Consider the following 283,614-nt stretch of genomic DNA (forward strand, 5'->3'; position numbering starts at 1 on the left):
CTGCGTTCGATAAACATTTTGACGATAGTCTTTAAAAAAGTTTCGAAACGTTTTCCAGAAAAATTATTCGCGCGCAAATGCTGCATTTACTACGATTCTTCCGATTCATCTCGAATCGGTTCTTCTTCCTAATCGTACAACCGTTTCCTCCGCCTTCGTCCTATATGTATACCGTAATCGAAGCCCTTGTGCCATTTTCAATCAATGTATACGGGCAAAATCATTTGAAAACGTAACTTTCGATTTCTATTCGCCTAGAGTGTCGCGATAATTTCTGCGCCAGGCTGCCGCCTCGTTCGCGTTCGCCTACGATCCTGAACGTCGTATCGTTTCGAAAGAACGCGCGGTCTGCCTGGATACTTTGAAAAATTTCAAGTTGCCGCGGCGGCGGCGTCTACCGACAGTATAGAGCGCGCGGAAATCCGTATTTTAGATTCGATTACAAGTGTACGTAAAGCTAAACGTTTCTGAAAGCAATACAGGGTGAACCAAAGAGAGCAGGCGCTCCGTATCCTTCGACGGAGCGCTGCCGCACCAGCAAGCATGGCGTGGCGTGGCGTGGCGTGGCGTGGCGCGGCCTGGCGCAGCGTATCGTGCGCGCGGCATAGGAGATAGGCGGAATCGGTACATCCGGAGTTTGCAAAAGCTCGTTCCGATTCAGCGGCGCGTCGAGTTCGGCGCAACCCCGTATTTCGTTCGTTATTGTCGAAAAGTATTCTCGGAGCTATAGTATCCATAGAAATATATCAGTATTATTGTTCGAACAGCATTGGAACTTATCCTAAGTACTTTCTTGTAGTGGTTACGATAAATTTATATCTCGAGTATCAATCCCACCGTTTTGATTTCACAGAATGGATAACGTGGAAAAAGTTAGGCCAGTCACTACTTTAATCGATTGCGAATAGAACGGGTCCGACGCGATTTCCAAAGAAAATGTTGCGTTCCGATCTGTTTCGGCAGAGCAGAGTCATCGGGTATCGCCGGCAAGTATCGTCGTCGCAATTCTATCTACCGTGTCTCTCTACCCTTCTTCGATTCGCATCTAAAATATCTATCGCCTCGCCTCCCCCCCCCCCCCCTCTCGCTCGCGCGTACAATTTCCATTTTCCATTTCCTCTTCGAATCCTTCGGCTACGTAATCTTAAAATATATTTGTTCGACCATTCGTGCAATTTATAATTATTTCATACTTTCGTCGCGGCGCTTCGCCGTCGTCGTCGACGAAGCGCAGGTACTCTGTGTTTCAGGAATTCGTCGACGCGACGATTTTCTTTTGTTTCTGGCGCGATACTTTCGCGCGGCGTCGCCTCGCGATATTTGGTCAACTTGGAACGTCTTTTCTCGAAATAGTTAAACATCGTATCAAAAAATACTGCCTATTCGACGAACGTTTTACGCGAAACAACGTCGACTCCGCTCCACCGTCGTCGATGGAAAAAAAATACGCCAACTGTAAAAAGGTATTCTCCGGTTCGTACGCGTCGGCGTCGATGAGCAGTATATTTCTACAATATATCCCGTCGTTATTGTCCTCTCTCCCTACGAACCGTTGCAAATTATTCGGATCGGTCAGGGAGCGAATAGATTTTTAGAACGCGTCGCCCAACGTAAATCACCGTCGGTAACGGATTTTCGTATCGTTCGGGAGAGACAAGAGCAAGCTCGAAAAACGAATACTTTTCTTTTTTTTTTTGTGGCGGATCTCTCGGCAACCGATTTCATTTCGAATCGGCGCAGCTTTCGTTTCGAACCGGACGCGGCACTTTCTTTTCTGCTAACGCGACGATGAATCGTTTTGCTGGATATTCGAACGAACGACGAATCTGTCGGCGTCCGCGGCGTCCACCGCCGCGACGGATGACAGACGGGCGGCGGACGGAGGCACTCGGACATCGCGTGCAGCGAACGCGTGCAGCGGTTATTAGAGTTTCCGGCTTTTCACCGAACGAAAGTAACGCGGACCGAACACAGCTACGCGAAACCGCGGAAATTATCTTGGAAGCGCGCCCCCCCCCTTATTATTGTCCGCTTCGCCGATAATAGCGATCGCGACTCTGTTAGCCTCGACGACGCAACGGCCAAGCAATCTATTTCAGAAGTATTCTGTCGTGCGTGGAACGACGAACGCTCGAAACGTCTCCGTTTCGTAACGTAGGCGCTCCTTCCGTTGCGGGTAAATCGATCGAAAATATCGTTTCGTCACGAGCGCCAACGACGTCGACGACGACGACAACGTTTCTTGTTCGCTGTAACTTTTATCGCGAGCATTCTCGTTCGAAGATCTTAAAAGCATAAAATTGAGAAGATGGCGAACGCGTACGGATTTCGCGTCGTTCGAATATCAAACTTTTTCGAGGTTCGAAAATCCTGGAGAAACGTGCGCGCGACTCGTTCGAAAGAGTTTTTAATAACGCTTAGATTGCTCTTATCTACACCTTTCACTTTCACCGTACCTTGTATATTTTCGCGCCAACTTTCGTTACCGCGGTTTCACCGAAAGAGGAACAAAGAAGAGTCAACGATAAACAGCCTATGAAACGCTACTAGATTTTGGTGCGTCATTGTAACACGTGCATGAGATTCTTAAAAACATTATTATTGTCGGCACCACCGATTCGCGATAAAAATTAAACGCATCGAAGCATACCTTTACTAATTCTAGACAAAACTTCAAACATACTTTAAGCGCTCTCTTTCCGACTTTTTATCCCGTTCCCATCGTCCACTGCGATTAGAAGATTACTTTCGTTCGTCGATCGTCGCGCGCGCGCGCGCGCGATGCCCTCAACGATGTATACATACGAGTGTATATACGTATATGTGTGTGTGCGCGCGACACGCGTCGTACGCGGCAGTCAAGTCGACGCGCAGTACTCGTTCGAATCGCGAAAGGTTAATCCCTTGTAGAAGAATCGAAACTTTCAACGATTATCGCGCTCTCGAGCGATTATTCGGATTTATCGTTCCTTTCGCCCCAACTCTCGCAAAGTAACCCTTCCAATTGTACCAAGCATCGCGTTCCACCACGCGCGCCGTATCATTGTCGTCGACGGTTCGTATCGTTCAATATTATTCGCACGAAGAATAGCGAGAGATATTCGTATCGTCGTGGAATCGTTCGAGGACGACGCAAACCCGGCGACACCCGTGGAACCGTACGAACGAAAAGATTGCGCGATTCGCAAATACGAACGATCGATCGATCGATCGATCGATCGAACAAACGCGGATCGATCGGTGAAATAGTTTTTACGATGAAACAGATATACGTATATGTGTGTATGCATGTTCGTAGAGGTCGTTGATCGCAAGGATCTGGAACGATAAAGAGATACGAATACGCGAGACCAGAATCTATACGATGGTATCGCGACGCGAGAGAGCTACGGCAAATTCTCTCGAATCTTCTCTCCCGGCATCTAGACAAGAATGGAGAATTTCGGAAGAAGAGAGAGAAATCTCCTCATCCGAAATTGTCCGTTTCCGTTTAGAATCCGAGGGACGATTCGAGAGAATTTACTGCACATTTACCGAAGATAACCCAGACACGATGCGTCTAATTCGTGTGCTTCGTATTACGAATCTAAGACCCTTAAAAATGTATAGTGTAAATTGACTAACGTCGCGAATTTCTAGGCATCGAAAAATGGGCTGCGCGATCGATGTCGATGCGCAGCGCCCACGCGTGTCCTGTACGTAACGTTACGATTCGATATCAAATGTATGCGTACAATGTACGGAGCACCGTTGATCGATCGTTTCCGACTCCCTCTATCCATCGTCGATATCGTCGTCGTCGTCGTCGTCGTCGTCGTCGTCGTCGCCGTCGTCGTCGTAGTTTTCGTCGTCGCGTTATCAAAGTTGCTAACGAGATTTTAGCAAATTAACGTTTCCCTCTCTGTTACCCAAAGTTAAAATCGAACCACGTAGGAAAATATCGCGTCTTGTCCGGGAAGCTTTGAGCAGTCTGGACTCGCTCGCTTTCACAGCGCAACGCAAATGTTATGGAAACGAAATTCCCTCGAATGCTTTCTTCGATTCGGCCTATTGGAAAAACTTTTTCGTCGCGCAAACGGTCGATCAACGTTTTCCCGTGCACGTCCTATACCGTCGAAATGTACGTAGTATATACATTTATATTGTATTTTGTATTACGATTCGCCCGCGAAACAATGCAACGGATCGAACGTCCCATCGTTCCAATCCAATATATTTTTTCATATATAATATATATATATATCATTTTGTAGTTTTTGACAACGTTCGTATAGAGTAACGAAATACGTATACGTCTGTACATGTATGCGTGTCTGTCTGTTGTGTATGCGTACGTGTGTCGATACATGTATAATATTATACGAAGTAGAAACATCTAGGACAATGTATATAACGCGGCTCGCTTTTTCCTAATTTTCGAACTCGCGTTCGTACTTTCACGAATATACTTTCATCGAATTAGGTACGGTAGAACTCGATGTATCCGAACCGTAGCACCCTTGTATCACCCCCGTGCCCCGACGGTACTAGGATCTCGAACGATTCAAATTGTTGGACGCGACACCCAGAAATCCCAGCCGACGCATCTTTCTATCTCGCTGGATCTCGTCGAACCGTTCAACCCCTTCGGACGCGAACGCGTTCCGGTCGCGTTCTATACCAAAGTAGAAGCACGGAAAAAGAAACGAGTGAAACGCGTCCTTCTTTCCACTAATCGTAATCTGTAACGTATTTAGCGATCCAACGACCACTTTCTCGAATCGCGAGAAACCAAATCGACCGACCGGTTGTTGGAATAATAATTGTTGCGGGCCGAGGCTGTCGAGATGGCGGAGCGCGATACAGGCGCGAAAGCGAAAATACGTCTCGCGGGACAGATGGCCGCCCGAAGAGATTGAACAGAGAGGGCCCCTCTCGTTGAACAGGCGGGGTCCTTTCCCCCTGTGCGCGAGCTGAGAATTCGCTCGAATAAATCAGGTCCCAACAAATAGAGCTCTACGGTACTTTACGTCTTATCGTACTAATACTTTCATCATGTTTTATCACTTTCTTACAAGTAGGTATCTTTATACATTTCGAAATCCCGCTGGGGCGGCCGCGAAGGTTCGCGACCGCGTCGAGATCCGAAAGGCTTGGATAGCAACCTTTGTCCGATCGCATCGCGAGACGCGATTCGCGATTCGCAAAACGTCTCTCTCTCTCTCTCTCTCTCTCTCTCTCTCTATTCTTCTGGTCCGACCGATTCTCGGTCGACGGATTAATTATCGGAGCCAGGCCATTCTCGTCGGTAAAATATTGACGCGTCGATAATTAATTCGTTCCTAAATTCATGGCGCGTTCCGTTTCTTCGTTAAACAAACACCGGTTGTACTATTTCGAAATACGCGCCCGAAATTTCATTTTCCTCGATATCATCGATCCCCTTTTATTGCTATATTTCTAAGGTTTCATATCGTTGAGGTCTGCTATCGGCGTAATAATCGCAAATAAGAACGATAGAAAATATAATACCTAAAAGTCTCAGCGATCGTGCTGGACCGATCTCGTTCATTGCTTCTCCAAACCTTCTAGTTATTGTCTTCGAAGAGTTATTGTCTGCGAAGGTTTGGTTGCGTGTTATTGTCTCTCTCTCTCTCTTTCTCAACAGCTCCGTGAAATAGAAACCCGTTCTTTGGTCTCCGCAGACTAGAGAAGAGTGCTACCGAGACGGGTTGGATTATATTGTGGTTCGTTTGCTCCGTTTCGTCGTTCGTGCGCGTAAATTCGAGTGTAGAAAGTGCGAATTGTTCCGTCGACGTAAACTCTCGGTATATCTACCCTTTTTCTCTCCCATACTCGCGGCAGCTTCGTACCAGTTTTGATTTCGGAGGCGTTCGGTATTATCCCGGCCCGATTCGGTTCTACTTCGAGGAGTAGAGCTGTTCCACGAGCTCCGCGTTGTTCCGCGTCGTCGGACAGCAGCACTATACCCCTGCACTCTTAGGTATCGAGCGATGAAAAAAAGTTTCCGCGCGTAGTTTGTAGCTACGTACCTCGGAATACGAAGCCTGCGTTGGCTTATCGATACGGCTGAAATAACCCTAGAACCAATGAGAAGCTCGCGTCCGATTCCGTTTCGCGCGCTTCTCCGGCACTTTGTCGGCTCCGTCGACGCAGAAACCTGACATAACCCCGCCGTTCCCTCGATCGACCGAAGAAAACGAAAACGAAAACGAAAACGAAAACGAAAACGAAAACAAAAACGAAAACGCCTCTCCGCCTCTAAGATTCCTTCTCCCCGCGTTCGGCGGATTCCCGCTCGCGAAAGTCGCGCGCGAGACGAAGGCATCTCCTCGGGTTCACCTGCTCTGATATGGTTTGTGCGCGAGTCCATAGAAAATACGGATTAGAATAGATTCTTCTAGTTTCTAGAACCGACGAGCGAAATAGAGGAGAAGGAGAGAACGGCGGAAGCTGTCGGAAAGCGCGCGGGCGCGCGGGCGCCCGGAGAAGCGGGCGCCCGGAGAAGCGGTCGAGGTCGAGGATATCGGCGCGAACGATTCCAAAGAATCCAAACCAAAGAATCCATCGCGTGAGAAATTGACGGTTTCCTTCTCGAATCGATCGGATATTGACAATTTTTAATTCCACTGTTGACTTTGCGTCACATCGTAGGCGTAGTCGTCCGCGGCAGGCGGCTGTACCAGGGATGCGTTCACATCGGTGGCGAAGGGGTTCGTCGAATGGAACGGGTTGTTGCTGTTGGTTTCCGTCGACCCGTAACTAATTATCGGTGGCTTGTCCTGCTGACCGACGCCCGACGTCGGCTGCTCGTAGGCGTTCCAGTCGTCGGCCGCGTTCTCGCCCGACGGCTGTCTCTGCAAAACATCGTCGGTCTCCCGTCAGAATCCTTGCCAACAGCCTCGCGCGATCTTCTCTTCCGAGATAACTTTTTAATTCGCGATCCAACGACCGCGTTAAAACCGTGCTCGACCGGTAGCCAGCGAGTTTAAACGGTAAAGCGTCGTATTATACGCGACAAGTCGTAGCGCTGTGACGCGGACGAAATTATACGCACAATGAACTCGGACTGCATAGTCTTCGGCGGCGGTGGAATCGGCGGCTTCGTTTGCCCGAATTCGTCCATGGCGTTCCAGTTTTTCTGCTCCTCCGTTACAGGATCGGCCCATGGTTGCAATTCACCGGAACAAAAGATCCCGTAAAACGTCACGCCGAAGATGTGAACGCACGCCGCCATGATGAATACGTTCTTCCAACCCTGAGGATCCTGCGCGAACGATAACAACCAAAGTTATTGGGTTTAGGTCTTGAAAAGAGTCTGACACGCGGTAACGTCTACCCGGGGGGAGTGGGGGGTGAGTGGGAGGTGGCGAGGGGCGCGACGTTCTCAAGAGAAACTAGAGAGGAAATAAATCTTGGGAACTCGCGAGCGTACCTTCTTCTCCGTGATGTTGTCTACGAAGAAGGGCACCAAGAGTCCGGCTATAGTGCCGATCCCATTCGACATGCCCATCAGAATGCTGGCGTATCTGGGCGCGATGTCCAGATGGTTGACGTTGAAGCCGGATATGGCGAAACCGCTGCAAGCAACCCCGACCGTGAGAGCGACGATCGCGGCCGTGCCATTTTTGTGAACGGTCGCGTTCGCCATCACTAGGAAACAGAGCGCCTCCATGCCGAAACCTCCGCAATTGAACAGCTTGCGCACGTTGGTGGTCGACAGTATTCCCCGTTTACGCAGATGATCGGCCAGTAAACCTCCGCACGGTACCACCGTTGTCATCAGCAAGTGCGGAAGCGCTCCGACCACACCGGTCTGCGAAAACGTGCAAGCAACGCGATCGAAGAAACGCGCGGAAACGAGCGAGCTTCGAAAAACGAGAAACTCGAGCGCGTCTACTTATTCCAGATACCGAATTACCGGTGGTTTATCACTTACTTCGACCAGCTCCATTCCAAACGATTCCTGCATAAATCGAGATTGAAACAGCACCAAGAGATAGAAGTTCCAAGACCTGCAAAAGTTGGCCACGATGATGGCGTAGACCGGCATGGATGTTAAAAATTTCCGCCACGGCGTTGTGGAGAACGTCGGTATCGGCTGTTGCGCTTGTCCTTGTCCAAGGGAGTCTTCGATGTAGCGGAGTTCGCGCGTCGAGATGCAAGGGTGTTGCGAGGGCTTCTCGAATGCTAGCCATAGCCAAAACACGTACCAGATCAGCCCCACCACGCCTGAAACATTCGTCGGTTTGCATTCCTCGTTCGCCCGTGATGGATCTGATCGCCGGACTGATTTTCCTTTTCAACGTTTTTCCTTCTTACGAAATCCGGGAAGCTGCGTCGTCTCGCTCTCTCTCTCTCTCTTTTTATATATTTTTGGAACATCTTACCGTAGAAATAAAATGGCGCCGTCCATCCGAACCACTGGCACAGGAAGCCCGAAAGCGGCATTCCTATAACCAGCGCAGCATAAGAACCGCAAAACGCTAACGTTGCCAATCGCGATCTCTCCAAGGGTGGCGCCCAATATTTCCAAATACCGTGGCACGCCGGGTACGTCACACCCTAATCGATCAAAGAACCATTCGCTTCGTTAATACGGCGAGCGGCGACGCGGCGTGCGACGTCGACCGCGAACGCATCGAATCGAGATCAACCGATCGGTTGGTTATCGGTTCACCGTTCGCACTCGGAGCCCTTGTTTCGGCTCTGAATAGAAAACAGTTTTACCACGATCACCCCGGTGTCTTCGCTGGTCGCGCTGCAACGCAGCTTCACGGTTTATCCATCGCGTTCGAGAGAAGGCGCGCGCTCCTTCTCTCGAAATTGTTCCTAGGATATCGGTGCGAAAGGTTGTTCCGAGCGCAAAGGGTGCGAGAACGAACGGTCGAAACGAATTCGAGTCTCTCTCTCACCTCCGCCAATCCTTTTAGGATTTGCACGATTATGTCGACGATGGGGTCTACTTTTAACGCGCCAGGCACCAATAAATTGAGAAAGGATGATACGGCGATCGCGAGGCCGAATATTTTGTTGGCAGGGTAGAGCGAAGCGAGAAACCCTCCTGGCACCTGCGTCACCAGGTAGCCCCAGAAAAACGACGAGTCCAGGGTGCTCTCGGTGGCGATCGTCCAATTGAACATGAGAGTGTGGTTGTCGCCCACGGTGCTGTTCTTCATCACCGTTTTCGCCATCGTCATGTTACACCTCATCCCGAACGATATTATAAATCCTGGAATATCATCGAATCCTGGATCTCCGTAGCCAACTGCGCTACCTACCGCTGCTAACGCGTTCCGGGTAAACGGCTCGAAAAGAGCCGGTCTGCACGAACGAGACCAAAGAGAGAAAGACGATGAAATCGTAGGAGCTCACCTATGCAGGCTAAAGTTGCGATGGTGTATCTTTTCGACAAGCACGGGCATTCCGGCTTGCAGTATGTGTCGATATGACGCAGTGGAGGCCTTTCGTGTTCCGCGAACGATTCGTACGAACCCTGTCTACTGTATCCTCTCTCTTCCTGCTCGAACCCCTTGTTGTCCTTGCTCCCCTCGCGGGGCATTTCGAATTCCTCGTAGGCAGCATTGTCTCTCCTGCTCCTGAACCTAGCGTCGCACGATTTCATCGGTGAGTTTTCTCATTCCCAAGATATACCCGGGAAACGCTCCGACGGAACTGTCGCGACGTCCACCGTGTTCGGATTGTTCGCGTTTCCGTCGAAAGCTTTTCGGGACAAAGCTACCGAGGAGATCGGTCTTGCCCGGCGATACGAGACGAGTCGAGTCGAGTCGAGATGGTACACGCATCTCTCTCGATCTCGCGAGAAATACAAAATAAAGTAAATCCATCGAATCGAGGATAAAGAGAGAACGGAGAGAAGCAATATCGTGTCGCGTCTCGGCAAACGAACGTCCAAGGAAACGATTGACCGTGCGCATGATCGCATTTCCATGCACCAGTCCAAGATACTTTTAAACGATTTTTCACTCGCCGTTGGACAATGTGCACGGACATGCGTAACATTACCCAGCAAGTTGTTGCGATGCTTTCGACTTGATGTTGTCGCAGGCCCCGAGGACCGCCGCCGCAATTCCGGACATTTTCCAATTATTGGGGTTGCTCTCAGGCCGGAAATGGTTGCGATAGTAATTGGCAGCCCCTGCAGATAAAAGGAAATTGCCACCGACTCGAGAGTTTGAAAATTCGACGCGACTGGTCGACCGACGTTTCGGTTTCCGTTTCGATTCCCAAAAGAGGTGCAAACCCGCGACATTTTTATTCGTCCAAGAAGCTTCCTCGAGTTTCTTCCGGCACGACGACGACGAACACGGTTCGATGAAACGAAAGTTGCCGTTGAAAGTTTGGATATGCCAATCCTGGATCGGGAAATTCGCAGAAGAGGAGTAATTCCGCAAAGGTTTCGTAAAACGTAAAAATCTGAAATCGCATCGTCGCCTAGTACGTGGACGGTCCGAAATTTCAATCTATCCATTTTCGGCTGTATCCTCTGCTTTAAAGGTCCGCGCGCCCGTATCCAAGCATTCGTTCCCTGTAGAGAGAGAGAGTGAGAGAGAGAGAGAGAGAGTCGAAGGGGGAATGCCGAGCCGGAGTAGGGCTGTTTATTTGGAGTGGTAGTCTCTCGAGCCCTAATCCTCGAATTCTCCAGGGTACATCTTCGGAGGGTAGCAAATGCGCGAAGAGACGCGCAGCCTCTCTCCCTGGGTCATATTTTTCATTCGAGCGTTTCGCCGAAACACGAAACAGGACTCGACGCTCTGCGAGGGTTGGGACGAAACTCGATTACCGTTAAGCGCCAGCTTTTTAACGTTTACGCGGCGAAATTATCTTCTTTCGGGACGCGTCGATTTTCCTACGTGAAACGTTTACCGGAATCGGACCGCGAGAATTTTCCTAAGTCACGCGAATATTCGTAGAAGGAAACGAATAATTTGTTGCGGAACGCGTCAACGTTCGCTGACGATTCGGGGCGAGTCGACGACGTTTTTCGAAGCGGATCGATCGGAGCATTTCCGGTTTCGAACCCTGAAACGGTCACGCTTCCACGGGAGCCCCGAACAAAAAATGGCAGACGCACTTATCGGGGCGATCGTAAAGAGACCCATCGCGGGACAATGCCACTCGGATATTAAAACGGCACGCGCGGACAGACAAAGGGCGCAAAGTGCGCAGCACGCGCGTTAACCGATTAGGGTGGAACTGCGAAGATGAAAACGACCGATTTCGCTCAAGGATGTCTCTTCTCCCATCGATTCTCTAGGGTTCGGTCTTTGCCTCGAACGAGAAATCATAACGACGTTGCGCGAAAACATATTTTTTGGTCCGATCGAAACTCGTCCCGATTAAACAAACGAGCTCCCTCTCTGCTGTTGGTTTTTATTTTACAGTTCATTTATATGTTGCACGGAACAGCATCGAAAGACAACATTGATCGAATTTCCTTGGAAAGAAAAAGAAAGCGTTTCGAGAGACATCGAATCCTCGTCGATTCGACGCGGTTCTGTGCCGAATGCGCGTCGGCGGCGTCGGCGGCGTCGGCGGCGTCGTGCCCGCATTTGATCGTTCGAAATATGAATTCGATCGAGGAGCCCTCGCAAGACGGCCGCTTTTCACGACTTCGTGGCGGCCATGGCTAGATCCGTTCAATTCTTGCGCAACGATCGATCGTTGCTTATTCGGCGTCCCACATCCGAATCTAGGTTCTTCGACATCGCCTCCGACCTTCCGATTGAACTCGAGCACGCCTGGCGATCGATTCGAACCGAAAAAGGATATAAAACTGGCATCTCTCTCGTTTGCCCTATATCCAGGACTCTCTCACTCTTTCCTGAAAACTACGGCTAAACGAGCAACCTGGGAGTCTCCGATCTCGTCGGATCGATAGAAAACCGTTGAAGAAGACGACGACGACGACGACGACGACGACGACGACGACGTCCCTTCGAGATCTCGAGCATTACCGAGGTGTCCGATCTCTCTCACTGCACTCGAAAAGAAAGCACGATCTCGCGAGCGGAACGGGTCGGGCAACCCCTTCGGCGAACGAACCGATCACTTTCGCGCACAGACGGCTCGGCCCCAGACCCCCGCCGTCAAAGGGGTCGTCGCCGATAGATGCGGCAGATCGTTTTCGAGGAGCCCGAGAATTTCGCGACCGTACGGATCTCACAGTTTGCCACTCCGACATCACTCCGCGTATCGATTTCCAACACACAAACGTCTCCGTAGCTCGAGGAAACCTCTCTTTTTCGGGGAACCACTCGTTCGGGATCGCGCAACGTTGGCATCCGTTTGAAAAATCGGCCAGATATCGGCCAGAAATCGGCGAGAGTTCGGAGGAAAGCGGGAACCGAGACGGAATTGTCGGAGGAACGGCGATCGTGGGTGAGAAATCGAAAAAAAGTCAAAGAAACGAAGCGAAGGAAAGTGAAATAAGAGAAATAGGAAGCCAGGACTCACCAATAATTAAGTCCAGATATGGTTACGAGAGGAGCGGGTAGCGGTAGCGCGCGGGGTACGCGACGGAGAACGTCGTCGACGTCGCCTGACGTCGTCGTCGGCGGCGGCGTCCACGGCAGCAGCAGGGCACCGCGGGTTCGGCTGGTGGTCGCACGGCGTCCGCGCAAACCAGCGCCGCGACGCCATTGGCTCGGACGTCGCGACGCATCGATACCGGCGTCCAATCCGGTCCGGTTGCAACCCCTTCGGATCGACCCCAGGCGGGGCTTTCCACACCGGCGTGTGTCGGGCTGTTGCAACGACGAAACGTTACGTTACGCAGCAACGAGGAATCCTAACGGCGTTAACGTTAACGTTGACGTTAACGTTAACGTTAACGTTAACGTTAATGTCCGTGCATCCTCGAGAAAGCGACGGATCCCCCTATAATTTCGAGATAGCGGCGAGTCGTGCGTCGACTGGTGGTCACCGACTCGAGGGCACTCGCTCGAAAATGGGTTAGGGTTCCAACGCTCGTTCCCGAACGAGTCGACGAGTCTTGCCGGACTCGATGCGTCTTTCCCAGCCAACGTCGAATTCGGCGAATTCGGCGAATTCGGCGATCGGCGGATTTTCCTCGATGCCAACAGCCATTTTGCCCGGGACGATAATTGGAAACCAAAGGCACTATTTATTCGATTAAAAGGCCCTCGAACAGCACTGGAAGCCCCTCCTCTGCAACGATCCGCCAGACCTCCGCGTACAAACATTTTCAATGGTTTTATAGAGTCTTTATAGTAGCAGATTTCGTTCCGCGGAACGCGATAGATAAATCGCAGTTTAAAAAATTAAGAGGTCCTTGCAGAAGAGAAGCTTCGATCTTCAATATCCCTCGCCAGAATACGGTCCTAACGATATCGATGTTGCAGCGAACGTTGTTTCATGCAACGAATCGAAATGGAAAGGATATTTTTTTTAAAACAAAGATCTTCTCGATTTCAGTAATAATTTCCGTAATATCCGAGAAACTCGAAACTCGAAACTCGCAACTCGCGAAACCGTGTAAGTGCGGCAACGTCGTTCAACCTTTAAATTTCAGAGTTCATTCACGGGCTCGAATGATCGATAAACGGGTCGCGATGGATGAAGAACCAAGATTCTCGGATAACGTTGCTCTATGCTGTCTAATGCGATATTTGTTTCGTTTCGTTCAAAGAAAGAAGGAAAGAAAGAAAGAAAGAAAGAAAGAAAGAAAGAAGGAAAAGAAATTCGAGACAAGCGCAAATTAATATTATCGTTTCCGAATTTTTAAGATCGCAGAGGATCGTAGCAGAGTGTCTCTTCTGTAGGAAGGGACCGCCAGGGCACGCGTTGGGCGTTTTCGTAGAATAGAAGGGATCGTCCGATTAAAACCGACCGATTTCCCTGCGCAGGCATCCTGGCGTCGCGGACAGCCGCGTGGGTGCGTCGCAACTACTCGATCCGAAATACTTTTACCAACCGGTTTTAACGCGTTTGAACTTGGATAGATTTATGTTTCAAAGCACGTACATATACATATTATAGGCCGTAGGGTAAAGTCGAAACACGATTACTGGCTCCACAATCGTCGCCGCTTTAAGAATAAAATGCGGTGAAGAAAGTCGTTTCGTAGGAACCTGTCGAGAAACAAGTTGTTTCGTCTAATCGGCTGGCTCGGAAAGGAGGCGTCCACCTGTCTGTCGCCGCACGTTTTATTTGGTAGCCATAATCGGGGAAATCGCGAGGGGAATGGACGCGGATCAGGAGCGAGGCGAGAGGGAGAAAAGCAAAAGGGTGCCGACGCGACGGCTCGAATCTTTCGCTAGCCGTTAGGAGTCGACTCGCATTGTTGCAAACAGTGGAGTGTACGGTGGTGTGGGCACCCTCTCCAGTGGTTGCCAGGAAATATCGATCTGCCCGGAGGGATGGATGCTGCTGCTCTCGATGGTTGGAATACAATACTTATCTGCTCCGCTCGGCAGAGTCTGCACGGCGCGAACGGCGCGAACGGCGCGAACGGCGCGAACAACGCCGGGGCTTTCGCTATCGCTCGCGACGAGAAGCCGCCGCGAAATTTTCATCGCGTCCTCCTCCGTCGAAAAGCTCCTCGCCGATCGAACGAATCGGATCGATTCGATTCGATTTCGCCGCTAGGTCGAGTCCGAGCCGATCGCGCGAGCGTCCGGTCGCAACCGTTTGCTCAGCGTGTCTTTCGCGGTCTTGCACAGGGCAACGTATTGCAACAGCTTCAGTCTGAAGTCGGCGCAGATATCGTTCACGTATCTTTCGTAGTCGGTGTAGAATATTACGAAATCTTGGCCGCGATTGACTTCGGGTTCGCGCGGTCCCTCGAAGCGTCTCGAACTCGGCGAGCCTCGCGTCGTATTTTCTACAGCCTCGAGCGTCGCGTCGTCGAACGAACCCGTCAAAGTATCGCGCGGCCGGCTGTCGCCTCGATCACTTTCCTTCGAATTTCGTTTCGAAGCCGAGTCTCCGCATAGTCGTCCGTCGAACGGCTCGTTCCTTCGATTCCGACACCTCCTTTCGGTCGACGGTATCCCGCGCGCGAGTTTTCTTTCGCTCGGCTGTCTGAAAAACTGGCCGACGTTGTTGCCCTCGACGAGGAGAATCTTGATCGAACTGCGAAACGAGGACATGGAAAACTGTTAACTCTCGAACGATGCCCGATCGAGATTTTTTTCTGTAAAAGTTAGTAGACTTTTCGAATCGAGGCGCTCGCTTCGAGAGAGAATCTACCAACTTTTTTCGAGAAAGGTTTCTCCCTAGCCACGAATTACTTGCAATCGTTGATTCCCGCGCTTTCCCGCTTCAGTTCGCGCGTTCCTTCGCCGGGACGACGATCGTTCGACCCGACCAATTTCCAATTTCGTTTCGGGCTGAAAACCCTCGGAAGATCCGCGACCTTGATCCTCTCGAATATACCGGGTCGAGTTACTTTCCGACGTCGCGCCTCGTCGACGGCGCGGTGGTCCGCGTTGGTGGTGGCTCTCTTCCTCTTGACGTCGCTTTCGACGGTTTCCCCGGCTCGGCCAGCAGAGCTGAAACGAGCGTCGCGGATCGCGCGGCCTTCGTTCAGTTTGCCGCTCGAGGCGCTAACAAAGTATCTCTCGTTGTTCAGGAACGTCTTCGACGTGTTCGTCCCTTTGTTTCGCTCCTCCAGCAACAGACTGCGGAGTTTCTTCCGGATCAAGTACTTCAATCGATCCAGCGACGCCGCCGGAAACGAACAGAACCGATTTTTGCAGACTCGGTCGGAGTAGTTTCGCGGTCGCCGGTGCGATTCCGTGGTCGCGCGAAGATCCTGCGTGGAGCGGGAGTCGCGAATCGCGAAGCGCCTCCTCGACCTTAGAGAAGATCGCCGACGCGGCGATCCTGGCTTCGCGGTCCTCTCGCGGAAATCGTTCTCCGGCAAGCTGCCCACCTCCGAAACGTTCGATCGACGCGACCACTCCTCCTCGGCCATCGGTCTTCCGACTCTTTCGTGGTCGCCTTCGGCTTCCATCGGACATCGCGCTCCTCCGTAAATCGCCTTTGCGTTCAGAGATTCCCGAGGACGATCGTACAGCGCGGTTACTTCGAAAGATCGGTCCCGTGTCGTCGACGACCCTCGAGGAATCGTTGGTCGAGAAGCGGAACACCGGTCCGCCGTTTTCAATATCGGAGGCTCGGAACACGATTTGCTCTCGACGCTCGCTTCGTCCGCGACGTCTCGAACCAGGATTTCGGTTTTGGAACGACCCGTTTTCGACTCGATCGAGACGGTCACCCTTACGGATTCGAAGTCGACCCTCTCCGCCTCCGAAATATCCTCGCCGCAGCACGAGCACTTCAAGCCGCGGCCAGGCTCCGCGCCATTCGAATTCGACGAGCAAACCGAGTCGACGTTCAATTTTTCAACAATTCGTTCGGCTATCGGCGCCTCTTCTTTCGCCGGAGCGCTCGACGCCATCGTCGAATTACATTTTTCCATCGGGACGACGCTATTTCCGAACCGCCGAACCTCCACGTTCGTTTCCATCGCCGCGGTCGATGCACCTTCTTCCGAGCACCGCGACTCGAAACCGCTCGGCGATGGTCCGCGCGTCCCTGCGACGCTTCGCGGCTTAGGATAGCACGGACATTCGTCGTTTTCCTCCGCATTCCTTTCTCTCGAAACCGCTTGCTCGACGTCTCTCAAGCTGTCCGAGTAGCAGGAGGATTCCGGTACGTCCGTATCAGCTAACGCTTCCTGGCCGAAAAATTCTCGCGAACCTTCGACTCCTCGCTCGGCGCGACGGGGGACCGTAGCATCCGATTTGCAACACCGTTCGTCGTTATTGCCGGCGGAACGAGCCTCTTCCCGCGAGTTCGCGAAACAAAAGGATACTTCCTTCTCCGGTTTTCTCATCCATAGAAACTTGGTAGGTTCGCCGAGCAATTCCGTCTCCGTCGACCGAGAAGGTCGACTCGAGGAACGAATCGTCGCGTTCGTCGAATCGTGGAGCAAGCCCAACGCGTGAAACGCGACGGGGCGCTCTTCTTTGTCTTTGGGACAGCGATCGAGCGAATCGTCGGAGTTTCCGCGATGCTCGAGTTGCCCGCGTCGGCAACGTTCGTCCGAATTTTCGTCGCGCGTACTCGTCGTGCGACGCGACTCCCGTCTCATCAGACGGCTGCGGCGGGTCGGCAATCGGGCCAAGAATAATCGAGGCTCCGACGCCCTTGGACACCGAAGCATCAAATCGATGCGACTCGATCGAATCTCGCACACGAGGCGCAGCTTTTTCGCCTCCGCGTCGCCGAGCTTCTTCAAAATCCGGTTCAAACGGGAACACGCGACCCGGATTCCCTTCTCGAAATTTGTTCTTCTCGTCGGGACGAGACAAGACTCGGACATCGACGGGACTGCCTCGAATAGGCGAACGATTAAACGGCTGGGTCTGCAGGGGACGGAGACGCTGGTCGCTTTCGTCGGGGCCGGACCCGTCGAACCATCCTCGCGCGTCGTTTCGCAAATCAGAATTTTCAATTTCGAGCACGTTCGTTCGACTCTACTTTTCCGGTCTCCCCTCGCGACGCTCTCGAGTCCGCGGCCGCGCTCGGGACATCTCTTCTTCTTCTCGCGCGCCGTTCCATCGTTTGCTTCGTGCCGACGAAAGCTTTCGATGATCCGTTCCGAGCACGAGTCGACTTCCACTTCCAGATCGCTGCTGCGGTCGGTCCCTTTCGGGCACTCGTTCTTTTCAATTCCGATCAGCGAGTAGTCGACCGATCCGTCCTTCCTGAAACAAAATGTGTCTCGTCTGAACGAACCGCCGCGTAGGGCTGCTCCGATCGATGCCGGTCCTCGTCAAGCTCGCCGAGAAGCGGCGTCTTCGAGAAACTGTTTGCGACAATTGCGACGACTAAAGCTTCGGAAACGATCTAACGAAGACGTTCGCTTCGGCGTTGTCCTGCACGAAATCGCAGCGAAATTCCGTAGGATATCCGTTCGAACGCTTACGCGGTGCTCCGAGATAGCCAGTAATCTTTCTCGTTAATGTATCGGCAGACGTCGACGTTCTTGGAGTCGTTTCGATCGGCGCCAGCCCCGCGACGGCACGTTCTTTCCAGGCTGTTGTCCGCGCCAGCGGAACTCACGAGTCGCCCCGCGTGACGCGTCGAGCCGGCTTTGGCCAGGCGCTTGGTCGCGCGCTCGATCGTTTCCTCCTTCGCGGCCGGGTCCTTGCCGAGAAACGCGTCCGCGTAATCCAGCCACTTGTTCACGCACGGAAAGCATCTCGAGTATCGAGAATTCGGATCGCAGACAAACTCTTTCAAGCCGGAGCAAATTCTGTTCTCCAAGCTAAAGCCTAGCATCGGCTTCGCCTTGTCCGCGTACCGTCCGCATCTGTCGAAGTCGAAGTCGAAGTCGAAGTTTTCGACGTTGTGGTTCCCGCGAGCCGCTCTCTGCAAACAATTTACTCCGTTGGAACGGTCGTCGAGATATCGCGAACGGAATCGTCGAGAAAACGATGACTTCGAGGTCGCTCTCGAGGTCGCTATCGGCTGGAGATCGCAATGAAAAACGTAACCGTTGGCGTCTGCGTTGTCTATGCGAGGTTATACCAACTTGTAGCTGCCTAACTGGTTAATTTACCGTAAATATTTCGGCCGCATCGAGTCGAGCATCATCTGATGCATCCTCGGCCATTTCGCGATGATACTCTATGCGTATGCTCATGGATCGTCCACGTTGCAACACGTGTTACATTATTACGTCTTGCTACGTTTGCAGCGTCCGAGCCCGATATTGCATCCGAACGCCGGTTTTACTGCTACTGCTATGAAGTTAATTGTACGCGTATGCGTGTACGAGAACGAGTACATTTTCCTCCGCGTGTACGTATACGTCTAGGTACGCGTGTGTGCACGCGCGTCAGATTTCGATTAGAAGGAGACAGACCGATTCGGGAAATATCCTGTTAGCCTTTGAAACGTTTTATCGCCCCGAACGTTGTATAGTGTAGCTGTGGTGGCGGTATTCGTTGTCAGGTTTTGCGCCGCGAGACTCGATTTCTCGTGTCCGATGGATGCGAGAACCAAACCGGGGAAAAGTTTACGGTAAATCGATTTCGGTCTACGCGGGCGTAACAGCGTTAACTCGAGATAACTGGGGTAGGATAACGGAATCGAGGGTCCGGCAAATATGCTAATGCGTTTTAGCTGGAGCCCGGTGTCTCGCGAAGGCGAGGGTCTCATTCCCGCGAGGGTAGGACGACCGCGACGAACAAAGTTCGGCGAAATCGGGTTCGGAACTGGACGTTGAAAGTAATCCTGTTGTGCTCTCGTAGACAACGCGACCGCCGTCGCGATTTGCTTCGGCGACGATTCTCGTAACCGGACTACTGTTTGTTGTTCGTTTGACAACCGTTTATTGGACAGGGGCGGCGGTAAACGAGCTCGCGAGCGCACGGAAGAAGAGATGAAGACGGAGATCAAGGATCCCGTGATCCAGGGTGAGATGGATGTAGACCATTCGCCCAACGGCTCCGCGGAAATCAATACTTGTGACGCCGAGGCCGAGGCCGTGGCTCACTCTCTGGCTGAAGCCGAGGGCCGAGGGCCGAGGGCCGAGGGCCGAGACTCGAGACTCGAGACGCGGCGTAACAACCCCGCGCGGCGTCGCGACGCCCACATTTCGAGAATGCCAAGCACCGCGTCGCCACGGTGGCGAGCGAGAAAGGTTCCGGGCTCGTTGCGACAAGAGGGTGGTCCGCCACCGTGAAATTTCAAAAGGTGAAAACGAATGCGCGCCCGAGCCGAATCCACGCCGAATCCGCGACGAATCCGCGACGAATCCGCGCCGAACGGAGACAACATTCGCCAACTTCCCCGACACGTTGCATCGGAGATACTCAAATTCCTTAGTTTGGTATTTTATTCTCAAAAGATGTAAATCTGGATATATTCGTCTTCTTCGTCGTTAACCTCTTGCGCTACGATTTCTTCCACAGCTCGGTTGATTATTGGCGAACTCTTTTACCCGGCGAAACGTACGCTTGCTTCGATGGTAATTGCACTAAAACTGGAACGATACGGATGAAATTGGCAAGGCCCTGACGCAAACGATGACAGATTCGCAATCGCGAGACGTTCCTTAACTGGCAAGATGATTTTCGCAAGAGTAACTGAGATGTATTGGGGTCGCGACTCGCGGTTCGCGGTTCGCGATTCGCGATCGACCGCAGATAAAAAGCGCGGAAACCGTGCGTATCGGTTAACGGTGTTAAATTTTCCAGAGCCTGCCAAAATAATGATAAAAGAAGCGAATTGACAAATCGATATATTAATTTGATTTATCGATGGAAACTTTCGTTCCGTAATCGCGACTTTGCGCTACGATTTGTAAATGGAGCTGGATCGACTGCCACATAAATGGTAGCGCGGTAGCAATTCGATTTACAAAATTGAATTGAAAGTACACAACGGGACGCGATCGTTAATGGACGTTTATATACGACCGTAACCGAGGTAGGGCCGACGATCTTTTGATCTTTCAGCTCCCCTGGTAGTCGGCAGTTCCATTTACCACGGTAGACCCTCTGTCTAGAACGCGCGATGCGCGATGCGCGATACGATCGAGAACCATCGTACGCTGCTCGCGAATACAAGACACCGAACCAAGCGAACGACTATTCCTTTCGATTCTATCTTGATACGATGTTTAATACGAATTCGCAATTGCGCGTTCTGTCTACTAGTTGTTTTGCAAAGCGATTCCCGTTAAACGAACAGCTTGTTTCTAAATTGGCATAAAAGTTGCGATTGGCGCAACGGCGCTTTTTAAATTTTCCTAAAATGTTAGCGAGGCCGACTCGAATGTCGAGAAAGCGTTATCGGAGGATACGCGAGGGCGCGTTTTGAAATTTCTAAACGGCGAAACGAGATTGCTCGGTTCCAGAAGATTCGGTTTCCCGCTAATTGTCGCAGGTGATGTCGTATGGAAACGCGATTATGGAAACGTGGTACGATCGATGCGATGCGATACGAGCATGCGATAATTTCGTTCAGAGACGCTCGATAATTTTCCACGAAAGCAACGCATAATTTCACAAACGGAAACGGTCGATAAATTATTGATGCTACAAATACCGCGAAAACTTTTAACCCTAAACGTTCCGTGAAGCGCCGCGGCTTCAGCGATAACGCGTGCACGCGATCATTTTCGAGCGGGAGACGACCCGGGTGGGAGGGGGATGTCGTTGGTCTCGGGGGTAGCAATGGTAACGAGTAGCCACCGAGCAATAAGAACTAGAGAATTCGATCGCGAGGCGGTTTCGTTTTAGAAGCGGAAAGGAATCGACTTTTCTTTCTTTCTCTCTCTCTCTCTCGTTTTTCACTTTCTACGACGCTTCAAGAATACGCGTACGATGGTTTCGCTTTTCCGAACCGATCAATCTGTTATCTTCCGAGATACATAGAGCGCCTTTGTCTTTGTCGCGCCGAGGAAACGAACGCGCTAGAAACGACGGTATTTACTTTTGCATTTGCATCGACCATGGGAATACGAATTCCGCTCCGTCACAGCTTTCGTAATTCTAGCATCCGCCTACGATGTACATGATCTATTTACTCAAAATGATCGTGTTATGCAAATCTGTGTTGCAGAAACCACACAGAGAAATAACCCTCGGTTATTATAACTTCTTTAGTTCCAGCATCCTAACGCGTTAGTCAATTCTCGACAATTAACGCTCGATCGGCGAATCTATATCTGCTAGATATGTACCTAGACACCGTAGCTTTGCTACAGACCTCGGTCGAGGATGGTTAAATAGTTGAATAATTGAACGAACCCTGCCGTCAGAATAGTACGAAGGTGCCACGATACCGGTTTCCTTGCCGATATTTGCAACGGGGGATGAGCGGTTGGCGCGAAGACACTTTCCTCGATTCGCTTTCGCAGGGAATCCATCCTGCGAGACTCGAGGGTCGATGCCACGGATCAAAATCATGCCGGCAGTACCAATTGAAACGCGTTCGAGTAGTCTCGGTATTCGACCGACGAAACATTTCATTCGAACAGTGAATTATAATTAAGGTGCTCCTATTTTGGAAAGAATGATCTAGGAATTTCATCGAAATTTCTAAAGCGTTACGCTTTTCCGCAGTCTACATGCAACGATGTAACAGAAATGAATGGGTACGATATTAATTGGAACGAGATAAAATGTTGAGGTATCGATTTATAATTTGAATGAACACGCTGCGGATGCCGATAGTCTAAATTGGATGGGGAGGAAACAACGTGTGGGGTTACGCGAGGGATTCGAGAAGGTTTGTACACTTGGTTTTAACGGCATAATTCTGTTCTACGAGTGCGAGTTGCCGGAAAACTCGTAGGCAGAGTGAAACGAGGGGAAAAGTGGCGCGGAAAAGACCGATCAATATCTTCGATTCCAAACGAGCACAGCGCCGCTTCTGGTTGACGAAGACGCATGTGCAACCAAAGTCTGTGCCAGCGACGAGACTTCTCCGAGAATCTCTTTGGCATTTGTTCCTGCTATCGTTTCGACAGCTTTCGGTAAGTTTTCTTTTAAAGCAAAGCCAATTCGACGTGCTTCGATTTTATAGAGGTAGCCGGTTCGTGTTCTAAAAACTTCCGGTCTCCATTATCCCCAGTAGGCTCAATATTTACGGCAGTACGCGCATTTGCCGAAGGGTCGAGAGTTTATTTATTGGTCCGAGTAACGTCTACGAAGCTAAAGTTCGTTCGGATCGCGTTATTGCTTGCAATTTATTTGCTTTCACTGTACGCGCTTCTTTTTGTTTCATCCGTTCGTTTTACCTTGCACATATTTGGTCGTTCTCGATTTAGACCAACATGCGAGTAAACGTATTTTCCTAGATAAAGCCAATCGACTTGCGCAAACGATATCGAATAATTGTGACCAGAGTTATTGCAATAATTGTAACCAAAGATAAATTGTAATATTATTTCCTGAATATCTACGGTACGACCAACGCGTAAACTCCCTTGCACGAGTATGCACCGCGCGTTCTTTCAACTTTGTGCTAATTGTCTTTGAAGAAAAATTTGTCTTTGTTGAAATTTCTTTTAGACGATACGCGCGGTGCATGTAACGTATGTTGCGAATTGTTTAGATATCGTTGAAACCATGTACCGGATCCTACTTGTCACAGCGATCGCTGCGGTGCAAGCAAACCTGCATTTACCGCCGATAGTTAAGGTACGAGCTGAAACGCTGCTTCTCGGTGCGATCGGCCAAAACTAATCTCTAATCTATCCATCGATCGATCGATCGTAGGAGGATCAATTTCTGGTCGACAGTTTCTTGCGTAAATTACAATTGATCAATCAAATGAGAGACGATCTCGCGGATGCCGCTGACCCGTACTTGGAGTATCAGGACAAACCGAAGGAAATTCCGATCGAATTGCCGGCCGATTTCGATGGCATCGACACCTTGAATCCTAATCCCAGCATTCGCGATCAAGAATATTTGCGGCACAGCTCGCTGTACAGTCATCAGCGGTTGAATAATAAAGAACCGAACGGCAGGCAAAGGATAAAGCCTGGTAGCACGAAGAGCATTAAAGACGAGAAAACTGAAAACACCTTGCCCGCATACTGTACGCCACCGAACCCGTGCCCTATCGGATACACCGGTAAGTAGTGTACCGATCAATTACGATTGCTTGTTTGCAACGAAACGGTAGTCTGCCGCAGCAGCAAACCATTTTTTCAATTTAAATATTTTATAAAACATCTTGGTAACTTGGACGTGAACGAAAACGCGTTAAACGAGTATTTAAAGTATGGCTTGTCGTTTCTGCAACGTTGCTTTCTAAACGAATGTTGTTCAATCTTGTGCAGGTGAGAACAATTGCATCGTAAATTTTGTGAATACGGCTGCATTTAGTCGTGACTACCAAAGCGCACAGGACTGCATGTGCGATTCGGAACACATGTTGGATTGTCCCGTTGATTCGTCGAACAGCGACAGTCTATCGAACATGCACATACCGAGCTCAAATTTCAACCAAATCGTTGATCAAATCCAAGCTGTAAGATGTGTACATTGTACAACATATTTCGATTATTTTTCAAAATCGTTGCAATATCGTTGAAATAGTTGACGAGTACCGAATCTAAACTACCGCAACATTGTTTTTTCAGGATGAGAATCCGTTCTTCAGGGGTGAAAAGTTACCTATCGCAGCGAAGAAAGGTATAAATGTCGAGTACTAAGGCTCTCGCGTTCTATTTTCGTGTCTGAGGAGGACAAACCGGAGAGGAACAAACCAAGAATATTGAATTAAAATATTTCAAAGTATATTGATCGTAATTCATCGGATGCATAACCCACTAGATAAATAATATGGTTTATAAAGGCCAGGTGCTAATTAAGATAATTCAAATATTTCGATATCGTGTCTTTACCATGGATGCGAATGATTAATGATCTAAAATCTAAACAACTGTGCACACGGCTCCCTCCGATACGCGTTGTTTCGTGGATCATGCGAGTAACCAGTGTTCGCGCGGTATGTTTTAAACAACGTTTCACAAATACGTATTGTTTTTAAACATTGAGCATAGAGTCTATATCTGTTATAAACGATTCATTATTGGAATTCTAAACACGTCTCGGTAACAAGAAAATTATTATTATTAACCGAGGCTACGTGTAATTACATACGTTTTATAAACCATGCTTCTGAAACCATTGAGTACAACGCTCGATGCGTTCCACTTAAACGAAACAAAAACCAGCTCCGCCAAATGCACTGTAATTACCAATTATATTTTTATTTTCATACGATAATAAAATATCGATTACTATTTTTATTGTTTATAGAGTTCGAAAATATATGTATACAGATTTTAAAACAGTAGTTTGTATTTATTCCCTTGAATGCTACTCTATAAACATAAGCAGTATTTTTGTACGATCGTTGTAAGAAATATTCTTTGTCCATCACGAACGGAAGTCACTTGTATAAAAACTAAAAACAATATTACATTTCCTAACAAATTGATAATCGTTGCGATCCTAAAAAAGTATCAAAAAAACTACTACACTATTACTGTTTCCTAAAACTTTTTAATATAGGATATATATTATTTAGCGCGTCTTGTAATTCGTTTCGATTCTTTGCTCCTGAAACAATTGAAAAAACCTATATAGAATCCAATAAAAACAAAAAAATACCGTCGAATAGCATCAATCTTATGTCAAATATATTTACCTGTTAACACGATCTTTCCATTCACAAATATAAGTAATACTACTCTTGGCGAGACCATCCTGTATATAAGACCAGGATAAAGTTCAGGTTCGTAGCTAGAAAACTGACCGTGCATGTGGTTCAAGTTCTCCAGTTTAATTGGAAATTTTAAATCGCAAGTGGCAACTATATTTTGTATTTTAAAATTATAAAATTTTATCTGTCAGAATGCAAAGTACAGTAATCCATAAAAATTCCATAAGAAAAATTGAAAATTCTAATTTCTATGTTACAGAGATTACCATGTAATACGTATCCTTACTTGGAATCCTAATTTCTGAATTATTCTAGCAAACTTTCTTGTTGCTAAATAAGAGTCTTCTTCGCATCTGGCTCCTGTACACACTAATTTTCCAGAATGAAAAATCAGCGCGGTAGCCCTAGGGTTCCGTATTCTCATAATCAGTCCAGTAAACCTTGCTGGATTATATTCAGAATTTCTAGTTCTGGTATTAATGTACATAAGTGCTAATTCCATACCTAGATTAACAGTCGAAACAACATTCCTACAAAAAGGTGTGTTCCCTTATTCATGAAATACTATATAGATACTATAAGATTTTCTTGATAAATGGAACAAAGATTGTACGACTCGATTATATATTTTATACATACTGCAAACAGGGTTCTATCACTTCTTTTGTACCAGTAGCTGGTGTCATTGGATTTATCATTGATTGAACATTCGCATTCTGCGTTGTGCTTGGTCGAGGAACATTTGCCTAAATTCAGATACAAACACCAAATAAATAATTAAAGCTTCGCAACGTGTGAACATATTTTCTAAATTACCGTTTGAGGTGGAGCCATTGATCCTTCCTCGTTGGCATTTTTCGCGGAGTTGTCTAACAACCTCTTCAGTTCATTGTCCTCTTGTATGGTTGTTGTCATTTTACCTGTATCTACCGCTAAATAATTATAAAATGTTTATAACCTCACGGCTACCATCCAAACATTATTACGTGCCGGTACAGCGCCAATTGGAACAGTGGCGAATCTCTCAAACCATTGGCCAAAACCTACAGTTGGTAACTTGGCTAGTAGTTTCAGCATTTCGCCACTGTCCCAATAGCGCTGTACCCACACCGAGCAAAGCTTTACCTATCCTCCAGAAGACGTGCCACAGTCGTCTGTGATCGCTTAAAAACATTAATTTTCACAAAATTGGGGCATAAAAAACTAAACCGGAAGTATGAAAATGTTCACCGAAGAATCTACTCTATAAATATCGCATACAAAAACAAATAACAGCATTGTGAAATGTAATTAACAGCTCCTCATGGTTCATAACTCCGAATCCATGTGTTATGTTTATACGTATGTACGCAACATTGATAGGAGATTCGAGCGAAGCGCGCAAAACGAGTTTTGTCCGTGCCGATTACATGATTACACAGCTGAGACTGAACGTCGAGTGCACTATATTCGGCTGTAGAGTGGACTTGCACTTTCAAAATGCTATATCAAAATCATTGACAATCAATGTATATGATGTCCTCTTCCGTATTTAACCTCAACTTCCTGCAACTAGGCTCAGCTAGGCTCCGTCTTTCATGTCCTATGCTTTAGACAGTATTCTTTCTCGTAACGGTATATGTGCAAGTTCAAATAATAATATAGACACTTACTATAGTCTTAACAATGTCTTTAGCAATACGACACTGTTTATTAATTCAAAGAAAATTGTGTTTACATAATTTTGCTCCGCAAAGACAGTCGATCGCACCTTTTTCAAGCAACATTGCAAATTTTAAGGTTAGAGTACATCTTTTAATTAATGAAAATATTTAACTACATTAACTTGAGAACAAAGGTTTTATTTGGGATACATTTGCACGCGATTAACAAAAGTACAATTTTCATTCTAGTTAAACTTCGAATAGTTTTAATATGTACAACTTTATTGCCACAGAAATTTACTCGAACTTTGCAAGTGAAGTATTTTCACACGGGGGATAATAATGGCGAAACGAGCGTACTGCATATATACACCGGGAAGTTGAAGAAACGCATTCGAAATATTAAAGCATTTGCTTTACTAACTTCGTGTGGAAGTTTAGCAGTCCAGCCATTTGTTTATGCGAGATGTATGGAACTGGATAGTCCAAAACTCTCCATTGCCCTGGCATCGTTAATGATTATGTATACTACATGTAGTCCACTGCTTATACATTATTTAATGGGGAGAAAATATGTAATTGATCTGTATTACAATGATGAGAAGAAAGAGTACATTGCAGAGACATATTCGTTATTCAACCAACGAACTCAGGTAGTTTTAATACTTGTACAAATTTCTTTGTGTTAATGTGTAAATTTTATTCTTCTGTATCATTTATATATGGTTAAAATGTTTTAGATCGTGTTTACAGAAGACGAAGTGCGTGTCCCTGATGTGACTGGGCCATTTACAACATGCTATGTAAGAGGAATCCCACTTTTCTTAAATGAATCAGAATTTCCTGACATGGAATATTTCCATAAAATCATGGGACACTACAAACCGATAGATTTTCATTTAGGTCATAACATAGAGAAGATTAAGGAAGTATCTCGTGAAAAACAATAAGAATAATTTTAAGTTTGAAACAATTTTATTTATTACACACCCTCCGAATTTAGGACTTTAATACATTACTTGTAGTCTGTTATAAGTTCCTAGGTACAAAATATGTACAATACATTATTTTGTTGACATTGTGTACTGAAAAAATATAGTACAAAATGTTCGCTACACAAAAATTGAAATAATTATGCAACGTTTAAGCATCATATCTTTAAAAATGATTACACATTTTCAGATGACACATTTGAAGGACATTTTTGTCCTTCGTCTGTTCAAAAATATTGTGTCGACGCGAAAGGGTTTTAGATTGTACGTAAAGCTTTGCCTTGAATAAGTTACTAAATCATAATCGATAAGAAAAGACAATTACGTTTTTATATAAGCAAGAAAACGTTATTCATAAAATTTCAATCCAATTATTATTTAAATGATAGATTCGCCATTTTTAATTTAATCTTCTGCCACCTATAAAGACAAAAAAACCTTTCGTACCAACGTAATGCAATCTGAAGATAACGTGTGCTATTAACAATTTCAAGATAATAAAACTATAAATGCAATTGGGTAACCTAATTTTAGAGAGTCAAGTTGTCTCCTAAACAGCCTCAATATATAACAGTAGCTTTAAAAGCAATACAACATAATTCGATAACCGTAAAAGAGTGGCGAATACATTATGATAGAGATCACAGATTACAGTCAATGTTTACAAACACGCATGCACGCACACACGAACTGACAGGCACACTATTCGAACACGATCACTGTACACATTTTCACATCTACGAGTGCACTATTGGAAGTAGGCTGTTCGAATGGCCAAGTCCATTGTCATTGACCCTACTTCTGGCTAGTGAATACACTGGTGATAAAAGCCATTCTGAAAACACATCGTCGCGACTTCCACGCCGATCTATCTTAACGAAACTATACATAAAAATGCAATCGCTTATGTTTCGATAAGATTAAGTCGAAATGAAAGTGTCGATTTTTGATAGAAAAATATCGGTCACAGGAGAGAAACGGTTAGAAATGGTAATACTTGACACTTAACGTCCCTGCAAGTAATCCCGAAGATAGCTAATATTGAATTTTTAAGTGAAATAAAATGAAATCGCGTCACTCATGGTGTTCGTGCGCGAAAACAAACGAATCTTTTAAATGTCAAAGAATGATCACTTTTGCGTTTTGTCCGGGACAGTAGAGACTGGAAATGAGCAAAATCGTATGAGCAGTTATACCATGTCAACCGATAGATCACTATTCACTAAGCTGGAAGTAAATCAAAGTCGTCCGAAACATGTACCATCGGCACATGCATGTCTTCTATTTGAGGTGTTGCCTTAAATTCGCACAGTCCAACTTCCTTTAGTTTCCATTCCCAGTCCATTCTTTGTACCGCGTGCAACGATTCAGCTTCGTTGTGATGTCTAAGCAACATAGCTTCCTATAATGAATATTTTATTGCAATGTGATTGTTATCGGTCAGTTTGTGGGTAATAATCGAAAACAATGTACAAAATAACGAATATTAATGCGACTTATCAGAACAAAAATTGCTACTTTTACCTTAATCTTTTCCCATTTATCATCCACGTCTTGCAACCAACTCAGAAATAGTCTGCCGTTGTATCGACTTCTCGCGTTCCTATCTTTCTCTTCTTGCTCGGGTGTAATAACATTATAAACCTCTTCATCTTTCAATATGGTACAAACTGAGAAAGGAAGAGATTGGTTAGCGAGAGCTCTAGCTGCTCTGCCGTGTACTCTGAGAATTTCTTGTTCCACTGACAAAACTAATTTCTCCTTTTCGACAACATGTTGCATCCTAAGACGATATCTTTCCTTTTCTTGTTCAACATACAAATCTTTCATGGCGCCTTGTAATCCAACCGGAGGATTAACGTTTGGCTCTTTATTCGCATTCCCGGCTAACACGTATGTACAACGATTCATTAGGTAGTCTTTAAAGCCCTGAGGTGGTTTTGGCTGAACTGGAAAGAGGCCCTTTCTTCTTCGTTCGATCTAGAAAAACACAAAGATATTATTTCTCTGCAACGTACATTCAAATAAATTAAATGAACTTTGAACTTGCAAGAAACAGACCTGTTTCCTAATATTGAGAAACAATTGATAACAATTGGTAATAGGCTGGTCGTGCGGATGTACTTCTGGACCAGTATTGGTGGTTTCAGATGTCTCGTTGGACGCAGCTGTAGCGGCTTGCTGTGCTTCTTTATTAGGTTTCATTTTTCTTTTTCGGGGATGAAGCTCAACAGGTGGTGCCGGGGTTCCTACGTTCGACGTCGTTGATGAGGTAGTTGTAGATGTGTTCTCGGAACTCTCTGCATTGCTATCTTTTTGACTTTTCCCGCTGGTATCGGTATTTTTCTCGGACTTTTCCATCATAATATTGGTTTTCAAACTAGTATTATTATTCGAAGTATCCACAGAACTAGATTTATTCGATTCGGTACCAGTCGCCTCGGGTGTTGGCGAATGGTGCCGTTGTTGCGGTGATGAGTTATTTGAACGGTCCGTTGAAACAGTTACAGGCAGGGGAGATGAATTAGGATAGTTTCCGCTACCGGTCGAGGCAGACGTTTCTTTCAAGGTCGACGAGCCGTTACTACCATTACTAGATCTATGCGAACTTCTAAGCACCCTCTGATGATGCGTTGATCTTTCCTCTCCGTGCAAAGCTCCGCTGAAATCTTTTTTGTCCTCGTTTTTAGTATTATTTCCGCTTTCCGTAGGACTCGTCGTACCACTCGCAGACTGATTTTGGTCCTTGTCCGTTGAATCGTTACTATTGGAGCTCGCCACTACGTATGGTAACTGATGACTTCTATTAGACGTGCTTTTCCCATTTCTATTTCCCTGTTCTTGCTCAGATGTGCTACTCTGTGGGATAACTATTTTCAAAGGCGGCACCTTGGGTGCTGAAGCGGAATCGGAACCTTTCGATCTGTCGTCTTCGCCATCGGATTCAGGAGGTGCCGGCGTTGTCGTTTTCGCGTTTGTCGTCGAACCAGAGGGATTAGAAGGCTTTGGACTACTTGCCATCGAAGCGGTACTCGGACTTTTCCTATCAGCGCTAATAGAAGTTGTGTTTTGATTGCTCTTACCAGAAGTTGCACCGGACCCTTGTTTTCCCAATTTTGTGCACTAAAACGAAAAATAGAGTCGTTAGAGTTACAATTATTTCATTAGTCTATTTTCATCTATAAACTATTGTAGCTGTCCTACAATAGCATACGATGCATACCTTTTCCCCCGAATTGGCAGTATTCCTGCCTGTACTTTGCCTTCCGGTTGCAGTATTCTTTAGATTTTCTTTCACAGGCTCCGAGTCTTTGCGTTTTTTTCTACGGTTCTCTTCGTCCTGTTCCTCGGCATTGTCACCCTCGAAAGCACGCTTAGACGAAGGTGACGCCGAAACAGTCCCAGCATCGTCAGTGGGAATCGAGGTAGTTGTCGCTTCGCCGGATGACGTCGTCGAGCCACCGGTGGTAGACGCGTTGCTACCCCCGGTTTGACTTCCCTGACCGCTGGCACTCTTGCTACCATCTTTGTCCTTCTCAGGATTCGGATTCGGCGAGGAACTGGCACCTCGCACGGGTGTCGGTTCCTTTGAACTTTTAAATTCATAGACGTCGCCGTTGTCGTTGGATGCTGATGATGTGTTGCCCGAAGCGTTTGAGCCCGAGACAGCATTTACGGTACCCGACGAGACGTTTGACGTCTTCATTGAAGTCTCCATCTGACCTTGATTCTATAAACATCGATACATTGTCGTACAATCTCTTGTATCGTAAAATATATCGTAAAATAATCAGTGGAAATCATAGATTCTGCTAAATTGTTTTTATTCGGGACTTTGATACCAAATTAGAATAAAAAGATTACGAAAAAGTAATGCGTACCTGTGCGTTCATGCTGCCCTGACGGGAGTTAGCAGTGCTCCCTCCTTTCTTTTCATCCCTTGCTCCTCGCACCTGGTTGAGTCGAAGCGTCACCCTCGGCGAGCTTCCAGACTGCCCGGTTCCCGATCTGTCAACTGTAGAGAGCAAAACACTAGTTAATTGCATGAACAACGACCGAATGCCAAAGAACGAGATTCCTCGAAACCAGTACTCTTCTGGCACAGAGGGACGACAGAGGACGGAATAACCCGGCCAGAAAGAGAAAGAGAAAGAGAAAGAGTGATTAGAGGAGGGGCAAACAACGGAGGTGGAGAAGGAGGCATATTCGTAGAGGGAAGGCGGATTGGGGGAAGGGGGTGTGTGTGGGGGAGGGGGACAAAGAAAGATACACAAGGGAATGAGCCGCTGGTTGCGATCATCGGTGGTATAGTCCTTTAATCACCAGATTCCTGTGAGAACGAGTTTCCCGAGTCGATCGGCCAAAAAGCGAGAACCCTGAATCGCGATCGATACTTTTAGCAGCCTTTTATTGGTCGATCGCATTACAGGAAATCGTGTCATTAAACTCTTTATTCCCGTCGCCACCCGACTGCCAGCAGAAAAGCTTGCGAATTAAAAGATTTTACGACGGGTCCCTCCTACGACGCGTCATGAAGCGATACTCGTCTAGGTCCATTTCCACCCCCCATAACGATTGTCCATATTCCACGACAAAGCCGGCTAGTGCAGGTAGGTACGCGTTGATACCTGGATGACCGACCCCCACTGGCCAAAGGACGTTGCCAAGGAGTATTTTCGCCTCGGCACATTGTCCGCTGGCATTCTTTGATCCTTTTTCAGCAGGATACTTCGCCTTCGTCGAAAAACCAATAAATAGCACGTGACGCAAGCCTGAGAGGCAGGTATGTATATCTTGCTACGCGACGATATTACCGCGACTCTTGGTTTTTACAATAAACTTCGCGTCGTGTCTTCGAGCGTGGGTAAGATATGTTTATCAACCTTGTCACTGTCCGAGTTTTATGCTAGCATCGCAATGTTTCATAAAAAAAATGTGTTTTCACGATCTCACCGCATATTCTTACAGTTTCAGAATTTGTCGAACTTCCGTAATTCGAGCTCTTCGTTCGTCGGACTCGGCCAAGGATATCGCGCGACGAGCCCTCCGCGTTTTAACCACTGTATGTTGCACCTTGAGATTTCTAACGCGTTAATGGCTCTCGAACCGTATACATGTAAAGCTAGAACAGAACTACAACGCTCGACCGAGCAGTACTAATAGAACAAGACATTTATGTATCTATTATTCAAAATTAACAGAGCTCTTGCGGTCACTTGACACCGTATGCATAAAACACTTGACGTAGTTGTACCAATGATGGGTAACAGAAAATTTGAATCAATTGCAATGGTTGCTATACTATTAATAATAGCTCGCAACAAGTTAATTTCAGCGCAGTCAGATAAATATTTGAGCGACGATTATCCTAAATTATATTCGGGATATAATTTAGCGTTTGAATGTTTGCAATGTACATACCCCTTTGAGCAGGGGCAGCTCGTTTCCAGAGATTCTAGGATGTCGTGCAATATTGAGAGCGGAGGTTGACGCAAGCTCTGCTCGATCAATATGTAATTGAATCTGCGAGTTAACAGGACGTCATCGTAATTTCAGAATTCGAGTCGATCGTACGCGTGTTTGAATTGTGTACGCGGGCCAACGAGAGATCCGGCGTAACACGGATTCGCGAGAACACCGCGACCCCGTCCATGATAGACGCTCTTATTAAAATCGTTTTTAGTTGATCATTGATCAGAGTGTCTTCTTCTCGCTGTTCGCTCCGCTTCGTAATAGAAGGAATTGTGCCAATGGAACTTGGCGCTTGCGAATATTGTGTCCGAAAATACATCGACTCTCCCTGCCCAGTCAATGAATTCATAGTTGCCCACCGTTTTGGCACAGCATTATCGCTTTATTAACACGATGGACTGTTTCGTGAACGGCGTCGATAGTTTTCGCAAATTGTGTCGAACGATTCCATCGGTATAGAAGAGTATACTAAAATACCAAGATTTTTAAAGCGAGAAAGCGTTGCTCTCGGCGTAGTAACAGATGCGCAAAATCAATGAAAGCAGAGTCGTCGATTTACGAGATACCCGGGTAGATGAGATAAGCGAGACTCTTATTCGGGAGCCCCTCGGTGATTCTCAATAAAACGAACGAAACAAACTCGATGTGGAACATCGTTCTACGCGTGTGTGTTTAGCTGGACGTTACAATAACGACTAACATCTCGCGATAAGAACGAGGGAAACGCAGAGACTCTCAACGTTCGTGTACCTTTGATACCGTTCATTGTTCTTGGTATAAACTTCGTATCGCGCTTACCTTGCAAAAGTAAGACGGCTTAATTTGAACGGAGATTCGAATTTAAAGTCTTATGCAAAAACAGACTTTAATAGGAAATTTAGGAGATACCGAGTGAAAAGATATTTGATTCGTCATTCTGTGGGAAGGCAACGTTACGGATGTGTACTGCTAAATTGGTGTTTCCACGATCTATTATCGTACACGATTTTCATTGTAAATAGCCACGCGTGTGCAGTAATTCAGCAAATACAACATACGTATACTGTATAGTAGCACGCGTTACCCTCCCACGTTCCGTTAAAACGATCTTCGAAGCTTAATTAAATGCGCCGGTTTCCAATCTCGTCGATTAATCGAGCCACGGATAAAACATTTTTAACACGCGATTCGTAGAAGTTGTACGAATTACTACATAGTCGCAAGCAAGTATTATACGAGTTTAAACCGATACACTCCAGTGCGAAACGATGGAGAAATCAAATAATGAAAATAGATAAGATATTAGGGAATACGCTTTCGGAATTATTAGCATGTATTCGTGGAATAACCGATATCAATACGGAATTTTATCGCAACAGTTATCTGTGCAGTATTTCCTTTCTCTGAAACCGCAGAAAGCTTATTTAGTAGACACAGAGTACCCATAAGGCTGGTAGATCCGACTCGGACAGTTTTGTCAGTTCTTTCTAAGGAGTGGCGGCCGGGGATGAAATACGACAATTAACTGTACGAGAAATGCGTCAGTTAACCGTGCATCGCTGCATAACAAAATATAGAGGGTGGTAGAGGCACTACCGAGAGATATTTAAGTTGACCACCTTGTATATTCGTATGCACCGGGTGTTCGCTCTACAGTCTACATTGTTATCTTCTCAATATTGTAGTAGCAAACGGATGCCGAAAAGAAGATGTATCCAAAAATTATTAGAACTTGTAATTCTTTGCATGTTTGTACGAGAATGCAACGTTTGGAGAAATTTACTAGAACCAGCATCGTTTTGATGATATACGCCTGTTCTTCTAAATACAGATGTTTATTGCATTTACGCTTGCATACGACATTTTCCTTATTTTCACTTGTAGAATATGTCGACACCGTTTCGCGGAAAAAAAACCACCAAGTTTCGTTTCGTCGCAGAAGTCAAAGTTGAAATCGTTTCATTATTTCTTTCGATTCCTGACCTTTCAAAACACCGAACCGCATCGCGAGACTTCGAAAGATAATATTCTTTCGACCGACGATGAGACGGTTTATCGGGTTCTGTTTGCGAAAGAAGTTCGTTAACTTGCTCTGGCTCGCGACAAACAGAATCCTACATTCGATCACGCGCGTCATGGCGGACACGGGTCACGGCACGGCGTTGTCAAACGTGTACGATATATTTTGCAGCCGACTGTTTTAAAATAATGGTAAGTATGTCAGCAGTTCGTACGGTAAACATTGTTACGGAAAGCGCGAAAGAAAAGTTTTCGAAACGAAATATTGGTACAATTTGAAGCGAGCGCCAATTTGAACGCGTGCAATTAGGTCCACACTAATTGAAGCGCCGATTAAAATCTAGCAATCGGCCGCCGCGACGAAGCGATGCGATATGTAACGAAAAGAATCAAGGTCGAGCGCCGATGTTACTTTCAATAGTGTCATCGTTTTGTTGCGCGGCCCCGTGATTTGTACTACGAAGAATTAGCATATCGCCGGAGCTGAAAGTGTAAAAGATTTCGTTGCGTCGAAAGCGGGCACGGGACACGTTGTATCGTGTTTCTAACGAGTTCCGCGAAATGTGCCAGACGTCGTAGTACGTAACCGGTTTTAATCTCGCTAGGCATGTTTTTAATTGCCGCCGTTAAATAATTCACAGGTCCTCCGTTTAATTCCCGCGACCCCGATTAATTTCGCCGTCGAGGTTGCTGCAACCTTGCAACGATACCGATAGCGTTGTCTCCTTGTTCCCAAACGCGACTCGCGCCTGCCGGTGTCCCGCGTACGTTTCGAAAAAATAGGTACAGAGACGGTAACGGCGGAGTAAACTTATAAAACTATGCGCAGTAGCAACGACTGCAACATAAACCCCTTTCGGAGGTGCGATCACCCTAGTGGTGTCGATGGACGCAGACCGTGAGCGCAAACGTGTCCAATGTACTTACTTACTATACTTACTTACTTGCCAGTCAGCGTGCTTCCTCTCTCTTTCTCTCCCTCTCGCTCTCTCCTTTTCTTTCTCTCGCTCATTCTCTCCGCTCCATCTCTCGGTCTTTGTCTGCCCCACTTCGCGCTCCTTTCTCGCTCACCTCTGCAAAGCACTGCCTTTGTCCCACTCCGTCGACAGCAAAACCAGAAGATGTGTTCCAAGGTTCGACACTCCCGTTTCGTTGACGACGCTGCTTCTCTCGACCAGGCCAAACGGAACACCGCGGCGAGAACGAAACGGAATGGAACACGACGACGCAGCCCGAGACAACAATTACGCGTTACCGTCGATGTCAACGTCGACGTCGGAGCGATACCTTGAAACACGCGGCAAGCCACGTGGTCGTCGATGCTCGCTAACAACGGTACTTTCGGATGATCCGACAGCGGCGGGGATCCGCGTACGAAAAGGAACGCGGTGGCCTCGAGGGCATACCTGTTTGCGCGACAAAAACACACTGAACGATATCGCGCGGCGGCAACGATAGCAAAAGCCTCGATGTATCACCGCGAGGAGGCGAGGACAACGACGAACGACGGACAACGCAATGCACGCGACGCGAGTGCGAGTGCGACGGCGACGGCGACGGCGAGGACGAGGACGAGGACAAGGACGGAAACGAGGATGAGGATGAGGACAGTCCGAGAGTCGAGAGTCGAGAGGTTCAGTAGCCGCGGCAGCAGCGTGTGTACACTACTGCCGCCCGCACGACTCCGGCTCCCATCCCACTGATCTCACGCAACACGCCAGACCGAAGACACTAGCAGCTAAGACAGAGAGGAACTGACTCGCGACTGTGTCGCCGCGTCTCCGTCTCAGGCAACTTCTACCCAGGCGGGGCATGCTGCATCGCATCGCATATACGATACCGACGCGTCACTACTCGGGAATGTCACGTCTAATTAAGTACTGCCTTCACATCGGTCGCTATTATTACCGATCGGTGGTGACTACACGATCCTCTGTATCCACGCAGTCTGCACGGATGCGCAGAATTTTTCAGGAATAACATTTTACTCGAGGAATCCCAATGGTCTGCTGTTTGCAAGAGGATACTTGAAATTCGCTCGCAGTCGTAGTAACAGTTGCCCACTCCGATCGGAACCACGGTGGTCCGCTCTACGGTAGCTTGTGGGCACAATTATAAATATTTTTATATCGAATTTTTTCATCCAATTAAGAACGAGATCAACTAAAATTCAATATTAATTTTTTGTCCACAAATTGCGCTTTCATCGCGGTATTCAATCGTTAACATTCGTATTTATAAAAAGACAAACATGAGAATTTATTAAATAAATACGTAAAATTGAAAAATAGAGTAAACCGCGTTTCAAATTTCTACACCTCGTTTAAAAATATTTCGATGATCAGGGAATCGTTTGGAAAAGAAAAAGCATCCAAATTATATGTATATAGCGCGAATAAATAAACGATACATTTTCAACGCAAAGTTGAAATCGAAAAATTAAATTTTTAGATGTATTCATAAGATTGGGCGTATTTCAAGTACCTTCTTTCGAAGAAAAGACCACACGCGATAATGAAAATTCTGCCGGACGATTTTATTACAACACTTGGAGCTAAATTCCCGCTGATCATCGTTGTGCGATCAACGGTATAACGTAGATCGAGATAACGATAATTTGGAAACGGTAAATTAATTTCTTCACTCCATCGTGTGTCTATAGACTGTCCCTATGCATGTTTACTTATTATCATTATGTATTTCAAAATGATCTGTAGCTCGTAAAAATGTACCGAGGAAAATAATCTACTTGTATATATATATAACAATCTATATATTACACTCTTGAGTACTCATAACCATAACTATATGTTCCTGATCTACGTCTGAATCAACTTCTCCAGCAAACCACACAATATTTATTAAGTTTTAGTTCGCCATAATTGTGAATCGATTCGTGGGAAAACCTGTTGCGTCGGTAACTGTAATTACAATTTGTCGGTAAAAGGATTAAACCATAGACGAGAGATAAGCAGAAACAAATTACAGGATAGATCGAGCATCGAATGGAATCGCAATTGGATTAGAGTACAGAATTCGTGTCGCCAGGGTTCTATAACACCGACATAGCAAACTGATACTGACTTTAACGACCTCTATGCCACGGAAACAATTCAATCGGAAATTGCATTCAAATTGCTCGCGGGCTGACCAGTCAAAGTTACTTTGTGCAAATTATTATTTTTAAAACATTAACTAATCTATTATTTGATGTACAGTCACTCTGTTCCTGTGAAAAATGGTTTTTCAATCTATTCAGTGCTTGCTTAAAAATATATTCTCAGATAAACTAAATCCTTTGCTGTTTAATTGTCTTAAAGCGGAAGGTTCGGTGTCCGCGGCGCGTCATTCAACCCTAGTCAGGTCAACCGAGCGTTCAACCACCCGAACGCGCGAGCACAGTCAAAAAACTGAGAGCGATGCACCCAAGACAGAGAAGACCTTCTTCTTGACACATCCCCAACTTGCGATTGGTATCTTTTCAAAAACAGTTCACCTTGTCCATTTTTACGTACGAGCTATTATTCTGGACACACTAATTACGCTTGAGACACGTGCGTTCTCGGATTCTTTATCGGTACTTAAACATTGCACAAAATTTTCAAGTTACAAGCGTCGAATATTTACAGGAAATATCAAGCTTTGTCGCCAATTAATTATACAATTTTTAATCAATTTTCTATATATGTTCAACGTTCACATTTACAAATGTGAACGAAGAATCTATAAGTTCGTAAAATAGTGTGAGGATGTTGGATGATAATGTAATTTCATCGTGATTGTGTATTTCCATAATTTGTAGCATTTGTTGGAAAATCGTTGATGAAACATGAAACTCGCGCGAGTGAGAACCGGATATTATTGACCATACAGGGAAACCGCAACATGCGTATTTATAACTTACATACACTTTCGCGGTATCGTTTGTAGAAAGTTGCAACAAAAATGATCGCTTGCAAATTCAACCGCAGGCACTTATTCTTCTTCTTTTCATGGTAGATGTGCTTAATGTTCCCGTTCGATTCATTTAAAAGAATAGTATAGTGTATGCGATACAATTTTCGATGTATTTTTAGTGTTGCGCATACATTTCTACTGACGTACGTAAATGTTTTATTTCTAGTAAAGCTGTACAATTAAAGAAAGACTCCAAAAATACGTGGAAATCTCTCGGTAATGGTACTTTAGTATAATTGGTAGTTCGCAATTGAATGGAAACTCCCGTTATGACCGGGAGATGACCAATTGTTGTGCCTTTAGTTTATTTTCCCGCACAATTAACTTTTAATTTTCATTGCTTTATATCGTGTATTTTTTAAGAAAACAATTAAATACGTCTTCTTCGATAAATACAAAATTAATTACACCCGAAGAGAAACGAAAGGGCAACGATTGGTCACCTAGCAGTAACCGGGCCCGCTACCCTAGATCCTTATTCGAAGTTTCCATGGAATTATTAACATGGAAGACATTTAAAGTGACCGAGTGAAATGAAACATTCTGTAAACATAAATACATATGAACTCACCTTTATTTTGCGGTGGTGTCCTCCGCATCTCACAGGGGGCTCCACTGTCCTCAGCAACGTGCAGTGCAGCGGCTGGCGCACTTCCGGTTGTACGTTGCTGCTGTTGTTGGAATTGGGAATGGTGATGTTGGTAAAGCTGCTGCTGTTGCTGTTGTTGCTTCTCTTGTTCCTGTTGCTCGTTTGATGGCGCTGTTGCGCTTGTTTCAACTGGAGAGCATGAGTTATCAGACACGAAGGTAGTACTCTCATCGGGTGAAGTCGCACTTGTGGTATCTGTGCTCACAAATGAAATGGAAATAAAAACCTAGACGCGTGCTCCTATAATTCTCTTAAATACGATCCCAAGTATCTTTTGTGGAAAGAATAGAAAATAGTGGAACAGTGGCACAAGAAAGTTCGGTCGAATATACATACATAGATGTTTACGAATGTCATGAATCTACACGTTCAACAAGACGAGAGAGAGAGAGAGAGAGAGAGAGAGAAAGCGAACATTCGTTTCACGTGAATTTCAGTATTTTCATTCTGTCCGACGTCTGTATAATTTACGTACACTATTTGAACACGAGGGCCTGCGCAACGAGTTAAACTCGAAAATAGAGTTACACTTTCTACACACTCTGGCTTGAGATATTTGACTAGTATCTGCACAGTTCGAAATGTGCACATGTAAAGGAGACTTCGGGTTTTACAGTACTTTTTCTCCCTCTTTTAGCAACGTTGTCTTCGAGAAAACCGCACGAAGGGCTGCGAAGTGACAATCGATTGGTAAAGATCTGTCTGGTCTGCAAATAGAGAGACTTTTCACGGTGGCAGCGAGACTTTTGATGCTTCTAAATTTGATGGACGAGATATCATTGTTGTCGATGTTCTTAAAGCTCGGCCGTATCGATGGTGGTACCCTGGACTTTCGTTTCAACTTATTCTCACGTGGTTGCGGCTGTACGATATCCGATTACTTTTGTTACGATAAACAGGTTTCCTCTCGATTTTCGTTTTTTCGTTGCGCGTGGAGTGTGGGGCCACTTGTCACGCCGATCCTGACGATTCAAAGGCGGTTAGGGCGACATCTGTCGGTCCGCCGGGGGAAAGTCGGTACGCGTACGTGTTCGACGTGCACGCGAACACGGCCCCTCGCGAACTAGAGGCCATGTTGCGTCGCTATGTCGACGATTGGCTCCGCCTCTCCCCGCGCCGCCCCACCAACGGTGAGCCACGAACGCTCTTCCTCGCCAATCGGAGCCAAGCTGATCCCGCCAACGACATTGTTGGTTGTTCGTGCATCTTGCTTGCTCGTGCTCGTGCACGTCCGTTCTACAAGACGGTTCATGATATTTGTGGAAATGTGTGCAGTCACACCGTTAGGAATCCGCGACTATGTAGACCGTCTATGTACGATACTTAAATGTATGCGTTTTATTGCTATATCGCTATGTACGTATATCCTGTACGCGCACATGTGTCGATGGCAGCATTTCCTCACGTGCCGTTCCTGCTCCTGCGCTCGGCACACCAGTCGTATTATCGCTTACTTTCCGAGCGTGTTCGCGCGATCTGCGCCAAATAGAGCTGTAGAAGAAGGGTACGGGCATTCGCTAATGTAGCAAGGAGAAGCGCATGTCTAATTCCTATTTTCGGACATGCCGATTTATCCGAAAGATTAACCCATTCGTCACTTTCTATTTCAATTTCCATTTTCTTTCTGTTTAAGTAATAATTCTGACAATGTTAAAGCAATGCAGCCGAAACTGTAACTGGGACTGGGAAAAGCTTGCTTGGAAAGCACAGGGGTATCTCTCCACTCCCCACCCATTCTTTCTCCGCAACATGGTACATTAGATTCCAAAAGGTTCCGGTACTGTGTGCCTCTACGATGTTACATGGTACGGATCAAGTGGCTACCAAGTTCGAAAAATTAGCCAAAGCTTGTATCGATTGTATTTTCTCTTGCATCAATTCTACTGCCATTAATGCTTTGATATCTTCGTACATACGAATTACATACCAGGAGCAAAGATACGATAAGGTAGGGTTTTGTAACTTGAGCTGTAAGCAATGTAGCAGATTAGAATGGCGAGCGCGCATCTCCTGAAAACTAGAGGCTGATGCGAAAAGTGAACACAAAGACAGACTAGTGAAAGGGCTGCAGGGACGGGTAGGTGAACTAGGGAGAACAAAGGAAGCGTAGAATACCCGGAAAAGTGAAACGCGATTGAGTACAATAACGGACTAACTACGACGATGAGACGACCGGTGCTCGACACCTCGGCAAACATGTGGTTTACCGGTGAATACGAAAAAGACACGATATGCTCTCCGAATATTTACACGCATGAAAAGTAACGTTTACTTTAAAGACGATAGATTATAACGATGACTGTCAAAATCACCTTATATTCTTTTTATTTTTACAATGGCGACCAATCTCAAGAATCTCGAGTTATTTTGTCCGTTAAGAGAAACACGAACAAATAACAGAGAGCCTGAAATTCTTCAACAATGGGATTTTCACAATCTGACTGACAATGAGCCCTGATTCCCCTCTTTCCTATTTCTCAATCTCTTATTGTGCAACGAGCATCAATGCCTCGTCTGTTGCAGTTTTATTAACATTCTTACCAATGATACTATGGCTTGCTTCGTTCTTAATTAAACAAAGATCGAATACGAGGCATATGTGAACTATAAAGGGTCCAATAGGAAAATCGCGTGGTCTCATAAATTCGTAGTGCATGGCCCTTGCCATCAAATTACGACATTCGTCGGTTTTCTATCCCGATCGATATCTCTCCTGTTAGCATAAGACCAAAGACTGGCCGTCGTGTTCTCTGACAAACCGATACGATGCTTTTTTATTTTCGTTACCCTAATTTCTCACAGCAAAATTATTCAGCTATTGGAGATGTGAAAATATAATTTATATCTATGGAACAAATAATTTTGTTGGGGAAGCGATTGTATGCGACGGAAACGCGCGCATTATTTAACGAAAGCGAGAATGGACATAAGAGTTCAAACTTTGACGATTTTCACTCGAGTAAATAATCGGGAAGATGAAATGGTAACGATGGTAAACTGTGTAGAATAAATAATGTTTTTAGTTACGTATACAGTTAACAGAGAGAACTGTTTGAAAATGGAACGACGATAAACAACGGACCCATCGTTCCCCGAGTGATCTATCGGCTTTAAAGACACGGGCGGCGCCCGATACTGCCGCCACCTCTGCTCGCCGGGCGATTGAATAAATATTTCAGTCGCTTTAATCGTGTTATGTTGTATATTTATGTAGAAAACGTTATTGTATTCATTTTCCAATAATAGGTAAATCCGTGAATGAAGCACAAGATCGAAAAATTGCCGGAAGTGAAACCGAAGATTTAAATCAAATTGAAAATGTCCTTTATGGTTACAGATATTCCGTAATATTCTGATACCTTTACGAATTTAACGTGTCATCACAAGCATCACCGAATATAAATCATGTTTACATGAATGGAGAAATGTAATTCATTTGGTTGGGAAATGAAATGTTAAAATTCGCGTATGTAATTGTGAGACTCCACCTCTGTGCTAACGTAGAAAAATGATCGCAGATAACGCTTGCAATGTTAAACGCACGGGTGTCCAACGCCCACGGGCATTAAAGGCTACTTCCTCAAGAATGTCTGGTACGGTGAACTGAATCTTCGGCTTTAAACCCGGGTTCGAAATTCTCTGTGGAAACTTTGGATTTGTTGTGGGCATCGTCTCGCAGGTAAACCCAGGTCAAAATGATTGATCATTCAGGAACGTTCAGGGAAAGTGTAGCAATCTCTAGTATTCGCTGATGTAGCGAAATTTCTAATGTACATCGTATACACAATTAAAGTTTAAAAATGCGAGAGGGAGAGAGAGAGAGAGACAGAATAAAGTTGTTGCTTGCAAATGAATGCAAAACTTGATGAGTAAAAAGTTCATTGTAAATGCAAATTGCAAACGCATTAAAACATGAGATTATACGTTTACTCGAGACAAGTGCTTTGATTTAGTTGTTTTGTTTTTAATAGCTGTTTTCAATATTCTTAATTCTGGTATCGCAAATACAGTTTTTAAGTTCTCTCGCATGTACGTATAAATATTAGGGCAGGAAGCATTCGCGTGTATGAGTGATGCGCATAGGTGTAGGGCGTCTCTAACGAGCACTTGTCTGGCGGATGATTATCGAGCGACTATATTACTCGAAGAAGGGCACGGTTCGTAAATGAAGGGGGTACGATATCTTGAAATAAGAAAAACCATATAGATCGTGGTGATAAGCCTGACATGTAGAAATGTTGGACGACGCGAGTTTTAAGTTGTCAGCTGAAAAACTATGTGGAACAGTGCGGCCCTGTCTCGAGTATTGATCTGAACGAGAGTTGTCTGCTGCCCCTCCACAGCCTAACGGTAGATGCTTCATCCCTTCGCCACCCCTGAACAACAAGGATGTTGAGCACCTGTGACTAGGATGCTGGTGAATACCCTATTAGGCACATCTTAAGTAGCAATGTCTTCTTGCACTGGGATTCCTATTCTCATTCGTTACTCAAGCCCCGATGATTTAAACGTCGAAATCGGAGAATACTAAATCCACTCGCGTACATAATCACATACGTTGAATACCACCAATTTCAGTAGAAATTCATGACCTCTCATGCAGGAGAATGAGATAATCTAATGGGAAAATGATGATCGAGCCGAGTACGAAATAGTATGTTACAAAAACGAAGAATCATTTTATAAAGGATTCTGCGAGAAACACACGGAATCTCGTACCTTGGACTGTTTCTTTACGGGTGAAGGGATCAAAATGATCCAGGGTACAACATTATTTACAAGTTTGAAAATTCACATTACTTGTAGCAATTTATAAGCTACGTGTTGTTAAGTTGTAATTAAAGTATCGCGTTTAAAATGCCGAGTTGGGATTTTCAGAAGAAAAATTGATCGCGTGGTTTAAGCTATTGTACATGTGTATATCGAACGTTGCATTCTCTATAAAATGTGTGTAAAATTATCGTTCAAATGAAACTTGAGACAAATGAGGAGTCGAATAAAAAAAATAGAAAAGATTTCAGTTACTTACCACTCGTTTCTTTAGCATTAAGATCATATCCGTTCACGAGCAACTGTCCGACGCGAAAATCTTCTTTGCGATTAATAGATGCGTGGACCGTCGATTCTCCATTTTTGCTAGACCATCGTCCTTTCGATCCTCGTTGCTGTAATGTCGACGACCTTGGGGTAGAGCTGGACGTTGTATTTTCTGATCGATTTCCACCTAAAAATTATACAGACAAAATTTACAATCGATAATAAATAAATCAACCTTATGCGAGGCTGCTACGTATTCCGCCTTTGAATTCTGGATAACCATCTCGTTCTGTATACATACGTACGTACATGATATGAATTGTCTGTAAGTTTGCAGACAAGCCTATTCATATAAAATATATCTTAACGCGTTCGATCGCGAGGACACAAATATATTTGAAATTCAAATGAGCAGGTAGAGCACATATCTGTGCATATAAAATAAAGAATAACATAATAGACGGATTAAATAGTGAGAGCAGATCATGGCATTAACGCCTCCTAGTGTAAATTGCAGTTGTAACAAGTTACCGGCAATCGGTGTCGGTATCAAGACAATTTTCCTGTGGCTGGATCTCGGATGAGCGGACATTGATTGTTGCGCAGAGTTGAATAGTTAGCGCGCGATTTGACACGGAAACAAAAAGGATATTCTGATTGAAACTGTCGATACCATCCGCAATGTTTTATCGGTGAATGAAAACTAATAAGAAAAATAATCGATTAAGTATCGAATCGTTGAACTTGTGTCCTCCCTTGTGAGTATCATTTTTTCGAATTTCAGGATTTTTCTATTAAAAATACATTGTTTTTATTAACAAAATTGTCACACGTTATTTAATGCTCTTTCCGCGCAATTTATAGAGGCGTACTTAAAATGATGTAAAGAATCGTGCGTTAGAATCGGGATTCTGAGCGAGTAAACGTACCGGTACTAGATTAATTTAAATTTCCCTCCACAGCGCAATACACAGATGGCGTACCTTAGAACTAAGCATGCTGGGCAATCGCATAACATAAGCAAACTCTCGTCTGTGGCATGGTATATATAACTAGCTTCGGGTATCGTGTTGCAGATTGTTCCGACAAAGCAATACAGCGGGAAACTACGGCTAATCAAGACATGGGAGTGTGGAGATTTGTGCGAGTGTTAATTGTTCGTGTATCGGTCGAGAATTAAATGTACGATTAGTGGTCGAATCGAATGGAGTTGTTGAGCATATATCTTGAGCTAACCTATGTATAATAGGTAGTATGTAATGTCATATCGCAGCAAATCCAACTGTCCGATACGTAAGTCTGTATACATATGAAATAGATATCGTCTCGGATACTTTGAGAGGTGACTCTGAGTAGGCAACGGCAACGACAGGAAACTAGGCGCGTAGTCGACGCGGTATAAAGATCGCTCGATAATCGATCAAGTGTTGAGACGGGTTGCGTTGCGAGCAGTTGCGAGGGTAATTGTGCGCGCGTGTTTGTTTAAACAAAGGCTTGTTTGTTCTCACTCACCTGGTACTATTTCCTGGGAGGTCATTTGGAGAAGGAGCGCGAGTTGTTGACGCTCGGACATCCGCGCTGGGTAACCGCGGAAACGACTGTTACCGCCTGCGGGCATTCCGTCCTCATAACTCATGTAACTCGATCTCGAAAACGCACGTGGAGGATCGCGGTGCACACTTTAATGAAAAGATGCCGGGCCGCGTGTGGTCGCGCGCGCCTTTATTCCTTGGCCCGCCGTGATTTGCCACGAGCGAAGATAACCTAAAATCGCGCGGTCGGTTCACGCCATTTTGACCTACCGAGCGCGCACAGATACGTGAAACGACAGTCACGCAACACGTATGCAACCACACGCGCCAAAACTAATTGCATCGGATGAACACTGAGAATTGCCGTTCGTGATTCTGCACTCTTGTTTCCCGGGCCGATGATTTGATTTCACGACGCGGTATGTGTGTGCGTGATCTTTCGAAAACGAGATTCGCGACACACCACTCGGAACACAGTGCGCAATATGACGCAACGTTTGTGTTGGTGTTAATAGTTGGTATCTCTGTCGATAGCGTGCGTCGCGCCAATATTCAAATTAACGTAATTAGAAACGTATTCCGAGAACGGCTGGTCGGTATTTTCTAGCGAGCGGTGATTGGGAAAGGCTATGATCGAGCGAATGATACCTGAGAATTTCTTGTAAATGAAAATCAGTTGCGTATGATTACTTTTTTCAGTAAAACGTACTCGTGTCATTTTTGTGTGTTTTTTTTAATAAAGAAGATGGGTTTACATATCGCATCATGTATCATTCAGTTCTAAACTTATAACGGGAGTTTTGTCATGTAATCGATAAGTTCCATTTACATTTACAAAATAAATACTTGATACAACCGAATGGAAATTATAAAAAATTTCGATACTATAATTATCGACTATAGTAATTTCAATCTACCGAATATAATAGGCCATGTAGAGCCATCGCATACATATACATATACATATACATATATATATTTATATGTATATATGTATATATATATATATTAATTTTTTTTCGCATTGCCCGATGTAAATAGGACAATTAACTGGACCACGCTTGCACTCTTGTCTCTATCATTCGTACACGCATTCGTTTTATACTGTTTTGCATCTTGTGTTTATTGTAACAACATTATAATTTAATTACGAATAATGATAAGAACACATTGTTTAATTGTATCTAACGCAGTAGCTATCTACAGTAATATTATAGAAAATACATAACGACTTTCTTATCGTCGGACCGATTACGTACGAATTGTTATTTGTTAATTGACATTTCCAATACTGCGAATCGCGCGCAAAATTTTTTTACCTGTGTACAATTACAACATTTAATGTTGTAACACAATACGAAAAGAAATTAAACAAAAGCGCTATACAAAAGTAACGGTAGATAGACTTTGTTTCGTAGTATTTGCTTGTCTTTTTGGTTTTTGATTTAAAAAATAAGTATCTCACTAAATTTTTCTTAAATTCTCTACTCGATAGTTTTTAAACATTCGTTTGAATTCGAATAATTGTCAGAAGTTGGATTGCCAAATTAAACTCCTAGCTGTTAAACGATCGACCAACGAAAAATTCATTCGAAAAATTGTTTTATTTCTAGGTATCAAACATCTAAATATTTATGTTCTATAGAAAGAAGAACAAGAAAAAACATTGCGCAAATTACATTTTTAATATATTTGCTGCATTTCGACCGATCTATGCCGTTCCAGAAAATTACATGCTCGCAAATATTTTAGAATTTTGTTCGAATTTTGAAAGTACATTTGTTAAAACCATAGTCATAGTACAAAATTTTAGAAAAAGAAATTGATAAATCTGTAATAATTTAACGAACTTTAAAATAGTAGAATGAACATTTATCTGAGCGTAAACACTGCTTGATGCAATATATGTTAAATATCTTACTTTTACATTCATTCCTATAAAGTAATTTATTCATTTTGCACATTCCAAGATAATACAATCATAGAAAGTGGTTGTGAGTACATGATACCTATAGGATGGCAGAGGAGAAGAATTTTTGAAGAATGTTAATCATTCTCTATTGAAATGTGGTGCAACATGTACATTTAGATGTCATAAATTCTTCAAAAAGTAGTTCGACAGAGTGGTCATTTATAATATTGAGTTCGAATTTCTTTCAGAAGCTAAGTCAATTTTCATTTTTCACAAAGACGTTTCATTTAGTCCCATTTTTATTGGTCTGTCTGTAAAGGTGTTTTAAAGAGATATCAATAAATAAATTATGTAATGCAATTTTTCAACATTTCCTGACAATGTATCTCTTGTTGGTGCTTTCTGTGCATGTTTTTTTTTTTCAATCGAATGTATACGTGTATACGTACACGCGTACGCATGTACATATACATATTATACAAATTCTGTTTAGAGTTAGAAAGACTAGTAGGTTTATACTAACTTAGTTATTAATACACTTATACAAGTCATTTATGCAGAACGCTTCTGCATTACGAATAGGAAAACTTAGGTGTTGTTGTCACGTATTGTTTTTAAAAAGAGTTCGAATCGGTTTAAGGCGATCTTGTCACACCTTCCTTTTGTTCTGGTCATTGAGTGAAACACACGTATATAGCTCTGACAGGCTTTGCGTCGAGAAGATCTAGAAACCTCACCAGGGGAAATTCGCTAAGCTTACAACAGTTTACTTGAGAAATGGATGAGACCTATCTATATTACATCAATACAGATATCGGTTGTTACTTTGATTAAACTTAGATTTGTTATATATCATTATTGAACTGCAATGGCTTATTAATATTTCTTTACTTTCTGATAGTCAGAGGGATGACAGGTTGTAGCAGTACGTGATATAAGTTTCTCTTAAAAACTAATACAAGATACTATCAAAATGATATTCTTTAATGACTATGTTGTATTGTGTATGTTTATATGCATATAAACATTTACAACGAAAACATTTACAACAAAATAATAATAGATAATATTTGAATCTAGCTTGTATACATTTGTTTGTGCATAGGCAGTTTATTAATTGTACTTTATGCAAATAAAATTAATTAACCAAACGTGTGTCATTGAATTAATACATTGAGAGATATTACTATTACGAATTTTGCAGTTTTTGATTGATTTTGTGGTTCACGTACCGTAAACCTATACATCGTAACCATCTTTTGTTTTCGTTATAAACAATTATGGTCATAGTTCCACGCAATTCACTAACTAATTTACCTTGTGCTTAAACGCAGGTATCGTTACTGTCTAAGTTTATAATTTCTATCTACTTGAACGGTCATTAAGACTTCATTTATAATTATAACAACAACGATGATGACAATAATGACAGTAATGATAGTGTAATGAGCGATGATAAATAGCAATAATTACAACATTATTATTAATATTATTATTATTATTATTATTATTATTAATTCTGATTTGTGTTCTACACATTGTATACTACTTGGTTTAATGGAATGTCTATCTTGTTTTTCATTACAGTTTAAAGGAAACTACTGCCGATATTGAGTATATTATTTTATTTTGTTTATCAGAGTTAGTTTTCGCAGCTATTACTTTTCCTTATTTCTTGACTTAAACTAACAAATTTCATCTTCCGGCATAGAAACGTATCGAATATTTAATGGGTACGATGGATGCGATAAATGAATAATCGAGCGAAGATAACATTATCCTGCCTTGAACGTTTAAAAAATCATAATTCTCCTAGCTATGAGCAAATGTCACTTCGTTTCAATCGATTTATGTGCCTCTTTAAGTGTCTAGTTTAATAGCGGTGATTTTCTCTACCAGTCTTTTCTCCTTCTCCGTACCTAGGCATTTTAATTATTAAAATCTTCGTATTGAACCCTGTGTTTGACTGTGTCGCATCTTAGACAACATCTGTGTATGGCACAAATGGATATAAAGCGAACATAACTAGTATGTATACATTTTATTTCTTCCACGATGTTCGCGTAAATTGCGGGGGGAAGACTTTAGAATTCATACTTTTCATTTTTCTACGTTGACCCCGTCATGAAATGGTCACACGTTTATCGTCTTGCCAATCTTACACTTCTAAATTTGTATGACCAATGACCAATGACCAATGACCAATGACCAATGACCAATGACCAATGTGACCAATGGGGTATACATATGTATGTATGTGTTATACATACATTATAATATATACACACATCTCATGCTTTTTGTTTCATCGTTTTCGTTCCAGCAGAATTTCCAGTGCGCACATTAATATTACAAGACTATGACAATGGCGATACAATTGTCTGCAATAGATGACGATAGGACGCGCTCTAACTAACTGTTTTCGTTGGTATTGCAGCTGTGTTGCGATGAAAATCACGATCGATTTTACAAAAATTCACTTGCCCCCACGACAACGACAACCGATAAGAGGAGTTTTCAGATTTGGCAATCTTGGAACATGGAAGTCAATCATCGCTGTTGCTGCTAATGTTGTAAGGAAAGACTGTCAGTGCGGTAGTATTCGATGATCTACTGTCAACCGTTGGTTGCACGGGCGGTCCACTTGCATCAACTCCATGCTAAAGTCTCCATAAACTGGATCTTCGAGCCCCCGATCCTGATCCTGCCGTGCACACACAGTAAATTCGTTAGTAACGATCCAGAGTCGCTTCCCTACTTCTACGGACTTTACATACAAATTCAAATAAGCTGACATCTACACCGTTAAGAATTCTACGGTGGACTAGCGCTGGACGTTCTTTCGTTCGTTCTTTCTTTGTTTGCTCAACGATGCCAGGGAAATTGATTTTAGCGATTTTCGAACGATTTAACAGAGAGAATGAATTTTTTTGTTTTTAAAAATATTAGTGGAGAACGCAATGGTACCGGCTTGTTTTACGACATCCTCCTTTATCTACGATTGTACCGACCAGCATGAGAAATGGCCACCATCTCTATGGGCAGGGAACCTCTTCGCTTGACGAGCGGTTCAGGAATCGGATCCCTTTTTCCTAGTTCCCTCTTCCATATAAGCCATGTGCCATTATCGTTCCCATCTGTGGATCCTCCAGAAAACATTTCTGGTCCTCCAGAACTTCTCCTCCTCAAAATCTTTTTCCGATTACGAGGCTTACCATTTATGCTACTCCTATTGAACATATCACGGCGTAATTCAGATATGTCTGCTGGCACTGAACCTCGCCGCGGCGACGGCATACTAGGTCCGGTGCTATCGATTATTCTTGCTAATCCGTTATTGTTGCTTGTTCCGGTATTGTTATTATTGTTATTATTGTTCATTGGGAGATTCTCTCGTTCATCTGAAAACATTTCATCGGTGAGCATCGACCAAACGACATTTCTCTACAAGTACAACTATGAAATCTGTGCACGTACTGGTTAACGATAAAATGTTGCCGAGAAGATTTCCAAGAGCAGTTTCTTGCGGAAGACTCGCTCTCCTGGGTGTTGTAATGTTTCCCTCTCTAACGCCTAAGGCCAATCGATTGCAGCCTCCACCTACGTGTACCATCAAATCGTAGCATTATCAATTCCGTTCTTTCTCCCAAAACCCATTACAATTCAAATGATCCTAAACATTTGATCGTTAGTCGAAACTAGTTTCAAAAGACTCGAAATTATTTATTTCTATCGTGTTGTTTCTCTACTCGTTGTTAGCGAACGCGGATCTTGAAAATTACTTGACATGCTAGACATCGGTTAGATGATCACAATCGAGCGGAGTTATGTTTTACACGTACTCTGTGCAACTTACGTGTCTAATATGTTAGTTATTTCCATCGTTTGCCCCCACCCCCACCCCGCTTGACTTTCATCGGTATCTAGATCGTACGTAGGCCGGTATTTACATTTCGTAAAATAAGTCACTTTCTCCTAAGGAAGATTCACACAGGCCACATTAAACTATCGATCCGTTTTTACGATTACGTATCTCCTACGTAAATTTTTCTACTCGCTATACTAGCATGTGTTCCCTTGGACAATGGGTGGATGAGGGATGACTGTTGTTACTCTACCTTGGTGCCTTGTAATGTCCGTGGGTACGGATCCACGCCTGGAAGTATGATCAACCCTAGTGGATGGTATAGACGGTACGGTGATGTCGTCCAATCTTGATAAAAGACCGACTGGAGCAGATCCTCGTCTTCTCGCCCATGGCTAACACAACACGCAAAGCATTGTAAACTAAACCATCTTTGCTCAATTCCACAGAGACGTTCGTAGGGAACGCGCGGAATTGAAAAGAACGCGAAAGGCGTTATACCGTATTAAGATACGAAATGCGTCAACGAGGCATAAAAACAGTACCTGGCTTCCCTTCCTAGACAGCGTTATCCCTTTCGGATCGTCGACCGCGCGCGGGTCAACGTTCTCCTTCATTTGCACGTCGAGGCTGAGTTTGGCGACCTTCGAGCTCTTCTCCTTGACGGCCTCCGGGTCCCGTTTGCTGCCGATCGACACGATCTCATTGTCACCGGCGTATTTCCGCGGCTCGCTGCCACTGTCGCTCGACGACGATATGCTTTGGATCAGGGGCGGCGAGTCTGGCGGGCTACCGATGAAGAACACTTTATGCGTGCCGAGTTCCGAAGACACTGGTATCGCGGTGAACCGTCTGCCACCGGCGTCGGTCATTATTGTCTTAGTTTCTGGCACAGGAGTCGAGTATCTTCGCAATTCGGACTCGACGCATTTCGGTTTCGCGACATGCATCGAACTGCTACACTGGTCGGATTTATTGAACGACGTTATAGTCCGCGGATCCTGGCCCAATACTTTCTCACTCTCGTGTTTCGCCTTGGACGCGGGCCCGCCGTCCGACCTCGCCTCGGGGTCGACGTTGCGGGTGTTCTTGTCGTTCCGAGAGCCGGTCAGTGACGCGTAGAACACTTGAGCGGAGTCCGATCCTTGAGCAGAGGCGGGTCGTTTGTGGTGGCGATTCTTCGAGTTGGCGTCGTCGAGGCGGATAGCTTGCACGGACAGGGAGTGACGCCGCGGGTGATCGCCGGTCGGGAGGGCGTCCGGCTTTGGTCTATAAGCCTCGAGAACCGCGGAACCGCGCCTTTTGCCCGCCGCGTCCGCCACCAGCGACTCACGGGATGCTTTCTCGATGCTGGACTTGGCTTGCGACGCGTCCGCTTCCTGCGTCGGCGGTGTGCCGCAATGGCCGTTCGAACAGGACTTGTCCTTGACCGATCCCGAGGAGGAGGCCGAGCTGTTCGCCTCGACCAGAGTCTGCGAGTAACACTGCGACATCTCCGCGGTGGTGGACAGGTATCTCATGCGGACGTACGGCTGCAGAGGCGGGAATGTCTGCTGCCTCGTCAGCTGCTTCGACTGCGCCCCCGATTTTTGATTGTCCGGCTGGAGGACCGAGCTCAGCCTGGACGCTTCGGCGCTGCTGGTGATGCTGGCTATGCTCGGCTCCGGCAGCAGACTCTCCGCGCTGACCGGCCTCTCCGTCGTGTTCGCGTTCGCGTTCGCGTTCGGAGAGAGCTCGTGCACGCTGCTCTTCGACGAGAGCAGAGACATCGAGCCCGGATCCAGCAGCAGGCTCTGGTCCTCGAGACGCAGCAGCAAGCTCTTGCCCTTGTTGTGCTCGGTGGGCAGGCTCTCGCGCCTCGCCGTGGCGCGCGGGACCAGGGACAACGGTTTCGCGACGCTCAGCGGGACAGAGTGACGCCTGCCGATCCGCTCGAGGCCGACCCGAGCCGGCAGACTCTGGATCCGGGAGGACTGAACGTACGCCGCCGGTATCAGCGGATCGATGCTTCCGACCTCCTCGTCCGCGGCCGGGTCCTCCGCCGAGCTGATCTCGTCCTCGATCTCTTCCAGCTCGGAGATCTCCGTCTCGGTTTCCTCGGCCGCCTCCTGCAGGATCAACAATTCCCATTTCTTCTGATTGCCCCGCAGGTGCTCCATCAGCGAGACGCTCAGCCCGTCCCCGAGGAAACGGTGCCACTCCTCGTAAAGGGGTGTCACCACGAATTTGAAGAATCCGGCCTGTATCTTCGGTATGCTGGTGGTATGTCGATCGCATAACGGCGTCACCGGCAGGTTCAGCCGACGTTCGTAATCGCCTTGTCGAAAGAATTCCTCGCATACTTTGTACGACCACTTCCTCGAGATGTCCCAAGGTCTGCACGGGTTTGATATATCAGCGCATTTTAAGGCTATCTGCAGAATGAAATGCCGATCCTCCGCGCGCTCCATTTCCAACAGATTCTCGTCCAAATAGTGCTGCAACATACCGATCCATGTTAACAATCGTAACGACCGTGTTCCCTGTTGACGCTAAACTGGCGGCTAAACCTTTCGAAAAGCCTACGCTATTGCCGAAAGCTTCGGGAAATTATGCAAAACCGAGTACGTATCAACTAAATTAGTAAGTTGTTCGAACGTTTCGTTCGCGTTTAGTAACGCGCTTCCATTTTCCCCGGAATGGCAAAAACGGGTTCAACGGCGATCCCAAGCGCGTTTCTTGAATGTAATATTCCGCACGATTATCCAGGATACAGTAGCCGCTCGATACCTGTCAACTTTCGGGGTAAATGACAGTTAACGGACGGCCAATGGCACGCGGGCTCTCATCGTCGTTCTCACGTGCCCGTGTCCGTGCTCCGGAGCCATTCCCATGCGACAGTTATCTGATGACACTCGTCGAACCGCGATACCGCATTAAATATCGTCATCGAAATAATTAACAATTTCAGAGGAGGATTCGCAGTTTGAATTTCCGCAGATTTTGCCGCGATTTTCTTTCCTCGATTCGCGCGCGTTTGCGTAGCGATAGATTTCTGTTGGATCGGTTGGAGCGCTTACTTTGAATTTTTCGAGGAACTCTTGCTGCCGCGTAATATCGGTGGCCAGGATCAACGAGCTGATGTGTCGTTGAAGCTCTGGTCTGATATTAGCGGGCAACTGATCGGAAACGCCGCTCTCCAGAAGACATCCTATCGCCGACCGCCAGTGATGATTTTCGAGAACCGACGTGTTCTGCAATCACACAGGCTCGCGATTACCGAAAGGTTCGCGCGTCATCGAAAGCCGAGAGCTCGATCCAACTGTTTGGGAAACGTACTTGGTAGAGCGCAGCCAGGTGATTGCTCGTGGCGACGAGAAACGGTTGATTGACGCCTGGGTGATCCAGATCGTGCGTCACCGCGGCTATCAGCGATGCCATGATTTCCAAGTCGGTTAAGTGCATCCTAATCTGTAAACGTACAACCTGCACTATTTTCTGCGGACTATGTATTTCGCCAGTGCCGGCGCACTGTGTTCCAGTTCCTCCTCGCTGCCTAGCCCCTCCTTGGCAGACAGCCGATACTCACTTTTTTCTCTTGAAGGAAGCAGTGCATCGCTTGCGTCACGTCCGTCGCGTGTATACTGTTGTGGTAAGGGTTTGTGCTGTGATAACCCTCCTCGATGAAAGCTATTGGAAGTATCGCACCGATTAGACATCGTCGTCGGATCGTGGTTCTGGCGTCGCCAGAGGACGGCGCCGGTCAAACAAATACGCGAATCGTTAACGAATGGTTAGCGTTCGATCAGATCGACAGCTGCAACGATTACGTTTCTCAAATTATTCGCTGGTCGGATGCACGGAATCTTAATCGCGCCACAAAATAATAAGATAAATTTGATAGTTCCAACTATCATCTGGTCTTTGAACGAGTTTCGTTGCCTCTACGCAGAAGGCAATATAAGTTAATCACTTTCCGCGGTACTCGAGCGTTAAACGGGGAAGCCGCGCGCGAGCAAGATTTTCTTTTGTTTGTGGGGGAAGTAGGGGGGTGTGTGTGTGTGTGCGTGTGTGGCGGTAATACGATATAAATTCGAGAAGCGTTGCATTATCGAAATAACTTTGTCGCGCATCGTCGTCGAGGGAGAGTTGCTCCAAGAAATTTTGGCAGGACCGAGCTCAACGTCCAGCCGCGTTGGAAACGTGCCTCAAGAATGATGGAACAAAAATAAAATATACGGTAGGCTGTCGCTTATCCCGTCGCGCTCTAATCGACCCGCGTTTCAACCGGCCATGTTTTCGCCCGGATTTTGCTTCGCGAATCGCTTTTCAGATTTTACGTTAAAAAAGAGCACACGGTACACCTTGCTACGGCATCGTAACATTTTTCGCTTCGCTTCTTCCATCGTTTCCTTCTTTCGCTTTTTCAAAAAGATTTTACGGGAGAATGTCAAATCGCGCGCGCGCGCGCGCGCCGATTTTCGTGGAATTCGCACGAGACGCGGCCTCGTCCACGGAAAAAACATTTTACAAGCGTTTATTTTTATCGGCATAATTTCCGTCGAAAGGGTGGAAGCAACCCGCAAAGTTGGAAGGTTACCGCGTTTTCAATGGATTATTCGCGAACAGGCGATTTTTAAACATTATTATACGAGCGAGTCCGCGATTCAAAAGCACGCGGTTCCGCACAGAATGTCTACCTTCGTCCTTTGGTTTCCTACATCCATAAAAAAAAAACGTACGGTTTTACCCTCCAACGGGGTGTTTCGTTCGCGTCCCTTTGACACGAAAGAATGCCGATAATAGAAAGCGCATTAAATATTTCTGCACGCGGGCGTTGCAGCGAATGAAATTCATAGTTGCTGAAAGTAAAAGATGCACGATTTAAACGCGTAATTGGACTAATCGGGGAGTTCGCTCGTTCGGTTGAAATTAATCAAAGGTTTCTCAGGATTAAATATAACAAAACGAAAAGGTAGGACGGCACCTGGATAACGAATACGTATTCGATCGTTCCGTTCGATCGCGAAATTGTCAACTAAAAAGTGCGACGATCGCGTGGACGTAGACCCGGATCCGCGGAGGATCAATTATCGCAAGAATTTCCCATAATCGATGCGCGTTAGAGGACGGGTCGATAATTACCGTTTCGATGCGTCTCGTTAGCTGACGTTCTCTCGAGAATGTTATTGCTGCATGTGTATGTATGTATGTACAGGGTGTCTGATTTTCTGAGGTCATTCGAAGTAACGTTTTCGTTGGGACAAACGCAATCCGCGGCAACGTTTACGAGTTACGAACGAAGAGCGCCGACCAACGAGAGAGAGTCGAGCTCGGCTGGCTCGAGACGGCCGCTAGCCAACGGGTAAACCACCCCGAATTCGCTTCTCGTTGGTCACCGACGCCCAGGAACCTCGCTAGTTTCCCGATCGCGAACGACTCGTCGTGTGGGACGCACCCTTCGTCCAGGTACAAATACGTGGCTCGGAGGAATCGCGTCTCTTGCGGGACTTCTCTTCTCTCTTGAATATTTAACAGCGATCGAACAGCTTTCCGCCCGTATTTTGAGCCGGCGATGCGACAGCGCAAAAATTTCGCGTCGAGAGGAGGCAAAGATCGTTAAAGACGACCGCAGATTCCGTGTTTTCACTCGATTCCCCCGATACGTGGCGGTGTAGGGCGGGGCGGGGCGGAGCGGTGCGAGGCAGGGGCGGGGCGGTGGCGGGGGCGGCGGAGATATTGCCGCGGAAATACTTGCTCGATTCCGCAAACGCGATAAGTAAACACGACCATATGTTGTTACAACTATGTATTTACGTAGAATACCAACCGATTCGAACGAACGGAAATCCGCGCAACACGCTGTAAACACGCCGTTCATTCCCCGAGTTGCGGATTCTAGAAATCGCTTCGACCGGATTTCGCGACGGTCGAACAGTCGAAAGTTTCTTTAGGACGCGGTCGCGACAATCGAGGGACGTAAATTTAGGATGACGATTTAAGGACACTCGATACAATTTAAGAACGATGCGGCTCGAGGCGATTCTACTGTCTAAGCCAGCGGACGCGATCGATTGCTATCCTCCCGACGTATTAGATCGCAGATGGAATATTTGCGCAATCATTTTCTGTCGATCGAAGACGAGAGATCGGAGAACGGATGGAGACGATTCTGGGAAAAATAAAGCGATCGCTTTGCACAGGTTTTTATGCTAAGTAAACGTTTGCTCGAGAATTTTTAATTAAATTCCATACCGTTTGAAATTACGCGACGCTATTACAAACGTGGAATCGCGTATAGGAGCTGTGGAAAATTGCGATACTTTGGAGCTTCCGGTACCAAGACCGGAACAAATTCGTTCGAACTGGAAATTGAGAGCGAATTATAAATTGAACCGATTTAAAATAGAGTATTAACCGCGCCATCCGTATGAAATGAAGTTTTAATATCGAATGTTTTCTGCAATAGGTGTGTCCCTGTATCGCTGATCCGTAGCAAATATTCTGCTAAAACGTGGCAGCTTTAGCTCGATTTCAGTTGCAATCTGTCGTCGTCACGCTTTTTATCTATTTGTACATCGTCTTTGGATCAATTAGAAGCATTTGTATTCTTACCGAACAATTTCCACACCGTTACCACGTCCAAGTTGAAATGTTGCAACAGTCCGTACCAATGAAAAAGATGGACGCATAATACTGGTAGCGATCGGCCTGAAAATCGTGTTCGAACGTGCTCGAATAAATGTGTAGATTAGAATGGGAGCAACGAAACTATGGAACGAAATTGACGGTTGTGCGAAAGAAAAACGTTTTGGCTTACCTCCCGTCACAGTTTCCAACGTAAACGCATTGAACCGCCAATTGCCGGCCTTCTGGAGCACGCACTGCAACAAATGATCGAAAGGCGACGTCAGTTAGCATCGGTAAAATGGAAATTTCTGACGAGCGGATAGAGGAGAGGAGACGAGACGAGACGAGCCGGGACGAGACGAGACGAGACGAGACGAGCCGAGCCGAGCCGAGTTCGACGCACCGATGATAAAACGAACATTCGCGTTTCTCGAATCGCTCGGATTTCATTGCACGGTTTCCATTATCCGACGCCTCGGTGGAACGCCGTGCTATTACCGGCAAATCTACGAGAAATAACACGAACGGACTCGAAAATTGGCGTTTCGAGGCGTCTCGAGGCGTTTCGTCGATGCGTTTTATGTGCCGCGAATATATTTTTCTTATGTAAACACGCGAACCCACGAACGTATAAATTTACTTCTAATCAAAGCAGTGACTTTCATACACCATCGCGTCACCATCATTTCTGACCAGTAATGGCATATTAGCATTTAACCGCTTAAACCGCTCAAAGGTTTTGATCGTTCGACCGCTATCATCGGTTTTCCGGTTCGATTGGCTAACGGTTCGCGAGTCCCTTAACCAGTTCGGATTTTATCGATCCGATCGGCCGCCGATTTTAATTAACCAACTTTTCTTCGAATTCGATAGAAACGTTTTTCGCGGAAACGTTCCGCGAATCGCGATTTCAACCTACTAGAATGAAAACCGCTAGAGCGTAGAACCGGAAGAGGTTCCAAATGACGGGTTATGTTACGTAAAGTTCACGGTTCGAAAAGATGTCCAAGAATTTTGTCTATAGCCGCTATAGACTGTAGGCTGTAGATTAGGCGAGGGTGTATACCCTACGCGTATTCATAGGCGTACGCGTGCATGGTTGTTCTCTTGTAATCGCGCGAGTTCCAGCCGACTGCGCGATGGCTTACCTGAACCAGACCATGGAAAATATCGTCCAGCATTCCCTGCTCCTGATTCAAGGATCTCGTGGTAAGCCTCTTACGGCGCCGCTTGTGCATCGTGAGGAATCGACCGGTGGGCCTGGGCCGGGAACGACCGATGTCCAAACTCTCCAAGAGGATTCGGTCCACCTCCGACAGACGTCTGAACGGTGACTCTTTCGCTGGTTCATCGCTGACTTCCGGCAAGGTTACCGATACGCTCGGTGGTGGCAGCGCCGTGCTTTCTGCGAATAGGGTCAAAATCGGATCATCATTTTCTCCGCAATCTTGGAATTCATCGTCGAATCAGGATTCCAAATTCATCCTTTCGCCAACGAAATTCGAAATTCACTAATTATTAAATAATTGCTCGCGATGCGATAACGCGAGAGCCTTCGGTTCGTGGAATTTTACGCGAAAAAACAGTGATCCGAATAATTTCAGCGAGATGATTTCAACGCGCATAAATGCTGCAAAGGTCTGACACGCCCATTGCCGTCGTTCGACGAAAGGTTATTACCGGAAAATCTGCAAGGGGAGTAAGCTCAAAGTTTCGTCAGTCTACCGGGTTGTTAACATTCTTCAACAACTTTGAACTTTTTCAGGTTCTCAACTTTTTAATGGGCATTCTTCGTAAGATTTTTGTTCGCCGAGAATACCCGCACAAATCCGCAAAGTTTCGTCTCGGGGTGATTTTCAAAGAAATCGATATAAAACATCGGTGTACCGTCGTCGGCATTGTTTCATCATCGTACGATCGCGAGTCATTGTAGTTGACTCGATGTCGAACCGTGTCTCGTGTCGTAACTAATGCAAGTAGGTACCCGGTCCACGAATTGTGCAACAGAAATTATTAACGAGGCGAGATGCGCGTATCAAGTGGCGCACGTTCGACGCGATGTTGCAACTATGGTATGTTGCCCCGACAAAGCTTTCTAGACACGATCGCATTGCGCAAACCTATTATTGGCATGAAAAATTCGTCTTTCAACGACAGATACGCGTCTCTCGATGTTTCGCGTCACCGCGATACTTATCGTTGAACCGCCATTGTCGCTCATCCCTTTGCATTATCCTATCGCATTATCAACGAACGCAACGGTAATCGCGCAACACCTTGCCGTTTCCGGTGAAAAATGTTCGTTACCGATCCGTATACCGACGTAGGCAATCGTCGCATCTCGCGGATTTCACGCGCACGCGACATTTTTATCGCGCGCAATTAGCGTAGAAGATTTCGAATCGCAGATACGCGCCCTTGCTAAATTACATCCGCGTTTCTATTGCAAAACGAATTGGTCCGTTGCCATATCGCGTTGACAGCATGCGAAGGAAATCGATACGATGGAAAGATAAATTGTAGTAAAGTTCTATCTTTGAGAAGCGAGGGAGGGAGCGCCGCCTGCGATGCGGCCGAGGGGCGGGGCGGAGCATTGTTTGCAGAGAGATTCGGTGAAAAAGGTGTCAGCCGCGAGTGACGGACGAGGATCAAACGACAGCTTGACAAATCGCAATAAATCGTTCTATGCGGATTCGCCGGCAGGCAGCGAATGTGTTGAGCGTTCCCGTTCCAATGCTACGGTTAAGCCGCTGGTCGACCAGGAGGAGGACGACGACGACGACGACCAACGTCCTCGAGCAACCCCGCACGCGCGAACCTTGCCGCAACGGCCGATTCGACGCAAGATCGTCTGCGTCTGCGTTTAGAATTTATCCAAGTTCGATCTTGAGCGGTTGACCTTAAAATCCGTAATCGGAGACGATCGTTGCTCAAGCGGCGAGCTGCAAATCTCGAGTTCCGATGGTCCCCGGCCACCGCCTGCTCATTGACAACGAGAGGACGATGGCAATGTTATTATTACCATTGTTGTTTATAGTCGATCGTAATCGGCACGGCTGAAAATAGCCGCGCCATGCGCCACGTTAAAATTACAACGCGCCGCGTCGCGCCGCGCCGCGCCGCGCCGACGCACTTCCGCGTGGCCCATTCACGCAGCTAATTAATTTCAATACGTCTCTTGTCGGCGCGCGTGCATAGATCAGTGCGCGGATCGCACGCACATGCTCCTGACGTTTATAGACCCGGTACCTGGCCGACGACTCGGGTCGGGTCGCGGGTCGGGTCGGATCCTCGTGCGTGCGACGCGCGACGTCGAGCCCGTTCGTTTTGTCGAGACGGCTCGTGCTTTAATTACGCTTCTTTCATTGTCGGCGGTAATGCGTGTCAAATCAACCGTTGCGAATTGTTTTCGGACGAAAGCGTGTCCTACGAATAATTTTCCTCCGGTTACACGAACACGAGCCTAGCTGCCGTAACACCGCTTCAACCATTCTCCCTAGTAGACTAGTAATAACTCTTTTTCTAGATTATACGAAACCGAGCACAAATAGTTGGAGATGCCTTATCGTTTTGACGCCGGAGTGTTTGCAGTTCGTCAAAAGATTCTGCAGAAAAGAAATAATCGATATCCGTAGTCTACGGAGAAGAATTTTTATCATCCGCTTCTAATTGAATTCGTCGCAGCGACTATGGTATTTTCGCGTCGCGATCGGAACGACGCGACGCCCTGCGCAAACCCGGTCTTTTCGGAAGCAATCGCAGTTCTCTTTCTCTTTTTTGCAGCGCTCCTCCCGCCTGCAATCGGAGAAGCGGTACGACGATTCGTTCCAATCTGCCACGGTGTTTAGAGCGAAAATAAAGGTTCGGCCACCACGCCAACCGCGCGGACAAAATTTCGTTGACCGCGAACGGAAGTCCCGATTCTTTCCGAGATGAGTTTTTCGCGCGTTTGCTGCGTCACCGGTCAATGTGATCAATTGTGATCAGAGACGAGATCGAGTTTATTATATCGCGCGAAGCAGGGACTACTCGGCCGTAGTTTCATTCGCGTTTCGAGCACGTTCGGCGATCGGTAACAATATTCGCCGGATTTTTGCTGCTTCTTGGTGGTCGGTGCGCGCCCGGCAAATTGAACGTGTCTCGTTGCTACGTTTATTGCCGTCGCGTGTGCGCGCTCGCAATTAACGATTTTCATGGAGCATTTTCGAGCAACCGAAGCTCGAGCTTAGCCAGCTCGCGAATATTCAACCGCGCGGAGAACTCGTGCGCGTCGCAGCGTCCGGCCGACCGCCCGACCGCCCGACCGACCGACCGACCGACCGACCGCTCGACCGCATTGCAAATTGCAAATTGCAAATTGCAATTGCAAGCTTTATCGTAGCAACTTCCGAATGCAACGGTCACTCTGTTCTACATAAACATCACTTTTCCCGCGCGTAACTTCTCGTTACGGCGCGAGGAAAACTTTCACCCGGTATTCTACGTTTCATCCCCACTTGGAAAGTTGTAAATTCGCCCTTAAGCACTGCAGCCCAGCGTTTCTCAGCGTATGGACCGCGTTAAGTTTTTAGTGGGCCGTGAAATAATAGGGAAACAATGGCGCCGTAAACAGCGCCGAAACTCGATTACTTGCAAGAAAACTGGTTATATAGTATCTCGTATTACTTTTTCTTTTTCTTTTCTCCTCGAGGCGGTTGCTTCGCACGCGTAAAAGTTATTGGTAGCAGCGCGCGACTCTTGCCGTTTCTCCCGAAAATCTGCCAGGGTTGCTTCCAAATGATTGCGAGCGAGACTCCTTTGTATAGCGCGGCGTTGGATAGTTTATGGTGTGTACACCTTGACGCGAAACGGAGAGAAATATAGAATAGCTGTAATCTTTCTAATCCCGTGACAGAAACGCGAAGCGCATCTGGATTAGAGGGAAGAAATCGATAAGGCAGCTTCGTCTTTGTCCTTTTTAATTGCGAAACCGGTCGGCGAATAGCGCTTCTCGATTCCTCGAAGATTCGACATCCCCTGTATCGCAGGAATCGCTCGGCCTCCTGAATCGATCGACCAGAGATCGTGTTCCAGTCGGAAATCGTGAGAACAAACGCGTATCTTCTAGAACAGATTGGATCCAATTAACCAAATACGAATTAACGGACCAGAGAGGATGGAAGGAAAAAGCAGTTTGCTCCTATCGCTGGTAATTCAAGGTCGAAACTATTACCATACATCGGATCCGCTAATAGGACCTCGAGGCATTATAAAGCGGTGTTCTTATCGTCGAGACATTATTTAGATGCTATAGCAGGGACCCAGAGCATAGAGCACAGAGTGTAGAGTGCAGAGAGACGCGATAACCACCGTCGACGATGCTGGGAACAACTTCCACCGAAACCGTAAACTACCTACACCTATCGGAACACGAACATCGCGCGACTCGCATAAAATACCGGAGCTAACGGAGACGAGTTCTCGCCTCGAGAAACCCGCGAGTTGCACGAAACTGTTACGCACGACGAAACTACATTCTGCCATCGTTGTCGCGAAATGGCTCGCAGAGTGGACCAATTCGATGCAGGCACGCGTCGTCCATCGCGCGCATCTTCGCGATATCTTCAAGATATCTCGTGCGCATCTCGCAGCTCCACGAATTCTTCTCCCGACATTCTTTCCCAACGAACATCCGAAACCTGCGACACGTGCCAAACTCCTTCTTAATCTCACCACCCCTTTACCTCCTTTATCTCCTTCGCTTGGTATCCCGCGTTGGTTTCATTCCAACTTTAAGCAGATGAATATTTGTGTCATGGACAGGTTAAATGGCTACAAAGACTCGAAACCTCCCTGTTTACCCCGGAACTGTGTTTCCATCAAATTTCCACCTCGCTTTGAGATTCGCATGTCTATATAACACTTATGCTAACTTTGGTCCGACAGTTGTAAATATAAATATTTCCACCGAATGTAAGCAAGGTGTCGCGTACGATCGTTTATCGAACAGAAAGGGTGAAGATACGCGCACGTATCTACAGAAAACCGGGCAGATGGGACAGAGGGCATTTATCGTTTATCGTTTATCGTTTATCGTTTATCGTTGATGCGGAAAATACGTCGTTTTCCGCGATGATCGTTCCACTTTCTACGCCGCTCGCCGCGCGCACTTTCCTTAATCGAATCAGACGAAACGAGGCAACGCGCAATCCTCCTGTCCTTAATTGTTCATTTGTTTCGATTATTTTCTTCGGACGTGTCAATTCGTCCCAACGTTAATTGCCTCGATAAAGCCCCGCCTTGACGGCTGACCGTATAATCACGTAGGTTCGATCCGTCGATGAATCCAACGACGAATCTTCCTAGGACAGCGCCCGTCGTCGGGACAATTTCGAACGTTAATATGGAATTATGCGCGGACCTCGCGCAGTTTCGTATTTTCGAAATCCATTCGCGCGGTTGCAACCTCGTTAAACCGTATTCGCGTCTCGGCGACCTCGTATCGATTGCGAACGTTATTGCTAAAAAGTACTCGGAGCTCGCAAATTTCATTGATATCCGATTCGTGAATTAATAATAGTTTGCAAAGGTAATTTTCAACGGACGTACCGCGCCCACTGTGCGCGAATTAATGGCAATTGGCGTAGCTTCTATTTAATTTTTCAAACAGAGTAGGATTTCCGATTCGTGAAATAATAATTGTTCGAACGGACGACGAACGAACGGTGGTTGCCGAGTTCCAAGTTCGAATCGATAGCATCCGGAGACGCGCGTACGTAGTTTGCATTTTATTTTTCAAATAGAACAGGACAAAGTAGAGCCGATGCGAAATAAATAATACATATTCTGAAATCTGAAGTCTGTATAATGCGGTGTGTACATTTCGATCGATCTACCGGTCTAGCCGTGTAATATTTCCGTATCCCTTTTTATCGACTATCGCCGATTTATGAGCTATATATTAAATATGTGGCTTATGCCAGGTGAAACATGGTAGGGATCGGGGATTTAACTGATTAGGACGAGAGGGAGAACACGGTAACTGCTATTGGGACATGTGCGGCGAGCAGCTGCCGCCACAGAAGTCCGCCACTTCTACGCTCTAGACTCTACAGAGTGTCGAAAGCCGTTCGCAATCGGGAAATTACAGATTGCTAAGGTCATTCGAAGTTAATTGTTTATTCTTGGCGCAAATATTGCATTTGCAAAGATGCTCTCATTTTCCGATTCCGAGTCACTTTCGTGACGCTTCGTAGACTCGCCGCCTAACAACCGATCTGTCCCATAATAGGCAGATTTTATAGTTTTTCGATATCGGCATAAAAGGTGCGAAGACATTCGTTAAAGTTTAATTCTACTTGGTATTCGATGAACTCACCGGAGATGCGGACGAACACGGCATTCTGTTCCCCGCTGTCCACCGTTATCCCCGTAGTCCTTCTCTGCAACAACAACAACAACAACAGGACTCGATTAACATTTCAGAAGCGTACAAATCTTAGCTTTCGTTACGGTTCGCGTTACGTCTCACGGGTTTCTGGCATTATTGGAGAAATCGGTGTAAGGGAGAAAAGATGAGAGTAAATTATTTAAATTTCCTTGCTCAAATCATAAATCCAGTTTCTACCACCCCCAATAGAGCAGAAGATGCACCTCATAAATTGCACGCCCACGATAAAATTTTATCGCATCTGACAATCTAATTTTATTTTACTTTATTTTTTAACGAATGCATAATTCTCCACGTTGTCGTTGCGTCCCCCAAGTAGCGCAGCGATATCAATGATTAATAAAAATTAGAAAGAAATTAGATCGCACGTTCTACGAAAAGGAAGTGGCTGTCGATTCGGGGTGTTTTGGGCGGCCCAACTTTGACGCATCGTGAACGAAGAGAAAATTGTCGCGCATTCGCGTACGCGGGCTTAATGCGTCGGGACAATGGGAGACGAGGAAAGAGGAAAGAGGAAAGAGGAGTGGCGAAAGGAGTGGGGAAGAAAAAGGTTCGCGAGCGCGACGGCGAGGGAACGGAGAATCGTGCAAGGTCTGGGCAAACGCGACCCGACAACGCGTCGATGGATCGACCTGGCAGCCTTCGACAACCGAAACTCGCTGGCAGAGTTTTCACTGGCGGATCAGGCCGATTGCCAATTAGAAAATGGGGCGACCTGGATTCGCATTCGCTGCTCCGAACTCCGAGGTTCCCAGGTACGAGGTGCTCCGATACCGAGGACAAGGCGAGGGACGAGCATAGAGCCGCGGGAATGGTTAGCAGCATCGCGACTGCGATCGCGATACGACCACGGGCAGGCTCGAGGAATTTTCGCGGAAGCTGCCTCCTTCCTTCCTTCCTTCCTTCCTTCCTTTCTTCCTTCCTTCTCCGTTCGAACCCTCGAGCTCGCCCGCAGCCGAAGCGAAACATCCCCGACGCGGCTAAAATTCGCGACGGACATCGTCGGATTTCGAGACATCCGGACATTAGACATCCATTCTAATGTCCGTAAGACGTGGAAGGATGCAAGAAACTTTGTATGTACATCGTTTGTAACGTCGCTTGGCACCGTCCTCGATCGTCGTCGGCGTTATTGGGAGGACAATTTGGTCCCGTCCTCCGTACGATTTACTATAGAGACGCGAACCGATACGATTTTCTTCTTCTCGGACGGTTCGCGCATGTCGAAGCTGTAGCCAGCGATAAAACATGGCCTTTATCCGATCGGGAACGACTCCGTTTGCAAGGGAATCTCGTCGAACGTTCTCACGGAAAGCTCCCGCTCTCGCACTCGGCGCGAACGCTGTATGTATTTCGCAGGGCGAGGATAATTTAGAATTTAGTCAGTCCCGCGACATTCTCTGCACGCATTGTGTAGACGGAGTGGTTAATTGCACCGCTATTGGCCAGTTTGCTCGGGTGAACCGATCAATGAAGGGAATGAACAGAGTAATCGGGAATGAGCCAAATGGAACACCGTCAAATTGCGTGTAGCTGGCGGTGTGCAACAAGGTATGTGCGTGGAATGACTAATTTCGCGTCGGAAATTGAGGATTCCTCCTTTTTCGATCCAACTATAGATCTTCGCTAACGATTATCTATTTCCGAATCGTTTCTAATCCAGAATCGTCGTGATAATAACCCACGCAATTTTTAGGCGTTGCAAACTTTTTTCTTAGAGAAACCAACACGATTTCTTTCGATTTTTAATAATTACAAGATGTAGTCGAGAATCTCGGCATTGATAACGATTGTTATCGAAATTTTAAGACTATTTTTCTGAGGAATTATTCGATAATTTCCCTTTCCGCTGATCGTGCGAATGCTACAGAAGCGCGTGCATGGAGTAACAGTCGGGGGCGTAGCCCTCGCGATCCAAACGCGTTGCGCGCAGGTTAATTCCGAGCCCTGCCTGCTAGAACCGTAGATCGTGGCCGAATATTTAACGTCGCTCAGCCGAATGCCACAAGTATTCGTCGGTGCATCCAATTCGGAAATTAAGTGGAGCGTAAACTGCTGCCATGTTGTCAGGGTTCGTAGAGTCGGATAAAGCGCACCGTTCCCTTGGAATCGGTTCGTTCGGCCAAAGTACATACTTTGGAGAACGGCGCTCTCCGCCGGCTGCGAGGACGTTTACTCCTCGACGCATTATCGAGTTAACGTTGACGAGAGTGCCCCGAGAAAACCGATTGCCGGTGCTGCTGCGGGTCTACGCGGATGAGTAGCTTCGAACCGCCCACCGTGGCTTGGAATTAGGGTGCCCATGCCACGGACCAACGCGAATTCACGCCGGCGCGCGGCTGGCAACGTGCTTCGGATTTACCATACACCCGACCAACGCAAGAGGAGGTATTCTGGATACTAGAAGTTTCACAACGCCGAGTCTTTTCGACCGAAAGAAAATTTTCAATTGACATCCTATGCGCAGGCTGCGTTTCGGTTCCTATTACAAGAGGTTGCAAAATTTTAACGAGCGTCTTTTAAACACGGTATACGGAAGAACGGTTGTTCTTTGGACGTTTCGAAGAGAACATCGGATCCGATGGAAGCAGCGAATAATAAGAATCGATCGGCAGACATTTGGAACGCGGATGGAACGGTCGCAGCTCTTGGTCAAAATAGAGTGGTCGAGTTCCGCTGGCCGAGGATCGATGAGGCGAGTTGTCGTTTCCTCGAATGGCGCGCTCGTTCAAGAAACTGCAAGCACTACATTAGGGTTGTCACCGGTGGGACATGTTTCCCAGTTAACACCAAGCGGTTCGAGCGATCGAAACGTCGACGGTCCATGAAACGCGGCGTGGCGCGGCCGGGACGTCGGCGACGATCGATGCGCCATAAGGATCCTCGCCGCCGACGATAGCTTGCCACTCATTCCCAGGGTAAACGCGCGCGGTACGAACGATCCCAGTTGCTTGCGAAACCGTGCGTTCAATTCGATGGCGAATCCATATTTCAAACTGTCGCGAATAGAATAATAAATTCGACGGCGGTCGTATCCGTTCGCGACCGTCCATGAAAATTTGGTTCGCAGCCAATCTTCGAAGGTTCGTTCCAGCTATTGCTAAACACCGATTCGCGTCCAACATGGGCATCCCTTCTCTCGGCCTTAACCGCGCCTTTGCGCTGCCTTTGCCTTTGCGCCCCGCGGCAAACAGCTTTCGACGATTCGAAGGATTTGCCGAACGCGATCGATGAGCGCAGCACGCGCGTCAACGATGCGGTTATGTAAACCGCGCGCGCGGCTGCTATATCCTGTAATGTAACTGTAACTTTTCTTCTCTTCGTCGCGAATCTTTGCCGGAACGCTTTAATTTATTGCTGACCGATTGATACGTTGTCCGCGATACGCGTGATCCGCTCGACGATACAGGTATATGGTAATGATCAACGTTAATAACACACGGGTAGAACCGGCAGCGTGGAGAGGCGCGACGCGGCGTTTCGTAAACCACACAAAAATAATAATACGATTGTGGAAGCAAAGAATTTCTTGGTGAAGGAGGATCGGAGTAACTTGTTGCACCGCTTTCATTAAAATAAACGAAACATTATTGCGAATATTTCCCCTGCTACGAACGAATCACTACAATACATATTGTCCCGCCTCCTTACCGGAATAACGCGTGTCGAGCATTAATCCGAAACGAAGCAACTTGCGGATCCTGTTAACGGGACATTGTTAATTAACGCGTACTTTGCATAAAGGAAGTTAAATTAATTTTATGCGCGCCGTTGTAGCAAGTTGTAACGCGTGGCGTAATATCCGGGTAACCCGCGTGTTTTCTTCGTCCCTCCGCTTCCGTGGTCGCGACAAGTGCGCGCGCGCGCGCGCGCGCGTTCGCGCCTCGCGTCGCGACGCGTTCCGTCGTTCGCTTCGGTGAAATATCGCGACGCGCCGCAGACCGTTGAACAAACAAACGATGATAGCGTGCAATCCGTTAAATATTCATTGCCCGGGTGCCAAGCAAGTGTTAAACAACTCTAAACATTGTCATAAATAAACAGCTTGTACGCTGGATTTAGCGACACGCTCGCGGAATGTCGGCGTTATCCGGCAGAATTATGTTATCGGTCGGTTTGCGGTTTGTAACGGTCAATTCTCATTTAACGCATAATTAGCATTAAAATAACGCAGCGCTTTCCGGCGACTTACAAATTGCGGTGGAATAACGCCGCGGTTTCGCGCACCGGCCGGCCCCCTTCGGCGTTGCGTGCGCGCGCGCGCGCGCGCGAACGGCGAGCAAGACATTAATATTCATATTTTAATTAGGGGACCTCTAATTGTACGCAATCAATATCAATTAACAGGACAACCGGTGAAATATGACGCCGCGGGCCACCGAATGTCACGGGAGCAACGGTTCGTCGCGTCGCGTCGCGTCGCGTCGAGTCGCCGTCGCCGTCGCCGTCGCCGTCGCCGTCGCCGTCGCCGTCGCCGTCGCCGTCGTATAAAATGGTAGCCGCGAATCGGCTCGGCGGAGAGGAATAGCTTCAACGAGTACGCGTCGTATCGAAAGCCGCTTATTAAATCTTGGCAATTGGGGCTTCGAAAGCGGACCGCTTGTTTCGAGCCGACGCGATTCGTGGTATTTACGCGACCATGTCGAACCTGAAATCTGTATGTTCCGCGGTGAGCGTACGCGCTCGCAACTGTAATCGTAATCGAGTAACGAGTAGTTTCGCACCGACAGGAACTAGGAACGCCTCTCGTTCGCACTTACAAACTCGTCTATTATGTCGACAGTACCGCCGATGCGTCAACTTTAATTGCCGTTTATCGCTCGATCTCCATCCGCGAAACCATTTTTGTACGCGAAAATATTCTCTCGAGACTCTTCGAGGATCGGCGTGCAGCGTACCGTCCTAGAGGGGACAGTCGTCTCTTCATCTCGATCGATTCGTCCAGACCGTTTAGTCGATTTCACGAATATTGGAAGCCCCGCCGAGATACGATGTCTCTTTCAGAGACCGCAAAATACACGAGTTACCGGCGGCCGACGAATTCCATTCAATTGCACCTGGTACCATAACCGGACAGCCGGCTGTAAATCGTAGGAACTGTAAAATAGCTAAGATTAACTCGGGACGAGGCGGGACGAGGCGAGGCGAGGCGAGGCGAGGCGAAGCGCGCGAACTGCGAGACCGGAAAACAACCATTAAGATCGGTGAACGATCCGCAGAAACGACCGCCGCCGTTGAAAACAGTTAATCGGGTGTGATTTATCGTTCCCGTCGACCGTTCGACGACCAAAATGTAAATCTTGGTTACGTCGCGATTTTACGGAATATCGATTGGTGCGTTCGCCTGGTCTGACCAGAACCGCGACGGTCGTTTCGGATCGGCTTTGATCCGCGATCGTTCCTAGGACTTGTTTTTAGAACGAACTTCCGTTTGGCTGATTAACAAACCTCGGACAATTGTCCGGCTATTTTCAGCATAAAATTTCTGTTCGGGGTATCGACGACATCGTTAGGCTACGGATATTTAACAAGGTACATTGTCGCTTCGATCTTCTTTTTTAAATAAAAGCGTAACGAAATCATTTGCCATTTAAAATCGTTCGAAAATTCGCAGCAACAACGGTTCGAAACGAATTTATCGTCGCGATAACACGGGCCAGGAAAGTAAAAGTTCAAACGGAAATACCGCTACCAGCAGATGTAGCATAATTTAAGAACGTTCCTTTAGAAACGTTCGAATAAATAATAGTTGCAGCAGCGGCAGCCCGTAATGGATGCACCGGGAGTTCGCATCACGGGAAATGGCTAGCAGCCCCGCGTGCTCGCGTATTTCACGGAGAGTGCCGAAGAAGCTCGCATGCGAGGCTGCTTCGAGACGGCTCTCCTCTTGCTCTTGCCCTTCGTCTCGCTCATCAGGCCGCGAGTAATCCTATTTTGGCGCTGTGACACGATAGTCGCCGACTGTTTAACGCAATTTCATGCGAACCTTTTGAAAGCCTCTTTCTCGACCCTCTTCCGACAGCCCTCCGCCTTGCTTGTTGCTTCGCACCCTTGCCCTCTCCGACCCCACCCCTTCTCATCCATTCTCGGCCTCGCAATTTTCTTTTTCTCCATTTTCTTCCTTTTCAAGTCTCCGTTTACAGTTTACTTGCGGCCCTGAATACCGGCCGCCGCCTCGCCTCGCCTCGCCTCGCCGCGCCTCGCCGCGACGGAGGGTCACAGGCTGAGGCGGAGGCTGAGGCTGAGGCTGAGCGCGAGGCGAAAGCGCGAGGGTGAGCGTGACGGCGGGAAAGTCATCGTGACGTCATCGAGCCTAGGGTCACGTGCTGAAATTCAGGTCGGCTCAGCCCTCTACCAACCACCACCCTCTAGCTCCGCCGTTTCTCTTCCCCTGTTCACATCTCTCTTCTATTCTCCCTCGCTTCATCTCTTCTGCTCTCTTACAAATTTGCGATCGTTTAGATTATAAGATATCATTTATAAAGAACTTTTTCCAATCAATTTGTAGCTCGTTACACACAACTGTTTGAACAATTATACAAATATATTATTGTTACCTTGATAATGTAGTGCGATGCTCGACGGCTCGCCGCTCGATTCAGCGTGCATCGATAGCATATGACTTGTAACATTAACGTTGATTCAATAATGAACGTATACATGTCGAAGCAGGTATTTTGTGCCGTAAAAGTAATACCAAGGAGCTGCTTTCGTTGCTCTCTAAACCAAAATCCGCCAAATCTTTTGTTTGAAATGTATGCATTCGTTATCGAACGAATGTTTAACTAGAATCCTTGGACTATGAACATTGGATTCGAGCGTCGATCGTTCGGATCTGTATGTTCTGGCAATTGTATTACGAAACGAAACTCGCATAAATCAGAAATTTCGAGGCGACGGAACCGACACGTCGTGGTTTTCCCTCGGAAAAAAGCGGCTGGAAATGTCTATCGAGGTCACGCGATATTCGTTCGCGGGCGGAAGGAAACGTGTAGCGACGATCGCAGTTCCGTAACGATCCGAATTCATTGTTGTTCCGTATCGGAAACACTTTTTGTCGAGGAGCCGTAAAGGAAACGTTCGCGTCGCTGAAAATCCAGGACAAATGTTTTAGAGTCCGACACTCGACCCTCTTCGTCGAATATCATTTTCGAAAGTAGGAGCGAGGGATCGGGTCGCGGCCAAGGCGACGAATTCGGTTGCAGTCCGTCGTCGTCGTCGTCGACGCGTATGCGTGTACCAGCATAGGGCGCGTCGATGCGTTGAATAAAATTAGCCGCGGACAGTGGGCGGGCGCGTTAAAATTCATAGGGATCCAGATGTTGCCGCGGTGATCGAGAAAAATTCATGGTACCGCGATTGGTTTACGATCAATCCTTTCGGCCGTGTTCTCCATGAAACCGAGGGGTGCATCATAGTTCCTGCTAACGATGCACGCCTACATCCGCCACCGGTTTTGGGGGATTTACCGATCGTAGCGCTCGAGCATTTTACCTTCTATTTTTATTCGAATCGGATCGCTGTTATGCGACGAGGAGTACACGATTCTTTCGTTTATCACAATCTGTCTTTACGATTACGTGCCGCGTTATTAACGCGAAACATGGAATATAGCATTATAATTAACAACATCATTGTTCGATGTTTTATTGTAGATGTGCGAGAACTTTGATATTCTTACCCCTGGTAAGAAACTCGTCGCTGTCGCCAAATGTCCTGCGTTATAAATAATCGACTATAGGTTGTCGAGACGCGAATAAAGTACCACGGTGTACATATTAAGAGTGTAATGAAAAGAGGAACGCGCGTTTCGCAAACCGCGACATTGAGAAACTGAATTCGGATGAAAATAGATGCGCCGCGAAGTTGCGATCGCGCTGCAATGGACCGACAACACTGGCCGACGGAACTTGCAACTAATAACCGATAACTAGTAACTAACTAAGCGAGCGAACGGTGCTGCTCGGGAATAACATAATTTAGCAGGCGCGTATGCCAAGAGAATTCGAATTAACGCTGGCTGGGAACAAGCGTAGCGAAGATTCGCGCGCGGCTTTGATCTTTCCCACGCGATTTCGATCATAGGCTATTTTATTTTCCTATGGTAGCAAGCGCGAAGCATTGTGCCGCCGCGGCATAATGGGCCGGGCGACGCGAACGCACCGCACCGCACCGCACCGCCTTGAGCGAATTCCAAAAGTTCTGTCCGACCGGACCGACGGGAATTAATTGCACGTACCTACGATGGAACGCCGCGATATTAATACTCGAGGGAGTTTCGTTCGCGCGTATGCAGCCGGGCCGGGCCGGGCCGGGCCGCGTTACTGGCAGCTGCGTAAGTTGATGTAACACTCTAACTGCATAAACAATAAATAGAGAACCTCGCGGTACGTAACATGTGCGCCTTTCGGTGATTCTTAGTCGCTAGACGCACCTGCGATGTCGCGCGCGAGGTGCGAGATGCGAGGTGCGAGGCGCGAGGAGCGAAACGACCGGTAACGTTAACGTTCCGATGGACCGGATTAAACGAACACTGCGTATATACGTGCATTATACTCCCGTTCGAATTCTCACATGATCATTAGTTCCAGTAGTACCTATTTGTTAACTATGTTTATCTGATTTGTACTCATTACTTGTTTGCTACGGTGCGTGCAGCGGTCTAGCAGCATCCGATCGCGAATCGGGTCAAACATTGTATAAGATAATCGATTCTCGTTGGCTTCGTTTTTCTTTAGAGACAACATGTAGCAGATCTGCATGCATTATTTATAGAGATTTATAATAGTTTCGCGTACACGCAGAGTCGAAAAGATTCTATAGAAACGAGAAAAATACATCCGTTCGAGATAAAAAGACAGCAGTATACAGGGTGTTCCAATAGCGTCTTCCTGACGAATAAAAGCAACGTGGATGGGTCGTTTCGACAAAGACTGCGCTCGTTATTTCTCTCTTGTGCTCGATTCTTATTCGCACACTGTTTCATCTTCTTTTCTTTGCGAAGATAACGGAAAACGCAACAACGTTTCCGTGTTCTCAAACGAACGAATTCAAATTAGATCGCAACGACAGCACGTTTTCGCAACAAACTAACGCGCGAAGAATCGTGTCTGGCTTCCGCGCGTCGCGTCGTCTACCGACAATTTCACGAGGAAGAAACGTTCGACAGGGATTCGGGGTGAGCGCCTCGCATATGCAGGATACTAAAGCTCATGGAACAATGCGACGGCCGATCAACGAGATAAACCGGATCTAGTTGAACGCGATATAAACGTGCATCCAACTGTGATAATGGATAACATAAATCGATCGACTCGAACCTAAAACGAATACTCCGATTCGGACCGTGTTACGTGCAGAGTGGCTTTAGAGACGTCAAATGGGTCCGTAGATAGGTCAAATGCCACGCATTGTTCCAACGCGATCAAACCACTAATGTAATATTGTTCGCAATTCAAAGACACTGACGACCACGAACTGGCCATTATCTCTTTAACTTTTGCATTAATGCACGGTTAGTACCTACGTTACGTTACGGTACGGTACGCGCTGCGCCGCGTCCGCGTCCGCGTCCGCGTTTGCGTTTGCGTCTGCGTCTGAAACGACGCAACGCGATCGTGGCGTACCGCTGGTCGAACATTTTCCTCCGATCGACCTACCCTAATGCTAATTAACGATCCGGACTCTCGAATCGAGTCGGTACGAATCGTGGAATTCTATCGATCATAGGAATGGCGATGGAAATTGTGGAACATTTTGCGTGGAAACACGGGTCGATGCCGATGCGAATCGACAGTTTCTAATTACTTCCACATTTTTTTACCGTTTCTATAACCAATTGCAAGGCTATTAACGGCGCGGTGGTTACATTGTATCGATTCATTTAACGGTTGCTTGGTATTAGTTCATTTTAATTATCGACCCTGAACTAGTTCGCAAATTCATTTAGCTTCGTTGGCACGCATACCGAGAGAGAGAGAGAGAGAGAGAGAGAGAGAGAGAGAGAGAGAGAGAGAGAGAAATTCTTTTGGGTTCCTTGCGCGGCGATACCTGAAAAATTGGTATTGTCCTCGGCACGTAAAACATTGCTGGTCGATGGATTTCGATGACATTTTCAGGACGCGAGTTGCAATTTCAATCGGTACCATCATCTAGAAGTTAGTCGATTCAACATTTTCAAAAACTACAAGCGACTCGGTCGAATTATGAAAAATTCTCGCGCGAACGTTGCCTACGATGTGCCCTCCTGTGCATTACGCGTACCTCGTGTTCGATGGTGTCGCGCGTCCTTGCACGCAGTGATATGTGCGCGAGGTATTGTTGAACCGGGCACAGAGATAACGGAATGTGAACTTTTCATTTTTTTGAAACCGAGGAATTTGCGTACGCTGACACGTATCCTTCGAATTCTCGCAGATAGGAACGCGCGCCGAGCCGGATCAACGTACGAAACGTAGCGATAAGCCGCGAGTTTTCCGCGTTACCGAGTTCAATTGCACATCGTGGGCACCCTGCACGGGTTCCAACGTCGTTGAAAGCGCATTGCACCGATAGAAAAGGAAAATGAGCAGGCAGAAGAAGGAGACGAAAAGACCGTTGATTCGACGCAGGATTTCGCCATGCGGCAGATCCATTGGCAAATCGCATCGGCCGATCAGAGTTCTCTTAACCCTTCGAGAGCAGCGTAACTCTTTGCCGCGGCTCTGACCAGGTGTCAAAACCGATCAACTCCGACGAACGTGTGAAAATCGATTGCGCACGGATTAGGGAAAATTCTTCGACATCGCACAGCCTCGGTCCGACGCGACGGACAGAACTCGACAATCGGGCGTCGACCTCGAAGATAATATGTATGTATGTACCTCGGAATATTCGTAGCTTCGAAATTTGGCAAATCGGTGCAGAAGAGAGTTACCGAGAAGCAAAGCCATTGTACTTTATGCGATAATAGAGCCTCGGTTCTTTTCGACACTGCCCCCCCCCACGCATGTTCTAAGATCTAGCACCGAGGCGACGACGACGTGCTCGGTCGATTCCCTTCTCGTGCAGCCTCGACTCGCAGCTGCTGCTCTCGCGCGTCGCTATTACAAGAGAGGGAGGGAGGGAGAGAGAGAGAGATTTATGTAGCCATGTTTCACTCGGTTACCACGTAGAGACGAGCCACATTGGCGTGGATCCATCGAAAAATTAAGGCAACGCGTCTCGGCCGCGTAAGAGACTCGCGACGCGGCCGCGAAAATATGCGCTCTGTCCTCTTAGCATGCAGCTGCGGTTCTCGTTTATGCCTGTTAAACGTTTCACGGTTATTCGAGCACCTAATTGCATAACGGCCGGCGTATAACAGGTCGGCGAAATGTAAATCCTTGCGCGACGCGGCTGTCGCCGCCGTCAACGATTTAATTGATCGCAGTACTGATGCTATTGCTATTGGTATTGGTATTGGTATTGGTATTCCGCGTCGTGTCGCATTATCGAGTCGTTAACGTCGATCGTTCAAAGTTGAACGAATCCTTCGTAAATCGCGAGAAGGAGACGATCGCCCGTTGCGACTTGCGATCTATCGATAGTCCGATAAGTAATCGATCGACTCGATCGCTAAGGTTGCTCGAGAAAAGAAAATCGAACCGATGCAAAGAGGAGCCTCGCTGGAATCTGTGGAATCGGTTCGCTCGGAATGGAAACATTGACCAAGTAATCGCTTTCGACTCTCTCTCTCTCTCTCTCTCTCTCTTTCTCGCTCTCTCTCTCGGCGAGGCTTGTTATTGGGTCCTTGGGCCGTTGCGCGCTTCTGCCTCCCTTTCGCGTCACACTCTGTTTGCCTTAGACCTACGCTGCAGACTGCAGACTGCAGACTGTACACTGTACACTGTACACTGTACAATGTAGGCTGTAGACTGCAGACTGGCTGGCTACACACTGCACAAGCACAGCGTGAGAACAAGAATGGTTGGAACGACGGTTCGCGGTAGGAGAACGCATCCGACTTTGTTCGGTGAAACGCGCATTTTATTGAAAGCTTAAAATCAAGTTAAACGTGTCGTCTCCTTTTCTCTTTAATTGAAATACTCGGGTAGATGATTGTATTACGCGTATACAGGCCAAAAATGAAATTTTCTTCCAGCAGTTCCATATTCTTGGAAATATAGATTGTGTTACGCGACGCGCGAGTCTTGCTGGAAGTTTCCAGACTCGTTGCCAGATGGACAAAGTTTTGAAAATGGAGAAAGATACTCGTTCACTGGAGCAGAGTTAACCCGAATGTAACCAGACGGCGTCGAAGCGTGCCGGACACGGAATCTCGATGCGATTACGATTCGGATCGGCTTCGAGAGTAAACGGTGGCCGGCACCGCGGATCGACAACCGGGGGTGGGTGACCGGCACGCGCGGTCGATTCCGCCGCGACAACCAGAATCCGGACGAATATTTTGGTCGATCGCTCGAACTCTGACCGGAGTCCCCTAAATCGAGGTGAAACTAAGAAAGTTCCAAGGCGAACGCCGCGCGACAAATTCAGAACTTTATGGATTCGAGGCTTGTTGACTTTGACTGGCACTATTTAAAGAATAAGTGGAGCGGCGGCGGCGGCGAATCGAGCCGGCCGCGGACTCGCAGTTGTTGTTCCATCTCCAGCAGTTTGCGAGCATCCGCGCTCTATCTATTGCGTACATGGACATTCTTTGGATTTCGAGTGCGAGTATGTCGGTATTACTTATAAACTAGTTCACTTTCGACCTATCGCCTCTAATATTTGTTCAAAGGGGAGACAAAGATGTATCGATTCGTGGAAAGAGAACACAATTTCGCTAATAAAAGATGAAGACGATCTCAATTTCTGTATCGAATAAAGAGTTGTTTGCCAATTCTTTCGTACGAAATTTATTGTCAAACGATTACCGATTGTTGTTGATTGTTACTTGTTTGAAAATTCTGTTCAAGATGGATTTATCGAATCGAAGTAGATAAACGTCCGACGTTTCTTTTCGGGAGGAAACCGGAAAATCCAGTAAAAATTGTGAACGGCGTTAAAGTCCTACGTTTCTTTATTGGTATTTGAAAATCCAATAAGCAATGAATTGTAGAAGTTAGTTGTTTGACTTTGGTCCATTGCTCGTTACACGGTGCGACGCGCTCGTTTCGTGCGCAACGAAGCGTTGCGTCGCGGCGATCGCGGCGATCGCGACGAATAAATTCGGTCGCTTTATCGCACCGGCAGCAAAAATATCAGCGGATCGAATTACTGGAACCGTGTCATCTTCGACCGAGCGATAAACTCGAAATAACTTAAAACTGGAGTGGACGGGGCTGACTTATTTCAGCGTCTAGCAGAGCGAACGGAATCTCGCCACGCCTCTGTGTTCGCCGCTCGGATTCGATTGTTTGCAAGCTCGTCGATTTACGATCGAATCGGGCTCGATGTTTTCGTTAGTTTCAATATTTGATATCTGTAGCCGTCGCGCATCGCTTGCGGTTCCCCATGTTAGCTTTTGCGAATTTTCGTGCAAACATCGCTAGAGCCGCGGCGCTCGTTAAGATTCGACGTTGACTTTCGATGAGAAACGCGGCGACGTTGATTTCGTTCGCGGTTTAGGAATTTTGGGCGACGAGACGAGGAGCACGATCCGGCGAAGTGGAGTTTGGGCCAACTTTGGTACGATTTCAAGTTTGGTGCCAAAGTCCTCCTCGAAACTCGTAGACGGAATGAAATATTTTTGGACTCCGTGGTTTATTTTTACCCCCGGATCATCGACGTACCATTCTCGTCACACAGTTACAACGATCGGAGCTTGCTCGATCGTAATAATTGGTCCGCGCGGATCTCTGCGCGATAGAAATCTCTCTCGCAGAAATTGTTGGAAACAGGTGTTAAACGAATCCCTGCTTTCAATGGTTACGATAAGTTAATTTCGAGACAACGACGCGCCGAGATTCTTCCGAGAATTTCGCTATTCCGTGTTTCGCGTACCTATTTTTGTCCGATATGCATAAAGTCCGACGTCTAATAATAATTTCGCGGACGGAAAAGAAACTTTGCGTTTATCGCGCGCCTACATTTATTCGAACCCTCGCGAACATCGATAATAAGAAATGCGAATTCGATTTCAACTTGAAAGAGCGGAATAACATTCGTACTTAACGGGCTATTACTGGAAATCTGCATCGCGAGCCAGACTCGTTAAAGCACGGCAAGGGGTTACAGAAAATTGCGTGTCGGTAATTCAATTCTAAACCAAAGCGTGCTATTAATACTACGTTATTCAACATTCGTATTCTACTCGAGGTTGAAAAGAGCTAGGTTAAGTGGTAAAAAGAAGGCGTTGGGATAAGTTGGGACAAGAAAGAGATGTCAAGAGAAATATTATAACCGCCTGTCCCCTCGAGAAATCGATCGATCGATCGAACGAACACGCAACGATCATATCCGCTTCTGGTCGCCGTGTCAATTTAACAAAAGATAAATTCGGTGTCTGAAAAGTTCGATTTAACGGACAAACAAATACGATACCGAGCGTTTTACAATTTCGTCGACAAATACGTCGCGGTCGTCTTTTGTTGATATTGTAATCGAAACGACGACGACGACGACGACGACAAAGCGCGACCGCGTGGCGCGAGGAATTTCCAATCGAATTCCATGCTTTGAAAACAGCAACGGGTCTCGGTTTATCTCGCGCGCGCGCACGCGCGCGCACAGTTTCCGCGGAGCTGTTTAAACGGTGCGACAAATTTCCAGATGAAAATATAGTTTGCGGGATAAATGTAAATGCAAACGTGGGATTCGCCCATCGAGATGGAAGCGACCGATTCGACCTGTTCGGTAACAGGAACGGTAACGGGCAGGTTCGATTGGGCGTTGAAACATATCCTTTCATAAGAGGTGGCATCGCGCGGATGAGAATCGGTAAGCCGTTTAGGCTCGAAATCGCGGCCTGCTCCGAATACGAAGAACGCGTACCGACGACGCTCGAGCGACGATTGAAATTCCGTGGCGGCGCACGTTTGAGTTTCTCGGCCATTTCGAAAGTGGACACGCGATTAATAGATGGTCGTCGCGCGTCGATCCTGGTTTCTCGCCCGGTCGCGACCGCGCCGCCTAAGCCGCACCATGAATGTATCCAAGGTGGTTTTCACCGTATTGACAACCGTGTCACGGTGCTCGAGTTAAATACACCTGCGAAGCGCCGCTTCGACGTCGTAGCGCGCGCGCGATGCCCTATCCTCGGATCAATCGCGCCGCGCGCTCCGAGAAGAGCACCCCACTTATTAGCCAACAACTTCCGCCGCGTACGTTATAATAAATAAATCGCTTTTCCTACAATGGTACAATTTATTAACGAGAACTTGCAAAGCTTTCGTGCTGAGGTAAATCTCGCCAAAGTTTAATAGAAACTTCTGGGAAACTGCGAGAAAAAACGAACAAAGAATTTCTGCGAGGCGACGCCGAAAACTGATTGGAAATTCGGAGTGTTGGTTCATCGTGGATTGATATTGTCGTTCCATAACTGTTTTATTAGGTTGCTCGGAGGCTCGGATCGAATTTTGTTATTCCGACCTTAATCGACAAGAGCATGTATGCCTACGCGGCGGCGGTGCCGACGACGACGACGACGACGACGACAACGACGACGAAGAAGAAGAAGAAGAAGAAGAAGAAGAAGAAGAAGAAGACGACGACGACGACGACAACAACGACGATTGAGATGGAATTCGAGCGCACACGCGCGACGTTCATTTATTTTATAGTCGAGGCACGTTTCATAGATCCAATGAGGGATTGACCCGATTTTTGCCATTTGGCCATAGCCGCTTTCGAACTGGACACTGGCAACGCGGCAACTTTCCGCGGAAGATAAAGCATGGTTGGTCGTTCGGCAAAATGAAAGATGTAATCGAGGCTATCGGGATAAGTGTTTCTGCTCTGGTCTATTTTGTTCTATTCGACCTCGGAAAATAGGAAACCGCGGACAAATCAGTGGCCCCCAAGCTCCATTTTAATAATCGGTCGCTTTAATTTTCTGGTCATGGTCGACGCATCGTTTGAAACGATTTATTTCTTCAAATGAGATTTAGTCAATTGCAGATTAATTTCACTCGCCGAAGAAATTTCTCTTGCAAATCATTTAAATATTAATAAATGCGATGCGACTCCACAGCTCGATCGACAGTTTGGAAATCTAATAATTCGTCTCTATGGCCAATCGATGAGTGCCTATTAATTCGAATAATGGGAATCGCATCGCGCCGCGTCGCCGGAAAAATTTCAGTTTACAATTTCAATTGAAACAATCTGCTGTTTGTTTCGAGCGATTGAATTACACGAAGACTACACTGAAACTGACAGAGAATAATTGGGAACACTGTTCGGTTCGACGAATCAAGTTTCATTCGATTCGAAGTTTGCATGTTCCGGTTGTCCGGAGTCCCGAGTCCCGAGTCCGGGATCGCGGCGCGGCGAACTTTTCGATTCGAGGACGGTCTTTTCGCGAAGCGAGAAATTCAACACCCTTGAGAAGCGTTTAAGCGTCGCCTCGAAAACGGAAGAGAGTCATTATCCGTGGAATACGCGCTTCGCGAGGATTTACACCCGCCGCGATTTATCGCGCGAGTCGTTACAACCGACCGAAACGATCTTAACCCTGACAAAATCTAGTTGACACTTCTAGTTGACTGCCAATCCGAACGAATGGTTGTTGCCACTGAGGCTCCATAAAATCGAAGTAATTTATTGAACCGTTCGGAAAGTTCGTGCTACGCGCGCTCGCAGTACTTTGCAGGCGGGAAACACGTAGTAATTATAAACATGTTCGGTGCAGACTACTAGTTTGACAACGTTATTCGTTTGTTTGTTGTTAGCTTCTAATCGACGACGGAAATGAAACGAGCAGCAATAAATTGCGAAGTATTATTTACTAAAATGAAAATCGACGAATCGAGGGATCGATTGCACCGATTTCATTGCACCGAATTGATTGGCGCGGAAATTCATTTTTCAATCTGGACTCTCTGGACAAGTAATCCTCGCGACTCGTGCGCGTCCCCTGCGTACGAGTCACGAAGAATTATGTGGCGGTGATCGTATTATGGTGGCATATTTTACCGTTCTCAAGGGTGCGGTAGAATAGACGGACCCTCGACTTGCCCTCCTAATCGCAGGTGCAGAAAAGTCGGTATAGAAATACGGAAATGGTGTCCACATATGTTATATAGACTTTGCATTCGCGATTCAGGATTTTTGAAAAGCTAGTCCTCTTTCGATGGCCGTCTCGTTAGCGAAATATAAATGTAACTTGAAATATTTGTTGCGTGTGACGCATCGTTCTCCAAAGCAGCGCCCCGTTAACGCCGGGCCTAGCGAGCGCTAAACATATCCGATGTGTGTTGCTTCAGACTTTGGAAGAATTACGAGACTGAATTTATGTGTACGTTTTGCCAGTTTTATTAGAACGCGGGCTCGAATCGAGAAAGTTGTTCCATCGTTGCCGCGAATAAAAGCAAACAATGCGTGGGAATAAGGCGCGATCGGCCGGCCGGCCGGCCGGCCGGTAATAATTAGAGATCAGTTTCCGCGAATTCCGGCGTCTGCGGGGAAACCGAAAAATGACGCGCTTATCGAGCGCGGTTACCCTAGTTCGTTGATCCGGCTCTAAAACCGACGGAAATTTACGCTAATCTCGCGCTTTGCAATTTCCAACCACCGGCGGCCGCGGTGTTTAAAAACCTGCTGGAATACCTTAGGGCGAGACCGTTGCATTCGAATATAAAATCTTCTCGAAATAAGCACAAGTTTATTTATCGAACAAACAGTTATTTCTAGACTGCGAATTCGTTCGCTCTTACCAACTTTGATTTTCTAGCGAAGACTCGCCGCCGCGGTCTAGCTGTTTCCCTTAATCGTTTCAACGGCTCGCGACGATAACAAGAGATTGCTCTTCAATTTTTCCGAGGCTGTTTTCCTTGTCGCGTTTACTCGCTCTTTTCATAAAGAGCTTCTCGCAAACGTCCTTTCCTTCGGATTTCGAGTAGCTTGAGCGAAACCAACCGAATCTCTTAAATTGAATCGAATGGAATCGAATCGAATCGAGTCTCTTTGGAAGATGCTCCGTAAAAGAAGGTTGTCGCAACATATTGTTAGCGAAAGAAATTATTAATTTTCTGGTCGAGTAACACGATCCATTTGCGCGCGTAGAAGAAGCCTCGAGGTCGAGACTCTTCTGAATCTTTCAACGATGACGTTTCTTCGTTCGCGATAAAAACGTGCCCGAAGCGAAGCAAAATAAAGTTTCATTTTTGTTTCCTCGGTTCATAGCGGAACTCGGAAGTTCCATTCCGATTCCTCGTCATCTTGGAAACTGGAATAAAGTTTTCGAGGGACCGCTTGTCTTCTTTTCCCTCGCTTCCTCTTATCGACGACGGTGCACGAACGTTTCCCAAACAAAGTCGCCGAGTTCTATACGTTATTTTTATTGCTCGCTCGCTCGGTTCCGATTCCATGAATTATGTATCGACAACGGGATCAGCGTTGTTTGCTCTGTCGGCAATCACCGTTCCCATAAATCCTAAACGAATCAAATTACAGCGGATCCTGTGCATTTAGGAGAGAAATTATGTTGGAGAGAATTTTCATCGAAATAGCCGAAAGTCGTGCTTTAACCCTACAGCGCGCAATGTTCTTATAAACGAAGTGAAAAGGAATTGCGCATAAAACTCATATCGGAGCATGAACAAAATAATAAAATCAGTATTTTATTATTTTTCATATTTGTGCAATACGTTCACTTTGCGTACATTATTTTACGCGTAGCGAGCGCGTACACCGAATAACCAGGGAAAAGAAAACTAGCCGATCTCCATCGGTAATTGGTAATTATTTTAATTTCAAATCGGAGCGAACAGAAGTACCACTGTACCGCAAAAATCTTAATGACAGCTGTCAGATTTAGCACCGAGATAGTTGTCTTCAATGCCGGCGTGACTTTTTTTATAATGTAGGTGACTTATTTCTGTTCGCAACAGAGCACAAGTTGTTGTTTATGCTGTTGCGTAATAAAATGTCAAAGTAAAATGCGGCTGCCGCATATGCGCATCGGTGCGCACTCTATGCCATGTCGTAGCCATGACACTGTACTCAATACTTAAAGGATCTTCGAATCCTGTTGGAGTATTTTCAACGCGTTCAAACGGTGGGAGAGGATCTCTATTTTGCATACGAAACAGCAGACTGTTTATTCGTCGGTTAATAAAATGAGAAACGTAATCTGCGTAATTGTTTGCACCATTGTTTGTGAAAAGTAAGGATCGCGGATCCACGATCGAAAAGAATAATTGAAAATTTCATAGGATCGACGAAGCGCGGGATGAATGCAACAAGCTCGTCAGGAATCTACATTTACGGTGATCGTCTTAAACGATTAAAGTAGAACTTGGACTATAAAGTCGCGTATTCCGAAACTGCTACGTTTCTCCGGCGGCCACGAATGATCGCGAGACGCGCGCGGTTCGGACCTAGTGTTCAGCTCCGAAGGCCGCTGTAAGAACATAAATATGAAAGTACTGTGCTACTAAAAAAATTAATGACCTTGAGGCATCCTTGGCAGTTCTACTTGAAGCGAAGAGCGCCAAGAAAACCTTGCCTCGCGTCGTGTCCCAGAGGAAATCAAACAACTTCTTGTTCTTAACTATTCGGGCGAAATTCTACTTACAGTTGGACCCCGCTTTGCTTGTTCGATCGCTCGAAATCATTTTAAAAAGATGTCTAAATTCAAGATTGAAACTTGACCTGGTATTCCTGGACGAATAAGTCTCTCGGACGAGAAATAATAAATCTTGACGAAAAATTTGGAAATTTCGAGAAACTGTCAGAAATCGGATGATCGAACAACGATACACTGGGTGCAAATTGACCCGAGCCCCGCGATCCGATCGTTAAAGAATGCGTAACAGATATCATCGTCGGACAAATAACAAGCCGTGATTAAATCACGGCCGTGATTTAATCGTTGGGGTTTGATTCGTTTCGAGCGTTAAGACCGAGCCAAATGATTACTGGTAATCGATTCGAACGAAAGCGATCGAAAGAAGAGATGCGGACAGCACCATGAAATCAAAAACAATTAGGTTCGAAAATGAAATAAAACCGTTGAAATTGCTAAGCGTTCTCCAACGCGAATGCGAGAATGTGCTTTAGTATTTCGATTTCTGATATTTTGGTGCATACGCGTACACAAATCTACGCGTATAATGCAAATGTCCACATTGAAATGTAATACCTTAAAATTCTGCGCAATGTTTTACAATGGCCATACAAGGGTGATACAAGTGAGTATAAAAGTTATGTTGCTATCGCATAGGTTGGAATCGCGTTTCAGATTACTCCGAGTCGGTTCGAACGAGTGTTTCTTTTTCGACCGGCGCCGCGGCATGGCAGTTCGTTTCATGTACGGTTCCTCCCTGGAAATTGTTCTCGGTTCGAAAGATATTAGAACTTTTGTATCGAACGTAGATTTGATTAGCACGAGCACGTACGAGTCCCTCCCCGGCCTCGCCATCTCACTCTCTCTCCTTCTCCCCGATGCTACCCGCCAAACTTCTCCAGTCCGATTGCAGCAAGTTTGAGACTGCCTGCCGGGAAGATCGCATTATTTTCAAGCGTAGGTCAGGCACACAGCGGTTGCGATAACCGTATTATCGTCCCGTCTCATAAACTTGTTTCGCTTAGTTTACGAGCACGCGAGTCTTACCTCCCGTCTACGTGTACGTGTGGACACGAGAGTACGAGCGAGCGTGGACGAGTACGAGCGAGTGTACGCGCGCGTGCACGCGCACGTGTACGTGTACGTGTACGACCGGCCCACGAAACAGCGATCAGACTATTCCGTGATACTTCCATATCGTCAATTATCGTAATTACCAAGAAAATCGTATCGCGAGCGTACGATACTCGCCTATGCATCTGCACGAGAGTGCACCTTAGTTTTCGGCCGTTGAATCCATAATACTTCCTTGAACTTTCGAATCGTGCCGTTGCCTACAACCTTTATACAGTGTCCGCGAAGAAGATCCGACTAGATGAGACGCGACAAGTCGGTCGGAGAATGGGAGCAATTCACAAATCGAATCCCAGAGTTTGATATTGTAACTCAATTTCCTTGGTTGGGTCGAGTCTCGTCCGATATCGAATGACGAATTATACTTATCAGTCGACAATTAATCGTTCGACCGATTACCTATTACATATTTATTTGCGAAACGCGTCGGTCGATGCAACGTACGTGCAAGCGAATGCTAATTAATACGAACGAAAGTTGGTACTGTATCTCGATTGTAGAAATGACGGCGAGCTTGCTTTTCAATATTTCGACGCCAACGCCGCGACGCGACGCGACGCGAACAATGTGTAACGACGACTTTTCTTCAAATTGCCATCGTCGTAACCACTTTAGAGTTTCAACTACGATCAGGTGGTTTTGATGCAATTGGACATTCCGACAATGGGGGAGAGAATTAACTATGAATGAATGGGAACAACGTCTAAACAGAAGCTTGTCGTCATGTAACAATTCCAGAGTCGTGTTCGCTGGTTCTTCTAATTACATCGAGTGGCCCGTGCAACGCGACCGTACAAAAGGAATGTTACAAATAGTTCTATCAACAGTATTTTGTCCAAATAAATTCCAAATTCCAAATTCCTGTCTGCTCCTGAAACAATTTGGTAACGATGGAAACGATCTAATTTGATCTTAGAGTTCACAGATTCTAATCGAATCGAGCGGGTTATCGCGTAAACACGGTCGATGAAATATTTGGAAATTTTCGCGACGCGACGCAAATGAAAAATCGAATTGCGCGTAAACTGGCGACGAGAGAGGTTGGGAGTTTCACCATGTCTCGGAATATTAAACGGCTGTACACTATTTTTAGATCGCGTAATTGTAGATAATTGAGGGATCCCCACCATCGTCGGCGCCTGTGATTTATGTATATATGTGAAAATTAGTTTTACGTCAGCTTGTCTCAATAACGCGCACCTAAGAGGAGAAGAAACGATCATACACATGTCTCGAACCCGTTTTCTCCAGATAAATGGGTACCTTGTTGTTCGCGGACTTCTTTAAAGGAAAAATTAATGCGAACCAACAAATCTTGTATCGACGTTGTAATCGATGTTTCGCTAACTCGAACGGGCAGGTGTCGCGCTGCAACAGCTACCTTATCGAAACCAACTTTCTTCGATCTAGGCTTTCGGAGTGCAATTAAACCTCGTCCGATATCTTGATCATTGAAACGTCGCTCGTCGCGAACAAAAAGAAGACTATCTACGACGAGTTGAACAACGGTGCGGCATAACTTACTCGAACCTGTTCTCCTTGGCCACCGCCGCGTTTCGGACCGATATCGTTGCGATAACAATTAGCTGACAATAGTTGACGCTTCGAATTGCGGAACTAGATACGGTGGGAGGGGGAGAAGGAGAGCTAAATCGTTTGCCAGCGCATAGGAATCTGGAGAATCGTCTGCCGAATTGATAGGCGAGAATCGGTGTCGGGCAGCGTTGGAGAGAAGCGAGGTTCCTCCTTGCGGGGATGGCGAACATGCGCCCAAAGGTCCGCGATGTAGATTCCGAGTCACGACTCGCGACAATCAACTTTTAATATAGCGCCGAGCCGAGTCGAGTCGAGCCGAGCCGAGCGCGCCGCGGCGGCTCGCGTGCTTCGCTCGATGCTTACGTCAGAAACGCGACGCGGCGAACGCGAGCGCGAGGCGGACGCGGACGCGGCGCGGCGCGGCGCGGGGCGGGGCGGGGCGGGGCGGACGGGCGAATACACCTCTACAGAGAGGCGAGTTTACGTCGAGTGTGTAAATCGAGCCTTTCCTTTCTTTCCATTCGCACCTTGTCCTCGTCCCTGCCTGCGTCCCGAAGTTTACACCCCAGCGAGTCTAGGTCAGGAACAACGATGACGACAGCTACCAACGTTTGACCTTAAGACTAATTTTAAAATTCACACCGAGAGGGTGAGTCTCGCGGAGCAAGACAACCACGGCCGGACCATCCGGCGAAATGATCAACGTTATTCCGATTACATATCTGTCTGCCGAGGGGCGAGCATCGCATCGATTCGACCTGGCACGAGCGATTCGGAGTTACACGGGCCCGCGGCCGAGCTCCAGCTTCGAGTCTCGATCGCTTGCTTCCAGATATTTCCGCCCGTTTACCGAACATTGCTCGCAAATTTCTCTGCTCGGTTGAGAAGCGTCAGTTTTCTACAACGTTTATCTGCGACGATTTTAACATCCTTTTCCCTCGAATACGTTGCGAGAACAAACGGAGCGTTCGGGAGGAAAATCTTTATAGTCGAAGAACCTTGAGCCAACAACGTTTGAACAAGCTCCGCTGTAATTAGGACCATGGGTCAAGTTCACCGAAACGTCCAAGCTCTGGATGTCCTTAAGCGTAGAAAGCAATTTTTATTCCTTTTGCGACAAAATCTCCGACTCTCTTTTATTTCATCTCGGTGCTGTTCCATTCCGCGATTCGTAGCTTCAACTTGTACAATAAACGCGAGTCTGTTACCGATCTTTCTCAAACAAGAATTTGTCAAACAACTGTTATTTATTTATTCAATTTATAATTTACGGACATTTCAGAAAAAAGTAGGACATCGCGATCGTGGAGGACTATCGGATGGACTGAATCGTTGTAAAATAGGTTCGCCGTAAGTTTCGAAATATCCACCGAATAGGAATACGAGTCTTCGTTTCCGGAATATATTTGTAAATTCTACGATCCTGTTACCTAATTGTACGCAACTTCCGCCGAGCCTAATTGAAAAGTCCGCGGTTGTAATGCGGCTGTGCGCTTGCAAATATTGCTGGCTTCCTTCCATCGAACTATTTCGTAATTGAAATTTGGGTCGCATCGAATTAAACTTCAAAACACGATTCCTGCATTCCATAATTACGCAACGTGTACACTGTACGCTACACGCTACCTACACGCGCGGTTGTCATTCAGTTTTTCGGTTGGGCTCGCGCGCGCGCGCGCGCTCGCGCCTAATTTCATGCGAAACGGCAGAGCGTTGATCAGCGATTAGGCATACGCGGTGTGGTTCGCGATCGGTCGCCACGATATTTCAGCTGCTTCTACGAGTTTAATTACGAAATGGCTCCAAACAATGCGTTATCGAAAGCTGATGCTATAACGAAGAAGAAACACGCGGATGCAAATGAATTTCAAAACGTTATCGAAAGGATCGATCCACGTAATCACATGCTGCGAATTTTTATAACGCGCCTATGTTAAAGTCCATCGCCTGTGCAAATGCATTTCCTGAATCGCTCAATCGACAAAATTAATTAGAGGAAGCGTTCGTCGAATACACTTTCGGCAACAAAGAATTCTACGATCTCGGAGCAAACTCGGATGTGTACGCGTTAAAGTAGTTTCGCGGATTTCTACGATCCCTGTTCTTGTAACAAGATTCGAAGTAGCATCGCGATGAACGAAACTTGATAATTCGCTATTAGAACGCTATTTTTAGTGATACAATAAGACAATGAAGCGGTCTAGGTAGTTTCATGTAACGCGGAAACGGTGTAAGTATACAGTTTATAGAAAAATATTCTTCGCGGCGCGTTGTCTATAGACGATGAAACTTAAATGGCTGTTCAAGGTCACTTAACTATCTACGCTAATCAAAACTTACTTTCGTATATAGGTAGAACCGAACGTACGGTATCGTTTGCGCAACGGAACGTAAATATTTCAAGGCTCGCTATTAAAAATGTGAAATTATGTCTTTATCGTTCCAGTGTGTACCGTAATTTCTTTTGAACGCCGATAGACGACCTTTGTTTAATTTTGTAGAAATACGTTAAACGATACCGAGATAATTTACGATGGAACGTGTATTTTGAAAATATACTACAAATTCGAAAACTATTAGTCGACTTAAAGGCATAAATAAACCGAAATTGTTCGGACCCGTCGTTGGTTTTTCTTGTTGCCGTAAAATACTAAAGACGAACAAATATTTCCATCAATGTACGAAGACGGTATGTACTTTGAAAAAGAATTGCTAAGATTGCTCAAGAAATGGCGCTCGAAAGCTGAATATGACTCCAGAAAGATGGCTCTTCCGGAATGAGAAACAATGGAAGTGGACAGCGTGAAGCGTATACGTAGGCATATGTATCTGTTAGGAACTGTGAGAAGATAAATTAGTAGGGCAAGACCGTGAGGCAGAGAAGTCTGGGAGAAGACCACGACTGCGAGCTACCTGAGGCCGACCCAGTTGCTAACACGCTCATTCAATATTCGTAGTTATTTAGTTGCATTTCCGTCTATCCCGCTGCAGAGACCACTGTTTAGCAAAATCTATGCGTCACGAAATCTTGGAATTCGGTATTCGGTATTCGGTATTCGGTATACGGTATACGGTATACGGGACTCGGAATTCAGGTGCTGGCGTTGCTGTGAAAATAACAGCTCTTAACGAAATATGTATTTCGAAGAATACGTTTGCAAAGAACAATTTGACGTTGCAGAGGCTTCAGAGGTTCTCGGTTACCAAGGACAATTAAAAATTCCCACCGACAGAGAAGAGTAGCTCGCACGAGACATGTCTCGATAAGAGTCGCGCGGTCAGTGACACACCGTAAATGAAAGACAAAGCAAAGATTTCTTCGCGGTATGTATCCCTTAGCTATCGGGAGAGTTTCGAAACGCGGGTGCACGCGCGATATCGTAAATCTACAAAATTGGATCGAGAACGAACGCAATTAAATCATTACCACTTTGGGAATTAACGTTCGAAAATCTTGGCAATTCCTATCCCGGCAATTCGTCCGATTTCAATTACGCCGCGTTTCGCAAGTACAATGGAATTACAAAAAATTCCTGGAATGCTGCGCATAATATAATAAACCTTCGTATCAAATTAGTATCGAATTAAATATTGTCGATGCAACGTGTCTAATGAAATATGTACTGGGAACGCTTTGGAATGCAAGGGATTAATGTAAAGGTGCACGGTTGCTCGTTGTTGCCACCGGCGCGGCGCGGCGCGGCGCGGTGCGGCTCGGTGCGGCTCGACACGGCGGAATAAACTGCAATCATACTTCTGCGTGTCGCGGAACACGAGATTTCAGTTTATTCGAATCAAACCAATTTCGTTAACGCTCCTGTTATCGTTTAATGCAGTCGTTCGCGTCAAAAAATATTAAGTCGCAGAGAGTTTCGATGGAATTCGACGAGCCTGGATTTCTCGATTAAGAGCGATATTATTAAACATGCGATCGACGTGGTTTGTTTTCGGAGAATGCGGAGCCTGCTTCTAGTCTCTCGTTCGTCGTTCGACCTTATCCGCTCCAAATGATCCAGCATTAATTTTACTCGTCCGCAGATTCGCTCTAATTTCTATTTGTCGTTTCTGTATACCTGACGATTGATCGGCAACCGGGAACTATAGAATATGATATTAACGTTCGCAAACGGAACAATCGGAATACATGTGGATTATTGCTCTCCGAAGAGACACGTTGCTGTTCGGTATGTTATTGGTAAATACCATACTGGAGCTCTGCTGTTTATATTCTCGAAGAGTTAGCATATACTGTACTATAATATACTATACGTATACGTTCCGTGCACGTCTGCAAACGAATGTGTCATCTTCGAATTTGATGACTACTTGGAGTCGTTTTGTACGAATCTTTTTCTAAACGACTTTGTTCGATTAATTTGCACGTATAGGATCCAGGCCGGTTGCAGAAAGTTTAAAGAAGTGAATTAAAATTCTTGAAATATTCGAAAAAATATTCGAACGTCTCAGTCGTTCCACGTATAATATATAGACATCGAACGACGAAAAGAATGCGATATTCCTTCATCGATAGATAAAAATCGACAAGATTGAAAGTTGAAAAGCTTAGCAGCTACGTTTGTTGGATCGTATCCTTTCTAAGCAATTGCTCATCGCTGGTGTTGTCAATTTTAAACCAGGTCGAGTGTCGTTAACTGATGGAGAAACGAGTGGATGTCCCAGTAGCGCGGCTACACGAGACAATGCGGTTATTGAATTGCTAGTCCACAGAAAATTACGAACGATTGATATCGTAATTAGGAATATCATCTTTATAGCAAACGGATGAAAACAAATTTTTCCTTGACCATTCCCACCAATCCAGAGAAACTACGACGCCCAATGTGTACGCGGATCCTGAAGCTGGATCCTTTGCTAAGAAATATACAATTTTGATTTCAGATTTCCCAGAAACGCGAGCAGACCCTGTAGCGGTCCGTTCCGTTTCACGTTGGATACCACCTCCTCGCTTTCATAAAAATTTCAAGTACATTTACAGAGATCAATTATAATAACTTTATTGCCGTTGAAAAATTCTGGGACGAAGCAGACCCAAACGACACCGCTCAGCTGCAATATTAGTCTATTAGAAGGTAGGAATAAATTTGAAAAGAAAATCCACGTACACTGAAAATCGAATTATCCGAGAAAACATTGCCCTTGAAAATGTTACGAAGACGGAGGTAGTGCCGAGCTACCCACACGCGGGGTCGTCCCTAACCCCCGCGTCATTCGAAACGACGCTCTGCGGTAGAACCTCGTTTATTACGCGCGTTTAATAAGATTAATAAATCAGTAACTGTACGATGCGCGACCGATACGCGATGTATTTCGAGTAATTTTTAACTCCATGACGCGTATATTTGGAACGTCGAGAATATAGGTTGGGATAGGTACAGTTGCTTGCACTCTCGATAGAGGTTAACACGTTGACCGATACGGGTTTCATCGTCTCTGCTATTCCTCCAGTGCTGATTCCTCTTAGCTAAACAGCTCGGTCTTTCGAACCGTTTTGCCAACGGAAGTTCGAAGAAACGAGGCTCTACCGTAGGTGGTCAACGTTGGAACGACCGAGCACCACAAGTGCCTCCTCGTGCAATCTCGTCGATGCAATACTACGTGGAATCGTTCGCAAACGAGTGACGATTTTGAGCTGCCGCAAAAAATTGTTGTACCGCGTTCCAAAATAATTTAAACGTTTCGAAAATTCGTCCTTATTTGAAAAAAACAGTCGAGAAAGCATGTACACCCTGACGTGGCGCGTACGCGTTTCGTACATCGATTAAAAATAGCTTCGAGTGCAAGGGGTTAATATCCAATAAGATGATCTTTCAAGAGAATAATCCTAAAATAGAAATGTCAGGGTCGAGCCGACGTCGTCTCGACAGGCCCGGTAGTTCCAGCGTTCTAAATATCGTAAAGCGGTAGGGTTATCTCGCGAAAGCCTCAGGTGCGGCGCGTGTCTGCATAAAATGACCTCACCTGCTGCGTTTCGACAGCCTCTTTAACGTGTTCCGCTATTTCCGCCGCCTTGAGGCCAGTCTCTATCGGCGCGACCTGCGAGTGCCGTCGCGGCTGGGCCTCGGCGGTGGCAGGCAGCTCCTGGTAGCAGGATTCTCCGGATCCCCGTCTGCTACCCGCGATGCACATGGCTCTCCGGAAGAGTCCGGCGACGACGGCGCACAGGCCGCATTGCATTCCTGTGGCGCTGCCTCGGCTGGACAAAGATCCACCATTGGTCCGTCGACGGGTCCGAGTCCCGCGAGAGCTGCTCTCACGTGTTTGAGACGCCAGTTTTTTTTAAAACCGTTCCCACTGCACCCCGTCACCCTCTCCCTCTCTCTCTCTCTCTCTTTCTCTTCGCCCGCCTCTTGCTCTTGCTCGTGCTTCGACTCAGCCTGCGTCGGGGCTTCCGGCAACAGTCACGATCGGCAGAGCTGCTCCCCTCACCAAAACGTATCCCGATGATCTTTCACTTCCTCGTGTTCCTCCTCCATCGTTCCGACACCGTGTATATCCTCCCCGAGATCGCCACCTCGCAATACCCTCGCGCCTCTGGCCGATCGATTCCCTCGCGATTCAGGGCAGCGTCGCGTCATATCACCTGCACGACCAAGGTACGTCGGAAAGAGGACCAAAGATTTCGCAAGCTCGAGAGAAGAGGAGCTTCGCTCGCCCTCTTTCGCTCTCGCTCTCTCTCTCTCTCTCTCTCTCTATATCTATCCGTCCATCTCGCTCGCTTGCTCTCCGTCTCTCTCTTTCTCCGGGAACAACTATCGATTGGCGTGAAGTTACGTCCGATAGCGTCTAACGACGTCGACGGTGCACCGTGGTCAGGAGTCGGGACGGAACGGGACACAAGGAGACAGAACGCCGGATGAGGAACCCTCGTATAGACGCGCACCTAAGTATGTATGGAAGTTCGCACGAACGGTGCCACTGTGCGGTTCATCGGGTGCGTTCGATCGTCGGGTAATTTCGATTCGGCGCGACTCGTCACGCAACACGCGCGCTACACTCCTCGCGAGTCGCGGCTGCGACTGCGACTGACTGGGACTAACTGTGACTGTGACTGTGACTGTCACTGTCACTGTCACTGTCACTGTGACGTCGCGGCGTTTCGCACGTCCCGAGGAGATCGTAACTGAAAATTCTGTCGGACGTTGCTAGGAATAACGAGGAACAATCGATGTTCACCTGTTGGTTTGCCAAAGAACAATCAATAGAATCGCCCCGTGGAATTAGGTTAACCGTTCGTGTCGACAATGGCACGTGTTTCACGCGGCAAGAACAGACCCAAGTCCTAACCCTCCAACAATTGCGTTCGATTCGATTGTCGCAGCAAGAACGCCCGAGTCCGAGTCCGAGTCCGAGGCCGAGTCCGCCGTGTGCACTCGTTGATCGCGCCGGTTTTAATTAGTCGTTAGGTCCGTCGATCTTCTTCCCATTCTTTCCATCGCCTCCGCCGATACGACAGGAGACATTCGATATGTCGAGTAAACAACGAGATCCTCCCCTAACTAACCCGCCCCCGGCGATAAGATAGAGCGCAGCGGGTCTACGAAAAGGAATAAAAATGAGCAAGAACAAAAGCCACTTCTCTCCCCGGTCCGGTTGCGACCTCGATTTTTCCAGCGAGACTGTTTTCAGCTTACCGAGCAGCAATTACAACCGCGTGGCCAAGAGCCCACTTTGCAGAGCATGTACGCGACGAACAAGAAAACGAGACGGAGAGGGAGACTGGGGGAGAGAGAGAGAGAGAGAGAGGGGGGGGAGAGAGAGAGAGAGAGGGAGGGACAGAGAGAAAGGGGGAAGAAAAGAGAACCGGGCTCCGTGCGCTCGTTTCAGCACGTTGCGCCGATAACGTCGCCTCGGTCTCGCTCTCGCTGCTCTAGCGTACAATTACACGTCCCACGGAACGAAAAGAGAAGAAGCGTGTCGGCCGTTATCGTTTCAAACGCGGAAGACCTCTTCCGCGTGTCTGACTGGGTGTTCCACTGGCTCGTCCGTTGACAGGGAAGCTTAACGGTGCGGAGTCGAGAGGCGGTGAACGGGAGGCGACGGTGACGGCGACGGCGACGGCGACGGCGACGGCGTCAACGAAGGCGACGGCCAGCAAGGTTTCGGCTCGAGCGCACTCATTTTCTCTTCGTCGAAACGCACCAGTGGAAAAAGCACGGGTTCGCGAGAAAGACGCGACCGGAGAACTCGCGAAGAGGGGCGGATAAGAGAGCAGAGAGGAAAAGTGTCGAATCGAAGCGAATCGGAATCGACCCGAGGTGGTGGGTTCGAGGGAGAGACTCGAGAGAACCAAGGGAGACACTGATTGCGGGAGGCGACGATGCGAGCACGGTACCTTGTTCAAAATGCACAAGGCCTGGCAGTTGTCGCACGAGAGTGTCTAACTAATACGCGAGAACGACGGGGTAACGCCCGCGCACAGATATCGTAGCTGGCGCCGCACCGGGACGAGCCTAGGAGCTCCATGACCGCGTGTTGCGGGAACGGGAACGGGAACGGGAACGAACGGCCCCCGGGCCCCGTGGCCCGGTGCCCGGCGCCAAAGAGGCCACGAGCACGAGGGGGCCCTCTGCGGCGGCTCCTCCTTTGCGCGCGTTTCCCTCGAAGAAAGAGTATCGCCGCGGAAACAAAAAGTTTCTCTCTCTTTCTTTCTCGGAAGCCGAAACTCGGAGCCGAGTAGCGCGACACCGTTATCACCGACTATGCACGCCGGCCGGCCGCTGTGCATGCACTGAACACCGAAGCACTAGATTCGAGACTCGAGACTCGGCCGACGATCGAGCTCGGCCGCGGTCGGCTCCCTCCGCCGGCGCACGGTCCTGTTCGTTACCTGGCCACGCTTCCCTTCCCGGTCAGACTACCCGAACTCCGAACTCCGAATCCGATCCGATCCGAACTGAACCGAACCGAACCGAACCGAACCGAACCACCTACAACTACGAGGAGAGTGGTTCTCACTACGCGTCGAGCTCTCGCCGCGAGTAGCTGCCTGTCTAACCGCCGCCATCGCTTCGCGTTTCCTCGGTATCCTCTTTCTCTTTCTCCCTCTCCTGGAAAGAGGCAGAGAGGGAACACGTACGCGAGGAGAGGAGATCAATAACGGATCCCTCCCTCTTTTGGTCGCGCGTACGCGCGTAACCACCGCCGCGGCGCGGCGCGTAGTCACCAACCACGCATTTACACACGCGCGTGCCAGGCTCGCTCCTCCAGGACCTTGCTACTCGCCCGCTCCGAGATCGGAGAGGGTGACTGCTCGAGAGACGCGAAGGATACGGCCGGAAACGATTTCGCGGTCGTAAGATGCGTGGAAAAGATGGCCTCATTTATTGATCCCTTACGGATTTCATTGGAAAGCCGCTTCCGGAGGTGTACCGGGGATTGGCGAGGCGACAGGGAGGGGTAGTTGCTTCGAATCTTATTGCAGTTTTAACCCGGGAAGGTGGGCTTGTGCACCGGCCCGTGCCATTTTATTTCCAGTCGGTACCTTGCACGGGGATATTCATTTTTCCTGAAGGAAATTACATTTTCCTTTGGGATGTATAAAATCTTCATCGCCAGTCTGACTCGTCGTTATGGTACAAACGTTTAACGTAGGGTTACATTTGAGCTACTGTTGACGCATCGAGATCTCCCAAGATGAAACCTATCGAGCTTCGTTTCTAAAATATTTCATTATTCAAATTGAAATTGTAAGGGCGCCTTCGTAAAACACGGTCGAATATAAAAATACAAATAGACGATCTATCCGAAAGACTCGATCGTACGGTACCTCGGAACGACCTCGGAAATGCTACCTTAATCACGTGACACATTGTTTCACTCTCGACTCGCGACTCTCGCGACTCCTGATAATAATCTCGTTAAGTCTCCTTATTAAGTGGTCCGTCCGAGAGGTCTAAGCAATCAGACCAACCGCGTGCTCTAAACTTATGAAATCGATCGACTATTTGACGGATCGCGAGTATGGTTAAAAGAATGGGGTTACTCACTGTACCTGTAGTGATATTTCCAGCCATGTTGTCTGCAACAGAAACGAAACGAATTCAATTAGAATCGATTACTTGCCATCCAAAGAAAACGGCTCGAACTCGTACACGATCGAATTAAATAATTATTCTAGTCTGAGAGACGCGGTAGCCTAATTTCGCATCGGATACGGTGTAATTTTATAGAACGGGTTCTCGGTATTATGTAAGCGTAAACGTCGCTCTTCAGCGATTCCGGTTAAGGAAAAGGAACTCCGAAACGAAGGAACGAGTCGGAACATTATACGGCAGCTTAGCCGTGCAAAGCAAATCACGTTCTTGCCGGTGAGTCTCGTTCGAGAGCGTCTCGTCGTCCTCTTTTGCTTCCGAAGAATCAATGCGTAAGTGAACGCATTATTCGCTAACCTTATTTAGATAACTACCATACTGACAGAAATAGCACAGCGTTCGCCAGTACGCGGGTTGCCGACCACTCTTTATCAAGCCATAAAGTTATCGAAATCGAACGCGAGTCAAAGTCTATCGTTGCCCCCCCCCCCCCCCCTCCCCCTTGTTCAGCAGCCGCCTTCGAATCAATCGGAGCAATTCGTTTCGAAGCAGTTAGCGACGCGATTAGCGAGCGATTTCTCACGGTGCAAACCACGCTCGGAGCAAGTACCTGGGGCCTCTATCGACGAAACGGAATTCATTGGTATCCGTTCATCGATTGAGAGAACTCCGCCGACGATAAGTAGCCAATTTGCAAAAAAGGCAGAATCGGGAATCGTTTTTTTCGATAGCTCGATTTAATAATCGAGATGGCCAATTTCTTCTCTCGTCGCATACCAAGACGATCGCGTTTCATTCAGAAATCTTATTTATGAACTGCTTCGTCACCGCGTAGATCGCTAAACAGAAATTCTGTTCGCAGCTGCGACCCGGAACTCCACGCCGGCGCGCGGTGCCGTTTATCAATTTTTAGACAAAAGACGGTATCAAAAGTTTCGGGGGACAATGAGCGCGAAAAAGCGGGGAGAAAGAAGCGATGTTTTTCGCCGTAGAAGATACGAGCGAAGTTGGTCAAAGTTGAACGTTAAACGATAATTTCCAGCTTCCGATGGAACCGAAGCGCAGAATTCGATTCGTTGCGGTCGGAAACAAATATTATGATATACGTTTCGATGTCAAATACCTAATAGCGAATACATGAATCCGACAACGGCGGTGTGCTCGATCAGACTTGTTTCATGAAAGCACACGTGCGCTGGGATTTATGTTATATTTGCACCGCGCAATACGCTGCGCTCGGAAATTTTTATCGACGCGTACAGCTGTCTCGAAATTTATCGCGAGCATTAAAAACTCGCGGGTGAAAAATCCACGGACGTTCTCGTTGCCCCGGGTACCCGAGCAAACGAATGAATAAAAATGTGCGACGCTGTTTCGCGCATGATCGTTTAATTTTCAATAATCGTGGTGATGAGAGACCAAGATATAGTACCAAGTTGAAAATTGCTTCCGTCGATTCCTGTAAATTGTAAATCGATCTTAAAATCCGTCCGCGATACGCGCTTGTCTGCGGTTCGTAGCGTGATTCTGACTGGGGCAATCGCGAACGCGAACACGAACGCGAACAGGGTAAACGATACTACGTTTCCAACGAACACACGCTGTCGATCCTCCGTCTCCTTCCTCTTTGTACGAGGACAATCCCAAACGGGGAAAATCGGGCTATATTATCAGAGGATTGCTCTTGGAGCTGTAAAATGACTTGACCTGCATTCTATTTTCAACCTAGTCCATAGGAATGTACTTGTTGTGCATCTAAAATCTTTCGCTGTTCGTTATGTTACGTTGCATTACTTTACGTTAACAAACTTTGTTATACATATTTGCTATGTAGCAGAGAACATTCCATTTCAATTGTTTCTTAATTTCGTAGAATGCGAAAGCAACTCGTTGAAAGGAGGAGGAATAGATTTTCCGATTGGGGTGGAATCGGAATTGGTAGCGATCCGGCGGACGGCTCGCGCTGCTACACTGGAATCGCGGTAGAGTCGCGAGAACCGCCAGCGACGCTGTTAATAGTTTCGGGGAGAAGTTGATGAACGAAAAACCGTGTACTCGCCGGTACAAACCCGAGGAGAAATACCGTGAATGGATACAGTAGGGTGGCGATGTAGGGCCGTCCGCCATGTCCGGTCCGGGGACGAGAATGAACAGAGTACGGCGCGGCACGGCGCGACGCGACGCGACGGTGTGCCTAGAAATTGCGCGCGCACGGACACTCGGCGCGAGACGCGAGGCGAGGCGAGGCGAGGCGAGGCAAAGCGAGGCGTCGCGACGGCTCCAGAAGCTGGGATGCCCGGGATTCATCGACTCTTACGAGCTCATTATACAGGGTTATGTACCCGACACGTACACCTGACCGATTTCATACTGTTCCATGGTCTCGCGCCCCGGTCCGCCCCGCCCCGCCCCGGTTTCTCACATCGCGTACGGTGTATTTATGTTTATCGCGTAACGATTAAAGGGACACCAGCGATCAGCTGCGCATGACGGAGAATATATTAGGGCGAGTCTTTTCGAAAGGTGGACAAACACTGAGAGACTAAGGCGACTGGAGGACCAAGAACCCCGAAACCTACTTCGGGGCAGTTCGGTTGGCCAAACCGAAACCAAAAAGTTTCATTTTTTTTTTAATCGATTGTCTCTTTAATCGATCCATTTTTAGCGTTTTATACGGATTACAATTCTACAGAATATTTGCTAAAAACATGAGAAAGAAAGTAGAATGCAATGTATCATCGAAGTCTTTGTTTTCAAGAGAAACGAGTTGAGAATGTCGTCGAGTTTGGGTTGCGCATGCATGTCAGGAAGTAGAATTAGCAGGCCATGGTCAGACGCGTCGGTCGCTTCGGATGGCAAATTTCATTATCTCACATACCTCAGTTTTTCATTGGATATCATCATACGTCTGCTTGTAAGCGCACATTACGTTATATCGTTTTATACGGACTACACTGTAGACATAATCGAACGATCGTTGAAAGGTAAGTTTTTACAAAAGAATTTCATGCAACGATTCATTTTCATTTCGACAGTGTAGCAGATTCCTCCGGGAGAGATCGTTTAACGAAAAGGTTGAAACAGAAAATAGGCCTTGACATAACCAAGTTTTAAATATACTTGTGATTTTTTAACCGATACGCAAGATATCCGATTGCACGAGTCACTTTGAATTTCGTCGAATATTTTCAGCGAAAGCGCAGTTATTTCGTGAGCCACGATTTTTCAAAATGGTTGGTTTTTACATATTTTTTAGCTCGCTCTAAGCTAAAAAGGTCGAAGAAATCAATATCGAAACTTCAAAGTGCTGCCGTTCTTTTAATTATCGAGAGTTTGAATTTCCATGTATGTATGCGCTGCATTTCCTGGATCGCTGAATCACGCGCTCCGGGAAGTCAATTTCTTTTTCAACAAATTTTCGGGCGAACGCATCTCGTGTAATTTTTAATGGTTTAGCTTTCGATCAGCTTTTCATAGATTTTGTTTGAAAAACGGAACAGACGCGTTAATTTGAGAAACGTACGAATCTGTGATTCGCTTTGACACCGGTGGCATCACGGCTCGCCAAAAAAAAAAAACGCATTATCTCCGCGTGTTAAACTGGCCGGAATTTACCTGCGATTTTTATCGAAAATCTCCAGGCTTATTTTAACCAATGTCACACTTAACTCACGGCTAACCTTTTTCCACTTGACATTTTATGGAAGTTGTCTTTGATGGCCGTGCACTTGATTCCGTTTTTAATTAATTGAACAGTTATCCTTTTGCGCCGCGTTACTTTAAACGACCTCGGCGAGTTTCCCCGAATAAAAGTGACTATTGAGACACCCTGTATGTAAAATAGTTGTAAAAACATCCTTTCTATCCTTAGAAATGTTTGGAATACCGAATAGCGAGTTTCGAGTTCCAAATCCCGGGGCAACGCAGGTGTGTACAATGAAGTTCCATTTAACCGATAGATCCGCCATATCGAGGGTGAATATTTTTCATTGCGAGCTCGCATTCGCAGTCCTCCGCGGCCCGGCCCGGCCCGGCCCGGCCCGGTTTTCCTTCGCCGCGATGTTTCCCTCGGAAAATGTCCTGTCGAATCTACAAGGGCTTACCGTAGCTCGGGAAAGAACGAGGGAAAAACGAGGAGAAAAAAAACGGGGGAAAAATCGGAAAAGACAGGACGCGACGTCAGGTATCAGGGAGGCCGCGGCGCGGTCGGATGAAAATCGATCTCATAACAGGATGAGCGGAAGCGGGAGCAGGGGCGACGTAGAAGAGTGCTCTCCCCGAAGATCAGAAAGCCATGTTAACGGGCTAAATGCCAATTAGAGAAAGGTTCGTCGTCTGAACCAGGGGAATCGATGTTTTCGAATCCCCTGCCATTTATTTGCCGTTTTCAGTCGCTCCCTTGACATTATTGAAATCGCCATCCATCGCATCGGCCCGTCGTTGACCATTGTTTCGCTGCTTTCTCATCGCGGGACGGTCATTTCCGGAGAGAAACCCGTGTTTAGGCTGTTTCCGGTTCGCGATGCTGATACGCTCACTTTTGAAATTCGTAGACAGGACGGCGGAATGGAGCATAAAACTACTGGAAGGCATCCCGGATAGAGAAGAATGAACACAATGAAGCCGGAGAAAGATCAAAGGCATTTTTCTCTTCACCCTTCGCTGGCGCATTAATCTTTTCCTGGAAACTGCGACAGTCGTGAGATGAAATATTGTCGTTTAGACCATGGACACGTATTTCGGGTTATTGCGAGCTTTTCCAGGTAAAATACACTTCGCGAAAGCATCGTCGCGTCTATCCAAACTCCTTGCCGCATACCATTTCATCTTCGCAGTTACGATGATTAGAAGTTTTTCGATCGTAATTATCTGCTTAAATATTCCTTATAAGAAACTACGCTAGCATCCGATTAGTTTCATAAACGGTTCTGCGATTTGTACGGCTATTTTTCGAGAAATCAGCTCGAAGGAACCTAGGGATCCTTCAGGGATCTATCGAGAACAATTGGTAGGAACCGCCCATACCTAACTATTCTAGCGATGCGGAATTCTATTTGGGCAGCAATCCGAAAACCGTAAAACGATAATAGAAAATAGAAAATAGAAAATAGAAAATAGAAAATCGATAATAGAACATTCGAGAGTATGCTGAACATTGTTTACAACGCGACATCGTTCGAAAGGCCAGAAATAATATCGAGATCGAGAAACTTTGCGTGGGACCTAAATAGCAAACAGCTTATAAAACGTTTATAGAAAACCTTCGATCAACGTTTTTAACAACGGACGAATTCTAATCGTAAATATCGCGGTCTGTTTGACATATCGGTAATGGAGCTGCGGCTATTTTATAATCGGAGGGTATTAATGAAGTATTCCTGCTACGCGTCCGCGTGACATTTCGCTACAAATATTCAAATTGAGGTGTTAGAGGCTCTTTGGAACATCTGAACACGGAGAGTCCACGCGATCAGTTAGTTGAAACTCGAATAATTTACCGAAACCGCCGGTGCTAGTCAGCTTGTCGCACCGCAATCCTAATAATACGCTAGTCCGTAACACAGCTGCGGAACAGATTGCCGATTCCAAATTTTTCGACCGACTCTACCACTGGTCGATCGATCCCCTCGATTACATTTACATTTTCTTCTCATCCAATTACACGCATATTCGTATTTTAACAATGGCCGAATGTGATCAGTTCCTCGCAATTGACGTAAATTGAGAAGAATATAAAATGATTGTGCTGCTTGGACCTTCGCGTAATTGTGAACGCGTTATTGCGAACGCGTCAAAATTCACGGTCTAGGAATAATAGTTTCGAATCCAAAGGATTATTTACACGCGCGCCGCTTGTGACAACAGCTACCTACATCGGGCGATCGTCGAGAGAGAAAATTAAAGAGCTGTGTTGTTGGGTAGGTGAAACGAGTTAAGATAGTTGTCGACGATCCACGATGACGGACGCATTTAGAAGGCTATGCTAAACTTAGATTGTTTTCTGAACAAACGGACGGAGGTAAGAGGGTTCGCGCGTGAAAGAGTGTGTCGCGCTGGAAACGATTCGGAAGTGTACGTTTACGGAGATGCTCGATTAACCGACAGGATTAAAATCACTCGTACGGTCCGAACATTTCGGAATCGGCTACTTTCGTTCTTTCTTCGAACAAGTATTACATACATCGCGACGTAACTCGCGTTTTATTTCACTTCTGCTTTCTAGAATTTAGAAATACCTATATGCGAACCTTTGAACTTTCGCAATCGATGCGCGAAGTTTTCATGGATTATTTTTATTTTCCCTACCTGCTGCTTAACCTATAGAAAGAGGCGGAACTAAAGTGTAAGTGCAGTGAATCCCGGTTAAGCGAAAGTCGATTAATTATCCTCCTTTTGTCGGGAAATTCTTTGAGAAGAAAGCAGCATGTTGTCCATTAGTCTACGCTACGTATTATACTTTACAATGCGCCGATGCGAGTACGTACCATAGAAATACGAGATAGAGAACGAGTTTTTCGAAATGAAAGCTGTTGTTCGCTTCGTATAAACCATCAACGATTTAGGGGTGTAAGACTAGGAAAAACCAAGAAATTGAAAAATAAGGATCACCGAAAGGTATGCGTACGCGTTGATTAAATATCCCCGACAAAATCACAGCGTCTACCTGTTGATACGGCAATTTCCGGCAATTAGAAACGACTTGTCGATGAAGCGATTCGATACTGCGGCAAACTGCAGCGCACGCGAGGCAAACGCAAACGCAAACGCAGCGGAGCACGGACGTTCCCGTTCGTTAGTCCGGCCGAGAATGACGTCAGATGACAGGTAATAATGTTAAGTAATATTTACTAATAGGCAGGACCGGCCTCGGAGTCTCCGAGGACCCCACGGATCGTGTCTAGGGGTGCCGCCGCTGCCGAGGGCGCAGTCACCATCAACTAAATTGTCCGCGAAACGATCTCACGCACTCCGACAGGAATTTTGGCGTCCGCACAAACGTGTTCCGAACCATCCCTCAAGCTGTCACGTTCCGGCGAATTTAGACCGGAGTATCGCAACTTGTGCCGCCGCAATCAGAGTTCGTCCGACGCGACGAGACGCGACGCGACGCGACGAGGCGCAAAGAGACGCAAAGAGACGCAAAGAGACGCGATGCGACCAGACGCGTCATCCAGTGTGAAATCTGCTCTTGAAATCGTCGCCGTACACACAACTTTATTGACACGCCCGCGGAGAACATTTGTACAATGCGTCCAGTGTGCCACGATGCGTATCCAAACAATCATTGTAATACAAATATACGGAGCTACCCGGCCGAATGTCTGCCGTTCACATTTCACTCGTTATCGTGGACAGTTGAGAAGAATTTCGTGAAATTGTTATACCAATTCCAGCCTGTCAAAATTGTCGAAAGATATCATTTATTTTTATTTGATGTATTCTACACAAAGGTCCAAAGTCTATGAATAACGAACCAATCAAAGAATTTTTCACGGGGACGTAGATCGTCGGGATAATGGCACCTTCGTGATTATCGCACTTTCGTTTTTATGTTTTTCGCTACTTTTCCGCGACACCATCGATTCCAACTCGCAACATGTCGTTATCGCATGGAACCCCCGTGGCTTCTTTACGGGTTGCGTGCCGCAGAGTCTGAAAACGCATTAGTAGGAAACGGCGACGCCGCGTAAACTCGTTCGAGACGCGTACATGGAACCAAGTAGATGAATAAATGGTGATCCTCCAGCTTCCTTTAACAAATTTCGAATGCCACTTAAAAACCGTGCGACAGAGTACAAAGACATGGAACTTGAATATTATTTCCTATTCTAGCCAATGAAATGAAACGCACAGCCGGTTACACGCGCTGCAGAAAACGATGGTATGTAATTGAAATTGCTGCGGAACAATTGTACCAGCGTCTTTTTAATTACGTCTGGCCGTGCATACGATCGCGTGTCTAATTCGCTGGAGAACGAGCAAATGGCAGCGCGTGGCCAAGAAAGCCCGAAGAAAGTAAGAAAGGATCTTCATGGAAACGCGGGGACGTTGCTAAGAATTAATTGTAAATTAAAACCTCGTCGACAGCTTGTTTGAAAGATTCGCTGGTTGGGCTCGGCTCGATTCGGTTTTCATATTCATCTATGTAAATACATTCATAATTTGCCGGGATCTACAATTTCAAGTTGTCGTTTCGGTTCGGATGAAATCAGATTTAACGAGGCAGTTCCGTATCCTTGTAGCTCACCAATTTCCTTTAAATCCTGCCCCGTGTGTTATCGAACAGTTCCCTCTAGCCCCAAACATCTCTGCCTTCGGGAAGATGCTTCTAAAATGGGATCGCGTCAATGGCTAAAACGAATTTCTCCTCGTGCCTCGTACCGTACGTCGCCGAGATCCGAATCGAGATTCGAAAAAATTAATGCCACCAAAGCGACTATAATACTAGGCTTAAGCGATCTAATCAAGTTTAGTTGGGTCAGACTCATCTCGAAGTTTCATTGTTATTAGACTATCTAGTTTCCGGCAATTACTTTTCAGATCCGCTGTTCAAATTTTTATTCGAGCGAGTCTCGGAAAAGATGGAGTAATGTAAGCAAAAGACAAGGGTAAAGAGAGATTATATGGAATATACGTGAACGAGAGGCAAGAAGTCTAGCATATTAAGACCACTAATTGATCGTCGTTGTGCTGTACCGAACGCTTATGAGAATTCATAAATAATCGAGGAGGAAAGCCATTGGTGCATCGGCTTTCTCGCGTCAAATACGTTTTAACGAAGGCACCGAGACGCTTCGGTAAGATGGTTAGCTCTTTCCTTCATCCCTTTTTCCTCTTTTTACGACTTGACACCGTAGACGCTGTCTGGAAAGCACTCTAAGTCGATTGATTAACTTCGTTTTTAATTACCCTACCAAACGTCCGGACCAACCGCGAGGAGAAGGAACAATGGAAACCAGTACGAGAAGTTGGCGAAACAACTGCCGACGAGTTCTTTGATCCTGGAAATATTTCTCCTTTAACGACCACGTAGCCCGCCACGTTTCCTTTGTATCTTCGGCAAAGAATCTAACAATGTTCTAGGGAAGCTTTCCTTTAATTTAATAACACCTTATTTTCAGGTATCCGATTCTCGATGACGTCAGTTTGAACGAGAAGAAAAATTGATCGCGTAAGATCGATTCCAGATTCAAAAGTGTTTCATTACCGAATATTCCGTTCAAGTCAAATTGACGAAAAATATTGTGAAACTTTTAGCCGATCATTCGTTCGGTTGAAAATTTTTAGCAAACCGTGGATCGAGAACGGAAGAATAACACGGTATCGTTTGCATGCATGCACACCTTTTTTGTAAGCTGAGCTTTGAAACATCCAAAAAAGAAATGGAACAAGCGCGCGCCACCAAATTTCTTTGTCAGCCCTTCCACGATCGGAAAACAGTTTGACAATACTGTGAAAAACGCTTTTCAATTTCTTCTTTTCCGTTCGATTTTAGAAGGTTCTAAATTGAAATATCGCTTTCAATTTATATTCGAATATATTTTTCAGTTGTCTAATAGTTGTTGCGGAAAAGATACAATTACTTTTCTACTTTGTTACAACTCGATCCACTTATTAAGCATCGTTGATTGAACGAATTATGAGGCTATGCGAACAGAGTTATCGTTGAAATAAGAGAAAATGCGAAAACAGAGATTAAGAGGCAGGAAAAATCGTGGATTTAATTTAGCGACATTACGGTGGCCCTCCCGCTACGACAACTTGAACGAAATGGCACCGTAATGGTTTTCCCCGGAGTGGCGTGTTTCAACGGACAACCTCTGCGTATAGAGTGTCCGATTTCCAACGGGAAATTCTCACGTGAATTTTGTCACGCGACGGTTCATCTGGGGAACTTCGAAAGAATATAATTTTCCCTTATTTCGAATTTGATTTTAACTAAAAATGTAATCGAACAAAAATCATTTGGAAGGTCGATTCTATCGAGTGGACCGTATTGTCGAAGACGATATATAGAATGAATAATAAATTCTGCACGAAACGAAATAACGATTAGCAAATAAATATGTATTGGAAAATACTTTGTTCCTTCAACGACCGATCTTTCGTAAGCGCGGGAAGTAATGGTTCTAAATGGATCTGAGCCCTAGGGTTACATAAAGGAAAAAGAGGTCGCTGTGGATGCCTTTAGGCGCGTTTTCATGAGGCGAGACGCGAGTGACGTGACCGCTACTATGGTACGCGTGATTACAGAGAGAATACAAATAGACGGGCGGCTAGACGAGCGCCTGTGTCATTCGCCGTTCGACAACCACAGGTATCCGTGTCTCAGAGTTGCAAGCTTTTAGAGCATACGCTCTTGAAACGTTCAAATTTCGTTCCTAGCTCTAGCACAAAGTTCCAAAGATGTGTTCACGAAGCACACGTGTGCGCATGCGCCCTCGGCATCGCGATTTCTAAAACTTGCATGTGTATTGATGGAATATGTCCATCCACAACCTATTTCATGCATACGCGGTGAAAATTAGTTCTTGAAAAACACCGGAGCGTCGCATGCAGCTAACTGATTTATAGTGGCGCGTCCATCTTCGCTATCTGCGAATGCTTCTGAAACTAGGGGAATTTCAATTACTTTTAGTTAGAGACTCCATAGAGGCAGACCATATACTTAAGCGTAGCTTGTTTATGTTTATATCGCGTTAGAAGTTGGATTATTGGCATACTACGAATCGCAAGTATTTGAGGTCTCGGGTAGCTTGGTTCGGAACTCAGATGCATTGTCGCTGGGCCAATGAATTCCCATGCAAATGCACGGTTCCCGAGAGTATTAATAATAAAGTGATGGAAGCTTTCAACCACCGTCGACGATAGAGATTATATATCGACGACGTAAATTTGAATATACTTCCATCGCATCGTGCCGTAATGCCCTATGATCATTGTCTGCTATAAATGAATTTAGACTTGCAAACGTGAAGGTTCCGTTGCTGCGATATGACACATTCTCCTAGATCATATTTTTACATTCACACATTTCAAATATATGTATGTATAAACGAGCACAATCTGTCATTTTCTTGTAGAATTGTACAAAATTCGATATTAATGATTTCGGTAAAACCAATTCCTTTCGCGTAAAACGCAACTGATACGATCAGAATTCAAAAACCATTGTACCCACTACCTATCTAAAAGAAATTTATCGCATCGCTAAGTCCCCGAGATATAGCGATTCTGTTACCATCTCGTAAAGGTAGATATATGTATATTTTTATGCGTCATTTTATAGCAAGATGACCGATACTCAACGAAGTGTGAAAATCTGTTCGGCATGCCTGCACTTGACACTATTCTATGTATATCGGTCGTCCGTGTATCCGTTAGTCTGTCAGCGGATCAAGGAACATTTTTATATAACGTAACACGACACAACATCGAATCATGGTGGGAATATATAGAAGATACGCAGATGTGCGAATACGGGGTCGAATCTAGAAAATCGAGGTGACTGCGGAAGACGTTCATCGAACCCGGAGGTGCACAGAGGCACTTGTTTTCGGCCGGTAGCGACCTAGCGACGGCTGACAACGGTGACGGCTGACAACGGTGACGGTGACGGTGACGGTGACGGCGACCGCGACGCGTCGTGCGTACTCGTGCGTATTCGTTCTGCGACTCACCGGGTAGGGAGAGGACTCGTCGTGTAGCACCACCCAACGACGAGCGTCGCGACGGCCCCCGAAAGACAAGCACGTGGAGTACGGTATCATGACGACTGCAGCGACAAGAAGGGGGCGTATGGTATGATCCGCTTGAATATTGTCGCCAAGGACAGGACGACAGGAGTCTCGGCGGATCGTCTATGCTGTGACCGTGGCTGCCGACGGAGCTCGCGGTTCGTCGTGCACGTTGACGTTCAACGGTGTTCGGACACGCGTTCCGCCACCCAGATCAACGAACGAACGCGTCGGAAAAGCCACGGTGCAAAACAACAGGCGACCGGCTAGCCGAGGACCACGAGACTCGAGCGAACTCAAGGAATCGCGGGCGCTGATTGGTCGACCCAGGTACCACCACTGTTCGAGAATTGCTCTGCGCAACCGCGGGCAGAGGATCAATGAGACTCGAACGACTCGAAGTCAGGTCGCCGTCGTCGTCGACAGTTGCCGAGTCGAAAGTCGAAGAACGTGTGCGAGATTCGCCGAAGCCAGTAGCCTGAGAATATCTGGGAATGCCTGAGAATGAGATTCGGGTCGTGATATTTTCTAAACGCTCTGCCAAAATACTATAATATAATAGAAAAAATCTACAATTATATTCAACGAAAAATAATGTGTTTTTATACGTACAGTGTTATCGTTTACATCATGGCAAGTTATTTGTTGGTAAATTGTAATTTGTAACTGTCGTATAATCATAACAATAAAACTGATAAAATTATTTTTATTCTATGTATAATATACATTCACATTTATATTTTTCACAACCTTCGACAGTCCCTTATAAATTGATGCAGTTTTCTAATTGCTTTTTATGCTGGAAACATTTCTTCAAACCATAGTTTTTAATTCCCCAACGTTAAAACTATTCCTTTAGTTAGAAATATATTCGCTAGTCATCTATAATATTGAATTCGACTTGATCTCATGAGCCATGGTAAAAAATCTATCTTTTTTGTTTCCAAAACTAGCTTTAATATTTCATATATATGTACTTAGAGAGAGAGAGAGAGAGAGAGAGAGAGAGAGAGAAATAAGGAAGAACATTACTCTTATATCGTAGATTTCTACGGCTTTAGATAGCGTCCCATATTGTTATTATCACGGACAAAGATTTCAATAGTTCCTCTCAGACAGGTTCTTTCATAAATTTGGAACAATGTTCTTCCCTCATTTACTAATTGAAATGCACATAGCGTATTTCGCGTTAAAAGTATGGAACGGACGAGTTTATATGAGGTTGATAAAGGCGGATACCCTTCGAGATCCTGTTTCGTGTTGCTAACCTGGCGAACAAACGTAAATATGTCTTGTCATAGGGTATCGGGTATCAAAATTCTATTGTATGTATATAATTCGAATACATATGTATGTTTGTATGAATCCTTTCGCTTATTTTATATTGAATTCATCAACTGGACACGTTTCACATGCAGACTTTGTCGAAGTTTTCGAAACGACGATCCTTTGAGTAACATCATGGGACAATAACGTTTCGACTTTGTTAGTTAGGTGTTCGGTTAATCGGTTGAGAAACGTTTAAGGAAATTGGTTGGCGCAGCACTAGATAACCAATAAGTAATTTGTTGCAATACTTGAATACGTTACTTTGTGCGTCACTCATATACGTGTATACAGAAGTAAATATGAAGATTAACTTTAATGTGACGTATTAAGTGTACCAAAAGATACATACATACTTTTTGCTTAAATAAATTAATTCGCGATTTGAAGAGTGCACGTCCTGTTTCACGTTTCATTAGTCCAATTATGAAATTAGCTTTTATCAATAGCAAATAGAAATTTATGCGCAGAATCCATGAAACTTGCTGCATATTTCAAACGCAACATTCGCATAACTAATGCAATTAATTAATTTAATATGCATAAGCAATTGTAAAGTCTGTAATTCGTTAAATTTATATTTCTGAAATTAGCCATTATGCTCTAATGTTTATTTAATATGACAATACTCTAAACAATATAATGAATTTGAGTAAAGTTGAGTTATCGGTTATCGATATGTATTCTCTTCCAGATAATGAAACAACTACAGAAAGAAAAAATGATCGTATTACCAAGAAGCTGTTTAGTTACAACAAATAAAATTAAACTAGTATGCATGCCCTCGGTAGGGGACTATAAGTTTATAATTCCAATCTCTGTTTATGGTGCCCAGATTTATATACCAAACTGACGAACTATCCCTTTAAATCGCTGTAATCAACCATGCAATTCGATGAAGTTTGATGCAATTATTGTTACATTGGGTACATTTCCTACAGATGGCAATTTAGGTTGATACAAATTTATTCAGTTGAAGACCCTCTAATCAAAGTCGTGCAATAATGTTCACGATTCTGATTGGCGCTGCCATGTTTAATGAAAATACCAATCTGAAACAACGACAACGTTGCATGCATGTTGGTTTTCTGATTTAAAAACTTGTACATAGAAACATCAAAAACTCGGAGTGTAGTTTCGCTTCTTGTATATAGTACTCCGTGGTCAAATCGACTCTCTACTCTCTTGTTTAACCATTTCGTGATTAAAATGTGCGTCCGAGTCCGAACTGTCCGAAGTTGTGTCATGATGATATGTTAGTCTTAGTAGTGATGTGGAACTTTGCAATAGTGAAAATATGATGAAAATAAATCGAATATTTAATGTAGTATTTCTACTTCTTGCAATAATATTTAGTGCGATACCACAGTGTTGGTCTACTTTATCAGATAAACGATTATGTTATGACCCTGATTGTTCGGGTAATTGAAGCCATACTTTAACTTCAATATGTATTTAATTTACACCGCATTCCTTTTATAAATCCACTTAAGTTATTTAATGATATGTTTTGTGTAGAACCCATATCTAAGGCTAGAACAATAATTTCTTATACTCCATCCGAAGATGGGTTCCTGACATTCGATACCAATATAGAAGTCATAGTTTACAGTAAAGAAGCAGGCACTAGAAAAGATTTGTGGGGAATAGAGGTACCTTTGACTATTTATTAATTTTTATTTTCATATTATGAATCATGTTACAAGTATGTTTATGTTTAAATCTTTCTAGTTAAAATCTTATATATTCCTGGCAATACTATGTTTACTTTTGTATAATAATGTACGATTATAAAAATATAGCACGTGATATTTCACGTAATATAAATTTATATATTCTAAATTTAAATACTCTGAAATAATCAGACTGCCAAGAGTTAATTCTTACATGCACAAGTAAAATATAAGTGGAATAAATATTCAAGTATGGTTAAAATTGATATGATCAGGTAATTTTAATTGCAGGTAGATGGTAAAAGAGGATATGTATCAAAGACTTTTTTGAGAGAATCCAAAGTTTATCACAAGGATTTGAAATATGAAGTACCTATTGAATCAACGTTTCAAATTTATAACAAATCTAATAAGAAACTTCAATCTAATAAGGTTACCGACAAGCTGAAACCAGTTACAAAAAATGTTGAAGCGTCAGGTGTTCCAACAACTGTAGATGTAAAATCTACAGAAAAACTGCCAAATAATGCAGTACCCTTGTATGAAGTTATCGATGGTACAACAATCCATGTAAATCCTACTAAATCTTCTACAGAACAAACTCTAGCTACAAAAGTTATACAGCCAGCAATAGTGCCAAACAAAGAAAATACAGTTGGTGATGTAAAAGTAGAATCTAATAGTGAAAATGTTACAACAAATATTTTTGCAACAGAAGAAAAGGGAAAAGGCAAAGAGAAAAATGGTGGACAAAATACTTCACAGAATGATAACACTGATGAGAAAGTATCGAGTTTAATGCAAATAATTGGAAGAAAACTTCCATCAGCGGTCATAAATAATAATTTGATAAGTAATTTTTTTAACACTGGAAATGAGGCAGTAGGGGAAATAGAAAAGGAAACAGCTGTTGAGGGAGATAATGTAGAGTCATCAAAAGAACAAGCAGTTTCAATGGTACAAAATGTAAATCCATCAAGAGAAGAATCTGTTTCAGAGTTGCAAGGTTTACAGTTACCCATAGATCAATCCAATTCCAAGAAAGAGGATGAAAAGATACCAAAAGAACAAGTTCCCCCAGTACCAGATGAGAAGATATCAAAAGAACCACCTGTTTCAGAGTTGCAAGGTGTACAGTCACTGCTAGATCAATCCAATCCTAAGAAACAGGATGAAACGGTACCAGGAGAACAAGTTCCTTCTGTACCAGATGAGAAGATATCAAAAGAACAAGCTGTTTCTGAGAAACAAGATGCGAAGACACCAAAGGAACCATCTGTTTCAAAGTTGCAAGGTGTACAGTCACCGATAGATCAATCCAATCCTAAGAAACAGGATGAAACGGTACCAGGAGAACAAGTTCCTTCAGCACCAGTTGAAAAGATATCAAAAGAACAAGCTGTTTTTGAGAAACAAGATGCGAATACACCAAAAGAACCATCTGTTTCAGAGTTGCAAGGTGTACAGTTACCGATAGATCAATCCAATCCTAAGAAACAGGATGAAACGGTACCRGGAGAACAAGTTCCTTCAGCACCAGTTGAGATGATATCAAAAGAACAAGCTGGTTCTGAGAAACAAGATGTGAAGACACCAAAAGAACAGTCTGTACATGATGGGCAAGAAGTAAAGTTAGAAGAACAGTCTGCTGGTAAACTTCAAGATAATCATATTTTAAATGGCACTGTTGAAAATGCTACAGTTACATTATTAAATAAAGTTGGTACTACTGCCTCACTATATACAATTTCAGCAAATAATTTTGAAATAGATACAAAGGTTGCTTTTAATGCTACCGAACCTTCTAATAAAGAAAATATCCATGCTGTGGAAAATACTCAGTTAGAGACTGAAGAAACTAAATTAGTAGAAAACAGTAACATTTCCGAAACTTTTAACGTTGAAGATGGTGGCAAACAGAGTTTCAATGTGATTTTGAACAGTACTTCTCAGGAGTCATCTTCAAACTATATACTCGAAAATACTTCACAGACAATAATTACCCCTGGTAATGAAGAGAAGAGTGAGGAAGTATCTAAGAATGTAGAAGCAGTTATAGAATTTGGAAATTTCGATCATAGTAATGAAGTCACAAATGCAACAGAATCAGGGAAAATTGATACAAACGAACAAGTTACAAATTCGGACGACAGTTCTGATTCTGCTAAATTTGATCTACATCCTCCAGAATTTATGTATGCTAAAGAAGGTATAGCTTCAGAAAATGTAGCAAGCATTAATGAATTTCGTAATAGAAATTTATTGAATGCTGATACAGGGGAACACAGTGAAATTGGTAAATACTTGAACACTTGGTACAGGTTTTAAACAAATTTATAATCCAATACTAATTAAATTAAATTTTATGTTTCATATTGAACAGAAAGCACGAAAATTGAAGAAACTGAACATTCCAAAAGAGAACATTTGTTTGAACGTAATGATGATACAATGTCTGTAGAAGAAATAACATCAGAAGATAATGAACATAAAATAGAAGGTATATTATAAGCTTAAATTTAGTGTTAGCATTATTTACTTAGTTAAATTTAGTACTAGTGTACTCAAAAATTTACATTGATAAAGTTATTACTAATTTTTATAAAATCTTTATTCAGCTTCTTCTGAGGTCTGTACAGCTGATAATGTTGAGTGTTCCACGGAAGTTGAATCTCAAAATACTTTTACTAATGATGTAAGCATTTAATGTTTTCTAGTTTACCATTTACAAACCATGATGTTTCATTTCATTAATTATTTTAGGATGAAACTTTGGTCAAGATGGAAAATTTTATAGAGAGCATAGGTATAGTAAGCAATTATTGGATGACATTCATGTACCTAATTATCACCGCTACTGCAACGCTCATATTTTCTTTAGGATATTATTATATTGAGGTATTATATGCATATAATATAAAAAGTAATTTGAATGTGAATGAATTTTAATAAATCACATTTTTATAGAATATGAGAAGAGACGGGCAATTAATAGCCAAAATCAATAAACTTGAAAAGGATTTACTTGTTTCAACAAAAGAAAGTACAATGTTGAAAGAAAATTTAAAAGTAACCAAAGACAAGGTAATAAGATATATGTATTCTGATTGTATAATAATTATGTATCCATAAATTTCTGCTAGTGAAAAAAAATATATATTTCAGCTGAATTGTATTGAAGATGAATCATTCGGTTCGAATGAAATGGTTCTTTCTTTAAAGGCTGACTTAGAAGCCTCCCAGGTAAAATAGTTAAATTTATACAAATATTTGTATCTCGAAAAGTACAGAATGTAGAGTATTTTAATAATTTTTTGAAGAATGCGAAAGCAGAATTGGAAGATCAAGTTTCTATGTTGGAGAAAGATTTAGAAAGCGCTACTGAAGCGGGACTAGAATTAGAGCGAATGCTACGCGAAGTCCTTTCCTCGGATAATGAAGTTAATCCGTTGGCCCAGTCAGTAGAGGACCTTCAAACACGATTGAATGCTCAACAAACCGCGAATGAATCTTTAACAAGTGCTCTTAACTTAAAAACCCAAGAGGTGAGTGGTATTCTATAAATTGCATATTAAACATTTGTCATTGTTCTAAACATAATGCATGCTGAAATTTATTTTATGAAACGCACATTTATGCGCAGCTTGAGTTCGATAAAGTTGAGGTTTGTGTGCATATGAATTTCATAAGATTGATTAAAAATGTTTAATTCACACGAATATAGCGTAACATCAGCTATTTTTGCAGAATGAATCTTTATCGACAGAATTAGCATTCTATAAAAAGAAACACGAAGAACTTGAAGTCGAGCTTATTCGACTAACAGAAAACTGCAAGCTTGAAGTGGACAGTAAGAATAATATACACAAAACACTGACTGATAAGGTTCAGGAATTAGAGATACAAATCAAGGACGTACGTGTATAGTGATATAGAAATTAGTAATTAACGTAAGAATTAATATGTTATTTGAATGAAAGATATACATAACTTTTTTATCTTTATTCACAGATTTCTAACGAAAAAGTAGCCTTACAAAAAGAATTGAAGTGTAAAGAAATGGAAACTAAGGATCTTATGGATGTTATTAATCGATTAAATTCTAATTTGGATTTGGATAAGTTGTATAATGTAACTCACATTAAAGCAGAAGCGAAAGGTTTACTTGACGAAAGAAACGAATTAAAAATACGATTGACTGAAGTCGAGGGTGCTCACAATTTATTGGAAGGTAGTTTTCATGCACATTCGCTTGGCACAAGATATACAGTATGATATTTAAGAGAGCCAGCTCGGATGAACTTGATCTTGTAATCTGCTGTGAAGATTATGTAACTTCCTTTGCGTTTTAGAAAAAGTATATATTTTTTGAATTTCAGAACATATGAAAGTTATTAAAGAAGAAGTGTCTACCTTAAGTGAACAGTGTAAGGCAGCAGAAAAGGAGAAAAAAGATGCAGAAACTCGTCTCGAAGTTTTATCAAATTTCTTTAAAGAGAAGGAAGCCCAAAGACAAAAGTACCATCAAATTTATTTTTTAAATATTAAATTATACTAAATCGGTTCTACATCGTCATAATTAACATATTATGGTATTATAGGGAGGAATCTATTTGGTTACAACAACAGGGTGAAGTTGTATCCACTGTAGAACGAATCCAAACAATGCAATCTGAAATACAAAACTACAAGTGAGTATTGATGAATGCACCATCTTGTTGTTATTTCGTTAATATAATATGTGGCTTATGTTTTTGCCCGATCGTTAGGCAACAAATTGAGATGCTAAAACGGGAAATATTAGATCAGGAAAGAGAATACGAAAATCAAATTTCTATAATCGAAAAGAATGCTCACGAGCAATGGGTAAAAATTTAGTATATTATTATATATTTCATTGTAATCTGATATTCATTTAAACGTTTACCCAATTTCGTTTGCAGATAAAGGCGCGCCAAGTTGAACGTCGTCTGGAAGAGTCTAAAGTCGAAGCTGGACAATTACGTAACCGGCTTACACTCATAGAAAAGAATATTAACGATGTAGACCCGGAAGTAAAATTACATCGTAAGTCTTTATACTATAAGATAATTGTGTCCTATTGTCGTTATTCGTTATTCTAATAGCAGAGATTCTTTAAGTAGCACTACTAATATTACAACTGTATTTAGTCTTCTTGGCTACTCAGTATTCCGTATTATTCTTTCACCAGTTGCATTTGTGTTATTTTGTAACAATTTCATAAAAATTAAGTAACAGTAGCATAAATAGATATGGATGTACTATCTGCCTATACACGCTAATAACATACTTACAACGAGGATGACCAAAAATATTCAGGTCCATCTACAGTTAATGCAACCCCCCAATCGTTAAAATAGTTTTATACGAAAATTATACTTTCTTACACTGATTTTCAAACAGGCATGGAAGCAAACGGGGAGACGGCAACGTCGCCTCCGTTATTCATAGGAGCAGAATCATCAAGTTCTCCTATAATGTTTTCTGGTTCCTCGAATGTTCCTCCTCCACCACCACCTTCGTATTTACACTCACTATTTCCTCCGTATTTACCACTTCCGTTACCGAACTCATCGAACGTACCACCATATGAGATTAGTCAACGACCACCACCATTGGGTGGTCGATTATCTTCACCTCCACCTATGCCTTTACATCCTCCGAATTCCAGCAGGTATGATAACGCAGGTTCGCCGCCGCCAATGTCCCCGCACTTACTTCCATCTTTCCCTAATCTCAGAATACCACCGCCTTCGTTTGGTAATGATCATTTTCCTGGTCCTCCACCGCCTCAATTCGTTAATGATCATTATCCTGGTCCACCACCGCCTCTTGGTTCGATTATGCCAGCACACCTTGGAACGACGCATTCGTGGGGTGAAGAACCACTGACGCCTCTACGCAATTCCGGTTTCCATCTATCACAACGAGAACGTGTACAAAATCACAAAGGTTTGTGTGCAACATGACCAAGCGACAACGAGCAACTGACACATCCATTAACGGTTGATTTCATCGCCACTTGAAATAATTTTCCATTTTTTATTCTCTTGATTATTTTCTTCCTTCTTTTTGTTGTGCATGCAAGGACGCAAGCGATTCTCTAAAGTGAGACAATTTTGGAGTACTTTGGAAGGAAATAATTGCAAATGAACATGGTACATTAGATAGAATAATTTGAAAGTAATTCTGCTTCGTTTATTTTTATATATAATACATATATAAAATATCGTAATCGAGTCTTGTGTAAAAATACATATTACAATGATTTTAGTATGTTGTACATATTTCTTTTCATATTCAAAAGTATTCATGAAGGAAAAATGAAAGAAAAAATATCATAGCAGCGAACAAATATACAAAGATAAATAAAACCGATAATGTTTATTTAATTTTGCAGTGATCGTTGTTTCAATATATTTTTATTAAAGTTGATTTCGATAGTTTTCCGCAATATGGTTTTCAATAAAATTGTTGTATTTTTGATCTTTGAATTTTTTTGTACCGTAAAAATTCATAAAATACATTTTTTAAGATATTTTTCGTCCGACACAAAAGACTAGAAGTAATAAACAAAATACACTAGATCTTAATACTGTATTCTGTTCACAGGTTCCTTACATTCTTCAGGAGAATCATTGGATAAATCACATGACAGTAGCAAAGCTTAACTCCTTCATTTTGTCGACAACAGTCGTGTTACGCTAAATTTGATACTAGAGGAATCGATTAATCAATTCCTGAATCTTTCAAGTGATCAACAGTGATGCAAGATATGTTAAGTACTAGCCGAGAGATTAGCATTTATTATTTTGCGACATACATCCAATATGTCATTCGAGAGACAGGTGATATGCATATTTATTCGATACAGATGTCCTAATCAAATTTCATCACTGTTGTATAAAAAAGAATGAGGAACAACTAATTGTACATACACATTTGATTAATGTTTAAGGATGTATTGAGACATAGAACAGATTGTAAAAATGTTTCTTTATAATAGATATGTATAATTCTTTATTCAAATCTGAAACTTATGTACTTTCATGATTTATCAGTTTTGTTATTACACTTTTCACACTTCATTCAAGTGTAAAACTTACATGTTGTGCTGGTTATCAAGCGGAAAATAAATTGTAATACGAACCTAGGCTAAATGCAATTATTATATAAGATTTTAAAAAATTTAAATAAATTGTAATTTATTACAATACGATTTTTTTTTGATAACCCAAAATTTCGTATATATGTATACATATACGAAGAGATATTATGTTGTATATGTTAATAGGATGTTTGGTATAAATGTAAGTACCATCGAAAAGATCAATCCCACTAAAAAGTTCGAATTTTTGTATTATACACTTTTCATAATTCCATTAATTTTCCAAAATTATCAACTGTACATACTTTTAAACCAAACATTCTGTATTTATTATATACAATAAAATTCACAACACAATGAAAATTATACATTTATTACCCAGTTTCCTTTTTACATTTTACAGGCAACAATGTAGCTTGCAATCTACATTGATGTATATTTATAATAATTAATACTTACAATATTCACAAATCAACAGAGAGGTGAAGGAATGCAATAAATGTATCATTATTCTATTACTAATGAATCATAATTTTATAAAAATGTATCTTACTTTTCAATCATCTTGTATCACAAGAAATGGATATGAATGGTCAACTACAAAATTGCGTAAAGAAATTACATAATAATATAACAATTATTTTATGCCAAAAACACTACAAAAAATATGAAGAAAAATATAAGAATTGCAAATATTTTTATCATTAACCACCTGTTGTTTGTTACAGATTGGAAATATTTCAATATTTCTGCATGCGCTGCTTCCACATTTAATTCAGTATGTTCAATATTGGTATCGATCCTGAAATTGAATGAATTTTTACGAGTCGTATCAAATTTAAACGATCTTGCTATGTTGATATAAAAATATTATTTTTACCTTTCTACCATTTCTTCTTGTTCTTTAACCATGTGCGCTAATTGTTGAAAAATTCCACCAAGTTCAACAATGGTTGATTCAATGTTTTGCATAGTTTCTGCTCTTGATTGAACGTATGCATCCTAACAACAAAAGAATCTGTTTTAATATCATCATAGTACAACTATTACGTACTACTGTATCTTGTTAAATATATTACAGTGTCGTCTTGAATTGCTTGTTGCATAGATAACTGTCCCATTGCTGGCTCTAAATCTATAGCTACAGACGAGGCAGATTCTTGTTCCTGAAACAGTAGCGATCTTTGCTTGCCGGAAACGCTCGGAGGCGGCATAGTAGATACAGAACCCTGAGTAAATTGTTGCCTCCTACTTTGCTCTTCTCTCATGTTCTATACGCAAGAATAATTTTCATGAATTCACAGTTTCTGATTCGCGTAAAATATTGCTTATGTATTTCATAATATTTGGAGCAATTTCTTTCAACATACCTCGGAACGCACTTCCAGTACACTCTTAAAATGATTCGACATATTTGCCAATTTTGATTGCAAGGCCATAACAATAGAAGAAGAATGCGAAGCCATGTGGTTACCTTGTCGCGAGCCATGCATGTCTCGCTGTTTCTTCCCATATTCCTGTAGCTTTCCTATTTGAGAATTTAAACTTTTCAGGTCTGTCTTTATAATATTTGTTAATTCTTCAATTTCTATTTGTCTGTCATTAAATATTGACTTCCTCTTGGCCACTGGAACAGTCGACGTAAGAAATACATATCATTTGAAATTGTTTGAAATAAAAATATTTATCGATTCTTATTGTGTAGTTTCTTTCTAAATTTTGAATAATAGTGTTATCAATGAACAGACTTTTATACAAGATCTGTTTTATAATAGTAACTTGAAACAAATTTTGACAGTCGATACTTTACAGATCTTTAATAGTTGGGAATTGTTAAAGCAACAGTTAACAAATACAGTGAGACAAATTAGCAGGCAGAAGTGATTAAGAATGAATTCCACGAAGTTGTTCCTGTTAAGACATTTCCATTCCATAGTCTTCGTCTTCCAATAATGTACAATATGTTCTAAGTTTGAGAAAGTAATATTAGGTGTTTGCTAGAAATCTTACATAGAGCAAGCTTTTCTAATTTCGTGTAAGTGCTTGCTATATTCTTGCCAATGCTCTTAGCTATCATCATGAAATTCGAATAGCTCTGTAATTGTCGTGCTCGACGAGGATTCTGCATGACCGCCGTTCGAGCGGTGGTCCTGCTCTGCATGGTTCGGATAGCGTTAACGAATTCATTGGTCCTGTCACGCGACGTCATCGTCGCTGGTACAGTGTTCACTTTTGGTTTCTCGTTCTCTGTTAAATCACAACCTTCACTTTCATTGTTTTTTCTTGAACTTATGGTACTGTCCTGCCAAGGACTGTTTGAGGTTGTAATCACGAAGTCATGGTTTACTTCTAAGCCAACGTGTCGTCTACGTGCTGGCATTGCATTCTCAGCTTTTACACGTATTCACGGTTTTACGATTACAATAATACAACTCGCTCTCTCCTCCACTTGCCAAGCTTTCCGTCGAAGCAATCAACAAATTAAAAGGGACACGTCCGCATGACAGCTCAAACACCTATATACATATATCTACGTGTGTATCTATTTCGCAGTGATTTTTATTCATTTAACCTCGACAACTTCAACTACGAAGGTTCGCATCTAATAAACTGAAATGTCACTAGGATTATAATTTTGTTGTGTCACCACCATATCACTACGGAACATACGACTTTATTGTTAGATCATTTGTAGGATTATCTAAAATTGTTTTACTTCTGAGAAATGTAGGTTTTTTGAGATCGTAAGCAAATGTAATCCGCGTCTTCGCTTACGAGTTATTGACGAAAAACGGAGACACCGATGAACGGCGAGAGCACGGCTGACGTAAGGAGGTCGAGCTCGCTTCTTCTCATTGACCACCTTTTTTTTGTCAATATCTCATAAACAAAGACGCGAAAGAAGAAAAAGGCTATTTCGAATGACCTGAAAAATTTCTCATTTTTTTTCGCCTTGCACGCATAAAAGAATAATTTTTGCAATACCAGGGCACCAAAACTTATAAATCATGGGTACGAAATTGATCAGGGGAATAATCAACTGTGCAGATATCGTATACAAAAACAATTCATTCCACTTTGAAGTTTGGTAAACTATTTCGTTAATTAATTATATTTTTCGTTATTGTGATTTGGTCCCCTTCTACAATTTCGAGGCATCAGATTCTCCTACGTTTGTTTATCAGTCAGGAATAATTGACTTGTTAATCTGATAATTTCATGTAAAAAGCTTAATTAAACTATAAGTTTCGAGTAGAAATATTTTAATCAAATAATTTATTTGTATAAAGACCTGTCTACATACGGACGACTGTGGCGCCTCTTCCGGAGGAAAGGCAAAGCTCTGTACGGTGTCTGTACAGCGCCAATTGGAACAGTGGCAAAACGCTCAAACTATTGGCCAAATTACCGACAGTCGATTTTGGCTAACAGTTTGAGCGTTTTGCCACCGCGCCAATTGGCGCTGAACGAACATCGAGCAGAGCTTCACCTTTCCTCCGGAAGAGACCCCGCTATCGCTCGTCGCCTCTGTCTAACGGAGTGTCATGTAAAAATATCAATTTTGGCGAAATTGGGGCATATAAACTTGAGCAGCCAAGGACACAGAAAAATTATTCATAACAATTATTTATTATCGCTTGTACCTTGAACATTTGTGACCACTAACCGTTTTTTTTTATCGTAAATGGGTTAGCTAGAGAGATACGTGGATAAGTTGAACAATCTATTTATAATTAAAACAATTGCAAAAAGATTCTTTCGAATAGCGAAGCAGGTCGCTTGAAAATAACAACAGCAGATTTGTGTCAACAGTATTTATTTATGATGATACACTAAAATTTGTCGTCGTAAAATAATTTTCAGGCGAGAAATTACATCGTATGTTATACAAAAATAGAGTCTATTTTTCAGTTTAATCCTCTCTTAGTCGGAAGCTATAATTGGTTTATCTATATTTTAGACCGGCTGATATTGAACTGTATTTGACGCGCTTCTAAATGCCTTTCGAGGATTTATCGGTATAAATGAAATACGTTGACGGTACAAACAAAATAAAATGTAGGTATAAAATTTTTTCGTTACACGCTATGTATATCCCTGTCAGGATTCTCCGTTAGTTGGAAAAGGAGGTTCCAGATGGAGGAGAGTGGAAGAAAAATCTTATTCACCTGTCAGCAGTTGTTGTTACTTTTCGTAACATAGGAAGAGCTTCTCACTTCTTTTTATAAATACTTATCACTGTCGAATATTAAAGATAGCGCAATCTGCAACTATATCTGTGATCGTGTGGCAAAAGGACCTACCTTATATTTTACAATCGCGTTCACGTCTTGCATGCGTTCTCACAGTCTCTCTCTCGAGCCAATTAAGAACAAACTTTGTCTTTTCAGTGTACACGAATTGGACATAGAATCGTTGAAAATATAACGCTCGAAGCATCGTCGTTTTGTCTCCGATTCACAGATACGGTATTGTTGATAAATCTTATAGAGTACGCTGCATAGGAAGACAGCTTGCTCGTCATTATTATTCGCGTAAAATAAACACTTTTAAGAGTTATAACAATGTCGCTTTGTTACAGCGTTCGACACAACTATAATATATGTATATATATATATATGACCATTTCTAATATGCTACGATAGTCGGGGCTCTATTAACACGCGATAGTTAGTCGATTAACGGTAGAGGGATCGTCGAAATTGAATCCGAATCAGTGATTGATTCGCGCGAATGTCTCGAAGTTTACCGACACACACACACAGGCAGAAGAAACCTTAACGAAAATAAGCTGTGTTTAAACGTTCCGACAGAAGCGGAAAATCGTTCGAAAAAGGCGTTGATTTCAGATTCAATTTCATGAGACGAGAGAGTCGTTTCGATAATTTCAAGTGCTTCAAGCATCGAGGGTCTCCACCTCGTTCTTCGGGATGTCGGTATCTTCGGCAACCGGGGACACCGTGATGTCTTCGGGCTTGCCCGTTTCGTCCTGGGGCCTGACGTCGACGACGCTGACGCGCAACACAGTTTTGAACCCGTCCTCGTTACCAGAGTAAGTGGTCTCGTTGATGACGACCACGTGTCCATCGATCACCTGAAAACGGAGTTTCGAAATTCGATTTATTTAGGTAAGAGTCGTCGAGTGGAAAATTTATGCTTTCGTTTAGGCAGTCCGGTTCCCGGTGATATTGTTACACCCGCGACGCATGCCTGTCCGAGTTTCGAGGTCGCTCGAGATCTCGCTCAATTCGTTGCCGTTCAAATCTTACCTTGGTGGTAGAGGTTGTGTTCGCTCCTTTGGGGATTTCGACGAAAGGACCTTCGAAGATGTCAGGGTCCACCATTCCCCGAATGAGATCTGGAAAAAAAAGGAGGATGCGACGATTAGAACAATCGAGTCGATCGCGGAAATTCTGTTTGCTCTTGAAATATCTGGATCTAGAAGAATCAGGGATTCGTTGTAGAGACACGTACGTACGTGTATATGTATTTGTATACGCATGCAAGTAGCATAACCGAGAACGAGTTAGCTTATAGGAGGAGGAGGAGGAGTGTCCGCGCGGACAGGAAAACGATATCGAGAAAGCCTTGCATCGACCCGCAAGAACATTAAGCATAATTTAAAACCCGGGTGAAAATAGACGATGTAATTATTCCTATAGCATCGCTATAGAAAGTTGGGATGAACCACTTTATTAGCGGCGTAACATAATGGCTTAATAATGTCCCTAACAACGTGATTTTTCTATGTCAGCCCCAAGGGCGATTCGGTTTCTCTTATATTATCGCAGCGAATGCAACACAGCGAGACACGGTGCTCCGATTTCAGTAATCCTTGCACGAAGAACTTACCTGCATACGAAATCGTGCAGATGTTCGTAGATCGAAGGTGGCCCATTTATGCAATTCTACCAAGGTATGGCAAACTAATAAATAAAAGATAAGCAGGCCTCGGCGGGTCGCGATGCTCGCGTAATTGTTTCTCATCGAGTTTCGTTGCCTCTGTGAAATTTCTTTCCTTCCTAGGAGAACTGCCCAAAAGGCGGCGGCTTTTTACGGCGGCTCTTTACAGCGGAGGTGTCCAATCACTTTGGGCAACAATAGATTCGATATTGCGCGCGACCCGATGCCAACGTATCGACATTTTCCGGCTCTCGCTTAGTTTTCACTTAGCTAGATGGTAATATCGTAATAGCAACGACAAACAAAGTTGCGTGCTCGCGAAGTCAAGCGCGCGTTCTCGATGGCCTTTTTGCCGCTGGACGCGTCGCTTTTTATCGCCGGCAAATTTGTCAACTTATCGGCAGGTGGCAACGGGTTTTAAACCGTAATGGCAATTACGTTATTAACTAACTATGTATCTCGGTGTTCCGCGATACACACCAGCGACGCACGGGATCGCTGACATTTCTTTTCTTCTTGTTTTCTTTTCTTCATTACACCAGAACTTTTTTACTTCAAAGAACTTCCCTCCGTTGTTTCGTGGCCAAGAATACGCGTGTATATTTACTCGGAGGAGATACGGTAAAGCCTGTCAAAAATAAGGAGAACGCGCACCTGTTCGGATTTCGATCTTACGACGAACGACTGTGTCGAAAATAATACGCCGTTTTTAACTTTCCGAAACCTTTACTTTAATAAACTCGCGCGAATGTCTATTTAATTGTTAGTTTCGTCGGATCGTACGGAAACATCAATATTTGCACGCTTCATTGTTCCATGCGAAATCAACAAGAAGCACCGGTGCCGACGAATATTTATCCAGACGGAAATAAAAGGTAATCTCGTCGGTGAAAAAGCGACGCCATCGATTTTCTTATTTTATTCGAATGTTCGTCTTGGTTCCGCCGCGAAGCGTTCGCCGTGGCATTTTCTTTTTCGAAACAACGACGACTTACATCCTCGATAGAAACGATTTTACTTGCCGCCGTGTTCGTTCGAGCGTTAACTTTTTGTGAAAAGCGAAACGAAAGCTGCTTGAAAGCTGCTTAAAAGCTGCTCGTTTCGACGAATAAAATTACGAAATACTAAATTTGTTCGCGAATTGCATTTACGCGATTATCGATCATCGTTGGTTCTCCATCGGGTCGAACGAAACGCGACGAACGCTCCGAGAATTGGATTAAATAAACCTTAGCTCCGCCTCGTTGTTCCGAAAAATTCGATCGAATTTCGTGCAAAGCGCGAATTCGGAACGCGCGCGCAGCGGAATTTTTGTCGAAGGCAACCGGAAATGCAGCCGATGCAACGTAATTTTTACGCGGCAGCGAGCAACCGAGCACGCGGCGCGCAACTTTGCGCGAACGTGTTAACGTGTTCGCGGCGCTATTATCTCAGCGCGATCCGACAACGTTATTCAAATTCAATATTTATTCTCGCCTTAATGGGCGGAGGGGGGTTCGGCGTCGGCGATATTATGCCAATATTCCGGACGATCGATTTTCGTGTCGCTCCAAGGCCCTTCTCGTGACCGCGATTTCACTTTTCCGCTCGCACGGCGCGCGGCGCCTCTGCGCTCGCTCCGAGCGACGCGACGCGACGCGACGCGACGCGACGCGATAATGCCCATCGACGCCATATCGCGTCGCGCGATACATGTATCTATAGAAACGAGGCCAGAGATTCGAGCATCGCGACGTCTCGCAAGAACTTGCCAAACGCGCCGCGTCCATCGATTTAGATTCGTCATTACATTTAGTTCGCTTCGAGCGAAAGGACCTCGCGCGATGCTTGCGCAACGAAAAGCCGAATCAAATTAACGTGTACTTTTACGCGGCCATTAATTATTCCGATAATGTTTGCTTCTGATTTCAGACAATGACTGTGGCAACAGTATAATAATTTTCTCCGGTTCTCGCAAGAATTACACGCATTAAACGATGCAGCCGGCCAGCCGAGCGTATCAGGGAACCGGTAAAACGAGACCTTGGCACCGCTTTCAGCATCTTTGCGAGCACTCGTTCGAAATGTTGGTCGGCCTCGGACATTTGCATTTCGATTTCGGCAAATCCTCCTTCCGCCGGATTTTTCAAACGTTTCATTCGGAATTATTTCAACGGTCGATAGATATCGAACTAATCGATCGAATTGAAAATATGCACAGCCGCCTGGTCGTTCGTCTCGAACAATTTTGCGTTCGACTCGTACAGGAGGAGGGAGCGTCGCGTGGAAAGATTTTCTCGGACATGTAACAAATAGGCGGCGATTTAAGGAACGATCGCTTATCGAAATGCAAACCATCCGAGAAAGTTCATTTTTTTATCGGCGTTGACCTCGCGTAACTTTCAATGAAAGAGACGTAACGCCAGACTGAGAAAAAAAAACAGATCGAGAGAGTCTCCCTTGAATTCGAAGCGATTGAGAGTACCGGAGCTCGTGCACCGAAATTAAACGCATACAGCGCGTCGCATCGATGGACTCTGCAACAATGTCGTTCTCGTTATCGCGTGAAATTCTACGCGCAACATTTTTCGACATTATTAGGACACCGGAAATATCGGCGATGGACTCGACTGCGCCGCGAGCCCGCGCGGCGCGCGTCGCGCGGCGCGACGGGAAGCGGAGGTACGATTGCAAAGAACGCGGTACGCGTGTTCGAGCCGTACGTGTAACATATGTATACATACATATATATCTGTAGGTGGAAATCAATTTGAAGAACCAGTTCCATTAATCGAAACGAATGGATCTGAATACCAAATTGTAACTGAAAATGGCGCCTGCTAGGCACCAAATTATTCAACCGACGACAACAGTTCCGATTCTGGCGGATTTCTTGTTCGTTCGGGCAAATTTTGCGGCTGTTCATCATCGGCGGAACGCTTCTGTCGATGTTTCGACGGTGTGCACAAAATTCGTGACATTTCCATGTAACGATACGCGGCGGCGGTACGGCGGCGGTACGGCAGCGGTGCGGCGGCCGTGCGGCGGCGTCCGGCATTATACGCATGAATTCATTCGTCAAATATCATGGGTACAAGTGAGAGCCCGGTATCGATCAACCCGGTATCGCGGGCTACAGAATTACGGGATTTTTCCGTGTCGTCGATAATACTCGCGAATGGTACGCATCGGGAAATTCACGCGAATACGGTCAATAGCTCCCCGTGTTTTGCTCCCGCTAACTACATCATTGTTGCGGACATATTTTTCACTTTTTCTATATGCTCGATATGAAACGTAGGAAATATCTACGCTTTCCATCGCTCGCTGGCGTATCGTTCGCGCTCGCATCGAAAACGACGCGAACGTTGCAACAAATCAAGGTTTCGGCGAACGCTTGACCGGATCGAATACCGCGCGCGCGGGGAGAAGGGTCGAGCGAAGAAAAGGTGAAACCTCCGAACTCTGATTCCAAGCTAATATTATGGCGTTGCGCAAGGCTGGTGTACGAAATGTCAAAGACAAAGGAACGCGCGCCGCGCGGATAGGAATGGAATCCTTGTTTCGAAAGGACTCCCCGATCCGCGGAATCAACGGCAACGGCAACGGCAATGGCAACGCGATTCGTTCTACCTGCCTAGCCCCGACACTGGATTTAACAACGAGATTCGTTTCCCGACTAAAGATCGCGCGTAGTTTTAGTTTGAATCAATTAGGAGAACCGCCGACGCCGTTGTCTCGAGTTCCGATGCGGCGCCCAGCGATGCGAGCTTAGGGTCGTCCGTGACAAAAATCCTAACTTTCATACAAAAACGTTTGTCTTGTGTCCTTCTCATTTCGAATCGTTTTCGTGCAAATAAATGAAAAGACTGTGATCGTTTTCCATTGGTGGCGCGACGCGACGAGCTGTTTCCTTTTGCAACTACATATAATGTGAGACGGTTTGAAACGTTCGTGATAGGATCGATTTCCGAATTTCGCGAGTGTATCCACTCGACCGTTGATAATCGGGTGCGGGAAGAAGAGGTACGGCCGCGAATCGCGATCAGCTTCTCTCATTGCAACATTCGAATAATATCGTACCGGTTTCCGAGCAGATCCCCGCAAAAGGAGACTACATACTCGGTTACGTGTCCCGGTTGCGTAAACCTTTGCAAAATGCAACTATGCGCGGGCCCCGTAAAGTTTTGCTTCCAAAGGTCGATTCTGGTAACCGGTACCAAGGTCGGTCGCCACATAATGAATTTTATCCGAGCGGCGACGACGACGCGGAGGCGAGGCGAGGCGACGCACACTTTCACTGCCGAAAGGCCTTTAAACGAGGCGGTTTAAACGGCGCTGTTCAGCGGAACAAGAAACAGGGGAGGGGGAAGAAAAAAACGGTATGATTGCGCGGGTCGATCGTGTACTTCATTATTTGGAGCAGGCAGAATCGCGGAGAATGGGCGGCAATTTTCGGTAATCGTCGATTGCACGATTCGGCGAGTAGTTATTCAAATCCTGCGTTACGTATCGGCTGGCTGCCAGAATAGAAGAGGAGCTGCCGGGATTAAAAAGTTGTCTGGTTGTTGCCGAGGAAAGAAGCAGCGCCTGATTTTAAAGAACGGCCAAATTTTTCGCTCGAAAACGGAAACGCTCCGCGATCCGGCGATGAGTCTACGCGGGATGCGCCCCGCGAAAGCTGCTCGGGAAATGGGTTCTATCGAAAAATACCAAACAGGCTGGCTCGCTGGCTCGATTCGCATACAAAAAAATATGTAGAAGAACGTCTGCTGCTATTCGATTCGCAACGTTATGAGACGACACTCGTCGGTCGCTGCTAGATCATGGTAGTATTATATTAGAGTTAAAGGCGCGATCAAGAGACGACCAACGCGCTCGAACAAAAACCAGATTCGATCTCGAAACGTTCACCGCGGGTTCTAAGGAAATTTAGCGGATCGACTATCGGGCGAAATTTGACCGGCGATAACTGCCGCGACTGTAATCACGGAAATCGATACCAGTCTCCGCATTTCTACGCGAACGCCGTGCGTAGAAACGACTACGCAATTCAACAACGCGAAACGGTTGAAGCAACCAAAGAATCTCATTCGCGGACCAGGGGAAGGGAAGGGAAGGGAAGGGAAGGGAAGGAAAGGGGAGCAAAAAAATAAATACATATCAGATTCGGGATGCGCGAAATTCCAGTTGCACGCACGACGCACCGTCGCGCCGCGGCGCCGTTCACTCGTTTTCTGCCGGGAGTCGATAATACCATATTAAAACGAGACATGTACCCGGGCGACTTTTGGCCAACGTTTATTTCACGTCCGCGCATTTCTGAGAACGCGACGCCGCTTCGACTCTGGTTCATTGCAAATTCCACGCCATAACGTCATCAATCTCTTGCCCCATCCCGCGCGTCGTTGCCACAGTTTTTCCTCGCTTCTCCTTCGGCGTTTCCCTGCTCGGCCTTTTTTTTCTTTTCTCCGTCCGATCTTCCCTTGGTCCGCGTTCGTTTCCTCCGCCGCCTTTGTCTTTCCCCCTTTGTTTTCGTTGCTCGCAGAAAACTCATTGCAACGATACGCAGATGTATTCATGAAATTGCTCGGCGAACGCGAACGCGAGCGCGAACGCGAGCAGAAGAGAGGCGCGTGCAACTGCCAACGAATCGCAGGTGCTCGCGTCGAACACTGTAAAATCAATTTTCCGTTACGGAAGCGACGGAAGGAAAAAACGAGGACTGGACAAAGGAAAGCAGAGGGGTGTCCTCTCCTCGGTTTCAACTCGAACGGAGCCATTTAATTAATTAGCCGTTAATTACTTTCATTGGTATATCTCCCGAGCCGACTTCTTCGTTTTCTTTATCGTTCATGTAATTCTATAATTGCGTCGATTCAACGAGGCACGTTTAGGACTCTCTCTCCCTCCCTCTTGTCTTATCGGTCGCTCGACCGATACTCTACGATCGTCGATCGCCCTCTGCTCTCTCTTTGTTTCTTGTATCTTTGATTGCGCGCGCGAGCGCTCCTCTTCGACCACTACATTTATTGCGCCAATAATCGCCGCGCAGCATTGTTCGACCGTTTAATTACGAGTTTCACACACAATTCATAGAAAACAACTATTTATCGTTCAAACCGATGAATAAAAATTGCTGTTATAAGACACCGTATTTTATATACTGTATAAAACGCTATAGAACACGGAAAGAATTGTAAAGTGAATAAGTATTGGCAGATGCCTTGAAATGACAGATTTCAGGGCAGATTATACATAATTGCATAAATGAATGCGTTTGTATCGTATTAGGCTATATGTATATGTAGATTCGCAACGTTCTCCTGCTCGTAAAACGCGTGGACGTGAAAACATTCTTTCCGTAATCCTGTCTCGCTTCGCCTTTACTTTCTCGCAAAGTTTACCGCAAAGAAAGAGATATTGTGGTTAAAGGTAGTCAAAAGTTTCTGGAAAGCCAACCGAATGCTTGAATTTTTTACGACACCGCGCAAGCGGTTTATCGTATTCACTTAAGAAGGGAACACGTTGGAACACTTTAACCGGGTTGGACGAGCGTTGCGCGGACGGGGCTGTAACGCGTCGAGATTTGGCCGAATTTTTCTCGAGCGGTTCGGAGAGTTACTATCGCGTCGCGACTATTCGTTACGGTGATCGCATGGTCGAAACGATGGATGGATCCTAGGCCGGAGGAACCCCCCCCCCACCCGTCCATAGTTCCACGGTTATAACGAATGTGTTCGAGCGTCGGGGCCAGGTTCTCGTACATCTGTCCTCGAAATGCAGCCCGCAGAAATATCGCGGCGCGCGAATTTCCGAAGGCGCAACAGACTCGAGGCGCCAGGTTACGAATGGCCGGGTTGGTTCGTGTGTCGAAACTGGTTCTTCCATCGTTGCTTACGAGCGAGAGGGGTCGGACCATCGTTATTACCCGTTTAGGTAACTCTCGCTTCACGACCGACCGATTTTCTTTGCCGGCAATTTGGCCGACGGACGAGCGTTCAGGCCGACCTTATTCCGAAGATTCCGAAGCGGCGAGGCCCGCGATAAAACGTGCGAAATTCCAAGGACTCGAGGAAAATGGCGCGTCGCGAGGAGCAACAATCGGCCGGCCGGCGACTGTACGCCCGCGGTATTTGTTCGCGGTGCTCGGATGGTGCACGGTGTACCGGAAGTTGCGGACCGCGCGTAAGCGGAACGCGAGCGCGGTTGTCCGCGGGTCCGTGTAATTTTATGTTTGCGATTGTTGAACCGTGCGCCGCTCGCGAACGGACCGAGCCGATCTGTTACGAGACCTTTGTTGTCCGCCGCTCGACTCTAACAAGGAGCGCTTCCCTGATGTGGCACCCTGCGATCCTCGATGAACATTTAGCGGCGGGACGGACCTCCGCCTCTGCCAGAAAATCAGCCGATCGGCGTTGGACCCGATATATGTAATGGCAAGGACCCTAACCATTGTTATAATTCGTACAAAAAATGTCGCGTGAAAATTAAAAGCTAACACTTTTCACGAACTAAGGTAAAAAGAATGAAAAAACCCTGCTACATTTGTTGTAACTTATCGAAATCGATCCAAAAAGAAACGAATCTGTGGGATTGCGATGAACGCGGACAATTTTGATTTTACATAGAGGTACAGCGATACGAGTCCTAGAGTCACGATTCGTAAATAACGCTATCAAGAAAACGATGTTTGTCACAGTTACTTAACCGAACAACTCGACAGACTTCCGTGTTACGTACCTTTCATGCGCGAGTACCATCTGTACATGTGTTTGTAGATCAGGGACATCTCCTCGTCCGGGTCAGGAATATCAAAAGCTACAGGTCTGAAAAACGGATCCACGTCTCTCCTCTCGTCGCTGTCGTCTTCGCGCGCACCTGCAACAGGAGACGGATTTCTCGTTTGAAAATAAGCCAAAATCTGACAGGAACGAGTGTCGCTCCGGCCCCGAAGACGGCTCGCAATTAACTAGAGCGCGTCGCAAGGTGTCTTTCCCGCGCCGTAAAGTGCACCTCTTAACCCGTTACCCGGCGCAATTAAAAAATCAATAGAATTAGAAAAATATTTTTTGGGCGAGGCTTGAATTTTAAGCTTACTTAAACTACATTTATCATTTATTATCAATTGTTCTCAGATTTTGAAAAGATTTTTGGGACATTGGTCGGACGAACTGCTGTGCAGATACATATACAGGAACTTAAACGATATATCGGTGCGTTGGTCGAGGAAAAAAAGTGTATCGCACGGTAGGTCGCCAAATCCTTTTTGGTCATTGTTGCGCCCTGGACGTAATCCTTTCAAATATCGCGCCGCACTTGCTGCTTTACAAGGAATTTGCTCAAGTGATTTACCGTGGAGCTCTTTTAGTGCCACGTCGCTGCTACCGAGTCAATCCTACGGTCAAACAGCGAATGCAGGATTCCGTAATTCTCCGCAGAGAGCGGACACGCACGAGCGAATATCGAGAATCGATAATCGATAATCGATAATCGATAATCGCGTCGGCAAAGATTTGGAAAAACGAAGAAACGGGTTACCACGCGAGGTCTCATTTGTAAAGTGTCAAAGGATTACTGTGTACTTAGAGGATCGAAGTCGAGCTCGGCCGATTTCGTCGCGCGAATAATAAAGCAACCTCGACGATATCCGGCGAACTGGTCGACGACAGCTGCTACTCTCGTGGCTCGCGACATCAACTTGAGAGAACACCCGCGCGGCGTTATTTTCGACCGTGACAAAATCTTTGTCAAGCCAATTTCATCGGTCCGTTGCTAAACGTTCTTCTGTAAATCTATGGAACGGACGAATCGGTCGATCGACAGGTTACGTAGTTGGTTATTTGAAACAGAAAGATTCCATCGAAGCAGTCGCGCGCGGCCTCTCAATTTGATTTTCCCGATTTAATGGAGTCTCCATGAAATAAATCTTTGGCAGTTATCCGATTCATATTGACACATGGAGGAGGAGGAGGAGGAGGAGGTTGAAGCCAATCGAAGTCGATCTAATTCCTCGGATGCCGTATAATATAACTCGATCCAAAGAAATCCGTAGTTTTCGCTATTCAAGAAGAATTGTCAAGATCCCGCGCGCGCGCGTCGCCTCGCGACGCCGGATTCGAGCGTTTTGACAGACAACGAGAAGTCTTATTGAATATCCCTCGCCCTCGGCATGGATTTGACGCGCGTGGATTGCCATCGATTCGTTTCGATTCATTTTGATTCGCTCGTCGTTTCTTACAATTCGATTCGCTAAACGCGCACCGTAGATCGATCAGCGTTTTCTTTCGATTATAGCATGAAACGCGTTCGATGCGATCATTTTCCTCGACTAAAGAGCGATTTCTCATCGCTCCTCCAAACAAATCGCTTCGAAAAAGTAAGAATAGCTTAGAGGAAATGGTACATTCGTTTAACACGGTTCATTTCTCGTCGCGATCGGACCGCAGGTCTTTTGGCGAAATACCAATATAGTTCCCGTCAATTGTCAATGCCATGAAATTACAATTTATTCAATTAAATTTTCCATATTAGTTTCCATATTTCCTTATAGTAAACGCACGAAATCCGCAGTTCAGTTTCTGTTCAATTTTAGTAACTGGAAAAATTGAACATCCGAAATGAATCGCGTCGACCGCGACCGGTCGGTGGTTACAGCGGTCAGGTAAAATTGGATAAGAGTGCGGATCTTTACGATATCGGCGTCCACGTACCGCAGCCTTTCGAGTTCCTCTTCAGGGTCATTGTTTACGACATAAATCGTGTCTGGCCCTGCAATAAGGGGGCATTTAGCGGCAAAGAATTCGCTCCGTCTTATATAAACTGCCGGCCACCGATACTGGTTAACAACCGAGAAATACGTATATCACGGGCCGCGTTCGCGACTATTTTCAATTAACGCGGCCATATCGCCGTCATTGATCTTAATTGACCTTCCGTTTCCTTCTTTATCTTCCGACCTGGAGTCGCCACTTCCGAGCTGCTTAAAAACCGCTTCGCCCTAGTTTGGCTCATCAATCGCGTCTCGCATCGTTTTGCTATTTCCACGCCATAGTTGTCGCTTTTTTAATCCGAAAGCGACAGCAGCGCTCGAGTCTTGCGACAATGTTATACAATTTGAACGAGACGAAGATGAAACGATGGTATGCTGGAATTATCAATTTTGTCATTCATGACTTGCTGTTGAAACGATACACCAGAAAAACTAGCGTAAAGAAAGATTGCACACCTCGGAAGGAAAGAGTAGGTTTCAAATTGAATGTTTCTCAGTTGTTGCGCGCACCGATGACTTACTTTTGCAAGCGCGGTTGGGTCAATGGGACGCAGTCACCTCCAGTTAAGAGACGTCTGTCGTTACCTAATATACCCGCGTCATAAATAAACTACGAGAACGTTAACTTCACATTAATAACTCGAGAGTGAAATAACAACGCGAGACAAAGTGGTGTTCGATGTTTGACGACTTTCCTCTGCGATCCGGCCATTAAAGTCGAACAATTTTGGCGGCCGTGTTCGCCGCCTCGATTCGCTCTTAGCAAACCTGCTCGGATTGTTTGGAACGCTGCGTGACAGAGACTACTACTACTCGATTGTAGCCGGCGAACACTTGGTATCGATAACCTTTTCCTCTCACGTTTTGTGCGCGCCGACGCTCCGTTTCCGTACATTGTACATTATACACCGCGTACAGCGAGCGTAGGTAGAGTCGCGGGCTGGGCCCCGGTCCTCCCCTGAGAAATTTCAACGCGATCGATTTATCGGACGTGGTTTTTTCTGTCTTCCTCCTCCACGCTTTCTGAAGTGGCATTAGGAAGGTTTAATGCGATGCCTGCAAAAAGGGAAACAGAGTGTAGAGGCGCGGCACGGCGCGGCGTGTAGGTGCAGAGTGCCGAGTGCCGAGTGCCGAGTGCCGAGTGCCGGTGCCGGTGCCGAGTGCCATTCACTGCAGAAGAAAATAGACGGTGGCATTTCTATCGCGGCTCAGCCTTGGCAAAATTCCATTTCTTTTCCATGAGATCCGTGCCCTGAGCAAAAACTGATATTTCCGCTGGCCCCCTCACTCCCGCCCCTCGCCCCTCGCCCGTCCCACGCGTCTGTCTCTACGGCACTCTTCCCTTGCCCCGGGACCGCATCGACGAGTTTTGGCATACACGCGTACATATACCCGTGTACATATCCTGCCGGGACACAATTTTAGCCGTTTTGTGCCCGCACTTTCGCTCGATAATACAAAATCGAAGAGTTCGAGCGTGTGTCACCTGCTGCGCGGCTTCGATCGCGTCCGTTATCGTAGAATCGAACGAACGAACGAAGGAAAAATCAACCGGTTCGACAGCATTGGGAATTTGATGCAACGATGCCGAATATTCAAAGTTAGCGAATGTTATTCGATTCCAGCAATCGATTGGAACGTTAGCACGCTTTTCCACGAGCTATAATCTTTTCCTGCCGTTTGCTTCGTTTGCTTCGTTTGCGCGGTATCGAGAACAGGCCTTAGTGCTTTAGTTGCAACAAATATCGTTAGAGTCGAAGAAAATAAAAATTTGGTTCATCGGTTAAAACGTCGTTTTGAATTGGTTTGGTTGGGAAGTATTTGCACGTTCTACAAACGCATAAAGATTCGGTAATTAGTATGCGAATCGCGAAGTTGCGAGCATTCGACTCTGTCAACGAGTGACTTTCCGCAGGCAGGCAGGCAGGTGTGTGTATGTGTGTCGATGAATCCTGTCGAAGTAACATGCGACTTTCCGTTCCAGTAATGCAACTTGACTTACCGTCGCCTCGCCGGAAGAGATATAGCGAATTCGGAGCGAAGTCGGGCGGTATGTTAATTTAATAGCCTTCTGGGTCAAACGCGCGAAAATATTCGTCTCCGTTAGTTATTCGATTGCTCGCGTTTTACCGAGCTCTCCCGTCGTTTGCCAAACTGGCCCATCTGGAACTATGCCTCCTGCCATAATCGCATTCGGTGTTTACCGACATGCTGCCCATCCTTACGGTTTTGTACCGTGATTTGTACTCTGCGCGCGAGTTTGGCCACCAAATCGAAGCGTGAAACGGGAACGAGGGCGAGAGCGAGAGCGAGAACGGATAAGCTACGAAAAACCATTTTTGAGAGCTAATTATTCCACTCGGAACCAGAGGAAAAAGCAAGGTGGTAATATGAAAAGTTATTGCAGCTGCGTTGTGTTTCGGGGCCGAGAAACGGACACGTGGTCAGACCGCGAGGATTCATTAAACACACGGTCTCGAGTCCCGAGTCCCGTGTCCCGTGTCCCGTGTCTCGTGACGCGGCGAAGCGCTTAATTTCGCTGCTTATCAATTCTGGTTCTGGACACTAGGTAATTATAGTAATTATGGTAAAGCATTGATGCAGTTAGAGGATACTAGCGGTATACAGGAGATACATGCGCGTAGCGGCAATACAGGGCCCGGCCGGGTGACAGCGGCCTACGCCAATATTAGGATGAACCTCTTAGCGTGCTTGCAGCTATAACCATTGACACAGCCACTTAAATTAATAGCCGGCAATTAACCGGCTAATAATGCCGAACCCTATGCGCCCTGCCGATTCCGATCCCGACGACCCCGACCGATCTCGCTAATAAAAAGACGATCCCGAAATTTACGTCGACGTCGGTCCCCAGCCATTTCTCCGTGATAACGGCCTCTCCCGCCGGTTTACTATATGTATAGCCGGTTTGTCCTCGCGCTATTCAGAGTTTAAGCGACCGAAGAAAACTACGAAATTGATCCGCCTGTAAAGGCGCACGAAATATCGTTGCTCGCCGGTATCGTACGCATGCATCTAGACTACAGATATTCCCACCAAATTTATACCGCAGTCTATCAAGTCGTTGCAATTGTCAACCGCCGGAAATCGTAGAGCACAATGAACGGCGCGCCGCTCGGCCCGGCTCGGCTCGGCCCGACTCGGCGCGGCGCGGCGCGGCGAGGCGCGGAGAAGGCTTTATGGAAATCGATACGAAATACGAGTGCACAATAGAACTCGCGTTGTTTTAACTGTTGTTCGCGCTGCACTAATTCCCCGACCGGTCTCTGTTATGTCAGATCTTACGGAGGAAGCAACAGAACTTTGCGAGAAAGAAACGTTTCATTCGAATTATTGTAGTTTGCGAAGCTTGAGTTTTAGATTCGGTTCAGCGAATAAAAATTCAGACACAACGAATCGTAATCAATTTGATGATAATGGGTAGATAGTGGGTAGTTCGGGTAGGTACTCTCAACAGTTCATAACTGATTCGGTCGTCGACGCGCCTCTCGATCGAATCCGCACTTTCCGCATTCCGAACCCAGCCGTATAATTTCAAAGTTGACTTCCGTTGCTCGAGGACGCGATTAAACAAATTAATAAAGACTGACACGGGTCGTTTCGTCGCGCTCTACTTCGTTAGCTAAAGGGTGGAAAAGGAGAAAGTTTAATCGAAGGTCGTTGCGATGTCTGTGAAACACCGATGACATTTTCCACCGTAGGATTTCTATAGCGGGATTAACCGTAGCAGCGAGCCTCGCGCGACAAAATTTTCAGTTAAACGGCGCGGCTCGGCGCGACGCGACGATTGTAAAACTTTTTCATTCAAAGCAAAATCTTTTTATCAAAAGAGAAATCCTTTTATTCAAAGAGAAATCGTTTTATTGAACCACGGCTAACAATCGGTGTGTAAAATGATAAAACGATGCGAATTCATTGGGGGAAAAAACGAGCTGGGAGCGTTTTAAAAAAAACTGCAATAGCGGTGTAAAAGCAATTTTGATTCGATACAAAGGGAACCGGGAAACGCGTTTCTCGCGACGGCGAACAAAAGTCAAGTTTTCCTGGAAATATGAACGCGGAGGCGATCCTGGCAGAGCATACGTCAATTAGTTCGTTTGCCTCCTTGTACGTGGCCGCAGTCGCTTAACTTCGGAATACCAGTTAATCCGAATGAAACTTAACTTAACATTTAAAGTGCAAAGTGCTGCTGCGGTGGCCGTAAAAAAGAGGATTTCGACACCGCGTGCTCTCGCCCCGGTGTCTATGCGGGGTCGCGTAATCCACGCGTTTATTTTTCAAAGAGAGCGCTATTGTTCCGATTGTTTCTCAGCCATTCGACTTTATTTTATATAACACCATTTTATGTGACGAGTCTAGGGACACAATTCTTTGATTACCAAGCTAAAGTAATGGCTAAACGAATGCTTTATCTATGCCCGTGATCGTTTCTACAAAGTTTGGTCTCGGATCCCCTTCGGGTCTTTTCGAAGCTGCTCTTAATACTTGTAGGAAGATGATGGCGCGAGAGCGGAGGAAATACTAGAGCCGTAAATCTATCCGGAGCAAAATAGCGTTAGCTCTCGACAACGATGCGCGATAATAAGTACACTTGATTGGAAAATACGATGAAGGAGGTCTACGATGACGGAATAGTGTAGGTCGCAAGTTACGCTCAATTCGCAATTCGCCGAGTGCAATGGTTCGGTAGTCGACGTTGGTAAACGGGAATTAGACTTGCCGAGCACCGGGTCTCGGGCCCCGACGAAGTGCTCGAAGAAACGAGTTTTCCGTAATCGCGCGTGATTCATTCCGTAGCACGCATGACCTACGCGTGTAAATCTCGTCCGGTGACATTTACCAGCCGTGAACGTTGTTTGGTTTCCTGCTCGTTTGCATACCGAACGCAACTAGTACATTCTTCCACCGCTGCGATTGAATTTTCGAAACACGTCCGCTGACCGTGACACTTCGCTCTTGTGCATTAAGTCGACTCGCGGTCTCATGCTCTTACCTCGGCTAACAACGCTGCGCCCCGAACTTGCCGCTACGATAACAGCGACCCACCATTATCAAATAACAACGCCAACACCGAACCGGCCGGCTAAACCGGTGAGACTACCTCAGAAATCTCTCGTTTCTCGATTGCGAGTGATTATTCGGACACCCCGTATAGTTTGTACCGTATTATAAGCTTGTAATAGCAATGCTCGTAACGACCGATATGCAACCGATTATGTCGAAATTGATGAACAGTTGCAGATACTTCAGCGATCAGCGTTGCTCACGAAAAACGTGAAATCTCGGAGACTCCGGAGGAGGCAAGTGGTTGAACCGGTTGCATCTACCGCGAAGTTCAGCTTTCTACCGGGCGAGAAGAAGAGCATGGTTCCGCGAACGGTCGAGCGAGGTAGAGAGAAGGTCGGAAAGAAGTCTGCGGAGAAAGAGGGTACGACGATGTGGAGATCGAGGCAAAAAGTGCGAAGCCAAGAGCGTTGGCATTATGAAACTTGAAATCGAAACTGGGCGCGAGAACGCGCACACCGTGCACCGCGGAGCTGCACTTCGTGCTGAGAGCCTAATGGCTTGAACAAACTTATTATTGCAAATGTACGTGCACACGGATCCATTAATCCTTAGAAAGCCGCGCGCATTCCACTATGCTCTCCATTGACTAGCGACGGAAAATAAAGCTGGCAGATGCAACGAGCAGGTGCAACAATGAAACTTGTGATACGTCAGATTTTCAACGCTTCGATCTTCCCTAATTCAGCAGTTATATCGGTTACGATAATAATTAATGTTCTTTTGAAATTGCTGATAGTTTATCAAAAAAATGTTCCTTCGATTTTGCCTGATCAGATTTTCGCGTCGTTGGTGAAAAGCCGCGACAACGTTTCTGTTGCTTCCTGTGCCGCGTTCGTTCCACGGATGTTAAATGTTACTATTTCGCAAGAGCCTTGCGGAAAAGAAATTACATATGGCTGGCTACGCGAACAAGTCGATGCACACAAGTGGTGCATTAGTGCGCCAGCGTGAAAAGTAGAATGCAGTCTCCGAGACACGCGACAGATAAGCGTTTCTTGTCGCACGCTTCGACAAGCTGGCCCCAAGAGGGCCAGAGAGAGTCTTGTCACGCCACGCGTGCTATGACCACAGCAAATGATATGTATCGGATCGGCAAGAAAGCGGATTTAATTCGCGAACTCCAAAATCAAAAATTAGCAATAGCGTTTGAACATTAGAAATCAATAAAACATTTGTTTTCGAATAAATTCTTTGGTAGTCGGAGTACATTTCTTTTCGACCGTTAGCTATTCCAAAGGAAAATTGACGAGCATCGTTTGGCAAAGTCATTAAAAAGCCTGTTATTACAATAGGTTACCGGTCTCCGAAGGGTTTTAGAAAAGGCAATTTAACGGTAAGCGGTGAAAATTGGCCGCAGGCTATTAATTTTCTCGTGATTTGGCATCATTTTCGTTCTCTGCGGCTGTGGCAGTATGTTATTACATGGTTAATGGCATCGGCTGAAACGTTAAGCAAGTATTTATTTAACCCGTTTCACGCGTTCTCCTTCCGTATCGATAAGAAACGCATCCCACGGTTACATCTTGTGTGAAAGTGATGCAAAAGGATTCAAATAAGATCCTTCGAAGTTTACGCAACGCTTATGAAAGTTGTGTAAAACTTATAACGAGATCGTAAGAAAGCGACCGAGTTACAGATTTGCCAGAAAGATTTTTTTTTGCGTGTTATGTAAAAAGATTACGCAATACATATAGTATGTGGCGCAACTGGATACCATGTTTTGCGCAATGCATAATTATTGCTACAGGCACATATTTTGGAATGTTATACCGGGTTCGCTCGCAATTCGAAGATTTGTGTGCGCAGAAGCTGGCAAATCCTACCTACGAGCACCGACGCGCGACCGTCGAGCCTAAATCCCGGAAGTTCCGACCACCTAAAAGATCGATTCGGTCGAGGCACGAGCCGTAGACGGTATCGTTGTCGGAAGATGAAGCAGTGGCAACCTTAACGGTGCCCTATACGTCCTCAAAGTTGTATGTATTAGAATGGCCAGTAACACGTACGCGAAGCTTCATGCATATTGCATTTTGTCAGCGCATGTGCAGCTCGAGTAATAAAGAAGGATTATCATAATGAAATTCATTTACAGCTATGCATCCGCGTAATGCGGCTAGAGTAGGAAATGCATGCGTTGACTCGCTCGAAAGGATATACGATTGACCGTGAGGGGACATCCCTCCGCTCTTCTTCTCTCTTGGTCGCATTTTTTTTATCCGTCTCTCACCCCGCCGACCTCTCTCCCTCCCACCCTATCTAGCGTCCTCGTTACGCTCGTTACTCTTGCCAAGTTGCGGAAGCGCAAGAAATTCCAAATACGGAGGCACGTACTTGGAAGAGCCGCGCGCGAGTCCGTATACAATATACACTGTACACTATATACTGTACACTATACACGGAAGAGTCTATCAATCGTCCGGAAAGTGCACGGTGCATCGGTAAAGAAACAAGTTCTCCACACGACGATGATTCGCCTCCATCGACATCGATGTCGCCGTCGACGTCGTCGTCTACATCGACATGGACATGGACATGGACGACGACGTCGGGCCACTTCGGCATACACATTTCCCGCTAGATGCCTGTCGATAATTGGAAGTCGTTCCAGTTCTTCGCCTCTGCCAACTCTCATCTTGGAATGCGACCGGCTCTATGCCGCGCCGCGTCGACACGATTCCCTCGAAGGATCGGTGCACCGGCGCGATGCTCGCTAGTGTATTACACGTCGAGAAAGACGTACAATGAACCTCTCCTCTTCACGGGTGAACAGATATAGGCTGGCTCTAATTGTGAGTACAGCGTTGCTCTGCGAAGATAGCCGGACAAGGCCCGAGAGGTGGTGGCCGAGGCAAAAAGAAAAAGAGAAAAGAGAAGAAAAGAAAGAAAAGGAAAGGAAAGGAAAGGAAAGGAAAGGAGAGGAGAGGAGAGGAAAAGAAAAAATCGAGGAGGATCCGAATAGCAGAAATGTTAAACCTACGAAATTCTATGCCCTCCGGATCGCCGGATTGTGATTAAGCGAACGAGCGGGCCGGGGAACGGAGTAACTCGGCAGCCCGAAGGAGGAGGAATGCCGAAAAAGCTGACTCCTATAGAACCGTAAGATTGCTGGTTCGTAATTAAGAGGACGGCCCAGAAGGAAGTTGAACGAAAGAGGGAAATTCCGTAAGTACCGAATCGATTCGATTTGAAAATCCTCTTTCTGGATTCGGCCTGATCGAGTTCATAGTCGGGATGATCGGGAACAATCGTGCGGAGCTTGTCGTATAACTTTCGAAATCGATGATATTTAACAGGATAAAATAAAGTCGTTTACTTCTTTGAGAAAAGATATTATAGCGTTTTACAGACGGTGAAAACAGTGCTGGTTTATTCCCGAACGATTCGTAAAGAAAGATAACCAGGATCAATCCCCTTCGTCTCGATAGGAAGCGGATGTCGCGTTCCGTTACAAACAGCGGAAACGCGCCAATTGAATTTTCAAAATTAAGCTAATCGAGGACCTGTCGCGCGTATCGCATAACAGCGATATCCGGTTCGCGGTTGGGAACGCTTCGAGAAACACCTGATTAAGAAGCTGTGCGCGTAATGGACAATTCCGCGTCGCGTTCTCGATCTCGATCTCGATCTCGATCAGCTCCCGCGTCCGCGTGTTACGCAATGAAATTGAACGATAAACTTGACTTTGAAAGGATAAGGAAGGCGCGCGACGAACACCATTGAAACACGATCGCATCGACGTCGAAGTGGATGTGTCGATGTCGATGAATTCCTTCGCGTACCTGCTAGACGGAGAACGTTTAATAGTTTCATTCCGCGACCGCTGCCGCTGCCGCTACCTCTGCCTCTGCCTCTGTCTCTGCCTCTGCCTCTGCCTCTGCAGGCGCGCCGCTTAGAGCCGTCCAAGGAGAGAGAATGTTCGCTCATGCACTTGAACTTCAAGTGCATCCTGCCGCTATACCGGTTCACAGGAGTGGAACCCGAGCAACACTTAACGGCGTGCACGTGTGCAGTTGCGCGCAGGTTGAGTGAAATTAACGACGCGCGAAACGGCGAACAGTTGCGTTCGGAAACCCGTTTCTGTGCGGGAACGCGATGGGTATCGATTGATCTCGCGTAGATGGAACATCCTCTGTCTTATTAGCACTCTGAGTGCCTTGCGTCAACCTCCGCTTTCCTTAAAATCAAAGTAGAACCTCTGTTATCCGAACCGATCATCGGAACGCGAACCCTTTGCCATCGTATGTGTCTACTCTCAACCGCCAAAGCGGTTCATTTATCTTTTTTTTGTGTGCTACTCACTTAATCTTGCAAATTATTTATTACTCTTGGTCCAATTTAAATTAATTCCGACCAATACAACAGCTATGCGTAAACTTAATACGGCCACAAAGGATTGAAACGAATCCTCATGCTTGGACAGTGGCGAAAGAAAATGGAGATTCGAACGTGTTTCGGTTGTGGCAGGCCAAGCATCGGTAGCTCGGTTAATCGAAGTTGGAGGTTTCGTCTCATTAAAGACTTCGAAACTACAAAGTCGTTTTCTCGACGATTTTTCAAGCACTCCAGAGGAGAGATTTTGCCAGGGAACTCTCTCTCATAGTCTCCGACGTTTTGCCGAAGCTCGATGCCTTCAAAATATTTCCTCCAAGTTTCAAGTTCAATTCGAGCAAGATCCGCGAAGTCACGAACGTCTCGAGCATGCTCCCAGAGGCGTGCTTCACGGTACTCCGAATACTTCAAAGCGTATTTCCCGCAACCACGACATTTCACGAACCACTGAATCAGTTTGCTCGAAAAATTCCAAGTTTCTTTGGGATTTCGAGTTTTCGATGGCTTCGCATCGAGTGGCGGTGGTCGCGGCCGCGGCCGCCGTCGCCGTCGCCGTCGCCGTCCCGGTCGCGGCAACACAATTTTAATGAACAGCTGTGCAAACATTGTGCAAGACGAAGTGGCGAGTGCAATTTGGCGAAGCGACTTCGAGTTTCGAACAAATTAAAAAGTTTCCTGTAACGTGTACTGCACGTCGCATTAAGCTGCACAACTTTATTTAGAGTTCAACGTACAGTGGCTAGCGAAAGTGTTCAAATACCTTTTCGAACAGATTCATATTTTCTGAATTCGACAAAAATGTTATTAAGAATTTAAAGGAACCGTATCTAAGCGATCTTTTTAAAAATTAAATTAGATGAAGTGGCGAATAATCAGTTGGAATTTTTTAAAGAAGTTTTTATCGTTGTCCAGTGAACTAGTCCCCTTGGCATCGCATATAAATACAAGTAATTTCGTACAATTCGAAAAAAGTTATACCGTTTTAAAAGATGCTCGAAGACTTTCTTTCAGATATCGTAGCTCGAAAGATTGACGCGTTTCGCGAGCCGACATAACACTTGCGTTGGTCGCTGGTATCACTGTATCACGCGATCACCGAATATGTATACCTATCCATTGTCGCCTGTTTGATTTCAGCGTTTTTATTCGGCAATGGACGCCATGACCGGAAACGGCGGAGGCGGCAACACCGGGTCACACCGTATTCGCATTCGAATGAAGCGATAAGCCGGCAATGAGCCCGGATTGTTAAGTACACGATAACCGCAGGACTGTTAACTACAGATATGTATACCGTTATCGTCTTAACAACGGTCACGTGGAGCGTACTGGTATGATGATCAGCCGGGCCGAGCACGCTAACAAGAACGCTAGACCGTTCGTCCGCTCGGCCAGGAATACTCCTCGTTTCGCCTCGCTTCTCCTCTCGTCGGAATTCGAATAATGATATATGTATTATGGCGAGCGATTAATTATAATCATCGAAATTATGTTCCCCCGCGAATAGACGAAATAGCCTGAATATCTGCTTGGAGAATCTACTTCGTACTGTCCCGAATAGCTCTGCCCTAATCGTTTCAAATGCAATCTTCCATCTACCGGCATACTGCTACCAAAGCAACAATCCAAACATTTCCGAGAAACCCAAAGATGTTGATCCCAAACGAACGAAGCGAGAAAGCGACAACTTTTCTGTTACTGTTGAAGCAGAAGTCGCACGTGGTTATTTAAGAAGAATGTTGGTCATCGGCGCTGGGTCCATGGAATACTACAGGTACAATTTACAACTCGTTACTATTTTTGCGGCACCGATGAACCCGAATATTTATCTGCTCTGGAACTAAACAGTATTACATTGGAAATTCTTCGAGGTATAACCAATTAATGGAGCAACAATCATCACGCTCCTGCACCAATATGATATCTAGATATCAGTATCTTTCGGCAGTCGACTAAGCGTTTAACAGACGATCGTTATTGCTATTATCCGAATTCGTTAAAAGTGCTATGAAATTGATTTAGTCCGATAAATAACTCTGTTCGCAGCGACGCGAAATGTTTTTCCGTTCATAAATCGAATTATACGTGTTTCAGTTTGTCCGTGCGATTTAGTTTTTCAACGACCGTCCTCCTATCGAGCGAGGAAGGAACAGGACGAAGAGAGGGAAATGATAGGAGATGAGACTCGTGATTGGTTCCAAATGAATTTCCAACTAACCAATTCAGTTCCGATTTCCACGTGCGATATGCACTCGACTATTCATAATTACTGGATAGTTAGCGGCTACTGGGGTCCAAGTTTATGGCTTCGCAACTCGCAACTCGCAACTCGCCGGTAATTGGATTGTCTGCCGACTGACCGAACGACGCCTCCATAATTCTTTGTACGCGGCGCACAACGAGAGCGTCGAGATACCGATTCCGCTCCCTATTCGTCCCGATATACTCTTTTTACCTCTTTTCCGCATATATCGACCACGCGATCTTTACAAACATTTTTCTCGCAACTTCTAAGTAAGCGAAGCATTGTTATTTATATTATTGTCTATATCGACAATTTTACAAATTTTAGAGAATCTAGAATTTAAAAGAAAAATCTTGAAAAATCTTGAAAAATCTGTAAAATTTGCGAGCCGTGCTATTTATTATTTGCCCGTCCCGTTGGTGCGTAACCGGTCGTTCTCGCGGAGGTGTGTTAGCTCGTTTCGTCTGGCTAGGATCGAAGCGTTAATGTGCGAAGTTTTGCGTGAAAAGTTTCAAGGAATTCCATTAAATCGAAAGTTTTCGTGGCTTATTAACATCTCGTTAGAGAGGGGGAGGACTAACGGTTTAGAGAGATTTCCAGCTCCTCTCCATTTCGGAGATGGAATATCTTACCGTTCTGCTCCTCGGAGACGTTTAATATTACGCTATTAAATAGTTCGCGACATATTTTTCCACATTCGCGTGCCATAATATCCTTTCGAATTAAGTCGGTGTAATATGTAGTTGGAAATTCGTGTCGCGCGTACTCGTGCAATTTTATTTTTGCTACTTATTTCGTATTTTCCTATATTTATGAAAAAAGAATCTCTCACGCGACATTCATGAATTACGAAAAGTTTGTCACTAAATCATGCCAATGTGTAACTAAATAAACCGCAGTCCTCGTACGTACGCCCCGAAGCAGCATTAGGCTACATAATCGTCTACCAGTCTGCGTCGGACATTAACGCACATATACGTATAGTATGAAGGACTCGATATTACCGTAGACAGTTACGTGGTGCTTTTACGTAACGCCCGTTGCATTGAATTTGTCATACGTATACATCATATATGTATACGAGTACGTTCTCACAAGTCCACTTAAATTGCCATTCAATTGCCTATTGACCAGTGTGCATCGCTAAGCAACTTGCCATGCAACCGATACACGATTCGCAAGCAATTTGTACTTCCACCCTGGATAAATCAACCGCGCGCATTTTAATACGCAATTTATCATTCTAAACAGTTTACCTTGCTCGTTCGGAGTCTACGCGATTTATGAAGCGCAAACATACTTTCATACAGTATTCCACCGATAATCTTCAAAGAGTGGCAGAACGTTAAATTCGACGGAGGATGTATGCCCGTTCGAGTTTGCATTCAGATGCATAGAATGTTTATTAAAATTATATATGCGAACAATTGATCTCTACATTTTAGTGGACGGAAAGTTCCACCTCTGCTGCAAAAGTACAGCTGCCCTTCCCTTTTTCGTTGTCTATCGCACGGACACCTATCGATTTTTCAAAAGCGTTCGATACACCGGCAACATCGACTTAAATGCAAGTTGCACGTACGTAGTTCGAAGCCAGAACAAAAGTTCAATCCTGACATGGTCTTTCTTGCGACAGGTCGCAACTTATCTGGAACACGAAGCACCACTATTTCGCAGATGTAAGTATCCCATGTTCCGTTGAGTACGGAATATTGTACTCGGCGAGCTTATGGAATTATAAACCCAATTGTCGGCGATGCATCGAAGCTTGCAGATCAGGTTGCCAGAAAGCATGCCGAGATTTATTTCATTACCTACACCCGAAAAGAGATTTCGATGTAATCGTGATGTGACTTTCTCTTGCAGATTTGTTGAAAGAAAACCAGTAAGCACCGACAACCCGTAGAGGTATAGGCGTAGACTTGGGCATAGGCATGCATAGGATATCAGTTTCAAGTGATTCCGGTCGACGATTGCAGCGACAACTTGAAGTGGGATACTAGCAAACAGAAGCTACTTTTGCAGCCGTTCAAGCGTGGAAATAGGCTTCGATTAATTTCTTTGAGCGGTGATTGGAACCGAGCTTAACCCCTTGCACTACAATTTCTTTCTCGATTGTGTCAATTAGCACAGCTTCCTCTTTAACAATTATTTTTCTAATAGAACGAAATTAGAAGGAACGTATAACAATCAGATTTTACAGATTACGTATGAAACGAGTCCGACCCGTTCTTAAGACAATGTAACGGATTAATATAATTTCAGACAATAATTTATTTGCGCGACTGATATCGTCTAAATATTATTTGAGAAACAAAATGCTCGGCCAATTTCCTTCATGGATATCCAACTGTCTTTACACACAATTTCCCAGAAAAAATTCATTTTCGCAGAGATCTTTGGTCCACGGTACCGCGGACAAACTGTACACTGTACACAATACCTGGCCGTTGCAGAAAAAGAGGACAACGAGTGCGGGATAAAATAAGCGCAACGGTCGGACAGGTGACAGGTTAAGCTATCTAAACGATAAAGAGTATCTTATCGCTCCCACCCCTTGCTGACAATGGTGACTACCGTGCGTCTCGAAAGTACCCATAATCGTAAAGTAAATCGTTGATAACGCGTCTAATCGTTCCGTTCTAAACTGTGCGGAAGAGAAAGGGAGAGAGAGGGGGAGAGAGAGGGAGAGAGAGAGAGAGAGAGAGAGAGAGAGAGAGAGAAAGAGCTGCGCTATTATACACAGATTCGAGCCGAAGGACGGCAAACGAATGCGATGATCATCGCTGTGGGGGGGAAAAAGTATGGCGGGCAGGAAAAGTGCCGGGGGTGTACCCCCTTTTTTCATTTAAATTACTCGAAGGCGGTAGTGCCGCGACGCGGCCGGCATACCTAATGGCCGCATATTGTGCGCTGCCACTGCCACTCAAGGCAAGCTGAGTCGAGCAGAGTCGAGTCGAGCCGAGCCGAACGCCACTACGTCAACGGCTCGGCCGGGCTGTTCTCGACAGGAAAATAATACGAGTTGGCCATAATCCGTGGCTGCGCCTTGTGCGCGGCTACAGCACACGTATACACGACCACGACCATCGGATTTGCCGGAGGTTACCTGGCGGCCGAAGGAACGTGGATCGCGGAACGTGCACCGAAACTGCACACCGGCCACGAACGATGCACCTGCGCTCTACACAGGATCCAGTCCCAGACTCATCGTCCCTCCTGCACACAGGATACAGGATAGTCAACAACATAACCGGTCGTTCGCAAACATCGTGCACCGGTCTGAAACACGATTCTAACCGACAGGGAGAGGTCACGGACTCGGGGTCACTGATTTCAATGAAATTTTTTTCTGAATCCACACTGAAAGTCATTCGAGCGATGTTCCGAGCGTTTGTGCGAACGAGCCTCGGTTACAAAGATATTTAGTGCTTAAATTTCATCGGACCAAGCGGTGCAACTTCGACAAAATTGGCCGTGGGTTCGATTCTCTTTATTTTTCTATAGGGAATTAAATCTCTGTAAATTATTTGAACACGATTAGTCCGATTGAAATGAAGCGAAAAAGGCTAACAATTTATTACAAACCCAGCAAAGAGTAAAAATTGTTTCTCTACCGGTAGAGTGCTATGGTTTTATAAAGTTTTTGCATGGCCTAACGATGCGTGCATACGGTGAAAATACTTGCTCACCATATTTCAATCGATTCGGGTTTATACGTGGTGCTTCGGTGGTCAGATTGCGGTAAGCAAGTATGCATGGAGTTTATTCATGATAACTAGACTACGGGTCTTTATGCATTCACGGTATATGCGAATTTTTAAAATGCAGAGACACGCGCATAAAATAGCCGCGCATTTAGTATATTATTATCTGAGAGATGTTGCGGCTGGTAAGCTAAATGTTTCCATTAGAACGATTTTTATAACGGAATTTACAAAATTAAAAATTCGTACAAAGATTCGCAATCCGTTGAAACGATCGTTAGAGTAGAGATAATTATGCAAATTGAAGTTTACAAGCGTAATTTAACTAAATCAGAGATTCTGCGAGTGGTAGGTTTTATTAAGCAGTGTTCGAGGATCGTGCTTGCTTGGATTTAGTAATGTTTCTTTTGTAGCGAGCTTCCCGGTGCGGATTGTTCTACAAAATACATAAAGAGCAGCGTAATCATAAATTCTATTGTTCGTTACTTGTTATCGTTAGGTGCCTCTTTATCGGAACATCCGTTGATGCTCGTAGAGCAACATCACGCACACAGATACTTAGGCACGATTGCTGCGTTTTATTTACACAGAGATTCAATCTTAATGGTTGGGTAAACCGAAAGTGAATCTCGCTCGCTTCAAATAAGACAAATGATAATGTATGCTGGATTCGCGGAATATACGGGATGCTTATGTAACTATGTCAAGCTATTGTTTGGACCGGTTCAATATGGAACGGTGTACGTGGCTGGAAAAGGGGAAGTGTCGCGCGGACTGTTTTTCGATACGTAGTCGCGAGCAAATTAACAATCCGCTCCGCCGGAGCCATAAATTATCGCTAGACCAGACCGTGGGCTTTGTGCATTCGTGGCAAATCCGAATCTGTGCGATACAAAAGTATAACGAATTTACGAATTTCAATACGTTATTTCCGACACGCTGAAACTAGTTTTTCGAAATTGACTTGGACCGTTTTCATTCGCATAAATATCCACAGTCGAAAACGATGACTAATCGAAGAAGCAAAGTTCTGTTTCGAAGAGCATTTCTCTTCTTGTAAAAAAATGTTTTTCTAAAACAGTGGATAGAACGCGAACACGCTTCGTTCTCGCATAACGGACAACATTTTAGATCGATTCGAAGCGATAGAAGACTCGAAAATGCAGTCATCGGAAAAGGAAAAGAGGAACATTATTATCGGACGTTGACTAGCAATTTCTATGTAGATGAAGCAAAATATGTTTAAAGACGTGCATCGGTGCACGGAGATGGATATCGCGAGAAATTGGCTGGGGGGAAAAAAAGGTCTGGCAAAATCAGACGCAGGAAAATGCAAAGAATTAGCTGGAATAAATTATTAGGAAGACGCAGACGTTTCTTTTTGATACGATTATTCGCCGATCGTTGTAAATACATTTTATATGTACTCTCGTTACGGATAAAAACGAATCTCGCGACGTATTGGGATTAATGCATATCGGAGCAGGCAGGTTGTGATTCAAAAATTGAAATTCCGTCGAACGAAGCAAATGCTTGCTCGGCCATGTTCGCGTCGTTCGATGTAATTTCATCGGAAAAGTTGGAAGGTGGATGGAGATGGCGAGCGAAGCGCGCGTATGTCCGATGGACCGAGCACCTGACAATGAGCGTGACTGTGACACGAAACAGCGCGGGGAAACGCAAACGTCCATTTACGCTCACCATGGGTGCGTAAACGCGTGCGCGCATAGAGAGGAAAAAATATGTAAAAGCTTCCCGTTAAGGTAGTTCGCGCTGACTGGAAAGAAAAGCAGGTTCGATGCGGTGAATAAGCTAATTAATGATCGAGCGTCGTTGCAAGCAGCAATTAGTAGCGCATTCTATTCACCAGGTAATCGAACTCGACCTATAGACTGTCAATCTATTATCGTTTACAACACAATCGATCAGGTGGCATTTAGGACAATGAAAGTGTTAAAAGAATTTAATTTAAGAATCTTTTTAAACAGACGTACGAAAGTAAGAAAGTAAGAAAGTTGTAAAAGTGGCCATTTCAAGATTGAATAGAGTTTCGGGCATAGTACTGCGTAATTAACAGAAACAGATACATTTGATAATGCAAGAATTTAGATAATAGATGTACGTATTTAGATAAATACAAGCTTGTAATAGATGTTGCGGGCCGGTTTACCGTAGGCAATTAACGATAAAACATCTCTTTGATTGGTCAATGATAGCACGCGAGAGTTGGGTCAGAAGGTGTGCGGCCAGTGAACTATCGTGCAAGAGTTTTAGCTGTTATTAGACTCGAGGCGAACCTGAAACTGCACTTTTCTATTCCCGATTGTTTGTTCTACATTTCTCTACTGCGAATTTTATGCGATTCTGCATAATGTAGTCCCGTCTAATGCAGGCCATTTACCACTGAACTAGGTATCAACGAACCGATAGACAACGATTATCGAATTCGAAGGGCGAGCATGGCCAACAACGAATAGCAAACTCTATCAAAATCATTCGAGACTTAAACAGCGAATTGTTAATAAACGCGAGGTTACGATCGAACATGCCGCATCTATCATCCACTTGCTCAGTAGCTATCAATTTAATCGCTTAATTTTAAATGAGTGTTGATTGACGCAGCACCGCTGCGTACACTGTGTTCAAGTGCAATCGCAATCCCCATCTTATTGGGGAACATGTGGGTCGTGCACATTTTGCCAGTAATTGCGCCGTAGCTACGAGGATGCATAGATCAGAAACTTGTAAGTGTCCGGCGTTAAGAAAAATGGTGTAATCACCGCGAATTCAAGGTATGTAAGTTTTGGTAACGCGGCAATAAGTCCTCGCGACACTTCCGTCCGTGTACGCGTCCGCGTCCGCGACCGCAACCGCGGTATATCATCGAGGTATCGCACAATAAACATGCTAACGGTCAAGTGTAATGTGCGTAGGTATATTTCAAAAAGTCAGACAGTGACCGTATTACGCAGCGGTCCGTAAATATCTCCGAATACACGGCGGATGCAATAATGCTTATATGTATAGGCGCGGTACGTGCAACAATAACAGTTTTAACCATTTTTTGAAATCCAAACTTTGATAATGCAAACATTGAAACTTGAAGCGCGATATAACAATTTTAGCGGTACCTCAAAGTAATCACTGGAGTGCTAAGGGTTAATAGAGTTGGTGCACGACCGATAGAGTTTACGTTGGATCAACGATCCGCAAGAAATGGAGGAAGATGGAGCAAGGGAGCACAGAATTTTACATTTAGAATTGTTAACTTTACAATCAACGTTTCACGCAATGGCGAAAATTTGCAGCGTCGTATGTACCAATCAACCATCCATCGATACGAAAAGTAAACGATGCAAATTATTCTCTAATCTTACAGTATAATGCTAGCCAAGCATTTTACGAAATACCTCAGTGTTTTCGAGCTTGATAATTTATTCTTTGTAAACGGCATTATAAGTTTCCATTTATTGAGGCACAGTGTACGGTTGCCGTAACGTAGAACAACGTTGTCTGTATAATCAAATAAAAAGGGGACTGTTGTATCGAGTTTGAAACAGATACCGAAACAGCTACCGAGAGAAATTAGTTCGTAGGAATTACCGAGCATTTTCCTTTTGTGCGACGAATTCGCTTCTGAGGGAGTTCGGGATCTCCGAGCATTAGGTGTCGGTGAGGTACCGAGTGCTAATCTACGTGTACGCGTACTAAAACTGCACAGTTTGTATCGCTTGTAGGAAATAACGGCTCTGTAGATAGAAAGTTCGTATCGTTTATATCTTTTCAAGGTTTTCTTGTTGAATAGGTGCAGTAAACGATACAGCATTTGTTTCGCAACAATCCGATAAGCGAGGTTCCATTTGAGCAAGTGCATTTGTAATTATTTGTGTACGAAATTTTTGATATTTCTCAATTCTTCTAAAAACTATCACGAACATAATGTCATCTGCGATATACGATGCAATATTAGCTCTACGACGATGCGCTGAGCAAAAACGCATTCGTAACAATTCGCGAGCACGCTCGACAGAGGCATATTTCGAAATTCTTTCAACCTTTTTCCTGTTTCAAATTCCAGCATCTAATTTTCGCTATAAATGGATAGAAGCCACAGTCTAGTTGGGAATCCTCGCCATATTTGAAACTAGTTCCGCGAAGGGGGTGTTCCCGTTAAATTCCGTGTAGACGCGAGCCGAAGCCCGTAAATGTTGTTTCGCAATGTGATTGCATCCGCCTGGACGGCGCACCAGCCAACCTTGTTCCGCAATACTGTCGCGAGCATCGCAGTGTTTTACCGGCTCGGTTTTGAAATATGCATCGATATCGACAACGATTTCGTCGGAGTCGCAGGGTTGCTGCTCGCGTAAACATTCTGATCGCGTGATTCGACGGAAAAATCCGTCAATTAGCTCTGGGATCTTTTTTGCCGAGTGGACGATCCTTAGAACCGCTACCGTTACCGTTATCGCAACCGTTCCCAGCTCGATCAATTAATTTTTTTTCGAACTGCTCCTAATGGACGTCGATTTAGACGAATCGTTCAAGTAATTCGAATCCGAGTGATTTACGCGCGTTGAAAATTACATCTTCGCGGACAAGTTGGATCGTCGGATGCACCCAACACGGAGGTGAAATTCGCACGGAGGAGATTCGATCGTCTTCCAAATTGCACATTGTTACGAGCTACCGATAAAAGTGAAATATTTTCTTGACGGAAGTGGACGATTAAGAAGTTAACTTTAACAACACGAAATGGATAATATCTCCGCGCGCGCAAAAAAAAAACGTTGATGGACATGCAACAAGTTTTGACGCGCTAAACACTTTTTATCAAAACTACATGTAATCGGCCGGACGGAACTAATCGGATCGCTAATTGAACAGAATTAAACGTTCGCTTGTACGATTATCTTCGGAGAAAAAAATAGTCGCCGATTAAACGAGCTCTTTTCCGTCTTGCAAAAATCATGTCGGCATTAATTAATCAGGTCCACGCTCCGAACGGATTTCACAATTACTGCAAAGCCCGAGACTCTTCGAGAACTATTCTCTGCCTCTGTCTTTCTATCTATGACCCCCACACCCCTTCCCGCCTCCCACTCACAATCAGTCTTTCCCCTCCTAGTTCGCTCGCACGCACGCACACGCGCACGGTCAAGAACCACTTTAAATGTATCAAGTTGGAAATTTCTTGGTGTGTCACGGTAAGCAGCAGAAATTCAACGTCCGTAAAATCGTTTCTCGTTTATTGCAATATGTTGCAATAACACAGCCGCATTTGACGAATAGCTTTCGGCCGTAGGCTGTTAGCGCAAATCACCTGCTTAGCGAACTTTCTGAAAAATATTTTCGCGAATTATCGGTGTTCGCGGATGCTGCAACGTTTTATCGATCATCGCGATCATAAAAAAAATCATCGCGAAATAAAGCGCAGAATGTGCAGTAATTATGCATTGAAATGCGCGTAAAGTACACGAGCTCACTTAGTCATGCGTATTACATTATAATTGTACCACATAAAAACTAGTATTCCAATTGGCTATCGCCGATGTCCTATTCGTCTCAGCTTATCAGCGATCTAAATGTCGCGGACGACATCGTGCCGAAGTTATTAACAATTTTTTAGTGGGCAATAAAAATTTGTAATTTAAGTACCGGGAAGCGTAACTTCGTTATTGCTTCGTAGAAGTTACAGCTTTAATTTGTACAGCGTATTAGAGCGGGCGTACAAATTATACCGCAGTGGAAATAAAGCAGACATATGCCAATTGGCAATTTTCCCGCTTACTTAGTAAAGAGAACGGGAGGGTGTATACATATACTTGTGGGTACGACCATCTCGTATACAACTTTCCGCATAAAACTGCATAAAACAACGGGGAGCCAGCATCTCCTGATTTGCGAAGTTTTATGGTAAGATGACTCCGTTCTGGCACGAAAATACTCGCTACGGGAAAAGTTAAACCCGTTTACAAATGCATATATATGTATACGCCCAGGCATGGGTGTAACGAATCGCGAGATTAATAGAGAACGCATGGATATTCGCAAATTATGAAAAACCATTGGATCGCTAATAACGCGAATGTTTTTTCGTGTTAAAACGTTAATGCTGAATTAATAGCAAGTAACTAAAATTTTATACCGAACGTGTTCCGTATCGAAATCAAAATGGACTTGATTTAAATATCATGTATAATACGAAGATAATGTTGGTATTATAGTACAAGGATAAGATATGAGCTTAAAATAACCACAATAAATGGCGCGGAAAGAAACAACTTTCACGAGCGGAAAGAGCGCGAGATTTCACGCCGGAACCCCACGAAACCCCTAATTTGAAACAAGCAGTCTCAAGACGGCGAATCCCATGGGTTGGGAATCGCAATCCCGATTTAAATATCCCGGGGCGTGCGCGCTGAACGCTCGCGACACTTCGACCTCGGCCAACCTATATCTCTTCCCATCCCATCCCATCCCATCCCATCTGGAATATATTTCACCCCTGCGCGTGCTCTCTCCACGCATGCTCGTCCCGCTCGGATCCGGTTCCGGATCCGTATCAGCTTTACCAGACCACTCGACTCGGTCGTCACGCGACAACATCGCGAATATGGCGAGAATAATTTCGAAGGAATGCCATCGAACATTCACCGTGTTTGCCGCTCGAAAGCAGAGTCTCGTCGAGTCGCGAAACCATGATTCGCATCCTAGGGTCGTAGACGACAATCAAAACCTCTCGGATAGAACGCCAGGGAAAGGTCGGAACACTGTGCCGTCGTTCATGTTCTTAATTATTGATCCGACAATGTATATACGTCGCACGTTTGACGCGGATGAGAATAGTAATATGAACTCACCGGGGAAACTGTTCGCGCACGCGACGAGGCACGCCGCGACGAGCAGAACACCACCGAGTGTCTTCATGTTGGCTTCTGGCTTACTGCGCTGCGCTCTGCGAAAATGCCGCTCGGCAAAGTTACTTCGGCGAGGACTCGTCAACTACTGGCGGGCTTTCGGTCTCTGCGATCTGCGAACTGCGAACCGGACTGTCACAGAACACGCGAGGGGATCAGGGTCACTCACAGAACCAGCTCACTGAAACTCGCTGACACTTTGCGCCACGACGTTTGTCTCGTGCCACTCTATATATGTCCGGCAGCCCATCGCTCGGCCAATCACCGACAGCCTCAGGTGTGCTGGCCTGGTCACGTGACCGTACGGCGCGCCGCTTGACTCACGCGACGTTTCTCGGTACGCCGAACAAATAAACCAAACGCGACCTAACCTCACGTCGGAGCCGCGATCATTTAACCGACCGAACGAACGCGATTTCTGTCAACATCATTCCGCGGTTCATGTCAAATTGCAACGGATGCTCGATAACAATAGCGGTAACGTGTTTCTTCGCGGTATTCCGAGAATCGTTAATAAGAGACTTTGTCCAGATGCTTATTTCTATATACGAAGGCACCTGCTGACACAGAAATGTCCATGTGTGTGCACAATTTGATTGATTATCTCTATAATGGCGCTGAACGATTGCGCAATCCGCCAAATGAAAAGTTCTAATAATGCTTCTAATAATTACTTTATAGGTTAATGCGGTTTAAAATGATACCTCGAATTATGGGTGCAAGGTACAAGTATCGAATACGTGTTCAATGTTTGAGCGATTAGCAGTCGTCGGGGTGGGCAGCTCTATGAAAAATGAAAACTTGTATGCGTCGCAGTGAGCGGAAGCTTGGATTCTTCGAATGCTAGTACTGTCTTTTTTAAGTTTTGTTTACTCGATTCTGTTAAAATGCTTTCGGAAAGATACATGGTTTAATGTGTTTACAGACGCTGACTCACTAATTAAAGTCATGAATAATTATCGTACAACTAGAAAGAAGCGATTCAAATCGAAATGAATTCATATTGACGCTCGAATGACTGGCATGTTTGGTAAGAATATTACTGCATAAAATTATATAATCGACCGGCACTATTTCTACTCGGGTCTTTAAGTAAGAACAAATATCTAATTATTGAGAAATGTTTTTGTAAAATTAATTATGCTTTTACTAGTAACCTTGGAATATCCATTTTAAGAAAAATTTGTAAAAACACCGAAGCAAGAAATATTGTCACCGATACACCGAGTTTAGTCACACGAACAATTACGATTCCTCGTACTATCTGAAACAGCAGCCTTCCACCTGTTTTCCGCGATACAGCCTTGCTGTTACTAACTTTCACATAAATTACCTTTGTTAATGGTTGCTTAACATTTAGACCCGTTCAAAAGTCAAAGTCTTGTAACGTTTTAGAACAATTACTAACGATCGCGTAATCGCCTCGATTAGTCTATCTAATTAGTTTTCTTGCTTCCTGAACGATTTATGCAGATGTAGATTTTCGTCACCATTCTCAATTCCCAGGAAAGTGTTTACAAACAAAACTCGCGTTACCTCTCCTTTTGAGGTATTAAATGTCTAATGCGCAGGTTGTCGCGACATTGTAAAAGCAGAATTAAGAATTAAAAATTACGATATCGTGGGTTCCGGTCTGTTTTCAAGTTGTTAACGATTAAGCGACACAAGCTGCATCTATCTCTCTTGTTTCTGACCTGATTTACGCGGAACTCTATTGGCGCGTCGGAAAGGATTTTTAATCGTTGGTAGTCGATTTTTATTTTACATTGTCATAGGTTATCAACTGTTGTTGGACACAGAAAATTAAATATTTAATATTTGTAGTAACTAGATCGTGGATTTGTGTGCACTAATATCGCAGGCTGGCTTTTCCCCACCTTTTCGAAATACATTTCCTCCAGGTTTTTTTTATCGATAACCTGACGCGTAGAAAATAATTAATACATTTCATATTTTGTACACGCATACATACGCGGGCCGCGCGTGTGTGCGTTGATAGTTCATGCGATCACGCAAGACAAGTGGAAAGTTTCATTAACTTAACGCTTAACTACAGTCACGCGTGGTACTTATATCTTGCAGAGAATTTTCGAGATGTTTGCTCTTACCAGAAGATGTCGGACGATCATGTATGTGTGAACGTATCTCGAGCGGAGTTTACGCAATTTACAACACCGAATAGATTCAATGTAAAAGAGAGTACAGAGATTAAAAGCATTAAATTGTTTTCAAGAATGACAGAAAATTCGTTCGAAAAGCCGTAGTCCGATCACGGCGAGAAATACAACATAAACGACGTTTTATAATTTGCACGAATGACACGATTGCAATCGTTCTTTAATAACGCGATCAGCAGTCGTTCTAGTCACGTTACAATTATTGTCGGATAGGGACAAGATCGAGAATCGCAGCTGTTAAGAGAGCAAGATCGATACGCTAGCCGCATCAAATTTAAAACAGGTTTTCAACGACGCAGAAACAAGTCATCTTCTTCATAAAACGTTTCGCGTGTCGCGACAGCTTGTTGGAGCTAGGAAACCGAGCTAGGAAATTTTACCATAAAATAAATCGGACGACCATCGGTTGCCATAGATATAGCTGAAGAGTAGCAGGAGCGAGCGTTAATTCGGCGTGTCGTATACAACGTGGCTTCCGTTCAAATATACGGGGGATTTCCGGTGTTTTATCGAACACCATAAAGCTGTGTCGATAATATGTTTATATCATGATTCCGACGACCGAATAACTGCGTCGGTGATCTCTTACCAACGCTGACATCGCTTTTTCTCTCCTTTGTTTCCAAATGTTTGAAAACGACCGCCTCCCTGTAATATTAACAGAGTCGGCGAAGGTCGGACTGATTTCAGCAGATTGATTTGAGACGACACCGTATCGGGTTGCCGATATACCGCCTGTCGAAATTCCTATTTGTCTTTTCGTTTCTTTCTCGCATTGTTTTGGTTTCGCGGTTTTTGCTGCGCGCTAAAACCAGTTTCAGGCTACGATGCAATTTCATTTGGTGTTCGATCGTCTAGCACAAAGCATTCTTTAGTGCCGTACAGGCAAAACGGTATGAATATTTGAGGCGATCGTTGAAGCAAAACGCAAAATGCAAAATGCACAATATCAAAATGCTTCGACGAAGCGTGTTACTCGCAAGAAAATCTTTCTGTATCCATAGTATTATATCATGCGAGATACCATATCACGAAGTGTTTACCGACGATAAGCGTTTGATTTTTAATACGTATAAATAGTTAGTTCTTTTAATCGCTGAGTGATGCAATGACTGCTCATACGTGTGCAGCGGTGGGATTGGTACCCGCAGCGCGACGCGACGTACAACGCACACGTTGAGTCATCCGAACTGAAGATAATGTAATTACATCGTCCGTGGATGCACCTATGTATATACGCGTCTTCTTCAGACGCGCATTGTCTACTTCTAAACGCTGACGTGTCCTCGAGATGCGCGTTTGAACCGCTCACGGTCGCTCTATTCGCGGAAAGTGTGCAGCAATATGTGTAAGAACGATTTTAACGAAGGCAACTTTTATGAACATCGATTTTGTCATTTTGTCAAGTTGTACTCGCAGGAATTCCAATATTTCACTTTAATTAATCATCGCTAAATAATTTCGGCGATAATTTCGCAAAGGGTTTGCGTCACCGCTAGACCGCGGAATTCGATGTAAATTTAAATTAATTAGAATCGAAGGAAATTTTTTTTCGCCAACTAAAAAATTACTCCAAGTAGAACGAAAATAAAAATGCACCAGATATTATTAAATTTATACGTTCTGTTGCTTTTTAAAAATTTACAAATGCACAGAGATCCCCTGCCTAGCCATAATCGAATTGAGCTAACAAAATATCGTTGCGCGTATAACGTCCGCAATAATTGCAAACTATTTCCAGTTCGATTGTTGTATTTGTAATTTCACCGGCAACATCTACAACGCGTTCTTTGTGGATTAACCGGGCACAATATTTAATCGCTCGTTAATAAACCGCTGAAAACGATTATGTTTAAAGAACAGGCTTTGTTCGTGCGTGGGCTTTGTGAAGCGTAAGCGTTCTGTGACAAGTGGCAAAATACACGGCAAACACGCGCCAAGCGTAACACGTCACCGCGCGAAATCGTCTCGTTTCGATTCGTTTGATTGATTTTCTGTATTTACGATATGGACCGAACGCGATGTAACCGCCTCGCCATTTGGTGCGTGTCTCTCTGAACGATCTACTATTTGGCTTGGAAAACATAATGCGTGCACAGTCCTTCGCGCTACGCTCGTTCTCTTTTCAATTGCGGTTATTTATGTTTGTGCGGAACAAATGACACATATACGTGCGCCACAGATCCGCGCTTACTCATCCGCGCGCGTTAAATTCGAAAGGTGTTTTCCGGCTTCCATTCAGACGACGCGACGCGACGCGACGCGACGCGGCGACACGACCAATGGCAGTACCTTGTTCCACAATCACCGCAGGTCGGCGCGGCGTGGCGCGGCGCGGCGCGGAACACGGAACGGTGTTTGCGGCACTCGTTCATTATCTTCCGTAAAAAATTCGCTGTCGCGATACTTTCTTATGCTAACACGGGACAATTAACCGGTTGTCGTGTCATTTCCTGCCGAACAACAACGATCGCAACCTTCTCGATTGTAGTCGGTTTTTTAGAATGGAAAGCAAATTTTATTTTAATATTTTTTATTTTGAAGTTGTTGGAATTTCGTAGAACAGTTTTTCTGTCTACATTTTCTGTATGACAGAGTTTCGTTAGAAAATCGGTGACAAATAGATAGCGCGCGAATTAAGATAAGTCACGCGAGTCTTTCCGCTTAGAAAGTTTAATTAAATCGGTGTTTACGCTGCAGCGTAAAAGGTAATAAATCACGTGCATCCCTTGCGACTAACTTATTTCAATTATTCGCTCAGTAATCAGTCTCTCGTGTCCTGAAATGATACTGCGTACCTACAACGTTGGATTACTGGCAATTATTTTTGCTAGATTTACCACTTCTGTCCAAAACTCAGAAATTCGAGCGATGTCGCTTGGACTCCTTTCGCCCAAATTACCTTCAGGTTAACGCGTTCCAGCGTTGCGCACCTATAATTATCCCATCGGGACTACGGGCATCAACGTTTGGGCGTCAGAAATCGTGTTAAGGTCGAACGATCGAAAAGTGGAACGAACCACTGGTTCGTGACTCTAGAAGCATCGACGAATCCGTAAAAAGAAGGCAATCGATCGTTTGGGACAGTTTCCGTTTCGCGGGAAACTATCCGCCGCGTAGTACAAGGAAGAAAGTGCATGGACATCGTTCGTTGCAAATCCGCCGTCCAAAAGCTGAATTTCGGCGTAAAAAGGCGGAAGGCGATGTCAGCCGTCACCTAGTGACCCTACCGTGTTTAGCGGTGCCAGGTACAGCTTATAGATTGGCTGGCGTGCCCCGTGCAGTTGCTATACCTTGGGAACGTAGTTCCACCTGTGTGCCACGTTCGGTCGGTCTGTAGGGGTCTCGAGGGCTGTATCAAGGGAGTCGATCACGGTTAGCCGAGCACCAAAGTACTCCTGGGTCCATTGGATAGTGTCGAAAAATGGGAAAACTCTGGTCCTCGAGGATACCCGAAAACACTCGTCCGAAGAGATCCCACTCGGGTGTCGGTTGATAAGAGTCGGCCGTGTCAGTTGATAGAGGGGAGTCGTCGCGAGCGCACCTAAGAAGAGGCGAGGCGAGAGAAGGAGAGGAGTGCAGAGGGGAAGGGAAACCGTTTGAGGGCGGAGAGGAACCGGTGTCGCGGAGGGGGATGTCTGAATGGGTGGTGTCTGCTCCTGTCGAGGACGCGATAGCCAGGTCAACGCCGGCTCGATCCTTGACCGCGTGATCAGCCAAGCAAGCAACGAAGACCAATGTCTGCTGTACCAGCTGGCCAATTACAAGAAGAGCGGCGAGCTGATCGAGTCGTACAATCTGGGCGGGCAAGCCGAGGTCGAGAAGCTGATCAGGGACCAGTTCGGCGTGCTGATGTACGCCGACGGAAAGGGTCAGGTGATCAACCGCGCCGAGTACTTGCGCTGGAAATTTCGGGACATCGAGCAGGTCGTGCTGCCGATAGAGGCTTCCCTGTCGCGGTTCGATCCTCTGGCTCAATGGAACGACCACGAGGCGTGCTGGCAGATGCAGTACAGGGGCTCGCTCGGTGAGACTCTCCTGCATGTCTTGATTATATGCGACACGAGGACGCACACGCGGATCGCGCGGATCCTGGTCAAGTGCTTCCCGCAATTGGCGATCGACGTCGTCGAGGGCGAGGAATATCTTGGCGCCAGCGCCCTTCATCTCGCCATCGCCTACAACAACAACGAGCTCGTCCAGGACCTGGTCGAGGCCGGCGCGATCATTTCGCAGCGAGCCATCGGCAGCTTCTTCCTGCCAAGGGATCAGCAAAGAATGCGCCCGGCGAAGACCACCGATTACGAGGGATTGGCCTACTTGGGCGAGTACCCTCTCGCCTGGGCCGCCTGTTGTGCCAACGAGAGTGTTTATAATCTGCTGCTCGACTCCGGCGCCGATCCCGACGAGCAGGATTCGTTCGGCAACATGATCCTTCACATGGTGGTCGTTTGCGATAAGTTGGTACGTATTTTGGTAACGATGTGGCGGCAGCGTTGCACGTGAATCACTCGAGTTTTTCAAAGTCATTCGAATTGATGGATTCTATTCATGTATGTGTCGAGTCGAAGGACACGATATCGGTATCGCGTATCGCGTCCGAACCGAGACCGATATCGCAACTGTTTCGAATCCCTGGTTCAACCACCGAATCGGGACTCTAATTTTCTAATAGTCGCTCCAATTCGTTAGCTTCGTGGATCAGTTTGAATAATAAGTTATGCGGGGGAATTTTCGCGAGGGATGTTTTACCGGCGGATATAGAAATTGCCACGACATCGGTGGATCGATTACAAAATCGTGGTTGTATTACGTAGGACATGTTTGGGTATGCGCTACGTCATCCGAAGCTTCCCGCTCGCAATGGGATTGCGAATGCTGCCGGGCTGACCCCGTTGACGCTTGCTTGCCAGCTGGGCCGTGCAGAGGTCTTTCGGGAGATGTTGGAGCTGTCTGCACGGGAATTCTGGCGCTACAGTAATATCACCTGCTCGGCGTATCCCCTCAATGCACTCGACACGCTGTTACCCGACGGCAGAACAAGTACGTCGTAATGCTAATCGAATTACACGGTTTTGAGAATCGTCAGCTTGGATTCGTCGTTCGGGAGCATGCTGAAGTGGCCACTCACTTTGTGACGTGCCTTCGTATAATTGTCAGGACTCAAGGCCGAATCGTTCTTAAGTAGCTGCCGAGTGGTTTCGCCGATCCTATATATGTAATCGACCTCTTTTTATTAGAATTTCCGTCGATGCTTCTTTCAGTCTTCGTAGTATGTAATTCGAATTCGACGAATCTCAAATGATGCCGAAGAACGTTTCCCATGTCACTCGACGCTCGACCCTCTCCTCTCGGATCTCCCACTAACAGTCGATTCGTTGTCGAGTCAGTCAGGCCTAAAGTATAAATGTCATTGTTTTCTATATTAAAATCATCGTCCATCGTCGCGAGATTAAAATCGGTAAAATTGACGGCGCTTGGTAAAAATACTCGAGGATTTTGGCGGAGAGCAGACTGGTCGTGTAGGTTGCGTTATCGAGCGAAAAGTTAATATCCCGTCGCCTAATTTCCATGAAATTCGTCTCCGATAGAGAGACGCATCGCGCCAGCCAGCCGCCTTTTCGCGATCTGCATATAAAGAGAGAGAGAGGGAGAGAGTTCGTCGGCTGTGGAGTCGGACTTTTGCCAAATTGTATCGAAGTTTCGGCTCCCGCCCGGATCGGGCGCGTCGCGTCGCGTCGCGTCGCCTCTCGCCGCGACGGTGTAAAGCGGGATGTACGTATAGCGCCTATCGACGAGTTTTCTAGACGTTTCGGTGATTCATAGGACGCTGGATGGCTGGAAGATTGCGAAGGAGGAGCCGCGGTGCGACGCAGGCGGCGATCGTTGGCGAGCGGAGTGCGGAGAGCGGCGAGCGGCGAGCGGCGAGCGGCGGAGGGCAGGAACGAAGACAAGGGAAAGCGGGTCGTTGCAGGATGCAATTACGGCCATTTAACGAAGTTTCGAGATTAGCCGCCGACGCGACGCGGAGTTGGGTGCTCGCGTTTCATTTAGTTTCGGAATCCATTATCCCTTCGCCCTCCTCTCCTCCGCAGCTCGCCACCCTCTTCGTCCTCGCCGTCCTCTCGCTCCTCTTCTGGCCTCTTGCAACTTGGGCATCTTTGCCGCGGCGCGAATGTCAGTCGATGGGTTCAGCGGAGACGGGGCGAGACGGTATGGTGCGGAGCGGTAGCGTGAAGGCTAACTCTGCTGTTATACCGGTATATATCAGGGGTAGCGAACTTTCGGCTTACTCCTTCCTACGGGCATGCTTAATTACTCTAAGCCAAGGCCAGCCATCCGGGGCCCGTCAGTCGGTTGGCCAACCGAGTCAGTTCGCCACCGAGTAAACCAGTCAGTCGTTCGAGTCAAGATGCCGCGTTTCTTTCTAGCGTTTTCTCCTCCCCAACGTCTCTCTCCTCCTCGTTTTCTCTTCGCTATCGCGTTTCTCCCTTTTCTCTCGTCTTCCCTTATTTACCGTCTCTCTCGTTTTCTATTCTCTAGCGAGCCTCTCGTTCCCTCTCCTCCCTCGTGTCTCCTCGCTCGTTCCTTGTTCTTTTAAAGATCTTTTATCTTCTCCCACGCGCGATTCGAGAAAAAAGAAGCGACGGAAAAGCGCGAAGCGCCGCGCCCCGGCCGAGCTAGATACGAGAGTTTCTTAAAATTGTTCAACATCCTTAGCGCGCCTCCGCCGCTTTCCGTCCGTTTCGTCCTTGCCTCTGGTGTGTCTTTGGTCAGGACGAAATTATTCAGAGACTTTTCTCTCGGCTGCTTCGCTGTTGCCTTCCATCCCTCGTTTCCTTTCGAAGAAGCAGTTATTTGTGGAACCATCGGAAACGAGATTTCTCAAAGAATTTTTAGCCGTTTTCCTCGCACCACCCTCTGTGATTGCGAGGCGAATCCTGCGACATTTCAGCGTCGACATTAAAAATCATGACATTTGTCGATCCTTGAAATCGGGAGGCATAGTATTCCGATAAACGAAATCATTTGTAGGAATTATTTTAATTAAAGCGATTTTTTAATTCGACAAAATGCCGAGAAACATATTTTCGAAATTCGTCTGTCTAAACTTTACTATAATTTCGATAAAAGAGCTTGGAGAAATCGTTTTACTGCTCGAGACTCGGGGAAAATAACAGAAAAAGATAATCGGTTGGACAGGAGTGGCGAAGCCGCGCCGAAATCCGCGCTAATGAAAGATAAAATGTCGGGAAGGTAATATTTTGGACTTCGGTATCGCCGGTTGCGGAAGCGAAGAGAAAAGGAACAAAGATAAAAGCGAAAAGGTAAAAATGAAATGGCAGCTGCACTCTGTTCCGGTGCGGCAGGATTGATCAATGAAATTTCTGACGCCCCTTTGTGTCGGGACTCGGGAGTCGCGAACGGGAACGGGAACGGGACCGGGACCCAACGAGATTCTGCGACGCGTATGCGCGTGCAACGGTTTCTAATATAATCTGCCGGCACATTACATCACCGGCCGATCGACTTTTGATATCCCCTGATCGAATTAAGCCCGGAAAGATGACTTAAATGGATTACCAGGTGAGGGGAGTGTATGGATGGCAGTCTCGGCTAAAACGTTAATAATTATCCGAGCACGGCACTTAGGGTTGATTATCAGCGATAACTGGCAGCGAGACGAGCAAAGGCGAGTCGTTACTCAATTATCGTTCGACGTCCGTTTTTGTGGGACACGAGGGCCTTTCGCGTCAATCTGGAATTGCCGCGCCGGGACGCGACGGGGTGCGAGCGAAAGGAGAGTTGCGAAATCGTCGGGGAAAATTTCTCGACTCGGTCTCCGGACTCCGGACTCCGGACTCCGGAGTTGGATATAATTACGAGTTACGGTAACGACTATGTATTAGCAAGTTGCCAGTGCGTGCAAAGTTCGGACTTCTCGCTGACCGCCTAGAAGAATATCTGCTTTATTTATCGAGCAAATGTCTCCGCGCTGGCCGTCCAAAACTTCCAACTACAGTTTGGTTTAATAAAACGCGCTAAATTCCGCGTAGACCACATGAAAGTTTCGAGGGTAGTTTTTCGTATAGCGATAGTGCCGTGAAATTCGTCAAGTCCATACGGAGGCTTTAGAAAGTGTCCGAATTTCTGACAAATTGTCGATGCGACTAAAACACCGCTGCACGTATTCGGCATTCATTGATATCCAGTTTGCGCTGCAAATGGAAAATTAATTCTACAGATTTATTCTAATAACTGGTTTTCAAGTAGACGACACGCGACCGACCACGAAGATAAGGAGACAACGTTCACCGCAGAATAAGCAAACCTCAGTTATTCGAGCGACCTTCGACGCGCATTGCCGTGGTTCTATTGTACAAATTGAAGGGCAGAAGCGAATCTCTATAGTTTCGTAAAGAACAGACGCGGAACAAATCTCCGGGACGAAATTCGGGTAAAGGGAAGGGCATTATTGCGCGAGTCGTAGATATAATTTACTTCAACTACTGGCGCAGTTAACTGTATATCAAGGAAACGTGGACCGCGCAAAACGTTGCCATATTTTACGCAGCATTTATGAAGCCGCGCTTCATGAATCTGCTTAACAAAATCATAGTCATTCCGTAGCCGCGGTTAACTCGGAAATTAATGGTGGAAATGTACAGAGGACATCGATGCAAATGAAACGGCGTTCGAGGTCCACCGAAGATTGCTGACGCCAGTATCAAACGGACAAAGATATTTTTCACACGATTCCGTTTCAACAAATATTTAACGATAATTCTATCAGACTGCACGAAAGTTTTCCATTCGCCAAAATATTGCGAAAAATTGATTGTTGAAATGCTCGTGTACATTTTTCGTTCGCAGAAAACATTGTATGAAACCAACAAATAAAAATACAAGTCATAAACGTTTATTCAACCGGGTTGAATGGTAGAGAGCAAGTAAACAAAATACGGTATTATTTGGTGGTACGCGATACGCGCATGGTTTCTCGATTGGCATCCAAATAATGCATTCGGACGCGTGCAAATGTTTTTTTATTCTCTGTTTAAACCGATTCTTGTTTTGCAACGGGTTTATGCATTTATGGTAACAACGAAAACACTGTTACGCTACTTTAGATTTGCTAAAGTCATTGCACGCGATCGCTTTGGAAACTTGGTCTTTAGGTTACGGTATTCGAGGTTCCGCGAACCATCGAACGATTATTAGTAAATTACTTATGCGATGCTCGCGAGGCACTAAGCAGCTTATCGATCAGGCATAATGATTGCCACGGCAATTCGTCGATTCGCGGCCACGGTCGGGTTATAGTAGCCCGGCCATCGGCAGAATCGTCCAGGAGATACAATAGAACCAAATGGTAGTTTCGATGATTCCATTCGAGGTGGTTTCATTTCTGCTTGCACGTCTTAAATTCAATTTCCTCGGGCTAAAAAGGTGTCTCATCGATGCCGGCGCAGTCCATACTCCAGAATGGAGAGGCAGAGAATGGGGAAGAGTAAGAGAGTAGCGAGGGGGCAGGAGGATAGAGAGCAAGGAGATTGACAACAGACGCATAAGTCGAACAGCGTTAAAATGTTTCCCGGAAGATATCGAATAGGACCGAAAACTTTCGTGACGCCTTAAGTCACCGTGAAAGCAGCTTTGCTTCGGTCGGTGAGTGATTAAAGAGTCTGGGAGCATGATCGACTGGGACCATCGTCTTAGTATTTGACGCGCCGCGAGTCGCGTTGCTTCGGGCGTTCCATCGTTCCAGCATTCCAGCAACTGCAGGGCCGATCGATGCGCATCCACCGAGTTTTCGAAAGTCCAAAACGAAACCTTAATATTTCACCGGGAAGTTGGTCGAACAAACTTCAACAATCAATACGTATGACACGGTTACAAATTCGCCGATGGTCCTACATTATTTGTCAGCCGTCTACCTCTTCGACGACGTTGACATTCGTTATACTAACTATTCCCGGAGTGAACTTCAAACGACTCATTGCTAATGCGTAAATTATTAAACGATGCGATGGCCAATCGATGCTTGTCCGACTACTTTCAACAGTCGCAGAAAATCTGCTGTATACGACAATTATAGTGTGGAGTCGTCGTCCGAACGATGAACGTTAGGTATTAGGTATGCGTCGGACACGCAGGATTTCGCAGGCAGCAGGCAGCAGGCAGGCCGCAGGCGTCCAACTCGCGTAAATTGCGTTCCATCGCGCATCCTGGAGTTTAACGCGACGCTCAAAGTTCATCCCGTTTTACATTAGTCATACTTTCGAAAAGCATTTAGCACTCGCATTTATGGGTCCGGCGAAATTCAAACAGTGCATCGAACTAACATTAGCTGACTTTGGTGCGACGTGGCGGCGGCGGCAAGTTTGGCAACTAGATTAACGATTCCTCGGAATTCTTCGGGCGCGGAAGTAGCGCAAAGTTTTATCTTCGCATGCAAGAAAGTTTAGGGTCGCACGTGGCCTGGCGACAGAAAAACCTGCTCCGTCCGCGCCGGCGTCGGCGTCGCGTCGCCGTCGCCGTCGCCGACGGAAACTGGCGCATCTAATGTATATACCTCGCTAATGCAAAACCCATAATTATCGCGTCGGGTAGAACCCTAAAGTGATGTTCCATTAACCCTAAATGGTCCTCTCCGAATTTCTATTTCAGACTGGAACTCCGCGCTATTTATCATTCTCAACGGTACGAAGGAGGAGCACTTGAACATGCTGGACGGTGGTATTATTCAGCGATTACTTGAGGAAAAATGGAAGACCTTCGCGCGGGTAAGTGCGTCCACGTGACAATATTCTCGCTCGTTTCCCCAGCGGCATTTTTCACAGCTTTAGCTGGATCCGCGCGACTTCTATGCCGCCTTCGACGCGGCCGGATGCCCCTCTGCGCCATTTGCAAATTCAACTTTCGAATTACGGTCAATTCTCCCCAATATCGTCCTTCAACTTGCAAACAAAGCTGGACAATTTCGGAAGAGGAGATTATATAATTGTATTTCAAAGAATTATCTGACGTAACGTGTTACTTTACTTTCGAATTATTTATTCGCTATAATTACGGAAGATAATTGTGGAGCTCGTCTCGCCAATTACATGGATTATCAACTCCGAGTCCGGCTTGTATGCAAGATAAAAGGGCCGACTTGATTATGCGCAATAATTATCCGATAATATAAAACATTTGTCCGATAACATCGCTCTTTCATCTCCCGCCGCTATCAGTGGATCGATGATTTTCTTTCGCGACAATATCAAAGTATAATCTTCCTGTAAAACTTTCTTCGAATCAAATCTTTTTGTTGCGTGATATTTGCGTGTTTTCTCCTACAATTCTATGACTGATTTTTACAGCAAAACCCTTCTGACGGTTTTTTAAGAAAGGGGCGATTCGCGCATAATCGATACTTTGCATAGATAATTCGTCGAGCTAGTTTTGTTCGCGACCGAAGATAGAGTTCTTCTTCTTGGTATATTGTTAATTTGCATATCGGGCTGGTGTACGACTGTAGTTCACGTACAGACAGATGGTGGTAACTGCGCGTTAATGGCCGGCATGTTAACGAACTCAACCCCTTGGATTTACAGGACATAGTTCCCGGCATAACTGCGTGCTCCCTTAATTTGCAATTACCGAGTCCGCCAAGGTATTATCAACTTTATTCCGAGCCACTACCTTGATCGCTAAACGATCGAGGGTCTCCGAAATCAACGCAAAATACTCGTTTAGACACCGCGGCACGTCGCAACTTGCAACCGCTCCGTCCAACTTATAGTTAAATAATGAGAGAAAACAAAATTCAGCTTAATCGATATTGTTATTCGAATTCCAATCAAATTCATTGCACGCTGCATTTTTTCACAGACCGTGGTTCTCTCCAGCCAGCATTCTCCACGAACATATTTTTTACAGCATGCACAATAGACGTTTGTGGTTCGATATTTTTTGCAATATCCAATTTTCGTTTTTCAGATATTCTAGTGGAATCTGTTCCTGTTCTCACCATACCTTGTGTTTTTTGCTCCTGCGAATCTCTATATTCGGTGGTAATCGAAAAAGTTGATACATTAGTCCTACGAACGTAGGACTACTCACGGGATAGATAAAGGTAGATAGCGCAGTATTATAAAATAAGAAAAATAGCGAATCTATCGAAGAAAACAGCGTTGAATCGGCAGAAATATCTTTGAGGGATGCTTCGAAAAAGTGACTAGAACCTTTTGTGTCTCGAGTGTTGTATGGGAATTTCAATGTTCCTGACAGGTGCCACGAAAATATTTAGAAAGAGACATCGTAGTCGATAGTCGGCGAGACACGATTACCGTCGTTCCCCGTCACTTTACGCACACAACATCGGAATAAAGACCGTGGCTTCTTTTGCTACAAAGAGTCTATTGTGAACACGACATGTGCTTTTCATAATTCCACCGTGCGTTCCTATTGTCTGCCGACATTCAATTTAACCGGCCTGCCCATCTTCTGATTAAGCCAGTTAGCGGAGGTCTAACTGTATTTAAATTTCATTTCATACTTTGCGTAGCGTGTGGTGGAAAATATTCTCTGGGGAAAAAACCTTACTCGATAAACATTAAGCTCGCCGAGAAAGAATCGCGTTATTTTACCAGCGCACGAATTCCTCGTACTCCGTTCCAAAGTATTAATATATTCCGAATCATTTGTTTAAAGAACGTCCTTCCCCACCAGAGGCGAGATCGATCTCTTAGCCGATCAACGTGTGCGCGCACTGAACACCCAATAATTATCGAACGTCTTCAAGACGTCCGCTTTACGCTCATTTTAGGTCGGAAAGTCGCATTGTCCTCGAATGGACGTCTTTAAGACGTCTTATTTCAGACGTTAAAAAGATAAAATCCCACTTCAGGATGTTTTTAAAGCTGTCTTTATGACGTCTGCTTTAGAAAGTCTTTAAGACCTTTTAACGACGTTCTTCGACGTTCAACGTAACCTTGACACTATCGTTCAACGAGGAAATTTAGTTTCGATTCCTTTAACGTTCCTTCTGCTCTGCCTGTCACCTGTTTGTTCCCACGTGAAATTGCGCGATTTATTTAGGACGCGTTGATAGCTGAAAATTTGTTTTGGTTACCGAAACCATAGAAAATGCTTGAATGATTGAACGATGAACCCTAAAAAAATTCTCAGGAATTGCCGACGATTGTGCAACTAATGTCGTACTTTATATTCTCCATTTTGAAAATAACAAATAATATTTCGATTATTGATATTTAATTTTGAGTCGCCCGCAACCTCGCGATGTCAGGTTATGCTAGAAAATGGAAGGAGATCGTTTTAGGGGTAAAAGCAGCCGAGGCGGCAGCACCACGCGAAGCCTCGTTCGCGAGATTCCGCTTCGAGCGTTGCTCCACGATGATCTCGATCCGCGTTCTGCAGTCGGGAGTCGTATCACGATCGGTAATTTGGGGAAAGTTGATCCGCCGAATGTTTTTACCGTGTCCGTGGCGGGTCCAGAATCCGGATCGTGATCCACGCGGGCGATATGAATTGGCAGATGTCAGCCGTCCTCGTTCGAGCACGACCAGCACGACCTCGTCGCCAATGAATAAGAAGAGCAGACGAAAATTTGTCGTGGCGAGTGTCGATCGGGGCGGCTGAATTTCAAATTATTCCCATGATTATTGCGTGACGTCGAGTGGACATGGAGTGACTACGAGCGATTGTCATCGCGCACTACACGCTCGAGGCTCGAGGCTCGAGGCTCGCGAGGCTCGAATGCCGGTGCCAGCGATCTCGACTGACGTCGAATAAACCTGCGATTTATTTCGGGTTCGTTCCGCGGCAATCGACGCTGACACGCCGCTATTGGTAATCTATGAATGATCTCAGAACTATGGTCGTCGATAGAGCCTCCATCGAGTGCACCCACTGGTCTTTTATGCTATTCACCGACAGGATAATGCATTGGATTTAAATAAATAACGACCAGGCTCGTCTTCCGCGGACTATTTTTCCCTCGATCAAACAGTTTGCGAGTTTACCGATTCTCAGAGATCGCTATAGCTGCGGAGCTTTGAAATCAGATTCAGTTTCCGCGAATTAAAGACTATCGTTGCGTTCGGATGCGAGTAGTTGGCGACACAGATTGCAATTGTAACATTTTTACAGGGAATACACCGTGTCATTGAATTTTCGGTGCATCAATTAGAAACATCTCAAGAAGAAGATCGAGGTCTAAAACCGACTAACATTTGCACAGTTTTATATTCAACGATTTTTGATAGAAGCAGCTCTACGAATTCAATAATTATGAAGTGCAGTGGTAGGTTTAGTATTAAAGCCAAACGCAGTGAGTTCTAGCTAATAATTTCAATCTAAGCAGAATTTAGAAGCACCATTACCAATACTATTTCGGAGAAGAAATTTTTCCCGCGAATGAACAATTTTCGACCGGATGTTGGGAAGTGTGTAATAACACAGTAAATTGGACATCCTGTGTGTGTGTGTGTGTGTGTGCGCGGCCGCGCGCGTGCGACGGTATTCAAGTAAACCGAGGACATTGTGACAGGCTAGTATCCGTGACATATACCATTCATAATATTAATCACGGCCACGTTGAAACCGCATATAAGCGTCAAATGACCAATTACAGCGTGATATTGTACACTGAGATTAGCTCGGTTTTCGTATAACTAATCACGGCATCGATTAGATCGGACCACATCATTAAAACAATTCAATTTAAAGCGGCAACAGGATTACATCTCGCTTCCAACGTTCTCAGATATTTTTGCAGAAAATTAACGAAACATTTTTCAATTATATATATAGAGCTTCGTTGCAGAATTTAATTGGTTCCTCGAATTTTTTATAATGAAAATTCGCAAACTCTGAATGCATATAGGAGTATTATTTTCAATATCGTCGCTCGATCAATTCGCGGCAAGTTCAATGTAATTCTATTAGGATAGTTCCACGCTTTTATACGCTGCCGCCGAACGAAGCGTCTTAACGCGTCCAAATGTCCATTCCATATTTAATTACGACTCGAAAGTTTTACGGTCTAACCCCGACTCCCTAATGACCTGGAAGTTTGTGCTTCGCGAGGAGATCTTTAAAGTTCGGTCTCACAAACGCCCTAAAATTGTGATTAATATTTTCCATAATCAATTACACTCGTGAACTCCGTTCGTTGTTCTTGCTCTTAGATCTGCGTCCGAGTTTCCTCGCATTATTATCAAAGTTATTATCTCGATTAAACACTCGATATTATCTCGAGTTAATCAAAATTTGCGAAAGATTTTTTTCTAGCCAGTGCAATCGGATTTGCGGAAGAATTACCGTTTGCGAGACGTATCCACAGGCTATAGGTCAGTAGAGATAGTTACGTATGCAAGCGCGTTGCACAATAGCAACCGTTTTGCCGTGCAGGGATAAGACTTCATCCTCGCGGGGAACAAAGAAACCGGGATTGAAATTAAAAAATCCTCGCGCACGAAACATACGATTCTGTTAAAACCGAGGTCTTCAATCTCGATTTTTAAATTGCAATTATGCCGGAGCAGAAAAGTAGAATTTTTCATCTGCAATTAAAATTACTCTTCCGTGTTCGGCGTGCAAACGCTACAAAAAAACCTGCCGAATTTGTATTCTCTTTTGCGGATTCTATGAGAACGTTAACCCCTTCGCGTACCTCGACGACTCCGACTCGTGATTTTTAATAATAACTTGCCAAGTACGAATGTTATGCACTTATTTAAAAGTGAAATAAGTTGTTTTTTTTTGTAGTATTTGCCTTCTAGTCTTTGGACTCGCGGTTTACGTAAACGAATGGGTGACGCATTTGTGCTATCGTTAACGAATATTATGAATAATCGGAATTTTTCTGATTCATCTCGAACTAATTAAAGAATAAGTATAGTTGACTCATTTCTTAAAATTGCTGTCGAACGAAGAAAGAAAACTTTAATTTATTATACAGCATTCTCTTCACTTCAATATTTAAGTATCAATGGTAAAATCACGATATTGTAGGGCAAATGATCCATTGTTATCAATCTACATCTAATCGTTGAGTCAAGGAAAAAGTATAATTATTAACAGATACCCGATCTAAAGGCGAAACAATTGTTGCTACTGAAAATGAGAGAAATATAAAAATAACTTGAATTGTACAATGGCCGGTAGATGTTGCACGCAACGCTATTGTTTGCAAACAGGGCGAAAGGTCGTTCGATTAACACCGGTTCGCTTTCCGTAAAAGTTGCAGTTCCTGAAGAGACTGATCATCCTAGTGTTCCACCTGGTCTCATTGTCGCTGGCGGTGTACCTGAGGCCCAACAATATGACCGCCATTGTCCTGAAATGGCCGGAAGAAATAACGGAAGCTGTTCGTACAATATCGGAGTGCATCACCATCGTGGGCGTGCTGGGCTACATTCTGGTGCAACTCGGCGGCGAGATCATCAACATCGGTCTGCTGTCGTTTCTGAAACAGTTGGTATGCCCCGATCCTGTTTTCCTCCCGCGGATCCACTCGTGAAAGTTGCGATCGCGAAAGCCGCCGCGTCGCGTCCTGTCCTACCGTGCCCTCTAGGCTCGGCGCGGCGCGGCGCGGCGAGGAGAGCAGCTCGCGATCTCCGACCGCGGCCAGGGAAGAGTACATAATGTCTAATGGCAGCGCAAGACGTTGAGCAAACTATTAGTCGAGTAACCGTACCGAAGGATCGCGAGCTGAAACGGAGGAGCACGGTGCAGCTGTCTGCGTCGAAATAACGCGCTCTTAATGAGCCACTGTGCGCCGAGAGACAGGAGCTGCCTGCCTGGACAACGTTATTAGCTGCAGACATGAGTTTCGTTGCGTTAATCGCGGCACCGTTTCAACGAGTTTCGAACCGTTTGCTATTAAACAGTTTCCCGAGACCAAACACCGGCGGATACTTGTTTCTGATAACGCTTCGAATTACGCAATTAGTTGCGTCGCTACAATTTCAGGAATCGTAAAGTAGAGAATTTTAAACGCGACGGACTGACTGCGTTCTTTGACGGAACAGACAATGTAATCAGTTTCGCGCATTCTTGCCTTTTACCCGGCATATTAAAGCACGATAAATAGTAACTTCAACCCATTTGAAATAAACGCGAGATTACCCGTTTGCTTTTAAAAGGACGTATTAACATTAATACTCTACATTGATCGAGTTAATATTCTATACCGGAGAGTTAATTATTCGGTCCGCGTGTGCTAATTTTTCCCTCGACTTTTCGAATGGAACTGAAACATAAAAGCGGAGCTGTCTAACACGTAATTTCGACAATAACGAACTTCGTTTTAAATACATATAATTATGTCGCATAAAGAGTCTGTTACGAGTAAAATTAAATTACGATACGGTAAAACATTATGGTCGGTCGGTTCAATTAGATGGTTTTTTTTTTTAAATATCAGCACGCGTTTCAATTTACGCTTTGATTAATTTTCCAATCTCGCGAGTACTTTGACGACTGATCGAAATGTCTGTGGTGCTTCTCAGAGTCATGAACCAGCCAAGCTGATATTTGTGATCAGCAACCTGCTGATACTCGCGTGCATCCCGTGCCGACTTGCCGGCGACAGAGACCTGGAAGATGCGATACTTGTGGTCGCTCTCCCCTGTTCGTGGTTCCTTCTCATGTTTTTCGCCGGGTAAGAAACATTTTTCGATTATCTTATTTTATACCAGCTGACGTCCAAGATAAATATCAACTTGTTACTTGGATCGGAGTGTCGTGAAAAGACAACCTTCCTAAAGACATCGAAAAGCGTACAATCCTTCTTGAAAGCTAACGGAAGAATGGTTAGGGGAATCGTTGGAACTCGTGTGATATACATTTAATGCGTGAAGAATAAACGATTGGAACTGCAGCACTCATTCCCGAAGCACAACGTGTAGCAATAAGATTGTAGAGACCAGATATCGATAAAGTTATGGAACTTTATCTCAGCTTTGTTTTTAAAACGATGGAAAGATGTTCTCGCGTTGTAAACTTCGACGAGAACGTTTCGAGGAGATTGATAGAACAGTTCTAGGAAGCAACTGTTTCAGTTCGAGCAATAAAAGCACGCGTTTATCATTGCAAAATTTACCGCAGGAAATGTCAGCTGCAGCTCTTTAAGGTTCTAAAAATCCTAGAAGTATTCCGAGCGTTGAAAATATTGGAATAGAGATAGATTCGAGAACCTAGATAAAAATTAGTGCGATCGATGTACGACGCGGCGGCACTCGTGACAAGAGTACAGAATTTAATTCGCACTTTAAAGAACGGAGTAATGTAATTAACAGGTCACTGTTCAAGATCTTAATTGCGAGAGAGAAATATAACAGATTAGCGTAAGAGGGCGTGTTGAGTTTCGAGGAAATAACTCGCAGCAGTCGAAGTGTTAAAAAGCGTAAGTGTAAATGTAATGGCCGAGAAAGCGAAGGTGGAATAACGTCGAAGCAGGTTGCGTGCGCCGGAGAGGTTTTCTCTACACTCTACCGACGATCTGCGCTCTGCACCGTACAGCTTATCCAGGGCAGGTGATCTACATTGTTTATGTTAATGAAAGGCGAGCTGGAAATTTCGTGTCCTATAATTTCCGCGGCACATTCGAAATACGGTGGCGGTGGCGGCGGCGGCGGCGGCGGCGAACGGAGCAACAAGAAGAAAGACATTTATAATCGAGCCGAGAGATAGAACCCCCAGATTTCAAACCTCTTTTTACGTGATTTACGCCGAGATAATGCCGGCTATTTCGCATTATCATGTACGCCTCTCTTGGCAATCGTTTTTCTCGGCGCCATGCCGCGTCTCCCGTTCCCGTCTCCGTTCCCGTCTCCGTCTCCGTCTCCGCCGCGTCCTTTTCACAGCCACTTTTCTGCAGGTATTACTGCAGAACTTTCAGCTCGTCTCCCTTTCCGCGCGGCGACTTCTTCTCCGGCGTTTCCCACAATTTTAAGGCAACGTGACCAACTGCTTTTTCGCTTGCCCCTTAGCGTCGCGTCGCTTTGAGGAACATTTTGTTTTGAGAGCCGAAACGAGGAGGCGGCGGCGGCGGCGGCGGCAAGCGAGCGTGTCCTCGGTATTCAGGAATCTCTTCCGGTCCCAGTTTACCAGTCCTTCGTTTCATAATTCAATTTAGTCGGTTTATCCCGGAATATATACCGTGTTCGCTTTTAACGTGTCGCGACTTTTATTGCCGCTCGAAATTCAAAGCGGAGGAAACGATGGAGGCGCACGGCGTTCGCGTTTCGGTGCTCGAAAATCCGCGTAACCTTTCTCGTTAATTAACGCGTCACCTGCGGCTTTCGTCTCTGATAACGGCCGGTGTTCAATTAACCGGCGAATATATTTATTCGGGCAAATCCTCTGGACTTACGTCAATGAAATCCAACGCGTAGGCAGTGGCTAGCGGCTAATGCTTTGCATTCTCAGAACTCTGTCGGATCGAAAATGATGCTGCAAGGGAAATATAAAGTGCTAGAACGTTGCAAATAATTAGGCTGTTTAAGTCGAATTTGATTGCACCGACCAAGATTCGCCAAATAAATCTGTGAACTTACAACTTCCGAGCTTGATATTAGTCAAAGTTAATAATAATATATCGTTATCGGGTTTAATTTGCCTCAATCAGCTTTTAACGAATTTTGAATTTCATTTAACAAGGAATTTAACATTTGTCAAGGTATTGTGCCAGAATTCTCTCCACTTCTCTTATCAGTATGCGTAATCCTAAATTGATTGATAACTGAAAGATAATTTGGAATATAAAATTGCTGCATGGCGCGTTGCGTTGTCGTTCCACGTAGATATATGTGTTTGATCGTTCACAAAATATACCGCAGCGACGGTGATGCGATAATTTTCCGATTAAAAAATTGAATTTATGGTCGCGAATGTAAAAGAAATATAGCGGCGTTTTCCGCAGCCGTAGCTGGTCGAAAATGTATACTTTCTTTAGCGGGGTTGTGTAAAGCAAAAGCGTTTACACTCCTTCGGGTAATCGCTGTCCATCAAGACACACCCTTTTGTCTGCTGATTCTCTCCCTCTCCCTCTCCCTCTCCCTCTCCCTCGAGTACGCGTACAGGGCCGTAATTCCTCAAAGGCTTTCGAACACTCGGTACCAGATTTCTTGCCCGCCGCGCCGCGCCGCGCCGTGCCGCTAGTGCCGTCGTTCACTTGGCAATAAGCCATCGTCGAGGCTGAAATTAATTTCTCACAAAATTTAATTGAAGATCGATACCGGCGTTTCCGAACGTCCAGCTCCGCGCAGATTCTACCTTTGATTTATTCTACATTAACGCTTCTCCAAATTTACACGCGTCGGACGTATTCGTCGGCCATTATCGTTGCCCTTGAACGCACTTCGAATAAAACAACTTCATACATTACTCGAATTTTCGACGAGATATTATTGCACATGTAACTTGTCGAATTTTACGAATTAATTGAAAATCTGCGAGATAGAATTTGAAACTCTGCAAATGCGTTTTCATTGATACCTTTTGCGTATCGTATCTCTTAACTTAACCCTTTGCGCTGCGATTTCTTTTACAGTTAACAATTTAGAAGGAATACATAAAATTCATGCTCTAGTAGATATATGTATATGAAATTTTCGTCACGAGTCTAGCACGTTCTTGTAGCGCAAGGCATACTGGATGCAAAGAGTATAATCGTTCCGATACGGTGACATTTTTGTTATACGGCAGAATGGCTTTGTTTGATAAATGAATACTTGGACCGTCGCGTAAATCGTGTACATACATATGCATGTAGGTAGGACTGCGTTGTTTTATCAAACACGAAGATCAATCTTCGCGATGATCTGTTAAGTAAACCAAAGCTTGTCAGGGATCAAAAAGATATACCAAGGTCATAAAAGTAACCGCTGCGATAAATCTTTCAAGTCTTTGCTGCGCTCGTATCGTGAAAGATCGTTCGAATTTCGTGCGACTCGCGTGGACACCGCGACGCGGCAGCAACCGCGTGAATGGACGCGCCCCGAGAACGATCCGCCGCAGACGCGAAATAAGTAATAGAAATAGCGGTGTATGTGGCGTCAGAATTCGGCTCGATTTATGGATTATTGAATTACTGCCAGAGACGTACGCGCATTTGATTGATTTCCCGTCCGCGCACTTTTATCAATTCCTCTCCTCTGTCCGTCGACCATCGGTATGCTTATCGAAGAAAGAACAACACCGTAATTACTCGGTCAACGTAATTAACTTCTAAGTAGCAATCCACCGCGAAAGAATAAATACACGATCGAGGTAATTTCAACTTGTGTTTGAATTCAAAGTACGCGGTAGAACGCAAATGGAGTTAATATACGCAAGGAAATTCAATTAAAGGAACAAACTTTAAATTCATTTATATATAACATCTACCATCGGACTATCGTGTTTCATAACTTTTACAGCTGCGATAAATTTATGTAACTTTGTAGCTTCAATTAATTTTTCAAGTCTCTCGCGTCTCGACGACGAATATTTTAATCGAACAATTCGTTGCCGCGTCTACAATTGCTTCAACTTATTAGTCTTCGCGAATCAAAATTATAGACAGTGTACGAATTTTACGAAAATTTTACAGTCGTTTGGCAAGCATTCTACGCGCGGCAAGACAAAAACATCGTTTATGCAATTTCAACCGAAGATGCACGAAGCGAGCTCAATTGTGGTTCATCCATCCTCGGGATGCTAACCTGCATAGTTTAGATTCGCAAGCCTAACGAGACATAATCTTTAGAGAGAGAGAGAGAGAGAGAGAGAGAGAGGGAGAGAGCCGAGTCAGGTATGAACCGAATGTCTACTATTCGGCAAGCTAATTCAGATTTGTAAACTATATATGTATATCTGGTCCGGCATCAACTTCGTCCAGTAATTGGTAAAGCCACTGTACGTGCGCACTGTTTCTCGGGGCTCGTTCCAGGGGACGCAAATTCTAAATGCGATGGCTACGACTATGCCGCGATTTCGACATGTAGCAATAACGCTCAATTTACAGCCTGTCAAATACAATTAGATCAGAAATTCATTGAAACTTCTCGGTGTGTATCGGTGTTAATGTAAAATTGATTCGATCGCTGCCGCCTTTATGTTCGCGTTAATTCACCGCATACCTGTACAAGCTGCCCGTCAATTCGTGTCTTCCGCTTCCAATGATTTTTCAGTCGCGCGATTAGAGAATTTTCCATATTTTTTCAAATATCTAGCTGATTTTTCATGTTTACGTGTGCCCCAATTTTGAATCCCCTGCGGTCGTATGTCTACTTTCAACCATCGAAGCGATTTATTTATCTTTTTTATTTTTACACAAAATTAAATCACACGTATCTAAAGTTTAGAAAAGAATTAAAAAATATTATTTTTCTTACTTCTAATTACGTATTACTGGCTGCCAACGAAGTGAATTCTCTCTAGAAATTTCAAAGTATGGCCTTGTTTGAGGCGACGAACGTAAAAATGTAGTGTTTGAAATCAAATATGTTATCTACGGAATAAACATTGTTACAGCAGACTGGTATGGATAGACTGTGGTGTACGCAACGCACGTACCGGATGGTATGAACCGTGCTACAGACCAGTCTGACAGCGACTGATTTCCTACGGATATTCCTTGCTTTCCCAGGCGGAGCACTCTTACAAAGGAAATGATCTCCGTGTTTACATCTCTCGTCGCAATTCTAACATACTTTCCCAGCGCAGCGTCGTCGTCGCGGAGCTCTCTTTTCCGAGGGTCTCCGAGGGTCTCCGAGGGAAGAAGGTCGCTCCGTCACGTGGCGCGGTTCGATTTTCCCCGCGGATCTACCACCTTTCTCGGATCGAATAAAAAAAAATGGCTCGTCGAAGCCAAAACCGATGCACTAAAGAGACGTCTCTTTTTAAACGCTCTCAGCTATGTATTAATTTACAACAATATGCACCGTCCTCTTTAGAAGAGTCTTTCTTAGAAGAGGCTTTCTTCTTTCTTACTTTTTCTTTTGAAATCGAACCGAAATACTCGGGATCGGAACGGCTCGGAAAAACAATTCTATTCGAAATGACCGAGGGTTGGCGATAACGCGAACCTCTTTCCATTCGCGCGAAGAACTTTCGTTTTACGCGACACCTAAATAAATCGATAACTCCTAAATTTGGAATACGTTTGAAACGACACGAGCGTAAATCGTTCTATTTCGGAGACAACCGCTACGAAATACGATAACATTTCTTATGGTGTTTCGCAAACATACGGCCTGGGAAATCCGCGGAATCTGGATCCCGCGGCGTGCTCGTTCGCGCTCGGTCGCGCTCGATGAATCGGATCGGATCGGGCCGAAAAAGCAGCGAGATCAACGGTGACCGCGATCGGGCGCAGCAAATTGCAGAATCTAACAGCGATTGTGATTTGGAGTATTGGTTTCGCTCGCTGGAAACTGATGCTAAACGTGTCGATAATGCGGCGCTCGATTGACAGTAAATCGGGGGGGACTGATATCTGTTATAGGACACGCGGATAGGTTACTTCCAAAGGAACGCGATACTTGATCGATATAATCGTGTGACAGTGGCGTTCCGCCACACGGTCAGCTACGTGTCGTCGAGAAGTCGAAAGCTTCCGAGAAAATTGCTATTCGGAAGAACAGGTTCTTGTTCTCGCGACTCTCTGCAACCCCTGGTGAAAAGACTCCGTTCATAAACCCTCATATTTTTCTTTTACGATCGAGAAGCAAATACAGAGAAAACAGGAGGCGTTTTGCAGCAGTTTCCTGCGACGCTGCGCCAGCGAATCGATCCTCGAACTATTTCAACGCCATCGCTAATTAGTTGTCCTTGATGACCGATTTTGGTAATTATTGAAACGATTAAAACTGGGACGGCAGTAAGCTGGATCTCAGGTTCCATGTTGTACATGTCGCAACTCTGTCGACCGACAATCGGTTCTGCTGGCATGCGCCTTTGTTTAAAAGGACACCGTTTCCACTGTCTCTAATAAAATAGTGAAATCACCGGCCGGATGTAATATGTGTTCCGCGGTGACAACGATGGTTCGTAACACGGTCTCTGCCGTATCCTTCACATGCGAGCAACGCGATTCTTTGTGTATCGTTGCTATTGAATTCGTCTGCCGTCATTATTAGTTGCGTAAGCCGAATTTCATTGACATTCTGATCTCACCCGACTACGATATTCATCGGCATGCTACTCTCATCCATTATCGAGATATACGGCACAACGTAGCAATAGTATAATAATGTATGTTAATATACAATACATCCAATAATGCTGTCTTCGTAGATATGTATTTTGCATCATTACGAATTATTTCGTACAATTATTTCACGTACACATAATTAAATATAATTACTGAACGCACAATGCATACTTGTACGTATCGATATGTTGTATTATATATTATAATGCGTTGCATATTTCAATAATCAACGAGAATAGAATGTCGGTGAAATCAGAATGTCGATGAAAGTATACATCGGTGTTGAGAAAATAATAATTTGAACCGACAAATGGAACGTGGATCGTTAATATCGCGTGCCTGGGTCACGTTTGTTACAATTACCTAAAATTTCTGCACGTATCGATGGTGTCTATAGAAAATCTTAAACGATGCGTCGAAAAAGTTGGCGAATCCAGCGGCGACGAACATCCTAAGCAACCTGAACAATTATCCACCTAATTTATAGAATGATTATTGAAATTGATTTCTTAATTAGCAGGTATAGGCAACCGATGCGGTGGACCGCAGTGTTGCGGTATCGAATCATCGACGCGTTTTATGCACGATTATCGAACGAGCATTGTATCATAGGATTGTTTTCGCAGCGCTATCCGGCTGACCGGTCCATTCATAACGATGGTCTACAGCATGATAACCGGGGATATGTTGACCTTCGGGATAATATACATGGTGGTGCTGTTCGGGTTTTGCCAGTCCTTCTACTTTTTATACAAAGGCTTCCCGGGCGTGAAATCATCGCTCTATAACTCCTATCACTCCACCTGGATGGCACTGTTTCAGATAACCCTCGGCGATTATAACGTAAGCTCGTCATAAATCAACGTTTTGTTCTCGCTCGCTGGCTGTCTCTATCTACCTACCCGTCTACCTATCTGTCCGTCTATCTATCTATCTATCTATCTATCTATCTATCCGTCCATCTACCTTGCTTGCTTGCTTGCTTGCTCGCGTGCTTGCTTCTGCTATTTATTCTACTCGAGCTTGGATTTTTCTCCTCTAAATTCTTTTCGGCAAAAATATTTGCACATGCAATTATACGTAACAGTTTACCAAAGCGAAATAGACGATTGGTGCTTGCTAATTGGCGAGTAATTCTTCGCTCACTCTCTACATATACGCATCGAAAACGAACGATAGCGATAAACCCTGTGATAATTAAGCGAAACGCTGGAATCCGGTTCAAAAAGTTCCCTCCAACGATCGACCGTTTTTTCCGGACATTACATATAAATTCTGTAATGAATAAACTCCATTCATTCTTGGAGCATACTCGATGGCCTGGAAATATTACACGCGGACCGTTCCGCGGGCACGACCATCATTTCATACGCGACATCTCGGATTTGATGTAAATTGAAATATGTTGTAGCCATGTAAAAGCAGGGGGAAGGAAGTTTGTCATGATTTCGTCGGTCCCGAAAAGTCTCTAAAGCCACGCGAATCTATCTCGCAATCGGAGGCGATCGTTTCATTAAATCTTTTCCTTTTTTTTCTGCTTCAATCGCGAACCATTGGTTTTATCGAAACCATCTTTCACGTTGTCGCGGCACTTTGACGAAATTAAATAACAGACACGCTTGGATTTCGTACGAATCTCTTTGTATTAGACTAGAAATTTTCGCAACAGATTTGTTCGAGTTCTGCCGCGTTGTCTTTTGGAAGTTTGCTTTTTTAATTGGCAGAGACTCGAAAACCGAGGGCACCGAGCCCGGTAAGCCAACAAATGCCAGCCGGTTCTCGGCGGTCCGTTGCCCGATCCATCCGTCGATCCACCGATCGATCGATCGATCGATCGATCGCTCTTTTCTGACGGGTTCGGGAAAAGCGTAAGCGATTGTCCGTCGTAATACAAACACTATAGCTCTTTCAGAGGATACGTCGAGTTTCTGTGCCAAACTCTATTTCGACGAGCCGTGCTCGCCGCGATACCAGCGAGGCTGGGTCTGGTTTCAGTTAGGTCTGACGTAATAAGTACTATCATTAACAAACGTTTCTATACAACTAAATCACGAGCCACTTTCTAAAACGAGTCCCTTCGAATGGAGAAACATTTGTCGAATAACGGTAGGTTTCGAAAGGAACAGTTTGCGAAAATCGGGTTTTCCGGCTTCCTGATTGAACAGCAGTTACCGCGTTCGATTGACTACTTAAATTCACTTGTTACACTTAAAAGTAGCGTTTTTTAAACTCACGCAATATCCATAATGAAAACATCGCTACATACAAAAAAAAACTTTGCTAATATATAGCGATATTTATTCAATTGTCCGCCGAGGTTACAATACTTTTAGAAATTTAATATCTATTCAGAATACTCGATAGATCGCTTAAGATTGGCGCAGAAAATTCTGTTCGCTAATACTAGAGAACCTGTAAAGAACGCAATGCGCGACTCGGAGGTGGAACTTTTGCGATAGCCGAGATTTTCTCGAGATTATCGCTCCTTCGAGTCAAACACTTTCTTCTTTACACGTTTCCTCGCATCGTTAAAGAGTGCGAGGATATTTCTGGGAAAAAGTCTTCCTGCTCTCACCCCGTGTACACGGAATAAAATATTTCCACTACATCCTATGAATCTGCCATATCTCGAACAATGCTCGCGTTTTCATAAGTAAATTCCATTCGGAGTGAAATATTTGAGGTGTTTTCGAAACAATTCTTTCTTTTCCATTTCTAGCAAAAAGAATTCGAACCTTTATCGTTGTAATTGTTTATATTAATCTAATCTCTTTAAAATGAAACGGTTCGATCAGATTCAAATGTATTAAGAAATATTTTTCGGCAACCACTTTTCAATATTCGTAAGTATCGAGTTTTCTAATCTTCCTCGACGCTGTTCGTATTTCGTTTAAATTTGCGTAGGACAGTGGACAGTGTGTTATTGTATATTTGATAAAAGATCAAGAATATCCGCCGCTTTATAAATATTTTTTAAAACATCGATACATCTTCCATCATATTTTCTGTTTTCAATAAACACGGAAGCAATTCTTTCAAAAATAACATTCGCGATTCCGATCGAATATTTTTTGCCCCAACATATCGTACTGTAAAGTAAATACGTTTTTATCTTTATAAAAGTTGTCTTTCCGTAAAGAAGAATACAATCAACTATTTCTGAGCACGTAATCTGAAACTTATTTACGCCTGCGACTTGCATTGATCTGCACTATACATATAATTCAAGCTCGGTTGCATTTACTATCTTTCTCCTAAATAGATAAAGACATCTCGTAAAAGCACAATGCAATCAGCTACTTTGAAACACGCACTCGTAATCGCAGCAAGTCTTGCTCTACGCAATATATTGCAGTCTGGTACAAAACTATCGTGTCTTCCTGGGAAGATAGCACCTAATCGCATCTCTTGCACAACGCATAACTACTAGATCAATAATAATTAAAGGTCTTGAAAGACTTGAAACAAGATGAAAGAGGCTAGTAGGAGACCAATGGATCGTTTCTGCTGATAAGGGAAACACGTTTACTCTACTTTCACGAGAGCGTTAACATGGCGGGGTTGGTGGCCATTATCGGTCCTACACTTCTCTCATCCACAACGGCGCGAAGTCTCCGTCACACGTGACAGTGGGTCGCATAATGAAAAAATCGAATAACTCAAGCTCGTTGCGAACTCGTCAGCGAGATCGTTCGACGCGGGACACTGCGCGAGGAGCGCGACGAGCGCCAGGAGCGTAAATATCGTTCGGCCGATAAATTCGCGAGCGTTTTGCAGCGGGGTTATAATTGTTAAATAAAGCTTCCGGCAATGGTAAGTGTAAATTTTGAAACGAGTCGGTGCTCCGAGCCGGGATGCACGATGCGCGACGCGCGCCGAATCGAACCGACCGACCGATGGCTGCAGGCGGCTGCGAACGGATACGCATCAATTTTGAATTTCAATCAGGGGCAGGGCACGCACGGATCGGCTGTCTCCGCTCGCGTACGAATCGCGTTACAATTTTTCCTTGGTTCCATTTTATTTCGCGGCGTCGAAATGAAAGATTTAGCGCGGGCCTCGCTCGCGCTCGCGCGCGCGCGTCCCTAGAGTTTCATAAAGCTCTCGGTTCGAGCAGTCGGCACGCGGTAAAAATGATCGTCCGTGCAGCGGCTCGGTGAAATGGGCGCAATTAAAACAGCGCGGCGGAGCGCGCCTCCTGGAATGCATATTTCCAGTTGAGAATCCATCCGTTGATTCCGATGGCTGCACGGGCCGTTCGTGTTCGTGACACGGTCATTCCTGCCGCTCCGTCGCGTCCAGCTGCAGGTTATCCCCGCATCGGAACCCACGGCCACCACCTTCTCTCTCTCTCTCTCTCTCTCTCTCCTCTTTTCAGTACGCGGACCTCAGCTACACCACTTACCCTAATTTGGCCAAGACGGTGTTCGCCATATTCATGGTGCTCGTGCCCATACTGCTGCTGAACATGCTGATCGCCATGATGGGCAACACTTACGCGCACGTTATCGAGCAGAGCGAGAAAGAATGGGTCAAGCAGGTACGCTGCAATAAAGCTTTCACAATTTCCGGAGTCGCGATTTCGTACAGGATCAAATGCTACGCTAGCAACACCCGCAATAAGAATATCAAATTCCGACGCCATTATCCGATCATTCGACGCGGTTGTTTTTATCCATTCGGTCTTGCAATTTTGACGAGCAGCGGATCGAAAAGTGGCAGATTCTGAAAAATAACCGCAAAAATGGATCGTCGCATTCGTATGTTTTTGTTCCGCGCGGAGGCTAAGCGGAACGAATTATCCACGGACAGCTCTCGACGCGTTCGCTCGAGCTGCCCGTGGAAAAAGTATTTCTAATATACGTTCGGGACAGTTTCGAACAGCTTGTCGCGGGGAGTGTACATGTTCTCGACGAAGCACAGTCGCGAAACCGCTTTCCTGCGACACTAATAAATGACAGCTGTCGACGGCGTGATTACCAAGTACTTCGCTCGACGTTCCCCTACTCCCCCTATTTCCGTGGCTCTGTTCTTTAATAATCCGATATACATATATGTATACATATATAAAAATACGAGCCGGAATTATTTATTTCCGAAGAAAAAAGCACTCGTCTCGTTTGGATGTTTCCCGTTTAGTTGATCGATGAACGACGAGGAAGAAAAGTACTCGAACCTGTAAATTCTGTACCGTTCGAACAATCGTGTGGGACAGTTTATGGTATCGATTCGCGTGTTCGAAACATTTTCTTTTTGCTCGTCCAGCCGTAGTTTCGCGTTTTACTTTTCAGTTTTGACTTTTTACATTTCTGAAAGTCCGCGAGCGTTCCAGGGTATTTACGTTGTTCGACACGGTTTCGAACTGTCGGGACTCGATCGATGCGCGTCCTTCGATAGTACTCTATCTCGTTCGCTCTTGACATTTTTCAATCATTACCAGCGACGAGTCCAAAGCCTGCAATCAAAATGCTTGTTATCTTATCGGAACCAGTTCTTCGACTCGTAATTCTCCCGTGACCCGGTTTCCATTGTTCCACGTTTTTAAATGGAATATTAGATGCAACGGTATTTACCGCCTCGGCATAATTGTTCCTCGAAAATCGTAGGTGCCGTTCGATGCCATCGATATTTCTGGATGCGAAACGAAGCTTGCAATTCTCGATCGAATCGAATAGGTATACTTGGATCGGTCCGTAGATCGAATAGAATTTAATAAACCGGAGATTTAATGGAATTTAATAAATTGAAGATTTAATGGGACGCGACGGATCGAGGATATGCGCGATGACATTCGAAAATGCTGTTGTTCGCCTCTCCACTATTTTCACCTACTCGATTTTGTCGCATTCGATAACCGCATAAAATGCGCGCGGCACAGCAATCACGGTTCACCCGTTCATTCATTGCCGACGGATTTCTGTGTGTCGGTTAGCCCTTATATTGTAATCGTACACGTGATCAATAACAGCGGCGTGGTTTCCATTTCAATACTGTTCACGGTAGACAATGCGAACGTACTTTTTCATTATTGGTACAGTCGCTCGTGAAACTATTCGAACGTATTGTAGAAGCTATTCGCCGCGCGAGACGTCCGCGATAAATCGAAGGGTTCGAACCAACGCGACAGCCTCGGCGACAAAATAAAGTCTCGGTGCTATCGCACTAATTGAGGCAACAAATATTTTAGCTGCGGCATTTCCAAGACCGGCGAGATTTTCTAACGCAGAAACGTGCTACTTTTTTTTCTGTTTGCGACAGCTTAGGGCAGCAAGGTTTCCGCGAATGCATAAAACCGACCGCATAAACATTCGGCGCCGTTCGATCGATTTTGAATTTGACCTACATACACAATAATCTCCGGGCTTTTCTATTCCATTGAGCGTTAATAACCCCGACAGGAGTTTTCACTGTTTAAATGTTGGAAACACAGGCGTTTAAATACTTTCGCGATCGAGTGTATAAGTGGCTCATGAATTACGCAGAGACCACGGACACGGACTTTGCGAACAATGTGCCTGTCGGCGAGCATTCTCCGCGGCCGAGAGCGGAAAGCCGAAAGCCGAAAGCCGAAAGCCGAAAACAGGTTTGATACGGCCGTATTAATCGCGGATAGTATTGATCGATGCTGCTTTCAAAAATATACAGGGTGTTCAGCAACAGGTTACCGGAAAATCTAAGAGGCGACAAGAAACATCCCGCGAGTCGATAAAAGTGCGTTTATTGTACGATAAAATGCGCAAGATAGAAAACCAATCGCGATAAACCACGAGCGAAATAATAGCAACCGTGAAAGAGGATAGCGCGTAGAAACGTCCATCCTCCCATAAAAAAATCTGGTATAATGTTGCAATAATTTTCAGTCGCCGCAACGTGTCTGATTTTCGTCAAGTTCATAAGAAATAGTTGCTGTTGTTAAATGGGTCAAAAGGTCGTACAGCAGGTATTTGCATTCGCGTATATTGAATTTTTCGAGAGCTGCGCACCTTGCCTGGAATATGATTGGAAAAAAAAACAATTTTCGTGCTCGACATCGTGCTGCGAAAACCGTACGTGGATTCATTATACGTAGAAACAATGCGCTATGTAGTTACGCACGCTGCCGAGTAAATTGACGCGGCGATCCTCGATTGTCGCGAACCCTATCGAACGATGCAACGATCTCTGCGCGATATTTGGTCGTCCAGGCATGGAAAAGTGTCCCGGTCTCGTCGCGAAACTTCGAGCCGGTGTACGGAGTAACTAATGTTCCGCGTTAAAGTGTTAAACTGCTTGCAGTGGGCGAAAATTGTAGTCTCTCTGGAGCGAGCGGTGTCGCAGAAAGACGCTCAGAACTATTTGCAAGAGTACAGTATCAAATTAGGACCCGGAGACGACCCTAACAATCCTGCCTCCGAGCAGCGCGGCGTGCTGGTTATTAAATGTAAATCAAAGACGAAAGCGAAGCAACGGAAGGGCGCCGTGGCCAATTGGAAGGTAATATTTTTGCTTTCCCACTAATTTCGCCGGCCCGGTCGACGAATAAACGAACACGGGCTTGCCAAATATTAAAATCGAAGCGCGTCGGATTGACCAGAGGTCCCCAGATGCCCGAAGGAATAAAAATTCGATTGCCATTTCTGGTTAAATCGCGGCTCGCTGTTTCCTAATTTACATATTTAATTATAGCGCGTCGGCAAGGTGACTATAACCGAGCTGCGAAAACGTGGCATGACCGGCGAAGAACTTAGAAGAATTATGTGGGGACGAGCGTCCTTTTCTACGCCTGTCAGAGTAAGGTAATGATAATATATATATGATATAGTAATGTAATAAGGTAAGGTAGACTAAGGTGCTGCTACAGTCTTGCTACTGGATGGTTGCTTGATAATGATTGTAGTCAAGAATTTGTAATCGTTCAATGATCGTTCTAATCGAAAGATAAAATAGTGAAAAGTATTAAAGCGATGCCTCGATCGTGTCGATCGATTAACTATCATGTTATATAATTTTCAATATTCTTTTTGCAAATGCAAAAGTTCACGGTGGCAACACCCGCGTCGTCGTCGTCGTCGTCGTCGTCGACTACGCTTTTTGCACGAGGAAAGTCTGTTTAATTCGATGCATCCTATAATTAATACGAAATCATGACGCACCGTGAAATATTTTGGAGAATCGCGAACTTCGTTTCGCAGCTTTTGTCAAATATTTCATATGTCGCGTTCAATCGAAAATTTTGTCCGTGGAAGCTGCTATTAAAAGAAGCATATTACAGTTACAGAATTTATCGGACAAATGATGAACGGGATATTATATTAGGTTGTTCGGCAAATAATTCTGCTCTTTTGCGAGAAAGCGAGTGGCGATCCATCGATGTTTAGAATAAATGTTATTTTATAACCGATAGCATTGAAATCTTGTATTAGTAGAAATCTTGTTTATTCGCAAAATACTGTGTCGAGTGCCTTCGTTGCATTTGCGCAATGAATTGATTTTTGTAAACGGAGCAACGCGACTTGAAAAAATGACGATGATAAGCATCCGAAGCTACGTTGCGGTAACTTTCCTCCAGCCGTGGGATAAGCTGGCAGAGTTTGTGCTTCTGTTTCTGTTACACATTGTATATAATTGTAATGGCTGACAGCAGACCTCGGTAAAGGGATTAGCGGGATCACCGGCCGCGTACCCCGCCATAAGCCGACATTTCGATCGCCGCATAGAGCCACCAAACCATCCAGCCACCCTAAACTGTACATTTCGGTACTGCGAGTTTCATTTCTCGGAATATTCCTCCAATCGCGAAAATCAACGATATTTTAGTTTTTCATAACATTTTCATCGACACTGTCCCTGCAACCGACTTTTAATTTTATTATCAGAATACTTTAGCTTACTTTGCTAAAAAGAAAAATTATCGTAAGGAAACAATTCTTAGAACGTTTCGAGATAATTTAAGTACTCTCGCGTATCGGTATTTTTTTCGTTATTTCCTCTTGCATATCTTTCGTTCCCCGCGTTGAACCGGACGCGTCCATGAACGTACATCATAAATTTTCAATCGGCGCGGCGCGCCGGCCTTGGACAGATGATTCAGACCGTTCCGCATTTAGTCGACTTGTCGCTCGTACTTTCGGAAGCATTAAAGTTACAAACGATCTGGAAACTTCGGCGGAAGCGCAAAGAAAACGAAGGCCGGCTGCGAATGTATTCTACAACTTCGAAACGTAATGAAATTTAATTCACGGCCCGTTTGCAATTAGCGCGCGATTACGTAAACGTTTTTCGCACCGCGAGTTCTCCGCGTAAAGCTGTACCCCGGATTCTCAAGCATCGGACGAATTATGCGAACGCGCGTAATATTTGTGACACGCGTTTTTAAACACTCCACGCATTTCGAAAATAGTATTCGCATTTTTGTCGACGATATTACGATGTTAATTACATTGCTTGTCAAATGATTCTCGTGCAATTTCGAATCATAAAATTTGATAGAAAATTTGACAAAATACTTGACTGTTCTCGAATGCGTCGTTACACGTTAATTGCATAAAAATTGTTGTCGCAGACTGTTATTCTATTCGGCAAGGTAGCGAGTCTGTCTCCTGGAAGCATTAGTCACACCGATAAGAGTCCATTTGTATTTCATGATTCGCTGGCACCGCTTTTGTTACGCGGAACGCGACCGGCGAATATGTACGTATATAGTGGTTAACGAAATTAAGCAAATAACAGGAGTCCATATTTTCCTTCTTCGGACTAACTGATTATACCTGCGTACCTATCTATCTCGTGTACATATTGTTCCACGTGTTTGAAAATTTATCTAAATGGAACACGTTGTCGTCAGTTCGTTGTCGTATTTGACTTAACAAAAACTCAAGGATTTCCTAGAACTGTAATTTCCTGGAACAATAGCATGACTGGCAAGAAATATATAACTAAGATTAATTATTATTGCTAATAATATAAAAAGGCATTGCGCTTGGAGTATCACGCAAAGGAACAGTTTTGAGTCGTAGTTAGCGTAGTTAGCCCAATTTTGATTTCGATAAGAAGGGTTCCGAAGAGATTCCGAAAGATGCGACGACTTTATCAATTTTCTGTTTTAGCCCGAGCGTGGAGCAGCCGCAAGTATCGGCGGTGACCGCAGGATTCGGCGGTGCTTTGACTACAGCTTTGGATATGATGGCATTCGCTCACGACATCGACTTGTCCACTGCCACGGAAGGCATTCCGACCAACGTCGACGCGAAGCATGCGAAGCCGAAGATTTTGGCTGACGGACAGAGCGCCGCGCCGAACAAACAAGAGCAATTAGCGGCGCGGCAGCCTGCGGAAGAACAAGCCGCTGTTACCGCGAGCCACCAGCAACACGTTCCAACTGATTTTAGCAAAAAACCAGCCACGCCTGCGACCCTTCAGGATAGGGACCACACCGATGATGTCGGTCGTAAGTTAAACAGGACGTCGAACCTTTGGGCATTGTCGATTAGCCGCAGATTAATATACGATTAAAATTCGAGTCGACTTTATCGGATGCGAGTGACAGAATGACTCGCTCAGATTTTACAAGTAATTGTTGCGCTGACGTATTTGATGTTTCTAATTGAATCGGATGTCGCAGTGCCTGAATAGATACCGTATCCGAATCAATCGAATCGAGTCGGTCGATCAATGATCTTCGTTTCGGTAATCGCGCCTCTTTGCGGTCTCTATCGCATCGAAGATTTCCTACGGTTGTTTAAATTGTACGCGATCGGATCAGTCGGCTAATTGCTTTCGGAAGTCCATTGAATTTTGGTCGACTTAAGAAACAGTTCGAGCGGGAAAGTTTCGAACTCCAATTTCGCCTCGCAGCTGCTTAATTTTTCTGCCGTGCTGAAATAATAATCATTCCCCCCCAGCTAATCCAAGTTTACGTAACTGTTTCTTGGCTATACGCGGTTCCTGACAGAATCAGCCACACCGCCGGAGCTTGCATTTGTTTCGCAATAATCACGAGGAACTATCATGCACGGGCCATTCCCTCAACTATGAACACTTACGTACAATGTGGTAATTTGCTCTACACACGAAGACCCTGTTCAACTGTGCAGCGGGCCTTAGAATTAAATGCAATGTACGTAATTAGCTGCGCGAGCGCGCGCGCGCCCGCGCGCGGAACGCAAAGTACGGATACTTCGTGTATCCCTGTAAACCAGTCTTCGAGGCACAGCCTTCGGCGAGGAGGAAACGACGACGTCGCTATTGCGTCGCGCAGTAGTTCGAGAAATTGGAAAAGATAGAGAAATCAATAATTTCAATATTTTTGTTTTTTTTTTTCGTAATCTGAAGTCTTTGTTCATACGTAAACTTATTCATGAAATACTTTTTTAACCCAACTGTATACTATTTATTTAGACATTAGTTCATCTTTGCATTCTCTTTCGAAAATTACCAAGGCACTTGGGTCGAAAAATAATTAGTTTAGAAGATACGATTTTTATTCGGAGCAGCCATAAGATCGAATCAGCGAGCGTCGCCTCGACGTGAATCGAATTGTTTGCGGCACTGTGCGCTCCTGGTGTTCCCGGTGCCGTGGAGTTCAAAATATCTGCTGTTTTCTTCTGTTTTATTTTATACGTATAATTATCATCAGCCCCCAGTCTGTTTTATACCGATATCCCCGTTCACGTTTCTGCAAGATAAAAAGACCGATAATGAATTCTCGTCTGCACGAATCACGGTGTATAATCGAATCCGTATAACAGAATTTAAAATATAATATGATTCATATGGTATAAAATCTCTTTGTCGCATATCAATTCAAGGATTATATCTCTGCGAAAAGAGAGAGACAGAGAGAGAGAGAGAGTTTTGCCTGAAGCAAATTGGAAAATCTTTTTGTTCCATATTATTTCGGAGATGAGTCTTTTTTCGAAATCAGAAATTAACGAAATCATTCGTCATTTAAACCTGCTATTATTTCGAGTGGATCGATGCTATTTATACGTCTATGCGCATGCAACGGCATCGGGAGCAACTATTCGACGTAAAGTATTTCAAACAGGTGTTTCTCATTTAAACTTGGCTAATCCAGAATTTATTAATTCCCACTTGTTGGTCTAAAAGTACAGTCGCAGTGATTTCGACGACGATTGAAATTTACTTGATCGTAAAAAGAGTTGCAAAGAGAAATATATATTTCGAAATGTTTCCCCATACGTAGATGCGCGCGATCGAGCGATGCCATGGCGGAATGCAACGTCGAATAGAGTCGACTCGAAGAATATATCGTAGAATTGTGAGGACTGGTACGAGTATGCCAGCTTCGTAACGTAAACCAGCGCAACGCGGCGAGGCGGTGCGATTAACCGATAAGCCACATAAATACGTTTCGTACTAGCGACTTATTAGTAGGGCCTGTTCGTGGATTAAGGTTATCGTGTCGGGCAAATACATCGTTATTCCATGCATAGGGCTTCCTTGTGGACGGGTACCGCATTTACAAAGGGTGTCCCAAAAATATGCTACCCGGACAACGTACGCAATCGTCCTGCAAATACTCCTAGCTTATTTAAAATTCAAATTTTCGTTTCCAAGAAAGTTCGTAGGATATTGGAGACGTTTTAAAGACGCGCCCGAAAGAATGTCGCCCCCGAGATATTTTTAAGCCGTCTTGAAAACGACCTCGTGCCAGCGGGGCAATAATTCTATTAGAGTATATATCGCCGAGTTACGACAATCGCGCAATTTATACTTATTTATATGCTTGTTCTAGATGCCACCGTCGACGAGATTCAGGATCCGCTTCTGGAACTTGTAATCGCCGCCGAAAATATGTCCGATCATGAAACACTGATGAAGATAGCCCGTCGCGCTTTAGAGAGCGTGACCGTTCCGACGGATCCAAAAATAAATCTGCAGATCTTGGAGCAATTTACGATGATCAAGATGCCCGAAGAGGAACCGACTCCCGTTGCCAAGAAACAATATTTTGTCGAATCCAGCGACAATGACTTCGGCGGTAAACGAATGCTCAATTTTCACTTTATACAAATATTTAGAATGGTGCTATAATATTTTCAATATTACCGCGACATAATTACCGTGGTTATTATAAAAGATGGCTTTATAGTTTTATTATAAATATCTCTTTATCAAAAATTGTCTCACAAAAAGCAACTAGAGTCAAGGCTAGAGTGAAGGATTCGCAAGACAATCGAAATACTTGTTGCCATATTATTTTCAATGAAATTGAATGAATTAAGGCGGGAGATGAATTTGGTGTAAATTCGTTCGGCGAACGCATTGACGGGGGTGAATTTCTGGTGTTGCGATAGGAGAGACTCTGCTGGGTACGGAGGCGCGGTTACGCAGAATAAGATCAGCGAACAACAGATTTATCACGACGCGGAGACACTCGCGGCACGGGGACGGGGACGGTGATCCGTCATCGTCGTCGTCTTCCACATCCGCCGACGGAAATTCTCCGTGCCCGGCGCCGGTGCTCGCCGATCCCGAACAGAAGCTGACGAACCGTCAAATCGAAGGCAGCGCCGAACCCGTCCAATTAATTAAGGCGGACATAAAACAGAACGGGACGTGCAATTCATCGAAGAACAAAGCGCAGAAACGACGGCCGAAAACGGCGCGGAACAGGTACCGATGTTTTCGCTAATTTTTCATTATTGATTCCGCGTGGCCGGCCGCGTATACGTCTCGTCCGCGTTGATTGTGCTCCCAACAATCGGTTTCATTAAAATTTTCGGCTCGCTGCAATGTTTAATGGTATCGGTGTCGCGAAGTTACGTCTGCGGAATATTTATTGTTCGCGTTGTTAAATGCTGCCGGCACCGTTCCTTCCAATCGATCGCCGGCAGGAGGACGGTTTCGAACATCGATGGGACGATGAGCCATAGAAGCATCGCTTTATGATTCGCGGCGGAACATTGTTTGCAAGGAATAGCAAATGTCGCGTCTCATTTTTATTGCCGCGTGTTTCGGTATTTGCCGGCGAAAAGTTCGGTAAAAATTGATTAACATAGTTTGGAGAACGCGCGATAGTTCGCGGCTCTGCGGTTCGCAATTTGCAATTCTCGCGCCGGCCCTTTGCAAGATGAATTCCTTTCTTATCTAAAACAAATTCATCCGGCTGCTTGTACCGCATTCCCGGGAACGGCGCGCTTTTTCAAAGCATTTCTCATTTCGAAGGAATTTTAATTCCGCCCGACTCTCGCCATAGAGGATGCCCCATCATTAATTTGTCGCACAATTTTCATTCTGGAGGCAACAGCCAACGTCTTACCGTGCACGCATTCTCTGACAAATAAATTATCTAATAAATTCCTCCGGTCGCGAAACCATCTTCGAAGGTAATTTCCGCGGATGACTGTAGTCCGGCAACGATCGTTCTCGTCGTCGTCGTCGCCGTCCGACGTCGACGACGGGTTCGTTCAGGTAATGTCAAATATTACGAATATTACATAAACCCCAGTCATTAATAATTATTGAAATTAATACGGGACAATGAAATTGCAGCGTTAATTGGATCATGGCACTGCGCCATATGTAAACATTCAATAAATACAATTGAAAATAACAAACGCGATATTGGTTACCACAGAAGGAATTCAAATAACAAAAGCAATCGATAACTGCAGCAATCGTGTGGCAGTAAATTGGAACCTCTTTCTTGTCGCGTTTCGCAAACACTGGCCGCGCAGTGCTTCGGAAGCTTTTTTAATCAATCTTGCAAAACTGTATTCACCGCATCAAATTCCAAGTAGAACTATTATAATATCGGCGCAATTCACTTACAAATATAATAGTGACGCGTAGATAGTACTCCTTGCGAAGACTGGAACAAAAGTATCTCGAAAAAATTCAAGAAAATCGATCGGCTTCGATTTCTCGCGAATTTCTGTTTACATGAAAGCCTACGACGCGCCGCCGCATCGTCGGCCGAGAACGCTCCGGTCTTCCGATATAACGTCCGTTTAATGGTTCTTGTTCCGCACAATGCGTGCACAGGGTATCGCCGAAGGAATCGGAGGAGCCTGCACAGAGGAGAAGAGAATCGATTGAGCGGAATAAGGCGGTTTCGCCGGCGTCGTCTCCCACGGATCCGCTCGAGCCGTGGAGTACACGCGACATCAAGGACATGAATACGATACTGGCTTGGGAAGAAAATCTGTCGGAAAGTCCTTAGCGTGACTTTATCGTGCTAAACGCGAGCGCGCGATCCTCGCCTTTCCGAGCAACCGGCCGACCAAAACGCGCTTCTTCTTCTTCTTCCTCCTCCTCCTCCTTAACCGGGCACCTGACATAACCTGAAGCGTGCCGACGGATCATCCAGATCTACATACGAGTGCTCGCGCGGACGGATCGCGAGGTGTTCTTGGAACATTTGGCAGGTACACTCAAAGCGGATAAGCATTTTTTAGCACTTTTGGAGGAAACCGCTAGTCTGTGTTGTCGATTTACTCCGGAATGTGGATCAAACTTTTGCTAGTGGTATGCGATTTATTTGAAGCATTTCAGATTAACTCTTTGCCTTATGATATCGTGTCAGACACGGTCTACTAAATATATGTATATAATGACTCCCAAAAATAACCTGGACTAAAATAACTGCTATAACTTTGATCTCGACGCGATCCTGCGAAATCAGATTGCAATGTATAATATGTGTTCTAAAACGTAGCAATCTCTGGTTTCAAAAGTACAACCCGCGATTGTACAGAATTTTGAAAGCTCGCAGATTATTTGAATAGAATTAATTAGCTAAAATAAATCTGATCAATACTACACGTTATTCGATTCGAGCGAAACGAATTCAGTGAAATATAGACTGTTTTTTAGTTGCAGATATTACTGGAGGCAAATACGCTCCATCCAAAATCCAACTAATTGTCAATTACGAGAACTAATGATCATTTATGGCTGACCAAATGGCTATTATCGCGATGTTGCCTACTTTCGACCGACAACGGGTTTGTTGTATCAATTAAGCGGACAATTTCGTTAAAAGATATTTGATTAAAATCGATTGTAGAAAATTTACCGTTCCTAAAAGTTTCAAATTGCGAACGATCGTAGACGTTATCGACGAAACGAATTCTAAAAATAAACATATAAAACGATCACCGCAATTAAATGCAGCGACGGTGTATCTCCGATTGCCAAATACCCTCCAGAACACCTCGTTAAATTATTTGTCCGGATGAAAAGTAAACGTAGCGAAATTATTTCACCGATTAAAGTAAGCGACGTAAAACGTTTCCGTATTTAAGCGATCGGGATGTTCGTCACGCGTGCGGTGGATATTGGGTTAATTCCGATGCGTCGTCGAACGCGTTTCATTGTTACATCGAAACAATTTCTCAGGCTATTTCGATGTAAATCACGATCTCGACAATTCATTGTTTCTTCTCCCATCGAAATATAAACGAAGCCGCGAAAGCTTTTTAAGCGACGTTTCGCCACTAAGCGGATCTCGGAAGAATCGGAAACCGACTAATTTTCCCCAGGTTCTTTGGCTGAAAGATACCGCAACGATTATAAACTGTTTAAACGCAAACTTGCTTAATAAACGGAACGTTTTACACACCTGGGAAAAGTTTGCTAATCCGCGTTGAAAGTAGCGGCTGCGTAACAGGATAACATTCGATGCCAAAAATTGTTGCTCAACAAAGTGCAGGAAAAGGACGCAAGCGTCGGCATCTGTCCGCATTAACGAATATCATGGACGATGTGATATTTTTGGAATAAAAAAAGGAATGTAGGAATAACCGGAAGGATTAACGAGAGCGGAGTAGAGTCACTTTGATCGTAGAAAAGAGCGGACCTATTAAAAGTTGAATCAGAGATTACTGTACATTTAGCATAGTGCGGCGAATAGCTTATTTATTAATCGAAATACACGACTATGACGAATCGTTGACGTTTCTCGTCGCGCTGGAATACGAAAGTAACTGCTTTCGTCGTTGGACTATCGGAACGAATAGCAGTCACCTAGCGGTCGGTTCATCTAACTTCGCTATCCGTCGCCAAGAGCGGATAAACAGTTCGACTTGAAAATTTCTCGAGAGCTCTACGAATTTAAGATTGGCGGTTCCATCGGGGGTAGGGGCGGGACGCGTTGACAGCAAGTCAAACAGAGCAACAGTGAACAATTTCATTTCTTATCGGTTTCCCGGCTGTGAACCGGAGTGCCGGAGTTCGGTCATTGTTGCTCTGTTTCGCACACTCTTCGCGCCTCTGTGTACTTTCTTCCCGGTCGCGCTCTACTATAGTTTCCTAAAGACGAGTAACGAACTTCGGGGGAAGAGACCCGGCGAAATTCTCGAGCAATCTTCTCGGCTCCGCATAGCAAATACTCGCATAGTCGTTCGCATTCGAAGTCGTCACGGCGCTCCGCGGAAAGCGCGCGGACTTACACCGCGGCGATGCTCGTATCGATTGAATGCGCCGTGACTGAGGAGCGTTCGCGTACTTTTTATTCGAACGCGTCACCGGCCATCGGCAATTATCGGACGCTTTGTGAAAATTGGCCGAGAGTTTGCGTTCGCGAGTCGTTTCCATCGTTTAACACTTGACCGGCGCGATCATTTTTATCGGAGCAACCAACATGCCGCGGAGCCGCGACAGAAAAGACGCGTTAGTCCCTTGGCGTACTTTGACGGCTCTGACTCGTGATTTCTAATAATAACCTGTTCAGTGGGAATATTATTCCGTTTCCTTGGGTCTAGGCGTGCTATAAATATCAAGTTGTTTTTCTCCTTTGTAAAATTATTATAATCGAGAAACAATTAATTCTTTGCAAAGATAATAGCACTGCAAGTTGCATTAAAAAAAAAGGATTAATTTCATGCGTAGAGGCTGCGGACGATTCGGAAATACAATATTGGGAATCGCTCGTCGCCAGTTAAGGGTTGAAAGAAAAGTTCTTTCCGGCACGCGTGTCACACGTGTCTACGTTTTTAATCCGATTCGCGCAGAACCATCTGGTCGCCCATAAAACCTCGATGCAGCAAATTAAACGCGATCAGCACTTTCCATATAATATCGTTTTACTACCGCAGAATCTCGTAAACCGGGACACTTAGGCAACCGTATCTAGAATTTGCACACAGCTGACCAGGAATCATTTATTCCCCTCGACACTTTGCTATTTCCCTTCGGATTTCTAATAAACAAAGATACCCACCCAGCTACGAAACGACAATTTTTTTAATAAAAGAAGAATCGTATGGAGGTGCGATTATCAAATAAAAATCCGATTCCTTGTACCGTTGATCATTTCGATGGTATAGTAAGTAGTGTTACGCTATAAATGGTCCGACGATTTGCTCTATCCGTTTAAAAATCTCTGCACCTATTCTTTGTGTAACTATATTATTATTTATATAGTAGGAATAATAATATTAATAATAATTAATGAGCGCGACGTCCCAGTAATTTCGAATTAATAGTAATTCGAATTATGCAGCGAGTACAAGAACGAGTTTGAACATAAATTCTGTTCGACGATATTTCGGCGGATCGATAAAAATTGAAGGAGAATACAGTGATTTAGTTGGACGATCCCCGAATGGATCGACAAAGGGAAATCGGCTAGAATATTAGCGAGTATTGTAGCCGACACATCGCCGTGAAAATGGCCGACCCCCGACTACACGGAGAGACAAGAAAATTCGTCTGTTGCCCCAGCAGCTGGGGATAATGACGCGATCCGCGGTACGGTTCGAAGTACCGGAAGTCCCGCGTCGAATCTTGTGCAACGCTGTATCTTGATTGCTCCCATTGTATTCACTCGCTTTCCTCCTTTATTTTCACGCTCGGCCTGATCTCGATCTGACAATTATAACATAACTATCTCCACCGGCTGCGAACACCGTCGAGTGGACGTCAACAATACGTGGAAAATACTCTCGATAAGGGAACAGTGTCTCGATTTCGACGCTCGCGAACACGGCATTCGCAAATTCGGTTTCGCGCTGTTTTATTCTTAACGAATCCCTGCGACATTCTTCCGTCAGCGGACGGACGACACACGTTGCAAGCGCTGTGCGATCGGTTTATCTTCAACTTGTTCGAACAACGTTGCGCACGATTGGATTTACCAATGTCCAGTATCCTCCGGAATGTGTAATCGATCGCCATTCATCATCGCGCGGTAAGCTGATTAATTATATATAAAAATATAGAAAATAGACAGAGTACTCTCGGTATTAATAATCGAACATGTACATAGAATGGATAAGAATTCCAAATGATAAACGCTATGTAGCATCGAACGCATAGCAATGCGGCTTACAAATCTGAATGTTGCAGCATTCACTTTGACATCTCGTATTACAATAAAAATGAATGCTACAGCGTTCGCTTTATATATAAATCGAAAAATTAGCGATCACCCGAGAGCTTTCTTCCGCAGAGTTTGCGCAGCGTGCTTGTTAAGTGTTTTACAATATAAGGGACCAAATCACTTTCACTCGGAATCGATAAGCCCCGAGGGGAAACGTATCCGCCTTGACGTCGAGATCGGCGAACGAATTCTTGTAATTAACGATAGCCGCGCGGAAGCGGTTTTCGACGGGGTGGAGAGAAAGATACCCCTTCCCTCGACAGAGTCGTCGAAGACGTTTAATTTCGGTCGCGCGAACCGGCGCTGAACGCCTGGCCAATCGGCTAGTCGCAATAGCATGCAATAATAGCAATTAGACCATTTATCGGAGCAATTTCATTAAGAAGAAAAAAAACCACGTTACTGCCCGTTTTTTAGCGCGTTTAGAGCAACGTCGCCGCCGCCGCCGCCGCGAACGACGCGAATGATATACACACGTGTATAATTCTAGGAATAAAGCGAATCATCAGAATTTCTACGGAGGAAATCCATTTGTAAGAGAAGCGATCGTACGATGTAGCGAGAAATAAATTATTTTTAAGCGACTCCTGTATATTTAATCGTCGGGCGCCATCGCATGACGGATGACCGTCCGATTTCTTAACATTTCAGGCTGCCACGGCCATCGATTTCAAAATTTCATGAAATCAAAGTGTCTCGTTTGGTCGAATCGAGATTGAAAAGCTGAATTATTAATTATATTTTCAACGTTTTTAGGTTCCCCGGATCCTATCGTTTTCGCAGCAGTCGAAGCCTTGATCCGATCTACCGAATAAATGTTACAAGTTGAAATATTGTTACAGAAAATGAATTTTTTCTAGTCCCGACGATCGAGCAAATGACGAAGGTTAATTTCAGTTCGATCGACGAGCGGTAATGCAGGTAAGATACAGGTTGATGACGCAGCCTTGGCAGGTGAAATCGGATTTATCGTTGCACCCGATATCTTCTCGAAAGCCGCGTTATTATCCTGGCTGTGTCGTCCGCGTTGCAAGTATTTTCAACGTCTGTTTATCATGTAAAGCCGCATTTATGCATTTAAAGATAGGTATCTCGGGGCATTTAATCAGGACACTCGGCGCGGAATAGAGAGGAAGATATATCGCGTCGGGGATTTCGAGCGACACAATCCTATATTCGATTAGATGGTAAAACGCACCTGTACTCGATACACGCGCCCGCGTATAAATAAAACAGCGGGCATCGATTCGCTCGACGCGAGTCGAGTCGACGGTTTCTCAGCGAAAAGCTGACGTCCTAAAACGACCAGCTGAAAATAACCTCACGCCGGAGACTATTAATCGGATTATCCGTTTCAACGGAATAACGTTTGCTCGGCTGATCGCCCTGTAAACGCGACCCCTTGCATTTCATTAGCAAAATATTGTATCGCGACGGGCGAATTGTTTCGCTTGCGTCTGAAATCGGGCGAAGCAAAACCGAACGAATAGTAAACTACGGCAACGCGACATGGTTCGTCGGTCGAAAGGAGGTCATCGAAAGCGACGCGAAACTATTCCTACGAGTACAAATACGAATACGATTACGAATAAAATGATGCGCCCCGAAACACACCGTCGTGCCCAACAATGTCAAAAAAATGCAGCAATTCCGCGCGCGGCTCGTTAATCGCAATTCTCGCGAAGTAAACTGCAAAAGGCCCTTCCCTCCATTCATTCCGTGGCGCGGGCGCGGGCGGAACGGATGAATATGATTCCACGTGAATACCCCATTATGTATTTATAGAGAATGTTCCACTTGTCGTTTTCCACGCACCCCTCCCTCGCCGAAAAAGGGTGGAAAAACCTGGTCCGAGAATTTTCGCTCGCCATTGAAATAACTGACAATGAAAGCAACGGATCGCCCAGGTGACATAGTTTCCGCAAACTGTGTCGTAATAGTAGTACGGCGAAACCATTATTCATTTCTTCTGTGTCATTAACCCCGGGAAGGCAGCGGCTAGAAAAATGTTCCGAAAGTAGTTGTAAACTTCGGTTTCTTTCGTGAAATAACTTGCGCGGCGTGTCGTTAGACTGCATTTGATCCTTTTTATGGGATCCTTTCATCGTTCTACCTGCACTCCGCACTCCGCACTCCGGCGCCGATACTTTACGACTCCACCTACACGAGGCCGCGTGCATCGTCGTCGTCGTCGGTGATCCTTCGATGGATTCGAATGCGGTATTAGGCGACTCTTCGCCGAAGACGTCGTCGGTGCAAACATCTTCAAAATTCTTTTAACGAATTAAAGCACCTGTCGGTGGTGATCGCAGTCGAAGCGAACTCAAATTATTATAATTCTTAGATTTGTCAGGTGTTTCGGAGGGTCTGGTTTATTGGAGAATTGGCTCGAAACGGTGGGAGATGCTGCTAGACAGTTTTACCAGCGATAAAATGATTCGAGATAAAAATTCGTAAATACGATACCAAAAGATATTTAATTCGTTAAGTTGATCGGTCGAAGATGCTTCCCTTGTTGCTCCTGTTTCTCGGAATCGTTGCGGTCAATTGTTGTTTCTCACAAAGGACCGCAGTCCGCAGGGCTACTAATTACCATTGCGCCGAAAATCTGCTAAAACGGCCTCGGAACTATCATAAACTGAGATTCATGGACAGTTGTATGCATCGGTACATGATGCAGAGATCCGACTTCGGGGCAGGTTCGCTTGTTAGTAGTAAACCGATATCTGGGTATCCCGGAATAATAATATAGTGCACGAAACTTCAGTCCGAGCGTTCCTCCTCCGTCTGTGCACGCTACAGCTACACTTTGCGCGTCCTAATACATATGTACGCTGATAACAGGGATACACGGGGTGTCTGAAAAATGTCTTACAAAATTGTCGGAACGCGCATCGAATCCACGGTTTTCATTCGGAGTTTTCTGAGAACGTCGTGAAAAATTTGTCCAGCGTCATTGTTCGCAGATGGAAACTGTCCAGGTCCCCTGAAGACATCGGTGTCAAACTAATCTTGTAAGAAAGAGTTACACTTGAAAGAACAGGAAGAAAATAACAGCGTCGCGACAGAAATAAGAAACGTCTGGCGGCAAATGACAAATGAGTTTCACCGGATGTCGCAAAAATCATTCGAATATTTCGTTACATCCTATATCTGCATTGCATATAATTCGACATTCTGGTGTTTCACGTTGCAATCCTATTTTTCCGAATCCTAGCTTTTCCTCCAGAATCTGCGAAATCCGTGCCGATCGCTCGAATCGCGTCCAGAGAACGGGTAACGGATCCGCGCGTGTTTTCGAGCGTTCGGGTGGACAATTATCCTCCGTTTAATTTTTATTTCCGGCTCGGCCCGGAAGTTTTCATCGGACGCGTCGCGTCGCGTCGCGGCGTATCGTTCCCTCGGCGGGAACGTTATAACGCGTAAACGAGACCGACAACTCCCGGCAAGTTGGACGATTCTTGGATGTTCAGCACGTGTTTTCATTTCGTTATCCCACTGGTTCCTTCCCATATCATTACTGTTTCAATACACGCGGGAGGCGGTGGAAAGTTTCGAAGGCAGTGAACCTCGCCGAGAGCGTATCTCGCTTGTTCTCTTTCTTCGTTCCCGCGGTTGCGTCGAAATGAAAACTACGGAACTACGTATGAAAGAACACTTTAAAAAGAACGAGTAACCGAAATTTCCCGCGCTCACCGATCTCGCCACGGCCCAATTTTTAAACCAGAGAAATAGAATCGCGTTCCGATCTAAAATCATGATCGACGCGTTATCGAATACATATAACTCGTACGAATTTCAATGTATTTATACTTTACCGATCGGAACCCGTAAATCGGCCTGCTCCACCGACCGATAGCCTGTGAATCGGATGTCATGGTAACCAATCATTTGTTATCTATTATCGAGCTGAAAGTATTATATTGACTAGAGTACGCTCTCGCCTTATTTTCTAATTACCTCAATGTTAAATACCTATCGCGGTGAATAAAATAAAATAAATTAAATAAAACTGAAATTAATAAAATAGATAAGATTAATATTGTTTAATACAAATATTATGGAGATATAGAAATGATGGAAAATGTAATTACCTCGTAATAATAGAAAGCATTTTAACAAATATTAATTTAATATTTCTATAAGCAAAAGAAAAGGGCGCTAAGCCTAAACAGAGCCGACACTTCTGTTCCAATCCTCGATCCCCCACCCCTATGTGCGCAGCTGCTAATCCACTATTGGCCGAAGACGGTGTCTAACATCAACATTTTGATTCGCCGTCGATATTAGACACCGTCTTCGGCCAATAGTCGATAATTACCTGGAATAACAGGAGGGATGGCGGACTGCGGCTCAGAATACATTCGTCTTGTCAAATTCTAAAGGCATCGTGTCATCGATTAAATTACCGATAATTCCATCGCGCGGTGCAACAATTTTTGGATAGCCGAGAGTCGCCGAACCAGATTACTTCGCAACTTCGGAGACTTCCCGGGGCTGAACTGGCCAGTAGAGGTACGCTGCTGCTTCGACGTTCCAATGTCCATTACCAATTCCTCGGCGCAACTCTGGCATTCTGCTTCTGCGATTCATGAATCAGTAACTGTTCGATAACGTCGAGAAATATTGATGCAAACACCTTAATAATGGATGCGCGTAATAATAGGTCGGTGCAGCGCTTAGCTTCGCGGTCGGCTCTCGAAACTCGAAACAATTACGCGATTCTGTTACACCTCGATCCAGACGGCATTTCTTTTCGAGAAAATATTTTCTGCAATTAAAGCTGGGATAATAATTTCTGTTTGGCGAGTGGGAGTACCGATATAGATTTAATGCCGCTTCATTTAAACCGGTTTCGCTTTATTTCGCGATTCGCGGATAAGTTCCAGTCGAAACGTTTAAATAAATCCTTATAAATTAACAGACACCGGTCGCGTTAATTTAGTACTCGACAGGCATATAACAGCGTCGAAGCTCTTGCTTCGGTATGCTCGATTCGGTGGAATTCGGTGGAATTCGGTGTCGACGATTGCCGGCTCTCCGCAGATCAGACACCGACGTTCGCACTCCTCTGGGATTTTCTAGCGACGTATCGCGTCGAATCCTGGGACCGTGTACCGATGACAACCTCGCACTCGTGAAACCCTATACCGAAAAGTTCGGACACGTGGAACACGATACAACGGCGCGGAGCCCGTGGGATTCGGCACAGCAGACGGCCACGAATATACCGCACTCGATACAAACAATTCGGCGTGCGTGAGATAGGGTTTGACGGTCCCAACAATGGGCGAAGAGACTGCGAGACGGGATCGTCGGGTTACCGAGCACCTCAAAGAATATCCCGGTTTCTCGGGAGTCGAGTCGAGTCGACGCTGCCAGCAAAGATCAATTATTCTACGCGGACTCGCCGTCTCGTACGACGTCGCTTCATTTTCGAAACTTGTTCGCCGTTCGCGGCTGAGGAAGCAAATCGGTCTTTCAACTTTTCGAATTTGTTCTGCTCGATCCGCGAGAGCCGCACGGATGATACGCGCGTAGATATTTTATGCAATCTATCCCGAGTAAAATAGTGTATTTTATCGGAACATTGTAAACATTTAAACGCGTTTATATAATTTTTCAAGAGACACGTGTCTTCTTCGACACTTTTCGAACAGTCTAAATTGGGCTAATATAGATAGAAATCTCGCGATACGATAAAACGGGAATAATTAATGATTATCATCGAACTATAAAAATTATTAGTAATGATCGAACTCTGTATTTAGGTTCGTTGGTTCGCCGTTAACGTTTCTTTTTTTAACGATGATATTTTTAGGGACGTCGTTCCGACTCCGTGGCGCGCGCGAGCTTGTCGCGTCACGATCTCATTGAAAGATCGATTCGGGGAAACAGTGCCGCGGGGTGAAAGTAGCAGCGAGATTACCCGACAGCAGCGAAACGCAAAAGATAAAACGTCGTGTCTGATTTTCGGTCGCTGAAAATCCACGGGAACTGGCAGAATGACGGGACGTGTCTCGTTCTACTTCTTATTGTTCTTAACGGGCTGCTGTGATTGCGATCCGCGAGCACAGCGACGTCTCCCCCGCCAACCTACCGATTACTGCCGCATTTGCGCCGATCACACCATGTGTCGGTTCCAGGTACGTGGAACACGGTTAGAAACTATCACTCGCGCGCAATAAGATTGACGAATCAAATTATTAACGATTAACTTATTATGTTATTAACCCATTAGCTGTCACCGTCCCTGTTTTGGGATTCTGGAATTTTCCGTGCACCGCTTGTCAGAGAAGAATAGAACACGTGCGTTTGACAGTAAAATGTCATTTTACTTGTCCATATATGATATAATCGTTACGCAATTTTCTGTGCGTGTACCCAACATTTTCCATCGAAAATTAAAAAATGAATTGGCAGTTAATGGGTTAAGCATACTCGGTTAAATCGTTGTCAAAACCGTTCTCCGCTCGAGCATCGTTCGATCAGAAATCGATTGGTCCGAATCCGATTCGGGGGTTGTAGAAGACGGGCGACGGACGGACGGACAGACGCGTCGCGTGTTTTCGCGATTTTATTCCCGACAGATGAATCATCTCGTAAATTCTACAGATTAGTTATAATTATAATAAAATCGATTTGAAATTGATCCGACCGCTTACAGTATCGCATTGCAACAAATTGCATCGCGTGACGCGATACGGGCATCCCGCGTACGTTCGCGCAGATTTATTATGTTTTCGGGAGATTTCCTTCGATGTTATTCCGTTGATAACCCGCGCATCGATCATCGTATTAATTATAAACGCGAACAAGGAAGCCCAGTAAATCGGGACAATAAAAATCTATCTCGTATGCGTGAATTTGCGCGGCGGGGAATCGGAAGCCGATGACAGCACTCGTTAATATCGAATGCCGCGCCGCATACAACCGAAAACCGAGTCTATCCCTGTGGTCGGGGTCGCACCAGACGAGACTCGAAATCGCGGAACGCGAAGAATAGAAAGAGCTTGTTAAAAGCAAAATATTATGGAGACCTCGAATCCATGAAGCGAAGCTTCATTTATAACGGAGCGCCGCGCCGAGCCGCCCGAATCAAATGAAACGAAGTTATACCGCGCGCGCATTATTTATTGCACTAGTAATTAAAACTTCGATATGAACGACGCGTTCATTTTAATTGAGAAGAAACTCGACGAAAATGTCGTGTTCCGAGCTGTCGATAACACGGCCTTCCAGCGATTTTCGATTCTAGCAATTACAATTAATCGGCAGCTTGTTTTTACAATTAAACCTTGCTTCCAGTGCATTGGTCCTTTGATGCTGTTCAAATTGCTTGCAAATCTTTCTCGCAACGTCGTTACTCGAACAGGTATTTAGGCGTGTCTCGCGTCGTGGTACTCGTACAGATCTCAGGAATTACTTTCGCTGCAAGTAGTATCAGCAGATAATTGTCAGACACCGTGTTACACTTATCTGAAAATGTACATGCTCTTAGCCCATTCCCTGCCACAATCCCCATTGCGGGCCCATTAAAAAGTACGAAATATTTTAACAACAAAATATAATTTGAATACATATTGATGCATAACTTTTTCTACATATAGATGATTTTTCCGCCAGAAATTAGAAAAAAAATTTGTTGCTCAATGAGTCATGAACTGTGAAAATGAATTATTTTGGATTATTTTCCACTGTGCTTTATTGTTTTTTAATGCATCGGGCGAATGTGTGAATAAAATAGTCCTGAAACGGTGAAAATTACGAAATATCTGTCCTCTGAGGTTGTCGAGTTTGGGGAGCTTGCCAAGGACAGTAACTTGAAATAAAAAGTCAGTGAAGCTGGAAAAAGAGGCTGAGTGGCATTTGAAGGCGTATATCATAGCTTCCAAGGAAACAATATGGCGGGACATTACCTCGAAACGACCCGAGGCGTGCCGAGGCGAGGCGAGGCGATGCTACGGCGACAGTTGATTTTCCTTTCTTTCGTGCAGCACTTGAATACTAACCTACATATAATATACAATATACTATATTATAATAATATTATACTTATATTGTAATAGTAATATTAGTATTTAGTATTAATAGTATATTGTAATGCAAATGTTAAAGATGACAAGTTAAAGAACGAATTCTACAATATTCTCTACGGATTTCTGTCTCGTCTTTTTAACAAAATATCGTTAGGTTAAAAGGCACAGGGTAAACGCTACAGGAAATTGTTATCGTAATTTTTAGGTAGAAGCGCAGATAAAAAAGATCTTTAATAAGCAGACCAAATGCAGCGTTACGCTCACACGGCGAAGAAACTTTCTAACAAGATAATATAACGGGAAATATTTACCTTATCTTGAACTCGTGACCTTATTACACATATAGTTATATACGGTAAAAAAGTTCCGAACAGAAAGTCGTTTCATTTTATCGACACAAAGAGCGTTGAATTGGCAGAGTTAGAAAACATTCGTATATTTGTTACGCGTAAAATACTTTGTCGTTCCCGCATTTATTTAATAGCTTGAATATTTAGCATCGATGCGAGTAAGTAAAAGGTCCTATAAATAAACGAGTGCAATAAAAATGAAATAGAAAGAAAAGTGATTCGAGAAAGTCTGAAATCACAGTCGGAATAGAGAATTTGCCGGTCGATGATAAAAACTATAGCACGTGACTCGGCGAGAGACTTGAAAAACCGCTACTGCTACTTCACCGCGTCAAAGCGAATCCGATGAAGCAGCATGTATAATAGAAGCTCTCCCCAAAGAACCGAGTTGCATGCATGCCTTTTTCACGAAATTCGTAAATACTTGCCGTGCCTACTTGCCGGATGCCTCGACGCATCGCATCGCATCGCATCGATTGCGATGGCGAAGCACGTCGCCACGCACAAAGGGCCATTGTCTAACTCGCAGCTGAATTACCGTCGCAGCAGCACGTTCCCTCTAAAAGAGCGGCGAACAACGAAACGCGTCGCGATTGCGCCAAAAAACAATCTCGCCGTTATCCGTCCGTCCGTCCCGCATCGAGGAACCATCAAGTTTTTATTCGGAAACAATTTTGTATCACGTTCGAATTTTAGTTCCGCCAATCACAGCGCGTCGAATCGTTCCAACGCTTCGCGGCCGCGGCCGCGAGCAGAGTTTCACGTTTCTCTGTTCCATAGCCTGACGTGGCCGGCGTTAAATGCGTGAACCTGGATCGCGAAAACATCGACGGAAAGGACATCGAAACAATCCTCGAGTGGCACAATGTTTATCGCGACACCGTGGCGAGCGGACTCGAGCAGCGCGGAAATCCCGGACCGCAACGCCCTGCGAAATTCATGATGGAGCTGGTATGATTCCCGTAGAATTTGTTCGTTCGATACCGCCCACGCAATTACGAGCCGCGGCAATTGTTCGACACGCCGAGTTCGAAAGCTGTGCGAGCATTACCGGTTTTCGAAAAAACCCTCGCCTCGACAAATTCAGAAAATTCGAGCAACTCGTCCAACGAAATAATCCTTGGAAATTATTATCGATCTCGACCCACCTATTATCGATCTTTATCAAATTTATTATATATATATATATCACCTTGATAATTAATTATCAATTTGGAGGTCGTCGACGCGAAGATCGAAGCTTTCCCTTTCCAACGAAACCTTAAAACTCGACGCGCGACGAGTTCCGAAAGAGCGACGTATTTTTACGAAAATACGCGCAACGATTTTCCACGGCCAAACCTGTTCCCCGTTTCTGTTCCATAAAACAGCTGGAAAAAAAATCGTCCATCGTGTTTCATGGGATCGTTGCAAGGGGGAAGCTTCAATCTTCGAATCTATGGTACATTCGGTCGTGAGAGAAATTTTCCGCGATTCTACAGACATTTCAATTTGCAGTATTTTCGAGACGAAACGTGTCTTCGGTTTCCCACCCACTATATTACGTTTATTAGGAAAGAAAACGATAATAATCCTCTGGAAGAATACGGGGGGAGGGGGGGGGGGGGTCCTTTTCATTTCACTATCGTCGCTTTCGCCTTGCTATTTGTTTTAATCGAAAAACGGCACAAAGTAGAACAGCATTTCGATCGACTTCTGCGACAAGTGTTTGGATTTCGACGAACGAGCCGCGCGGTCGGTTCGCAGGTGAATTAGCTGATCGAACAGGTCGAATTGATTTGGACAGGTCTGGGACGACGAGCTCGCTCGCATCGCGGAGCAATGGGCGTTGCAGTGCAACCTCTTCGAGAAGGATCAATGCCGAGACCTTGGCAAGTACCTCCACCGGATACGTCTCATTTTTCATCGCAGCCATTCCATTCTACCCTATCATTTTTCAATATCCAACGGTTCGGCGCGCAGCCGTAAGCGAGATTGTTTTAGCGGCGGGATCGGTGTATGCCGGGACGGGTCGCGTTCGCGTCCGCGTTCGGGTCCCTCGTTTCTCTATCAACATGTTTATCGTTCCTAGGTTCGGTTCGGCGGGAGCGACGCGCGGCAAACCTCCCGCGAATTGTAATAAACTTTTGCGATTTTCCCGTGGAAAAGTTGAAATTGCCGCGATACCAGCCAGCCAGCCACCGTTTGTCGTTCGCGGCCGCGCCATTTTCCGCAATTAAAATTATTCCGAGCGCGGGGCAAATTAATTTGATCACCTCAATTAGAAATTGCTGTACCAGAAACAAGTTTGGAAACAGCGAAACGTACAAATGGTTGTCGATAGTATGGATATGGTTGCGCGACTTCTGGCTAAACGGGATACGAGATTTTAGTTTGCCGGCTGAAACTCGACCGCGAAGGAATCACGATATTCGATCTACAGCGCGCGTCGCGCCGGGACGAGGCGACTTTCCACAATTCTTTGAACTTCCTGCAATTTTAATCGAATCGATCGGATTAAGAGGATGCGAGGGAAACTCGAAAGATTCTCCTTCGTTTCGTTGGGACGCGACTTGTTCTCGCTCGGACATTTCTCCGCCAAAATTGGAACAAAATTAAATACGCGTTGCAGCGACGACACTCGAAACTCTTTCACTATTTAGACAATAAAATTTGCCAGCGAATCGTACGCGGAATTGATCTTTGCGGTTACGAGTTTACTCAACGCCGCGACACGGAGAGACGGAGAGACGGGGAGACGGACAGGTATGCCTCCTAATCGCGTTCAAAGAAATTGGCTCCGTGTTTAAATTTTGCCCCGCTCCCCCTATTTGCCCAACCGCTGCAAACTTGCTACGGAAACGCGCGATTTCCCAGCATAAACATGTGGGATTACCGGCTGTTTGTATTTTCAAAGTATTCGCGGCACCGATCTCACTTTCCCAATCTCTGGATAATTAAGACTTACAATTTGTCCCCTTACCTACAAATATGGGACAGGAACTTTCCTCAAATATTAATTGAACGAGAATAAATAAGGGAGATCTAAATTGACCCAATTTTGATCGGGAAATCGTGAAAGCGCGAGCTGCAGCTTTCCTTCCGAATGTTGTACCTTCAACCGAGATGAAAGTAGAAAATGTTTTGCTGGTTTCTTTTTTAACGTATTTTTCATTCCGGTAGCTGGCTTGTACCGCTTCTACTTTGATTTGAAAAATCGAAGGTCCCCTCCGTTTCTCGAAGTTGTAAAAAGCGTCTGTTTCGGCCGGCTGCGCTGCGATACAAATTCCTGAGAATCATGAGTGGGGAAATATTTGCTGGCGTCGCGTCGCGTCGCGTCGTATCGGCGAGCGCGAGTGCACGATCGAGCTGCAGGGGGTCGGCGGCGATACCGTTCGAACACACAGTGTCTTTTCCAAACATCGGCAAGTGGTCTCCGTGTGTCGAAGTTACACTCGAGAGGAGACGCTCCCTGGTCGGCTGTCCTAGTCCTAAGCAAAGACAGTGATCCGTCGCGGCGGATGCGATAGGCGAGAAGGAGAATTCGTCCTGTCTCGCAGCAGTCAGAAATTCGCAGCTGTTGTGCGCCCGACGTAGAATCCGCGCTCCGGAATTACCGCGGGCGAAATACTTGCGAAATATTCGCTGCGAATTCAAATTACTTTTCGCAGCAAAGCAACGGTAATCTGGCTAACGATCCGAAGCTTCGTCGCGAGGCTTAGACTACTGTATTTGCGCATTCCAGTAGTTGCCCCGGAGTCAAGTTACTAACAAGCTTACAAGGGAACACATATCGCGCGCGTCGCACCCCTACACGCTTTGACTTTGACGGAGCTGTGCGCGCGCGGCCAGATAATCCGAGGAAATATATTCGACGCGTGTCCTTTTTGCCCTCGTTTATCGTCCTCGTCGAAGGAACAACGACAACAGTCCTCGAGATCGAAGCTTCGGAAAACATTTTCAGAGACAGCCGAGAGGGCGCAGGGAAACGTTTCTTCCAAGCGGATAGCGAATCAACTTCCGTGGAATCATCGTTAACGCGTTCGCTGTCATAACATACGTATACTAATAGAACATTCATTTTTATCGGTATAATAATCGGTAATGATCGTTTATTTGAAATTGATCGGTAAACCACCTTACAGCTTCCAAGTTCCTAATGCTCGAATTTGGAAGAAATGGGTTTTTCTAGCCCGCGAGGGAAAAAGCTGCGCAATTAAACCCCCAGGCCGACGAATTCATTAAGAATCGCAGAATTACCTGTTTTACCCGACGTCCCGACACCCGCGGAATATTAAATTCCGAATGTTGCGCATTTTTTTCGTCGAGTGGGTCGAGCTTTCGGGAAACGGGGTACCGTTGGAAGTAAAAAAATTTCGTTTTTACCCTATTGCCGATACGTATCCAGTTCCAAAGCGGATCGATATTCTCTCGACACGAAATGAACGAACGAACGAACGAACGAACGAACGAACGAACGGACGGACGAACCAACGCGAACGAACGACCACGGGCTGACTGATGAATTTAATCGGTCTATGTGTAAGGTAACATACGAACCGTCGCCGTTGTGTGCCAAACGGTCTATGTGTTCTTTGTAGAGCGATTCGAGGTATGGCAGAACGTGCACCTGCTCGATATGAACAGCGTGGGAAACAGCACGTCCGCCGCGAGACTTCACTTTCACATTCAATCATGGTACGATGAAGTAGAAGACTTCGATTCCGCGGAATTCGGGTGAGTCCGCTTTGCAAGCTTTCCTGCGAGCTTTAAAGCCCCCCTCCGCAGTTTCGTCGACTCGTTATTTTGCCAACGTACATTATGCCATGAAAAAAAGTAGCTCCGGTTTTGCGCGTTCTACAGTCCCGTGGCGCACGGAAGAACCTTTTTTTCCCGTAACCAGGCGATACTGCGCTCGCCAAGTTGCGGCCGAGGATTCAACCGCCGCGTTTACAGCAGCTGACTATGCCAGGGAAAATGAGGAATGTCTACTATTCAGCGATTCGCGTAAAAATATATAGTTAACGCCGGAAAAGCTAGTCTGTATCTGGAAATGCCCAAGCTGTTCCAAAAGCGACTCGCAATTGGGAAATGTAGGGTTCGCTGGGTCAGTCGAAGCAACTTTTTCCTTTACAGAAATCTTCTCTGCAGCTGCGTTTTGCGAGTTATTAAGAGTTATGTAGAGATTTTTGTAAAGGGAAGTGTTGCTATACGTTTCGCAGGACAGCACCTCATATCGTTGACTCGGTCCGCAAACTCCTGCGGTTGGCGCAAACAAACAGCGAAGCGACGAGCATATCGCCTCACGATTGTCACGTATATGCAGAAATTTGTCATACGGACAGGTGTACCCGTATACGGGACGGCGTGGGCCTAGCTTGGCCTGGCCTAATCGGTGTTTACAGACTATGCACCGTGCCAACGAACGGTTCGGTTCGAGGAATTTAAATTGCCTCGCGATTCAACTGCTGCAACTTATGCGGGCCTCTGTCGTTGAACGTCCCACCGCGACGGAATTCGATAACCAACCCTAACGAGCAATCGGAGTGTACGTGACCCCGTCGGAACGAGTTCTGCTACTCTTCAAAATTATTCGGGTCGTGCAAAAATAATTGCGGCTTCGAACCTTCGAATTTAACGGCCCGGGCGCCGCGTCGTTTACCTCGTTTCGATTTATCCGCCGATTTATACCAGTCGCTGAAAATCGCTACCAGTAATACAACGATTAGGAGCCGGTGTCGACGCTTGCCTCGCGGTAAACTGGAAACCAACTATTTTGTATTAAATTTAGCTATAGGAGTGTTTGTCTCCGGCAATCAATTTATCGAACAATCGTTGCGCAAGGCGACAGTGTATTCACTTTGGCCACTGTCGCATAAAATATTTTCGTCGTTCTTTGAAAATTGTCTTTTGCATATTCACATTTTCTTATTTATTACAATATTATGGTATAATTGTGTTAAATTAGTCGCTTTAATGTTTGGGAAAAGAATTTTTCAAAGGAGAAGAAACAGCTCGTGACTCCGAATAATGGTGGCGACAACGTTCGATCTAGGAACGCGATAGGAGAATTTGCAGCGGCGCCTCGGAGTCAGTGGCCGAGTGCGAGGGATTAAGAATCTGCGCGCGGCAAGCGGCAAGCGGGAAGCGGGAAGCGGAAAGGGGGTCGAAGACGAGGCTCGCGTCGGTAAACGGTGTAGTGAATTGGCGCATCTCTGTTCCAGGTACGTAAACTACGCCGCGCGAGGCAACCTGTCTTACATCTCGTTTGCTTCGGCAACAATTAGCCAAGTCGGTTGCGGCCGCGCAATTTACACAGTCAGGCCAGACGAGTCGACTCGTCGAGGAGGGCCCGCGATGGCCTTGCATACAATGCCCGTCGGAATCGGGGATCGAGTGGAGACCCTTGTGTGCAATTACGGGCCTCTCGATCGGAAGACATCGAGGGAACTCTACGAAGACGGTGTGCCGGCTCTTTGTCCACCGGGAACGGTTCGCAGTTCGCGATACAGAGCTCTCTGTCGTGCCCGTAAGTGTTGCCTTCCAACTCCTCCTCCTCCTTCGCATCCGCATCCGCATCCGCATCCTTATCCTCCCGCCCTCCTCCCTTGTTCTTGTTCCTCTGTGTGTTCAGCTGCACACGATTGTTGTCGCTTCCCTCTAGCCGCGGTCGTTACCGACCTCGGATATACGAACCAGTTAACAACGACGAATTTCGGCGCTACGAGCAACGGGAGAATCGTTTTCGGCGCGCGTTCCAATTGCTTGTCTCGCGAGAGCTCCGCCGTTGTTACAACGCCCCCGACGGATCACGCAAATTGATTTTTACAAGGCACCTTTTGTCGTTCCATCGCCTCTGATTCAGCCAGCCGCGGAAGCTCGCGGGCGGCTTCGCGCAGCGTCCGCGCGCCGAATTCCCAATCCGTCGACCATCGAACTCTGCCACAGTTGAAAACGAGTCGTTTTTGAGAATTCGGTGACTTGAAAATTCGATCCTCGTAGCTCATCGTTCGCTTTTCCAAACACACTTTCGCATCGGATTGGAGCTGGGTGAACATGCCAGCAGCTTGTTGTAGCATTGCTCGCAATGCAGTTGCAAGGAGCCATTATTTCTCGGTGTACAGGGAATATAGGATTTAATCGATTCTGTTTTTGTGTCGCGAAACGAGCATCGATCGGGCGCAAAGTTTCCAAAATTTATGTCACTGTCATACTAATCGTACACGCATATGTCTATGGACGTGGATGCAAGAAGTTGCCGGTTCTTGCGACAATTAGTGAACGCGTGACAATTTCTAGAGGGTCGCTGCCAACGATTTATGTCACGTCCTTGGAGCATGTCGTTTGAAAAATTACTATTAACTGAAAAAACTTGGCGCGGCAAAGAACTAAAAGGAATTAATTTCAGCAGAGACGCTGGAGAATCCGCTGCAGCTGACCGAACTCGGAAGAGCCGATCATGGGAACAAGATGGAAAGCGCCGGAGATGCAACATCCGAAATGAAAATCACAGTTTATCTGGTCCCAGCGATGCTATTATCGCTGGCACGCTTGTCGATGTGATCCCCACTTGCCGCGCCCCGCCCGACCGACTAAATGTTAGCTGATGCGCCGTCATCGATCAAATTCGTGTGCCACAAGTAAATCGGTTTTATCATTTCTCGCTATGTCTCGACGATCCAAAGCATTCCATGTACAGTATAGGAGCGTAGAATAGTTCTCCGAAACCTATACTGTAAGGGATACTGTTGAAATAAATTTCGGATGCAGGTTGTAAGATTTTCTGGGACCAAAGTTGATACATTCTAATTAGAGGATGACACGGAGTTACAGAATTAACTTTGATCAATTTCTCTGCCAACATCTCTGACGAGCAACGAAAGCAACTCTGATCGAATGAAACGCCTACTTCGGATGTACTTCGAAATCAATTACTAGGCAGACGCGGCTGTCAGATTTGCGCCCTGAAATATTCGCCGCCTTAACGAAGCGACGCGTGCGCCGATTTCTAGATGGTCAATTTGCTGACCCATTACTTCTAGTCGGTTATAAGGATTTGATCGTGCAATTAAGCAACCGTGACAAAGCGTGCTCGGCAAAAAAGGGGCAGAAAAATTGGTCCGACAGGTCAAGCGATAATTGAAAGAGTCAAGCCGGAGGAGAATCGAGCGAGACGGTTGATGAATATTTCAGCGAGGTTCCACGAAGAATTACTAAGCGGAAAAGGGGCTCGTGAAGAGGTTCGGAGCAAGAGATAGAGTGAGAGAGAGAGAGAGAGAGAGAGAGAGCGTGTGGGTGCGCAAGAGTGTGGGGACGTGGAACCTGTCGCCGTGCATGAGGAAATCGACGTTTCACAGGGTAAACACTCCTGTTGATGTTATTTTCTTGTTTGCCCGACCTCAGAACGGTCGAAAGGCGTCCACCCTCGCGTACCGGAACATCAATCGGTAGGTACGTATCAACAATCCGCGGCTTTCACCGACCTGTCCCCCTGTCCGTCCCTGGCAACGACTCGCGCGGGCTTCGCTCTGCGAAAGACAGTGGCAAAGTCGCGCCGACGCTACGAAGCGTCTCAAAATTCTCTCTAGCGATGATCGACCAATTTTTCTGAATTTATTCAACACGATAGACCAAAGAAAACGATCCATCCTTCACGCGTACTGTAATTATGAAAGATACCAAACGTTCGCGCAGAAACGGAACGTTCAGCTTGATAACCGATAATTTACTAATTGCATCGGCAGTCGATTACTTTTAGCAGTCGACTCTTAGACTGGCCGCTTCGCAACGAACATTGTAAAGCCAAAGGCGGAACATTTTGTGTGCGCGAAGCAGCGAGTCTCATTAAATTATTTCACGACGTTTAAAGCGACAAGAGACTTCATCGCGTTCGCATGAAACAATCTCGAGAGACCCTTTTGAGTCGCCGACCATTAAAACATGTCTGAATAAACGTCGTCGATAACGAACAATCGATGGGAAATTTTCGTAGTCGAAGCATAGCGTACAAGTTTAGCGTTTGCATGGAAAACGCCGGGGAAACGTTTCGAAAATGAAACGCGAGGCTAAAACTGTATACCTTCTTACGTTTTGCGAACAGCGTGTGTACACGCGCGCGTTAAACGCTGCCGGAATATAAAGTAGCCGGGACCACAGGCAATTACGTAGCCTTAATTGGATGTGTCAAGTGTTTGCGCATCTCTAAGGAATTATTGTTTACCGAGTGAATTAGTTTCCGCGTTTCTTCCCTCGAGTCGTCGTCGTCGACGTCGTCGTCGCCGCCGCCGCCGCCGTCGTCGTGGTCGTCGAGGGTGGAAAAAGTCGGAGGGGGCCGCGGGATCGGGTCGATCGACGGTTCGCCTGTTCCGTTACGTCGATACGAGCGTTCTCAATTATTAGAGTTCTGCTATTTCTCCGGTTAAACTCGAAACTTTCCGCTCGGTAACGAAAGCAACCCGCGTGCGCGCGTGCGCGAGGTTTCTCGCATTTTTCAACGCTCCTGGATTTCACCGGACACCTATTCCTTCGAATCGACGGGAATTCCGTCCGACCGAATATCATGTATGCGCGCTAAATTACGATCGATTTTCCGGGAGCTCGGTTTCGACGAAATTCTTCGAACCGTTCGGCTTCGAAAGTTGCTCGAAAATTGTTATCATTCCGGCGTGCTATCGCCGAGCACGGATAAAGCGCTTTTATAGGGCCAGGGAAGAGGAACTCTTGCAAGTTAAACAACGAAAGTTGCCGACTCAAGGTCCGAACGTGTATCTTCGAGAATAAAAACGGGAGCAGCGGGAGGCTCGCGCGCGCGCGCCCGCCCGCTCGCTCGCACGCCTTCTTCAAAGTTACCGCACTAAGGGGCAGCGGATACAGGAAGGAAAGAATACTCCGTAGATGGTTATAAAGGATACTTTAAAACGGAACGAAAGCGCAATCGATTAACTTTCCAATTCCATCCATCGGAAGGCTGTGCGTGTGTGTGCCTCGAGACTACCGTTGCGGTATTCTAATTTCGAAGCCGCGATAAACTCCACTTAACCATTGCTCCGCATTAAATGTATCCCGCTTAGCCGTGCCTGCGCGTATCGAGCATCACTCGACCGCGGCATTCTATTAAAAACATTCCGATACAAAATATTCGATGTATTCTTTCAATAAAACCTCCTGTTAAAGTTGGAACGATAAACTCCGAGTTCGATAATTTAATTATTCCCTTTAATTTTCAACGAGCGACCGTTGTTCGATCATTCGCAGTCCGCCGAATAAATTGAACGCATCAAGAGCTTCGAAAATTTCATTAACGATAGTGATCAAACATTTTCATTCGCTTTCGACGAAATTTCCAGCTCTCTCTATCTATGTTCGACAACGAATTAGAAATATTAATCTGTTCATCGATAGCGAAATTGTTCGTTCGACCTCGCCGCGACGAGGAATCGCGAATCGATTTGCGCGTGAAAAATTCGAAAGAGCTGTCCTGCGCGGCAAGATTACCATGTTACACTGTTCCGGCGCATTTTCATGCGTCCCGAACGATTCGAGCAACAATCAACATATTCGGATTAACTGGCAAATATATGCTTACCTTTTTAAACCCGTCAATCGCATTAAACCGCGAACATTTAAATGAACAGCTTGAAAAGGTGACTCGAGATTCTTCTCCTGCAACGTTTATTCCAATATTTTATATTATTTTATATTATAAGTTTCTAACGCGCGGTCGGGTCGAAAATCTTCTTCTATTCCGCAATCGAAGTTACATCGGTCGATGTTCCTCCGGCTCGAGGCTCTGAGAGGGCGCGCGCCAAATGTTTGAATTATCGCAATTTTGATCCAGCTTTTCGGTCGATCGCGGCTCGGGCGTTTCGTTGCGAAAATCAAGGAAACATTACCGAATTGAACGCCGGCCGGTAATCGAGCGTTACGAATCCTTTTTCTCGAGGAACTTCTCCTGCTTGATCATCTCGAGCACGCCGATCTTCATCTGGTTAACAACCTCTCGTTCGGTCAAGCCCAGCCGCCGTTTGTTACTGATATCGTAAACTCCGCCTTCGCTCTCGGTGTGCTCGCCTCTCGTGCCGCGTATCTAAATCATTTCCATCCAACTGTACTCGGCTCGAAACAACGTTCGGTCGATCACACTTCAAATCGTCAGACATTCTACTTTTTTTTCTAGTTTCCTTTGTAGAATATCTTTTTATAAACAAATAATTATTACAACCTGCACGGGAATACTCATAACAGTTATTTGTTTATAAAAAGTCCTCCGGAAATCACACTAGAAAAAGGTACTATGCTGGATTTACAACGTGGCCGACTATAGTAGCTACTATTATACTATATTGAATTTTCTGCCACCGTTCTTCCACAATAATTGACTTTGAATTATCTAAATATCTTTTGGCAAGTTTTCGTTCTTTAAATGTGAAAAATAATTGAAGAAACACGCGGAGAGACGCTTCGAAGAAACGCGTCTAAGGTAAGAGCCGGCAGCTGGCGCGCGACGCGACGCGACGCGACGGGACGCGACGGGACGCGACGGGAGAAAATAGCTCCCTCACGGATCCCGGCCACGCAGCGTTTCAATGGAGATTTGTTAACAACTCGCCGCTTGCATTCGGCTCCGAGCATTTAATGAATCCCCGGCGAATTGTCAAGTAGAAATGACAAACGGTGGTAACGGATCGTAAAAAAAAACGGGAACAAAGGAATAACGCCGAGATGCGTGCGGTTTATTTTAGCGGCGGGCAAATTTTTAGACAACGGTGTGTTACAATGCCGGGCTATCGACGTCGGCGCATTCGGTCCCGACGTCGCGGCGCTTCGGATTAAATAGTCTTCAATTAGGCATCACGCCGGTCTACACATATTCTATACGCTACGTTGATCGGATCATTTTGTTTTACCGTGTTTATTATTGCGATCGCGGCGCGCTCAGATTATCCGGAAACCGAAGCGAGCGCTGGAATCAGCGCCGACCGAACGTCCGGAATACCTATAATGTAATCCCTCGGAGGGAATTTTATTTATTCGACGAGAAATGAGCATTTTTGTAATTGACGGTTCCATCGCGATTCTACGGACAAGTGGCAAGAAAGCGTTTCAACGTGGGAGCGCTTTGCGAATATTTTAGTGGGTCGAAAACTAAATTTCGGGGCAATTATCTTGCGATGATTGCCGGTAAAATTGAATCGGCCGATCCTGAAGGGCCAAATATTGGACACGGTTGCGTTTTGTCAGTCATGAACTATCTCCCCTGCCATGCAATCATACCGCGAAAACGCTCGCGTCATCGTCGCGTCGTCGTCATCGTCGTCTGCCGATTAATCTACCGAACAACTTTTCCAGCTACGCCAGTAACTCCTGTATTCTCCTTTTTCCCTCGTTATATTTTTTAATACGTATTAACACTGAAGAGGAAGGATCAGAGCGAAATTGTCCATTTCTGCTTACAGGGAACAATGGTGCATAAAATTGGTAATCTAGTTACAAATAACGCCGTTAGCGCGTTAAACCAGCGGGAAAAGAATCTTCAACGGAGTCGGTCCGTCGAATTGAAACAATCGTTTCCGTCCGTACTAATGATCTAGAAATTGATTTCGCAATGATTGCCTACAATGACTCGCATTGTACAAGCATTTAAATTGTCTCGAATACAAAATTGTTCGGTTGCATGCTAGGATCGTTCATATATCGTATTACAGATCGATACGTTTGTTATGGAAACGGGTATGGCTTGGCACACAACATTTTTTCGTAATATTTATTGCCGTACATCGACTGTATGTTTGTGCTATAAATTGCATTACATTCCTCCCCCTCGGCCCCTCCCCTCCCCCCTCGCCGCGAACGATGTTAAAAATCGAGGATAGCCGGGCGTAGCGAAAAAGTTTTCACTGTACACAAACTAGAATTCTATAATTTCATGCGATCTGTTCAGCGGTGGGAGACTAGTTTAAATATTGTTCCAATCGATGGATGTTTCGTTGTTGCCATTCCGGAATGAATGGTCGAAAAATATTTCCAATATTTAATTACCGCAGCGTTGCGATCAACCGATTAATAAATTGCTGTTACCGATCCGGCGGGAAGAATGTTTAACGCTTTGGCGACCGGTACTACTCTATAAATCGGTTTTTTATAGTCTAACCAATAATTTGTTATTTATTATTCAAGTAAAAGTATTAGATATAATTTTTTCTAATGTCAGAGATATCTTTCGCGATCAGTAAAATAAATAAAATGGATAAAATAAATGCTAATGTTGTGAGAATATAAAAATGCCAATAGATTTAATTTTCCTATAATGACAGAAATGTTTGCGGCCGAATGGCCGGTCGACAAAGTGTTAAGAAACTTTCGGCGATTCCGCTAGCTGCATTTCAAATAATTCCGGTCTATTTATGAATGAAAACCCCGAAAAAATTTATGAGTGAAAATCCGCTTGCTCGAGATTTATTTCGAGCAAACTCCTATATTGGTGTTCGATCTACGTTAAACAATTTCGCGCTGCAAATTGTGTCACCTTCATTTTCGTGGCGAAAAGAAAGTATTGTAATATGCCTCGACTTGGCAACGAATTTAGCGCGTGGCGACTTTACACGGCGCCAAATCAAATCTCTTTGATTTTCGAGCGACATTTATAAGACAGTGTCACACACGGTTGCAATTTCGTAAACGACGAAAGTCGTGAATTTTCGTGCCGCGGCGAATAAATGCGATGCGCCGAAGCATTTTTCAGGGAAACGTGTCATCGGGTTCTCGGACGAATCTCACACGTTGAACGAGCAAAGAAATTACCGTTCGCGGTCGACAAATTTTCTCGAATCTGCTATTAAAGATCTGAACGTAATTATTTGCAAAGTAGTGGTAACTAATGCTGCAAACGATATATGTACAATGTGATATCATAATAGAAATAATTCTATTTAAGTTTCGAATGGAAAAAAAATTATAATTCTACAAGTTGTAAGTGTATAGTATGGATGAGAGTGTGTGGTATGTAAGAAGGAGTGTGCGGTTGTATGAATGTATAGTAATAAGATAACATGAATGCATGGTTGTGTGCGTGAAACAAATGAATGATTGGGATTATCGATCGGGCGAGGGACAACGGAACGAGGTGGCCACACTTCTTCGGTGACGCCACGTGGGAACAGACGTTTTGTGTATATCTTTGTTAAATAAAAGTTAATATTATTCCGTTAACCAAGTTCCTTACAAAGTGCAATAAATTGTCGGGCCTGAAACTAAATTAATATAAAATCAGGCAAAACCGTGATTGTTCCAAGCTCGTGCGCGGGAATAGCGATTGGACGGAAGCCACGTCCGAATAGAATGAAATGGCGACGATCGTTTCGCGTCTTACTTGTAGGTGGTACATGCTCGCGATTTCTTCGAATTTCGGATAATCTGCGCTCAATTTCGGCAGCTTGGCGTGAACGGAGGCTCTGATGGTGGTTCCCAAGTTGGTCGGGCAGAAGGTGAGGTAGCCGAATCTCCGGTGCCGCGAGAATTTCAGTTTCTTTCCAACTTCGGTAACTGCTTTAACAAGCCTGGCGTACACGGACGACAGGTTTCCACCCTTTTCCATCGATATCAGACGCATGTGATCCTCCTCGTTGCACCAGACGAGAAAAGTTTTCGCTTCGTTAAAAAATATCCCTCTGCCTGGAAATACGAGGCAACGGAATAAAAGGAGGCAAATTTCTCGTCGATACTGTCTCAAACCGAACACGGCGCCCCGGCACCGGCACCGGCCTCGGCACCGGCCCCGGCACCGCAAAGCCACGAACAGTTCTCTAGGCAATAGGAAATCTTTGTAGCGTTAGTCACCCTAGTATTCGGTGTACACGAGATAGTTCGCATTTTATATCGGAAAATGCCCCACGTTATTCTAGGACCTTCATGACCGAACCGTTCACAGGTCGGGTCGATTAACTCCACTTCCGGAGTTTCTTTCAACCTTAAATATAAAATCCCTCGTTCGACCCGTTGACGTTTTATATTTAAATAAAATTTTATTAACGGTGCTGTCTCACTTATTATTGTTACTGCTATTAAAACGTTAAGAAATATTGTGTCATTACGATGGAGCTATTAAAGCAAGAAATATATTCCATCCAGAGAATACAATAGTATATGTATCATTTCAGAATTGACCAGCATGAATGGAAGCAACGGTTGAAAGTTCTAAACTAAAACGAAGCCAAGATGGCCACCGCCCGGGGTTCAATGAGCCCGGCCTTCAAGGAAATCGGCCGAAGCCGCAATCGATCCCTAATCGCGTCGCGAAGCATTCGACTCGAGATACGATCGATTCCTACCCAGAATCCTGCACCGGATATTCTCGGGCACGGTAATATTTCGCGATTCGTATCTATGCATAAGCAGCGGTTGCCTCTATACACTTCTGCGTTGGGATATCTGCGACTGGTCGACTTATTATTAGGAAGCTCTATTGTTCCCTTGCAAGCAGAGAGTCCTGATTGTCTTATTTATTCTGTCGTGGACGCTGAGCCGCTCGAGACTACACATTTTCCCGTATTCTCAATGATTACAGCTTTATTAAGCTAGCGAAATTAGGCTAGCTAGGAATTGCTCAACCGAGCAATCAATTTCACTTAATTCCACTTCCTATAAATGGTCTGCAACAATCTACTAATGACCTAAAAAATATTTTAAAGACGTGAAACATAAAACGTCTATAAGACACGTTCAAAAGACGTATTGATTTGTAACAGAAGACCTCTCTAGGCCATTTGGAGGAAGTTCGTAATGCATTCGAGATGTCTTAAAGATGTCCCGAATGTCTCACTTCAGACGACTTTAAGACGTCTTAAAGATGTCCTCGTACTATTTGGGTTCGCTCTCCGCGACGCGACGCGACGCGACGCGACGCGCTGTAGAGAGGAAACTTGAAATTACGGAAACTGATCTTCGAGAACACGACGTTCTGCAGGGTGCCGATTTAAACAATCATTGTGAACCGCGTGTCGTTTACATTTGTTGCAACCTACGCACTAAATTAATGCGAAGTAGTTCTACCTAGGTGCTCGTTGGAAAGGTCAACTATTCGACTATAAATGTACGCGTACATTGACCTGCTTCCCCATCCGCGTATTATTTTCTACGATTCTCTAAACAAGTTTGTAAGTAGTGGCAACAATAAGGACATTGTCGATTACAGGACTGCATAATAATAATAATCTAAGAAAAGTCTCGAGAACTTGTCAAAAATTGAATCTTTTCTGTGGACAAAATTTCTGAGATAATAACGAAACATAAAAATTAATTATGTCCTTTTCATAGCACCTACCAAAATGAATCGTGTTCAGTGCTTGAATTTTCTAAAATGTTATAGGCCTTTCGCGCCGTTGTCAAGGTGTTAACGTAACAGATCTTCGATCATTTAGAGAAGGCGAAGACAATCGCGTGCACGCGACCAGAACAGCGAAACGTATTCGCGGCGTTTTCATTTAGCTTTCTTCGGTTTCTTGATATAAGCTATAGCTCGCGTAACGCTCCGGAACATTTGCATATAGAACAAGAAGTAAGTCTTGTATCGATTCGAACGTAATCGAAAGGTGGTTCACCGAGCAAGTGTCGTACTCTCCCCCCCTCTCTCTCTTTCTCTCTCTCTCTCTCTCTCTACTCTCTGTGTTTCTGATCGCCTGGAGCACCGTGAAATTGAATTATGAATCTCCTACTTTATACATATCTACCTAGACGTCACACGACTGTGTGCACACGGTCGTGCACGCATGCGCTGCTACCAAGAACCGTAGAAGGAAAAGAATTCTGCCTAAACCATTTATTAAGTTGAACCGAGTTCCGTCTTTTTATATCTGGCAACTATAATCTTCTGACGCAAACGATGCTCTTCCGCGAACACTTCGACTCTAGGCTACCAAAGATACGCGCGTTTTCGTTCCAAGTTTGCACCCCTCCAGTTATAAAAATAAAAGGCATTGTATAGTTAATACCGAGGGTCTATTATGGCTCGTCTTATAAATAATATAATATAGCACGAACGAAATGTAATGCAATATTTGATACGTTTCGGTAGCAAATTATAATAAATAAAATTAAACCATTAGTTTGCGGTGCATTCGAGAATAACTTCGGGAAATCCCGAGTCTCGCATTATCCCGTAAATCAAATCAAATAATGCACGGGAAACAATTGGAATCATTGAATAGAATATAGCAAACGTTGCAAGACACGCGATCCACTTCCATTATGCAACGATAGTACTCGGAACTTATTATTAATATTTTTGTAGCCGAGCAGTCTTTATCGGGATGTAATTGGATGGAAACGTTGAAGCGCGATGCTCGCGAGATTTTCCTTAATGTTGTATATTTGCACGTGCGATGGAAATTACACAAAGTCAACGGGGTTAGACCCTGATATTGTAGCCAGGAAATCTGTCCGACGTGTTCGACGCGTGCGAACAACTCTTCGGCAAATTAAACGCGGTGTAACAATTTACATGTGCCGATTAAATTACGTTCTTAGTTTTCGCAAAGAGTTATACGCGGAGAGCAGACCTAACAAGCCGGGGCTTTGTTTGGCCGCAGCAAAAGCTCCACGGCGAGCATTTAGGTTAACCATAGAATAATATCTCCGGCGCCTTTGCTCGAGTTTACGACATCGAAATTATGATTACCTTAACTTCAGACGCGACGCACGCGTGCTTCGTAAATGTTTTGGGACGCGTGGCTATTTATTTCCAAAACGATCGCTTGATTTTCTAGCACCCGTGTTTGCGCGGAGCTCGACTCACGGTAAAAGAGAGAAGAACGGCGTCGGCGTCGGCTTCGGCTGAATTAATTAGCCAAGCGCGATCGGAATATGTTTTCGGAGAATCGCCGGAAAACCGGAAGAAAAATGGTCGATCCGCGAAGCGCCGCAACTCGGGGGAAAAATGTCGTAGGATAATCTACCTCGACTCGTTTCAAAGCACGAACCGTCTGCTTTCGCATCTCTGAAATTGCAAATTGAATTTTTTTTTCGAAAATCCGGTTGCAGCGAAAAAAACGGGAGGGGAAAATTGAAATTGGTATTTGTTTCGAAAAAAAAAAAAAAAAAAGAAATTGATAAATTCAAACATCGCCGAGTTCTACAATTTTTATTCGCGATCCGTTTTGAAACGGCTTTGCAGGAGGAAGCCTCCCCTTTACGACGACCCCTGAAAAGTTGATGCACGGATTTTTTTTCGCCGTTTTATTGGCCTTTGAACGAAGACTGTGCCACCGGGATCAGAATAAGCCAAGGCGCGCGCCACACGAAGGGGGTCGCGCCTGCACATCGCCTTTCAAATATTTACCATGCAAATGAAGATTGCCGGGAAAATTTAAATAACACCGATACGGGCTTATATTATTAATCGCGTCATCTAAAATGAAATTATAAGAAATCGGTTCGGCGACGTCGTTGAAAATGTTTCCTGCGCGAGAAAGCACCGATGAGCACCCGTGGTTCATTTAAACGCGGCGTTATTCGATCGAGAAAGAAATTCGCAGATGCCATCGCGCTGAAAATAGCCGATGCAAATTTAGTTGGTCGCGCGACCTTTGCCGAATATTCGGTGGATAACATAATAGCGCACAGCATTTTCGCACGTTCGGCGCATCCCCGTAACATTTTTTCATGGAACGTTGCAGCGCTCGTATTATTTCGGCGTAACACCGTCTAACGCGATTTCACGGTTTTTCTGTGCAGGATCTCGCATAATACCATCCAATGATGTGCTATCGGCGATGGAAGCATCGAAGAATCAAGAATCTGACGTCGATAACGAAACTTTCTTTCCGCGTTGCCTGTCTCGTCAAGATCAAAAATCTTGCAACTTCGAAAACTGTTTTGCACGTTCATGGACGGGGGATGTGTTTTAGTCTTTCAGACTTCGGATCTTTTTACAAGATAAAATGTACTCGTGTCAACTGCAAGGAACAGGAGTTATGCAAAAATGTATTTCTTTTTTTTCATTGAGCAATGCGAATGCTTGAAAGAGGAATAATGCAACAGCAGGTACAAAGTCTTCTGAAATCTATCCAGGTTTGTATTCCACCTTCTCTCTACTGTCTATTCATTATTCGGTGAAATAACGATATTAATTTAAAATTCACTTGTGCAAACAGGTTTTAAAATTCACAGACTGCAGTTCTTTACAAGAACTAAAATATTCTATATAAATTACAAGAGATACAAATTCAATCAAAATGAGCTGCCTGTTGTTACAAGGATATTAATAAACCGTCCTATTAACTTTACCGTCCGATATTTAATTTACTCACTTGTATCGTGAACGACATCCGGTAAGTTAATCGATAATAATTTAAATTGCAATGTCCACGTAATAATAAACGATAGGACGAAGCTCGCATCGAGCGATACTAGAAAGTTTTCAGCGATATCTATCTATCGATAACAGAGTGGTCTAGAAGCAGAAAATGATGGAAGCAATGACACGCCTCATCGACTCGCTGTTTCGCTAACATGTCCTCCCTCGAAACCTACTTTAATCCCAGAAACTTTCAGCTTAATCTTCGTTTAAACTTGAACCCCCCAATTTCGACTGTTCGGGCTTACCCGGGATTAATGTTTTCAAACGAGCTAAACGAACTTAAAGCATTGTAATTGAATGTTTTACGTAAGCTCTGGCAAACTACAATAACTCCAATCGACCCACAAATTCGACGCGAGTTTAGTCGCAACAACAAAATTAATCGAAACGACAGTCGTTGAAAAATAGACAACGCAAGTTTACGAAGAGAGCGACTAAATAAGAAATTGGCACGACAGCTATGTGCAGGTTCTCTCAGAAGTTAAAATTGTTGAAAATAAGTAACAGTCAAAGAACCGCCCCTCAAAGTAAATTTCAAGACACTTGAGACAATTGGCAAGTGCTGGTAAGAAAATTCAAAAATAATTCCGAGTGCAAAGCGTTTGAAAGTCAGTGTCAGAGTCACCATTCGAGTGCACAGAGTCGATGGAATTTTGATCAGCCGGCAGAGATTCGGTTTGGACGCAGTATCCAAACAAGTATCGTCAAAGCTAATGGATCGCGATAGAAATCAGTCGACCGACCGACCGATTCATAAATTTCGGATCGGCCGATTCGGATCGACGCTCACCGGTTGGCCAGAATCTGTTCGAGTTTGCAGCCTCCAAGAACCGATCGCCCTCCTTGAACAGAAAATGATCGTCTATCATCTGCTGCTGCATCTGTTTGTCCATCGCCCCGAGGGTGTAATAACCTCCTTTTAGCTCGCCGTCCAGCGTCGACAGGGCCTCCTGCACCTGAAAGTGTGGAAGACTCGCGGTGTAAACAGATTAGGGAGCAGGCATTCCCGCAGTTTGTCGAGAATTTATTCGGCCGTCCGCGCCCCGTTGCGCCATAACTCGGTGATAACGAGGCGGCTGAAACGTGATTAGAAAACGCAATTATCTGGCATCATAACAGTGAACGCGCGCGCGAGCGCGAGCGCGAGCGCGAGCGCTAGCGAGGGAGCGCTCGCCCGAAATCAATTACCCCCGCGCGCGCGTCGTGCTTTGATTTAACTCTTTCGAGCGAAACGAGTCACGCGTTTTGTACCGTTGCTCGCTTTGATCGTCGCTCGAGTCGACGCGAGTTCGCCGTTTCCTACCGATCACTCTCGCCAAGACGCGAATCGACGAGCTTGCGCCGTAGTTTCAGCATTTTCGATCGATTCGATTGTTTTCCTATATCTGTTGGTCAGTCTGGCCCCCAATGGAATTCGAAACAATTATATAATATAGGAAATTGTATTATATCAATAATATAGTTATAACAATAAATAATATTGCTATTTAGAGTACTATCGTATCATAAATAAATAAATACCTATTGCCATTTATATGCTCTAACGTACCGTAAAGGATTTTTCTCTTCCACGTATATTTATTTAAATATAAATCGTGGAAGTCTTAGGTATGCAGAGGTTTGAACAGTTTCGCGTAGGAGTATACCATATACGTGATACGAGCGTAAGCGTATTTGAAGTACAATGCGATCCTACCTCGAGGAGGTCTCCATTCGATCGTCTCTGAACAATGGGGTGCAGACGCAGCGCGTACAACTGAATGTAATTAAGGATTTTCCATGAAACGAGTGTAAAGAGTTAAACGTTCTACGCGCCGGTGGATGGTGCGCGATAAAAACGATACAGTTCCATTCTATTGTATTATTGCCGCGCTTTCAATGTTCGGTAACAGCGAAATTCATTCGGTTTATGCGTCTTATACTGGCAAGCTGTTCAAGCTTTACTCGCGGGTAAATTGGGTTTCCCCTACTGCGTTTCGGTTGCCAGGGAACCTAAGACGCCAAGCATGACGACATCCACGACCATCTGTGTCAGACGCAGGAATCTGAATCCTCCGTCCTCTGCTAGCACCCGCCGTCTTTTGTTCCCGATGACGAGTGTGGCTGGGGGGTGCGAAACGTATGGGGGTCTCCTCGCCTTCGAATGACCGCCGTGCCGATTTATTTCTCCCTCGTGCTCTCCCCCTGCTTTCCTACCAGGGTTAGTCGATAAAGCTAATATATAATATTTTTTCAATGCTAACGTAAACGTACGGCCATGGTAAGCAGCCACGATTTCCTCGAGTCGTAAACCAGTGTCTCGAATTTCGTAACGCGGTATTTTATGGTTTCCACCGGTCTCGCCATACCTAATACGATCAAAATGTCATGGGCACGACTACTAAGCGTGGTTAGTATGATTCCGCGTGGACGGTAGCTCCAAAGAGGGACTACTAGCGATATTAGGATGTTGTAACATATTTTTAGTCGCAGATACGAGCATTCAAAAATCAACGATCTTTTTCGGTCATTGCAAAGCTTTAATTTTATTTTTTAGTATTTCAAGTATTGTACTGAAAATTGTCTTTAAATATAGTATTATAAATAAATGTACAGATTTATGCGGAGAAAAAGTGCCACTAAAATGGACCCGCCGCGCGAAGGAACAAATAAAATGTCAAATAAAATTTTAAAATAAATTTTTTTTCAAATAAAATCACTTTTGGTTCGATCGGCCGTGTTTTCGTTTTGAACGCGCGCACAGAGAAACGTTGTTGCGTGCCGCTCGTGACACGCCGCTATCCAGGAGCGTGGTTTCAAAATTAAAAGATGAAAATTTCGCCTGTCGCGTTTAGTTCGCAGAAACTTTGGACATTCGCGGCCCCGTGAAAATGCAGCAGTTTCGCCAAACTGTAGTTTAGTAATCAGTTAAAATGCTGCGCGTAGATCTACCGGTCGGCCATTCGGTTAATTTAGTTAATAATGTTGCTACACTCGTTTCGTTGCAACTGTCTGGTTGACAAATTCGAAATACCCTTCTATAAAATTACAGGATTTCGTTCGTCGATGGATACGCATACTCTAATCATTTTCCAAATCAATTTTCAGCGAGAACAAATCATTGTTTTATAGATTTCGAAAAGTGCCGTTGCAATGGCGCAAGTCCAATTAAAGATAAGATCTTACACGTTGCGCTACCTTTATTGGAAAAACACGAATCTCTCTCTATGAAATATTTTTATTTATTTAACAAATCCACAGGATAGGAAGTTTCGTCGTTCTAAGCGACGAGGAAGGAAAGAGAAAGCCGCGAGAGATTCGATTTGAGCGCGGTGCGCCACGGAACGTGCGACGAACAAATTTACGTTGAAAAATAAATATTTATTATTAGATACCGTTAGATTGCGCGATGAAGTTCCGAAATGGAAATCCAATCGCGTATCGAAGGAGAAATACCACGTCCAAAAAAAGGTTCCGATAGGACAGAATCGTGGATCAACGGTCGAAATATCACGTTTTTGGCTCGCGAAGCTCGAAATAGTTCTAGCAACCAAGTATTCCACCGCGAAATAATTAGTCGAGAAGAATCGAGTAAAATCGTTCGAAACGTGGAGATCGAAATTGAGAATTCGTCGAGTCAGAATGGGCTGACGCGTCTGGGCGCGAGCTGCTGATTCTACTTGTAGATATACTAATGCGGCGGCGGCGGCGGTGATGGCGGCGGCGGGGGGGAACGTGACGGATCTTCGAAATCGAATTTCACGGAGCCGAGGCCTTCGCCCGACCAAATTCTATATCCTCTATTTTCGAGTAATGTTCTTTGTTCGCAATATCGGTGACCGGTATTTGTTTAACAACGGTTCCGCGATTGCTGTAAAATCGGTTCAAACAACAATTCCGGATTTTCAGCAAAGCGAATAGAGACGATCCTTCGAGAACGACTTCCGCTGCCTTCTAAGTTTACATTGTAAACTTTAAGCTTTCAATCGCTTTGAAATGAACACTAAGACCGATACCGGAATCGATATACAGTCACGGGCAGAACTATTGGCATAGTTTAATTACGTGACTTGTAACTTAATAGGATAACGTTTCGACGATCTTTTTTTGTTTTTTTAAAGAGATTCGATGCAACGAACAAATTGTCGTTTCACTCTTCGGACGTATTTTAATATCGTTTAATTAAAAGCCAGCTCAATAATAACCTGCCCAAGTATTTTTTATCGCGACTGTATCCGTGTCCCTTACTTTGTAACTTATATATCTTTGTGTCGCTTCGACCAATGCGAAAGAAAAAGTTGCGTCGTTTCAAATCGTGAAGATTTCTTTTTCATACAGTTACGCGCGCATTTGCATGTAATTTGATGGACGATAAGCTCGAATCCATCGCACGCTTCCGTCATTATTTTACCGACATCGCGACAGAATTTCAATCACGCGACAATAATGTTAACGTTTTATTCGTTCCAAAACGAATTTTCAAAGCGTACTTTGGAAAAGCGGCTTTATTAATATTCTTGTAATCACTTTTGCCGAGACGATGAATGAAGATTAATTTCGCTTTGCGGAATCGAAGCAAAATAGTACAATGCGGAACAGCGAATTTTCTACAATATAACAATGTTAAAGCAACATGGCGAATCATTGGATCGCATTTGATTATGGGACACGCCTTTTCAAAAAAATATAAAAAAAAATACTCATCTCTCAAAGTTCAATAAAACGACCAAAAAGAAATCGCACGCCAAATGTTGGAGGTTAGTCTGGTAAAATATTATTAAATTAAATAATCTTTAAAAAAATGATATATATATAAATTGATGATGCCTGTCAACGTGACAGATTCAAGGAGAGATGTCAATTTATGCATAAAATTTCGCCTTTTCCACACGTTTTTAATTCTGGGGCAAGATACTTTCGACCTGTATTATCCTATTGTTAATTTATATGAAAAAGAAAAACATGTTTCTGCGAAGTTCCACGCACGCGCCAACTAACGTACCTGTTTCTCCAGCTGTTGATAATGGGAGATCGTCATGGTCGGATTGAACGGGTAGCCGTTGACCGATCTGGCGCACCGTATCCTCGTCGAGATGACGTACTTGCCGTCGGGATCGAGATCGCCGAGATCCTCGGCCGATCCCCAGTCGAGTTGCGGGTGAACGTCCTCGGCCGTGAAACCGCCATGGTATTCCTCGATCACCGGATCGAAGAGAGCGTCGAAGACGTCGTAGGCCGGCTGATCGGGCGCGTACAAGCCGACGTTCGAGTCCGGATTCTTGAGGCCCGACTGAATCACGTCCATCAGGGTGGATCCGTTGCTGGTCATTCGTACCTTCAGTCTATCGAAGATTGGCCGGGTTAAGTGTTTCTTCAACAGAGACTTGCTATCGATCCCCGCGAACTCCGCGTAGGCGGTCTCGAGTGCCTGCACTCTCTCGTCGGCTTCGTTCATGAAGTCGGGACGAGCCGCTTTCTTCTCCTCCTCCCCCTCATCCTCCTCCTTCTTCTCCCCCGCCTTCTTCTTCTTCTCGCAAGCACAGAGGCGCTTGTCGCACATTTTGCCCTGCCTCCCTCGTTTCCTCGCCCGCCTCTAGACTATGACTAGACACTGAAACGTGGAACAACGATTTCTAGTGGTAGCCTAAGCCCCCGTGCACAGGCTGTCGCGCGCGTCTGACACCACCGCCTTCCAGTTTATTAGCTCCGCTCGTTGCGTTGTCAAACGAGAATTCCCGAATTTATATTCATTTAGAAATATTCAAAATTGATGACACATATTACAGAGGTGTCTGTTTGAGGTATGAAATTATTCATTGACATTTCGTGCCAATTAACCCTTTGCGGTTGTATTAATTTTCATCGAACATGTTTCAATTTTATGTAAAATTAATAAAAGGTGACCGAGAGGAGACACAGGGCTGCTGAGAAGGGTTAATTTTCGAATGTCAGCAAATACGTGTGAAAATGTCGAGGTTGTCGGCGCGGCGGCGGTGAAAATGTCAAGGCCGAAGATGTTGCTATCCACGTTGCTACGATGTAAATCGCGGCGCAAAGGGTTAAGTAGTAGGAATCGCGAGTTTCTCGTCGACTTTACGGCTCTGTCCGATTGCAAGGGCTCCGTCGATGTCGATGTCGATGTCGATGTCGATGTCGACGTCGTTATTATCCCCGTTTCTGGATTGCTGATTATTTCACCTGAAACTTTTCACGCGTCGTCTGGACGTCTCTATTGCTCCTCGGTGTTCTCAGTCGCCTGCTTTCTCCCCTTTCGTTTTCCCTTTCCGCGAGCTCGCGAAGCATCCCCCGGAGCGTCGAGTTTTAATTACACATATTTTTTGTGCGAGCCGCACTCGAGGCTCGCGGTATGCGCCAGAAGGGCCCTACACGGCGCGGCGCGGCGCGGCGGCGACGTGAATATTCTGAATTTTGACAGACGCTCGACGCTCGACGCTCGACGCTTCTCGCTTCTGGCATAGCCATCTCGACGCCGAGCGGCGAGCGCCGAGCGCCGAGCGCCGAGCGAGCGACCGCGGAATCTCGTTTCCCGCTTGTCACCGAAAAGTATTCGGCTGCGTTCAAGTTCTTATCCCGAGCAAACTTTGTTTTGTTAAGCGCCGTCTTTTTCCGCTAACCGGTGGGAACCGGTAACCGGTAGAGCCAGTGACCGGTTCCCGGCTTTTGCTGCCTACCTTCCCAATCGTCGCGCAGTGGTACCGTTTCAAGAATTCAGTGACATATAACGAAAAAGACTTTTCAATTAATATCGCTTCACAAAGGTCTCCGGACCTCAGAAATGAAGCAATTAATTAAATTGAATCAATATTTTCCTATAAACATTTAACCCTGCGGTGCGCATTGGCGAGCAGCGTTTCTCTTTGATATTTTCTTGAAATATCGTTGACAATATCTCTAATGGTTGAAAAGTTGCAAAAACTCGTCACTTAATTCTCGAATCGGACCACGGTGCGCCGCTGCTTGTGCCGCAACTGCAACTACCGTCTCGATGCCGCTTCCGTGTTTAGCGATCAGAGAATTTTAGTTCAGTTCCAATTTTATCGACAGAGGCAAACAAACGGTATTTGTGGGACATTTTTGGATCGACGCGGCGAAGAAGCGAGGGAAGATCGAAGAACAGGAGCAGGATAATTAGATCGGGCGAATAAAACAAAGACATGGTATAAAGAGAGCAACTGTTCGTGGCGGTTTATTCGGAGCCCAGGTGGAACGTTCCGTATGCTGCGAGATTATTATCATAAGTAATGCTGTAAGTCCGTGCGGCAATAAAGCAGCGTAGGAAGACGGGGACGCATTTGTGTTTCAAGATCAGGTTTAATAGGGTAGCCAACCAAGCAGAGCGCGCGTGTCGAGCTCTCGTTGCTACGGCGTGCCTTTATTTGAAACTTTAACTGGCCAAATTAAACCTACATCTGTTCTAAAAATGGTTTTCTTTAATGCACTATCCGGGATAACTCGAAAGCCCCGCGCGCATTTGAATTTAAATGCATATACCGCCGGCATAACGTAGTCTCGCGCTGATCCCACCTTTAGAGCGTGCAATTTCGCGAGCGCGCGGTGGCAGTGTCGAAATCCTAAGTCTTCCTTCGCGCACGAACGCCAGTTCCAGGAAGTGCCCGATCGAAATTTTATTCGTTATTCAGAACGAATTGGAGAACAATGAATTCTTGACTCGTTTTTCGGTCGATTTCTGGAAGCAGATGTCGTTGTAATTTCATTGTAACAAGTAGTTCGCGTGAAATATAACGTGACAGGCGGATTTACGAGAGCGACGCCATTGTCTGAACTGGACGTCGGTGTTGAACGTATGAGCGAAAGAGCAACTAGGACAAGAATCCATTATTTGCGATTTTTTTTTTTATTTCGTTATGCACCGCATGCACCTTCGACACTCTTTTTATTTACGATCGTTCAAATTTGTTTGGAATTTTATGCAACGAATCGGACTTCCGACATTGCCGTACCGATGGTGAACAGTCGTGAAATCCCATATCCGTCGGGGTAACTATGAATACGGTCGCGAAAATATTTAACACCGGGCATTGCTCATGATATTTCGAGAGGAAATAAATATGGCAGCCGCTCGTGTGAATTTACATCGTATTTCCACGGTCTCGTTCAACATTATTTAGGAGACAACCGTCCGCAGAATATTAATAACACTTAATCGTTGCTTGACAAGCAGGACTGACTACTATCGGCATTGTTACTTAGTTTTGTATAGAACGTCGGACAATCGCTGCTGAAAAACAAGAAGGACACAAGTTCAAACAACTAGTTTCGAGGACCAAAAAATCCTCGGTTATTTAAGAATTTTTATAGTAATCCATAAAATATTATACTGTTATTATATATATTATAATATAATAATGGTATATTTTAATCTCTCTCGAATGTGATTTTAATGGAAAGAATTTTTCCATCGAAGAGAAATATAATTACCTCCGGTTTCCAGAAAATGTTTGACGAACACACGGATCTGCGTAAACATCCGCAGCCTAATTAGGAAGCGTCGATCGATTAAAGACCATCGAACAGCCGTCGTTGGGTGAAATGTTAAATGTCGTCGGGGTGGCCGGGACTCCATTGTGTTTGTTAGCCCCGGATAGTTTCGATTTACGTCAGAATTTCGAGCGCCGGCTTTTGATGTAGCCGCATTTCGCTCCGCGGGCTGATCCTTGTCTTTCTGCCGAGACTTTTAAGCATTAAGAACAGACAGTCATGAAATTCTATTTCGGCGTTTCAGCTTAGCGCAGAGCCCCGGACATTCAACCGCGGTAAGCGTTCGCCGAATAAGACGAGCAGCCAGCCAGCCCCCCCATGGTATATCGATGATTCCGCCGCGGTATTCTCGTTTCGTTCGGCTCTCCGAATCATTTCTTTCCGCTCGTTCCGCGGCTTTGGAATGTTTTCGGTTTAATGGTGGAACACGGGGAACTCGCAAAGTCGTTCGAACCCTGAAAGAAAGAGAGGAAATTAAAGCAGACTTTTTATTCAAAGTACAATAAAAGCGAGACAAAAATTCGTAGACCGACTTTTGAGAGGTCTTTGTGCGGAGGGGAAAACTTCCCTTTATGCGACCGCATTGAAAAGAATTCGGGGAAAAATTGTTCAACCTCTGTAGAGTCGTTTTTAGACTTGGAACAAAAAAAAAAAGAACTTTGCGCCAAGAGAAGCACTTTTGTATGACTGACCACTGGCTAGATTAATTCTGTTTTATAATAGAAAAAAGGTTCTGGGTAAAATAGAAGTTGGTGGACAGCGAAGTATTTACAGTGGGAGATAAAACTGAGTATAAAACCCATTGAAAAATAATAAATAATATAAAGTATGCTTATGAGGGGTGAAAGGGGTTGAGAAACCTGAGCTTATCCAACTCGAATTCCTTTGGCTTCTTGCTCTGCTCGTATCAACTAAAATAAGAGAAAAATCTCTATCTACTGAAATAATTGAAAAGTTTACCTGCCTGTTGTCCATTTTATTCGCAGCGTTTCAATTTTGTTGAATTCCGCCGAGAATCCAGCCGGATCACCGAATTTAATAGTCACGAAACAATTATTCGAAAGAGGCAGGAAACAATGAATGAAGCCCGGGTAATCGTGGTGGGAATCGGAGAAGCTTTCGTGCAGATATCGGAGGGCTGATTCGAGGGGTCGGTCGGTAGGCTAGGGGAGTTCGCAGAATGGACAGAGAGAGGCGTAGCGACGCGTCTAGTCGCGTCGCGCCGCGTCGCGCCGCGTCGCGTCGCGTCGGGCCGCGACGATCGTTGGAAGAGATAACGTCGTTACGAGGAGGGGGCTCTCCGTTCTTGTCTGTAACCGGGAGGTATTATCGTCATCGTCGGCGACGTTGTTTGAATATGCCGCATCAATTTGTACCGTCGATGTTTACTGTTATCGCCGTTCGCGATCGATCACTGCGTTCGGTGGCTAACGTCACGCGTTCGGCTCGGGGCGCGTCGAGCTCGTCATTTTCTGTCAAACGGTTCGCTAAAAATGACAGATTTTAGTTCGGTCCACGCGGCTTCGGCGAAATTGACGTGATGCCCGCGATAAGCACGACAAATTGGCAAAGTGACCGCAGCTGAGACGAGAGGCGGCATGAGAGGCGACAGGTTCTACCGGTCGCACCGATCGACCGGCTTCGGGCCTCGCTGGTTGGTCCGTAGCCCCTAATCGATTAGCCGAGCGCTACCTTTAATTCGTTTAAACTTCTGTAAAATCTTGTAAAATCATCTACAATGCTAACCGAATGCCGTTGCTTCCAGATTCAGAAGATCGCGCTCGCCGACTCCAAATTGAGACGCGCTTTCGATCTCGACTCGTATTACGGAGTCGTCACGCTCCTTGCCTGGGTTATGGGCATAATTGTTCTCGTCTGTTCGGTTGTGGTGAGTCGCGAACTTCCCGGTCCTATTCGTTGGACTTTTCGGCCGGCTTTCCGAGGCGCGTTCCCGCTCGCCGGTCTTCATTGGGACGTTAAACGATTCGTTGTTCCCCGGCTGACGAGTTTCTTCGGCGCGTAGAAGCCGAGAGGTCAACCGCCTCGCCTCGCCTCGCCTCGCCTCGAGAAAGCCGCGAACTTTATTTCTATTAGGGCCGGCCGATTAAGACGCGCTCCGCGTTTCCCAAAGCCCCGTCGCGTCGTAGAACTCCGTTTAATGGCGAGATCGAAAGTTTTGTCGATGTTTAATGACCAGAAAGGTTAATTCAATTGGACGCCGAGTTGCCTTCGCGCGCCGAGGACCTTGCTCGTCTTTAACTCGCGTTACATTTACCGAAGACCCCGGGCCCCGTTCCCTATTTTACCTATTTTACCTATTTTACCTATTTTCCCTATTTTCCCTATTTTCCCTATTTTCCCTATTTTCCCTATTTTCCCGCGGCCCGGCCGGCGCTTTCGTCTTGGAAACGAGACGGGCTAAATTCGTGCATTAATTCGGTCTTTCTCGGTTCCAGTGTCTGAAGACGAGCCCCGCGTACGAGAGGGACTTTCTGGAGCTGCACATGGAAGCGGAAAAGGTATACGCGTTAGGGAATTACAGGCTGTCCCAAAAGTCGCTTCCTATCGTTAAATGGAAGGTTGCTTTTTCCTTAACGCAGATATAGTCCGCGGCTTTAAATATAAAAAATAGCCTCGGAGAGAAATTGGTAAAGGAAAAAAGGAACACCCTGTATAAACACATAGAACAGCGCACAGCGGGGCGATAGACTCGAAAAGCCGGACAACGTTATTCTAATATCTCTTTCAATATTCAAACTGGTATAACTTTGCCAATATTGATCCAAATTTGATGAAAGGTAAAAGATTTTTAAGCTTGGATTTTTTTTACTCTACTTCATGAATAATACAAATAATGTAATCCTTGCGGATGATATCGAAAAGCACAATCTCTGACTTTATGTTCTTTTAAATACGGCAAACCTTGTCGCAAAAAATGTTTCGCAAGATAGCAGACATCTGCGATGAACTTAATGTCAGGATAAAAAATAAACTAGCTTTCATTGCAAGAAAAATCCCAATCTTCGTCGTCCCATAATCTGCTTTCGCGTAATAAAACTTCTTTCCCGGATGATAATTCTTCTTCCAATCCTTGTCCTTCGATGCTGTCCGAGATTGATTCGGAAGGCACAATTAATTTCTTTTAAAAACAGCATTTGCTATCGAAGCCGAAAACGAAAAATTCGAAAGAACGAAAAACATGGTTTGCCTGCGATTCCATAGCGAAATTTAGAAAACAGTTGACGGATAAATGATACTTCAGGAACTGCTTGAAACAAAATTTCTCAACTTTCAATAAAGGGCTCTACTTTATGCAAGTACAATCGAATAAAATATAACGAAATACCTTATAGAATAAAAATTTGAGAACCTGTGCGATATTTTTGGAAACGACTTTTGTCCAGCCTTTTGACCCAAACTCCCCACTGCGCGGCGCGGCGCGACGATTTTTACGTTTTATTGCGCCGCATGAATTTGAGTGCCCTACGAATGGCACGAAAGCCGCGCGCGGTCTTGGCGTAAAACATGCACGACTTGTTCCGAAAGTTTTGAGCAAATGAAACCGGCGTCTCCTTACTCATAGACGGCGCCAAAGCAACCGTGAATTATCAAAAAGGGAGAAAAAGTCGGGCCGATCCGCGAAACTCTCATTTTCCGTGCTCGCATTCTATCCATATATAAATCCGATACCGCCGCGTGTAGAAAGCTAATTGCACCTACATTTTACGCGGATGCGCATTTTCGCTTTTTTCCAGGGAGGAATCTTTTCGTAGCAAATTATTCTGAATGGCTGAGCCAACAATGGCCGACCTTTTCGTTTCTGTAGTATATCAGAAAAAAATTCGTACGTAAATGAAAAGTAAATTCATTTTGTTACGGATCGCTCGGCCAAGAACACGCTCGAACGTTAAACTCGAATAAAACAACTTTTACTCGGTCTCTCGTGCAAAATATATTTATTTATACGTGTTCCAAGGAAAAACGTGCTACTCTTCTCCGTTGCTTCTTTAAACATTCTTTGCGTTACAAGGGTCGAATAGTAAACGAAACTACGCGGGCGCTAGTATCGAGGAACTCGAATATCCATTACGTAATGAATTAATAAAAACAGACTTAATAGGATATTAACTTTTATCGCGGTACCCCACTCTTCGCGTGCTATTGCGAGCTATATAAAGCGTTAATACGCGATAAAGGTTGAAGGGAACGCTTAAAGACGAAATACCTTTTTCGTAGTATCGAGGAGAAGCCTAGGGCTCGGAACACGCTTTCGTGACAGGCACGAGTCGTGCCAGCAGAATGCTCCAAATATAAACAGATTTCTCACATTAATATTAACTTATAGTTGTAGCAAAACCTCAAAGGGCAATTTTCACCGTCTTAATCGGCTAGGCCCTTTTCGACCGATTCCATTGCGCGAAATCTTTCGGCGCAGCTCGCGAGCCGGCGGCACTGACAATTAGCGATCATTTGCAGAAATTTCCGCGGAAGAAAAGCTTGATGGACATCAGGCCGGCGTACAACTGTCTTCGTAAGCACGTAAGTACAATTTCAAACAAAGCCAAGTAATGATGCCGTCGCGCGAACCGAAAGTGCATTTCGTTGTTTTGCACAAGAGTTTTCGCCACGGAGATCCCGTCTTCCTTGCGACAATGCAATTCGAATAAATGCTCGATTGCTTTCTCATTTCTAGCTGCGGCAGACCGACGTGTTCCACGAGAAGACCAAGAAAATGGTGGGTCTCCTCTTTAGTTGCAAATCCCCCCTCCGTATCTCAAATCTCTGATCTCAGATCTCGGATTTCGAAAGTAAACTTAATAGGCAGTTTTTTGTTTCGGCAGCTGCGCAAGGAGCTTCTGGAGCTCGAGATCCTGAACAGTAGAATCAAGTGCATCAACAAGCTGGTGCAGTCGGAGGTGCAGAAGCTCGAGTAAATCTTTCGACAACGTTAGGAGTCGCTCTTAGCGATCCAAGAGCAATATTAATGCAAGATTGATCCGACGAATTTTTTCACAGTCGATTTTTAAAAGTTTTCGTTTCGAAAAAAAAAGTCGATCTTCGGCATCGAAAGATAAAACGACGAACGCGTTACTAATTACCGAAGCAGCCCCTCTCTTAATCGCTCGCTATAAAGTCGCGAATATTGTATTTTCAGCAATCGTTGCGTGCAGAGCCTAAATGTTGAATTATTCAAATTCTCCGCAATATTAAGCAATTCGATAATAAACCCGGTTGTATTTAACTAGCCCAGGTTATTGCTCATAAATTGCATTAACGTTGATCTCATGGGATTTATCGTTATCTCTCGTTTAGTATTTATCGAGAATCTAGGACACGGTTAAAAGCCGAATTTTACCGAATTCTAATTAGAACCTGGATAGTCGAAAGTCGGGCGTGTTACGCGCGCGCGCGCGCGCGCCTATTGTAAATGTAGCTAACTCTAAATTACGGAGGCTCCGTGTACGGCCTTGTTCGATTTGTCATAATGGCGTCGATAATGCGTGTTCCGATTCGCTGGCACCGCTGTTGCTACAGGTGTAAGAAAGATGCACGCTCGCTGCACGTTCACGGAACCCCCGAATCGTAAAACAATTTTCTGGTCGTAACGGTCAATTCGGCCCGCTCGGCGTGCAATTTATAATGTAATTGTAAGCATTGCGCGACTAATGATGAATGCATTGATCACGTCTAACAATTAAATTCTCCCGAATCGCTTTTGTTGATTACTAATCAAAATTGTTGATTATTCAATGAGTATAATCTCCCGCTCGTGCCTTAATTGTTTGCTAAAAGGGATCGCAATCGATAACCGCTAACCGTGTTACGTTAGATTCGCTCGTTCGCGACTTAACCTATTCGTTTTTCATCCTAATCGCAGCGGGTACATGTAACGATACATACAAATGTCGTCCACGATATTTTGCCGTATTTCATCCACTTTCCGCTTTTCTCAGCGTTCTCGAACAAATGCTCCGAAACAATGCTCGAGAGTAATCACGATTCCGCGTTCTTGTTCCCGACCTTGATCCCGGATTCTCCGGTTCTTTGCCCAGCTCGTCATATTTTTAACGAAGCGCGGCCCTTTAACGCGCTAATGGACGGGATATATCAGCCAGATAAGATACGCGATGTTCATTCAGTTTGTCGCGGGGAACGTCGCGTGACAACTTAACTCGGTGTTCAGCGCCGCCGCCGCCGCCTCCTTTGCCGCCTCCTCTGCCATCGCCGCGTTTAAAGGAATTCATCGCAAGAAACGAACCGACCGCAGGAAAAAGAGAGATTTTACAACGCGATAATCACGAAAGTCTACGAGCGAGGGAGCGAGAGGAAGCGAACGCTCGCCGCACCGCGCCGCGCCGCGCCGCGCCGAAATTAGATTAAAACAATTAAAAGTGGTCCCGCTGAAAGGGACAAGATTCCCATCTTGTTAATTAGGATGAACTCGGGGAAATTTACGCGTCTCTCAAGATACATCGCGAATTTGAAACGTAACTCTCGTCGGCCCGGGTTTAAAAGCAGTCTGGAAAGTTTCCTGCCGGCAACAAAATACGAAACGCCGAGCCGACGAGCCGCCACGGCAGCGATCGCGGCCGCGTCGAGATAATGTTGCACTTATAACTGCACTTCGTCGTTCGCGACCGCCGACGGGAGCGTCAGACATCGCGTCGATCCCGCGGCGATTCTTTTCCATTAGCCCAACGACTCTGCTAATTCGATAATTTGCGCGCGTTAAAGGACTCGCGCGGGACAATACTTGGCCGACGAGTTTGATTGCGTCCGCAAATAAAATAGCGCGCCGTACCGTAAAAGTTAACAAGTGTTTCGCTGATTACCATGCTAATTGGGATTATTCGATTGCAGGGTTTATCCGACAAGTTTCCCCCTGCGGAAATTAAAACGGGGACTTTTCCTTGAGGTATTGGCTCCTTTGTTATCGATTGTTCCACTTTGTTCCTACGACCAAGTAGAGGCGGCTCTCTCCGGCTCGAGGGACCGGCTAAAAGAACAAAATGTTAACGCTCGGCCAACCGAACGGGGAGATCTCCCAGTTTTAAATTGAACCGTTTCATGACCGAATTCAGACATTTTTATTTCCACGCTAATCAACATTATAATTTTTGTATTTTATTGAAATCTTTACGAAGTACGAATCTGGACGAAATTTTAACTTCAACTCTAACTTTAACTCGACAGCGTTGGAAATCGGAAGACCCTGTAGCGTTGAATTGTTCGGATTTTATAGGAATTATTGCAAACTTATAGCAATTGTGGCACGCGAATGCGACGTCGAAAAGTAAAATATTGCGATCTTTTCGTTATAATACAGCAGCAGACGGGCGATAGAAATCCTTTTCAGGCTGTACGTATTCGCGGCGCAAAGGTTTAAAGGCGTAAAGGCGTGCGAGCGTGTGCACATCCGAGACCCGGTTCCAAAAAACACCGAAATTTTCTCTGTCTAAGCGATTTCGGTCCGGGATCAGGATATTTTTGCAGCCGACTGTACGTCCACGGTTGTATCGGGCAACCAAGGGTTTCGACCATTTGTCTTTCCACCATTTTGCAGAAGCCACACCGGGGATGTTTCCATAGCTTGTATTTTCTAACGAAGAGAACAATTTGAATTCATAATAATGACCAGGAATACCTCGTTCAAAGTATTTTGCGGCCGTTCTACGTATGTATTCAGGTAGATGTATTCGCAATGGACATTACACGTCCCTCAACCATTTCGAACAAGTTGGACATTAGCAAAGTTGCTTGCAAGTATAAAGCTGTTGTAATTCTTAGAGTAATAATTATGATTGAAAATGTGAAAAATATTCGCGGATTAGAGGATCTCAGTCGGCCATTTAAAATATATTTTCTATCGAAAACGCTGTCATTTTCTAATATATTAAATATTAACCAGGTTATATCTGAAAAGTTTACCGCTGGATTAATTATTAATTCTGCGATATCTCGTTTGAAAAAAGAAAAAAGACTTGGCCCAGTTTCGAGATAAATGGTACATATAATTAATAAGCAGAACACAGGCAAGAGATATAATAAATAGAATGAAAGCTCGCAGGCAAGTATCGGATGATTTTCCGTTCCCAGAAGATTTTGTAGAGCAAGCTACAAAACCGGCGGGGGCGGGGGCGGGCTCGAGCAAACACATACTCGCAGTCTTCTGGCAGACTAAATTCAATACGCATTCATGAAAATCAAACAATTCTATATGTAAAATTCATTGCATCAGGTTTGATCAATATGCTTAAAAACAAACAGCGCGGTGGATGCGTTTGTGCGAGAAGCGCTTGGGTATCATTCGGTTATTGGCCAAGCTTGAGATCAATAAATATACCAGCCACAGCCACAGCTGCATCTACAGCCACGGTGTATTGTGCTTGCAACTTTATATTTCCAATTTGTTCGGAACACGTTTCTAATTGTTTTACGTTCCTCGGGATCGAGTCGTTCCACTTCTCGTTCGGGAACTTCCGAGCTCCCCTAGTTCGCGAACAAACGTTCGCTCCGCCTAAGGTGTTTTATTAATATGCATCTCTCTGGAGGCAAATCTGCGCAAACGTTTCAGACACGGCCGAAACGTATTATATATCATGACCCATTGATTCGTCCGCGGCGAAACAATGGCCGGCGGCGTTACAATGTAATTAACCAAATACAAACGCGTTCGATAAATACTTGCGTCAACTTGTTACGCGGAAAATGTTATGCGCTGTGGCGCTGGCCCTCGTAATATTCGTAATCAAAACTCGACGAGTACCTATCAATAAATTAATTGCCAGGTCAAAGCAGAGACGTCACGACTCGCAAGAAACGTCGATGCGACGATACCTTTTATATTTTTACATCACAAAGGAATATTTGGCGACAGCAAGTTTGTCCTCGATTTCGATCGATTCAATTTTATACTATATTATACGTCGAATTCAATTGTCTGTGTTTTACATTTTATCGATGTTAATTGATTGGCTGGGCACGCGTATATGAAGCGACGCAACGGTATCCGCAATTTGGTAAACGAATTTAATGGATAACTAAATTTCAAGTAAACACGTTTACATGTGTTGCTGCGACGTAGACGAACCTGACCGCGCCGTACAGAGTGCTTCGTTAACTTGCCGTTGGCTCGAGGATACGTTTAATCAACAAGAAATCAGGAACCGACGATCGTAAAAATAATCGACGTTATATATCTTTTTGGGGGGAATTCGTTTCCAAGCGTTTATCGAACGATCGCCGATTCTATAGTTACTTTCAAGTTTGGATGACGCTCGCAAAATGCAAACCGCGCGCCGCCTGGAAATCTTTGATCGACCGTGCACGCGTGCACGAACTCCGCGAATCAACTTCTGCGTTTACCGGGCATGCATAATTCATTCGCGCGTTTGACGTATGTAATAATAGAAACAATGGAACAACAGAGGCCACGGTAACGCGACAGCAATAACTCATAGTTGTCCCTGTGTGCATAACTCCTCGGGTTCGGGCTATCTTTTGAGACGCCGCGCCGCCACCAACGGCTGTGTTGATTAATCAAACCGAATAATCTGGTCGAACCGAGTTCAAATAATAGAGGCTCTTCTCCCCTCTTGCAACCACGAGTTCGGCCACAATCCTTGAAACCGATTCTACGCGGAACATTCAGACCTAACAAAAAACATACAATTCACTTTTATTATATTTATTATATATTTTTACAAACATCGCGAAAGCTTATTATTAGCATTATTATTTATCGTACCCTTTCACCTCGAATAATCGACTTTTCTGCTCTCTCTCATTCAGAGCTCCAAAATTCTCTAACTCGCGGGGGGTTGTGCTATAGTTATGCTCCTCGGTGTAGGTTGCAGTGGTACGCGAGGGTTGCCGGAATTTATTCTATCGCATTAAAGCGGGACCGTGTTATGGGATGCGGCGTCGCAGGAGAGGGTTGGCTGTATTTAAAATGTGTACCAATGAGTACCGTAGAGCGTAAGAAACGGTCGGCGAATAAGAAATAAATCTGTCGGCAGCGTAGACTCGTACGCGAAGGGAACTAGGCGGAACACAGCGCCGCAGCCGGCAGCACGAAAAAGAATAACTAGTCGTCGAATAACAGGGACCGAATAGAGCCGATGCTCTTTACACGCGACTCCATCTACGTTCGTTTAAAAATACAGGCAATCCCCGTATAACATGGTATTCGTCCAACACGGTTTTCCTCTAACACGGTTACCGGAATTGGGGAGACCCCGACCATATAACACGGCCCTTGCGCTGAAAGAAAGCCGGCTGAACACGAAGGAAGCGCTTTGCGAAATGCGTCGGGTAACGCGGCAACGAATTTATAAGGATCTCCCTAGCGCAAATAATTCCTAAAGATCTCGCCTAGGGGCGCAAGTAAGCGCCAGTTAACCCTTCGCGCTGCAATCTCTTTCGCAGCCGCGCTGCTTAACGCTTGTCCGTGGCTAATAAATTCTTAGGCGAGCCGGATAATTTATATCTGTTGTTTAACTGCATTTACTCCGATGTCGAAACACGCTCGAATAACATGCATATTTGACATAGACCGTGTTCCAAATTTTCACGAGTCTTCCAGCTAGCTGCAGCACACATATGTATACGATTGCTTTTCTTAATTTTTTTTCTTCCAATAAAAATTCAAACCCCTACGGAGGGCTTTTATTTTAAACTTACCTAAATTTAATTTACCATTATTATTTATTTTTTTATTTTAGAAATATTGACTGCCCCACTTTTGGGACATTTTTGTAGATATAAAAAACCTATTACAATATGTTAATATAATATATTATAAATTACAATATATGTATTTGTGTTTTAAAAATAAGAGAACAATGGGGTGGATATTGGGTTAAGCAAATTGAAATACTCCTCGTGTCTTTCTCGTATTTCTACGCGATAAGTGGAGAAACTCCGCAGCCTAGTAATGTTACACTGCGGATATACCCGGCGTAAGTAGAAACAGCGAGTAGCAGTCGGACACATTAAACCGTCGCAATAAATTCTACTCGCTGGCGTGCAGGGCTAATAAAAATTTCGCAGATTTTATAATATCCCCTGGAAAGAAGCGCGAGGATATTACATATTACAAATGCGATCTACCGATCATTTATATTTTTCATCGAAAGAAACATCGCACGTTGGAATCGCGCCGCCCGCTGTCCCGTGAACGAGAAAATCAATTGACCGCGACGGTAATGATTACACGTGGACTTTCTTCGCTTCTAACCTAGAGCTATGACTTCTTCAAATCATTGGAGCGATCAACAAATATTTCATTCGTTCCAATAGTCTGGAGAAGTTCTAATTAGAATATCCGCTGCCCAGTGTTTGAACATATTAAATAACGTAATTTTCAAAGCGTTGAACAAGTAGGTTGAATACAAAAATCAATGTAGCAAACAGTCTTTTATTTTCCACCTGATTTGAATCGCGAAGGCACCGGACAATTTATTTTGCCTTTTTCGATCGTTATCGCTTCTACCGAGTTGAGTCGCGTTAGTTACCGACGAGGTCTCGCAGAGAAAGGACATATTTTACACCTGTCTTAAATAAATAAAGGTACTGATTGAAAGTTGAAATTGTGAGAAATATTAAGTTATTCCCATAATTAATTTGAATTGTAATAAAATGAGTTCGTCACTTCACAATACTTCACGACCGACGACTGTACGACTGGAATTGCTAACCTCCTTGCATCGCTACTAATTTCTACGTCGCATCTGCGCCACTTTCTCGTTCTGTCGTCGTCGTCGTCGTCGTCGTCGATGAGACGGTTTTCTTTCGAAAATGTGTAGAAGACAACGACGCACCTCGCACGTAGGAACGCGCATGGCGGATGGGTGAAATTCGGTGGACAGCATCGGCGAGACGCATGGCGCAGAAGACTCGGCACTCGGGGGTGGCTTTCGTCGTCTCGGAACGAACACGGTGGCAGAGATCCCGGGACCGGGCGCGCATGCGTCAACCCCGGGGCTGATTCGTTCGGCTTTTTTTTTTGTAGTTGCAGCCTCGCAGCTGGTTGCGAAATGTAGATGTCGCTGGTGGTACCATCAAAATCGCAGCCCTCGCCCGCCCCTCTTGTCGTCATCTATTTTCATTCAGCCCCTTCGCCTCCTGCTCGAGCTGGCCGACGAGCCGGTCGACCGCCTCTGGCGCAGAAATTGAACCACGGTTACGTGGTGCACGAGAACAGGGTCTTTGCTCCCGTTTAATATTTCAAGCAGTCCATTGGCTGCCTTGAGCATCGACATGCGCCTTGCCTTCGGCTCGCCTTCGTCCTCGTTACGTCAAACGGGCCGACGCGCGACGCGACTCGACGCGACGCTCAAAATTCCGAGGCCGATGATTATCCACTTAGGGACCCGGTGCCAATATATCGATACACGAAAATACGAAAAATCGATCGGCCGTCGACGCCGTCGCGTCCCCTCCGCCCCTCGTCCCCCCGTCCGTCCCTCTGTCCCACCGTCGCCTAGACTTTCACACGCGAGTCGACTTTATGGGAGCCAACAGCTCGCCCAGAAAATATACACCGTCGGCCAAAAATTTCGTCTTTGTCGCGTTCGTGGAACCCTTCGATCCATGCGTTAAATGAAAAATTCTTCAAGTTCATTGCAAGCCACAAAAATTAGATGGAAATATTTTGCTCCTTAAAATTGTAATAAGTTGACAATAATGTAGCAATACCCTCGAATACTTTCATCGATCCTGCAATTTTATAACGTATAAACAACAGATGTAATAATTATAGAAAGTATAACAATATAAATCACCAAATATCCGTGGCATTCGGTTCCTCGTGCTCTGCCAAGCAAAGTCTGCGTAACGGCGTATCCTTCTCTGGTCGATAGCAACATCTGGCCTTATACTTTTGACTGCTACCTGTATAAGCAGATATTTTCGTCCCGATCATACGGGCTATCGGAACAACGATAACGCGCATCCTCGCGTATTCTACTCAGTTTTTAATGCGAGCGCGTCTCGGAGCCGTATTGTTTCGTGCCCGCAGTTTGCTTCTCGTTCTTTTATTTACAGTTCCCCGCGCATTCTGTTCGGTTTGCTGCCTCGCGAACTAGCATATTCTCTTTCCGGGAGAAAGTACGCCAAGCATCGGCGGATAAGTTGATTATTTCGGTTTCGGCTCGAAGATGGATCCGAAGGGATCGAACTTCTGTATTGGGAAGTTCGAGCCGGAAAACTCGCCGATAATCATTGTATTAACTCTCTATAGTCCGACGTTGATTTTATGGGAATATAGGACCGCAACTTCTAGATTTACACTCTCCTCCAAAAGTATTGGGACAGTCATGGGAAATAAAATAAATTTAAGAAACCGATAGGATGTTGTTATCATTTATTCAATTTATTTGAAAGTTAATTTTACGAAATTGTAACAAATACATGTACAGTAAAAACCAAGATAGAATCAACGATTTTAAAACAGTATCATTTTTTTAAAACTGGTCTAGGTGATTTGATCTTTTTTTTTAAATATTAGAGGGACCAGCACATTGTACATACCTTTTACATTACAATAAAGATAAAATCAGTCTTATAAAATAAAATGATACACGATTCTGAGCATACCGAGCTATATTTTCGTGCGATAAAGCCACCGCGCTGTTCGAGTGGTGGTATTGGCAGTGTTCGCAGTCATCGAAATCAAAATCAGCGGCTGTTTCGCTGTCATAGTCCGCTACTCGTGTCGGCTTTCAGGGATTTCTTGCCGCGCGAAATGTTTTCCTTGGCACTCTGCCCGAATCACTGACCGATTCCCGAAATGAAATGAACCCAGTTCTGTATGCAATTAAAAGCGTTTTGTTTCATAACTAAATGGCATGCTAGAGCAGTCTTTCGGAATTAATCTTTCTCCTTGCAGAGAAAGTCGGAGTGGCATCTACGCGTGTTAAGCGAATCAAACTATGGAAACTGTAGGACAATTGCCAGAGTCTAAATTCTAGCACGATGAAAAGACCTTTTCGGCATTTTTACTATAATTTTCCATAAAAGATTTTCCATGGTTTCAGCAACTTTCGAACGAAAAAATATGAAATCGGCGAGGGCGATTTGCTCGGCAAGGATGGCGTTTGGGGCGTGCTCTAATTTAAAGCGTTACAGTGGATGCCAATAGCTGACGGTGGCGGACCTCGAGGAAAGGTTCGAGAAGAGGAAGAGTTCTGTTGAATATTTCGAAAGAGAGAATGCAAATTTAATGCGTCGGTTGGCGCCGCGAAATAGACCTCGCGCGATTGCGATTACGATTACGATTACGGGTCGCGCGACGCGCAACTCGATAAGCCTCTCGCAGGGTACAATCGATTGTAGCCGAAGCTTGTTGTTTATGCAAGTGTCGGTACGTTACCACGCCAATAGCCTGGTTTTCAAAGTGTCCCGTCCCGCGCTACTCTGCTGCCTCGCAATAACGTACGATTACTCTGCCGTGCGACTTGGCCGAGCAGCGAAACCCAAAAACCGGTGTGTGCGTGTATGTGTGTGTGTCTCTCTCTCTGGAACGACGCTCTTCGCACGTGCGAACTTTTCAGCAACTTTCTCTATAACGCCGAAATATATCGCGTTTCTGGCATGACTACCGCGAAGGACTTCGCAGTAGCGCGGTCTGCGCAATATTCTACGGAACAGCGTCATCGTTATAGAGATCTGATTATTCCAGGGCCAAAGTGCGGTCGCGCGTTCCAGGATTAAGCTGAGGAAATATTGTTCTACACGCGTCGTTCGAGATCTCTGGAAAAATTAGAAAAATATATTAGATCGTCGCGCGATACTCCTCGTTTTTCACCTAATCGCTGAAGTGAAATTATACCAAGGGTTAAAATGCATTTGATTGTCTCGTTTCTCTTGAAAAATGATTCGACGCAAAAGTTTGATTACTTCGTTCGCAGGTGACAATAAGTCGAAAGAGTTCCGACTATATGTATACGGAACGGTATATCGAAGCTAGAATTTTAGGTAAGGTGTCGATAGTGTAAAAATAAATTATCGGGCGAATATTTTAAGGAATCGACCTCCGACCTACCTCCGGCAGCAAAGGTTCTTACGTGCTTAAGATCAACTGGTCTCAATAATTCAACGGTGTTCCGTATGGAATATTCGCTGGCCGGGAAGACCGAAGCACGTTCCCGGGCTGAGATTCGAATTTTCGAAATTCCGTTATCCGCGTACGTCGATCTGATTGTAATTCTCTATTCTTAAACGTCCGCTGATTCATTTATTTTATTACTAGACCGCGGATTTCCCGCATTTCCAGCTAAAATCAATAGATGAAATATCAAATTCGGATTGCAAGATATTTTTAGGACACCCTGTATATAAGATATATAATGATCGGTCGAGAGGTGATTTTGGGGGCAGAGAACACGTCCATCCGCATCTTCGGCGGACAATAGACTGAACAATAAACTATGTATTCCCGATGTGGAGGAATGAAAGAATGAAAACGGGACTGTATTGTTTGCTTTGACAGAGAAACGCCAGGTGGAACACGTTAAGCGATCATTGTTGTGATTATTATTGCGTAACGTGTGGTAATATCAGCCTGCAATACGTATCGATGAATGCTTTAAATTTAATCATGCTGTATAAAATGATAAAAAATAAAATGTAGGTATTTCCTTGCAAATATATATCTTACTTGGTTCTATATACTATATAATACATATAATATATATGATATATAATATACAATGTAATATAAAGGTTCGCGTATGCACGTTTTTGCGACAAAGCGGCGCCGAGTAGCTGCTAGGCAACATCCGGCTTGCCTTATAGAATGCAAAGGGTTAAATTTACGCGCGATTGCATCGACGGTAGGTTCGACGCATCTCGATCGCTCGCCTCGGCTATTAGCAACGTCGCTTCATTCTCCGGCGTGCATAACTCTGAAAAGCTGGGGAGCGGAGGGGCGCTCGCGCAAAGATAAGTTCGCGGCAACGATATCGCGCAATACGTTTTCGAAATTAGACACCGGGCGAGTAGCCCCGCAACGCGACCACGCGCGCAGTTTTTCTTTTCCCAGGAAAAAAAAGCAACATTATTTCCGCGTGTACCGTTGGAATTGCCGGGAGCAAAAAAGTGTGCCTAATCAAATTTTACCGCGTCCCTGGAACCGCCGTAATCAGGTTGATTCGCGAATCCGGCCGGAGATACGGGCGGAGACCGAGTTATTCTCGATGAACTATGCGGCTTTTAAATTGCTAGATTTCGCAGTCAGGCCGGCGTTCGGGAACGCCGTGCGTCGCCTCGCCTCGCCTCGCCTTGAACACACAGAGGAAAAATCAATTTCTCCGCGTGCGTTACCAGTGAAATACCGTCGGAGAAATTTGATTCGATGAATATCTTGCCCCCCCCCCCTCCCCCTCCCGGAAGACGGCGAAGGCAAAACAGCCCGAGAGCTTGCCGGCGTGTATCGTCGGAGAAAAATTCGCCCGCGAAGAAAAATTGTGCAGTTACATAAAAAGGTTCGCGCGGGGTTGCGGGCCGGGGGGGGGGGGGGCGGAAAGAAGAAAAAAAAAAGACGGGAACGGAACGAGAAGGAAGAGAAAAGGATGACTGGCGCCGGCCTGGGGCGCATGTAAACGCGTTTAAGCGAGTTACTATGACCTACAAAATATTTCCCTGGGGAATGATATCGGCCGGCATTTACGGCTCGGGGTAACCCGTGGCTAAAGTAAATGGGGAAGTTGCGCGCGCCAGGATTAAGAAAAAGGGCTCTCTTTAGGCCGCGCGGATCGCCGCGTCGCGCTGGCTGCTCGTCGCCGGTCCACGAATCTCCCGGATCCGGTCGATAACATGTCGCGTTGCGCAACCTCGGAAATTCTCGCGCGATTCTTCTCAATAATTACGGGAGCGTTAATTTCTATTTAACTTTGATTCGCGCGATATTCCGCGGCTAATACCGCATGATTTCGTAATGGAAAGGAAAGGAAACCTTCAAAGGTCTCCATGGTAACCCCCGTCTTAATTGCGAAAGGGAACAAACTTTACGGACAGCCTCATAAATGCAATAGAACCTCGCGAAATCCGAGTTTCGTGGAATCGGTCGGTCTCGATGAAAATGGATGCCTTTTACGCTATTCGCGGCAGAGGCCGGCTGAATCGGGGGAGCGATAAAAGTGTCGGAAGAATCCAAGAATACGGCCGCATTAATACATTATACATCGTTACATTATTTCATTATACCAGCTCCGTTTAATTGGGTTTCTAATTTTCGTTTGTACAAGCTTATTCAAAATATTTGAATAAAAAGGCAAACTATTTTGTACTTTATCGATCTCCATCATCCTCGATCTCGCACGGTCCACGCGAGATGCTGAAACAAAAATGTTTGCAGCGAACGTGATATAAGTCATAATCGCGGTGGAAAGTCAGCCTGCCCCTTTTGGCCCGGGTGTCGTTAATAAATAGCCTGCAGATGACCGCAGGATCTCTCGACGGCCTAGGGTAAAGTGGACATCGATTTCGCGTCGAGCTTTCGACGTAGCTCGCGTTAGTATCGGCTTGTCGGTGACAAATGTGCCGTTTAAAACAAAGAGTGAGAAATCCGGCGTAATATCGTTGCCGTTGCCGAGGCGAGGCGAGGCGAGGCGAGGCGGGAGGGGAGGATGGCCGAGGGTGTGCCGTAAGTCGCAAGGGTTCGGACCCAAAGGAATCCGTGGAATCGTTGGCCGTTAGCGTGCAAGCCCGGTGCGCGACGCTCGGCGTCCACGCAGCCATCGAGCCATCCGAGGAGACGTCTGCACGAACGGTGGCCGAAGGGTGGCCGGAGGGTGGCCGGAGGGTGGCCGGAGGGTGGCCGGGTCGCGAAGAGACGATGGCATGCTGGGGACACACTGGCCGACAAGCGGCTCCTGAAAAATGCCCCTAAAGCGTGACTACCCTCCGTGGCAGCGTTTCTTTTTTCCCCGTCGTCCCCGTCGTCCCCGTCACCGGTGCCGGTGCCGGCCCCGGCCCCGTCGGCAGAGGGGGAGCATTCGAAACGAATGGGCCACACGTGTGCTGCACATTCTCCTTTTTCTCTCCATCTCGCTCCTTCCTTCCTTCCTTCCTTCCGGCCTTCCTTCCTCGCGTAACACCCCCGATGCTCGTGTACACTAGTCGACAAAATCCTAAGACACCCCGAACATTATCGAGCGGATGCTCCTATCGGATTAAACGGCGTTTCATGTCCCAACGCGAAACCTACGGAAATTAAACGAACAATATCACCGATACTATTCTAACGATTATTTTTAAATGGACCATCGACGGCTGATTCTTAAACAAACTGTTCGAGCGTGACTACCGTGCCGACAGTGTCGGCTACGGTTCAACAAATCGTTCGATTCGATGTAGTGGGAGAGATCAATTATGACGATAATGAATTATAGCGAAGATCAATTATTTCCTTTCTTAGACCAAGGACGGTTGTTAAACTTGGGAAATTTTCCGAAAACTTCTAAATTAGTCTCCACAGCCGATCAATTACCTCCCGAAAATTGCGTCGGACATGCGAAAAACATGGCTAAAAACGCCAACGGTTAACTGGAAAAGGGAAGCCTAATTTCGGACCGGAGCTAGAATTTTGTGGACTAGTGTACGACCAACATCCACCAGCATCCCCATCCCCATCCCCATCCCCATCCCCTATTCGGCAGGGTGCCGACCACCATCCATAGCCCCGTTCGTTCCCCTCGGCCTCGATCTCCCCCCATATCGGCGATTTCGGGCTCGCAAGACAGTCGAACTTGCCAAACTCTCCGGTCGGCGTGATTTACGCGTGTCACGGAGCATCGTGCGCCACGTGCGGTGGACGTTCGCCGTTTCACTTTCTCATCCGGGGTCCGAAGAAGTTCGAAATCGCTCCGTGTTCGCGAAGAGTAACGCCCGCTGCGTCCGTAGGAACGTGGAAGCGCCGCGCCGCGCCACCCCATAGCCCCGCGGCAATCCCCGCCAGCCCCCGCCAGCCCCCGCCAGGCCCCGAAGGCTCGTAAACTAACAATGATCCCGAGGAACACGGTGTTCCACTCGGAGTTCCCATCCCCGACCGATTCCGCGGATCGCATAAATACGATTCCAAACGCGGATCCCACCGACGATCCATCTGTCTCTGTTCCCCGACTGTTCCCCGTTTCTCCGAGCGTCCGCGGTTGTTTGGCAGTTTCGCGACCGCCGCGGCACCGCGCCACGGCCGACTTGAATCCGATCCGATCCGATCGGAAATCCCGTGTGTTCGGTTCGCGCGGATGTCAACCCATTCGGGGCTGACGGCAGATTTTCAGGAGCGTGTCGTTTAAACTAACCGTTTTAGAGCTGCGGTGAACGTTAATGGCGATGGAATGTCGGCCGAAATAAAAATGAGCATTTTATTGCCGAGCGGGATGCTCCGGCGTTTCGCGATCCGTGTTCCTGCCATTAAATGGCAGCTGTTTCGGGGCGCGCGCGCGCGTTGGTCGGAGACCGCCGCGGCCCGGCACGTTACGCCGAATCTCAGACACGCGAGGCGAAATTTCGGCCCTCGTTATATCGCTTTCCCGCATCTTACGATCGTCTCGTTCGCCTTCCATCCATCGTACACCGCTCGAGTGCTCTGCTACCTCGAGAGAGTTCTGCAACTTTTTCTTTTTTCTTGACACTGTATACAAAAACTGGGAAACTTTTTACGAAACCGTCCGTACTTTGTCGTTTCTAACGGGGGAAGATAAACGGGGTTATTGAAGATTGAAATTTAGTCGGAACAATTTCAATGGCTATAAAAACTCTACTTTTCCATTTTCTAAAAATTGATGCAATATTTTTAAAATATAAAAGTACAATTATGTCTCACAGATGACAGTGAAATCGTTAAATATCCGACTTAAAAATTGTCTAACCTTTGCAGCTAAGGATCGCTGTAACGCGCGCGAATTGCCCGGAATATGTGCAACGATTCGATGAATTCAGCCAGCGAGGCGTACGAAGAGTACTTTCCACGCACAGCTAGCGGTATTTCGCGGATCGGCTAGGGGTTCCGTCGAAATAAATTAGGTAACATCCGGTTCCGGCCGAGCAGCCGGCAGTCGCGTGCTTTACACAGGAATCGTCCAATTATTCTGCCTGGTGGGGTCGGATGGAGGGGTGGTCTATCAGACTTTCCCTTTCGCGAGCACGCGGCGTTGGCGCGTCGTCGTTCCCTATGAAAAGGAGTTTTCCCGCAAAACGCGAAAGAGGAAGAGAGAGAGAGAGAGAGAGAGAGAGAGAGAGAGAGAGAGCGAGTAAAAGGATTAGAATTACTCAGAGGGTAGTGTGCTTAGAACCGCGGGCAGCCTTCGCGGTTCGAAGACGCGCGGCGGGGAGCAGAGAAGCCTGGGCTCGCGCGTATACTATACGTACGTAGGTTAATGCAGACGTATGAATTACTGTCACGTAGCGGGAAGGTTTTCTGAACGGGATGCGTAATTTGTACTGCTGCCTGCAGCATCGTGAGATGAATAAATCATCCGGCACTTATCGCGAGGAAACTTTGAAGCGTATGCATGTGTAGGTGGGCTAGAGCGGGGGTGGGGGGTGCTGGGGGTGCTGGGGGCACGCGGCTACACGTATGGGAGTCGAGGGCTGAAATCCCTGGCTCGCGGGTGAACACCTTGCGCGCCTCATATGCAGCCGCTCGCGTTTCCCCGGACGCGTTCGCTTCGCAGCCGCGCACCGCACCGGATACCATTCTTTTTGTTTCGCATTTAGCCGAGCAGCCGACGACTGCGGCTGCAAACCGTCGAAGACGATTTATTCGCGTCGAAAAGTCCGTCGCGGAATTACCGTCGAGGAATACCGCCCCCTGAATCATCGCTTGTTTGACCTTCCCCGATCCTCTTTCGCCGACTTTCCTTAACGGAAAAAATCACCGCCGGAACGAATATCTATCAGTCTTTGGATTACAACCGGTAATTCGTACCGCTGCCTGTCCGCGAATCAATTTCCAACAGATCCTTTTGCTCATCCTTGCCTCGCTTTACACATTTCATTCGGATTTCTAAAAAAACTTGTACTTTCTCTTACTTTCCTATTCGAGATCTCAAATGAATACAAATTTATTTTTAGAAATATTGCACATTGTACGGGAACGAGGATGGAGAAGTGTCAGTGGTTTGGAGAAACATACGGGAACGCAACGGTGGAACGAAAGAAATACAAAAGATATCGACGACTTCGGGAAACTTGTAACAAAAGTTGCGAATGACTCGATGATTTATTATTAAGTTGGTAATTAAAAGAAATCCCGACTCCGTCGAACCGATAATGAAATATAGGCCACGTCTAGCTATAAAAGTTAGAGTGATCATAATCCCCCGGCATCATTTCTGCCCACCTGGTTCTGACAGGTGGTGCGAGAGTAGCGCGGAACTGATCCTACCGAGCCGCAAAACTTTAGCCACCATGAAAAAAAGCCTTCGTTCCCCGAGGAAGGTTTTGGAAGTCCTCCGTGTTAACCGCGAATGTTTCGCATCGAACAAGCCATTGTTCGCCTTGGTTTTTTATTTTCTTAAAAATCGTGTGCCTCAAAGAATTAAACCAAACGAAGACCCCAACGAGAAATGAAATAGACATTTCAAATATCCCCTTTTTAGGTCCTTTTCAGTGCCACCAATTTATGAAGCGGAAAAAATAAATTGAAAAAATCCATAAACCGAAGCAAGTTTAAGGTTCCACGTACGTTAATAGATGAATTTTCCAGTGGCACCGAGTAGAGTTAAAACGAACATTTCATTTATTTGGTATCATATTGTCGGGACAAGAGTCTTCACCACTTATGGGTGTAACCAGCTCCGGAAAAATGACGTCACTTCTTCTGTCGCCGGATATTAAAAAAAAAAAAGACCCATGCGAGGGTTCCTGGTGATTGGGTTTATGACACGAACATCTGGCGAACCGTTCGCTCCGGAAGCAAAAACGCTACTGCGAGCAGACTCAATTTGTCAAATTTGTTTATGATCGCAAATGTCTGTTTCTCGCGTATGCCCCTTGGTGGTTCGGTCTGCTTGGCTGTCCATTCCCTGGCACACCCATTGGCGTATCAAAAAGCCGACCCATCAAAATTCCCTAATTTGTGGAGTTTAGTAATTGGACCGAGGATTTCCAACGCGTAAAGATTAATCGAATGGAAAGAGGCGTGCGGCGTTAATGCGGCGAAGTGGGAAGAGCAGAACTTATTTATCACACTCTGCGGGAGATTATGTATCGAAGGGAAACCCAATTCCAGGACAACATTACTTTCGCAGATGAGAGTAAATTTAATGTCAGCGGCTGTGATGGAAGGGTAATAGTGCGGCGGAAATGGAACGAACTGAATCCGAAACATTTACAACCGGCATAAAACACGCCGCGGCGCGCGCCGGATCGGTAATGGTGCGCGTTTCAAGTCTTGACGTCGTTGAACGCGTTCCTGCAAATAATCATTTCTATTCGAATCAATTAAACATTTTTCCCCGGAATCGCCTAAACGAACGATTTCGAATTGAAAAACGCGCTCGACGATATAATCGATGCGGAGACTTGCCACTCTAAAATTGTTCGAATGTTTGAAAACCACCTCCGCAGTCGCGTGACCTGAATCGCAGCGAGCGAGCGAGCGTTTCGGATGAATTAGATCGTAGGATTCGCGGAACGTCGATCGCGTTAACTGAAAAAGGAATCGGATTTAATCGGTAATAAGCTGAGACTCGAGAACGCCGTTACACGTCCGGCGAGTTATCAACCGATTCGCCGGAGGATTCGACGTCGTCGCTCCTGAATTTTTCCATCAGCCGCGGAACGAATTACGCGTCCGAATAAACGATCGCGCGACGCCAAATCTCCGAAACGTTCTCTTCAACGTTCTCGCGCGTTTCCCTCGGCCGTGGCAATTTCAACGGACCATTTGTTTTTTTTAATAATCTACGTTCTTATTATATAAAAAGTCAACAGGTGTCCTACTTTCGCAGCGGTCGCTTATCGATCCGATTCGCAACAATACGACTGTAAACAATCGAAAGCTTTTCAATTAGAGTATCATCGTCGAAAATAGCCCGGAGAATGGAACGGTCTACGGTAATTGCGTAGACGCTTATTAACAGTCGGAATTAGCCCGAATTTCAGCCAGCGACTGAGAGATTAAATCGTCGTGTATCTTGAGGACGCAAAATACATCGATGTCGTTCGCGGTAATAATCGACGATGGGCTCGAATTAGGTATGACCTAAATGCTGATTTAAATTCGATTATTCTACCCTAGAAATTCAATATTCCGACATGTATAGAAACTAATGTTACTCGTTTAATTTTATTCCACCAGGCAGGCGAATTTACGTACGATAATCGTTTAAATAAACGCGTGCGAAGGAAAAATATTTTGTTAGCTCCACGGCGTCAGAATCTATGTAAAGCGTAGGGAAAGGCACCCCGTGATCCCCAACATACTTGTCCAAGGTCAGGTAGAAACGCCTCTATCGATTTTCAGAAGTGCAGGGTAATTAGAAACCATGGGGTTAATCACGGGCTAATAAGGTTAATAACATAATAACTTGTAATACGGAGGTGTAGTACAACACACGAGTATGCCTTTCTCGCGTTAAGGCAAGGCTTGTCCACCATTCAGCTTATACGTATACGCCATAACTCCGGCAGCTTTTGTCAGACGGAAAACGGTACGTGCTGCATGACAAGAATGCTCGAGACGATCTACAAAATATTCAAGCAGGACGAAAAATACTTGGCTTGGCTATCGAATTGAAATTAAACATGTAAGTTTAGAATGCTCTACTCGAATGAGTAATTAATATCTAATCTTTATCGTGGCAATGCTAAAGATAAGAAAAGTAAACGATACATCGAATCGTACAATAATTAGCAGAGGATAATTAAGAAAAAATGTGTAGAGGTTGGAGAAATATTTGAGAAGCAATCGTGGGACATTTCCAAGTAATATTGACTTTTCCGAGCGAAATACCAATGACACTGGCTCACCCGAATGTTAACCCCGAAAATAGTTTGCCGGCTGCGTCCGTTCCACGCGCGCGCCTTGCGAAGTTTTATCGGTCGAAAAACTTCGATATCTTAAGCAAGCAATTAGATAATTAACAATGAGAACAAGTTGGCCTTATCGCGGCGTATTATCGCGGATGGTATCTACAATAGTCAGGCACTCGTTCGGCTCGCCGAGCCGAAACCCCTTTCCCCGCCTGCCCCACCCCAGTAGAAAGTTACGCGCGGCCGGCTACCCCCTTCGCCGCTCGCGTTATTACATTGTCGAACTTTTAATCAGGACTTTTCGGCCGGATCAAGATCCCACGGATTTTTCTTCCATCGATTCCCTGATACTGGCGACGGAACCGCGGACACGGACGGAATTTCAAACGACTAATCGAGCATACCGAGCTTCAGTCACTTAGAAATTGACGAGCGAGATTGACTGGCGCATTCGACGCGGCGCGGCGCGGCTCGGCGCGGCTCGACGCGGCGTGATTCAATTTTGAACGGTAAAGGATCGACGTGACACGAGCGAGCGAGTGACAACGCCGTCCGTCTATGCGCGAGAAAGCCGGGCGCGGCGTGGCGCGGCGCGAGGCGGCGGCTCGCTAAAATCAGGCCACAATACTCTCCTCTCTCTTCTATTCGATATTATTAATAAAACGCCGAACGAATAAAAGAACGAACGACAGCCGGGAATAAAAACTTCTCCCGAACGAAACTTGTATTCCGCGCGCAGTCGGTCACGAACGTCTGTGTACGCCGCAAGCGGCTTTTTAATACGTCGTATCGCTGGAGAAAATGTTTCGAACAACTAGCAGTAGTTTCATTTTATTTTTACGATGAGCATTATTTTTGTCAACGAATTTTCTATAATTAGAATTTTTGTGACATGAAATGCGAATGGTAGAGCAATGAAAATAGGTATTTACGTGAAGATCATTTTAATTGTCCTGGATTATAATATATAATTAATTATTGTAATTATTCTGAAAGATAGATATTATTTTTAAGCCTATAGTATAATATGGCATCAAATAATTTCTTGCAGAAGGAAACGATTTCTTAAAAAGTAGAATTTATGAACTGTAGAAGCTTTGAACTTTGTTCTACAAAATCAACTGCTTTTTAAGTCTGTAGGAACCTTAATAAAACAGTACAAATAGTAATCTATTGTGGTATCAGTTAAAAGTGAGGTGTTAATCGAGATTCTGACGTAAAAAACGACGTTAACTGTACAATTAATGTGCCGTCGGAGCATGTCCGCGTTATAAAAGGTTGCGTTGCGCGTCGGATCGTCAAAAGAAGTACTGGAAGACAGAAATGGTTATGACTCGGAAATAAGGTCAGATGGAAGGAACGTTTATACGAACTTTTTCTATTATGCACTTGTGCTAAATTTATCATTGGAACTATACTATCGCGTTCACACTGAGCAGGTACTCAATTACTTGGAATCTTCCTTTGTCTGAGCACTGTGTTTCACGTACTTCTTTAAACGTTGTTATTCGACCATCTATTGTAGTTTGCGATAATGGGTCTAAACAATCGCATGCTTTATTAAAGACTGCAGAGAAACAAGAATGTCTAGAGGGAGCATTTTCTATGCTGAAAAAAATTAATAAATAAAAATTATCCTATATATGCTTTATTGTATCTCTGTCTAAAAGAACCCTTTGCAGTCGAAGCCATTTTAAATGCATGTCGAAAATAGTTTTTCTGGCTTCAAAGTTACCATTCGAGTGCAAGAGTTAATAGATTCGATTCTTCAACTCCGCGTTAAAAAGGCGACTCTTTAATTCGTTGAAAAAAATAAATTTTACGCGTAGAATATAGTTGATATATACTAAAAAGTTAATATTCTTCTAATGCCCTAATTGGAAGCAACAGCTCGCGTGGACTCTCCGTTTGTTCGACAACAAATTACATTTTATTTGATCCTTTCCGTCCGAGCGAGAGTCATTTCGAGCCAATTAGACCCGGAACACATGGAGCCGACTTGAATCGATAAGCCGACCTCTCCCGCGCGCGTACCTCCTCGGCCGAAAATCGGAATCAGGCGGAATCAGGCGGAGCCGCGCGGATCAATCGCGGACGCCAACCGGTCGTTGAATAAATAAAATCCCGTTTAATAATATTGTCCCCGAAAATGAAACGACGCGGTATCGCGTCAAGCGTCGCTCGAGCAAGATATCTTTTTGCACGGCGAGTGGGCGAGTGGGCGAGTGGGCGAGTGGGCGAGTCGGCGAGCAGCGGCTGCCAGCGAGAAGCTACCCGGTCGGTTCACCGCGGAAAGCGTAACCCGCTTGAACCAGCCTTCATTCAAGGGAATTTTTGATTAAAGTTTAATTTACAGGAATGGCTCCGTCCTGGCGTACTTTAAAATGAAATTTTTCATCCTTGCCAGCGTCACCCTCTCTCGCCCAGCCACTTTACCATCCTTCCGCCGCGCCGCTCCACGCCGGACTGCTACACGGGACGTCTGCAAGTGTCACAGATTTTCCGCATTTGTAATCTCCGGCGATCTCTCACCTCGGCGTTTTTTTTCAAACGTTATCAATACTTTGGCCGGACGGATCGCTTTTCATATCAAGCTCGCATCGTGAAACCAGATTTTATGATTTTCGACGGAATTCACGGGGCTCCGGGGCCGGCTTTCATCAGTTCATTTAATCCTTTCAGCCAACGATATTTTTTTAGCACGCGCCGCGGTGATATTCTACACTCCCGGCGTTCTACGCGAACCCGAAACTTTCCCGATTGTAGGCAGTAATCACATGCAACGTTCCGCCGGAATTTGTGCGCCCGTATATAACGCATTGTCCGACGGCAATTTTCGGTTCGATAATCCGGCAGATGGCTCTTATAGATTTTCAATTCTTGCCAATTTTCGCTGGAACAGAAACCGACGGGAATTATCAGCTTTAAGCATTCTTTTTTTTCTCACCCCTCCGGCCCGGAAAAATTATGCGAATTATTCTCACGGAGGACGATGTTCAATCTCTCCCTCTCTCTCTCTCTCTCTCTCTCTCTCTCTCTACGGTCATGCCCTTGTATCCGAAACTGTGCTTCATTTTCCATGCGTGTACCTACGCAACTGTGTACAGGAGCGTCCCATCTCGAGAGAATCGAACGGTGTCAAACAAGTGTAAAAATTAATTTACAGTTCTGTAAATGAAATATGCGTGCGGACGAAGTACACGGTCCATCTGATGGATCGACGCCGCGAGATCAGGAATCGGACACGGCGAGCAAAAGAGAAACGATTCGAAGAAGAAATTATTCGTGTAATAATTCCTTATTAAATTCTGAATCGGAGTTAGTATCGCGAAAAAGAGCCCGGCGGACAAATGAAAGGGGAGGAATTCAACGAAACGAGAGAAGCGAGTATGAACTGAAAAGAGTGCGTAATGAAAAGCGCGATATGAATGTCGTAACAATAATACGAAACCATGTACAATATTTTTGTATTTTTACAACATTTCAGTTGAATATCCCTGGGCAAATTTTGCTATATAATTATGCGTTTTATTATTTGATACCGTTAAAAAGTAAAGGAATATTTTTGTTTGCTACCTTGTTGTTCCATCTCGTATTACGCCCTTATATATTTAACCGATTATTAATTTTATAATCGGAACACTTGGATTTTTTTACTAAGAAACGTTAATAAGTCTAATGTTTCCCTTCGTTTCTGCGCGAGTTTAGTCCGCGTCGCGGAAAATCAGCCAGGTACGAGCGAGGGGAATTAAATTCACGAGATTCTAAATTCTCAGGGCGGAAATACGATTGCGTTAAAACTCCGCTGCTCTGAAGAAATCCGTGTAGATGGAAGAGGCTTGGGAACGTAAGTCTTTTCCAGATTTATATCACGTACTAATCCCCGACGTTTTACAGATTACTGGATATTCGATGCTTTAACAATTATGGAAAGCAACACGAGTAGAAGAATTATGTTAGACTTTGGCCGTTTTCCGAGCAGACTACGGAATAGAACGGCGCTATTCCATTAATTTATATTTCAAAGTGCAAAACGATAGCAGTCTGAAATACGATCAATGAGAAATTCCGTTTCTTCATTTTGCCACGCCAACAACCTCGATTATGAAATTAATTTTCTTTAATCGGATGTAAATTGATAAGTTATGCGACATCGATTGACTTTTCAAGTAACAATTAATTTGCATATTTAAGCAAATAATTCCGTCTCTCAGACATGCACAGTGGAACAATCTGGGTTAATCTAACGGTACTTTATACTGCAATCGCAAAGCTTTGCTTTTGTTAATTTTACTAATTCGTACAGATTAGCATGCACGAATGAATAAATTAGTGGATTTAATTACCTTATAATGATATAAATATATATGATAGAATAATCGAATCTCTATTAATCTATAGTTGCTTCACTGCCCTTCTTGATAGTTGAAAAACAAATTAAAATTCATGCAATGGTAATTATTAAAAATTTAGAGAATATCTTGTACTTACTACGATCTGCATCGTTGACGAATCGATTGAAATGTAGAAATATTACATACATTAATTAGTAGCTGTTAATCGTTGAGAATTTCCCTGATAAAAGGCAACAATTTTTATTTCTTACACTTTCATTCTCAAATCGTAGAAACATAAAAATTGAACTAAAACGAATAAAGAATCGAGTAACATCCGTATTTGGTAGTTTACGAACGTGGTAGTAATATTAGCTGTTTAAATGTAGTCGGCGAACAATCCCTCTGAAAATTTCGCAACACTTCTATCGCCGCGCGTTGCAAAGTTTTAAGAGGACCCGAATGTTTTAGTTGGTAAGAGTTCGGCGGCGGGTGCTTGACAAAAATTGCTATGGACAATGAAACAAAAATTGCAGTGTTCCGAACGTGGAATTCGACGCATTGGAAACGGTGACCCAGATACCAGAAAAAAAAAATGAATACTTTCCGCTGGAAACGAATAATCTGTTTTACTGTAAATGAATCTCCGGGTGTCCGCCCTATAGAAAGACGACGAATTGTTGAAATGCCCGGGGGAGGAGCGCCTCGTTCGGCGTTACTGCAAATTAGTTACCGTTTTCGGTGGGCGATTGTTATTCTTGCCGATAATCTTGCCGGATTCGGTCCCAGGGGGAAACGATGCTTTTTCAGCAGACAAAGCTCCACAAAATCAATATGGGGAGAAAATGGCTCCACGTGCGCGAACTTTCTCGATTTCCATACGTATCTACTTCGAAACTATCAAACATATTAAGTACTTAATTCATCTGAAGCATGGACTTCCGTATCCACGTTTCCGAGGGCTCTCCGAGTTCCTTAAGACGCCCTACGCCTAGTTGCTAATTTCAATAGAACGTGTTTTTAACACTGCTTTCATTTTACTGCTTGCTTTTGATTTTAAAACACGTACCCTGTGAGACTCGTAATTTTATTACCGTAATCTCGAAAAAAATAAACACCGGAACAATAGCGTTTTCACCAAAAGTTATTTCTTTTTCTTTCGAAGCAAAAACTTGTTCCAAAAAATGGTGACCTTTTCGTTGCTTTAGAGCCAGATGAAAAAATCCTGCGTCTAGACAATTTAGGTAGATTGAATGTCCCTTTGCGCCATGTCCTTTTAGAAATCTGTTCGCGAGAAATCGCGTATATTGTGAAACCGTGTACGTCACGGTGTACGCTCGTACGTCGTTTCCATTTTAATGAAAAAAGGCTTAAATGTGTTGTTAAAAATTATAAGAATTATAAGAATTATTTCTGTTACTTGGAAAGAAATGCTCGTGGACGCGGTACATGTTCAACCCAGAAAGTTTCATCGTTCAAAAAGAGGAATATCATCTCTTGGAAAGAAACAGGATAAAATTAAAATAGTCCCGCATTCATACTATTGGAAGAAACGATCGCGAAAAACAATTTCCCGCCACGATTTTGCTCGTTAGAACTCTATTTATCTTTCGCTAATGTACTTTTTTATATTCTACTCTGCCCATTCAGACGACATGTTTGTGGTAAACCACCCCATAGAAGTGCAACGAATTTTCAATTCAAGATTCGTTAACGATAATTCTGTTCCACAAATGTTTAAATAGAAAACAATTCTGTATTAACGGTAACATTTATTTTCCCCTTTGTTTTTTCTTAATATTTTTAATAAGTATTAAGACTTCCTCTCATCAGCGAGGAGGTGCTTTTCTGCGAGTTTTACGATTGTTATTTTTTACTAAATAAATTGAAAGGGTTAATGTTTCCGCAAGCTTTGCTTTCCATAAACTATATCCGATTGCAATCGTCCTCTTCGACATTGACCGCAGAACTGCGATTAAAATAATAAATATGAATTTTTTGTTACGTTTTGTAAATACTAAAACACTGAAACACTATTTACAAAATATCAAATAATATTTCGATTATTAAGATCTTATTTTGAGCCACCCGCAACCCCGTAATGTCACTTATTCTGAATAATGGATCGGGGTCGTTCTTGGGGTAACGCGTAAAGTGTTAGAAACAAACTTCAAAAATGCCCAGAAAATCAGAATAACGTGATTAATGAAAATGGAACTGCAAAGTTAAAATTGATCGTGGTGGATGGTGTTTGAACTCTTTCGCCAGCTAAACATTCTAGTTAGATTCGGTCCGGTGAAATTCAGTAGAACAAACACGAATTTTGCAAACGCGCAACGTGTTAAACGAATGTATTCTTGCTTTGTAACATTTAGCTTCTGGTTTTTGCGCCGATGTACCAGAAAGCGTTTCGGAATTGCCATAGCGTCCTACAAACTTTCTAATCGATCGCGGTGCCGGTGTTTGATGCGTACCAACTATGCAACTTACCGTTTGGAAACGCGATATAGTTATTAGCAGAACGCACTGCCCTGCTAAATAGCCCCGATTTCAACACTTTACCGATCGGTCATTCCACCGTATACATTAACCCGACACTGGACTCTCTTTCGACTTGGACTTTCGCAAACGAACGCTTATACGCGCCTCTTATAAAAATGTTAAATCAAACTTCGCGAAAAGTAGACAATATTTTAAAAAATTATGTAGAACTATTGGAGCTTTTGGTAGTATAATCCAGCTACAGTTTTGGTTGAATAATGAATAGCAAATTGTATCGGTTGCGATGAGAATCGATTGGCACGGTATCAATCGATAAAGCATGAAGAGATCCGTTTCACCGATTCTCTGCCGATCTTCCGAAAACAACTCGCGAAACGAACTTCGCCGAAATTCGCGTGCTCGAGCACGGCGCCGCGTCCCCCAGGTTTGGTAGGTTTTGCCCGAGGTCCTTCGAGTTCAGGACACGAACATCAAAGGTACCGGCAAAAGTTTCGCGTCTGGTCAAATATTCTGTAGTTTCGCGAGCACAATGTCAGCGCGGGCGACGGTGTAGGTATTGTTTGGCGTACAAAGTGCTCCCTACAGGGGGAACCGTGGACCTGCAATATTCAGTTATTGATGCTCTTAGTTAGAACAATCGCATCGCGCTATGAACGCTAACATTCGAGGAGGCCGGAAAATGCCGTGGAAACACAGGATGAAAGAGGGAGCGAGCGAGCGAGCGAGCGAGAGGGTGGGGGCCACGGCGGCAAGCGCGGCGAGCGCGGCGAGCGCGGCGAGCGCGGCTACGGGGCATCGACCACCGCCAGTGAAAGCGTGGATGCCAGAGTTATGGGAAGCTCTCAAGATGTAGCGTTCAGCGTCGACGACGCCGATAATCGCTGACGGTTTGTAGACGTTCGAGTTGCAACAACGGATAAGCGCTTCAGGAGGAGGACACTTATCGCGATCGACTTTCACGGAGAAGAGCAACAATCCTGGAAGCGGACAGGATCGATACGGGGAGCTTCCACATTTTACAGACGAACTTTCCGTTGTTTCGCGTATTCGCCATGTTAACGCTAAAGCGACCGAATCAGGAAACTAACTGATGGCTATTATTTTATAACGATGAAAAATTCGAGAAAATACTATTTTCGACAGTTTTATTATAATACTTGCTTGAATTGAGAAATTGATTCGATTATAAAAATAAAAAATATAAATCCGGACGTTTGGATCGACGTGGGTAATTGCTTAATACTAGAACTACTAAACCACTCTGGTTTTTGATGTTATAATAGGAATGCTACGGAGTTTAAATAACTCTGATCTTGTCATTGCTATACAGTGGACGAAATTTATTATTAGCTTATTTTACTATTATCTTGGCAATTTTGTACTACAGACTATTAGCGTTCCTATACAGATTTCATCGACTGTAGAGCAATGTACTTCAATCGTGTTTAGTCTCGGTAATTTCAGTGTTAACCATTGAGAATGCTGGTGTTCCCATTGGTCGAGGCCTATAATGGTAAACTGTAATAGTCTGTAATAGAATGAATGCGACCATTTACGCGTACGCGACGCGCAGCTGCCCGACGCCGTTTGAAGCGGTTCGCAGCCTTTTTGATCGCGACTATCAGCGATACCTTTTCGCTTCGCTGCAACAACTGATTCATTTTCCGAAATTCGCTGGAACGCGAACAGGTCGTTGCACAAAGTGCGTTTAAAAGCTGGCCGAGCGCCGGCGTGTCGCGTTGCGTCGCAATAAACCAGGACGCAAGGATCGTCGCGCGCGAGCCTGCAAGTTTTTTTAAACGATTCAGGGGACTCCGTAAATAGAATGTATAAAGGAAGGAAGTCGGGGCGGTGCGCGGGGCGCGAAGGAAATCGCGCGTAACGGCCGCGTATGAAACTTCTAAAACCTCGTTTCGGCGCGGAAGAGGAAGAAGAGGAAGAAGAAGAAGAAGAAGAAGCGATTCCGCGCGCAGTCGTCGGTCGCTTCGCCTCTCTTCGTTTCGCTTCGTTTTGCCTCACTTTGCCTCGCCTCGCGTCGCGGCGAGTCGCGTCGTCGAAAAGACGGCCAGGAGGCTCGACGCACTTGAACGAGTTTCGAAACGGAGGCATGTATAAATTTCGCGTCTTAAATTGGTTCCGCGGAAAGTTCGCCGTAGATACGGATAGGATATTGCGACTAACTGTCGCGAGAGGCGGGGAGAAGAGGTCAGGTATTCGAACCAGAAGAGAGAGAGAAAGAGCGCGCCGCGATAACGGGCCAAGGCAAGGGAAGTTTCCGCCTTTAGAAATTTAAGGAGCGACGCGGTCGCCTGCCGGCGCGTTATTCGAGAATTCATTACGAGGCCGGGGCATGATTGAAGCACTAAAACTGCTGCCGTGAATGCTCTCTGTCAGTGATATCGCGAACCTTTTCACAACCTGTTCGAAAGAAGTCCGAGCAACGATCTTTCAAACGGCCTTCCCGCCCCTATCGCCGCGGCGTGGCGCGGCGCGACGCCACGCGGTTCTTCCTTTGAGATTGTCTCATCTGTCGCTCGCAAAACCGGCCGTTTTGCCGACTCGTTAAATCAATGGCCCCGCGGCAAGAACGAAACGGAATTCGTCGCGTCCTTCCGTGCTCGCGAGATTCGAGCAATCCTGGCGGCCACTCCGACGCCCCGTGAAATCTTAATGGCGGTTCCGCTCGCCGCGATTGATCCCAACCAGCTCGTAAATTCGATCTCGCGGCGTTCGGGTCAATCGCCGCGAAATCAATGAACAACACCGAGGATTTCGTTCCCCCGTCTTCGGCGACGCGAATCTTGGAAAGCAAACAGCGCGGTTGGCCAGGGTCGACAAGGGGTGGCTTCGCTGGATTTGCTTTGCTTTGCTTTGCTTTGCGCCACGATTCGGTAAAGCGTCGAACTTGTTGTTCGCGGGCACGAAATGCTTGCGGATCGCGACAGCGAGCCGCTTGGCCGAGTGCGTTTTCAAGCAACTCTGCACAATATTTTCCTATAACACACACCTTTCAAACTTTCAACATCTCGGATAATTTGAAATTCCTTTAAAATAAAATAAATAGAATAGAATATTTAAGTGAAAATAGAAACTAAAATATAAACTAATAAAAATAAAATAAATATAGTTTGATGCCAATGTCATGAAAATATAATAATATCAGTATATTTAATTACCGAATGACCGGTCGATGAAGTGTTAAGCAGATACGACGCTGAAGAAAAGAATTAAAAAGAAAATGTCTAATGTAGGAAAGCGTGAATATAGCAATTTATTTTCGAAAAATAGTTGCTAACGATTCTATTCGGCAAGTTGGAATGTTTAATAAAAAGTAGAGTGGGATAGAGAGAAAAAGAAACTGTTCGTTGGTTCTGAAATCGAAAATAATAAGGTCCCGCAGGATTAATTTTTCGTGAAAGCGCATACGTTTCATAAAACCGACCTCCAACCCTCTCTCTCGCTCTCTCTCTCTCTCTCTCTATGGAAGGATCGTGACGCGGGCATCGCGCCGCGGCGCGCCGTGCCGCGACGAAATTAAAACAGAAAGGTTGGCATGGCGTCAAGGGAGCACACCCGCGGGTAATTGAGCGAAACAAATTTGACGCAACGCCGTTGAATTACCGCAGCCACGGAAAACAGTGTTTGCCTGCACCTGCACGTAGAAACAATGATCGCCTCTTATGAACCATGAATGAGCTACCTTTGTCCTCCGGCAGGAGCCAGAGAAACTGTTTTTTCCCCTCCTTTCCCGGCGAAATGAAAGGAAGAACAAAAGCAAAATAAAATGGACCGACAAGGAATAGGAGCATCCCGTCTCTGCCCGGCGAATATTTTTCCCGGGATATTCAATTCTACCTCGCGAAATTATAAATTGTCCAATGTTCCCATTCAGCCAACGACTCGAAATAAAAATGACCGGAATCTTACTTTGTATTTTAGCCGTTCTTCTTGCATCATTTCGATGTGACGCTTCCAAACGTTTGTAAAGCGACATTGTTGCTTGTCGACGGATTTCGGGCAGAAAATAGAGTTTTATTAAAGATTAAATAATTAATATATCGAAAACTTAATGAATTAAATCGGTCTTCAGAAAGCCGTAAAAATACTTCGATTGCTCCGCGCGAGCGGACATTTTGTATGCATGCATCATTGCGATTGCAGACGTCGCGATCTCCAGAAATTACGTGATTAATTAAGGGCCAAGTAGAAACGCGATTAAGACACGGTTCGACAGACGCGAGGAAGCAAGTTCAACGGTAAATCAAAATCTGACGGGTAGTTCGACAATTTCGTGAACGACGAGAATGTCCTGGCGCGCGAAGACGTCGGTTACGTTATAACACTTTCGGACAATGGTTCCCGATATTTTTAGACCGCGTTCGTTTCCCGGAAACTTCCTCTTGCGTACGCTCATCGATCCGAAACTATACGTTCACCCTCCGCTAATTTTTTTTTTTTTTTTTTTTATAACCCCGCAAAACGAAATTAGGCCAAATCATGCACGCGGGGCTTATCTGTTTCGCGTCTTCGTTGTGCGCTGACAAAAGTGCGCGAGAGGGAGCCCTAACTGGATTACGGAACAAAAAGCGGCTTATAACTGAAAAATTAAGCCTTATCGATTCTGTGCGTGCTGCAGCCGTCTCGTAATTTTTACACGGGGCGACCCTGCGATACGTTTTAGAAAATGCATGCCAACGTACAATTTAACCCCTGTGTCAATAACAGGGTGCCCGGCTACTTACAATTTGTGCTCGTAAATCAATCCCCGGCTAATTTTCGTTCGTCTACCGCTGATGCAGAAAGATACCTGACAAAAGATTTGTATGGGAACTGTAACGAAAATTTCGATTCAATTATAGTAACCCTTAATCCCTTAATCCCTTCAATAATAATCAATTTGAAAAATCCATTTATCAGATGTATCAATTAATTCGAACAAACTTCATATCCAAATTGGGTTACGAAATCACGAAAATAGCTTCCGCCATTAATCCAAGAAGTGTGTTAGATTCTTATAAGAAATGTATTCAATCAAAGAGCAGTTAAAAATACTTTCGAACGGTTCTTTCAAGAGAATTTTATGCCATCGGGTCGAATTGGATCGTTTCTTTTCAGCAGTATCATATAATGGTCCGCGAAGAACGGCATGAATTTTTCAGCAAATTTTAGAACGACCAGTTCATTTTATTCAGATAAAAAAAAATGAAAACCGACAGCATTTTTGCATTTCTTTTATTCCAAGTAACGGCAAAATTTGAAAAGAAATATGCCAGTGGATTGTACAGTGACCTAGACCCTCTAAAATTTCCCGATAAATTCGAGCGATTTAGACCAGTCTGGAAAAAGTAATACCATTTGAAAAACGTTGACTCAATTTTGCACCCCGCTATATTACATCGCGAAACGCGTTACCATTTTATCAGCACCGCGCCTGCCCGATGAAACCGGATGATCCCTCGGCACGCGAAAAATCGACCGGCCACGATCGACGCCCTCCCGCCGATCGCTCTAATAATTCTACCGACTATCAATCGAGCAAGGACCGTCGCAACACATGTCCGCGGAACGGCGGGGGAGACAAGGGCGAGCGTAGAATGAAACTGAAAATAAAGGAAGCAGCGAGCTCAAGAGAAAAATGAAGAGAGAAAAAGGGGAGCGAAATCGAGATAGTTGTCAGCTCGTCGGTGATACTACCAGTCGGATGCATTATGAGGCCTCGATGTGAATTTTCAGGCCGTGGCTGAATTCGCATTTTCCAGCTGAAAAATGATGCGCCGGTTCCGCGGATCCGGAGCCAGCCTCCGCCGCGGCTCTATATCTGTTTGTTCTGTTCCGCGGGTGTGCATCGCGCGCATTTACGTGGGCCTCGGTGCACGTGGTTCTGTATGCGTGCACCGACAGACCACAGGTGTGTTTGCCAGCATCTCCGTGTTCCCCGTACCGTGTGTATTCAGCGTGCAGACGCGAGCACGGGCGCGAGCGTGAACGCGGATGACTTTCCGTTCGGGCACGAACGCCCTCGAGAGTTTATCGATGTCGTATGAGACAGGAATTACTAGGACCGAGTCTCCGCTGTGCGCCCTCCGCCTCCCCGTCGAGGGCTAGCTGGCAGGGGCGCAAAGCGAGGCGAGGCGAGGCGAGGCGAGGCGAGGCGAGGCTGGATAAGGAACGATCGAACCTGGCAGGAGGGAATAAGAGCGAGAGCAAGAAGAATGAAAGCCGCCGGGGCGGAGAGACATCGGGGAGAAGAGAATTCGAGGGAGAAAATGAGAGAGCGAGGGAGAGAGATGCAAGCAGGAAGTCCATCCGCGCTTGCTTCGTTAGCGGAGGCAAGGGCATCGTGGTTGGAAGAGATTGGAAGGTCGAGGGAAAAAAAAGGAAGGACAGGCCTCGGGGGAAGGAAAAGAGACGAGCAAGTCGTGACGGTCAAGTCGTGTTTCAGCTTAGGTAGCTCAGGATTGGATCGGAGATATAGCCGCGAGGACGTGGCCGGAGAACCGGGCTAAAGCTTTAGAAGCTTTAAGGAGCCCCCATTTTTTCCTACAAGACTTTTCGAGTCAGGAACGAGCCGAGATTTTCTTTGCCCCCGATACAACGGCCCGAATGAATAATAATGCTGCGGAACTGTGGACCGACCCTGTACTAGACAAGGACGAACCATGACTGCGCGATCCGTGCTCCCTTAGCGGCACCTGCTCTGCGAGGCCGACGATTCGTCGCGTTTCAATTTATGCCGGCGTTATGTTGCGGGGATTTACCTTCGAATTTTATTTTACCGTTCGTAAAGAGAGACTTATGGGAGTCTTTGAGATGACTCTGAAAAATTCGATAAGCAGAGAAGAGGGAGGAATAACAAAAAAGGAGGAAATTGAGGCAGGGGAGGAAATAGAAATCATTATATCGAGTCTAATTCATGTATCTAATTGCATCCTATGCGATTCCGGTTGCCGGTACAACACGCAGCAATACACTTTAGCCGCTCGAAGCGTGGCACGCTATTCTTAACCCTTTGCGCTATAATAACGAGTCAGACTCGTCACGAATATTTCGTACACAATTTAACAAATACGACTGCCTTCTGTCTTCGACATTTGGGAATGAAATTAAATAAAGACAATCAAGAAATAAAAATCCCCTTCTTCTATTAAGAAAATTAATAAAGGCGAAGAAGCAGTTAGGCTAATCAACGCAGTTCCAAAAGAAATAGTAGGGCAAAGAGTTAATAGCAAGGGTTAATACCTTTTGCCTCGGTAGCGACCCTTTGGTGAAACAAACGACTACTTTTCCTAGTGGCGATCTGGCGATGACCTGTCTAAATCTCGACTCGTAATTGTGCCACGGTACACCGGGGGTAGTGCCCCAAAATCTGATGATTCTTGTCCCGATCGGACAACTTTGCAAGGATTACATTGGTTTTACGGTTCTGCCATTTATCCGACGAATATCGTAGATTGTTAGCGTGTCACGTGTCCGTATAGTTCCGCCGGCAATCGATAACGATATCGTTTATGAATGCATTTTTGTTTCATGTATTTTTCATCTGCGCTCGTATCTGATACTTCGAACAGCCATACTGATCGTATTTTCTTGCCGCAGTTGCCACTGTTAATATTTTATTGTGTTCGGAGAAATTATCAATGCGTTGCAAGCGCGGTGTAACACCATTGTTCAATACAATTTTAATAAAACATGTCATCTTTGCAGAATTCGTGCACTATTTCCTTTCTATTCTTTTCCATCTATTATCTACACAGCAATCACATTTATTCTACACAGTTATTCAACGAAACTAAAATACTTACATGCTTCGGTATCTCGAAAATATTTAATATCGAACGAATTTCGACTGTTCGATTTTTGAGTGTATCAATTGACCGCATTGAATAGTGTATAAATATTCCGACGAGTAAAAAAAGGCAACAATGTTGCCGCTACTTAACGCGGTTGTGTAAATGACGTCGCGTCGAATGAAAAATATTCAGATTTTTTTGACATGGCAATAGCCGATGGCGAGCAGAGCAGGTTTACGCAACAGCGCACGCATTTCCAATCGCGTCTGACGCGATGGACGCGATGAACGCGGCCGTTCGAATCAAGGAAGGTAATTCTGTGGAATTGAAAGTAACATTGGTCGAATATAAATTTCTCTTCGTTCTCTCTCTCCTTTTTTTTTGTTCGATCGGCTTTTTTTTCTAGCGAAAATAGAATCCGAGCAAAGTAGTCAACCGGATAGAATGAGACCAATCGCGATGTCGGGATAACACGATTGTCGGTTACGAAGTTTTAGGGGGGGGGGGGGGGGGCGCCCCCCCCTCGCCTAGCGCGATTCGAACGTGAAATTCTGACCAGATGTTTCTATTTGGTTCGACTTGCCAACGAGGTGCAATAGCCTTACGACTTTTCCGCGGTAACGAGAACGGTGCTATCGGTTACAGGACGCGTCCGTATTTATTTCACTGTACTAACGAAGCTGCCAAGGATTTTTATTCCCTGCTCGCATTCATCGTTAGCATATAATTCCGCAGCTTTTCTCCTCTACCGCCTACTCTGTTATTGATTCATGAAAAACCGAGAACATATTTTTCCGTTAAACGACCGCCGTTTTGTTCAAAACGACTCAAACTCGTCTCCCATTTTTACTTCGAATAATCGAGCCCCGAAAAATCGTGTCGATCGAGGCGATTATTTTATAATATTTTAATCAAATTAATCAGAAATTACGCGATACTGGTGTAAAGAAAGAAAAGTGAACTTACGGCAGTTTAAAAATAAACGGTCCAATTAACGAAAGACAGAAATACGGGAGCGCATTCTTTATTGCACCGTCGAGACTTTTAAAGTGCAAAGGTCGTGGACTCGTCCCCGAAGAGAACAGATCTCGGTACGTCGAGAAATTATTCTTACCGGAACTGGAAGCCACTTCAGCGTCGTGCATTTTGAACGAGCAGTCGCGCTTTTGGCAAACCGTTCTCCATTTTCAATAACAATCGCCGTGTCGCGAACTTGCGGACGCATCGCGTTAATTAACAGTCTACCCGGCGAAGAGCGGCGGCGGCGGCGGCGGCTGAGACCCTTGGACGACGAGCTCGCAAAGTTTCCAGTGGTACGCTTCAACTCCGCGACACTTTCCCATAGCGAGCCTTGGCTCCCCTCTTCACAGGAGATTCTATAACGTCACCGTGGACGCTGGCTGCGACTCTGCGAAATAATTACTCCCCAAGGATGCCGCGGGAACAGCGATTCGCTCGTGCCGCAGCCTCTATTTGCTATTTTGAAATTTAACGGGACACGCCGGCACGAGAAAATATCTAGAGCACAGCGCACTCGGCGGAGGAACGCGTTCAGCAAGGTGTGCGCGCCAGCCTCTAACAACTCTAAACGTTGCGCGCCGCTACCACCGGTCGTGTTTGCATAGTTTCACGCGTCCGCCGGCAGCGACGCGTACGCGTACGCGTGATCTCGATTTTCCATAAAGAAGGCGAATTAATGCCGGGCGCGTGTCATTTAATATAATAACGTGCGCCGCGATATTTTCGCCGGGAAATGTTTGCCGCGGGCTCGTGCAGATACGCCGCGTTTAATAAAAAAATGTTTTAATTATGAGCCGGGCTAAAGCTTCATCAACCATTTTTTTTTTCCAAGATTTAGAATTCCGATTTTGCGCGGCGCGCACAATATCGTATTATTCTCGGCGGGAATTACTTCGACAGAATGCGCGCACGGACATTTTTTTAATCCGCCGCACGAATACTTATCGAGCTAATTTCCTCGCGCCGGCACAATCAACACCGGGGTACTTGCCCGGTATCCCAAGTGTTAGATCAATTATGAAGATACGTTTTACACGAAAGACAAAGTGAACACCGGGGTATTAAACCCTTCCTGGCGAATACCCTTTCGCATTAGGCAAAAATGCATCGCGTTGCTCGAGAAACAATGTAGTACAGTTTCTGTGGAAAGTAAATTTTTTTCGTAAATAAATTTATCGAAAGCTTGGCCAACGTGTGTCAATGAAAACGGTGATACTGTTAAGAAAATTGGCCGCGCTGTACCTCGTTGAAATCGAAGAACGAAGCAGCGATGTTAACCCGTCGAAAGTCCGGCACGAAATCGAGGAGGACTCTTGATAAATTGAGGTTGTTTAAAGGATTCTCGCATAGAATGGTCGCGTTTTAAACGAGCACAATGCGGTCTAGCATGAAAAAGAGAAATCCTGTTGGTGAATGATTGAGCTGTTCACGGTGCGGCACGGGGGATTTCCCTCGAGCGGCTGCTGGCAGCGGGTTAAACGTAATTGAACGACGGGGAACGTCGGGCATCCCTTGATTCTCAAACGTTTATAAATCCCGGAACGTTCAAGGTCGGAATATAATCGTAACGTTGCCCCGTAATCGCTGACGGCGCATCGACCCCCCTCCCCGTTCGACGGGAAACGGTTCGCTAATTAAAGAGAAGAAAAATAATGAGAAACGGAGGCAAAGAACGAGGAAGGAGATCCAGGAAAAGACGAGGAAAAACAATGAAAACCGCTATTCCGTGTGCAAGGGATGTTTATAGCTGCTTTCCTCTCTTTAATCGTTCTGGCAGCGTGTCAAGTACACACAGGCTATCCTAAATTTGAACGAAGAAACTTCGGTAGCGCGCAAACTCGACCGGAACGGAGAAAAAAAATTTGATAACGTCGCTTCGTTTGTGTCCACCGTTTCGACCGGGCTGTTGATCCTGCGTTATTTGCGAACAGCAAATAATTAGACCGCCGCTCTGTGTGCGAAATAAAAATGTTGAGCGTCAATCGCGAGAAACACCGGCCAAACAGCATCCTTTTTGCGAGGCGGCCTCGTAGATTCCCCCCGGAATCTGCCAAGTACGACCGCTATTGCTTCGTCTCGAGTCGAAATAGAATTCTTTCTTTCCGGTGAAAATGTTTATGCACTCGGGAAAATACGAGTCTGCGATAAACGTAAATGTTCCTCAAATGTTGTAAAATTTTTCTGCAGCGCAGAGAACGTTGAGTATGCTCCTTAAGTAACATATACCAACGAAGCATGTCGCCAGATGCCCAAATGTCGTCGGGGCTACAGCTACTCCCAAAAATATTCGCCATATATTTAAATAAATGCATAAGCATCGAATTTTCACGTCGCATAAGTATTTCGACGATTTATACAAGTGAAATTCAAAAGATATAATAATGACTTTACTTTCGTTTTCGAGCAGACACTCGTAAATGATAAAATAATTTTGGGAGGAACCGTATAGCCGTTTAAAAATGAGAAAGGTTTAATGAGAAAGCTGAAAAATGAATGCAATCAACTGTTACGATACGAACACGGGGGAACCAGCGCAAGATATCCGTATTATCGTAAATACGAAAGCACGGCGTACAAGTGCACACTTTGCCAAGACTACGCATTTGCATCGAAATATACATAATCTATGCGTAATGACGCCATCGTTTAAACGTAAACAGCGTTTACGAAGACGTGTCGCGTTCGTGATGTAACTGCGCCCCGGTGATCAATGCACCGTTACCTATTTACGTGACAACATAATTGTCGTCATTAACTCGAAACAACGAATTTTAAAAGCTAAAATAACGTACCTTTAAACCCGGCCGCTCTAACATGCGATTCCCGTAAAATACCTTTCCTTCCATCCGCCGTTGCGCTCATAAAATACTTAAATTACACAATAGATACGCGTTCACGTTTCATACAGTATTTCCTCATAATTTCATCTTTCGGCACATCGTTACTGTTTATCACTAATTATTGTTTATCACCCTACCTATTGTATTTCAAACAGCTGCACTTTATGGCAGAACGTTGGAAATCTGCGGTGTAATAAATCCGCTGTTAATATCGGGTTCAATAAATCCTTCCTGCAGAGAGAGAGAGAGGCATCCGATAATTAGCCCGCTAAAAGCGCAAATGTGGTGACGCAACCGTCTGATTGTTCCGCATTTTATTTGGAAATCTTTGTTGCTCGCAAACGCGCGCGCGCCCGTCTGAAATGCCATCGACGTATACCTCGGTAGCTCCGACTGCTGTACGCAACCGTGACAGAATCAGCCCCGTATTTTACCATAGGACATGCATTTTGCATTTCCATTTCCGTATAGGAACTTTTTCACGCTCGACTACCCGTTGCAAAATTAAAAATATTACGTTTGCCTCTGTGAAAAAATAGAACCGCATCCGAAAAATCTGCCATCATACTTTTATGAATCGATCCTTAATAAATAATGCGATAACGCGACTCGTCGATCCACTTCTTCCAAACAAGTCCGCGACGCGCT

General features: G+C 45.1%; 13 protein-coding genes and 1 long non-coding RNA gene across 26 annotated transcripts; 6 read left to right on the forward strand and 8 right to left on the reverse strand.

The window, feature by feature from the left end:
* Positions 1 to 6,607: 6,607 nt before the first annotated feature.
* Positions 6,608 to 12,537, reverse strand: Vglut (Vesicular glutamate transporter). The gene is made up of 9 exons (XM_078192328.1): positions 12,478 to 12,537; positions 10,027 to 10,159; positions 9,376 to 9,605; positions 8,916 to 9,232; positions 8,391 to 8,565; positions 7,940 to 8,232; positions 7,436 to 7,816; positions 7,058 to 7,267; positions 6,608 to 6,857 (listed from the first exon to the last, which is right to left on the reverse strand). The coding sequence occupies exons 2-9, from the start codon at positions 10,098 to 10,100 to the stop codon at positions 6,621 to 6,623; spliced, it is 1,917 nt and encodes a 638-aa protein (XP_078048454.1). The 5' UTR covers positions 10,101 to 10,159; positions 12,478 to 12,537; the 3' UTR covers positions 6,608 to 6,620.
* A 9,895-nt stretch (positions 12,538 to 22,432) lies between these two features.
* Positions 22,433 to 24,874, forward strand: 7b2 (Secretogranin_V domain-containing protein 7B2). Of its 2 annotated transcripts, none has more exons than XM_078193036.1 (5): positions 22,433 to 22,543; positions 23,082 to 23,210; positions 23,289 to 23,649; positions 23,858 to 24,048; positions 24,161 to 24,874. In XM_078193036.1, exons 2-5 carry the CDS (start codon positions 23,139 to 23,141, stop codon positions 24,230 to 24,232), a joined length of 696 nt encoding a protein of 231 aa, XP_078049162.1. In that variant the 5' UTR covers positions 22,433 to 22,543; positions 23,082 to 23,138; the 3' UTR covers positions 24,233 to 24,874. The 2 variants fall into 2 exon arrangements, with proteins under 2 accessions (XP_078049162.1, XP_078049160.1); XM_078193034.1 differs by having other exon boundaries at positions 23,125 to 23,210.
* Positions 24,875 to 25,009: 135 nt separating this feature from the next.
* Positions 25,010 to 26,470, reverse strand: Trf (TATA-box binding protein-related factor). Its single transcript, XM_078193033.1, has 6 exons — positions 26,374 to 26,470; positions 26,065 to 26,180; positions 25,888 to 25,994; positions 25,535 to 25,778; positions 25,234 to 25,432; positions 25,010 to 25,145 (listed from the first exon to the last, which is right to left on the reverse strand). The coding sequence occupies exons 1-6, from the start codon at positions 26,420 to 26,422 to the stop codon at positions 25,069 to 25,071; spliced, it is 792 nt and encodes a 263-aa protein (XP_078049159.1). The 5' UTR covers positions 26,423 to 26,470; the 3' UTR covers positions 25,010 to 25,068.
* A 424-nt stretch (positions 26,471 to 26,894) lies between these two features.
* LOC144476303 (transmembrane protein 70 homolog, mitochondrial) lies at positions 26,895 to 27,859 on the forward strand. Of its 2 annotated transcripts, none has more exons than XM_078193037.1 (3): positions 26,895 to 27,027; positions 27,185 to 27,544; positions 27,632 to 27,859. In XM_078193037.1, exons 1-3 carry the CDS (start codon positions 26,914 to 26,916, stop codon positions 27,839 to 27,841), a joined length of 684 nt encoding a protein of 227 aa, XP_078049163.1. In that variant the 5' UTR covers positions 26,895 to 26,913; the 3' UTR covers positions 27,842 to 27,859. The 2 variants fall into 2 exon arrangements, with proteins under 2 accessions (XP_078049163.1, XP_078049164.1); XM_078193038.1 differs by having other exon boundaries at positions 26,921 to 27,027; positions 27,141 to 27,544.
* Positions 27,860 to 29,105: 1,246 nt separating this feature from the next.
* LOC144476300 (uncharacterized) lies at positions 29,106 to 46,988 on the reverse strand. The gene is made up of 8 exons (XM_078193032.1): positions 46,509 to 46,988; positions 44,989 to 45,183; positions 39,882 to 40,154; positions 31,765 to 31,898; positions 31,107 to 31,613; positions 29,945 to 31,006; positions 29,408 to 29,863; positions 29,106 to 29,285 (listed from the first exon to the last, which is right to left on the reverse strand). The coding sequence occupies exons 1-8, from the start codon at positions 46,630 to 46,632 to the stop codon at positions 29,106 to 29,108; spliced, it is 2,931 nt and encodes a 976-aa protein (XP_078049158.1). The 5' UTR covers positions 46,633 to 46,988.
* A 260-nt stretch (positions 46,989 to 47,248) lies between these two features.
* LOC144476297 (uncharacterized) lies at positions 47,249 to 110,963 on the reverse strand. 7 transcript variants are annotated; one of them, XM_078193028.1, is made up of 15 exons: positions 97,057 to 97,435; positions 94,683 to 95,304; positions 66,272 to 66,335; positions 60,063 to 60,319; positions 59,105 to 59,168; positions 58,900 to 58,995; positions 55,874 to 55,974; positions 55,624 to 55,755; positions 55,365 to 55,538; positions 52,851 to 54,782; positions 52,559 to 52,700; positions 51,918 to 52,040; positions 51,656 to 51,841; positions 51,452 to 51,577; positions 47,249 to 51,144 (listed from the first exon to the last, which is right to left on the reverse strand). In XM_078193028.1, the coding sequence occupies exons 2-15, from the start codon at positions 94,896 to 94,898 to the stop codon at positions 51,101 to 51,103; spliced, it is 3,657 nt and encodes a 1,218-aa protein (XP_078049154.1). In that variant the 5' UTR covers positions 94,899 to 95,304; positions 97,057 to 97,435; the 3' UTR covers positions 47,249 to 51,100. The 7 variants fall into 7 exon arrangements, 6 of the variants coding, with proteins under 6 accessions (XP_078049154.1, XP_078049155.1, XP_078049156.1 ...); XM_078193029.1 differs by lacking the exons at positions 94,683 to 95,304; positions 97,057 to 97,435 and adding exons at positions 98,716 to 98,742; positions 110,437 to 110,963 and having other exon boundaries at positions 51,452 to 51,841; XM_078193030.1 differs by lacking the exon at positions 51,452 to 51,577.
* Positions 110,964 to 113,029: 2,066 nt separating this feature from the next.
* On the forward strand, positions 113,030 to 120,727 carry Tango1 (transport and golgi organization 1). Of its 4 annotated transcripts, none has more exons than XM_078192128.1 (18): positions 113,030 to 113,240; positions 113,338 to 113,471; positions 113,784 to 115,788; positions 115,876 to 115,992; positions 116,111 to 116,187; positions 116,256 to 116,390; positions 116,460 to 116,576; positions 116,658 to 116,735; positions 116,813 to 117,037; positions 117,136 to 117,156; positions 117,240 to 117,407; positions 117,504 to 117,723; positions 117,872 to 118,010; positions 118,094 to 118,183; positions 118,262 to 118,358; positions 118,436 to 118,559; positions 118,917 to 119,465; positions 120,126 to 120,727. In XM_078192128.1, exons 1-18 carry the CDS (start codon positions 113,117 to 113,119, stop codon positions 120,182 to 120,184), a joined length of 4,479 nt encoding a protein of 1,492 aa, XP_078048254.1. In that variant the 5' UTR covers positions 113,030 to 113,116; the 3' UTR covers positions 120,185 to 120,727. The 4 variants fall into 4 exon arrangements, with proteins under 4 accessions (XP_078048254.1, XP_078048257.1, XP_078048255.1 ...); XM_078192131.1 differs by lacking the exon at positions 118,917 to 119,465 and adding an exon at positions 119,602 to 119,671; XM_078192129.1 differs by lacking the exon at positions 117,136 to 117,156 and adding an exon at positions 119,602 to 119,671.
* A 248-nt stretch (positions 120,728 to 120,975) lies between these two features.
* On the reverse strand, positions 120,976 to 123,204 carry Syx5 (syntaxin 5). The gene is made up of 5 exons (XM_078192132.1): positions 122,632 to 123,204; positions 121,992 to 122,248; positions 121,701 to 121,892; positions 121,502 to 121,623; positions 120,976 to 121,423 (listed from the first exon to the last, which is right to left on the reverse strand). Exons 1-5 carry the CDS (start codon positions 122,999 to 123,001, stop codon positions 121,264 to 121,266), a joined length of 1,101 nt encoding a protein of 366 aa, XP_078048258.1. The 5' UTR covers positions 123,002 to 123,204; the 3' UTR covers positions 120,976 to 121,263.
* Positions 123,205 to 124,421: 1,217 nt separating this feature from the next.
* Positions 124,422 to 158,783, reverse strand: LOC144475617 (icarapin-like). Its single transcript, XM_078191675.1, has 4 exons — positions 158,506 to 158,783; positions 134,248 to 134,385; positions 125,892 to 125,980; positions 124,422 to 125,716 (listed from the first exon to the last, which is right to left on the reverse strand). Exons 1-4 carry the CDS (start codon positions 158,570 to 158,572, stop codon positions 125,519 to 125,521), a joined length of 492 nt encoding a protein of 163 aa, XP_078047801.1. The 5' UTR covers positions 158,573 to 158,783; the 3' UTR covers positions 124,422 to 125,518.
* A 4,741-nt stretch (positions 158,784 to 163,524) lies between these two features.
* Iav (transient receptor potential cation channel subfamily V iav) lies at positions 163,525 to 204,835 on the forward strand. 2 transcript variants are annotated; one of them, XR_013494945.1, is made up of 14 exons: positions 163,525 to 165,203; positions 165,557 to 165,782; positions 171,411 to 171,526; positions 176,992 to 177,228; positions 178,262 to 178,413; positions 185,577 to 185,793; positions 189,329 to 189,490; positions 192,226 to 192,423; positions 192,616 to 192,725; positions 195,036 to 195,376; positions 197,687 to 197,932; positions 198,249 to 198,567; positions 199,939 to 200,321; positions 200,770 to 204,835. XR_013494945.1 is itself a non-coding variant. In XM_078192531.1 (13 exons), the coding sequence occupies exons 1-13, from the start codon at positions 164,382 to 164,384 to the stop codon at positions 200,114 to 200,116; spliced, it is 3,324 nt and encodes a 1,107-aa protein (XP_078048657.1). In that variant the 5' UTR covers positions 163,525 to 164,381; the 3' UTR covers positions 200,117 to 204,835. The 2 variants fall into 2 exon arrangements, 1 of the variants encoding a protein (XP_078048657.1); XM_078192531.1 differs by having other exon boundaries at positions 199,939 to 204,835.
* A 12,428-nt stretch (positions 204,836 to 217,263) lies between these two features.
* LOC144476468 (uncharacterized) lies at positions 217,264 to 220,208 on the forward strand. The gene is made up of 3 exons (XM_078193451.1): positions 217,264 to 217,382; positions 218,870 to 219,174; positions 220,057 to 220,208. The coding sequence occupies exons 1-3, from the start codon at positions 217,285 to 217,287 to the stop codon at positions 220,206 to 220,208; spliced, it is 555 nt and encodes a 184-aa protein (XP_078049577.1). The 5' UTR covers positions 217,264 to 217,284.
* A 3,358-nt stretch (positions 220,209 to 223,566) lies between these two features.
* LOC144476535 (arginine kinase) lies at positions 223,567 to 237,535 on the reverse strand. Its single transcript, XM_078193615.1, has 4 exons — positions 236,978 to 237,535; positions 232,787 to 232,952; positions 227,014 to 227,315; positions 223,567 to 223,731 (listed from the first exon to the last, which is right to left on the reverse strand). The coding sequence occupies exons 1-4, from the start codon at positions 237,533 to 237,535 to the stop codon at positions 223,567 to 223,569; spliced, it is 1,191 nt and encodes a 396-aa protein (XP_078049741.1).
* Positions 237,536 to 240,180: 2,645 nt separating this feature from the next.
* LOC144476125 (uncharacterized) lies at positions 240,181 to 241,509 on the reverse strand. The gene is made up of 3 exons (XR_013494972.1): positions 241,456 to 241,509; positions 240,436 to 240,950; positions 240,181 to 240,235 (listed from the first exon to the last, which is right to left on the reverse strand). It is a non-coding gene; the product is annotated as an uncharacterized LOC144476125 (long non-coding RNA).
* Positions 241,510 to 241,862: 353 nt separating this feature from the next.
* LOC144476258 (uncharacterized) lies at positions 241,863 to 245,429 on the forward strand. The gene is made up of 6 exons (XM_078192961.1): positions 241,863 to 242,153; positions 242,261 to 242,383; positions 242,952 to 243,014; positions 244,972 to 245,034; positions 245,189 to 245,230; positions 245,337 to 245,429. The coding sequence occupies exons 1-6, from the start codon at positions 242,094 to 242,096 to the stop codon at positions 245,427 to 245,429; spliced, it is 444 nt and encodes a 147-aa protein (XP_078049087.1). The 5' UTR covers positions 241,863 to 242,093.
* The last annotated feature ends 38,185 nt before the right edge of the window (positions 245,430 to 283,614 follow it).

The sequence above is a fragment of the Augochlora pura genome, chromosome 10 (assembly GCF_028453695.1).
Source record: "Augochlora pura isolate Apur16 chromosome 10, APUR_v2.2.1, whole genome shotgun sequence".
Taxonomy (NCBI): domain Eukaryota; kingdom Metazoa; phylum Arthropoda; class Insecta; order Hymenoptera; family Halictidae; genus Augochlora; species Augochlora pura.

Coding starts and splice junctions, on each gene's coding strand:
- Iav (XM_078192531.1), top strand. CDS start 164,382: ATGGGTGGTGTCTGCTCCTGTCGAGGACGCGATAGCCAGGTCAACGCC. Junction 178,414..185,576: donor CTTCTCATGTTTTTCGCCGG/GTAAGAAACATT, acceptor TTGTTTTCGCAG/CGCTATCCGGCTGACCGGTC. Junction 189,491..192,225: donor AGAAAGAATGGGTCAAGCAG/GTACGCTGCAAT, acceptor AACTGCTTGCAG/TGGGCGAAAATTGTAGTCTC.
- LOC144476468 (XM_078193451.1), top strand. CDS start 217,285: ATGAACAGCGTGGGAAACAGCACGTCCGCCGCGAGACTTCACTTTCAC. Junction 217,383..218,869: donor TTCGATTCCGCGGAATTCGG/GTGAGTCCGCTT, acceptor TCTCTGTTCCAG/GTACGTAAACTACGCCGCGC. Junction 219,175..220,056: donor CAGAGCTCTCTGTCGTGCCC/GTAAGTGTTGCC, acceptor TAATTTCAGCAG/AGACGCTGGAGAATCCGCTG.
- LOC144475617 (XM_078191675.1), bottom strand. CDS start 158,572: ATGAAGACACTCGGTGGTGTTCTGCTCGTCGCGGCGTGCCTCGTCGCG. Junction 134,386..158,505: donor GTGCGCGAACAGTTTCCCCG/GTGAGTTCATAT, acceptor CTCCTGTTGCAG/GTGCGCGCGAAGACGACAGC. Junction 125,717..125,891: donor ACACAACCTCTACCACCAAG/GTAAGATTTGAA, acceptor CTCCGTTTTCAG/GTGATCGATGGACACGTGGT.
- Vglut (XM_078192328.1), bottom strand. CDS start 10,100: ATGTCCGGAATTGCGGCGGCGGTCCTCGGGGCCTGCGACAACATCAAG. Junction 9,606..10,026: donor GCATCGCAACAACTTGCTGG/GTAATGTTACGC, acceptor GTGCGACGCTAG/GTTCAGGAGCAGGAGAGACA. Junction 8,233..8,390: donor GGCGCCATTTTATTTCTACG/GTAAGATGTTCC, acceptor CGAATGTTTCAG/GCGTGGTGGGGCTGATCTGG.
- Syx5 (XM_078192132.1), bottom strand. CDS start 123,001: ATGCCAGCACGTAGACGACACGTTGGCTTAGAAGTAAACCATGACTTC. Junction 121,624..121,700: donor AAGCAATTCAAGACGACACT/GTAATATATTTA, acceptor TTTTGTTGTTAG/GATGCATACGTTCAATCAAG. Junction 121,424..121,501: donor CAAGAAGAAATGGTAGAAAG/GTAAAAATAATA, acceptor ATTCAATTTCAG/GATCGATACCAATATTGAAC.
- LOC144476535 (XM_078193615.1), bottom strand. CDS start 237,535: ATGTGCGACAAGCGCCTCTGTGCTTGCGAGAAGAAGAAGAAGGCGGGG. Junction 227,316..232,786: donor GAACAGATTCTGGCCAACCG/GTGAGCGTCGAT, acceptor TCGTATTTCCAG/GCAGAGGGATATTTTTTAAC. Junction 223,732..227,013: donor CGAGCATGTACCACCTACAA/GTAAGACGCGAA, acceptor GAAATGATTTAG/ATACGCGGCACGAGAGGCGA.
- LOC144476300 (XM_078193032.1), bottom strand. CDS start 46,632: ATGAGTTATGAGGACGGAATGCCCGCAGGCGGTAACAGTCGTTTCCGC. Junction 40,155..44,988: donor TAATGCTAAAGAAACGAGTG/GTAAGTAACTGA, acceptor TTGTGAGCACAG/ATACCACAAGTGCGACTTCA. Junction 29,286..29,407: donor ATAAATGGGAAAAGATTAAG/GTAAAAGTAGCA, acceptor TATTCATTATAG/GAAGCTATGTTGCTTAGACA.
- LOC144476303 (XM_078193037.1), top strand. CDS start 26,914: ATGTCTTTAGCAATACGACACTGTTTATTAATTCAAAGAAAATTGTGT. Junction 27,028..27,184: donor GCAACATTGCAAATTTTAAG/GTTAGAGTACAT, acceptor TTATTGCCACAG/AAATTTACTCGAACTTTGCA. Junction 27,545..27,631: donor TATTCAACCAACGAACTCAG/GTAGTTTTAATA, acceptor AAAATGTTTTAG/ATCGTGTTTACAGAAGACGA.
- LOC144476297 (XM_078193025.1), bottom strand. CDS start 94,898: ATGCAATGCGGCCTGTGCGCCGTCGTCGCCGGACTCTTCCGGAGAGCC. Junction 60,320..66,271: donor CGTGTTCGTCCGCATCTCCG/GTGAGTTCATCG, acceptor CCCTATTCGCAG/AAAGCACGGCGCTGCCACCA. Junction 52,041..52,558: donor GGACATTACAAGGCACCAAG/GTAGAGTAACAA, acceptor TGGTACACGTAG/GTGGAGGCTGCAATCGATTG.
- Trf (XM_078193033.1), bottom strand. CDS start 26,422: ATGTTTTTAAGCGATCACAGACGACTGTGGCACGTCTTCTGGAGGATA. Junction 25,995..26,064: donor CAATGGCTCCACCTCAAACG/GTAATTTAGAAA, acceptor ATCTGAATTTAG/GCAAATGTTCCTCGACCAAG. Junction 25,433..25,534: donor TTCAGAAATTAGGATTCCAA/GTAAGGATACGT, acceptor GCATTCTGACAG/ATAAAATTTTATAATTTTAA.
- 7b2 (XM_078193036.1), top strand. CDS start 23,139: ATGTACCGGATCCTACTTGTCACAGCGATCGCTGCGGTGCAAGCAAAC. Junction 23,650..23,857: donor GTGCCCTATCGGATACACCG/GTAAGTAGTGTA, acceptor AATCTTGTGCAG/GTGAGAACAATTGCATCGTA. Junction 24,049..24,160: donor TCGTTGATCAAATCCAAGCT/GTAAGATGTGTA, acceptor TTGTTTTTTCAG/GATGAGAATCCGTTCTTCAG.
- LOC144476258 (XM_078192961.1), top strand. CDS start 242,094: ATGAGAGGCGACAGGTTCTACCGGTCGCACCGATCGACCGGCTTCGGG. Junction 242,154..242,260: donor GCTTCGGGCCTCGCTGGTTG/GTCCGTAGCCCC, acceptor CGTTGCTTCCAG/ATTCAGAAGATCGCGCTCGC. Junction 242,384..242,951: donor TTCTCGTCTGTTCGGTTGTG/GTGAGTCGCGAA, acceptor TCTCGGTTCCAG/TGTCTGAAGACGAGCCCCGC.